This window comes from Sphaeramia orbicularis, chromosome 8, assembly GCF_902148855.1.
Source record: "Sphaeramia orbicularis chromosome 8, fSphaOr1.1, whole genome shotgun sequence".
Classification (NCBI taxonomy): domain Eukaryota; kingdom Metazoa; phylum Chordata; class Actinopteri; order Kurtiformes; family Apogonidae; genus Sphaeramia; species Sphaeramia orbicularis.
In genome coordinates this window covers 32654184-32942541 of record NC_043964.1, presented here as the reverse complement: position 1 = coordinate 32942541, position 288358 = coordinate 32654184, and the positions used below count along the sequence as shown (strand labels likewise).

The 288358-nt window shown below is 36.7% G+C and overlaps 10 protein-coding genes and 1 long non-coding RNA gene across 25 annotated transcripts; 1 reads left to right on the top strand and 10 right to left on the bottom strand.

Annotated features, from left to right (window-relative positions):
- Positions 1-77872: 77872 nt before the first annotated feature.
- On the bottom strand, positions 77873-121404 carry spag9a (sperm associated antigen 9a). Of its 12 annotated transcripts, none has more exons than XM_030141096.1 (33): positions 120890-121404; positions 116160-116280; positions 110543-110613; positions 110362-110450; positions 108941-109091; positions 103912-103998; positions 102623-102758; positions 102374-102467; positions 100840-100961; positions 99769-99780; positions 99195-99209; positions 98869-98926; positions 98607-98759; positions 98442-98493; positions 97102-97232; positions 96872-96928; positions 96727-96732; positions 92796-92960; positions 92552-92681; positions 92315-92404; positions 92038-92154; positions 91156-91348; positions 90857-91072; positions 89320-89530; positions 89051-89167; positions 88729-88809; positions 88553-88620; positions 88272-88423; positions 88006-88177; positions 87803-87916; positions 84978-85154; positions 83742-83879; positions 77873-80073 (listed from the first exon to the last, which is right to left on the bottom strand). In XM_030141096.1, exons 1-33 carry the CDS (start codon positions 121187-121189, stop codon positions 79955-79957), a joined length of 3915 nt encoding a protein of 1304 aa, XP_029996956.1. In that variant the 5' UTR covers positions 121190-121404; the 3' UTR covers positions 77873-79954. The 12 variants fall into 12 exon arrangements, with proteins under 12 accessions (XP_029996956.1, XP_029996957.1, XP_029996966.1 ...); XM_030141097.1 differs by having other exon boundaries at positions 88272-88420; positions 120890-121189; XM_030141106.1 differs by lacking the exon at positions 103912-103998.
- A 929-nt stretch (positions 121405-122333) lies between these two features.
- Positions 122334-230482, bottom strand: LOC115423645 (interferon-induced protein 44-like). 4 transcript variants are annotated; one of them, XM_030140567.1, is made up of 8 exons: positions 141295-141375; positions 140345-140386; positions 140216-140249; positions 139792-139849; positions 139421-139567; positions 123315-123549; positions 123110-123210; positions 122335-122981 (listed from the first exon to the last, which is right to left on the bottom strand). In XM_030140567.1, the coding sequence occupies exons 2-8, from the start codon at positions 140382-140384 to the stop codon at positions 122820-122822; spliced, it is 777 nt and encodes a 258-aa protein (XP_029996427.1). In that variant the 5' UTR covers positions 140385-140386; positions 141295-141375; the 3' UTR covers positions 122335-122819. The 4 variants fall into 4 exon arrangements, with proteins under 4 accessions (XP_029996429.1, XP_029996427.1, XP_029996426.1 ...); XM_030140566.1 differs by having other exon boundaries at positions 139792-140005; positions 141295-141373; XM_030140565.1 differs by lacking the exons at positions 139421-139567; positions 139792-139849; positions 140216-140249; positions 140345-140386; positions 141295-141375 and adding exons at positions 123696-123842; positions 126466-126682; positions 126880-126913; positions 127009-127059; positions 127954-128057 and having other exon boundaries at positions 122336-122981.
- Positions 159835-161951, bottom strand: LOC115424813 (interferon-induced protein 44-like). The gene is made up of 5 exons (XM_030142228.1): positions 161931-161951; positions 161497-161664; positions 161166-161205; positions 160979-161061; positions 159835-159864 (listed from the first exon to the last, which is right to left on the bottom strand). Exons 1-5 carry the CDS (start codon positions 161949-161951, stop codon positions 159835-159837), a joined length of 342 nt encoding a protein of 113 aa, XP_029998088.1.
- Positions 166280-169504, bottom strand: LOC115423647 (interferon-induced protein 44-like). Its single transcript, XM_030140571.1, has 8 exons — positions 169378-169504; positions 168442-168489; positions 168313-168346; positions 167887-168103; positions 167629-167775; positions 167310-167481; positions 167104-167204; positions 166280-166975 (listed from the first exon to the last, which is right to left on the bottom strand). Exons 2-8 carry the CDS (start codon positions 168485-168487, stop codon positions 166805-166807), a joined length of 888 nt encoding a protein of 295 aa, XP_029996431.1. The 5' UTR covers positions 168488-168489; positions 169378-169504; the 3' UTR covers positions 166280-166804.
- On the bottom strand, positions 169608-184360 carry LOC115424812 (interferon-induced protein 44-like). The gene is made up of 5 exons (XM_030142227.1): positions 184310-184360; positions 183939-184085; positions 183158-183187; positions 175929-176100; positions 169608-169702 (listed from the first exon to the last, which is right to left on the bottom strand). Exons 1-5 carry the CDS (start codon positions 184358-184360, stop codon positions 169608-169610), a joined length of 495 nt encoding a protein of 164 aa, XP_029998087.1.
- On the bottom strand, positions 197791-232548 carry LOC115424810 (interferon-induced protein 44-like). The gene is made up of 9 exons (XM_030142226.1): positions 232488-232548; positions 213240-213281; positions 213111-213144; positions 212685-212901; positions 204287-204430; positions 204060-204140; positions 198776-198866; positions 198570-198670; positions 197791-198441 (listed from the first exon to the last, which is right to left on the bottom strand). The coding sequence occupies exons 1-9, from the start codon at positions 232546-232548 to the stop codon at positions 198280-198282; spliced, it is 933 nt and encodes a 310-aa protein (XP_029998086.1). The 3' UTR covers positions 197791-198279.
- On the bottom strand, positions 214840-218188 carry LOC115423646 (interferon-induced protein 44-like). The gene is made up of 8 exons (XM_030140570.1): positions 218051-218188; positions 217099-217149; positions 216970-217003; positions 216552-216768; positions 216181-216327; positions 215863-216034; positions 215658-215758; positions 214840-215529 (listed from the first exon to the last, which is right to left on the bottom strand). Exons 2-8 carry the CDS (start codon positions 217145-217147, stop codon positions 215359-215361), a joined length of 891 nt encoding a protein of 296 aa, XP_029996430.1. The 5' UTR covers positions 217148-217149; positions 218051-218188; the 3' UTR covers positions 214840-215358.
- A 140-nt stretch (positions 232549-232688) lies between the features above and the next one.
- Positions 232689-238421, bottom strand: LOC115423652 (interferon-induced protein 44-like). The gene is made up of 8 exons (XM_030140577.1): positions 238288-238421; positions 236188-236235; positions 236009-236042; positions 235593-235809; positions 235337-235483; positions 234568-234739; positions 234363-234463; positions 232689-233414 (listed from the first exon to the last, which is right to left on the bottom strand). The coding sequence occupies exons 2-8, from the start codon at positions 236231-236233 to the stop codon at positions 233244-233246; spliced, it is 888 nt and encodes a 295-aa protein (XP_029996437.1). The 5' UTR covers positions 236234-236235; positions 238288-238421; the 3' UTR covers positions 232689-233243.
- Positions 238422-247737: 9316 nt separating this feature from the next.
- Positions 247738-276232, bottom strand: LOC115423642 (uncharacterized). Its single transcript, XM_030140561.1, has 15 exons — positions 276149-276232; positions 270902-270943; positions 270773-270806; positions 270347-270563; positions 263199-263345; positions 262882-263053; positions 261464-261564; positions 260062-260188; positions 257845-257895; positions 257726-257759; positions 256117-256330; positions 248991-249137; positions 248673-248844; positions 248483-248583; positions 247738-248354 (listed from the first exon to the last, which is right to left on the bottom strand). The coding sequence occupies exons 1-15, from the start codon at positions 276219-276221 to the stop codon at positions 248184-248186; spliced, it is 1803 nt and encodes a 600-aa protein (XP_029996421.1). The 5' UTR covers positions 276222-276232; the 3' UTR covers positions 247738-248183.
- On the top strand, positions 265044-276827 carry LOC115423653 (uncharacterized). Its single transcript, XR_003935990.1, has 4 exons — positions 265044-265053; positions 266681-266688; positions 270805-270809; positions 276767-276827. It is a non-coding gene; the product is annotated as an uncharacterized LOC115423653 (long non-coding RNA).
- Positions 276828-276894: 67 nt separating this feature from the next.
- Positions 276895-282519, bottom strand: LOC115423648 (interferon-induced protein 44-like). The gene is made up of 8 exons (XM_030140572.1): positions 282373-282519; positions 281454-281495; positions 281312-281345; positions 280886-281102; positions 278064-278210; positions 277746-277917; positions 277556-277656; positions 276895-277427 (listed from the first exon to the last, which is right to left on the bottom strand). Exons 2-8 carry the CDS (start codon positions 281491-281493, stop codon positions 277257-277259), a joined length of 882 nt encoding a protein of 293 aa, XP_029996432.1. The 5' UTR covers positions 281494-281495; positions 282373-282519; the 3' UTR covers positions 276895-277256.
- Positions 282520-288358: the final 5839 nt, after the last annotated feature.

The following is a 288358-nucleotide window of genomic DNA, read 5'->3' as shown; positions in this document are numbered from 1 at the left end:
GAGTTTTTGTAATACTCGCATGGTGACATTTGACTGATTAATGAAAGGCTACACATGGCATTCTAAAGGTCTGAAAAATGTGATAATGCAACTTTTCTGGCTGCCTATCCCCTACTTTTCATTTCGGAATGTCCAATTACTGGTAATATCAGCGCTAACTCGACTGCTGGCCTGAGGAGGATGTCAGTCATGTTCCTCCTCCAAACCCTTATTCACATATACAGTCACAGCCATGAATACTTGGACATACATTCAACATAAATGACATTAATAATAATGAATTTTGTGTCTGTACATCACCACAGTGGATATGAAATGAAGTAATTACGATATGATTTAGATGTGGACTTTCAGCTTTAACCCATAAATACTAAAACACCCACTGATGACCGAAACTGATCTAAACTGTTTAATACCTGTTGATCCACTAATCTTATTAATACATGTAAATAATTGGTGTAAAATACAGTTTGTCATCTTTTCATGGTCATCAGATATGACCCATTTGGACGTTCAGAGGCTCCATAGTGAACATGGTAACACCGTCATCTTCTACAACATTGGTTCACCAGTAAAACCCATGGAGTTGGATCAATGACAGTGGATGGATACAAGGTTATAATAGTTTTGGATTATTCATTATAGTTTAGTTTTATTTAGTTTAGACTTTTTTTCTCTAATTCAGTTAATTTTAATTAGTTTTTGGGGCAAGTTTGCTAGTTTTTATTAGTTTTCATTTTCTTCTAAATGCTTAGTTTTAGGTTTTTTTTATATCTTTTATCTTCTTCTCTGTCGTATTCAAATAAATCCCAGACAGGACTCTGCTGATTTCTTTCAACTTTATTCTCCATATTTCCAGGTAGACTGGGGACCAGAAGACGACTCTAAACCACACGTGACGACAAGTGACAGACCGTTAAGTGTCATATGGTGCTGCTAGCTAAAATTGCTAGAGCAAAAATAAATCGATTTCGAATCAATCTGACATTGACAAAGACGAAAACAAAGAGAATTTTATCTATAATTTTTATACATTTTAGTTAGTTTTGTGAACACACAATACAGTTTCAGTTAGTTATCATTTTTTTCTTTTAATTATAGTTTTTATTTATTTCAGTTAACGAAAATGTTTTTACAATTCTAGTTTTTGTCATTTTGTTAGTTTTCATTAACGATAATAACCTTGGGTGGAAACACTTGTTTTTATGTTCAGTTAATGATATATTTGCTGAAAAAGTCACATTTTCTTCATATTTCTCTGTTTCTGATATAATAACCCTCAACTTTGATCTGTGCTTTTATGAACACCTACATGATCAGTCAAGTAAACATAGGAAAATAGATGATTTTAACTGGAAAAAAATGAAAAATTCAGAGGATAATATTACAATAAATGGTAATAAATCAGTTAAGAAAGGTTAAATATATATAAAAAATAATTTGGGAGCTAACACAAAAGTAACACTGGGTCTTTACGGGTTAATCCAAGAATTTTAACAAAAATTTAGCATTAGCCATTTAGGAATTACAACCATTTTGTCTCTCCATTTTCCAGAGGCTCAAAACAATAGGACAATTGACTGATGAGCAGCTTCATGTCCAGATGTGGTGCATTCCGTGGTTATTCTGGAACAAATTAAACAGATTAAAGGTCTGCATTTGCAATTGGCAGCTGTTGACTTTTGTCATTATGAAATCCATGGTGGTGTCAATGCAGCTGTCCAAATACTTATGGACAGTATCTAACAAATGGTCTTAAAGGGGCCATATTTTGCTAAACCCACTTTTATTAGTCTTTGGTACATTTATTTGTGTATTTGGACCCTTATAGTTCAAAAAGTTTGAATTTGAACCCTCCAGGTGCTGCAAAGCTGTCTTTATATTCATTTTGGCAAAAAATTGAGTGGATTTCTACAACCTGTTTTCATTCCTGCTTAATTTTTTACGTTATATAACTAGTTGCGTCACGACATTTGCACACATAAGGTCAAGACTTCTGACAAACATTTCTCTGAGTGCGACATAATTATTACCCAGATAGCAAATATTTTGGCAGTATTATGGCATACATTTGGTATTTTTGGCTTTCTTTCGGCATTATGAAAACCTTTTGGCTTAACTGTGGTATGATTAAGGTTATCCATAATAGATATGGAGGCACCAGCAATATATGGCAGAGTTATGGCATATGCGTGGTTAACCAAGACTGGGCAAAGAGTGGGATCAAGTATAGGGATGGTATGGCATGGTTATGGCAAGCCAGAAGATTGACTAAAGAGCGGCAACATCTTATTCCATATATGGGTGTGTTTTGGTTGTGTTTTGGCATATTTCTGTAAAGCCAAAACACTAGGCAAAGAGCGGGAATTTCTACCCAGAAGAAAACCCCACTTCATTTTAAAAGCATGATCAACACAATTTTTGGGTGAATTTTGGTCTCTCTTTGGGTCAGTTTTGGTTACTTTTTGGCTGGATTATGGGGATTTGGGGCTTTTCTGGGACAATTATGGCTATATTTTGGAAGTCCGCAGTTAGTTTTGGGTGAATTTTGGCTTCCTTCTGGTTTGATTTTGGCTTGCCTATTTTGGGCCATTTAGGGCCCATACATCCGCCCAGAACTTTGCCAAATGGCATGCCAGGTTTGAGCCAGATTTAAGCCATAATGATTTTGCTATCTGGGTTGTCAGCAGCAGCGGTTGTAATCCAGACTGAAAATATGTCCAAACTTTGAGCTGATGACCTAAAATATTAATTTGTTGGTTGAATGGGACAGAGCAGCACAGCCAACAACCTGGAGGGGGTGGGGCATGAAGTGGTTCATTTGCATTTAAAGGGCCAGCGCTCAAATCAACCTTTCTGGTGTCATTACTCAGAAATAGGGTTGAAGATGGACCTGTGGAGTTAAATTAATGAAGAATTCAGACCCAAGGATAGCATTTACAGTTTATGTAGACCACAGGGAAATGTTTTAAAATGCATCATTCCATTTAAAAAAGCAAAATATCACTCCTTTAAGTGTGATCACAACCTTCCTTTCCAGGGACAAACTTCAAGACCTCCAGATCTAATTTGTGAAATTAAGAAGATGTTTGCAAAATGGATCAGACCTTGAATGCTTCTCCTTGGACATGGCACGTCCATCTTCCTTGAAAAGTTTGTGCTCTCCACTGAAGTGTTTGGAACCATTTATCTGCACAACAGATCAACCCTGCTCTGTTTGTATCTGTGCGACTACACTGAGTACCATTGATTGATGTTGTAGTTACTTTGGGATCCTAATGGCAGTTTTTGCTGAGTGAACAAAGTAAAACACTTGACTTTATGCATACATCTACACATATCACACATATCTGAGCACTGCATTACTGCAAATGTACAATCTGTGTTTAGACTAATGATACCCCCACCCCTGTCAAAAAAAAAAAAAAAAGACAAAAAAAAAGATTGGTGTTGATGAAGTGTGATTATGTTTCGTAGAATTATGCAAGAGAGTAAAACCTTTAAAAAAAAAAAACATGATTTGCAAAATGTATAATGTGAGGACTGTATATTCTTAGTGTGTGCTCAGCAATCTTCGTTATTGCATGAATTGGTAATGTCAGTGCTGTCACCCTCACTCAGTGATTTACAGTTTCAGCATTAAGAGGGGTGTCAACTCCAAAAACAAATGGTCTGAGAGTTAATATGCTGGCGTGCACAACATATGAGCTGTAATTTCAAGGACAAAGCACTGTGACTGCATTAAAACAGTTTTTGTTTTTTTTCAAATATGTGGATATTTCTCACAAAGTAAAAGCAGTGGAAAAGTACAGGAACCCTTAAATAGTAACAAGTTTATCCCAAATGTACTGTTACTGTGACTGGTGATATATTGTGTGGTTACAGCAAACAGGAAAAGGGTTATTTCTAGATTTCAAAACCTCATCCTCCTCATGTGTGAATAAATGTACAGTATTTGATCAACTAGAGATAGACAAAAACACACACTCTTCTTGTTTCGTCCCTCGTCCCCATTCCTCTGGCAGTCACAAAGGTTGAGGAGTGTTAATGTTTCACTTACTCACCCAGTCTATCTGCCAAGTTCCTAAAAATGCACTGTCGGACCTCCTGGAAAGAAAAACTGCTTGTGCAAACACAACCCCTCTGTCTCTCTTTCCCTTTCTGGCATTTTCGATAACTGTCCCTCACATACTGCAATTTGTACTCTGCTGCCTCCTTCTCCACTTTCAGCTTGATTAAAACTGTTAGGGCCTAATTCATTCACTACTTTCATTCACTGCTGCTGCTCCAGTAAAAGTTTAGATCCGTGTAGATGAGACGTTTTCAGCTGATGTTAAGCTTTGACCGACTGTATGTGGTGAGACAGGGGCTCGTCAATGAACGACTGGCCTCGTAGGCTGTTCTGTTAGCCCACCTGAGTCCAGCTCAGCAGTGGAAGACCCTCTAGGTCTGTTGCCGGGTAGAAGCGCTTCTCCACCCCTCGCTGTGATTGGTTCAAGCTGACTCAGTGGCCCCACCTCTTGGAACGCTGGTGTCTTCTCTGGGTACAACAGTCTGTCACAAACATGAGGTGGGTGCAGCTCTATAACAACTAGTCCAGGGCCAGGTATTTGAGAACACAAGGTTTAGTAATCAGACCCAACATCTGTGCATTTTTTTTTTCTCTTAAAGCAGGGGTGTCAAACGGATTTTAGTTCAGGGGCCACATTCACCCCAATATGATCTGAAGTGAATTAATAACATAATAATATATAAATGATGCCAACTCCAAACATTTCAATGTGTTTTATAGTGAAAAAAGGAAAATTACATTATGGAAATGTTTACATCTATAAACTGTGTAACAGATAAAGTTTCAGGTCATCAAGTTGCTATGACAACACAGCAGTTTATTAACCTGATTATTATATTTTAAATTTTTTGGGTTAATTTTATTTTGCACTTCATTATTGAAATATCTGATTTGTTGTAATTTAAGTTGTTTTGTTAAGTCAAATAAGTATTTGTACTAAGTAAGTTCGTCCTGGTCAAAGTTCACGTACAGTCATGTGACCTCAACACAAAAGCGAAGGACAAAGCGGGAGGAAAGGACAGATCTGGCGGGTCTGAACAAAGAACACTATACCCCCATCCCATTTTTCTGTTGGTTATCCAGGCGAACACGGTAACAGTGACTTTTAATTTATGTTTACAGTGTTGTGTATGAATGACGTTTAAGTAAAACCTTGTTTAATTTTCTGTTTGTATTTAGTTTTCACTGTGTTTTCACGGTGTACCACCTATTTTCTGTGAAGAATAAACTTGCTGTGGACATCAGTACGAAGCGTGGACACATTTAATAACCAGCAGTTATAAACTGTCCTTTTAAAAATGTGAGTAAAACAAACAATCATGAAAAAACTGAAATTTATTAAGAAAAAGAAGTGCAATTTTAACTATATTTTTGCCTCTGCTTATCATTTGTAAATGTGCATTACAACTTACAGATCACAATGGATCTGCAAATTTACAAAATATTTTAGTAACTGGCAGAAAATTAGTAAAATTGCACTTACTTCTCTTAACACATTTCTAGTTTTTCATATTTTTTGTGAAAGGCTAGTTTGTAAATTTACACATTTTCATGTAATTTCACTTTTTTACACTAAAACAGAGGAAAAATTTGGAATTGCCATTATTTGTAGGTTTTTATGGTAGTATTTTACTGATCTGACCCACTTGAGACTAAAGTAGGGCTTTTTATGGCCCCTAAAGTAAAATGATTGACTGTTAATATCTTGAGTGTAATTTTTGCATTTCACAAATTCATCCCACGGGCCGGATTGGACCCTTTGGCGGGCCGGATTTGGCCCCCGGGCCGCATGTTTGACACCTGTGTCTTAAAGTTTTTTGCATCTTTTAGAAATCCCTTCCCTGTAGACCACAGGTGTCAAACATGCGGCCTGGGGGCCAAATCCAGCCCACCAAAGGGTTCAATCCGGCCCCTGGGAAGAATTTGTGAAATGCAAAAATGATATCGAAGATATTAACAGTCAAGGATGTTAAAATCATTTTTGTTCATTTCAATCTAAAAATGATCAGACCAGTAAAATACTATCATAAAACCTATACATTTTGAAAACTGCAAATTTTTCTCTTTGTTTTAGTGTAAAACAGTTACATTACACAAGAATATTTACATTTACAGACTAGCCTTTTACAAAAAATGTGAATATCTGAAATCTCTTAAGAGAAATACATGGAATTTTAATAATATTCTCCCTGTTATTAACTGTTTTGTGTATTTTTAGATCCACTGTGATCTCTAAGTTGTAATTCACATGTATAAATAAAAAACTAAGCCGTAATATTGTTAACATTGCACTTATTTTTCTTAAGAATTTACATGTTGTTCATGTTTGTTCGTGTTATGTTTGAGTACAATTCGTAGATGTAAACATTTTTATTATGGAATTTTACTGTTTACTCTCAAAAGTTATTATCCTGTTATTTATATTATTTTACTGGTCTGGCCCACTTTATATCGTATTAGGCTGTATGTGGCCCCTGGACTAAAATGAGTTTGACACCCTTGCTGTAGACAAACGCTTACTTGCATGTACCAACACTGCAGCTGATCACATATTTCAGCATATTTTAGCTGAAGTATGCGGCTCTTTTACATATATAATGGGGGTGGTGCTGTTCACTGAAATAAAAAGTGAATTTAGTCTTTGTAGGAGGAAAAGTTTTGGAAGTTGTCACTCTCACTTTCTTTTTTTAACTATACCAAGGGAGTGACTCATAGAAGAAAATGTTTTCAGACCTAACTTTTAAGAACTCTTAAAAAGCCAAGGATTCTGCTTATGTCTTCATAAAATTACACATTCAAACACAGATTCGCCAGGTGTGAGACTACATAATGCAGTGTTTTCTCTGAAAGTACCAACGCTTAAGGCCTCCAGAGAGACTAATATCTGTTAAAGCAGAGATGTTTGTGTTGTAAATCATGTACATGGCCCTGTCTTCTCCTCAGCTTCTGCCATCTGCCCCTCCACCATGATACACAACCACCTGTCTAACCTCAAACCCTCTTTCATTCTAATCTCTCTCTCCCTCTCTCTTTATCTCAAATTATGTGTCACGAGTGTCCCAGCAGTCTGCGTTGTATCGTAGACAGAAACGGAGCCTGTATGTTGATGTTATTCCACATTCTAATCTGTCGAAATCAGGGCGCTGATGATTTAAAGGACTGATAGTCATGTTACATCATGCACAAAGTAGCTGCGTCTTTTACAATAAAATCACTGCTTTATTAGTTGGATTACCTCCGAGTGCTTTTTAACATCTTTCAGTTTGGCCGCTCTGTTGTTTACTTCCCAGTGCTTCATTTGTCTCTAAAATCCTGCAGAAGATTTTCTTATTAAGTATTCGTCTCAAAAAAGTTTTCAGTTCAGCTTATGGTATTACATCCTCAAATACATGCATAACATCTTAAAACCTATAGTCATGAAGGGAGAAAAACTATATATACAAAGATACAAAAATGTTAAGGTAATTGATGATAAATGTTGACCCTTTAACACCCGATGTGTCTGTGGTGAGCGATCTGAATGTATGATTTAATTTAAATATTAACCCATGAAGACCCAAACATCCACTTTTAACCTAAACCATCTACCGATGTAACTGTTCAATCCCTGTTGGTCCACTAATCTGATCAATTCATGTAAATAATTGATGTGCAGGTGTCAACCACATATTTAACACAATCCTTTTGACAGCAACAAGCAATCAAACTACATGAAGTTTGAGCAAGATATAATCTATAAAGACCCAAACAGCCACCGGTAACCAAAATCATACTGATCTAAACTGTTTAATACCTGTTGATCCACTAATCCTATTAATACATGTCAATAACTAATGTAAAATGCAGTTCGTCATTTTTTCATGGTCATCAGATATGACCCATTTGGATGTTCAGAGGCTCTTTAGTGAACATGGAAACACTGTCATCTTCTTCAACATCGATTCACTAGTAAAACCCATGGAGTTGGATCAATGATAGTGGATGGGCACACTGGGTTTATGTTCAGTACATGATAGATTTTACTGAAAAAACAAGTTTTTCTTCAGTTTTCTCTGTTTTTGATATAATAACCCTCAACTTTAATCTGAGCTTTTATGAACATCGACATGATCAGTGAATTAATGTAGGAAAATACATGGTTTGTACAGATAAAACACAAAATACAGTTATAAGAAATGGTGAAACATCACTTAAGAAAGTTTAGATATAGAAAAAATTTAATTTGGGAAGTGACACCAAAGTTGCGTTGGGTCTTTATGGGTTAATAAAAATTCAACTGTTCACTCAATAGGAACAATTTCAAAACATTCTAATTGAACAGACCGTGTTCTTTCTGTAGACATCTGAGCATGCTCAGTGCATACCCCACGGCCTGTGGAATCGGTGGGCAAAACATAAAGCAGTGAATGAGACCAACTCACTATAAAAATAGATGATTTGGGCTTTTTTTTTTTTTTTTTTTTTTTTTTAAATTACATCGTTTTCCTCGTCGTTTTTTGTTTTTATTGTTGTTTGTAGTGTTGTGGTGATTTTCCTTTATTTTCTTATTGTGTTTTTACCAAGTTTAGACAGTGTAACTGTTTTTTGGAGTTCAACCAGGTGCCAAAAAGCAAATGGACGGATTTTGGAAAAAAAAAGCTCAAAAAATAAAAACTACTGGACTAAAATTCTATTGCTTTTTTTTTTTTTTTTTTTTTTACTTTATTTTTATTGTTTTTTTTTATGTACATTACAAAACAAGACAAACATGGGGGATGTATGAGATACACTGTCTATAATAAACCTTGTGACTAACAATTGTTTTTAGTAGTGTGACGTTGAAGTGAAAATTGTCCATTTCTTCCATTTATCGTGACTCTGTTCTTCTTGAGTCCTCAGACTATGGGTCAGAATCTCCATCTCAAATATTCCATTCACAGTTTGTTTCCAGTCGTTAGTTGTAGGTGATTCTAATCTGCACCATTTTTTGGTAATAGCCTTTTTACAGGCTGCTAATAGTATTTTAAACAAATATCTATTATTTTTTTCTTACATTATTACCAATAATAAAAAATAAAATTCTAATCCTTGTTATTCAGTGTGTTCCAGTTCACAGTTCATGTTCAACATCCTAAATCTCTTACTGTACATTCTGAGTGTCTTATTTAGTTAAAACCTGTCAAACTTCAGTTCCTCTCTTTGTCTTTTTCTGTTTTTCCACCTGTTATGACCCTAAAACACAGTAAAGGAACACAAGCACATACTCACAACAGCTTTTATGACACTGAAACAGACACCAATTCACTACATGTTTACCTGAAATAATGTCTTAGGGGTTGAAGGGTTAAAAAAATCATATACATTCCTTTATTAACGACATTGCGCACGTGTTTTGACTTCACAGAGTCTTCATCGGGGCCGCTCGTTTATGGTATTGCAGAGGTGGATGTGAACATTTTGTTTGAGTCGTTAAAATGGGGAACTGACAGTTTTCAACCTCTGCCAAACAGTTTATTGCATAAGACAAAACAGGACTAGCGTGACTCGGTTGTAACAGTCTGTCATGGTTAATACAGACTAAAAATAATGTTTTATTCATAGTCAGGCTTGCATTAGATTCTTTTTTTTCTTTAAATAAACATGCCAATTCCCTCTGGCGTATAACAGCTAGAGAGTTGGTTGAACAAGTCCCTGTAAGTGGAGGTTGTTCCCTGCTGATACTTGTTCTTTCTCCCTCCCTGTTGGGCCTGTTTCCAAAGGGCACTGCATCACTTGGCCTGGCACCGGCATGGTCTTTCCTGAACTAACATGCACAGAGTGACACACCACACTTACACACACAGACACACAGAGAGAGGCTGCCAAAACCCTGAAGCAGGAGTTGACAAAAAGAGGGAGGAGCTGCAGTGTCAGGTAGTGCATGACTGTCAGCCCCAAAAACGGAGCTACCCCTGCAGACCAGCAATGAATAAAGACGTTTTAAAGAACTTGAACCCATTGTGTGATTGATGTTGAGAAAAGAAGACACTGCAACCAAGAGGAGAACTTGAGCAAGAGGGGTTTAATGGTGCAAACAGTTTCGTGTGTGTGTGTGTGTGTGTGTGTGTGTGTGTGTGTGTGTGTGTGTGTGCATAAACGATAGCCCAAGCTGTCAGCATGGCTATCTGATGTCCTTCCCGAGATTGCAGTTGATCCCAAACAAAAGCAGAGGAGGAGGACAGGGGGAGGAGCAGGCACAGGAGGTGGGCAGTGGAAATTTTTCCTGTAACATTGTCTGAAAGGAGGGGTTTGGGGGGTGGGTGGTGGGGATGCACATGTCCAGACGTATGCCATCATGTTTAATGTAAAACCAGCGCATTACATTTTTACAATGTAAAACAGTGTGCCGTTTAATCTTTGGACAACAAAGAGATAAAGCTCACAGTTGGAATTAACTATGACATCCTTCTAATGTTTTATTCATCAGGCTGAAGGCTGCTGCTTTGTAAGTTGAGACAGGGGAGATTGTTTTAAAGTAAGTCCTTATCATTTGATCACTCAGACATGGCAGCTCCTTCTTTGCGGTGGCCTTCAGGATTACGAAAGCTTGTAGCAGTTATCTATGGAAGTGTATTGCATTCACACAAGAAATAAAATTCGGCTCTGTTTTTCCGAATTAAGAAGATAATTATCTTGTAATTATGAGAAAAAGTAAGTTAAAAAAAAATTTGGCTCGGTTTTTCTGAATTAACGAGATACCGTTTTCTGAAAATATAAAAATTCGGCTCTGTTTTTATGAGATAATTATCTCATTCATTCAAAAAAACAGAGCTGAATTACATTTTTTTCAGAAAACAGTATCTCGTTAATTCAGAAAAACAGAGCTGATTTTTTTTTTTTTTACTTATTTTTTCTCATAATTACGAAATAATTATCTCATTAATTTGGAAAACAGAGCCGACTTTTTTTTTTTTTTTTTCGGAAAACAGTATCTCATTAATTCAGAAATTCATAAAAATAGAGCTGACTTTAATTTTTTTCAGAAAACAGTATCTCATTAATTCAGAAAAACAGAGCCAATTTTTTTTAACTCATTTTTTCTCGAAATTACAAGATAATTATCTCATTAATTCGGAAAAACAGAGCCAAATTGAATTTTTTTCGGAAAACAGTATCTCGTTGATTCAGACATTCTGAAAAACAGAGCCAAATTTAATTTTTTTCAGAAAACAGTATCTCGTTAATTCAGAAAAAAAGGGGTGAATTTTTTTTTTTGCTTATTTTTTCTCGTAATTATGAGATAATTATCTCATTAATTCGGAAAAACAGAGCCGATTTTTTTGTTTTTTTTCAGAAAACACTATCTCGTTAATTCAGACATTCAGAAAAACAGAGCTGAATTTAATTTTTTTTCAGAAAACAGTATTTCATTAATTCAGAAAAACAGAGCCAAATTTTTTTAAAACTCATTTTTTCTCATAATTACAAGATAATTATCTCGTTAATTCAGAAAAAAACAGAGCCAAATTTGATTTTTTGTGTGAATGCAATACACTTCTGTAGTAATCAGAAAAAAAAAAAAAAAAGGAGGCCAAACTTTGGAAAAAACATTGGGTGATTTCTCAGCCTCCCAAGCCAAATATGATCAAGGTCAGAGATCTGGAAAAATACACACACACCGAAAAAAAATTTGAGAAGGGTCAGCGCTGCCTTATCACAGGTCAGAGCAGGCTGCACCACAACACCATGACCACAGGAGTACACTTTGACTTGTCCTCTGTCCCTCCATCCCTTCATCCTGTGCTCCCTCTATCGCTTAACCACCTGGCATCAGGCAGCACGTTCCCCTTCCATCTGCTCTTATTCTCAAGCTGAGGAAACACTGAGGGACAGATGGATGCATGAAGGGGTCGGAAAAATAGGAGTAGGAAAAGTAAACAGTCAGGTCAGCGCTGTAAGCAGCTGAGTATCTTTTATCAGCTTTAGATTAACAGAAAGCCAGAACACCACACGATAGCACATCGACTAATAAAAAGTCAGCAATTATTAACTTTAGTCTGAGGCCCAGTTTAAGGTCCAGTAAAGTGTGGAATTTATAGGTTCAGCTTTAGATGCCTCGGACTTTTTTTAATCAGTATTTTCATTGATTTATTCCTATCAGCTGCATACCTGAGAAATGTCAAAATAAAAAACATGTTGAAGCCTGCAGTCACCGCTGGCTATTATATTGATTGGCTTTGGCTTTTCTTATTGATTTAGATTAAAGCACTTTTCCTACCTGACAGCCATCTGTCATTTTTTACGATTCAATCTAAGAAAGAGGCTTTTCATTGTAATTTGCTGAGGTCTTGACCAGCATGTTTGTGCTGTCCGTTTTAATGAAGCAGCTCTGGTTGAACACTCTGATGGGAATGCACTGGTGTAATTGAAATAATATATATAAATTGAGCACAAGACATGCAATCAATGTGTGTTTTGGGATTTTTCGACCGCGTTGTCAAACATATGGTGCATAATTGATGTTTGCTTGCATCGATAATGGGCGGTGCAGTGCATAAAGCTGAGGTAACTACACTCTGAAGGGCACAACGTGTACTGACATTTGTTTACCATAATCATTTGGTGGCTGTCACACAGACTGTGTGTGTGCATCCGTACGAGGCTGAATGAGAATTAGATGCTTTCTTCCCATCTCTGATGTCAGAGACACAACCTGGCAATTTAATGTCTCAATTGATATGTGCAGCTCAAGTAATCTGTGCAGGAACACTGTGCTGCTGTGCTTCCTTGCCCCTCACATTTCTATTTCCCAGCAGCCACAGGGATGTAAATCAGTTTAGGTGTAAATACATACACAGGCTGCACTTCAAGGGATTTGGAATTCACGTCTTTGAATGGATTGTCAGAGGTTTAATTTGCAGCGTTTGTTGTATAATCAAAAAGATAACAAGATCCGTGGAGAAACAAGGCTTTCAAACTTAGTTCTTGCATAATGAATTAACAGAGTGGAGCGTGTTTGGCATCACCTATACGATTCCCAGAGGGGGCATAGCACTCTAAATGAGTGCAGAGGGGAGAGGCCAGACCAGGCCATTTAAAGTCAAACGTGAGCTCACTGCTGAGGGGACACTCACAGCTTCCAACGCAGACCACGGCAAGTGTTCTGTTTTCAAGTCCTCCAGCGTCTGACATATTCTCAAGAACTCCCTTTGAAAATGGTCAGTTCTCCAATCCTTTCACTGAAAGGACAGTCCTTCCACTCATCACTCTGTGCAGCCACATGTCAGTAACTTTCAGGAATCAAAAGGACTTTACTGTCATTGTACTGCAGAGCCAAACAACAAAAAGAAAATAGTATTCCCTGAATATAAATATAATAGAAAAATATATATTTGGAGAACATGTTATTTTAATAGTCACAAAATAGAGATCTGTTGACACCTAGAACAGTATTAGCATTATGCAACACTAACATTTTATACTTACTCAATAAATTGTATCTCACCACATTTGTAATAACTATTAAACGAGCAGTGATTATTACAAATGTGAGAGTTGTCCATGCTTATACTGAAATTATAACAATCAGGTACATTATGTAATAACCAAAATAGCTGAAAAAGAAACAATAAACAGATCAGCTTTTTACTGTGTTTATTTTACAAATGCAGTTTATTTTATTTGTAGCAATGAGTCAGGGATATTATATATTGTATTCAGGCAGCTGACTGCTAATGTTATGCTATAATAAAATTAACATGTTACGTTTTAGAGAGCAATCACGTAACTTTGTTAATCATTTATTTACAGAATCAGAATCTGCTTTAGCCAAGTTTGTGCACACTAACAAGGGATTTGACTCCAGGTTATCCTTAAAAATAAATAGAACATAGAATAAAATCAAAAACTTGGTGAGTCAAAAATAAATAAATGAATAAAAAAAATGTTTGTACAAATAGTGTAAGATAAAATAGTATAAAGACTATAAAACAGTTATATAACTATGTAAAACAACAACAACAACAACAACAACAACAACAACAACAAAAACATGAGATCTCTTCTTCTAGGGAGTCCTGGTTAAAATAGCAGCAGCAAATATTTTCACATAGAAAACAAGTTCACATAAAATAATAAAAAATGAGAAGGAAAGAAGTAAGACAGAGGGAAATAGACCAAACCAGTGATATTCGTACCTCATACGCAACTACAATGGGTTAGGGTTAGTGTCCATATTACTCAACAATTCCATTTTACGTTGCACATTACAGTTTATTGCTGCACCTTACTATTTTTCTACCATTTTTGTTTTTTCTACTTGTAATTTATTATGCATAGTGTGTTTACTCTTGTATTCTGTGTTGATCTTACATTCTCTTTTTGCTGTCTGTCATGCTGCTGCACTACAATTTCCCAGTTTGGGATCAATAAAGTCTGTCTGTCTGTCTGTCTGTCTGTCTGTCTGTCTGTCTGTCTGTCTATCTATCTATCTATCTATCTATCTATCTATCTATCTATCTATCTATCTATCTATCTATCTATCTATCTATCTATCTATCTATCTATCTATCTATCTATCTATCTATCTATCTATCCTAAAAGCACTTTTTACTGTCTGAGAGGCAGATTAACTGTATCAATATTAAAAAGTACTCTATCAATATTTTAGGTATTTATTCAAATGCAGATTTTGTGGAGGTTCATTTTAGTTTTTTTGTTTTTCTGTTTTGTTTATATTTTATTTATTATTATTTAACACTCTTTTATTAAAAAAATGTTTGTTCCTTTGTTGGGATTGAACTAAAATAATGTTATGATGTTAGTTCTGAACTAATAGAATATGAACATTTGAACAGGATCTTAAACTGTAATGTCTGTAAAACATAATTTAAGTTTTAACACAAGAACATTTTGTGATCTAGCATTAGATCCTGTTGGGATCAAATAAAAATGTGTTTAGTATTTATGCAAATTTCGGGTGTAATTCAATTCTTCAAGGAAATAATCATTTAAAAAAAAAAGGAACAAATAAACAAAAAATTGCCTTTTTAACAGTATCATGATATATCGTGATATATCGTGACAATACACACAGCTAATAGCTATTGATGTAAGAACTGAAGTGATTTTGTTTTTTATGAGGAAAACCATGAAAAATGGATAGATATTAGCTCTGAAATTAAACTCTCATGAGCTATTTTTGTTGTTATCATTATATTTATCCAAACAAATGTACCTTTAGTTGTACCAGGCATTAAAATAAACAAGAAATTGAAGAAAACAAGGGGTGGTCTAATAATTTTTTCCACAACTGTATTATGTAATGCAATGTTTTTACATACTGAGTTTGTCATCAGTGTGCCTCTAATTTGAGTGAATAATCTTCTTGTTTATTTTGGTTTGGACTGATGTTTTCGGTTTTCTGACATCTTTGGTGATATGTGGTCATCGCTGTGGTGTTCTGGAGCATTTCTCAGAGATTACTTGGCAGCAGTGTTACCACAGTGTGACTTTGATTCACTGGACTGACAGCCGTTCACTGAGCCCAAAACAAACACCATCTACTGTTGGCCAATACACTGTAAATAATGGAGCAGTAATACACAGTCTACATAAATACATTTTTACATCATTGCTATTCATCTTTGAAAAAAGAAAAAGTTGAAATCACATCTCATTTATCATTTCATTACAAAATTATGTTGGAATCAAGCATCATTGGTCTAATTGCTGAGTTAAAGCTGCAAAAGTCAAACTTCTGCAAAACATAATTTACCAAACGATGCTCTTCCAGATGGATTAAAGACGTATGAGTGTCAGAAAGCATCCAAAAAACCAGGAGGCTGCTGTTAGGTCAATTAGAGCTTTCATCACTCAAATCAAACACAGCAGAGCCAGGTTTAGTTCAGTTAATATTTAGCAGAACAGTCTGACTGGATGCTGAACAAATGGCACTAGACTCTTTTCTCCTTCTCCTAAATGACCTGTGATTCAGCTAATCCACGTCTGCGTAGATTCACTCTCTAAAGGTAGTCGTTCCACATTCAGATGATTTCACAGCTTGTGGATCAGTGACGAGTGACTTGTATGAATTCATTGTGACGTCACTGTGGTATTAACATGATTTTCACTCATATTTATACAAAGAGAGACTCACTAAGCCATGCAAATTATGGGAGATGACGCACCACCACTTATTTATATACAGTAGTGGAAAAAAATATTAGACCACCCTTGTTTTCTTCAATTTCTTGTTCATTTTAATGCCTGGTACAACTAAAGGTACATTTGTTTGGACAAATATAATGATGACAACAAAAATAGCTCATAAGAGTTTAATTTCAGAACTGATATCTATCCATTTTCCATGTTTTCTTGATAATAACTAAAACCACTTCAGTTCTTACATCAATATCTATGGCATTGTACTGACAAAAACAGTGCTTTTAGGCATTCCATGTTTTCTTTTCTGTCTGTTTTAGTCACATGATACACACAGGAGTTAGTACTTGATTGCATAACCATTGTTTTTGATGACTTTTGATGGTCTAATAACACTGGTCAACAACAAATTTATTGTTGAAGTTTTTTGAGCTGATTTAGGATCATTTTGGTGTGCTGAATCCAAAAATCCCATTAATTTTGCTCAATCAAGTCAACTTTCTGAACTATGCTACATATTGGCTTTTTAACATTTTTGCTTACATTTATGGGCATTTTCACATCATATGATTCAAAATTCTTTCATATTTCTTGCAATAAACGAGTTCTGAAGATTTTACTTTTGCCAATTTATGATTAATGTTTTTTTTTAATATTACAGGTGAATGAAATGGCTTTGACTAGAAGATCTTGCAAAAATAAGCCTGACGTATTCTGCTACATCTGAAGTGAATACACCATTGTACCTAACAGGAATCAAGTCACAAGTTTCATAAAGTGCGCTTACTAATCTTATTTTGGTATTAATTATTATATTTTGGGAGAAGATCAAATTTTTCAAAATCAAATTAGCAGAAAAACCTGACCTGATTGAGAAAAACAGATGTCATTTTTGGATTTAGCGGTGCAAAATGGTCCTAATTCAGTTGAAAAAACCTAGACAACTTGCAAAAAACATTTTTTTATAACCCAGTGTAATGTCCTCCACGACTGTATTTAACTACTTGTTAATGCAAATACATGAAGCTCAATGCATTAAGGCCCCTTTTCCACTGCAGGAATGTTTATCATTTGACCAGGATTTTGCCAAACCTCAGTGTGTTTCTACCAAAATTGCCTGGGGGAAAAAACTTTCCCTCAACCCCAAACTTCTCCTGAACAAAGGACCTAGCAAGACTTTTCATATTCCCATGAATACTTAATGGTGTGGCTGTGTGGCTTGCAGCGTTCCACACTGATGTTCAGTCACAATGTTTAAGCTGCTGTGCAGCTGCAAGTTTGTTTATTTCATTTCTTCATCCTTCAGTTTGTTAGGGTTTTGCCCATTTGGAAAATACAGGAAAAGAAGAGAAGCTACAAGACGTGGACAGTGATGTCAATTTGTCCTACAGCGACCTTAATATGCTCAGGAAAGGGTATTCGGCTAGCTCATACAAGTGCATTCCAATTATCTGTTTGCAAATAAGTTCAAAAGAGCCTGAACCATATCAAACTTATTTGTCAAATATGCTCAAAAGAAATGTTCGAGTTGGCGACTTGAAACCACAGAGCTTCATTTGAAAATGTTCTGTAACTTTGAGGCGTGCACTGGAAAAAATCTAAATCTTACCAAGTGTATTTTTCTCATTTCTAGTCAAAATATCTCGTTACACTTAAAATAAGACATAATCACAGAAAGAGTACCTTTTCAGTGAGATATAAGAACTTAATTTTAGAAAATAGATCTTGAAAATCTTATTTCAAGAAATCTTGCCAAGATAATTTTCACTTGTTCCATTGGCAGAATTTTTTGCTTGAATTAAGCAAAAAAAAAAAAAAAAATCTTGAATTAAGCAAAAAATTAAGCAAAAAATGTGACACTAAAAATTAGATCAAAAAATTTTTAAAATGTACTCAATCTGTTAATTACACAGATGATTGTAAAGTTTGAAGTATTAGATTTTCATTATTTTGTGAATTTTATTGATATTTATGAGTTTGAACATTTGTCCACATGTTACCACAAAAATACCAATTTTAAATTTTCATGTTACTTATAACTCAGATATTTAAGTGAAACTTTCAGAAAGTAATGGGTGATGCACTGCAAAAATCAAAGTCTTACCTAGTGTATTTTTCTCATTTCTTGTCAAAATATGTCATCACACTTAAAACAAGACATAATCACCTAAAGAGCTTTAATGAAGCAAAAAAAAAAAATCTTGAATTAAACAAAAAAATCGGCCAATGGAACAAGTGAAAATTATCTTGGTAAGATTTCTTGAAATAAGATTTTTAAGATCTATTGTCAAAAAATAAGTTCTTATATCTCACTGAAAAGTTACTCTTTAGGTGGTTATGTCTTATTTTAAGTGTGATGAGATATTTTGACAAGAAATGAGAAAAATACACTTGGTAAGATTTGGATTTTTGCAGTGTGGCAGAAACGCCCAGGTAAATAAATTACTGAAAAGAAAAAAGTTCCTGAAAATGTTGGTGAAAAGGAGGCTATGGTCAAATCAAACATCAGAGTGCAGAAGAAAGAAGAACATTTTTGTTGCCAGATGGGTTGGATGAGTAATCCAGAAACTGCTGATGTCCTGGGATTTTCATGCACAACCATCTCTAGGATTTACAGAGAAAATACTGTCTGCAAAAGATTAAATATCCAGTAAGTGGCAGATCTGTGGGTGAAAACGCCTTGTTGATGCTAGATGTCAGAGGAGAGTGCCCAGAGTGGTCTCAAATTGATAGAACGGCAGCAGTAACTGAAATAATCACTGGTTACACATGAGGAATGAAGAAGAACATCTCTGAATGCGCAACACATCGAAGCTTGAAGCAGATGGGCTACAGCCACTCAGGGTACCACTTCTTTCAGCTAAGAACAGGAAAACAATGCTATTATTTGAACAGGAAACAAAGATCAACAAAATTACTGAACAGAGGACTGTAAAAATTGGTCTGAGTTGTGATTTCTACTGCAACATTCGGACGGTGGGGTCGGAATTGTGTGTAAACAACATAAAAGCATCAACCCATCCTGTCCTGTGTCAGGTTAGAAGTCTGAGGAAGTGGGGGGTCATTTTTTGGCACACTTTGAGCCATTTAGCACCAGTTGAACATCGCTAAAACACCATAGTCCAGTGGTTCCCAACCTTTTTTGGCTCATGACCCCTAGGTGAATATGATGGTATAAGTAAAAGTTTTCTAAATTATGCCAGATCGTATTTTGCCTTGTTCCCATTGCCATTGTGAACATCTGTACCAAAAATTGAGCCAATAGGATGCCAGTAAAGGGTGGCGCACTTTTTCACAATTTTTATTGTTCTACATAAGAATGCATAACTTTCGCAGAAACATAACATGAACAATACAAAGATAAATCTGCTCATTAATGATCTTTCCCAGTCTCCCAGTACTTCTGCTACATGCGTTACAACATTAGAACAGTTCAAACACTAGATTCCATGTATGATGACTTTGTTCTCTTTGATACTTTATCTCTGTGTCTTTGCACAATGCAGAGTAAAAATTGCTTTTGGTCTTCATTTCGCACAGATTGTTGACAGTGTTTAATAAGGACAAAGCCTCTCTCTGCACTGTCATTGATGATCTTCAAGGAATAGACTTTTTGTCGCAGATTCTCATCTGTGAGAATGGACCTAACATCATCAGGGTTACTTGTGCTGTTAATTTGGCCTTCAGTAAGAACTTCAAAGAAGTGGATTGAACGGCGAGTGATGAGGCTGGAGATGGTAGTTGTACTGTTCTTGCGGGAGAAAGACTTGGCATCAAGTCTTTTGAGCATCTTCCCAGGGCGTCTTTCAAGATTTCTCAGCATTGCCTCCTTTTCTTCAGCATCAATGCGAGCATTAAAAATGCTGGGGCGACGAGTTCTTCTGACAGATACCACAAATGTCGTCCAATGCTCTTCAGTGCGGCATCTGCAGTGCTTTTATCTGGATATAGATGCAAACTCTGGATCAAGTCCAAATCATTCTTTGGAGCATGTGTTGGCAGGGAAGCCTCATGCCAAAACATTATGTAGACGAAACAGACGACGTCGGTAACTTTCATCACGGATTGCTTCTGCTTCAATGTCAGACTTGTCTGGGCCTTGAATAAAGTTATTTTGATGCAGTAAATAGCCTTAGCCATCCACCATGCCTGCTGGAAAGCTCCTGGTGCTCGAAAATGGAACGTTAACAATTTCAAAATTGTGAAAAAATGTGCCATCCCTAAATGTGCAGCAATTGACTCCATTTTTTGTACAGATGCTTCTAATATCAATTGGAACAAGGCAAAAAGCAATCTGGCAAAATTTGGTGAAAGTTAATTTTGTGAACCACCCAATTAACATCACAAATTTCTGGCGACCCCAGACATTTAAAATGGAGACATTTTTTTGCTAAAATTAATTTGTTTTTGATCATGTAATAGTTTGCTATACTATGTTGCAAATAAATTTTAATTTTAGACAACATTTAGTCTATATAATGTATATTATTATGGACGGAGGCAGTAAAGCCAGGTGTAGATTACTGCACAAAGTGAGAATTTGATTTTCCTTGGTCAGGATATGTACAGTCAGTCCAGCTTGGATTTACAAGGCTGACAGTTAATACTGAACAAACAAGAACTCAAACTATGAATTATGAAAGAGCTGCAGCATCTGAAACTGACCACAATGAACATTTGAAAGATAAACAGTACCACAGTGCTTCAGTTTCAGCTTCACAGTTTGTCATGTCTTTTATGGATTGGGATTGTCTCTGTCAACTCACCATATATTTTTTATTAGTAAGTTTGTTTGTTTGTACTACTTTACTAGAAATTTCAGGTAACCCCAGTTGAATTCCAGGTGACCCCATGTGGGGTCCCGACCTCAAGGTTGAGAAACACCGCCATAGCCCATGTGAGTATGGCTGCTGAACATGTTCATTAACAGGGTGCTTGCGCAGGTCTTGAAAGTCTTAAAAAGTATGGAATTTTGAGACGCTGGTTTCCAGACCTTGAAAAGTCTGGAATTTTTTGTGTGAAAGTCTCAATAAACTACAGAAAAAGAATCTCACATAGTTGAATTTTGGAGTTCAAAGGCACATAATCTTGTAAGATAAGAAATACATGAGGAAAGCATCTAAAAAACCTGATATGATTTGGCTCTGGATTCTAGTGAAACATGTTTGTGTGATATCCATGCACTTTTGTGGTTTTCATATGTTTTGAAAACTTTTCTGTCAGTAAAGCATAATTTCCTGCGAATTATGCATCCATTCATTCATACATTTATTAAAATGAACTTTTCTACTACACACAACAGGTACAATCTCAACCAGAAAAGTAGACACGTAAGTATAAAAGTACATAGAGTCAAGGTCTTTGGGAGAGAATAGCAGTTTTGAAAAAGTCTGGAATTTTTATTTGGATAAAGAGCAAACACCTGCTAAAGCTCACATCATCTCAAACTGATTTCTTGAACATGACAGTGAGTTCCCTGTATCCAAATGGTCTCCACAGTCAGATCTCAGTAGAGCATCATGTGCATCCGACAAATCTGCAGCAACTGTGTGATGTTACCATGTCAATATGGACTAAAGTATTTAGTACAATAAAAATGGCACTTCACTAATCTAACAGCATGAAAGTATAAATGCTGCAGGAGGCAAATATTAGGGAAGACAGTGCAGAATTTAACAGTACAGAACCTTCTACTGCAGCTTTCTCCGGTTTGTCCAAATCAAAAGACTAACAAGTGGTGCCAAGCACAATAAACCCCGCCCCTTGCATGTATTGTAACTTATTTTGGCATCAATCCAGCTGATGTCATCATGTCTATGCATACAATGACATCAGCATATCAACTGCCTCTATATATGTGCCAAGTTTGGAATAAATTGAAACAAAATTGATGTTTTTATAGACATTTCAAATTTCACCCATTATAAGTGAATGGGAGAGAAAAAAAAAAATTCATAAAAATTTTTAACTTTGACCTACTTTTCCCAAAATGTAACCACATCTATTCTTGGTCACTGGCAATCTATAAACTCAATTTGGTATGAATTCAACCTGTAATTTTGCTGCTACAGATATGTGAAATTTCACCCATTATAAGTAAATGTGAAAAAGAAAGATTAAGAAAAATTCATTAAAAAAAAAAAAATTGAACTTTGACCTACTTTTCCAAAAATGTAATGAGATCTATTCTGGGTCACTGGCAATCTATAAACCCAGTTTGGTATGAATTCAACTAATAGTTTTGCTGCTAGAGTGTTAACAAACAAAGAAACAAACACAGAAACTGAACCAGAAACAATACCCCTTGCCTTCCCTTTGGGGGGGGGGGGGGGGGGGGGGGGGGGGGGGGGGGGGGGGGGTAAATATATATACATTTACTTTTACATTTATGCATTTGGCAGATGCTTTTTTCCAAAGCGACTTACAGGGGAAAACCAAAATAAAATAAAATAAAATAAAATAGAATAAAATAAAAGAATAGATTAACCCTTTCATGCATGAACTATGAGAACCTTAATGGGTCAAAACACAGTAATGTCCTGTCAGAGTGCAAACTTTAATTGACTGCCATTCTAACATTTATTTCACTATAAAGTACCTCCTTGTTTGGGATAATCCCTTATGGTCCAACAAAAGCAAAAATGAATTTAAAAGTAAAAATGTGGGTCAAATTGTCTCTAAAATGTCCCGTCAGAGAGATTTTGAATACTGTTTTTTGACCCTAATCAAGATATTTTTCCTGAGTGTTTTTATTCCTCTTTAGGCATAAAAAAAACCCAATGTGATTGAAAACATTTTTATGACCCTAGTTTTCATGGAGTTGCAAAAATATCCACTCAGCTGTACATCATACATTCTATTTTTGAAGCAAAGAAACATGTATTTACTGATACACTGTGTGAAAAGTATGAAATATTTTTTTTTAAAACGCTGTTAATCTGGTGTTTTGTCACATTTTAACAAACTCTAATATTAGTTATTACTCACTTTATGGAGATAATTTGCAAAAAAAAAAAAAAACTACAGTCTAATAACAATAACAAGCAATTGATTTCCACTCAAACATGTTAGTGCAGATCAGGTTTATTAAGAATAGTAAAGTTACAGTAATGGTCTGAATGTCAGTGTATGGGATGGTGCATAAGTGTCCACTGTGCTGGCTGATATGGAACTAAAACAAGAAAATCCATGAATATACAAGAGAACAGCTGGAGAAGAACTGTCCACCGGAGTGACCACTGTGCATGAAAGGGTTAAAGACATAAAGAAGCTGTACAATTGAAAACAGTGTCGTACAGAAGAATAAAAAAGCAAAATGACCGACTAAAATGCAAGAGTAGATTAAGAAGACATAAAAATAGCTGTACAATTAAAACTGTGAAATAAAAATAAAATATGTAAAATTTACAATGAACATTTAGTTGTTTTTTCTCAGCAGGCACTACGTCAATTGTTTTGAAACCAAACATATATTGATGTCATAATCATACCTAACACTATTATCCATACCTTTTCACAAACTTTTGCCCATATGAGTAATCAGGAAAGCAAACGTCAAAGAGTGTGTGATTTGCTGAATGCACTCGTCACACCAAAGGAGATTTCAAAAATAGTTGGAGTGTCCATAAAGACTGTTTATAATGGAAAGAAGAGAATGACTATGAGCAAAACTATTACGAGAAAGTCTGGAAGTGGAGGAAGCAACAAAAAAACGTGCCAAAGCTTTTATTAAAGCTCTCAAATCCAAAATCCTAAAGGATCCAACCAAATCCATGAGAAAAATGGCAATTGAACTTGAGGTAGACAACAAGACCGTTAGAAATGCAGTAAAATATGATTTGAAGTTAAAATCTTACACAAGAACACCAAAACACTTGTTAACAACAGCAACAAATTCAACTTTAGCAATTTTTGGGAATCATGTTTATGGCCGCCTTCTAGCCCAGATCTAAACCCTCTGGATTATGTTATTTGGGGCGTTTCAGAACATGCTACCAATAGAACATCTCACAGCAATGTCGACTTTCTTAAAGATACTATTAAAGAAGAATGGGAGAAGTTGTCACCCGAATATTTGAGGAACACTTGCGCAAGTTTCAGGAAGCGTGTGAAGGCAGTTATTGAGAAAGAAGGAGGACACATAGAATAAAAACATTTTCTATTATGTACATTTTCTTGTGGCAAATAAATTCTCATGACTTTCAATAAACTAATTGGTCATACACTGTCTTTCAATCCCTGCCTCAAAATATTGTAAATTTTGCTTCCCCACCCTGTATGTATAGAATATGTAGATGCAACTATGGAAAATTAAAGACAAAAATCCAAATGAGAGCTTCCATGTTGTTTTTGTGTGTAAAGTAGAGACTCATTTGATGGTGTATTGACAGATCTCATAACATATGGACTCCACTATATCTCTGAACATCACAGCTGGAGTGTGTATGTGTGTGTGTGGGGGGGCGCCACCATATTAGTCACTTCTGTTCTGTAGATGTATGTCAAACTAGATGTGAGTGTAATATTCTGTGTTCAGACCAGGCATGGGAGTAGCACTTCAGTCTTATTAACTCATGAGTTTGTCGATTCATCCGCCTCTCATGCCCCAGTTTATATCCTCGGAGATGTGTCATATTTTGCTAGAATTATGATCACTGAGTTTATGTTTAACACAAAATATCAGATGATGCTTCATTGTAGTCAGTCTGCAGTAAACTAAAAACTCACTAAGTCTTTGTTATAGTATTTCTCTGTCTAGACATTACATTTGTTGGTATGTTGCCATGGTATCAGCCCAGAAACATGACAAAATGCATAGTCTATTGTCAAAAAAAGTATAATTTCTTTGACTTCTAACCAGCACATGAACCCTTGCAAGAACACACTGAAATAGTAATGGAAGTAACAGACTATTGTTTTCTAAATAAAGGAAGAATCTATCTGGAGGAGCACAGCCTTGGACAGTCTGAGCGGGTTCACCTCTGCTGAAAACACCTGCTAGAAAATCATCATACGTCAACATTTTTTTTTCCAATAAACTGAATTCAAATAATTAAACTGGTATTTAAAGGGTTAAAATCCTGAAAATTGTTGAATGTTTGGTAGTTTTGAATAGGTTTAAGTTGTTTAACCCATAAAGACCCAAACATCATCACGACCAAAACCATCTGATCATCTGAAAACCTAAAGTGATCTAAAATGTTTTATATCTGTTGATCCATTATTCCTATCAATACATGTAAATAACTGGTGTAAAATGCAATTTGTCATCTTTTCATGGTCATCAGATATGACCCATTTGGACGTTCAGAGGCTCTGTAGTGAACGTAGAAACACCGTCATCTTCTACAACATTGATTCACCAGTAAAACCCATAGAGTTGGATCAATGACAGTGGATGGACACACTTGGTTTATGTTCAGTTAATGATAGATTTTACAGAATATGTCACTTTTTCTTCAGTTTTCTCTGTTTTTGATATAACCCTCAACTTTAATCTGAGCTTTTATGAGCATTTTAATGATCAGTCAATTAAATACAGGAAAATACCTGATTTACACTGATAAAATACAGAGAATACTGTTATAAGTAATTTAAGATAAATCACTTAAGAAAGGTTAAACACAGACATTTTCATTTGGGAACTGACATAAAAGTAGCACTGGGTCTTTATGGGTTAAGAGATTTATATACATAAGATAAGATAAGATAAGATAAGATAAGATATTCCTTTATTGATCCCACAATGGGGAAATTCACAGTGTTAACAGCAGCATAGAAACATACACATAGACATACACATTCACGTAAAACAGTCATATAAATTTGAATAAAAGAAAAAAGTGTTTAAAAAAGGAGAGTGCAATACATACATAGGTCAAATATCACTAGTTTTCTTCTAAATAAAATGTTGACATTAGAAAAAGTGCAGTAATAAAGTGTAACAGCAGTGAGATTAAAAAATGTGGTTATAATGGAAGTCAATGGGGCATGTTTGTCAAAGAGGGAAACCAGAGGGAGTATCTGACACTACAGAAAAAAATATTAATGCAGTCAAATCAATTTTGTCGCTAATCTTTGACCTATCCAAGGCTCTAATAACCACCAATTTTTCATCTTCTTACTTTTTATTTTATGGAAAATTTTCCATTTTATGTGGTTTTTTTTTTTGTTTTTTTTTTTTATAAATCAGTTAGAATTCAGATTATTAAACTGGCACTTAAAGAGTTAAAATCCTAAAAACTGTTGAATGTTTGGTAGTTTTAGCAGGGGGCAAGTAGTTTAAGAGATTTATTAAAAAAAAAAAAGCAAGAAAAAGGGTTGATATATGATTATTATTATTATTATTATTTTTATTGATTTATTCTGAGTATGGAAATGGTACACACTTCCTGATTGCTTCTAATTGACTTCTTTGCACAACATAATATCGAAATGAAAATTAGAGGACGCAAAAAAATAATAATACACACACAAAAAAAAGAAAAAAAAAGTCATATTCAAAAAGGAGTGAGAAGAAGCATAGTTTTCACCCCTTTGTCTAAACTAGCAATATGTATTTATATATATACACACACACACACACACACACACACACAAATACACATCCACATATACATTCAGATACATTTATGCATAGACATACCCTTCCATATACATACATAATACATACACATATATACATATACACACATGATTTTATTGACGTTACTGCCTGTTATTTCAGGCTGAAAGCTGTAACACAGCCAAAATGATCACCAAATGAAGAAAAAATAGACAGAAAAATTTACAAAAATACCCATACTCCATGTAAATCTACTCCCTTTCTGGTCATTTAAAGAAAGCTACAAGAAATTTACACTGAAACAGCAACATATGGAGCTGGTTCTCATATGGATTTCTCAGTTAAGATTAAATCCCATTTCTCAGAATCAGTTAGGTCCATAGTCACTGTATGTATGTCTAGTCTCTAAATTTTTCCCACCCACTACCGCAGTAATGCAGAGCGATGGCCTGCTGGAGGTGAAGCAGTGGACGTATATTATGTTCTCCATGCTCGCTGCACTCCGACTCTGATTCATATTAGTGCCATAAAGCAGAGGGTTAGGGCACTTTAAGACAGGGCTGGTATAAATCCCATAGTCCAGAGCTGATGAAAATAAATATTGCTTCTCACACATCAGTTTCTAAACACTGTGTACCGAGCACTTATAGCAGCTCATCACACATTTTTGCTTTTGCTGTTTCTATTTTGAGTGATAAAGTCGATGTAAAGACACTATTCTACTTGTGTTGTTAGTAGCGTGGATACCAGCAGGTAGACGCTTATTCCACAGTGACACAAAGCCGGTGTGGTGACCTTCACGCTGTTAAGCCATGTCTATCCAATCTTTCAGCCCCCCCTCGGAGACCGTCATAAAACACACACTGCTCTGACACCTCAGGGTGCAAGGTGTGGGGGCGAGAGTTATGGTGTGCAGTAAAAAAAAAAAAACATGAGTGACTGTACAGTGGGCTGAGTGTGTATACTCATGGTTCATGCAGGCTTCACCTTCTAACAGTAGTTTTTACCAAACAAAAGGAACATACAGTGTCATCTTTTATTGTTTATTGTGTGACGCTCATTCATGGCTTGCACTTAAAATCATCTGTAATTCATGTATCGACTCTTGCGCCTGCCTTTTTTTTAAATTATATTCATATTCTGACACACCTCATTGTGCATTATTGATGTGAGGATATACTGGATTTAATGTTCCATCTGTTTCTCTCTAACCAGTGGTTAATATAAGACAAGCTATTTCTTAATTCAAACATGTCTTTTCAGGGTGAGTAAGATAAGACCTACTTCCTCTGCCAAGATATCTACCAAACATTTACTCAGTAAAGTCAGTCAAATTTTAATCCATTTTGCTAATGTTTGCACAGCACACAGCGCCAGTCAAACTGCACGAAACGATCAGATGAGCTCAGATTAAAAGAAGGCAGCGTCAGCAAAAAGATTCAACCTTATATCAAATGTGCAAATGTGTTCTGTGCTTGTCCAGGCTATCGCTATATGTGATTAATGGTTAAAACAGTCACTTTTCATTATTAGTTCTATTCTGGTATTTTTACAGCAGTGGTGTTCCAACTTGGCTGTGTAGAATTCATTTCAGAGCTCCTATCTACCTGTCTGCTGATAAACATAAATAATTCACACATGTTTCTGGGTGCTGTGCTTTATTTCACAGACACTAACCTAGTTAAAATCTAGATACAAGTCATGGGCTTATATTATAACAAGAGCTGTCAATGTTAATGCAGATTAATCCATCATAATGATTAATCTGATAAAATTTTTTAATGTAATTAACCCATCTGCAGCATAGAATGACTCTGAAGATCTCTATCAATGCATTTCAGGCCAAGTTTTGTCCAAGCAGAGTTACTGTCACACATGCATAAATGGGCAGTTGATCCGGTAGTGACAGGCAGCAGAACCGACCCATAAAGATGGAAGACACTAAACATTTTATAGGGCACTCAGAGAAATTCTCTGAAATTCAACATTTTAACCTTAGTTGGTTATTGGAGGACATAACAAGACTTTAGTACCTTTGTTGAAATTTTGAAATTTTTCAAAATTTTTATTGTTATGTAGAAAATCCAGGTTAATGACATTACCATATTTTGGTTCCTTGCCAAAAGTGGCAAAAAATAAATAAATAAAAGAAGTAGATATAATATAAAAAATACAAGAAAGACACATGTAAGGTGAAAGGAACACGTATTTTAGAATATCATTTTTAGAACGTTACAACAACATAAGGGCTGATCCAGACACCTGTCAACATCCACATTATCCTTTTGAACATCATTATTTACATTAGTACCAGGGGTGTAGTCCAGGGTATACGCTGGTATACGGCATATATCTACTTATTTTTCAGTCATTATTGTGTATACCCTCTTCTAAATCCCCCTGATGTGCACCATTCAGTAGTATCTGCAAGCTAATTTGCCCATGTTTTCCCCTAGAATGGTGAAGACATGACCCGCCCTACTCCGCCTCTAATTGGCTAGTACTCAGTGCCTTCACTGATTAGATTGGTTAACTTTAGGCATAAGAACTGATAAGCCAATCAGAGGCAGAGTAGGGCGGGTCATACAGAGGAAAATATTGCTAACTAGCACCGGCCACCTGTGGAACCTGATTGGACACCGCAGGGGCCAGTTCCACCCCAGGTGATTGACAGGTCACTTCACGTCTCGTTGAAAGATGTGTGATTATTGGAAATGCAAATGAGAAAGGCAGAATAAACGTCTTTCAAGTGAGTGGCACATATCGAGTGAACATACTTTCATGGAATTCATAATTCTGAGGTAAGTTTTAAGGTGGTTTCAGAATGAGTCTCTGTTTTAAACTACCGACCATATGACTGCACATTTAGAGATTTTGTCACCAATAGTTAAACTGTGTGAGTAGGCTAACGTTATGAAAGGCTAATGTTATCCTATGTTTGCCTCATGTTGAATACATTTCCATTCATGCAGCTGCTTGTGTGACCAGTAAAACCTACAAACTGCTCCTGATCAAGTCATGATAATTTTATAATAGTGAGCAAATACTACTGATGGATTTTTGGGAAAACTAAATAGAGTAGTCTGACATGTCACTGTTTCTAAAACAGGGCATTTTTCTGGATTACTTAAAAAAAAAAAAAAAAAAAAAAAAGGCAAAAATTGAGAGTATACCTACTTCTCCAAGGACCACTACACCTTTGGTACCTAACAAAGCAGGTACACTCACTGTTCATGCAGAAGTGGACCTCACAGACCCTTTAGACCACATTGGACATGAGATTGTTTCCTCACTGTAACTCTTGCTGTCACTGTCTTATAATGCATGCAGAAATTACCAAAAATAGTCACTTGCCCGATAAAGGGTTAACAGCACATTGGCCCTCTGGATAGGAAATTTAAGTACAAAAAACCCCCCAAGACAGAACAGTTGTTGCAAGTTGTTTTGTAGAAACTGTTGAAGGTGTTTAATAAACATGTTACGTGCATGTATATTCCTTTCTGTCATGAGTCTGTTTGCTCAATCAAAATGAAACATGATTAATATAGATTAAAAAAGAATGATATTTAATTGTTATTAATTGAAAGTAATCCATGGCAACCCTGTGATTAATCGGATTTAAAATGTTGATCGTTTGACAGCACTAATTATAACTTCCCTAAGACATAACATCCAAAAATGAATACATAAATAAATCCCTCATTCATGTTTTTGCCTCAGGTGTTTCTGTGCATTATTGATTATTTAAGGCAGGGCTCAGATGCAGGAATTTTTAGGCGTCAAACAACATGCAGGCATAAAAACAGCTAATATGAACAGAGTTAAGAGTGCAGCTCGGTCGTGGCATTTACTGATGCAGTGGACAGCCTCCCACTCATGTTTACCTTGTTAACGTTGCACACAACAGCAGGCTGTCTGCAGGAGAGAAAATATGGAAACGGGAGTGCAAAAGCAAATGTTCTTTATGATGATTAATCAGCAGTTATTCTGATAATGCCAAGGCTGCATCGTATGTTTTGGATTGATGAAGACATATGAACACATTATGCCTGTTTTTTTTTTTTTGTTTTTTTTTTAGCTTCTTTACATTGGTTCTCTGTTTGTTTTAGGGTTAATTTTAGGATTTAATGTATTATTTTAGAGCTTTTCATATCCTGACTCCAGATTATATTTTAGACCTTTTAACTAAATGTGCAATCTGGAATCTTCAGTCAGTGGTCTTTTATCTGTGCCAGTATCCAGGATGAAAACTAAATTGATCTTTTGTAGTTTTGGCCCCAAAGCTCTGGGACGACCTGCCCGAGGAAATCAGGTTATCAGTCAGAGTCCAGGTTCTTTTTTTTTTTTTTTTTTTTTTTTTTGTTAAAAATGTTTTTATTATTACTACATACTGAATCATCCAGAAAAGCATAATACAGTCATTGTTTTGTTTTTTTATACCCAAAGCCATGAACATTCCCACTCTATTGCACCATAAAAAGGTGATAATTAACAATAATAAATAAATAAATAAATAAACAAACAAACAGAAAAATAAGGAACACAGATATTAGCCACAGACTCTTATTAATAAAACTACTCCGGAATAAGTGAGGAATCTGCTTCTTTTATGTGATTCAGAACAGATGGCCAGGTACTGAAAAACTTATTGCCACATCCTCATATAGAATATCAAATTTTTTCCAATGTTAAATGATGTAAAAGATCCAGAAACCAAGATTTAAATGTTGAATGTTGTTTATCTTTCCATTTAAGCAGCATTAATCGACAAGCTAGAAGAGTGGTAAAGGCAATCTGATTTTTAGATTTTTGTTTACAGTGAAAAGAATGTGATGAAATGCCAAATATTGCAATTGTTGCCTCAGGTTCAACATGTACGGTGGCCCAGAGGTGCAGCAGTCCAAAACATTATCCACTATAAGAAAAAAAAAAGAGAACGGGCTAAAAAATTATCCACTTTAAGAAAAAAAAACATCATTCATCTTTTCAATTAAGGGGGTGCTGTTTACCCGAAAGGTCTCTTGCCTAAAAATTAAGGCCACCACAAAAAATAAAACCATAATGTTGTGGAGGCTAAAAAAATTTGAAGGCCTTCAGCTAATGTGGCTAATGCTAAGGAAGCAACCCACCGGAAGTGGAGGTCAGTGCACTAAAAATAAAGTTATTTATCATTATTTATTTGGATAACTTTTTGGGCTGTTCTCTTCTTTTTTTAGAGTGGATACTTTTTTGGGCTGTTCTCTTTTTTTTTTTCTTATAGTGGATAATTTTTTGGGCTGTTCTCTTTTTTTTTTCTTATAGTGGATAATTTTTTGGGCTGTTGCACCTCTGGGCCACTGCAAACATGAGACCCTGTTACAACTTACATCAGAAAGAAATTTAAATACAGACTTTTTTTTTTAAATTTAAGGTTTTTCAATATAACAACACTGAACAGACACCAACTCTAACACCTTTACATATACACATAATAATAAAATAACACAAAATTAAAAACAAAACAAAAAAAAAAAACATTCACACAAATAAACACATTTGTATTATAAAACTAAAGAAATAAGTAAATAAAACAGCTGCTAAAAATTATCAAAATACATAGACACACTCAAATTCTCTCAGTATGAACATCCCAGGGGGTCAATAATATATATAAAAAAAGACTTATGGGTCTAGTTTTAAGAACCTTCTCAAAGCAGACTTTGAGAAATTATTATCGCAAAGAAACAGATAAAATGCAAAATGATAAAACATACATTTTAAAAAGGTTGAATAAAAGGATATCAAATAAATACCAATGTAAACAAGCAGCTTGGATAAAACCAGAATATGCCCTCTTTATTTGAGTTTATCTGGTTTTTTTTTTCATCCTTTGCTGTTTTATCATGTTGTACTTTATCTTTGTGAAATGCTTTGTACTTTGTAAAGTGCTCTACATACAAATAAAGACTGTTATTAAGATGACCATAACTTTCTGATTATATTCTCATCAAATTCTGGCTTATTTTCTCGTCCTACTGCGATTTAAGCGTAAAAGATGTTAGTAATGCTTGTGATAAGAGAAGAAAAAGGAAGGAACAGAGTGTTGTCTCAGTCTGGCCTCTGTTCCGAAAGTTCACTTCTGTGGCACGAGTATTTGTTTTTTAAGCCCAGTCAGCATTCAGCTTTCCCTTGAAATGTTTATAATGTCTAAAAAAGAATTGGGGCAGAGAAAAAAAAAAAAAAAAAAAAAAGAAAGCATATGAGATGGAATCAGATAACAGGAATGAGAGGAGGAAAAAAGAGTAATAAGGAGACCTGTTGGGGGGAAAGAAAGAGCGAATGAAATCAGGAAGAGAAGAGGGTGATACATAAAAGATAAGGAGAGGGGAAAAGGAAGATAGAGGGCAAGAGATGAGGCAGCTGTCAGAAGCAAAGACAACACTCTGTGCTGTTGATTATTTCTCAAGCATGCTGGCACTTTGCTAATCTGAAGACGGATGGAGCTTAGTCAGTTGTTCTGCTCTGCTGACGCCTCCTGATGTGCAGTGACCAGGCACATTCGCAGGTCAAAGTATCATGAAACCAGCACCGGGACAAATGAGCATCACTGTGCTCATGCATTAACCCATAAAGTCCCAAACAGCCACTGACGACCTAAACCACAGTGATCTAAACTGTTTAACACCTGTTGATCCACTAATCCTACCAATACATGTAAAGAATTGGTGTAAAATACAGTTTGTCGTCTTTTCATGGTCATCAGATATGACCCATTTGGACCTTCAGAAGCTCCGTAGTGAACGTAGAAGCACCGTTATCTTCTACAACATTGATTCACCAGTAAAACCCATGGAGTTGGATCAAGGTTATTATCGTTAATGAAAACTAACAAAATGACAAAAACTACAATTGAAAAAACATTTTCATTAAATGAGATAAATAAAAACTATAATTAAAAGAAAAAAATTATAACTAACTGGAATTGTATTGTGTGCTTACAAAACTAACTAAAATGGATAAAAGTTATGGATAAAATTCCTTTCGTTTTCGTCTTTGTCAATGTTTGATTGATACGAAAGCAATTTAGCTAGCGGCACCATATGGTATTTCATGGTCCGTCACTTCTCGTCACTTGTGGTTTACAGTCGGTTTCTCGTCCCCACTCTACCTGGAAACATGGAGACTAAAGTTGGGAGAAAGCACCAGAGTCCTGTCTGGGCTTTATTTGAATACGACGGCGAAGAAGAGAAAAAATACGACAAAACTAAAATTAATACTAAAACTAAACTAAAACTAAGCATTTAGAAAAAAATGAAAACTAATAAAAACTAGCAAACCTGCTCTAAAACGAATTAAAACTGAATTAGAGAAAAAAAGTCAAAACTAAATAAAACTAAACTATAATGGAAAATCCAAAACTATTATTATCTTGTGTTGGATCAATGACAGTGGATGGAGACACTTGGTTTATGTTCAGTTAATGATAGATTTTGCTGAAAAAGTCACTTTTTCTTCAGTTTTCTCTGTTTCGGATATAATAGCCTATGAATTTACTCTGAGCTTTAATGAACATCTACATAATCAGTGAATGAAATATAGGAAAATACATGATTTACACTGAAATAATACAAAATACTGACTCTCCGTAGTAAACTTAGAAACACCATCATCTTCTACAACATTAATTCACCAGTAAAACCCATGGAGTTTGATCAATGACAGTGGATGGAGACACTTGGTTTATGTTCAGTTAATGATAGATTTTGCTTAAAAAGTCACGTTTTCTTCAGTTTTCTCTTATATTTGATATAATAACCCTCAATTTTACTCTGAGCTTTAATGAACATCTACTTGATATGTAAATGAAATATAGAAAAATACATGATTTACACCAAAATAGTGCAAAATACTGATGATAATAATACAATAAATGCTGATAAATCACTTAAGAAACATTAATTTGGGAACTGACACAAAAATAGCACCTGGTCTATATAGGTAAATGCTCCTTAACCCATGAAAACCCAAATATCAACTGGCAACCAGAAACATGTACTGAAATACAAAGTGTTTAATCACTGCTGATCCTCTAATCCTATCAATCTATGTAAATAATTGGTGTAAAATACAGTTTGTCATCTTTTCATGGTCATCGGATATGACCCATTTGGACGTTCAGAGGCTCCGTAGTGAACGTAGAAACACCGTTATCTTCTACAACATTGATTCATCAGTAAAACCCATGGAGTTGGATCAATGACAGTGGATGGACACACTTGTTTTTATGTTCAGTTAATGATATAATTTCTGAAAAAGTCACTTTTTCTTCAGTTTTCTCTGTTTCGGATATAATAACCTATGAATTTACTCTGAGCTTTAATGAACATCTACATGATCAGTGAATGAAATATAGGAAAATATTTGATTTACACTGAAATAATGCAAAATACTGATGAAAATATTGCAATGAATGGTGATAAATCACTTAAGAAACATTCCTTTGGGGACTGACACAAAAATAGCACCAGGTCTTTATAGGTTAATGCTGGGGCACTGATAAGGGGGGGAGGGGTAAACATGACAAATTCATGGGGCCCAGCATTTGTGGGGGGCCCATAGAGCAGTGGAGGGGGTCCAGTGGATACAGGTTAGAAGTTGTGAAAATTTCACGTAAGATCTGCTGTAAGAGAGGCATAGAAGTCAGGAATTGGATGTTGAAAGTATGTTAAGTAAGCCCCTGGGTTAATGCTCCTTAACTCATAAAGACCCAAACATTCACTGGCAACCAAAATCATTTACTGATATAGAAAGTTTAATGACTGTTGATCCACTAATCCTATCCATCCATGTAAATAATTGGTGTAAAATACAGTTTGTCATCTTTTCATGGTCATCAGATATGACCCATTTGGAGGTTCAGAGATTCCGTAGTTACCATGGAAACACTGTCATCTTCTACAACATTGATCCCCCAATAAAACCCATTGAGTTGGATCAATGACAGTGGATGGACACACTGGGTTTATGTTCAGTTAATGATAGATTTGCTTAAAAAGTCACATTTTCTTCAGTTTTCTCTTTTTTTGACATAATAAACCTCAACTTTACTCTGAGCTTTTATGAACATCTACATGATCAGTAAATGAAATATAGGAAAATACATGATGTTCACTGAAAAAACACAAAATACAATAAATGGTGATAAATCCCTTACTTTAAAAGCTAAAAAATCAGGTTAGAAATCTGGGGGTAATAATAGACGGACCTAAACTTTAACAGCCACATTAAATCAATAACATCGTCAGCCTTTTACTATCTCAAAAACATTGCAAGATTCAATCAGTAAATGTAATACAGGAAAATACATGATGTTCACTAAAAAAATGCAAAATACAGAGGATAATGTTATAATAAACGGTGATAAATCACTTAAGACAAGTTAAATATAGACAAAACAAATATTCTGTAACTGTCACAAAAGTAGCACTGGGTCTTTATGGGTTAACCAGAAACTTCTTCTTATTTCAGCTGTGATATTTCAGCGTTCTGACCTAAAATATTCCAAAGCCGAAGAGACAACGTGTTCTTTTGTTATTGCTCGGGTAAACTTTTTATGGCACGATGCACTGAGTGAATATGAGTCATAAAAAGTGAATGAGTAGAGACGGAGCAGAGCTGTAGATCTACCTGTCTCAATCTGCTGTAAACTCTACTCTTTTTCTTCTTCTTCTTCTTCTGTTTTCTCCCTTTCATCTACTTTCACTTTCTGTCATTTCGATTCGGTTCGTCTCATGCTCGGGCCCACGAGAAGAAGTGAGATTTCTTTTTTTTTTTTTTTTTTTACAGATTCTGTGCGTCTCATCACAGCTTACCATGTCTCACAAAATGTACTGAATAAATATTGATAAAGCTCTAGGTACCCTCAGTGCAGACCGGAGCACAGATTTTCAAAGAAATTCTGCACAGTTGTTGAGAAAGTGATCATTTTGGGCGCTCTACGACCCACACCCATACCCTTCATGAATTTTAACAACCTCTTTATGTATCAGAAATATTGACAGGTAGAGTCAATACAGATTGAAAAATTTATGGATAGTGACTTGGGTGAAGGGCTGAGATGCGGTACCGTCGTCGTATCAGGTGCAGAAGGACAGGATTCAATTAGAACTAACATGTTTCTCAGGTTGGGAGATGATTATTGAAGGTCAGATGCAGTTAGGATTTCTTCGATCGGAAAGGAAGTGAGCACCACTACATAATGATTTTTTTTTACTGTGGGTATTGATATTCAGCTCTAGTTCATCAAGAGAGACATATTTTACTTTGCATGCATTCAAGGATCATATTTTGTTCAGCCTGAACATTTCTAAAGTGAAAAAAAAAGAAAACAAACAAAAAAAGTGTATGTACTACCAAATACATTAAATCATTAGACGGTACAAAAAAAAGTCTCAAAATATACTATATATTACAAAAATAAATGAGCTAAAATGTGCAAAAAAAATACACACAAACCACCCTGGAAGGAGAAATGCTTGCTTGCAAGTTCTGACTGAAAAGCTGAGAAGGACAATATGAACCTCCCCAGTGCAGGATACTGTCATTATCAACTAGCATATCGCAAATGCTGTATATACATTATTAATATACCGTACTGCAGTGTGTTTGTATATGCAAAGGCACAGGAAACAGTGCTGTTGTAGTGCTTTTTATACTTCAACCATTGTGTAAAGCAGTAGTTGTCTTTTTCAAAAGTTAAAAGTACTGAAAACATATTGTAAAAGTATTTAAATGTCATCTGCAAAAGGTACTTAAAGTATAATGAGTAAAAGTAGTAGTAGTTGTAGTAGTAGTAGTAGTAGTAGTAGTAGTTGTAATGCAGTAAAATGGTCCCAGTCAGTGTTTTACTATCATACATGATGTTTTGGATCAATATTATCGCTACAGTGATGTGTACGTTATATTTTACAGCTATAAATGTTTTAATATTTACTTTTGGACAAACTACTGAATATTGGAACAGTTTACCACTCAACATAAAAGACTCATAATCATATGCCTCCTTCAAATCACAACTTAAACATTGGATGAAGGAAAACCAAGCATGTGACCATCAGTAGACTGTCCTCACTGTGTTGTTTTGTGTGTTTTTATGATGTTTTGCTTTTAGTCAATTGTCTTTCTTGTCACCTGTCATTGCTAAAATCTGGCATATTTACAGCTGCAATTGTTATAGATAAATAATAATAATAATAATAATAATAATAATAATAATAATAATAAGAAGAAGAAGAAGAAGAAGAAGAAGAAGAAGAAGAATAAGAATAATAACTTTATTTATATAGCACCTTTAAAAACTGAGTTTACAAAGTGCTTTGACAGACAAAGCAAAAGGGCATAACAGCAGAATAAAAACATAGAAAACAACACAACACAATAAAAGAGATAAGAACAGCAAACACGAAAACATGACAAACTTTGAATGTATTATAGTGGAGAGGGCAGAAATAGCATAACATGATGCTGTCAGATGAATGCAAAAATGAAGGAATGGAATAAAACAACATGTCAATGTCAATATAAATGATTAACCAAAACATGATAAAATTAAATATTCAATATTAAAAACATTAAAAAGAGACAACATCACATAAAGGCAAGTTTATAAAAAATGTACTTTAATAAGTGATTTAAAAGATTTTACTGATTCTGCAAGCCTTATCTCCTCGGGCAGGCCATTGTAAAGTTGAGGGGCTCTGATAAATAAATAAATAAATAAATAAATAAATAAATAAATAAATAAATAAATAAATAAATAAATAAATGAGTGAGTGAGTGAGTGAGTGAATGAATGAATGAAGGAATAAATAAATAAATAAATGAATGAATGTTGAGTTTATTTGAATTACTTTATATACAGTTGTTAGTTGAATCTACAGCAGTGCATTAAACTCTATAGGTTCACCATATGTATACAGTGTTACCTTCCGGTGAGAAGTGTCAACTTTTTAATGAGCTCAGAAAAGAAAAACCCTGTTTCCATTTTTATACCCATGCATTTCCCATCTCTCCTAAGATGCTTTTAAAGAGTTTATTGAGCTTAAGAAGGACGAGGATTTTCTCCACCCATAAAAGGAACACTTAATCCTTTAGGTTATTACAAACAAAACCAACACATTTGGAGATACGTGGTTTTCACTGGACAAGGAGAAGACGCGGAAAACTGTTCTGAAGAGTCAGACAAGTGTTGAAGTGAAAACTATTTGGCCTCTGAGATGTGGTGCAGCAGAGGGAAAGTTTAGTAAAAATGGAAATACATAAGTGCCTGGACTTTGTATTAAAAGTGATTTGACCTCTGTGCTTGTGTGCAAACACTAAAATAACTTGTCTCTTCCGTGAAACTTCTTCCCCTTGTATAAGCTTGAGCTTGCTTTGGTGGCGCACTGACCTCAATCCCCTCCCACTGTGGGTCACTGTCTTGCCTGGCAGAGCGGCTCTCTGGCTGTCACACAAAGCAGCAATCCGGTATATTCTTAGTCCTGTGGCTAGCTGGTTCCCATGGCCTGGGGAGATTAGCCTTACTATTCATACTCCACCAAAGCTACTCTCCCAAGCTCTCCGTCTCCTCGGCCGCTCTCCTCCAGGACTGCTCACATACTTTGGGCAGAAAATCTACCTCGGCTAAGCATCTGATCAGGGCGCTGCCGATAGATAAGCTAGCTCGTGTGAGAGTAAGCATGTGTGAGCACCATTAGGGTGAGTACGCTTCAAAAATCTAAATCCTACCAAGTGTATTTTTCTCATCTAGTCAAAATATCTCATCACACTTAAAATAAGACTTAATCACCTAAAGCAGGGGTCTCAAACATGCGGCCCAGGATGAATATGCAAAGTGGAAAAATTCCAATCAAGGCTGTTGAATTCATTTTAGTTCAGGTTCCACATACAGACCAATATGATCTACAGCACAGGTGTCAAACATCTGATGTCAAAACAATCTGGCCCCTGGGATGAATCTGTTAAATGTAAAAATTACACTGAAGATATTAATCGTTTTAGTTCCAATTCCACATGCAGACCAATTTAATCTAAAGTGGGTCGGATCAGTAAAATACTATCATAATAACTCATAAATACAACTCCACATTTTTCTCTTTGTAAATATAAACATTTTCATGTCATTTTACTGTACAGGGTGGGGAAGCAAAATTTACAATGAACATTTAGTTGTTTTTTCTCAGCAGGCACTACGTCAATTGTTTTGAAACCAAACATATATTGATGTCATAATCATACCTAACACTATTATCCATACCTTTTCAGAAACTTTTGCCCATAAGAGTAATCAGGGAAGCAAACGTCAAAGAGTGTGTGATTTGCTGAATGCACTCGTCACAACAAAGGAGATTTCAAAAATAGTTGGAGTGTCCATAAAGACTGTTTATAATGGAAAGAAGAGAATGACTATGAGCAAAACTATTACGAGAAAGTCTGGAAGTGGAGGAAGCAACAAAAAACGTACCAAAGCTTTTATTAAAGCTCTCAAATCCAAAATCCTAAAGGATCCAACCAAATCCATGAGAAAAATGGCAATTGAACTTGAGGTAGACAACAAGACCATTAGAAATGCAGTAAAATATGATTTGAAGTTAAAATCTTACACAAGAACACCAAAACACTTGTTAACAACAGCAACAAATTCAACTTTAGCAATTTTTGGGTGAATGTGGCCCCTGAAAGAAAATGAGTTTGAGACCCCTGTCCTAAAGAGTAACTTGTAAGTGAGATATAATAACTTATTTTTAGACAATAGATCTTGATAATCTTATTTTAAGAAATCTTGTTCCACTGGGAGATTTTTTTTGCTTGAATTAAGCAGAAAAATATTGAATTAAGCTAAAAAATCTGCCAATGGAACAAGTGAAAATTATCTTGGTAAGGTTTCTTGATATAAGATTTTCAAGCTCAACTGTCTAAAGATAAGTTCTTATATCTCACTAGTCACTTTTCCATTGACCCTCAAACTGCACAAATATAACTTGCGCATAAAAATTTACCTAATGGAAAAACGACAATTTTGGCAAAAGTTTCATTTTTCAGTTAAAAGTTTTTGTGCTGGCAAGAGGTGGTTTTTCAGGCGTAGTGCAAATGGTAGATCACGCAAAACTGCAATGGAAAGACCTTTTTTTGCAACTAGAGTCAGGTGAATTAAAAAACCGGATGTTGATGTACGTTACAAGCGAAGAAGAAGAAGAAACATGTCACGGTATGTGTGGACACACCAGGAAACTCAATCATTCTTTAATCTAGTACGAGATAGAGGGGTAATATATAATAATAAACAATATATCTGTAAATCAACACAATATTTACGTTTGTTGCCATGTTTATGGAATGACTTCTCATGTCATCTTGCGATAATAAATAAACAAATCATCACATTTGTGATTTAATGGAAAAAACAACATTACGCACTTCTGTTTTTTCAACATTTAGTAAATATTGGTAAAGTTTTGCACAGATGTCCAATAGAAAAGCGACTACTTACATGTTACTCTTTAGGTGATTATGCATTATTACCTCTGCCAGGAGGTATTGTGATCACTTTGCTTTGTGTGCGTGTTTGTTTGTTTCTTAGCAAGATAACTCCAAAAGTTATGGATGGATTTTCAGGAAATTTTCAGGAAATGTTGATACTGGCACAAGGAACAAATAATTAAATTTTGGTTGTGATTGGGGGGGGGCGCTGGGGGGGATCTCTCTTGGTGGAGGTCTGCGCTCTCTGAGTGCTTTTCTTGTTTTAACTGTAATGAGATATTTTGACTAGAAATAAGAAAAATACACTTGATAAGATTTAGATTTTTGCAGTGTAAGGTGTTTCTGTGCGTCTCCTCCAGGCTCTGCCACCCACAGATGACATTTTAAATTCACATGCTGAACTTTTCTCTCTCCTCCTCCCCGTACTCTACAGCAGTCACATCTGAGCCGCTATAGTTGAAAACAAACTTATACCATGGGAATTAATTAAGGCAGGCTAAATCTAGACTAAGGTACTTTTAAACACGCTGCGTATAATGACAAAGGCTGGAAAAAGAGCAGAAATGTGGCAGTGTGTGTATGCTCAAATCAGATGTAAACAGAGGACAGAAGTGCAGATGCACACGAAGGGAGAGATGGGGATAAAAATGCAGGGGAAAAAATGACCTTGAAGGGATATTATCAGCCATCTATACGGTACAATCAGATTAGGTCATGTAGAGGTCGGGTACACTGATGATTGCGAGGCAAAGAGTTGTCAACCATCTGGAACAGAGCCCAGAATAACTGGGTTTTAACTCAGTTCACGGGAAAGCTTTGCTCCATACAAAAAACAGGTTTACACAACCAGATAACCAGTGATAAGGCTTACAGCACTGGGAGGACAGTGACATAATGAACCCGCCCAGAGACAAACACACACAAACATACACACAGGTTTCAATACGACACCAGCTTATGGAAAGGTCACGTCTTGTGCCTTGATTGATAATGCGATATTGGCTTTGATATCATCACAGTGTTGGCGTTTATTGAGTTAGAGTGGGACGCTGAAGCAGTGTACGCCACAAACCAACACGTGAAACACAGAGGAAAGAGCTGATATTAGGAAACTGAAATGACTGGCTCAGCATTGTGAGAAGCAGTCACATTTGAAGCTCTGTCCCCAAAAGAAGGTCACAAATTTGTTGGAATAAGTGAATTATGTCTGTGTTCCTTTAAAGCTAAAATGCCCCTAAGGTTCGGCTGTGTTGCCTACACCTCAGTGCATAAGAAGTTTCACAAACACAGGCATTTTCACACCCAGCCAGCTCTCCTTCACTAAAAGGGCATTGTGCAATATGCCAACGGGACAGAGAAAAGAATGAGCAAACAGTAAAACCACTACAGAGACCCAAGAGGGACAAAACGCACCAATGCACCGTCTGCAAAACAAAAGAAATCCATGTAAAACAGCAGGAGTAGGTCACCGTATTTATTGGAAATATACAGCCTGAGGTTTATGATATGGTTTTATAAAAATGCTTTGATTTTACTAGACAGAGCAGATATTAGAAATTTTATAAGCTTTGTTTAACCTCCACTTTCTGAACCCAAGTCATTTTGCGTCATTTGCAGCCAAACATTCAGATGTTTCCAGTGTTTTATACGAGAAGCAGCAACAAGGGCTTGAAATTGAAATCAACGCTGAACTATCACATGTCCTCAAATAAAACCAGTCGTAAATCACAAGTGTGGAAATGGGGTGTGGCCCACACACATGGAATACAAGCAGGACAAAATAAAAGTAGGTAAAATCCTGTTGCCTGTTGTATGCATGTACATTTCAGTTTAGCATAATCAACACTTTTACTTTTTTAACCCTTTCATGCATAGTGGTCACTACACTCTCAAAAACAGAGGTACCAGCTTGTACTTAAAAGGGTACAAATACTTGTCGTTGGGGGTGTACTTTTTTGAGAGACATTTCTGTACCCTTTCAAAATGGTCCATTTTTGTACCTTAAGTACTTTACATACAGGGTGGGGAAGCAAAATTTACGATATTTTGAGGCAGGGATTGAAAGACAGTGTGTGACCAATTAGTTTATTGAAAGTCATGAGAATTTATTTGCCACAAGAAAATTTACATATTAGAAAATGTTTTTATTCTATGTGTCCTCCTTCTTTCTCAATAACTGCCTTCACACGCTTCCTGAAACTTGCGAAAGTGTTCCTCAAATATTCGGGTGACAACTTCTCCCATTCTTCTTTAATAGTATCTTCCAGACTTTCTCGTAATAGTTTTGCTCATAGTCATTCTCTTCTTTCCATTATAAACAGTCTTTATGGACACTTCAACTATTTTTGAAATCTCCTTTGGTGTGACGAGTGCATTCAGCAAATCACACACTCTTTGACGTTTGCTTTCCTGATTACTCATACGGGCAAAAGTTTCTGAAAAGGTATGGATAATAGTGTTAGGTATGATTATGACATCAATATATGTTTGGTTTCAAAACAATTGACGTAGTGCCTGCTGAGAAAAAACAACTAAATGTTCATTGTAAATTTCGCTTCCCCACCCTGCAGAAAGAAAACTCGTATAGTTGATAATGCCATGATGTTTAAAGTTTGAACCAGTAGCCTAACTGAGAAAAAAAAGCAAAAAAAAAAAAAAAAACGACATAGGCAAGCTACGACATCAAGACATGGAGGTGTGAATGAAAACTTGATAAAACACAGATTATGGCAGCAATCAGAGGTTCTAATAAGATAAATAAATTATTAAGCTATTATCACTGAGCTAATTGGGCTATTAAATTAAAACACAAATTATTACTAAATATAATATAGAGTAATTACAGTATGATATATAATAAATAATGTGCTAAGCCTAATGTTTGAACTATAATTAGGCCTACTGTTAAGTTCTCCTAGCCTATAGCCTATTCTCATGGTCTACACACATTTTTTAATGCTGCAGGGTACCTTATAGTACAAATTTGTACTTTACATAACTTTGGACCCTTTTTCATAGTCTAAAGGTGCAATTCTGGCCTCCTAAAGACCAATATTGTACTTTTGAGAGAACATTCTTAAAAAATGTACTTACAGGTACATAAATGTTCTGATCTCGTACCTCTATTTTTGAGAGTGTACAGTGAATAGTTATTCTCCAGCTGTTCTCTTGTATATTCATGGGTTTTGTTGTTTTAGTTCCATATCAGCCAACACAGTGGACGCTCATGCACCATCCCATACACTGACATTCACACCATCACTGTAACTTTGCTGTTCTACATAAACCTGATCTGCACTGACATGTTTGAGTGTAGATCAATTGCTAATAAAAATTTGGAATATGATAAAATGTGAGAAAACATCCGATTAGCTGCATTAAAAATGTTTTGATTTTATAGTTTTCACACAGTATATCGCTTTCTGATATTACATTCTTTGCTTCAAAAATTAAACAAATGGTCTCCAGTGGATTGGACATTTTTGGAACTCCACGAAAAATTATGAAGGTAGATTTGTTTCTTTATTGCTTTAACCAAAAATATATATATATTTTTTCAATGAAAAAAAACAAACAAAAATTTCAATTAAAAAAAATACTTCAATCAAAAAACACCTTTTCAATCAAAGAAAAAAAGTGTTCAAATTAAATTTTTTGGATCGTAAATTTTTTTTGTGTGCATTCAAACGCTTTTATTATTGATTTTTTTTTTAGTTAAAGCAACAAATCAACCTTCATAAAAAATATGTTCAATAAAAAAATTCAATCGCATTGTTTTTTCATGCCTAAAGAGGAATAAAAACACTCGGGAAAAAAATCTAGACTAAGGTTCTCATAATTCATGCATGAAAGGGTTAATTGAATAAACCCAGCATATTATCATGTTGTTTTAATTCTCCAGATTACCCATGTAAGGTTCTGTGGTTCAAATTCAGCCACTGCAAGTGATGACTGTGCCAAACTATAGACTGTAGTAACATAGAAAAAGGATTCAAGTAGCTTTCACAAGGATACCCCTGTATTTAAAAGCAAAAGTGGATCAAAATGAGGATTTGTACCAAAATAAATGAGTAAAACCTATATAAATAAAGGACTATGTACAGTACAACCCTGCATCTAATAAATGATTGGACATTAGGGTCAATATGTGAAGAAATATAGTACCACTGAGAGAAACTGGATGGTAGCTCCACAAATTCTTGGCTCCAATTAAGTCACATAAAAAATAAATAAATAAATAAAATAAACAGTGGAGTTGGAGAAGAGTCAGGAACAAAGTTGGAAGTCACTGACTACATTGATTGGCTGCATAGTAATAACAGTCAGCCTGAATAATTTCATCTATTTAGTAAATGTTAACACATACAGCAAAGTTGTGAAATGTATAAACATAAATAAGAGCTATATGAGCTAATTAGCATGCTAGCTCATAGACCATATGATTCAATATGAATAAATGCTAACGTCAGCTAATACAGCACATGTTAGCTTTTATATAGTTACTTTTCACCTGTGATAATAAGCCTGTTATTTCTGATGAGAAACCAGTTGTTTATTAGAGTCACTTTTTGTATTTTATTGATGTTACAAAAAGCTTAACCCTGGTTCTGATTCAGGTTCACTGCCAAGACAACTGAGGCTCAGATGTGGAAAGTAATTACTGCTGATTTTAACTTTTTTCTGCTATTTTAAATCCCTACTTTACTATGTTTACATGTTTTATGAAACAAATATTGTAGTTTTTAATTAACTGTCCTCTGTATTGTACCTACCAAGTATTTTTACACTGTGATATTACATTCCTATATTGTTTGAATCATAGCATAATAAAAACCCAGATGGCAAAGAGATACTGGGACGGATCTGGAACAGAATCGCACCCCAATTCGGCCCGAAACCGTTTGGTGGATCTGGCCCAATGTCCAAATGCACATCGGGCCAAAACAGGTACTGGTCCGCGAAACGGATGTTCTACAGAAATGGTCCAGCTCTGGCCCAGTTCCGTTCAATCACATCTAGAATATACACAAGAATCATGTTGGCCCGGATTCGTTTTACGATTCTGGACCAGATCAGTATTACTACTTTGAAAATCAGTCTTGGTTGTGTGATGGGAGACTGTTCTGGGCCGAATCCGTAAGCCAGCACAATTCCGGAACTGCTAGAGAGAGCTGAAAGACGGATCCGATGCAGATTTGGTCCAAAGTCAGAAAACGGATGTGAGCTATTAACGGATGTAAAGGCTTTAATGCGGATCCGGCCCAAAAGTAATTGCTATCTGGGAAGTCATATTTTTTTCAGGTCATAACCAATGATGAAAAATGAATGTAATGAATGAATGTAACATATTCACTGATATAAATAAAGCTTATCTTTCTTTTAATTTGCACGAGGTATTTTTCACAGGTTCTCCAACACAGTAGATCTACAGCAGTGTTACTATAGAATTAACTCTTTTAAAGTTAACTGTCACTACACAGTGTTGAGAGCAGCTTACTTTGCATAATGTCAAGAAACATTAAATATTAACTACTTAAGAGTGAATGCTTACTCTATTATATTAATGTTAAAGTACCAACACTCTTTAAAGTGTAAAATAAATGCTTTGTGGTATGGACCCATAAAGACTCTTTAACCCTTTCATGCATGAATTATAAGAATCTTAGTCAAGATTTTTTTGTCTGGAGTGTTTTTATTCCTCCTTAGGCGTGAAAAAAACAATGTGATCGACTTTTTTTTTTCATGTAGTTACAAAAATGTCCACTCAGCTACACCATGTGTTTAATTTTTGAAGTAAAGAAACATGTATTTAAAACCCAATAGGGTCAAAACACAGTAATGTCCCGTCAGAGAGCGAACTTTAATTGATTGCCATCCCAACGTTTATTTCAATTTATAGTAGCTCCTTGTTTTGGATAATCCTTTATGATCCAACTAAAGTAAATATGAATTTAAAAGTAAAAATGTGGGTCATTTAGCAACACTAATCTGTCAGATTGTCTCTAAAATGTCCCATCAGAGTGTTTAAACCCAATAGCAGAAAGTGATATTAAAAGAATGAAATTAAAACATTATTCACTGCTGCTAATGTGATGTTTTCTCACATTTTAACATATTCTAATACTAGTTATGACTCACTTCATGGAGATAATATGCAAAAAAAATCTTTTTGTTCGAAAAAAAAAAAAAAATTACAGTCTAAACAATTAACAATTGATTTACACTAAAACATGTTACTGCAGATCAGGTTTATCAAGAACAGCAAAGTTACAGTAACGGGATGAATTGCATCGTTTAAGATGATGCATAAGTCTCCACTGTATTGGCTGATACGGAACTGAAACAACAAAATCCATGAATATACAGGGTGGGGAAGTAAAATTTACAATGAACATTTAGTTGTTTTTTCTCAGCAGGCACTACGTCAATTGTTTTGAAACCAAACATATATTGATGTCATAATCATACCTAACACTATTATCCATACCTTTTCACAAACTTTTGCCCATATGAATAATCAGGAAAGCAAATGACAACGAGTGTGTGATTTGCTGAATGCACTCGTCACACCAAAGGAGATTTGAAAAATAGTTGGAGTGTCCATAAAGACTGTTTATAATGGAAAGAAGAGAATGACTATGAGCAAAACTATTACAAGAAAGTCTGGAAGATACTATTAAAGAAGAATGGGAGAAGGTGTCACCCGAATATTTGAGGAACACTTGCGCAAGTTTCAGGAGGCGTGTGAAGGCAGTTATTGAGAAAGAAGGAGGACACATAGAATAAAAACATTTTCTATTATGTAAATTTTCTTGTGGCAAATAAATTCTCATGACTTTCAATAAACTAATTGGTCATACAGTGTCTTTCAATCCCTGCCTCAAAATATTGTAAATTTTGCTTCCCCACCCTGTACAAGAGAACAGCTGTAGAATAACTGTCCACTGTAGTGACCACTATGCATGAAAGGGTTAATAATGTTGAAAGTAACTCTGACAGTGTTAATTTCCTTACACTGATTTGCTGTGCACAGTTGTCATGGAGGGTTAAATAAACATTTTTGACACTTCCACATTTCTTTTACTGTTCAGTCCTGGATTTCGCCGCAAGGTTTTCTCTCTAGAAATAACACATCAATCTTTTATCCCAGGAGTCGTTTTGTGTTCAGTTGGACCATTCAATATGTGCTGTAGTGTTCCTTTTGTAATATTTTCCATTGCTAATAACATTTTAGGGCTAATTTTTAGGCTTCATTGTCTACTACGTGGTTTTGATTGATTTAGCAGCACGGTTTGTGTTTTCATTAAGTTAGCAATAGCATTAGCTTGGCAAGTTTCACCCTTTTCCAGCCCTCCCTCTTGTCCACATATGGTCATTTCCGGATCCAAAATGATGACAGTGGTGACACCCGAATGCTAAAATCAAGGCTATGTGCACTTATGTTGAACAGTCAGATCCATATTATCTATTCATTATTTGATTTTGTCTTATAATATCACGTTCCTCACATAATCTAATCTCAGTTCATTTCGACCAGTGCTTTACTTTGTCGGTGTTTCAAATAACATCAGATGAAACTGATTCTGTCTATTCTCAGCTCTAAACACTGAGAGCGGATATGTCACCATGTTATATTGATTTCCAATGTGTCGTCAATCTATCCTTTGCAACCTTATTACGTGCACCTTCCAACCTCGTAAAGACCAAGGTACAATGTCACATAAAAAAAGGGATGCTCGTGCACTCAAAAATAGTATTTCTGCCAAGATGTACTAGTAGTTCACCTCACCCTGTCATGAAAGTTACAAACGATCCTGTGAGACGTCCCAAAGGTCACATCAGTAATTTTACTTCCCCTCTGCCTTCTTGCATGCGTCTTAGTTACGCAGTTGTGTGTGGAGTGATTAGACAATGCGAAGTGGCCTGTTTGCTCCTGCATATGTACCTTATTCCTTTAATGACTACCATTATAACAGGCCACCTAGATTTATGTCATTTTTGCAACAGAAGTATCAGAAAATGTCTTTTTTGCCAATTCTATTGCACCTTTTTTTCAGGAAGAACTTAACTTTCAATATGTGTCCATTAATTATCATTATTATATGTAATATTTATTTATTTATTTGCACAAAATAAAAACAGCAATGGAAAAAACAACAACATTCAAACAAGTAACAAAACTGTGCAGGAGAGGTTAGAGGCCAAAAAAGAAGGCTTATATGAATACCTCCCCCGAAATGAACAATACACAAAAAAAGAATTAAAAAATACAATATAACTGAAATAATAAACTAAAGTAAAAACAATAAAAAAGTAATCCACATTACAAATCATCAAATACAGATCAAATGATATACAGCCTTACATTTTTTCATGATTAAAGTCCTTTTCAGATGCTTTTTAAATAATGATAAAGTAGATGTTGATTGAAGTTCAGGTCTTAGATTATTCCACAGATTTGGTCCACGATATTTCAGAGAATACTGACAGACTGAAGTTCGGCAGTACGGAAGATAAAAGTTGCTTCAAAATTGTGTTGGAAAGTTGTGAATAACAGAAGACAGCATAAAGAAATTGTGAAAAACTTTAGGAAGAATATGAGTTAAGTGAACATATTTGTCCATGAGGACACAGGTCTGGTAAACGTTCACATCAAAAACTGACAGAAGATTGAATTTTTTGAAAAGAGGAGCAGATGAATCAAGTCTCTTAGAAAAACTGATCATTCTTAAAAATGTATTTTTAATTCAGAGAATCTTATTGAGATACATGGGACAGGTTGCCGCCCAAACAGTATTGCAATAAATAATGTAAGGATAAATTAAGCAATAATAAAAGGTCAAGAAACAAGAATGATTTATCAATGAACGAACTCTGTTCAAAATGCCAACTGACTTCATGATTTTTGTACAGACAAGATTAATATGAGATTTCCAATTCAATTTTTCATCTGCAATAACACCCAAAAATTTAACAAATACAAATGTTAACAAATATTAATAAATGCTTAAAATGGTGTATTATAGTAAAAAAAAAGAAAAAAAACAGACTTGAATTTTGATCATATTACTATGAAAAACAACTGTAAATGTCCATGATGAAATTTTATGAGACTGTTGAAATAGACTTTCAACTATTTTACATGTTGTCAAACATTTTTGTTTGTCTAGAATGTTCTGCGTCCATGTTCTAGTTTCTTATTTTTAGTTATTGCTAGTCATTCATCAATGAATTATACAAACCGGAAAAATATAGATAAAAACAATGAAAAAATCAGCAAAACTCGACAAAAACATGGCAAAACATGCTAAAACAGGACTATCACTATTATATACAATTATTTACAAGAATTCAGTGCATAAACACTGCTAAATCTTTGCTAAAATGCTGCTAAAAGTAATAAAAATCTTCCATCTCTCTCTCACCGACTACACTCTGCTGCTCTCTGCTCTGCCCAATTCCACCTCTCCTCCTCAGCCAATGCAGACCTCTACCCTAATGTGTTATAGACCAATAGAAAGAACACAATCTCAGCTAAAAGATGACATTTGGATATTCTCAATAGCAAAAAAGGTTCAGGAGTTACAGTCATTTGAATAACTGTGAATGTAAAAATGTATCACCAGAGACACAATCATCCTAAAAGGGTTAAAAAAAAGTGCAAAAAAAGCGGCAGCAGAGATGAATTCTGCTTGACATGTATGGAACACCTGTTCTCATCCTTATTGGGATGGTTTGTAAAAGCAATATTCAACAAGACTGAATGTCAGAATTCGAACTTTAAAAATGTTCTTGGTCTTGCAAGAGGTTTTGGTTTGTTTTTCTAAATGCTTATGAGTTTCTATAGGGTGAACTTAAAGCTGCATATGACTTTCTTCACCAATTTTTCATCAAATCTGTAAAACCCCAGCCATAGCCTAAGTATCACAAATTGGTAAGTTTTTCCGTTATTACACACCTCAGTCTCTTCCCTCATGGTCAACAATTTCGAAATGTACTCCACCATAAACAATCCATTTATGTACAAACAGAGCCAGTAAGTCATTCTGGCATTTTCAGAAATTTGTCGCAATATTCACTGTGGGAAGCGGAGTTCCATGCAGCCACATTATGGCCGCAGCGACAACAAACATGGAAACGGCTTCATTGCCTTTTGCTACTGCAGCTGCATGGAGCTCCACTTCCCACAATGCACAACACGACAAATTTCTGAAAATGCCCTACTGACTTACCGACTCTGTTTGTAAATGAATTGACTGTTTATGATGGAGTACACTTTGAAATCGTTCACCATTAGGGAAGAGATTCAGGTGCGTAATCACGGAAAGACTTACGGATTCATGATACTTAGGCTATGACTCAGGTTTTACAGATTTGATGAAAAATTGATGACAAAAGTCATACGCAGCTTTAATGTTAAGGGAAGTCACCTATAGATATGGAAAAGATGCTTCTCTTTAATGTAATGAGGAGTGAAGGCTAAGTGAGAAAAGTAAATTATAAAGAGTGAGGAAATGTGGGGAGTGAGACTGAAATCAGCCCGAGGAGAAATTGACAAAATAAAAGATAGAGCGAGAGGTGATAGGCGTAGGAGTGTACTGTGAGTGACTATTTCAGGCCATCAGCTGACAGGTGTCAGAAACATGCCACAACATGATTTATTTCACTAGATGAGACAATATCCCACCCATGTCCAATATGGGCTTTCACAGCTATTTCAACCTGAGACAGTAAGCTCAATATTTTTTTGTTGTTTTTTTATTACGTAATAATCACTCTATAAAAATGCAAATCACAAACACTGTTTTCCATAAAGTCAAAATAAAATATGAAATGAAATAGAAATAGGATGTGTGACTGGGACTCCATATATGATCATTCCACCCGGTCAAAGGTGAATACTGTGAATAAGAAAAGAGGAATGTGCCTGAAAGTAAAATTATTCCAACTTTATGAACAACAGTGAATTTATTTACTGTTATTTCTTTCTTTGTGAAGTTTTCAAGCATGGGATTTTTGGATAAGTTATTCTACCCTGATTTGGACATGATGCAAATATCAACACAAACACATCCAGTTCTCTGAGTCTAGTGGGATTCCAGACTGATTTCATTTTGCTTGCAGGTTTTCTCAAATATGTGTCTGTTTGCATGTTTACATAAGTATAAATGCATAGTTTCCTCATTTATTCAGATGAAATAAAAGTCTTCTTTACGACTGTAATACATGCAAACAAAAGCTCATGAAGGTTATAAAGGTGTGTGTAATTCTGTTGCAGCATATTCCGTCTATAATTCTCTGCCTTTTAGTTTCATACAATCACTCACATGCATTTGGATATTTCCCGACACCTCTTATTACTAATGCTGGATGGAGGTTGTCATGGGAACACATCCTTGACAGTTTCTCAGCTCCCAGACAACACACAGAAACTCAGTCAGGAGTCAATGAAAGTAGAGGCATCAGAGGGAGAAAAACAGGCATCAGGGCTGAATGTGACAGGGCGTAGGGGAGGACCGGGATATTTAAGATCTGTACCTTATATAGTTGAGTTTTAATTCAGGATATTAAGAGTGCTGGCAGATGTTCATTCATAAATCTGATTTGCCTCATACCGATTCCTCTTTTTGACAAAGTATTCGATGCTAGTGCTCCATCTTAACTTAATTCTAAAACTATGCTTGTAAATGCATCTGTTCAGTTAATACCTGGTTGTTTTATCTGGCATTAAAGCCCCTGTCTAAAAGCACGAACATGTCGTAATGATTTAATCTACATTAGTGTTTGCATTCAAGATCCACTTTACTAAGTTGTACTACTGACAGAAAATGACAAATCGTCCGAGCGCCAAAGGCATGGCGATGCTCTTACCTTAAATGAATTGCAGACTCAGTCTTTCCGCTCCCATCTGCCTGCTTGTCTATCTCTCTGTCTGTCTTCCTGTCAGAGATTTATGACTCTGTCTCACCACAAGCCTTCCACTGCACCCAAAGATACTAAGTAATCACATCAAGGTGCACAACGCAGCAAAGCCTTTCCTTGTGAATGTGTGCAGCATTTATGTATATATGTATATATGTGTTAAAGCAGTGTAAATATTTCTACTCACGTAATGGAAAAATGTCTATACAGAGCATATTCATTTCTAATAAAACGCTACCTCATCAACATTTTATGGTGCTTTTTTTTTTCATTAAGTATTCTATGATATGATCTGTCCTATTTTCCTTTAACCATGGCGTTGACAGTGTTGCGCTTCCAGGCAATTTTCGAGAAATACAGAAGAATGTTTTCGACACTATAGTGGAAACTGTAATGTGGGATTCTGTTTACTGTGTGTCTCCTCATTCTCTTTTTTTTTCCATTTGGTCTCGAGGCATCTGAAGCACAAACTGTATAATCAGGTTTTCACAGCCATCCTAGAGATCAGCTCGGTGCCTATAGCCTCCAGGTAAATACACACCATCATCCGTGAGGGTGCCAGATATACATTTATATCAACCTTAAAAGGAATGCGATGGGAGAGTACAGTGTGTTCTTAGGTAGTCAGTGCGGATCAATACACAGTACAAAGGCTTCTCAGTTGTATGTGCATGACAACAGGAGAGTTTCAGATTCACTATTAGATTCTCTTAACCCTGTAATGCCAAACGTATCATATTTGATACAAAAGTTTTGAAGCCCTCTACATGACCAGTGCGACTTTTTTTTTTTTTCTTGAAGAACCTGATGTATACAATTAGATACATGCAATACACGGATATTCCACCAGGGGGGAGGAATTTGTTCGCTACAGGCCTTTCCAGTGACACTACAAGTTTGTCATTAATGAGGATGGAGGCAGAACTTTGCCAGTTTTGAAATGGAATTACCAATTTGTTAGACAGGTTTGTATTATGTTTTTATTTGTTCAAAAATAATAAGATTTGAGTATTGAGACCTGATGTATCAAATATATAATAACAAAATTTAGGTCATACATGGGAATTAATATTTGAAAAAAAAAAATACTGTATATATTTTGTTTTGGTTGTTCAGAAGGACCAATAAAGGCTCCAGTTTCAAAGAACTGGAATTTTCTGTCAATAATTTAGTGGTTCAGGCTTTACAGGGTTAAGTATTGTAGTACCTCAATATACCTCAGATTTATACTCAAGTAATAATAATAATAATTATTATTATTATTATTATTATTATTATTATTATTATGGATTGTTTTTATCTGCTGCATGTAAAGTGTCTTTGAGTTAAATGAAAAGCGCTATACAAATAAAATGTATTATTATTATTATTATTATTACTATTATTGTTATTATTATTATATTTCTATAGCACTTTTCAAGGCATCCAAAGCACTTTACATTATTGATCCATTATTGAGACCCAATGTGTCAAATATGATACAAAAGTGAAACTCATGAATGGAAATTGATATTTGAAAAAAAAAAAAAAAAAAGTTTTTTGGTTGTTCAGAAGGACCAATAAAGGCTCCAGTTTCAAAGAACTGGAATTTTCTGTCAATAATTTAATGGTTCAGGCTTTACAGGGTTAAAGACGTACAGCTATTTCTGCGGCAACTTCCGAATAATTTTTTCTCTCTGTGTAAGTGATTTATCGCCATTTATTACAATATTATCAGTGAAATGCAAGCCTTTAATTTACTGATCGTGTTGATGTCCATAAAAGCTTTGAGTAAATTCAAAGGTTATTGTATCAAAACAGATAAAACTGAAGCAAATATATGATTAGCTGGACATAAAAACAAGTGCTTACATCCACTGTCATTTGTCAAACTACCTGGGTTTTATTGGTGAAACAATATAGCAGAAAATGACTGCATTTCCACATTCACTACGGAGCCTCTGAACATCCAAATGGTTCATATCTGATGCCAGTGAAAAGCTGAGAAACCGTAGCTGAATTATTTAACTGTACTGATAGGATTAGTGGTTCAGCAGTTATTAAACTGTTTAGATCAGTAGATTCTTTTGGTCACTAGTGGTTTTTACCCCTCGGTCAAGAGGTTTACAATACCTCTTCATCGTTTTGTCATCCGTCTGTCCATTCAGCAACATAATCACATCTGAAGAATGCATTGAGGTATCTGCACCAAATAATACTGTGGACGCATCCTGGTATGGAGCCGAAGCCTAATGAAAATATGCAACTTTGACGTACTTTTTCAAGGTCAAGTGCTCTTGTGTCTTATGCAGTTATAATACCTGAGTACTTTCAAATACAGGGTTCCTACACGTTCGAAATTTCAAAATTCCATACTTTTTCCAGACCCTAATTTCCAGATGTCTTTGTAAAAAAAAAAAAAAAAAATTCCAACCGGTCTTTATATTTGGGATTTGTGAGCCGGTCATCAGAGAATTTACATCTACCCATTATGAGTTCTGCTAACGATCATACAAGGCATGTTGAATAGCTCGCTCACACTACAAAAATCAAAATTTTACCAAGTGTGTTTATCTCATTTCTAGTCAAAATATCTCATCGCACTTAAAATAAGACATAATCACCTAAAGAGCAACTTGTAAGCGAGATATTTACATTTATATTTATGCATTTGGCAGACGCTTTTTTCCAAAGCGACTTACAGAGGAAAACCAATCAAATCAATCAATCAAAATTTTATTTATATAGTGCCAGATCACAACAAAAGTTATCTCATGACACTTTACATATCGAGTTGGTCGAAACCAGACTCTAGACAATTTACAGAAACCCAACAGAATCCTCCAGGAGCAAACACTTGTTTTCTTGGTAAGATTTCTTGAAATAAGATTTTCAAGATCTTATGTCTAAAAATAGGTTCTTATATCTCACTGAAAAGTTACTCTTTAGGTGATTATGTCTTATTTAAAGTGTGATGAGATATTTTGAGTAGAAATGAGAAAAATACAGTTGGTAAGATCTGGATTTTTGCATTGCACGAACAATGTGTGGACGTCACCTGTCCGTCAAAGCAGCAGTGAAACTTGGCAACACCTGGGCGGGCCTTAAAATGGGTTGGAGGAGGATCAGAGCAGAAAGCTGGGCATTCAACTCGTCAGTCTGCCTAAATGTTTTCTGGGATGCGTAGCCTACCTACCAGGTGGTCTGGTGCAGGTCTGCTCTGTGTTCCAAAAGTCAGAACTAAACATGGAGAATCAGTGTTCAGTTTCTATGCTCTGTATATCTGGAACAAACTACCAGAAAATATCAGGTCTGCTGAGAGTCTGAGTTCTTTTAAGTCCAGGTTAAAGACTCACCTGTTCACTGCTGCCTTTGACTAAAAGGCTTTTGACTTTTGAAATGTTATATTCTCTTTTGAAACTCTGCACTGCAACTCTTACTTTAATATGTGTGTGTTTTTATATTTTTTGATTTTATGTTGTTTTCTTACTTGCTGTTTTTAATCACCTTTTCCATGTTTCTTTTATAATGTTTTAAATGTGTTTCTTTTTCCCTGTTGTTGTATTTCAATGTCTTGTGTGAAGCACTTTGAATTGCCTTGTTGCTGAAATGTGCTATACAAATAAACTTGCCTTGCCTTATTGTATGTACTCTCACACAAACATTTTAGCTGCGGAAGCAAGCACCTTAAAAAAAAAAAAAAAAAAAAAAAAAAAAAATGATCGATCCATTTCTTTTTTTAGATTTTCATAATTTTATGTTTTAGAAAATAGAACAGTGGTTACAGTCTTGAAAACATGAATATTTTTCCATACTTTTCCAGAAATGTATGGAAATTTATAAAATCAAATTCCATATTTTTCCATACTTGCATAGGAACCCTGCAAATATAAATATGTATATAATAAGTTTTACACAAAAACAGTCCAATCTAAATTATAGGGCAGTAACTTTCAACAGAATCTTACACTATATTTGGCCGAGGGGGATTAAAAGTGTGCAGCATGTTATGTTTCAGGTCTGTAAGGGTTAAGTCAAATACATAGTTTTGTTTTGTTTTTTTTTTGCGATCTTCAAGCTCTGTAAGTTTTGCCTTTTTTGTAACCTTGACATGGCAGTAAGCACTAACCTTGTACTATCAGCAGTCTAGTTTGCTTATCTCAAGTGGCCTGGCAAGGACATGGATACATTTTCTTGAAGAAGGTTGAATTCAGGATGACTGACTACCCCCTCATGCACTCCAACATCAACACCACCCCTTCTTATTAAACACCTCCTGGCTGCGAAATATAACATACTGTACGACACAACTCCTTAAGCATATTTTCCTATTATATCATTACTAAAACTAATATTGAAGTTAACAGGATTCCCCAGTCCATATCAGGATCTCATTGTAGCTCAATGGTTTGCACAGCCATTTGCATTTTAACAATGAAAAAAAGGCAGCCACGAAAGGATTCATGACAGAGGTCGCACTCAAGGAGACACATTATATTAGTTGTTCTTATAAATGAACAAATTTGCATTTTAATGAACCATCTCATAACTGTGACTCATGAAATTGATCCCGTGGAAGAACGAAGACCACCTCTCACATTTTATTTCTCATGTGGCTCACAGGAACACATGTGGATCATATTAAACACCACGAATGCTGAAATTGCAGTGTACTTTATTATATTTAGGCGAACAGCGTGTCATTTTAAACTGTTTATATACGCCGCTGCCTTATAAAACCAGGTCTTTAGATGTATAAAACTACCCTTATCTGCATTAACCCTTTAACCCCGGAGACATGATTTCAGGTAAAGGTGCTGCTGTGAATTTTTGTGTCTGTTTCAGTGTCATAAAAGCTGCTGTGAGTATGTGCTTATGTTCCTTTTCTTCAGTGGCTTTGTTTTAATGTGTGTTTCAGGTCAAAACAGGATGGAATAACAGAAAAAGTCAAAGAGAGGAATTGAAGTTTGACAGGTTTTTACTGAATAAAGCACTCAGAATGTACATCAGTTAGAGATTTAGGATGTTGAACATGAACTGTGAACTGGAACACACTGAACAACAAGTATTTGAATTTGGGCCCAGTAGTTTTTGTTTTGGGGCTCTTTTTTTTTCTAATTCAGTCCAGCTGATTTCTACTGTAGCACCTGGTTGAACTCCAAAAAACAGTTGCATGGTCGAAACTTGGTAAACTACAAAAGCACTAGGAGAGCGCAGACCTCAGGCAGATCAGTACCCCCCCACCCCACCCCAGATCCCCACCAAAATTTAATCATTTGTTCCTTGTGCCAGTACGAACATTTCCTGAAAATTTCATCCAAATCCGTCCATAACTTTTTGACTTATCTTGCTAACAGACAGACAAACAGACAAACCCCGATGAAACATAATATCCACCATTGCTTGGTGGAGGTAAAAAAAAAACAAAAAAAAAAAGGAAAATCACCTCAACACTGCAAACCATAAAACAAACAAACAAAAAAAAAAAAAAAACAAGGAAGACAGTGTAAAAAATTTTTTTAAAAATTAAAAACAAAACCTAACCATAATAATAATAATAATGGATGAGATTTATATAGCGCTTTTCTATGAATGCATACTCAAAGCAAGTACAGCGGATCCATTATTCATTCACTCTCACATTCTCCCTCTGGTGGTGGTAAACTACATCTGTATCCACAGCTGCCCTGGGGCAGACTGACAGAAGCGTGGCTACCAATCTGCGCCTACTGCCCCTCCGACCACCACCGAACATTCACACACATTCATACACCAGTGTGAGTAGCAGCACTGGAGGCAAGTGGGGTGAAGTGTCTTGCCCAAGGACACAACATAGCACATGGACAGAGCGGGATTCTAACCGCCAACCCTTTGGTTATTGGACAACCCGCTCTACCATCTGAGCCATGGCCGCCCGAAAACTGTCTATTTTTATAGCAAGTCGGTCTCACTCACTGTTCTGTGTTTTACCCCCCATTACACAGGTGGTGGGACAGTGAACTGAGCATGCTCAGATGTCTTTGGAAAGAACAAGGTCTATTCTATCAGCATGTTTTGAAATTTTTCTTATTGAGCAAATGGTTGAATTTTTATGAATATTTAAAATAAATCCTACCTTCAGAACATTCACCACAGACATGTTAGGGGTTAAAGGGTTAATGTGTTGTAATTGTAGGCACAAGAGAAGAAAATGGATGAAGAAATTAATTCCCTACTCAGTTATTGATACATGCAGCAGTGGTTGATGGTCCATCTTTTACATGTGGTTTATTACTTCTAAATGGAGAACATGAAATAGGATTTCTCTTTGAACTTCCTTGTTGATTCTTCTGCTTCTATAGATGTGTGCACTGACTGACAAGTATCCTTGTGAATGAGAAAGGGCATATGAAAGCTGTAGGACCCAGGAGGATAACACCTCAGAGCTAAACTAATCAGTATTAATCAGATATGCATGACTTCAAAAAAGACTTCTCCATCTGTAAGCCATGCAGGGCACTTACATCATATTCACATGCACACACACATGGATTTCTGGAGATAAATGAGAGGAAAAGGAGCTGTTCCTTCTGAAGATAAATGGTAGTACAAACACATTCACAACAATGCAGACAAGAAAAGCATATGCATTAATCTCACACACATACTGCACACACAAAGAAGCCATTCTCTTGTCGTGTTTCATGATGGAGGATGTCAATATATTCCCTATGGCCTCTCTCTGGGGTTCTTCAGACGGACGTGACACAGCACGGGTCTGCGGAAAAGGTCAGTGATGCCCAGAGCCGCTGTGGGTTGGCGTCAACACTGAAGGATCAAAAGCGTGGATGTCACCCACCAGTGAGACCCTGCTGAGGGGTCATCTAGGAGGTCTGGGCCTGCAGGAGGTGGAGGATGATGGGATGAAGAGATGAGGGAAAAGGGAGGGTGTGTACAGGAGGTCGACTGAGGGGAAACAGACCGTGATGGAAAGAATATTTAGATCCCACGCATGGTCCAAGGGTTTTAAAGAGTTTGTTTAGGTTAACAGGGAAGAGAACTTTCAAAATTAACACTTTTGGTTCAATGTTCAATATTTGCCACTGAGCTGAAGGGCTTTAAGTATAGTAGTACCTCAGTATACTTCAGATTTATACCCAAGTAATAATAATAATAATAATAATAATAATAATAATAATAATAATAATGATGGATTAGCACTTTACATTATTGATCCATTATTCATTCACTAGTAGTAGTTAAGTAAAAGTCATTTATTTTGATATATAACTATGTTATGAAATGGACAGAGTTTATTTTTGATATGTATAACATTTTTGTGTTTTGTGCAGGCTTAGTTAGAATATATTTGATGTGTATAAGATTTGTTTAAAGTACAGCGTGTAGGATTTTTATAGTGTTCTTTTCAATAATCAATCTAATTTTTGATTATAATTGAAAAATAGTGCTCAATCAGTCAAAAATAAACAATTTGTTCGATTACCTTTAAAGGTGCGGGAGACTTTTGTGACTAATTTTTTATCAAATCTGTAAAACCTCAGTCATATCCTCAGTATCACGAATCTGTAAGTCTTTCTGTGATTACTCACCTGAATCTCTTGCATTACGGTGAACAATTTCTTAGTGCCATCCACCATAAACAAACCATTTGTTTACAAACCGAACCGGGAGGTCACTCAGGCATCTCCGGAATCTTGCCGCAATGTGCACTGTGGGAAAGGGAGGCTTGCGCCGCCACCTGACAGCGGCAGTGGCAACGCAACCATGTGGTATTAAACGGATGAAACAAACACAATGTGGAAACAGCTGAAATGTGGAAGAATGGAGGAATATGCATAAAGGAAGGGAGCTCCTGCCATTTCCGCGTCGTGTCTGTTCCAGCCGCCGCTGTCAGGTGGCTCCACGAGTGTTCACTTCCCACAATGCACATCGCGACAAAATTCTGAAGACGCCCAAGTGACCTCCTGGCTTGGTTTGTAAACAAATGGTTTGTTTATGGTGGATGGCACTTCGAAATTGTTCACCGTAATGCAAGAGATTCAGGTGAGTAGTCACAGAAAGACTTACACATTCATGATACTTAGGTTATGGCTGAGGTTTTACAGATTTGATGAAAAATTGGTCACAAAAGTCTCCCGCACCTTTAACCTAGAAAAAACAGTTTAAATACACCGTAATTTCTGGTCTATAAGTCGCTACTTTTTTCACACGCTGTGAACGCACAGCTCAAACAATGATGCGGCTAATTTGTGTTTCACAGGCTAACAATTGATCCGGCTGTCGGAGAAGGAATAGAGCTGCTGCACGTAAGCTTGGCATCAATGAATTGATGGTGAGACGTTGGAGACGGCAGCGGGAAGCATGGGTGTGGCTCATAGGCATGTGCGGCCAATAGTCCGGAAAGTACGGTACATAGTGCGGGTACTGCTTGCTGGGCGCTGCCATTATCAACGCCATTTTTTACCCCTACATGAGCCTACAGAGGACAAAAATCGAAGTAGCCACCTGCAGAATGGGGCGGGCTTCTTCATATCTTAATCGCCGAAAGTTCCGTTCTGATCACGGAATTTTTGGCAATTTCGTTCAACCACCACAGATTTTGAGGTAGGGGTCCAGGGTCATTTCATGTCATTGACGTGACAGAATTCTGTGCAACCAGGTTGATGGAAGTGATGACAGAAGTTGAGATGTTTGCTATTTTGGCAGGTTGCTGAAACAAAGTATTTGAAAATCGCGAAAGATACAACCAAGGCTATTTGTCCCAGAGTGTCAACTGTTAAGCAAGTGCAACATCAGAACAGAGAAATCACGTTGTCTTTGCATTGATTCAGGTATTTGCTGCCACCTAGAGTAGAGGAGTTACACACTGTACCTTTAAGTTACTTATGGGAGCTGACATGGGAATTTATGGTCAGTAAAAAGATAGGGTAAGAGTGCAGGAGTAGATAAGTTGAACTTCATCCCGCTCCTTTTTGAATATGTTTTCTTTTCTTTTTTATATTCGTTTTTCTTGTTGTATTGGTTTTAAATGTTGATAGTCTAAATAAACAGTTAATCAATCAAGTCACACATTGGTTTCTAAACTGCTGATTTTGAAGTCAGTAGTTTACAGTTTGGCTGTTGCCATGTTTGAACCAGAAGTGACCATATTCCGTCAAAAATGCCAAACCAGAGGAGTTTAAGGGGTCAGAGGTGAGCTGATGTTAAAGCGCTGCCTTAGTGACTCTGAAAACCATCATCTGGCACTGCATAAAGTCATTTTACAGTCTAGTTGGTGAAATCTATTAACCGCAACTAATTGAGTTGTCTGTCAGGAAAAACATGATTCAATAAAAAGCTGAAAGAAGAGAGAAGAGGTGAACGAGTTCATACAGACCTACAGATAAAACCCAACACAGTACATTCAAGCTTCCACTCAACCTGACATCTGATTAATGGAAAAAAACAGCGGAAAAATAGACAACCAGATCAGTCAGTAGAAGTTCAGAATAAAATGGATGAGACAGAGTGTCCTGGAAGAAATGTTTGTACTTTTATATTTTAATATTTCTTTTAATAGGTACATTCAGTGTAAATCTACAGGGCTTTTTTGAGTCAACCCCCAGTGGCCATCAGTGGTATTACAACTTTAAGATATTTGCTTTGGTTTTAACCCTTGGGTGAAGTACTTAGTTACTTTCCATCTCCACAAATAACACTAATAAACATAATAAACATTGCCAGCGTTGCACTGGAAGCATAACTGTTAGTAAGTCAGGTCTTTTCTGTTCATTCACTTATTTCTTCTAAAGAACAAAAATGTTTCTTTAATACGGCGGCAAAAATATCATTCCATCTTGTGCTATTTAATTTCTTCTTCACATTCTCAAGTATAAATATGCATAGTTTGTCGGTGATTATTTTGAGTCGATAATCTGTCCCGTACACCACAAGTGTGAAATTTACTTTGAGAGGTGTTGACTAAAATGTGACAGTTACGCCTGTAGCAAACAAAGCTGCACCGACTTGCACTCACTAATTCGCACACAGACATAACATGAAGGCTTTTGTGTGTGATTTTTAACTATGGGTTGATATGATCAGCGAAGCACACAGCGTTCACAGTGTTTAGAAATGAGAATCACTTTGGGACTTTGGGATTCATGAGGCAAAACGAGTAAGATGTTTCTGACTTGTTTACATGTTGTGCTTGATTAGAAAAGATATAAATCTAAATCCCGCGAGTGGAAATGCTTGTCAGGAACAGTACAGTGTGGCTGAAAACTTAAAGTGCCTCCTCAGAGAAAATAATGCTGCAAGACCCATGAATCATAAAATTCAAAAGGGAAAAGGAGTGACTCATAAGTCTAAAATGATCCAGTTGCTGCCTGATGCAAAAACACAACAGTGCAAAAACCGTGTGTATCAGAGAGAGAGGGGGAGAGCGATAACAGCAGTATGTCTACGTCATCGATGAAAGACTATCCAGACCCCTGGGGCTGAGGGGATAAATAAAGGAGGAAGGAGTGTGGGTAATATTACCCACATCACCCTGCTGCTTGTGGCCTTGCCGCCTGTCATGCTCTGCTGGGTAGTGATGTCACTCTGACTGTAGAAAGGCTCACTCTCCCAGTCGACACACACACAAACACACCACAATGTCTATGAAAAGAACTGCACATAAACACACACAATGCAGATGCATTAATTATTTACTGCATCTGGTAAATATCCAGTGTATTTATACAGACAAAAGCACACATAGATCCAGTTTGGAATTCAGAGCACCCTGTCAATGCAACGACTGCCTGCAACTGCATTTCACATACACCAGGGAAGCTATTATTACCGCTGCAGATAATGCAGCCTGGATGTCTTTCTTCTACTTCTGCATCTTTGGCCAAACTGTCACCCACATACTTACAAATGCTGTGTGCTGCAACCTTTTTTTTTTTTTTTTTTTTTTATCGCGTGTCTGATTTCAACACATGGACAAAAACAGGGCAGAAGGGCAGATTGATAAAGCTTCAGGTTTCTACCCATTCCACAAACAAGGTTAAACCACACTGAAGCACTTGTTTACTTTAAAAGTTCTGCCTAAATATAGGAAGGGAGGAAGGAGAGGGAGAGAAAGGATGAAGATCAGACAGGTTTGTACCCATATATATCCTCTACCTAACTGCCACCCAGCACATAGTGTCACACTAAACTGTGTCCCCGCTGTCAACCCCATTTCAGTCCCGTCAGCACTTTACTCATTTCCTAAAAATAGATACGCACACAAACACACACTCCAAGGACACCAGCTCATATTGTCTATTTGCTTTGGACAGCCCCTATTGTTTTTAGCTAACGTCTAGAGCACAGGTGTCAAACATGCGGCCCGGGGGCCAAATCTGGCCCACCAAAGGTTCCATTCCGGCCCGTGGGATGAAAGTGCAAAAATTAACGTAAACAGTCAAGGTCGTCAAAAATCATTTTAGTTCAGGTTCCACATACAGACCAATGTGATCTCAAGTAAAAATAACAACACAATAATCCATAAATAATGACAACGACAAATTTTCTTTGTGAAAAATTATGTGGAAAAAATTTAAGCGGAAAAAAAATAACATTACACTGTGGAAATATTTACATTTACAAAACTTTCCTTTAACAATAAAATGCAAATAAATACATCAATAAAAACAAAGATGAACGACCCGAATAGTGCAGTTTTAACAATATTCTGCCTGTTACTAAATGTTTTGTGCATTTATGGAGCCGCTGTGATCTGGAGTTGTGTTAATAATAAGAGATGGAATATTGTAGAAATTGTTCAAACTTTAGTTCCGAACTCCAAAATTTTAACAATATTCTACCTGTTACCAAATGTTTATGTAACATTGTGTGAAACGTACATGCATATATAGTAAATCGAGGCATAATATTGTTAAAATTGCACTAATTTTTCAAATAAAATTTCAGTTTTTTCAGGTTATTCACATCTTTTTTGCAAAATGTAAATATTTTCATAATTTAATTGGATTTTTTTTTTTTTTGTGCTAAAACAAAAAGAAAAACTTGGATTTGTCATTATTTATAGGTTAAGTCATTATTTTACTGGTCTGGCCCACTTGAGATCAAATTGGGCGAAATATGGCCCCCGAACCAAAATGAGTTTGACAGCCCTGGTCTAGAGCCTCACCTGCAGACTTGTGTTTTGTTCATGGTGAGCAGAGTGTGCTCTCAGACTGCTGTGATGCTTTGCTGTATTGGCTCAGAAAAATGCTTAGCCCAGCCCATCACACTGAAATACTGTGCACCTCCATGGGAGGCCAAGGGCACTCTCACCAGGAGTGAGGGAGGCTTTTAAATCATGTGTGATCACAGCTGCACACACACAGCACAACACTGGTGGACAGGGACTAACAGCAACATAGAGCAAAAATACACATGTGTATCAGGAAAACACACACAATGTTTAATACTGTGAGCAGGTAAGAAAACATAACTAGTTTACTTTGTTCATCTTAGAGGAGCAACGCCCATCCATCCATAATAACACTAGATCTTATACTTGAAAACCCTGTAAATGTTTTTCTCCAAATCTGGTCCCAGCCTCTGAATGTATTTCCATAAAAACTCAAGGAAATTTGAGGCAATCTTTGTAACAGCCACAAAATGAAAAAGTGACTTTTGTGTGTTCCATGAAGTGGTTTAAAGCAACTGTAATGTCACCAGCAAGTGGCGCTGTAGGCCACATTAATAGAGTAGAGCAGGGGTGTCAAACATGTGGCCCGGGGGCCAAATCCGGCCCGCCAAAGGGTTCAATCCGGCCCCTGGGCTGAATTTGTGAAATAAAAAAATTACACTGAAAATATTAACAATCAAGGATGTTAAAATAATTTTAGGTTAATTAATTCTAAAGTGGATCAGAACAGTAAAATACTATCATAATAAACTATAAATAATGAAAACTGCAAATTTGTCTCTTTGTTTTAGTGTAAAAAATGTAAAATTACACAAAAATGTTCACATTTACAGACTAGTCTTTTACAAAAAAAAAATGTGAATATCTGAAACGTCTTAAGAGAAGTATGTGGAATTTTAATAATATTCTCCCTGTTATTTAATGTTTGGTGCATTTGTAGATCCACTGTGATCTCTAAGTTGTGATTCACGTGTATAAATGATAAACTAAGGCGTAATATTGTTAACATTGCACTTATTTTACTAAAGAATTTTCAGGTTGTTCATATTTGTTCATGTTATGTTCAAGTACAATTCGTAGATGTAAACATTTTCATTACGGAATTTTAAGTGTATTTTTGCGTGTATTGTAGGATATTTAAGAATAATTAGGTGTATTTTTGCGTGTATTGTAGGATTTTTGAGCATAAGTAAGTGTATTTTTGTGTGTATTGTAGGATATTTAAGCATATTTAAGTGTATTTTTTATTTTACGGAATTTACTTTTTTCACTCAAATGTTCTTATCCTATTGTTTATATTACTTTACTGGTCCGGCCCACTTTATATCATATTAGGCTGAATGTGGCCCCTGAACTAAAATGAGTTTGACACCCCTGGAGTAGAGGAAACAGAGCATTTGGTTATTTTTCATCTAAAATGGCGTTCATTTCTTTTTTCACAAATGAAATAAAGGAATAATTCCCTCTCCTTATCAGTTCACATTATCTGTTGTACCAGACATGTTTTTATGCTTTATCAGAATGTCTGGATAGACACAACAAACAGCTGACCAACCACGAGTTAAGAGTTTGTGACATCAGAATTTTTATTTATTTGTTTTTTTTTTTTTTATATGTATGCACATTTTCTTTTTTTTGTGGAAAAAAAACAAAAGCCACCTCAAGGAAGCAGAGAAAGTTTTACATCCATAGACATTTGCTCTGGAAAATCAAATGCAAAATTCCAAAATGTGCATTAAATGTGTGTATGGAACCAAAACTAAAGGATTCCTGAAGCAGAAAGTGAACTCCTGCCAATACTTAGTCATTCACACTTGTACTGTAAACCTAGTCTCACAGACGTACATCCACAGTTGGTTCACACTGAGTTAATGCTGCAGATACAGCCGCTACCATTTTAAAATAAAGGTTTTCCGGGTTGTTTGAGTAGTTCTTGGGTGGCATTGAGAACAGGATGCTGTGAAAGTACATTTGAAAAACAGTGCGTTCATGCTATTAAAACGACTACATCCTCACAAAAGAAAATGTCACACACAAAGAAGTCTATCTGTCATTTTCGGGGTCTAGCTGCAGCTCAGACATCATTTTTCTTTCCTGTAGCGAGGACTTTCAAAGTAATAACAGAAAAATAAAGAAGGAAGGAAGAAGAAAAACAGTCAGTAATGGAAATATTGAGTATTATTCCAGAACTTCTGTCATTTACTACTGGAAATCTGACAAAATATTATCAATTGTATTAGTTTGAGCTGAACTGTTTACATCTCACCATTGTCAAACTGCCATTTTCTTTTTTACCCTAAAGTGTGTTTTAATCTTAACCCTTTCATGCACATTGGTCACTACAGTGGACAGCTATTCTACAGCTGTTCTCTTGTATATTCATGGATTTTGTTGTTGTTGTTGTTGTTGTTTTTTACACATATCTTTATTAAAGTTTTAAGACACTACATATCTTTTCTGGCATGAATTGGTAACATTATGTAGATCTCTCCTGAGCATAAAGCCCCAGAATTAAAAGCCCTCCCCATAGTTTTCACACAATTTATCAGTAAATACATATTTCTGAGTGTCAAAAATTAAACGTGTGGTGTCCAGCTGAGTGGACATTTTTGCAACTTCATGAAAAATAGGTTCATAAGAATTTTTTTTTTCATTATTATTTTTTTAATGTAATTTTTAAATTATTATCATTATTTTTAAAAATTATTATTATTTATTTTTCAGAAGAAAATTTTTAATCGCATTGTGTTTTTTTTGTTTCATGCCTAAAGAGGAATAAAAACACTCAGGAAAAAAATTTGATTAAGGTTCTCATAATTCGTGCATGGAAGGGTTAAGAAGGTTCACTAAACAGTAATTTGCACTTAAACATTCACAGTGTTAAAATACTGAATGTGTATTGGACGCAGTGCATTCAAAAGTAACACAATAAATAGCAAACAATGCATTTACTGTAACCCGTTACTGTTATTAAAATGTTTTAAAACCAGTTTTTAAATCTATAAACACCCTCTTCCTGCTCCTTTAGTACAGCTTTATTCTTCTAAAAAAATGTAAACATGACAGAGGAAGTCAGATTTCAGTAGTATTAGTCACCTAGAATGTGTTTTTGTGCAAATATCCTCATTTATCACAAAAAAAACATAGCTCTATGCAAGTATTTACTTCATTTGAGTGTCAAATTTGACCCATTTTTCTCATTTTAGTAGCCGTGCTAATAATATGTGGATTCAAAAGCTTCAGTGTTGGAGGTTCAGTGATGGGATGGTGTGTTTTCAGAGTAAACCTGCTGTTTCCTCTACTGACAGCAGAGGGCCGCCTTTACTGTGGGCTTCAGTGTGTGTGGGACTGACTGCACTTGGATGTGTGTTCGTGCTCATGTGCATGCCGCAGTGTGTGTGTGCGTGTGTGTGGGTGTGTGTGAAACATCTGTGTATTTTCCATGCGTTTTGATTAGTCCGTGAAATTTTTGGAGGAACTGGTTCATCGGGTTGATTTTCACTGGAAAAAACAACTTTGGCACAGAAGTAATGACTGCTTTCACACGCTGCTTTTGGGATTCAATGTGTGTGAAGTGAATGGAATCAAGATGAAAATGAAATGACAAATGATTCATTGCAGTTTAATCCTTTAAGACCAAGAAATATTTTTGTGGTGACTTCCAAATGACTCTTTCCCTACATTTAACCTTTCCAAGTGATTTATCAGAATCTTATCCTCTGCATTTTGCATGTTTCAACAAAAATCTGGTATTTTCCTGTATTTAATTTATGGCTCATGGAGATCAGGGTGTCAAACTCATTTTAGACCAGGGGCCACATTCAACCCAATGTGATCTGTAAAATAATAACAGTGAAAAAAAGTAAAATTACGTTATGGAAGTGTTTACATATACAAAGTTTCCTTAAAAATGAAATTTCTGAAGACGCATGAATGCAATTTTTTTTTCTTTTTTTTTTTTTAACAATATTACGCCTCAGTTTATCATTTACACATGTGCATTACAACTTACAGATCACAATGGATCTATAAATGCACAAAACATTTAATAAGAGGCAGAATATTGTTCAAATTGCACTGACTTCTCTTAAGACATTGCAGGTTGTTCATATTTGTTCAGGTTATTCACATTTTGTGTCAAAGTACAGTTTGTAAATGTCAACATTTTTATGTAATTTTACGAAGTGCACTAAAACACAGACACAAAGTTGGAGTTGTCATTATTTATAAGTTATTATGGTAGTATTTTACTGGTCTGACCCACGTTAGATCATATTGTTCTGTATGTGGAACCTGAGCTAAAAAGATTTTAACACCATTGATTGTTGATATCTTCAATGTAACTTTTGCATTTTACAAATTCATCCTGTGGACCAAAATGGTTCGGACCGTATGTTTGATACCTGTGATGTAGATATTCATAAAAGCACAGAGTAAATCCAAAGGTCATTATATTAAAACAGAGACAAAAGAAAAAGGGACTTTCATCATTTGTTCAACTTCATTGGTTTTAGTGGTGAGTTAGAGGTGTTTCCATGTTCATCTACTGCCCCTAAAATAGCTGATAAACTGCATTTTACTTCAATTATCAACATGTGTTTATAGAATTAGAGGTTCAACAGTTATTAAACATTTTAGATCAGGAGATGCTTTTTGTCACCTGCAGGTATGTAGATCTTTGATGGTTAACACACAAATGAGACAAAACTAAACAGACAGATCTCAAAATACTATTTATACTATAAAAGTGGCCTCTGTGTGCGTGTGTGCATGTGTGTGTGTCTCGGGAATCACACAAAATCCAGGAATAGCTGACTGCTGCAGTTGGATATATATATGTATTTTTGGTTGAGGAAGACAGTAGCGAAAATGTCAAGTTGATAGGACCAATATTTTGGGAGTTATTAGTAATTTTGGAATACAATAACCTTACAATCATGTTGCTATGCCCAGAATGGTTTGGCGGTGACTGCTGGACAAATGTGGTACAGCATGCACGAATACACAACAGCATAAAAATGACCACATCTAGAACATGTAATCCCTACAGGTCAACACACTAGTGAAGTACCAACTGCCTAATATAGACCAAATATTTTTACCTCCTCCAGGAGGTATTGTGATCACTTTGCTTTGTGTGTTCGCGTGCGTGTTTGCTTGTTTGTTAGCAAGATAACTCAAAAAGTTATGGACTGATTTTCATGAAATTTTTAGGAAATGTTGATACTGGCACAAGGAAGAAATGATTAAATTTTGGTGGTGATGGGGGGGGGGGGGGGGCAGATCTGTCTTGGCGGAGGTCTACGCTCTCCGAGTGCTTTTCTTTTTTAGCATTTGTATTGAGAGAAAGTGGGTCCTCTTGCAGGGGGGGAGGGGTTCCTGGTAGATGAAATAGATGAAACCAAACACATTTTTTACTGGAGTGTCATCCTGCAATCTTGCAAATGCAAAGGTAAACAAGAAAAGCACTCTGAGATTGCAGACCTCCGCCAAGACAGATCTGCCCCCACCCACCGATCACCACCAAAATTTAATAATTTCTTCCTTGTGCCAGCATCAATATTTCCTGAAAATTTCCTGAAAATCCATCCATAACTTTTTGAGTTATCTTGCTAACAAACAAACAAACAAACACGCATGCACACAAACACACAAAGCAAAGTGATCACAATACCTCCTGGCAAAGGTAAAGATTATAAATCTATGTGTGTGTGTGTGTGTGTGTGTGTGTGTGTGTGTGTGTACTTGAATTATGCATGTATATGTATAAACGTATGTACATATGTATGTGTATATGGATGTATGAGTGTGTGTGTGTGTGTGTGTGTGTGAATAAATATAAAAGAGTAATGTAAAAGGAAGAGGGAGATAAATATATATTATTAATATTTTATGGGAAAGGGGTGGGATTAAATAACTTGCACTTCCCACCCCTTTTCAGGCACGCAAATGAAACTATTGTGCTGTTCTTTCTAAGATTGTCTTGATTGTTGATTTTTGTAATATTATTTATGTTTTCTGTTCATATACAGTATGTTAAATTTCATTGCATGTTTGGAATAAATCAGTCAATCAATCCTCTGAGCCTGTCCTTTCTCTGTCATCTTCCTCTTTCTCATCCTCTTCACTCCTGTTTTTCTAGACTTCTTGGATTTCTCACTTTCCTCACTACCAACCAAGAACTGTTCTAATTTTGAGACGTCTCCTAAATAAATCAGCGCTCTCTGCTCTGCTCTGTGACATACCACAGGCATCTTTGAAAGCATTTGCAGCTTTTTCACCTACTATCACAAAATGTACTTATCAAAGTTTTTGCAGGAATGCATTTCATAAAGATACACAAGGTGCCATAAATGAGTAGCAGGGGTCAGAAAGACCCTTTTGCAACAGAAACGAAATTGTTTTGAAAATGTTCTGTCCTCGTCTTCCTTTTTTGTCTTCACGCTTCATCTCACAGCGTGATCACCTGAATGATTTGACAACCCGTGTTGCAGGTCACCGCTGTGCATCAAGCTCAGACAAGCAGAGGTGTGTCTTATAAAAATAACACACAGCAAAAGGACTGATCCATAGATGCTGGCGATAAACAGGCTTTATGTGATCAAAGATAAGAAAACACATCACACAGCTGACCTTTGAGGAGGGAATGTCTTTTATGGACAGGGTAGGACAAAGACAGACTCAGAGGAGGCAGCTGGGGACGTTATGTAAGGGCTGAACCCTGCCTCTGCATATTGGGGCCTACTGGGCTTAATTTACTGTCATTCTTAACCGAGTCAACCAAAACACTGTAATCCATTCAAGCTCCTCCTGTCTGTCCCTGTTAGCTGGAGGAGAATCACTGATCAGAGTTCAAATCCCTCTGATTCATGTCTGAGTTTGGTCACCTTTTTAACATGGGTTGCATCCATTCACAGCATATCTTACAGTTTATCTGATGTCGGAAGCACTTTTAGTACAATCTATAGGACTCAGCTCTGACACAGGAAGCTGAGGCTGTTTATTTTTCTGCAGGATCTGATTGTAATGCAGTACAGTTACAGAATCCCCCTGCCTGGGCTACAACGCAGCGCGTGACGTCAGAAAGCGCTTTGTGTGTTTGTGTGCGTAGAGACCTCGCTGTCAGCCCCCGCATGGCTTAGCAGGAGGAGGGTTATAGACGAGGAGGACTGGAAGGGAGAGGGAGACGGAGGCGGGGGGTGGGCTTTACTCTGTGATGTAATTTCATGGAAATTATGTGTGGTGATGCTGCATTATGCAGAAGCTCTGAACAGCAGAGCCACCTGCTGGACAAGGAGGGAAATGCACACATGAACCTATTGTTCCATCACAACACACTGAGCAGCAAACCATTTAGTCTGTGAGCAAATGCAGATGGAAAAACACTGGGATTTACCATGTAGATATTTGAAAAGTGGGAGATTTGGGCAGTGTGTGATGTTTGTCAAAGCAATCTGACCTTAATATCACATGTATAGTTGAAATAAGCAACATAATGGAGGCATAGCATGAAATAATTGCTAATAATATACAACAAAATGCATCATTTTTATAACACAGGTTTTTTTTTTTGTTTGTTTTTTTACACTAAAGATGCTTAGAAAATGTAAAGATGCAAGCTGTGAAAGTAAGATGACATGTGTATGTATTATAGAAAATAAGCAGACAGCACCATCTGGTGTTCAAATTCAGTTGTTGAAGTCATGAAGCAGATCAAGTGGACTTTAACCCTTTCATGCTTCAACAAATATGTGGTTGTGCACTGTTTGTGCCTTTTTGTATATCGAATGTTTGAATAAAGCATTTTGAAAGAGAGAAAAAGATAGATAGATAGATAGATAGATAGATAGATAGATAGATAGATAGATAGATAGATAGATAGATAGATAGATAGATAGATAGATAGATAGATAGATAGATAGATAGATAGATAGATAGATAGATAGATAGATAGATAGATAGATAGATAGATAGATAGAATTAAGATTTTTTTTTCCTGAGTATTTTTTTCCTCTTAGGCATGAAAAAAACAGTCATTGAAATTTTTTTTATAAACCTATTTTTCATGGAGTTACAAAAATGCCCCATGTGTTTAATATTTGAAGCAAAGAAACATGCATTGACTGACATACTGTGCGAAAACTATGAAGTAAAAACATTTTTAATGCTTCTAAAAAAAAAAAAAAACCTTTCATGATTGAATTATGAGAACCTTAATCAAGATTTTTTTCAGAAGTGTTTTTATTCCTCTTTAGGCATGAAAAAGGCGATATGATTGAATTTTTTCTTTTTATGAACCTATTTTTCATGGGGTTACAAAAATGTCCAGTCAGCTGGACACCATGCATTTACTGGCATACTGTGTGAAAACTATGAAATACATTTTTTTTTAATGCTGTTAATCTGTTGTCACATTTTAACATTCTATAACCTCCTGAGACCCAGCGATGCATTTTTGTCTTCTGTAGGGGACAAAGGTTTTACAGTTTTATATAAAAAAAAAACAAATAAATAAAAAATGCTGTCCACTGCAAAGGACGTTCCATAATTTAAAAAAAAATCTATCTGAAAAAACTGTTGCATCAGGCTGTTTCCAATCAAGAAAATTATTAAATGTAAAAAAGCAAAAACTTTTCTTTTCCTGGGTCTCTAGTTATTACTCAGATATGCAAAAAAAAAAAAAAAAAAAGTTGTTTAACCCTTTCATGCATACTGGTAACTACAGTGGACAGTTATTTTACATCTGTTTTCGTGTATATTCGTGGGTTTTGTTGGTTGGATGTGAATGAATATTTTGTATAGATGGAGTTACAGAAATGCATTTTTTTCTGTTTTTTAATGTTTTAGTTTTTATTAATATCTGTTTTTTTAATGAGAACATCAGCCTGTTCAGGGACTACAGGTGGAAATTAGCACTAGTGCTAGAATCTGGCACACTACATCTCTCCTTTTTAAGGTTGATATATATTTTGCATTGTCCTTGTCTAAATAAATAAATAAAATGGAAAAAAAAAAAAAAAAAAAACTTTGCTGTTCTTGATAAACCTGATCTGCAGTAATATGTTTTAGTGTAAATCAATTGCTAATTGTTATTAGACTGTAATTAACAGTTTTCTTAAACAATTTTTTTTTTTTTTTTTCTCCATGAATTGAGTAACAACTAGTATTAGAGTATGATAAAATGTGATAAAATGGCATTAGTGGCTTTAAAAATGTTTTTATTTCATGGTTTTCACACAGTTCATCACTTTCTGATGACGTGTTTTAAATACATGTTTCTTTGCTTCAAAAATCAAATGCATGGTGTCCAGCTGAGTGGATATTTTTGTAACTCCATAAAAAATAAAGTCATAAAAAATTTCAGTTGCATTGTTTTTTTCATGCCTAACAAGGAATAAAAACACTCAAGAAAAAAATATTGACCAAGGTTCTCATAATTCATGCATGAAAGGGTTAAAAAAGTCAGATCAGTTGCTTTGCGTATAGAACTGAACAGTTCAATGGATGGTGATAACTGTGATAAATATTGCTTGTTTATGGTGGAAATGCAAAAAAAAACAAAAAAAAAAACAAAACTGGAATAATAACATCTGATTTTGACTAAATCAGGCACAAATTTTAAAATTAGAATTTATTTTGAACAGGTAAAAGTTTTCCAAAATGTTTCAATTTTGCACACACACAATTTTTAGTGTGTATTCATTGTTTTGAGACAATTTGTGCTAAATGGGTCAAATTTACTGACACATATGTAGCCTTATGTACAATAAACAGTCCAGCAGTATGACTAAAAATTCCCCAAAATGTTTCAATAGTTTTGTGCCTGTTTCTGGAATATCTTGATGAAATTATTCACCAACACTTTCATCATCCAGAATGGGTGAAAAAAAACAAAAAACAAATGCATTCTGCAGTGCATCTGTTCATGTGCTTTTATCATGTCCTGAAGTAGCAGATCGTAATCCAGACCAAATGAACCTCCAGCTGTTGAGTCTACAGACCTGAGCTTTGGTCTGAACCACATTTTTCTGTCAGGTTTCAAGAGTCATCTGAATATTGATCACTTTATTTATTTCATTCATGAACTTAAAACCCTGGTATTAGCATTGCTGCTAATAACAATCCTGACATCCTGGATAGATTCTGATTTTTACATTTTAGAACTGGTACACTGATTTAAATACAATCATGTATTTTTCTGCTGAGTACTAAGTGAACTGAATAGTGAATAGTGAAATGAGAGAACAATTATTAATTCACTTTCACACTATTTATCATTTGACTAGTTCAGTGTGAAACTAACAAATATCTCTGGTCTTTAGTAAGTAGTAGTAATGTATTCGTCCGTTTAACAAAACACAATATATACATACACACAGTTTGGATTTCTATATTAAACATGGGTGAAAAGGCGTAGGCTGAAGCAAGCGCTTATTTATGCCTACCCTATTTACACAAAGGAAAGTTGCAGAAATAAAACAAGATGGTGTAGTTTTAAACAATAATATAAGTAAATATGGAAGCAAATCTGTTATTAGATTTTGAATAATAAAAGCCATTGAATTTCTGGCACTGAATTTTTTTGCACTGAAATTAAGTATCTGAATTTTTTGCACCTGAATTTTTGCATCTGAATTTTTTTAATTCTAAATTTATGAACAAAGTTGAATTCAGAGACAAACAATTCAGATGCTTCATTTCAGTGCAAAAAAAAAAAAAAATTCAGATACTTAATTTCAGTGCAAAAAAAAATTCAGATATTTAATTTCAGTGCAAAAAAAAATTCAGATACTTAATTTCAGTGCGAAAAAAATTCAGATATTTAATTTCAGTGCAAAAAAAAATTCAGATACTTAATTTCAGTGCGAAAAAAATTCAGATACTTAATTTCAGTGCGAAAAAAATTTCAGATACTTAATTTCAGTGCGAAAAAAAATCAGATACTTAATTTCAGTGCAAAAAAAAAATTCAGATACTCAATTTCAGTGCAAAAAAAAATTCAGATACTTAATTTCAGTGCGAAAAAAATTCAGATACTTCATTTCAGTGCGAAAAAAATTTCAGATACTTCATTTCAGTGCGAAAAAAATTCAGATAATTTCAGTGCAAAAAAAAATTCAGATACTTAATTTCAGCGCAAAAAAAATTCAGATACTTAATTTCAGCGCGAAAAAAATTTCAGATACTTAATTTCAGTGCAAAAAAAATTCAGATACTTAATTTCAGCGCAAAAAAAATTTCAGATACTTAATTTCAGTGCAAAAAAAATTCAGATACTTCATTTCAGTGTAAGAAAAAAATCAGATACTTCATTTCAGTGTGAAAAAAATTCAGATACTTAATTTCAGTGCAAAAAAAAAAAATTTCAGATTCTTCATTTCAGTGCAAAAAAAAAATTCAGATACTTAATTTCAGTGCGAAAAAAATTCAGATACTTAATTTCAGTGCAAAAAAATTCAGATACTTAAATTCAGTGTGAAAAAAATTCAGATACTTAATTTCAGTGCAAAAAAAAATTCAGATAATTAATTTCAGTGTGAAAAAAATTCAGATACTTAATTTCAGTGCAAAAAAAAAATTCAGATACTTAATTTCAGTTCGAAAAAAATTCAGTTAATTTCAGTGCGAAAAACATTCAGATACTTCATTTCAGTTCGAAAAAAATTAGATACTTAATTTCAGCGCGAAAAAAAAATCAGCGGTAGAAATTCAATGACTTTTATAATTCAAAATCTAATGACACAGATTCACTTCCATAAATAAATAATACATTCTAAACAAAATCTTAGACTTATACTGATAATTGCCTTACTTTATCCTAACATTTTATATTTATTGAATACCTTAGTTTTAAACATCCTTTTAAATATAGTGACTGATATGCATGTTTTTAATTTGTTATAGTGAAATCTGTTCATTTTTACTGCTCCAAATATAATTTATCTCAGCCTGAATATATTAATTTTAAAAAATCATATATTTAACCACCTTAGACCCAGAAAATGTCAGCAAAGTAGAAGCTTTTTTTGTTTTTTTATTAAACAAGTGCCTGTATTGGAAACATCATGATGCAACAGTTTCTTCAGATGTAGTTTTTAAAATTTTTATGGAATGTCCTCGATGGTGGAGAGTTTTATTTTTATTTTTTTTGTATAAAATTGTGAAACTCTTGCCCACAAATGTCGACAGAAAACCCATAGCTGAGTCTTAGCAGGATAAAGAAAATCTGATCGTAGTGATGATATTAAAATGAGAGATGACATTATTTGATATTTGTTTTCCTTTTTTCCTTTGTCTTCAGTGCATTAATAATAATAATAATAATAATAATAATAATAATAATAATACATTTTTATCTAAAAATCTCAAAGTGCTACAGGCAATAAATAACAATAAAAATAGAAAATAAGTAAAAAAAAAAAATAGAAAATAGAAAAAAAAAAAGAAAATAAGTAAGCCTATTCGATGATACTGTGGGATAATAAATGCATTTAAAACCAGCGACACACACAGGATGACACCAGGCTCTCCATGAAACTGAGTTTAATAGATTGTTAAAAATAAGGCTATGATGCTTGTAGCAAACATTGACCAGGAGGATCCATTGTTATGGTGTCCAGAGAGGCCCGGTACAAAGAAGGGAAATGTGACCACTCTCTGAGGCATTATTACACATGAACATACAGCGAACACACATACACTGCACATTTACACAATCAATCCCAACTCCGACATGTACACGTGTACTGTACAAACAAAAACACACACATCCACCCCACCCAAAACGGTGGCAATAAACAAGAGACCGATAACATAGCAGTGTTCTCTTAAAAAAACATGCATAGCTCAGTACATGAAGGTGTTGTTGGAAAAACCACAGTTATTGTTCGCACACGTTGATCTTATGCTTCATCAAAAAACTCCCGACATGACATTACATTAATTGCTTTATTATTTAACCATTATTAACAATCATGTAAACTCATTTGTTGACTATTTTGTTTACAATAGTCTCCTATTATATTTTGCTCATGTAGAAAGTTACATTCTGAACCAAGACAGGCTCGGTGACAAAGGAAATAAATACTGGAATGGCAAAAAAAAAAAAAAAAAAGCAAAAAAAATAAACAAATAAAAGTTACTGTTTTGAAAAGAAACAGAACTTAAATCTTGGCCCAACATGTCTGATATAAAAACAAATAAAAACACCTTAACATCGGTAGCCTTCTATGATGTTACAGTCAAAAATACGCATTACTCCATTAAAGTGTCGCACAGATTAGTACAAAAACATAAAGACAAGAACAATAATCGCCTTCGAATGTATTTTAGCAACAAAACAAGGACTGATAAACGAATCGGGGGGGAATTTTTAGTGCTGTATTCATGTCTAATACAAGGTGTCGCGCAAAAATATTAATCTTTAGTCCCTTATTCAAGCTTATTTCCCAAGTGGACACCCTGAATACACACACACTCTTCAAATGATCGCACACACGAGACTTTAGAAAGGATGGATCAAACAAAAAAATATGGAGTTTCAGTTTCACGGTGCTGCTTCTCTTGTTGTCCTTTGGTTACTGGGGCTGACACCTGGCGACAAATATTCGTAACATATTGTTCCCTTTACACAGTTCGAGCACAGTAGTGTAATGTAGATTATTACCACGGGTGTTCTTTCTGAAACCTGGAGTAACTAACGTCTAACATTTTAAAGTGCCAGTGAGCTGAAGCGAACAGGAAGCACCAAGAGCTGGTGGCACGAGGGTTTAGCTGGAAAACGGCACGAACGGACTCGGACTTGGACGAGGATACAGGATTTCCCCATGCAGGCTAACGCTAACCTACAGTAGTTCTTCTATTCATTGGGAAACTTGATTAATATTACAAAATGTGGAAGAGAAAAAAAAAAAAAAAAAAAAGGAGGGGGATCATTAGAAATTTGAGAGTAGATGGTTATTTATGAACCATCTTTAGGTGCAAGCAGCTTTTCTAATAATCATACAATACAGTGCAGTAATCAGCCTTATATTTAAGGGAATAAAACACAAAGATATGAACCCGTCCTTGTTTTTGACTTGTGTGTTTTGACACCCAGCCCCGGGAGAGATGTCAAGGAATATGCATCACATCTTATGCTCACACACCGATTACAAATGTAAAAGTCTTATGTGTATAATATAAAATATATTTCATTTGAATGCAACACCTTCTGCTCCCTTTTGTTACATCAGTATTCCCTTCTATCTTCATTATTGGACGCCGTTTTTTGGGAGTTTTATACCTGATCAGACTTCACCTGGACATTTCTTCGTGTTACCTTGGCCCTTTTTCCTGTGTGCACCAGCTTCTCCAACATGCAACCCAGCAGAGGGGAACATTTGGACGTATTCTTAAAGTTCACAGAAATCTCACCTTACCAAATTCATAAAGAATTAACTGTACAAAACATGGACTAAAAATAACTGTTTTTTTTTTGTTTTTTTTTTTACAAAGTAGTCAACTACTCAGGCATTAAGAACAATCAGTAATATCAAATTAAAAATTTCAAGAAGGGCATGCGGGGATCGGCTGACGGCCACGGCAATGACACAACAGTCTGATGTTCTCAGTCGTGGGTGGTTGTGACCTGCCAGACGATGAGGTGGCTCCGCTCTGCCTTAGTGGGGGTCGACTGATGGCCAGCTGCCGGCTCTGATAGGCCGTCCAACTCGCCGCCTTCGTCACCTGAACACGAAGATGTGAAGTAAAGGAGGTTTAATGCCACAACTACAGAAACAGGTCTTTTTCTGTACAGGTATTTTCCTCCTTTGTTTCAGTGTATCATCAAAACTCTAATCTCAGTTTAAGATTTATTTATTCAGACAGGCCTATTCAATTCCTAATTTCACTTTTATCTGCTGCCATTTTATTGCACATATCGACTAAAATTTATTTAGGGGGTCAAATAAGTGGCCATTTTTGTCAAAAAAAAAAAAAAAAGTTGTAAGAAATGCATAGAACTGTGTTGAAATAATGCTAATACATTTGTGCACAGACTACTGATATTATTTGACAGTGGAAGCTCTATTTTCAGAAATACTGGATTTTGAATAGCACATGTATGTGAAAACTTTTGCTGGTGGACGGACGTGACATTATCCATGATGATCTGGTCAGTACCAGTACTTTATTAGTAATAAACTTATATACTTACTATTGCTAATTATCCTCTTATTCATAAATGTTAGTATTGTGAATCTAAAACAATAACAGCTGGCACAAAAACACAAAATGTGGCAGTGGACGGATGTGACATGGTTGTTACAGATCCCATCATACTGATGCTCGGCAGGCATGTCACCGTTTCCACAAATGATCCCTGTGCAAAAACTAGTATCAGAATTATTTATTGTATAGTTTATCATCATACTAAAGAGTAAATAACAATATAGAATTGTTCTTTCTTTATAAAAATGCTTATTAGAAAACTGTTGATTTAGAAAGTGACATGTGTCATTCGTCATGTATGTATTGGTGTAACATAAGCAGGATGGATCAGCACCATACTCCATATTGCAACCTGTAAAAATAAAACATGTGATATGTAGTATATAATCTTGTAAGAAAAATTGGGGAGTCTAAAAGAATAGAATATTTGTTTTTCAGGTAAATTCAGTTAAAATATAACTTGGCCATTTGTGACATGAAAATATAGCATTAATTGTGATGAAACTGGACATTTTTCACCTGAAAACATAGTTCATATGAGCATCAACATGTAACAGAACTGAAATCCTACAAATTTGCATAACTTACATTTACCAACACAAAGTTCCTTTGGGGATTCACTTATAATGATTTCTTATGCACAAAGACAGAAATAAGACCTCTAAGCAAATTTTAGCTGATATGTGTTTTATATATGTATGTGTGTAATTTTAATTGTGTTTTATTTTAACAACTTTGTACAATGACCTTGAGTGTTCTGAAAAGTGCCTTAAAATAAAATATATTATTGTTATTATTATTATTATTAAAAATATCTCACAACTACAAACTGGTACAAAAGACAAAGACAAACCATTGTCTTTACATACCTGTAAGTTAACAAAAAAGTGCAAAAAATGTTTTTAAAGTAGTTTTCACCACAGTACCTGTACATTTATCTAAGATTAGCATTACCCGTGAATCTCTGGTGACCTGTAATAATTGTGGAAGTCGTCTGTGATCTTAATCCTGTCTGAATCTGCCATGTTTGTACTTTATCAAGAGCAAATACATAGGTCCTGTGATAATTTTAGTTGTGTCTGAATCAATATCTCTGTCTAGAGTCATTTGTCTTTTTTTTTAAGTCTTTGAATAGAAACCTGGAAGCTGTGCAGGTGATGATGAAAGTTATTTTGGTGGAAATTCAGGGAGCTACAGTTGCGGAAAAAATTATTAGACCATCAAAAGTCATCAAAAGCAATGGTTATGCAATCAAGTACTAACTGCTGTGTGTATCGTGACTAAAACAGACAGAAAAGAAAACATGGAATGCCTAAAAGCACTGTCTTTGGCAGTACAATGTCACAGATATTGACGCAAGAACTGAAGTGATTTTGGTTATTCTCAAGAAAACATGGAAAATGGATAGATATCAGTTCTGAAATTAAACTCTTATGAGCTATTTTTGTTGTTATCATTATATTTGTCCAAACAAACATACCTTTAATTGTACCAGGCATTAAAATGAACAAGAAATTGAAGAAAACAAGGGTGGTCTAATAATTTTTTCCACGACTGTAATGTCTTGATATAGCATTACTATTACATTCATTGAAAGACCAAACTTAAGTCCTTCAGAAAAACGTCATCTGAAAAGATAATGAGGTGTCTGACATATCAGTCACATCTTTCAATAGTTAAGTGTAAGTAGTGAACCTGCCCTGGATTAATGTCAGTAAATTTGATTTAGTTTAACCCATGCAAATGCACCACCAAACACAACACAGACATGGAGGGTTAAATTCCAAATCACCAGAGGTTCACAGGTATAAATAGGGCTTAATACACCCACTCATGACCTATATTTGATGTTTCAGGTACAGACTTGGTACATAGTGTGATGCCATTGTTTTCTAATCCCTGTTTTTTAAACTCTTCCTTTCAAAATGTCATTTACGTGTCGATGAGACGCCCAAACAAAGAGAAAGATTTTAGTTTTGTAAAATATCTATTTTAGTCTGGACAGGGCAACGAAAACAGGAATGCCCCATGTTTGATCTACTAAAGTGAATAAACATAGTACTCATCACAGCTATGATTATCCCATAAAAACCCAGTGCTACGTTTGTGGCAGTTTCCAAATTAATTTCCCTCTCTATTTAACCATTTTTAAGTGATTTATCACCATTTATTATTATATTGTCCTCTGTACTTTGTGTATTTTTTCAATAAAAATCAGTTATTTTCCTGTATTTGATTCACTGATCATGTAGATGTTCATTAAAACTCAGAGTAAAGTTGAGGGTTATTATATGAGAAACAGAGAAAACTGGAAAAAAGCAACTTTTCAGCTAAGATATCAATAACTGAACATAAAGCAAATGTCTCCATCCACTATCATTGATCCACCTCCATGGGTTTTACTGGTGAATCAACGTTGTAGAAGATGATGGTGTTTCCACGTTCACTATGGAGCCTCTGAACGTCCAAATGGGTCATATCTGATGACCATGAAAAGATGACAAACTGTATTTTACACCAATTAATTACATGGACTGATAAGATTAATGGATCAACAGGTATTTAACATTTTACATCAGCAGATGATTTTGGTTACTGGTGGCTGTTTGGGTCTTTATGGGTTATATCTGGCACAAACTTCACGTAGTCTGATTACTTGTTGCCGTCAAACGGATTGTGTTAAACACATGATTGACACCTGCAAAGAAAGATATGTCTGAAAGATGGTGAGATGACAAAAAAAATACAGCCCCAATAGAGCGTTACATCAGACACACCTCATTAATTCATCTAAATCAGGTTTCACCATAAAGACTGACAGCTATACTTAAAAATAGTTCCATTTTAATTTACTTTCCTATTCTGTCTGTTTGCATTACTTACACCTCCCTGTCTACAACCTCTGCACTCTTCTTTCTTTTTTTCTTTGTACTCATTTCATTTTCAGAACAAACGGCACAAAAGTAACCTGCCCATCGATGCCCATATATGTTTTGGTACTAGAACTCAGACAGTTGACAGACAGCTATAACGGGACACAGTGGTCCAGTGGCTCTGCTGTCCAGTTTCCGGTTAAGCATAGTGTTTACAGGATTGACTCAGTGTTCAGGTTTATGCTCCAGTTGTCAAAAACAGCCTTAAAGTGTGTGTCCGGTGTTTTTGTCTAGATACGCCGTGCTGCTTACCCATCCTGAAGTCAATGTATCCCTCGCCTCCACTCATGACCAGGTACGTTTTAGATTCAGATGCCGCTGTGTCGGATGATTCAGATGCTGGGTCATCAGAGCCTGAGTCTGCACTGCCTGGAGGTGGCATCGCCTGACCTGTGAAAGACGGTGTAAGGTTACAGTAAGAAAAAAAGTCTGTAAATAAGACATTTTTACTCAGTACCTGACTAATGAGCATTTATCATGTTCTTGACTGTATTACTGACATTAACACTGGGCAATAAGGAATACAGAAGGATACAACAACAGTAAATGATGGGATGGACTGAACTTGTTGATGTCTTTGTAGGTGATTAGTTCAATTACAATACAAAAACTGAGAAAAAATTATATAAATAACTGATAAGAGAAACTGTCTTCAGTACAAACCTAAAAATTATAATGGAAAATACAATAGAAACTAAAACAAAATAAAACTGCAGGAAAATTGTCTGTTTTCATTTTCGCCCAGTGTCAGCAGTTTACGTACAAGAATAAAAAGACTACGCACAGTCTGTAAACCTTAATAAACAATTTTTTTTTTTTTTTTTTACAAAATGTCATATAATAACTGTTAGAAAAAATGGAATATTAGGCTATTAGACTATATCCTGTAAATACCAGGTGTCCAGAGCATGAGTCATGGATGGGTTATGATGACATATTTTGCAAGAATGTCCGGACATATCCACTCAGGATATGTCTACCATTTCTTTGCTATCTGTTTATTTTCCATCCAGTTTAGGACCAGAGCGGGCTGCTGCCCTTGAGGAGATCAGGCCATAGTGTAGGTGGGAGAAGAGTACAAACGCGGTCACTGAACCCATGCATCACCGTGTTTTGAATACCTAAGCCAATGGTGAACTTGATCAACGTCATTATATTTGTACACTTGGTCCAATGGTTATAATATCACGTTCTTTCATAAGATCTTAAACTTCCTGTTGTTAGTCAGTCAACTGCTGCATCTCGCTGTATGTACTTGACTTGCTAGTAAAATCTTCTGATTCCAGAATCCAGTGATTCTGTCTTTTGTCTCAGCGTATATCACAGAATTTTTCTATCAATAACAAAAAACTGACAGTAAATCTAAGTAAAAACTAAACTATTCTTCAAATCAAACTGAATCTGAAAGCAAACAAATAAAAAATCAGAGATTAAATTAAAATATAATGGAAAATATCTGAAGTTGTGTTTCAGGGACTTTTTACCCACCTGGCACAGTGACAAAAAATTTAACAGCGTCTCGGTGGCCATGGAAACAGAGTTGGGCATGTGCCATGGAGCAGTATGGGACGAAGCTGCCGGGCATGGCACAGTCGGCGGCGTCATCACTGTAAACCCGCACAGCACTGCCGGGACGGTTTGGCACTACGCCCGTTGTCATGTTGGCTACAGAAAAAAAGAAAGGAAAAAAAAGAAGTTCATAAAAGCTGCTTAAGTCACACTGAGGTCTTTTGCAGTGCTGTGATAAAGATGTAAAGTAATGGCAAAGAATTAGTAAATGATGGAAAGGCAATGATGTCCAAAGTGTGTGTATAAAAAGGCTGTATACGGTTGAAGAGGACAGTGAAAGGAATAATCCAACATTATGTTTTGGCCTCAGTTAGATGACAGGCAAAGTGGTCTTAATTTAGATTATCACATCACAAAGGGACCTGTCAGTGAGTGGGATATATTAGGCAGAAAGTGAATATTTAGTGATGACAGAAGCAGCAAAATGGCCACCAGTAGGGATATGAGCAACTTTGACATGAGAGAAATTGTGATGGTTAAATCACTGGGTCAGATCGTCTCCAGGTCTTGTTCATTCCCAGTGTAAATTGGTTAGAAACGACCAAAAGTATATTAAAAAAACAACCCGATCTCAACCAATCAGAATCTATGGGAGCAGTACACCATCACCACTTGTTTAATATTGTGTAGGTTCCCATTTTTCAACAAAACCAGATCTGACCTGAGGCCTAGACTCCACCAGACCTCTGAGGGTCTGCTGTGGTATCTGGACCAAGACGTTAACAGCAGATCCCTGAAGTCCTGGAAGTAAAGATGTGGACCTACATGGATCTGATTTATTTGTCCAACTCCTCCCACAGATGATCAATTTATCCTGAGATTGGGATGTCCTTCCTTAATCCATTATTGATCAGTTCTAACCAGTGCAGACCAGGAACAGCCAACAAGACCTGCAGCTGTGGCAGGGTTTCTGCAGGTATTAGCAAAACTAATTTAATGCTTTTTAATGCCACTTTACACAAATTGAATGCCCACGTCCAACTGCAGATACAGTTTTATATATAGTTTTATGACAGTTTACCATCGACGGGCTTTAACCAGGTTCTGAATAGTTCCTCCTCCAACCACTTCTGCTGAAAATTGCATTTTCCCATTTTTCCGACATTTGCTGATATTCCCTCTGCTCTTTCACCACAGCATGAGCACCCTCACAGCACGCTGCATTCCAAGCATCTGGTGTTGTGACTTTGTGTATCGGCCATAAACAATAGCCAATTAAAGGGTTCCGTCTGTCAATCATCACACTATACTTGCAATCAAAATTATTAAATGTTTCTATAATCAAAATAAATTGTGAACAACAATGCTTTTTTTCCCATCAAGAGTATTTAATTTTTTAATGTCTGTGAATATCAAATTTCATGCTTTTTAATGCCATTTAAGGCCTTAATCTTCACAAAACCTATTTAACCCTTGGGGGTCTGAGCCTATTTTGGCTGTTTTTGAGTACTTTTGATTTTGCCTCTATATACTATTTAAAGAAATGTTTATTATACCCATGTTTGGTATCTTTTTTCAGCACAATTTCATCTATCTCATCTGCCTATTATTTTTTCACTTTAACCTACTATATCAACACAAAAGGCCAAAAAAACACATAAAAAATATAAAATCCGATTTGACAAATTTATATAATTTATTGCATAAATAACGCAAAGATCCTTAATGAATCTTTTCGAAGACTTTAAAAGTGAATAATGGTTCCAAATATTAGGTATGTAAAATTTAAATTGTAGTAAACTAAAAATACACTCAAATATTTGACATAAAAGCAAATCTTTATATAGACGTTTTCTCCAGTTTTCCAACGCTACGACGTGTTGAAAATGCCATGTGATTGAGTCACATGGTTGTGACCGTGGACCCCTAAGGGTTAATGACTTTTAATGATTTTTAATGACCCGCATAAACCCTGTGTGGAGATGCTCTGACCCAGTCATCACCACTACAATATAGACCTGGTCAAAGTCACTCAGTTCCTTATATTGATCATTTTTCTTCATCAGCTTCAAGGACTAAATGTTCACTTACTGCCTAATATATTCAACCCAGTTATAGGTCCCATTGTAATGAAATAATCAATATTATCATCATTTCTGTCAGTGTCAGAATGTTATGGCTGATTGGTGCATGTATCACATAGACATGCACTTACACAACAGAACACATCTAGAAATCTGAACAAAGCAGGTTTCTGAGCAGAGCTGCAAACACAGTCTCTCAGACAAACAGCACAGTGGTCACAGCATTCTGACTGCAGTGCTCACGCTTATTGTTCTTGAAGCATAAACAAAGCCCATGCACACACACAGAGCACTATGCTTATGGTCAGAAAACAGACCCTGTTAAGAGCCAGATAAACCAAAAGAAAAGCAGACGGAGAATGCTTTCTTTTAAAAGAGGAAATTACAGGAAGCACACAAGCACTGAGATTTAATAGCAGGAACTGTAACTCCCACTAAGATAAGAAATCTAAAATAAATCCTTTAAGAAGTATTGCAGGAATTATGTAATCTTTTTTTATTTAAGATCCAGTAGGTATTAATATTTACAATAAATACACAAAAAGAAGCAAGATGTTGAGAGAATGTACTGCAACAAAAGAGATACTGAAGGTTTGTAATAAATACTAAAGCACTGAGTCATCGCTTACAGTCGCACGTTAAAATCCTGCCACTGCATCGCCTCATGAAAAGCTGTGGAAACCCAAGTGATCTACTGAATCTGTGCTGTGGATGTGTTACCTTCAGACAACGGGATGGAGATGATGACGCCGTTTCCTGTGCCAACCCACAGTCGGCTACACGACACCACAAGAGCTGTGATTCTCACAAACGAGAAGCCCAGTTTACCCGTACCTGCAACACACACACATATGTTCACCACAAGATGGACATCTAATTACAACTAATTACACATTAGTTTTTGAGACCAACAGCAGATATACCTAACATCTTGCTGACATAAGGTTCAATGTCCACGTCCTGGAGGTGCTGGTAGGTGTGGGCGTGGAATAAACGTAGAGTTGAGTCTAGTCTGATGGATACCCAGATGCCATCTCCGACCCAGGCCAGCTGCCTCACCTGGCTCTCTTTGCGAGGATGAGCGTCAAATGATTTCTGTTCGAGTAAAAATCATCAGAATAAGAAACAGACAAAATGCTGGTTGAAACAAAAGGTTAGAAGATCAGTGGTGTTACATGAAAAGTTGTACCTCTATCCTCATGGCCTTTGGATGGATGACGTAGATCTTGTTCCTGTATCCGCACCACACCTTGTCGTGGACTACAGTCATACAACGGATGGAGTGATGGGGCCGGCCCAGGTCCAGCAGGTGGTAGTTGGTTAGATCCCATTGGCCATCTGCTATTGATAAAAATAAAAACTTGAAAACTTTGAACTTTTTGCTAGTTTCAATTTATTTCTTACATTTGCATTATACACCATCTTCTACACTATTACCCACAGACTAAACTAACTAAATCACAAACTTACCAATGCTTCTGTGGAAAATTGCTAATGTGCCATCAGCCAAAGCTACCAAGACTCTCCCTTTCACATGCCTGCGACAAGTAACAAAGACACACCGATTAATTTACATTTGTTGTATTTATGTTTGTTGGATGCTTGTGTGTGTCACTAAAATACATCACAACTGACTTTATACTCACACTATGCTGAGGATGGAGTCTTTCAGCTTGATGGCGTGGAGACATTTCCTCCATCGGGCCACAGACGAGTGGACATACAGACTAAAATGAACAGACAGGGGAATTATAAAAGCCTGAACACAGGACAGATGTCTTGTTTTTAAAAAAATTGTTTGTTCAATTATAGGTGAATAAATAATACTCCTCAGATGAATACAAACTCATTTAATACTGGACATTACTACATTAAAAAAAAACTACATATAAAACAAAGCATCATGGTGATTATACTAGTAATAATAAAGCACTATTAGCTCCCTCTAGAGGGGCCTGTCCTGCTCACCATCCATTCTGCGCTCCCAGCCACATGGTGGGCAGGGCACTGCTCATCCTCAGGACTTCTCCCTCTGATGTTTCTGAATCCTCTGTCAGAGAAGTGGCACCATCCAGCCCTGAGCCCCTGCATGACAGTAAACAATCCAGCAGACACCAATCCTTTAAATCCATCTTTCATAATAAACCATTTTAAGGATTCGACCCCAGAGGCGGTTCAGTGTTTATTAAACTGTGGTGCAGTAAAGCCAAGTAATAATAAAGCATTTCCCTCCTCACCTCTGTGTGTCAGCAGGGGAGGAGTCGGTGGGTCCCACCCCCAGTGGGTCTGTAAACACATGCTCTGTGTAGATTCCTGGCTGGTTCTGGTCCATTCCTTGGCCTTCCTCTCCATCTTCGCCGACACCAGCATTAGCCTCAGTTGCTTCTGTTGCCTCTTCTGCTGTAGGAACCCCGTCTTCTGCTGGGCTAGTCTCTCTTGACAGCTCCACTGTGGTCATGATGATCACATGACAAAAGCTATGATACATCTGGTTACAATACAATAATCTAAAATGTAGAATGTGATAAATATAATTAGGTTATGAGGTTAATTCTTTATTCAGTTACATTAACACCAGTCCCTTTTAAATGTGTTTTTGAGAAAAAAAAAGCTGATCCTGTTCTAATAAAACAGTAATAATAAAACCAACCTAGAACCAATAACCACTGATACAAACTTTACAGAATGGTGAGCTAGTGTCACAATGCAGTGAGTAAGCTAGTGACGGAACTTCTTTCATGCTCTTATGTTAATTTTATTTTCATTTAATGGGGTTTAATGCAAGATGCCAACCCCACAAATGTAATAAACCATAATAAAATTTTGCAGCTTTTAACGTAATAATCCCACAAATGTAATAACTTTCCCATAATAATGGTCCCCTACCATAAACATAATGCCTCATTTTCCCACAGTGTGCTCCTACCCTCTTGTTATTATAATCATATGAAGACATTTTATTTACAAGGTTCAAACATAGGCTTCTATTATACTTAACGAGAATATATAATATCCAGTTCATACTGAAGCTTTACAACAATTTTGCCCATTCTTTTTTGTTCCTCCACTTGTATTTGTAACAAAAAACCTATTAATCTGCAATTAGTACCATGTGGTGTCAGTGCAACATTTGATCATTCTAAAAAGGCAAGTATAAGGACAAGAATAAATGGGAAGAAAAAGAAAGATAAATGAATATTCATGCATGCATTGCTTAAATGTATGTGATGTACTAATTTATTACATTTGTGGGAAGTTATTACAATTTTGGAAACTGAAGATTTTTACCGTCCCACAAACGTAAAAAAAAATCCCCACAAAAGTAATAATTACTACGTTTGTGGGAAATGGGGTATTATGTTTGTGCTAAGCAACTGTTATTATGTTTGTGGGAAAGTTATTACGTTTGTGGGGTTAACACCAGGTCATCGCAATCTGGCCCAAGAGCAACACATTTAGTGTTAGAATCAAGACTGAAGAAAGCGCTAATTGCATGAAGGCATTATATCTGCATGGTACGATAAGTTATAAACACTTAAAGGTAACACCTGCTACAATACAATATTATCTGTATTTCATTATTTCACTAAGTAATATGTATCTTTCCAACTTTTCCTGTCAATATACATGGAGTTAGACTTAAATTGCATTCACTTACTCTGCTCTTAAGAAGGTATTGAAAAGTTTGCGTGTGACTGTGCATGAAAAGGTGTTGGAAGAAGTAAACAAAAAAAGGTTATACATTAAAATATTTCTACCAGTATGAAAGCTGACCTGAGCCACAGATGCCGCTGTGTTCTGCTGGTGTCTCGCTGACACCTAAGCCTGCTGTCTGGGGGATGGCGGTGGTTCCCTCTGCTGCCATGGCACCGTCACTGCCTGTTGAGCCTACGCTGGCGACGCTGCCCGCCAACGACACCCCGTCGCCTTGGCTGGCCTCCACGTCTTGGGGCACCTCCTCACCTGTGGGGTAATCAGTCTCCAATACACCTGAAAGAACACATGGGTCACATATTCAGCACCTTCACAGATGACAGAACAAATACAGTGCCTGATGTGACTGTTCGTCCTACCTGGCACACTGGCGATGCAGACGACGTGCGTGTTGCAGGCATAGAAGCTGTCGAGGATATCAGACGGTTGACTGGCATCCAGGACCATGACTTTGGTAGAGGAGTGGGTGCTCGTGCATACCCACACCCTGCTGGACATCTCCTCCTGGACAATCAGCTCCTTCTCCTTCTCCTGCTCCCCCTTCTCCTGGTCCTTGTGGACGTCATAAAGTTAGCCCTTCAGCTCTAGAAGGCCACTCATGTTTTAACAGTATAAATCCATATTATGGTGTTTTCACACTGGGTATCCGGATCTGTGCTTTCCCGCAGATGTTGCGTTTACAAGCACATACCACATACCGCGGCCCGTGCCAGAGTACGAGTGGGTGTTACAGGGCCGAAACAGTAGGTGGCGGTGTGGAACAAATTCTGTCGCTATCCTACAAACACGGAAGTGACAAACCCTTACGTCATCAACCGAGCGACTGTTCTGTTCACAGGCAGTACTTCTCTATCCGTTAGCCTGTTTGAGGCAGAGAAGAACAGCGACCTTCGTTGTTCCTGATATATCACTGAGTGGTTTGGTCGATAAGGCGAGCCCGTGCTGTGCGGATCCGAGGCTTTTTCAGGAGACAACAGGAGCACCGTTTATGGTCTTGTGATGATTAAGTCACTTCTGTTATCAGAGTGGTGATTAGGTCACGTCTGTTCTCAGGCACGGATCACTTTCACACTGCAACGTACCGTACTGGAGTCCACGTAGTCCATACCCAGGGCTACCTTCTCACCTGGACTCGGGTACGGAACGTTTGCATTCACACTGATCAAATTAAGTGGACTTTGGGGTCCAACGTACTCAGATACAGACTCGAATACGCAGTGTGAAAACACCCATATTCTCACCTTAGTTTCTTGCTCCAACTGGTCCAAACTACTCTGAGAACCTTTCCTCTGTTTACTGAGGTCCGATGATGGTGAAGTCCTCCCACCTGACAGGTTGACCCCGGCAGCACACCACAGCTGGAAGACCAGTTAACATAGTAAGACTACCACAAACATTTATCACCAGCGCTGGTGAAATATTATTGTACCATTTAACTCATTATTATCATATTTTCTACTGAAGTGATGTAAAGCTGATGTAGTATGCAGGGTGTTTCTGCTTCTATGCACTACGTACCTTCATAGAAGCGTCTGTCTGATCCAGAGGCCTCAAATACACCGGTACAGGTAAGTTAATTTTATGCTCCATCTGTCCACCATTTGCTACCTGTAAGGAAATAAGCAGCACACATCAACAGTGTTTAGAATAAATCAGAACATTTTATAATTTAATACATTTTAAGTCGTCACTAATGGACTTCACAAAAACCAAGTAAAATTTTGACATTTTTTGTTTGACTGTCTCATCTCTCACCTTGTATTTGCTGGGGAGGCTCCAGCCATGAGCAGTGACTCGTCCATCCTCCTTCTGCATGTGAGCCTTAACCTGCCTGTACTGCGCTCTTTTCTGCTCTTTACGAGACGGCGAACTGCACTGATCCTTTCTACAAGAAGAGTAAAAAGAGAAGAATGTGATCTGGTAGCACCTTACTGTGCATCAGTGAGCTCTCATAGCTGTCAGACCTAAATGTCTCACACAATTTGTTTACGTGACTCACTCTTCGTTGAGGAAGTCGAAGGTCTTAGACTTTTCTGTGGGGAACTGGGAGAAGGTGCTGCTCCTCTTCACCAGGCTGCCCGGGGCATTGTATTTGACGTTGGACTGGGAATCCACCTTCTTTATGGTGGGGGCACTGGAGGAGGAGCTAAACAGTCTGCTGAAGCTGCAGGAGGTGAAGTTACAGAAAGCCAAGAGGGAAACAGAGCCAACAGGAGTGCAGGGAAAAAGCAAGGAAGGGGGTCACCAACCAACCGGACAAACCGACACCAACATTTACTTTACAGTGACATAAAGCATGCTGGGAATCATAGTATAGCTGAGCGCTACCTATCCACGACCTCAACACTTATGAAATACAGATCAAACTATATTTTTAACAACATGACAGTATCTCACTGTCAAACATGATTAAGCTGGTCGATCAAAGCAGTTGTTGTCAGTCTTTGAAGCAATGCACCACAGGGGTACCAGGAATGATTAAAGCATTGAAAAAACAAATGAAATATCAGTTATTTCATAATGATGCCCAATGCCAGTTTGAATCATTATACTGTCTCCATAAACTATAAAATATAGGCATTTAAGGAGAAAATATTAATGAGAATTGTTCCAGTCACATTATCACAGGTCTCTTAAGCATTTTATGTAGCAATTTACATGAAAATAACATGGGAACAGAGGGACAGTGATAATAAAGAAGTAATACCATGTAACTACCAAGTAATAACTGTTTTCAGTGATGGTATATCTGGTTAATGTGAGACTGAAATGTATTTAAGGGGGTCAAAAACAAAGGGTAATAAATGAGAAAGCAATTTAGTGATTGAAATCTCAACTGTAAACACAACTGTAACTGTATTTATATAATCACAAAAGTCTGCAATTTAAATGGGTCTCTATATAATATCCACGTGGATTCAGTTGCAGTGAACAGAAAGGAGTGTTATGTGAAAAATGAAAAATGACACTGAAGTCAAAATTTTCCTTTTTTTTTTTTTTTTTTTTTTTTTTTTTTTACAGGAGTCAATGAGCCAGATTTCATGCACACTAATACTCCAATCATTATCTGATTTGGCTTTCAGATTATTCAAGTGGTAATGTTAATATCATAATCTGATGTTTTAGCAAATAACAGCGATATCATTCTGGAAAGTCAAATTAACACATCTTGATTTTTCCCCAATACTCTGATGTCTTCCTGCATGTATACAGGTTAATCTTATTTATTTTGTTCTTTTACATAAAAAAAAAAATGGAGGTGATGTAGTCAAACATGAAGCAAAGACAACAATAGAAAGCTTGAGCCTACCATCACTATGTACATATGTACCCCGAAAGAAATCCGATAACAGACAAAACCAGAATTTTTCCATTTTTCCATTTCTATGCGCATGTAAACGTGTCAAATCTGATTATTGCAATTATCTCATTACTCCCAGTTATCAGACTTTAATAGTCATGTAAATGGGCTCAATGTTTCTGTGACTGGGTTAGAAAAAAAGGAGTTCATAAATGATTACTCCATGCAGCTTTCTTGACAGCCAAGAAAACAGATTCAAATGACAATATTGTCCACAGTAATCCCATATGACTTTTCACTAAATTGTGCAGTTCTTGTGATCGTAGTAGTAGTATGTTTTATATATAAAAAGCTGCAAACAGTAAATGGCCATATCAGTGTGTTATATGGATTAAAAAACAAAACAAAACTGTGTACAATGCATAATACAGGTCGATGCTTTCATTATATTGTAGGTTACTATCAGCAGAGCACCTTCAAAATCAGACGCTGTTAATTAGCATAAAGATTAAAAATCATTTTCTCTTGTGCTCCAAATATTCACGGTAACATTGTACCATTTACATGTTCAGTGGTGAGCCCTGTTACATGAAAACACTAATTAACCAACCTTGAATCAGGGCTGTAAAATGCTTCAATATCTGTTTCTGTGTTTGTTTTTAAAGCGGAACAACCCTGATCATAGACACAGAACCTTCAACTGGCTCGTGTTTCAAAACGCATTTTAGGGTTAGACTGAACTTGCTTTACTATTACTTAAACACATAATTTCCACCTATGGTTTAGACAGAAGAACTAAGTCATCAGTCCTTTCTACACCTGTTTCTATTTGGTAAAAAAAAAAAGCAGCGGCTCCACATTGGTGTTGTACAACTGTGGTTATGAATGACAGAAATTCACTGAGGGCTTGTAAGAAAACAGTGTTTTCCATCAAGAACTGGAGGTGGCACTGAGTTAAGCTCCTATTTCCATCTATTAATTCTTTAAGCAGGAAAATCACTGACATTTAGCCCATAAAGAGCCAGCGCTGCTTTTGTGACGGTTCCCAAATGATTTATTTTGCTATATTTAACCTTTCTGAAGTGATTTATTACCATTTATTGCAACATTATCCTCTGTTTTGCATTTTTTTCAGTGAAAAACTAGTATTTTCCTATATTTAATCTACTGATCATGTAGATGTTCATAAAAGCTCAGAGTAAAGTTGAGGATTATTACATCAGAAATGGAGAAAACTGAAGAAAAGTGACTTTTAAAGCAAAATTTATCATTAACTGCACATAAAACAAGTGTCTCCATCCACTGTCATTTATCAAACTCCATGGGTTTTACTGGTGAATCAATATTGTAGAAGATGACAGTGTTTTCACGTTTATGACGGAGCCTCTGAACATCCAAATGGGTCATATCTGATGACCGTGAAAAGATGACAAACTGCATTTTACACACTGGTCTACAAGTAAAATGCTTCCAGAATAAAAGCAGTGAAATTTTACCACGTGTGAGTCATTGAAAAAGAAAAATCAAGTCAAAAATGCTGGTTGGCTGAAGTTTCCAAGATACAGTCTTGGGCCAAAATGTGAAATTTGAGAATTAACGAGAGAATGGGTTTTACTCAAAAGAAATATTTGTCTCAGAGCTACCAGATCTACTTCAAAACATTGTCTGCACATGACAATACATTCACTTTACAGGTTCTATGTAGTGGAAGATTTATACATCTATTGCATAAATAAACCAATATATATGTGTAATGGCACTTGATCATATACCTTGAAAACATCTACAAACCAGATCTTCTGTCATTTGTTTTCCAAATAATCTTATTAAAATATGTAACATTTAGCACATGTAATCTCTGAAGCAGATCATTTCTAAAAAAAAAAATTGTAGACCAGTGTTATTTACATGTATTGATAGGATAAGAGGATCAATGGGTACTGAACAGTGTAGATCAGTAGATGGTTTTGGTCGACTGTGGATGTTTGGGTCTTTATGAGTTAAATTCATAGCAATGTAGGATTTAACTAAACATCAAGTGGCATTATGATTACATGGAAATACAACATTTACCTCCTCATTACTGGTATTTACATGGTATTACACAATTTATTACCTCTTCAGTATGAAAATACTACACCACTATCACCATGTTATTGCAAAGCTGTAATGTAAAGTGCTACCGCAATGTATATACTGGCTTTTAGCAATAAAACTGATATTAGACAATATAATAATATTTACTAACATTAACCTGGAGGAAAAAAATACATCTTCTAAGGCTGCAATACAACCCTACTGTCCTGCAGATACAACCTCACTGCTGACCTGCAATTAATTTACGCTCTTGTGGAAATTCCATCACTCTTTAGCTCCCTATGAGCAGACAGAGTAAGAAAACATCAAAGGCACACAGCAGGCGGGAGACAGGAGAAGCCCAGGGGCACAAGGAGAGTCATGTCTGAGCAGTTTGATAACAAATAAATTGATGCACTGCACAGAGAACAGGTTATGGATAAAGACACATCAAAGTTGGATCCATTTGTAATGGAGGAGCGGTTCTGTCTCAGTGGAGGGTAATGGAGAGGTTTGGCTGGGTGAAGGTTTATTTTTTAACCGTTTTTTTTACCTAATGCTGTTGATTTGATAGCACAAACCAGAAAACATAGGGAAAAAATCATTTTAGTGTTTTAAGCTGAGTTACCTGAAATACGTGTATTGACCCCTATTGTTTGACATTATAGTAAAGAAAGTGTGAATTCTGATGCACTCACAACTGCCAGATGCTGGATTTCTTTTTCTCAGTCAGAGTTGGGTTTTCCCTCGAAGCCCTAAAACAGGAAATGAGATATATGTGTCAAGTTACTTGTGTACAGCTGCTCAAAAACACACAACAACAACAGGTGGGAAAGGATAGAAGAGAGAAAAAAACCATCTGCTGCTTTCAAAGTTTAAAGCTTAAGTCTGTTACATCTACTGTAGCCTCCGGTGTTCACGTCTTTACCTGATCATCTCTGTCCACCGCACCGCCTCCTGGAGCTCCATTAGTCTTTCTTTGTACTGGTTTCTTTCCATCAGAACTCTGGCCATTTCCACTCTGGTGAAGCGTTTCTTCTGCGCCACAGGTACATCACTCTGCAATCCAGAACCATTATTCATTTTACTATGTACAAAACATGTATTTCATATCACACTTCCTCAGCGTGTTTGTTTCATGGCGTATCATATTTCATTTTCATTTGCTCCCATTTGTCCAGTTTAAGTTACTGGATTATGCCACTGATGCAAACTCAACATTTACCTCTAGTTTTTAGGGCTTTTTCATTTTCTTTCATTTTTAATGGCAAAAAAGTTACCCACAGGTGGAAAAAAAAAATAGAGTAGATACAGAATTTAACAACATGTGAGAGCGAATGAATAATGGGTAAATAATGTAAAGCGCTTTGGGTGTCTAGAAAAGTGCTATATAAATCCATTATTATTATTATTATTATTATTATTAACATAAATACAGTAACTAGGCTTTTTCAAGATGAGATTTTAAAAAGTTCCAAAGATCCACCAAGACCATCTGATCTGTCCTCGTCTTCGAGAACTAGAGTCCACAAAGTCCTTACACCCATTTGTGGTTCATTCAAATCATCCATTTGGCTGACAGGAAGATAAGGGAGACAGGTCCCATAATACTATGTACCTGGGATGCATCAAAACATCAACTGGACAAACGTATCAGTCAATATTTGCTTACCAGCAGTGACAGATATTTATCTGTGGTGTTGCATTTTACTTTGTTTTTTATAAACTTGTAAGATAATAGGATGAAGAGCTGAAAGACCTATTCTTATGATCATGATGAAGATTTCTTTGCATGCGATATCTGTATCAGCATCGGCCAAAATGTAATTTTAAATATGGCTATTGGTATCAACACAGAATTTTGCAATCAGCACACTCTTTGGCTGTCCAATGTCCATTTTCATACTTGGTTTAACACCATTTTGCCAGGATTTAATTATGAAATATTTCATGAACACCTGGGAAAAGTGATTTGCAATGTTCTCATACAGCACTTAAATGACAGGAATCTATTAATCCAGAATGGCAAAGTGTTGAAAATAGTAAGATTACAATGTTGAATTTATTAAATTAAACAGTAGACATGTGCATAACTCTAAACCACAATGCAACAGGAGTATATTCACTTGAGTTTTTTCCCCAGCTTGCATTTGGGGTCTCAACCCAAGCACTTAACATACACGTCTGTCGAGTTTTCTTCGAGGAAACACAGTAGAAACTGTATAAAGTACATACACAGACTGGATACACAAACACAATGACACTCACATCTTCTTCTTCTTGACCTTTCTGTTTCACCTCTTCCACCTCCTGTCGCACTCTGAAAAGGACAATTTATCACATTAAGTACAGACATAAAGTACATTCACTGATTCACCAAGCATTGTAGCATTAAAACTAATGGGTAATAACATATGGGTGATGTTTGTTTACTTTTTGAGCTCCTCCTCTAGCTCTTTGTTCTTGTCCTCCAGCTTGGTCCTGGCCTGGAGCACAGCCTCCAGCTCTCCCTGCAACATCTCCTTCTCACAGGTCAACTCATCCACCTTCAATATCAGGTCTTTGTTCACCACGTTCAGGGCATTTCTGTAGGGACGAGGGACACTTTAGTACACTTATCTTTCACTTTCAATGCACATTATACCTTGAAAAAGGCGTATTAGAAGTGGGGGATTTCAGAAGGCAAAATGCTTACTTTGTTTCAAGCAGCTGAGAGTTTTCCTGAATGAGATTTTCAACTTCCCGGCCCATACCTGGATGGAATCGATGACAATAGTGTCATTTTATTACATTAAAAAGCATTTGATAGGGAAGTGGCTACATAAGCACTACATATTAAGATGCACACTGTTGAGTATTCACATAAGGATAAACTCCACTATTAGAGGTGTGAAATATCTCCTAGTGAAATATTTCATTGTTGTAAGTTTCACAAAACAAGACACAACCACAGCACACAGACTCACAGCACATGTCACATGACTGACAGGAGAAGCGTGGATAGAGTGGGTGAGGTCTTACCAATTAAACTAAGGTCTGAGAAAACCATGCAATCCAAGTCAGGCGGAAAGAGTAAGGAAGAAAGAGAGAGAGAGAAAGAGAAATGCGGATATAGTTTGAGACAGTGGAATGACCAAAATAATGGAGGAGCCAGAGCTAAACGTGTAGCTGCTGGATCCACAAGCAAAGAGGAACAGATGCTGCTGGGTCTCTAAGGCTAGTCAGATACAAGAAAAATCACAGCAGCAGAAAAAAAAAAAACCGAGGAAAATACAAGGCAAAACAATATTTAAAGCTGTAAAAAGAACAGTTAGGCTAAATTTACACACCAATGCAATCCAAAGAAAGCAATGAATTCCATCACTCATGCACCGAACGTCATCTTAAGGTAGTTTACATAGTTCAGAAACAGCGAAAGAGCTACGGTATTAGCTGTGCATTACTAAATCTATGCTAATGGTTATGAAATATGATGATGATGAGGCTGTGAGCTGGAGCGATGAAGGATATGGCAGAAAGAGAGCAATGAGAAGGGGTCAAAGGGACAACAGACAGAAGATTTTTATCTAAGGAAAGGTTTTAAGGTCATACACACCAGAGTACTCCACTGGGATTATGGACAAAAGCCAGAGGATGAGACACGGGAGAAAGAGAGGTGATGTTAACATGGGAAGATGGCTAACACTGCGTAAAACAGGTGGACCAAAGCAAGTGGGGTGGCACTGAAGTGAACAGCAGGGGCAGGAGTTACAGCAGAGACAGTAGATTAAACTGGATAAATGCACTAAATCAAGTAAAATGACAGCAGTTTCTAAAAATACACAGTATATTAGCTTGGGTATTAAAAGCCATTTTGAAAAGAAAGCAAGTAGCAACACATTATGACAAACTGAAAGACATTATCATGTAATAACACCCACACTGTAATGATGTAATGCATTAACAGTCTAAAGGAAACGTCCTCTTTTTGTACAAAAAAAACCCCAAAACAATATTGCAGTGTTTATTAACAAAGCTGTACACTTTAACATTTGCATTTTTCAGTAAACTAAAACTTTTAGTCATCTTTGTGGAGTGTCCTCCCAAAAAACCACTGAAGTATTCAACCTCAACTAGAAATAAAAGCATGAATGACTTTAAAAATGCCTGTGATCTTATAATCACTTTTACATGGCTGTTCAGACTAAAATCTGAGGGCTTGATTTAAAATCTGTTCAGTTGTCAAAAATATAACATGTACAGATGAAAACAACCTTTTTTGGTTAAATATTATATGTTACTCTGTATCTAATACAGCAAAAAACAGCTGGGGGTTATGTTAAATCCTCTGTAATCCGTTGTGGTTTTGGGACACATGTGCCAAAAATGATTCAAATAACATCCAAACATGTATCTTGTGTTTATCCACAAAAAACAAAGTGTATTCCTGAGAGTCTCATTATTCCACAGCCACTAACAAAAGAAAATGATAAAGCCTAGATTTTGAGCTTGTATCTGTAGCTGCAAAAACTAGTGGGGCTTTCTTTGACTAATCACATTTCATTAGTAACATTTTTAACATTTTATACAAAGTATTCCAACACAACCTAGATGTAAAGTATTTACTGAATAATTGCTACAGTTTCAGAGGTGTATGTCACATCATCATATTCTAAAGTGGACTCACCCAGCAGGTCGGCTCCTTCATCCACATCCCCTATCAGTCCTGTACCTGCAGACGACAGCTCCTCAAACAAAGAGTCTGTGTTGCGGTCAAACGCCATGTTCTCAATGCCCTTGGTAGGGGTGCTGAAAGAGGAAAAAACGACAACAGGTGATGCTTCGCTGCCTGAAGAAACCTGGTTTAAACTTCATCTGACTGTATCAGATAGACATGAGAGCCAGGCATCCATTTGTTTTCTGAACCATTTAGTCCTTGTGAGGGTTTGCTTGTTTATTTCGTATCTAAAACCAAAAACAAGGAAACACTAATTAAACACACACACACACAAAAAAAAAAACATATTCGAAAATGAGCGAGATGAAGTGTAACTTGTATACTCCCACCCCCTTACCCCATCTTTTTCTACTGGTCACAAAGTCCCAGGCCAGCTCCACAAAATATTACACATATCAAAAATAAACTCTGTCCAAGCCTATATATATGACTTATTGTATATCATAATGCATTATTCATAATCATATACTATAATACACATTATATACATTGTATAATAATACTGTATATATTAATACATTATACAATGTTATAACAACATTCATTCATTCATTCACTAAACCCGCTTTAACCTCACTAGGGTCACGGGGGTCGCTGGAGCCTATCCCAGCTATTTATGGGTGAAGGCGGGGTACACCCTGGACATGTCGCCAGTTCATCGCAGGGCTGACATATAGAGACAAACAATCACTGTCACATTCACTCCTATGGGCAATTTAGATTAACCAATTAACCTATCAGTGCATGTGTTTGGATGGTGAGAGGAAGCCGGAGTACCCGGAGAGAACCCACGCTGATATGGCAACAACATAAAACAATTATGTTTACATTGTATAATAATACATTATTTATAATCACATAGTATAATACATTTTAATTAATACTTTCATCATATTTCCTGAACATATTGTTGTTTTGTAAATGTATTATTTGATTGAGTTGTTTTGGTTTCGTCATTCAGATTATTCCATATATTGACCTTTGGGTTGCGGTGGTCCGTTTCCAAAGGATGAAGGTGGGGTACACCCTAGACATGTCACCAGTTCATCACACATTAGAGGACACATTAGAGCCAGCAAATACAAAAAGAACTTAACCAATGAGTCAACCTGTTCAACTCTTACACCTGGGTTTTACGATTGTCACTTTACATATATATGGCTTTACAAGTAATGGTGGAACATGCAATATCTAATGCATTCTTTTAACACCATATATTCTAATGTCTCCACTGCTGTCCATTTCTATTCTTAGTCTTATTGTACTGCTTGTCACTGTCTCCAGATGTCATGCTGCTGTTGGTATTTATTGTCATATCCTGATGATGTACAGTAATGTGTGGCTCCAGTACGTGTTGTATTGTATATTTTAGGATGTTATAGTTTTAAAGTGTATTGCCGAAGTGGCTCTAACTTGACACCCCTCCTCAAACCCAAAACAAATTTCTGGTGACAATAAAGGATATCTTATCTTATCTGATCACCTGCATGGTTTATAGCCGATGAGGTCCATGTCCAATTCAGGAGTGGATTCTATGATGTCCTGCACGTCTGAGCTGTCTTCATTTTCTGGCAAACCTGCAGGAAAGATATACAAGTAAAAATCAAAAGAAAGAATGAAAAAGCATGACTTCTAACACAAGGAAATGTTCTATTAAAATCCTGAAGGCCACCGAGACTAATGGATGACTCATGAATGTGACTGGCCCAGTTTTATGATCTTTAATTCCTACCGACTGATATGGATCTGGTCCCCGGAGCGGCCTGAACCTCCGTGCTCTTACTGTTCCCATCTTCCCTGTCCATGTCCGAGGCTGTGGTAGACATTGGTGTTGCCGACTTAGAGCCGGTGAGGTCTGAGAGCTCATCCTGCAATGTAAAGGGACTGATCAGAGGCTGAAACATACAGCTGCTCTGGGTCAAGGGTCACGATAACACTGGGGAAGGCCTTGAATAAATTGAAATGCCAAAATGAAGACATAAAAAACAAAGAAACACTAATTAGACCACAACAAAACAGGTTAGCACAGGGTACACACACACTAAATCACGCTAAAGACTGATTATATATACTACACATGCAGTAAAATACTAAACACAGGGGATCGGTTTACTCCAGCTCTACGTTATGTAGCGCAAGAGCCTCGTAAAAGGTCTAAAACCCTTTAAAATATTCAGCAACAGGAAGCTATTAAACTGAAGCTAATGAAAACATAAGGGAATCTAACAGAAACACCACATGAACACAAATGAGCCAGTGAACAAAGCTGTGGATGGGCTAAGGGTAGTTTTCTAATCAGACACAATTAACATGAACACAGGGCTAACACACAAACAAAGACAACAGTCAACACACAGCTGCACACACTGCAGGGGGGTTCACACAGCATCCACGCAACAGAAATCACGGCCACAATGAGAGGTGCCATGGCATCTCTAGAACACAGATCCACACAAGATCCAAAAACACTTTAGAAGAAGCAACAGAAGCTAAAAATCATGAATCTACAGGACATTCAACCTGATGCTGCTACTATAACTTGAACAGACATTTTTAAAGTATGATGTTTTGGTCCAGTGAGACGTGAGTCATGTTAAAGATGTACATAAATGAAACAAAAATGCAAAGAAGCATAAGAAATATAAAACTACCATGCATTTTAAGTGAAATAAAGTCAGGGCCAGATGCAACCACGCTCTAACTGACTTGAAGTTTAATTCCAAATATGACCCTGGTAATTGTCAGGTACAGTTGGATTTGCAGTGACTCAGCGGATGCGTCCTTTAAACAGGTCATGGTTGCATGTAGCCCGGCCTGAGCGTGTCGTCTGGTGGGGTGGAGGGTGGGGGCTATGAAAGCACAGAGTGAGAGGCGACGCGTTTGATGAAAAGATGAAACAGCATCGTAGATGTTGAGTCTACTGAAGCCCACACAAACACACACGCAGACACAAACACTGTGCTGCCCACAGCTGATGCAGGCGTGCTGCTGCTGCTGCACCTCCGCCACTCATCCAACTACCTTGCAGTCGTCTGCCAGAGAATTCCCCCAAGTAGAGTCCTGCGCACTCTTACCCTCCCTTTCCTTTGGGGGGTCGACATAGTCCAACTGGTTGGAGGGGAAGAGTAAGAATGAAGCTCAAATGTGCAAAAGCAGTTCAGCAGAAATGCATTCACTCAAAAGTGTGCATGTCCGTGAAGTGAATGAAAGAATACTAGAGTAAAGTATACTTTAGATATAGTACAAGTGTCTGTGTATGAACACGACAAAGATTTAAGTAATCGTTCTATCTATTCACAGTGCATTTTAAATGTACTTTCATCCATTAGCTAACCATTACTGTCATTAATTTGCTACTTATTTTAACAATTGATCAGTTATTCTTTATTTTTCATATTAATCCTTTGATGAAGTTACAAATACCTCTCCTACATTTCATAACATTTTCTTGAATGAAATAAAACAAAATGTTGAGAAAACATGTTAACACTTTATATAAATGTACACATATGCATTCACCTGCTGCTTATTACACAAAAGAACAATGTATTGGCTTTTTAATAGTCATTAAAACACACTTATTAAAGCCTTATTCTGCATCAGCATAATCTGCAATGACAGTTTTCATATTTTCTTTTTAATTTATAGTGAATGAGTGCTTTATCAATTGTTGGCTGTTTTATGTCTTGTTCTGTCACTTGCCTAGGGACTGCAGATGAAAAGTAGCTATTTTTACTAATTCCGGCATATTTACATGGGAGCATTTTTTTATACAATGATGTTCATAAATATGCATGGTCCCTATTGAATAAACCAATAAAATAAAATAAAAATAAAATTCCACATTTTCATATGAGTGTTAAACTGCTTGTGATTTAGTTATGAATGCTTCTCTTTATAATGGAGAATATATTCTGAATTAATTACTCAGTTTACAGTAACTTGACCAAATGGAGCACTGGAAGGCAAGACGATGGTCGTCCAAGACCAACATTAAGTTTGTTGTTTGTTGTGTAAAGTTCTAATGACCACACATATGCATTTTTCAACCTCTGTATTCAGATACAATCTAATATATGTAAAGTATGTACAACATTAAAAACAAAACATTCTGTGACAAAACAGTTTCTATAAACTTAAGTGGTTGTATTTAGTGTGACCTCCCTTTGAACTTATAACATCTTTAACCCTTTTGTTCTGACAATATGACATTTATTGCATTAATTTTCTGATATTTCATACCAGGTTTCATTAAACACACGTCAGATGTTTCTAACTGCTTGTGTTGCTTCTTGTCATAGGGTCAGAGGTCATACTAAATAGTGACTTTAACCTTTAGAACCTATTTATTTCAGTTTTAGTGTGTCTTTTAAGGCTGTACGCATATTTCTTGCATTTTCTTGTAGGTGAAGAAAAGAGACTGAAAAATAATGTGTGCTTATTTCAACCCTGCGAAAACAACAAAGCCAAAGGCAGAATAAGACTTTTGCACAGTCCTGTAGATCAAGGATCAGAAGAATTAAAACAAGGATATGTGATTGTATTTTATTGGACACGTACGATAGAGTTGATGAATGTTAACATTAGTGGCTCCATCCAGGGTTCCTACACGTTTCTACAAGTTCAATTTAAGACTTTTTAAGACCTTTTTAAGACTGCTTAGAACAGAATTTAATGCCAGTTTCACGGCCATACTGGAAAAAATTTGTGACTCCTCGAATTTAGGAAGATGTATTTATTTACTCCAGCGCATTGATTCCCACCGTTCAGTGTCATTTCTCACCGGGGGCTGTAAAGTTAGCGATAATTGGTTCCTAATTTCAATATAAATTGTCAGGTTGGATCTGGTGGAACTGAGTCAACTAACATTCCTTTCTTTGCAGTTTGAACATTTAACAGACACATTTAAACACAATACAGCCAACAAGTTTATGGCAACATAATTTAAGACCTACCATATCAAACTGAATACCTTTTAAAGACTTTTATAAGGTATTAAATGCAGATTTGTAAATTCAAGATTTTTAGGACTTTTTAAGGGAACCCTGAATAAAGGATTTCCAAGATAAGGTACATGGCCTGATTGGTGGAAAAAGCTTGAATCAGATTGTGCTGCTAGTGGCTAATAATAGGCAAACAGATGGACAGATAGAACCCACACATAAATACCATGTGTTTGGGTTTTCTTTCTCAGCCGGGACTAAAACTATAAATCAGGCTCGTCTCCTTGTCTGAACAAACACCATAGCACATTTTGGCTAATTAAACTTTGTAAAATAAATGGCAGGGAGTGGACAAAAGTCACTTTTGCCCCCAGGGTATCGATTACAATGAGTGTGCGATGTCACATGAATTGACATGTGTAGTTTGGTTACATAAGAGTAGACCATATTATTAACCATCCTGTAAAGCCTGTACTGAGCAAAACAGGCTATACATTGCTTGTACATTGTTAATTTAATACATTGCATTAAGATCATATGTCATATGAAACAACTTCCTCTCTCATTATTAATAATAAATAAGTAGGAGTTATATTATAGTGGGAAAAGCATTAATGGTCTGGTAGTGAAATAAGGCATTAATAAGTGCTTTATAATCATGAGTCAATATGCTAGTAATACACATGCTAATAAGCTACTAGTTAATGATAAATATGTGTAAATTAATATAAAGTGTTACTAAAAATATAATTATGCCAGCTTCAGAGGCAATGAAATGGTCTTGTTTATGACTCATATTTTGTATGTGAGATAATAAGGTATTGCGGGCAAATTGTTATTCCGAGGCAACACCACCAAATCCCATCTGCAAATATAATGTGCATGGTAAAGTCCAGGATCCTGTCTGCATATCAGAATCACTCATGTTTAGGAGACCATGATTCAACAATGCCCATCTTGTAGCACTGATTACATAAGAGCCAATCACGTCGCGGCTAGCCCTCTTCTCCCTCAGTGACTGGCTGTCGGCCATACAGCGGCATCACTCCCATCATGCACCACGACACCGAGCCGCTGTCCCAGTTTTAACAAAAAAGGCAGCAGTGGGATGAAATAATATGTCACCCTGCAGGTCCTGACTGCCAAAGGAACAAACATAACCCATACGCCCACCGACGCTTTACACCAGTCACTGTTCTGCATGGAAAACAGATGCATTTTAGAGAACGGGCCCTTACAATATCTGTGCAAGACGAATCAGTTGAAAATACACATTAAAGTAAAACATTCACGAGTGAAACAGAATCATTTGCACCTGCATCAAACAGAAATTGTCGCACTTATGAATATTCATGTGATCCATTTAATGCTCTCATGTGACTGCTGCACCAGTTTGTGTATTCATCAATGACTGAGGAGAGGATGTCTGAAAACAGAGATGGCCTTGTCAGCTGCCTACTAAAATACGCGTCAGCACGCCCAAGCCTTATCAAAGACTCTATTTTTACATAGATTCAAAGCCAAAACTCCTTCTATGGTCTGTCACTGGCAGAGGGACTAGAAGCACTCAGCCACAAAACAGGATTAAAGACATGATTTACTCACCAGATTTCTGAAAGGTTTATGTGAATATACAGTGGAGATTCTTTTGGATCAGAGAGCTAATACAGAAAGTGTATTAAAATGTATTAGTTAATAATCAGCCATTAAGTGGTTAGAATAATGAGGGGAACACAATATATGATATACATTATATGGACACAAATATTAGGACGATCACATCACCACACCATTACTGTTGATCTGAAACATGTGATAAAAATGTTCATGTCAATTCAAAATTTATTTTGAACTTTAAAGGCTGATTTTTCTTCATCTGGTTACTGCCATTATAAGGGCAGTGCATGGCAGTAAAAGTGTCAGAAAATTTATTTTTTGCACCTTTGTTTTCAGGAAGACTTAACCTTAACTTTCAATGTCTGGCCATTAATTATCATTATCAAATAATAAATGATTAAAACAGTGTGTTTTAGTAAAAAAGAAAAAAAAAAACGGACTGGAAGTTTTTAGCATATTTGTTATCAGAAACAACTGTAAATGTTCATAATGAAATTTTTTGAGATTGCAAAAACAAACTTTCAACTATTTTACATCTGCTCAAACATACGTTTTGATCTTGAACATTCAGTATCAAAATTATCGTTTCCTATTTTTTGTTATTTCCAAGTGTTTTATAGCATGTGTGGAAGTCTCTGAAACAGTTCCTTTCTACTTGTAATAGAGTCCCACATTGCTACCGTAAAGTGTTATATAGTGTCGGAAAGCTCAGGATCTCAGCTGCTGTTTGGATTTTGTTTATAGCACAAATGGTTCAGGAGTTCTAGTAATATGAATACTGTAAAGTTCAAAATGCAGCACCTGAGAGATTGCCTTTGTTAAAGGGTTAAAATGATTGTTTATGATAAGAATGTGACAAATATTTCAGAAATCTAGAGGTAGAAATAATTATAACACTTTAAAAAATGTCAATATTAGGTAAAATTACCCAAAAACAAACTCTGACGCATTTTGTAAGTGTTTTAAATGACAATGAGGACAAAACTAACCCTAAAGATTAAAATAAAAAAAAAAAACATCTATTGCAGTGATATTACAACAATTTCCCCTGGGATTAATGAAGTATTCTGATTCTGATATTTATTGCAGTTGTTTTATAGTCCAGCCCCCTGTTAGCAATGAAACAACTAAAATTCAACACGTCCAAATACTTATGGCCATATGGTGTATATCGCTGTCAATTATTTACACATTTCCCATTTCAAAACCCCATTATTTTTCAGACTTCTCAATAGGTTTTCAGTCCATATTTGACAACAAAGTATAAAAGGGACAATGAACTGGAAACAAATATTTCTGTGCATTTGTGTAACTGTTTCACACTTTCCAAAACCTAGAAATTACAAAAGTCATATTCCTTATTTTCCCCTAAAAATAGAACACAACTGATAATAAACCAAATGTGAGTGTAACAAAAAGGTCTATCAGTCTGATTATGACTGGAATGAATCTGTGTATTTCTACACCTGTGAGGCCATCTAAACACCCACCTTGAGGCTTGCGTTGGACCGAGGCTGTGAAGGGTCTGTGAACCTCCAGCCCTCTGTGTTCGGGGTTTCTGCCCTGGTCTGGGGATCTGGGATCAGTAGAGATGCACCTCCAGATGATGGGAAGATGCCCAAAGAAAGAGGCCGTTCTCTCCTGGAGATAAAAGAGGAATAAGAAGAAAAAATTAAATAATCATTATCCTTAGGGTTTGTACATACTTTTCATGGTCAAAATCAAGCACTTTTAAGGCTCATTTTCAAATTTTTCCAGCATAGCACCTTATCGCAGGGGTAAAACACATACCTAAAAGAAAACATATAATCATGATTTTTTTTTTTCACTTTTTATCACGATGTACATTGTATTATGCTATAAACATCCAAAATTATGTATCATAATAGCAAAAAGTAAAAAAAAATTACAGAACACAAAGTTTTATTTTAAAAAAGGGAATCCGCTTGGTGTTCTTCAGGCACACCCGCACCAAGACAAAAATTAAGATAAATATGTTCCTTGAGTCGACCTGAGAGAACCCACTAATTTTCTTTTTTGACAAAGTTTTATTTTTCCAAATGTATCACGTCTCTGTAAGTCTCTTTGACTTGACATCTAACTTGGCAGAGTTAATAAGAAAAATAAATAAATAAATCATATCACAGAGTTAGAATTGCAAGCACTTCAACTAACACTCAAGCACTTTTTAGAACATTGAAATTCAAGCATTTTCAAGGATTTCAAGCACCTGTACGAACCCTGTATCCTCTTTTCCACCGCAGGAGCTTTTATCATTTACCTGGGATTTTGAAAAACCTCACAGCATTTCCACTGAAATTACAGTGAAAAACTTTCCCTTAACTTTCCCTGAAAAAAGGACCTGATAGAACTTTTGATTTCCCATAATTCTTGAGGGGCGGGGCTGTGTACTGGAGAATGCTGATTAATGTTTAAGCCAATGTACAGCTGCATCTTTTCTGTGCAGATCTCATGGATTTATTTGCAATGAAATTAAAAAAACAAAACAGAAACCAAAAAAAAACACCTGAGCATTCCCAAACTTGGCGTACTGTATCGCACAAATGATGGTGCAGGTTTGTTGGTCACCGTCTATGGGTTCATTGTGCTTCTTTGGCCTTTAACATCTTCTTACCGCCACATACTGGACTCGAGGTGTAGTGTAGTTTCTTATACCACTCCCCCCACATATCATTAGCCTGATTTGAATACATTTTTCAGATCTTTGAGGTGCAGTGGGCACAAAAACCACACGGGTCACCAGGAATTATTTTACCCAGGTAGATCCTGGAAATGTTGGTGGAAAATGGACTATTGTCAAAGCTGAGCCAGGTAAAAAAAAAAAAAAAAAAAAAAAAAAAAAAACAGACAGTGAGGATTCAGACTGAGGGCTAAACATTCGTGGCCTCACCTGACTCGGCTGACAGCGCTGGAATCTGAAGTTTCACTAATCTGCTGCATTTTGATCCTCTCCACATGCTCCATGTAATTGTGGATCATCTGCAGAAAACAACACAATGTGGAGAAAACTAGTCATGAATGCTGTAACTGATGACAAACTCATTTGTGTTGTTTCTTCCGCTCCACTTTACCTCTGTGTGTCGCTGATGGAGGGAGTTGTATTCCTTCTTGAGCTCCAGTTCTCTTTCTTCTAACCTGCCAACTGAAAACATCACATCTCAGTTTGAGGTAATCATTCACTTTTTACATGTGAAATATGTCAAAAGGAAATGATTATAACATGACATGTACGGATAAAAACAACTACACAATCCATACAAGCTACAACAGTGTACATGCAAGCTCTGGGACTAGTGGGGTTATCTCAGTCAAGCGGGTTTAAATGCTGGACCAACAAAGGAGACAAAAACATCTAATCCCCTGTTCGAGCGTCAGGTTTAGTCTGAGCATCACAGAAAGCTGCTGCGGCAGACAGACACATAAACGCTGGATACTATCAATTACAGCAGCTAAAGCTACTGCACGGTGTGTTTTGATGCCTCCCCTATGTGTGTGTTTTTAACACTAGTGAGGGATTTCGTTCTGCTGTCGTCAGTCATCAGATTCACATAGACGTGTAATGAAGTGATGGCAAACGACTGAAACCTCCGGTAATCCTTCCTGTGCAGTTGTATTAGAGATATGAGCTGAACGTGAGACAAAGACTGACAGAAATGTAATTCATACCTCATTAATATATCTGTAACTATAATAAACAGTGATGGACTTATTAATCAGTTGGCTGATCAAATGACACTTGGTATCAGCATCTTTCTGTTACTCCAAAAAACCAGCAAGCAAAAAATAAACACATAAAAAGCACATTACCAACGTCTACCTCATTACCTCAAAATTTAGCTTTTCATTTCCTGTGGACCATTAAATTGATCATAGCTCTAATTTTGCAGAATAGATCAACTTAAACACTGCAGACATGAGAATAATGTGTCCTATTTGTTATCATTATATTGTATTTTATCTGTTGCTGAAAAAACATATCAGTATTATCTAACAGCTGTTGTTACTCTGCTCCCTAAATAATAATCCATAATAATCGCTGAAAAGCCTAATTCTACAAAGGAAATGCCTCCAGAATAAAAGTAGTTCAACTTTGCCAAATTTGGGTCAAAGCAAGGTAAGTCAAAAATGCAAGTTGGATTTAGTTTTCAAGATACATTATTGGGTCAAAATGTGAAATTCTACTAATTAATGAAAAAATGGATTTGCCTCAAAAGGAATGTTTCTTTCTGAGCTACTTCTGGTTTAGAACAGTCCGCACATTAGAATACATTCATTCTTCAAATTCATTGTAGTGTAAGATTTAGAATGATACTATATAAAAGTACATAAACCTATGTACATGTTATTGGGATTTTTAATTAAAGGGGTCATATTTTGCTAAACCCACTTTTATTAGTCTTTGTAACATTTATTTATGTATTTGAACCCTAACAGTTCATAAAGTTTGAATTTGAACCCTCCAGGTGCTGCAAAGCTATCTTTATTTTCATTTTGGCAAAAATCGGGTGGATTTCTACAAACTGTTTTAATTCCTGCTTGATTTGTTACGTCTATAATTAGTTAAATCACAACATTTGCACATATAAGGTCAAGACTTCTGACGAACATTTCTCCGAGTACGACATAATTGTCTGTCAGCAGCAGCGGTTGTAGTCTATACTGAAAATATGTCCAAACTTTGAGCCAGTTATCTAAAATGTTTAGTTGTTGGTTGAACAGGACAAAGCAGCACAGCCAACAACCTGGAGGGGGTGGAGTGTAAAGTGGCTCATTTGCATTTAAAGGGCCAGCGCTCAAAACGACCTTTCTCGTGTCATTTGTCAGAAATAGGGTTAAAGATGGACCTGTGGAGTTTCATTAATGAAGAATTCAGACCCAAGCAGAGCATTTACAGTGTATGTAGACCACAGGGAAACGTTTTAAAATGCATAATTCCATTTAACCCATAAAGACCCAGTGTTACTTTTGTGGCAGTTCCAAAATCTTTTCTTTTTTTTTTTTTCTATATTTTACTTTTCTTAAGTGATTTATCACCATTTATTTATAATAGTACCCTCTCTGTTTTGTTTTGTTTTTGTGAAACTACAGAGCCTCTGAAAAGAAGAATAACTGTATTTTACACCAATTATTTAAATGTATTGATAGGATTAATGGATCAATAGGTATTAAATAGTTTAGATCAGTAGATGGTTTTTGTCAACAGTGGCTGTTTGGGTCTTTATGGGTTAAAAAAGCAAAATATCACTCCTTTAAAGGGTTAATGGTCTTGCAGTCCTATAATGGTTTTCTACCTCAGTGGTACTCAATGCACTTTACAACATGTCACATTCACTCATTTGCATGCAGAAATTAAACAGTGAGTGGAAGAAACACAGGGTTTACGCCACGTAAACAGAGGTCAGGGATTGAACCATCAACCTTCTGGTTTGTGGAAGGGCTGCCCTACCTCCTGAACCAGACCTGCACAAATCACGTTTTGAAGTAGAACAGTCGAGCCAATTTATGTCCATTAGTCATGATGTTATTGTTAACACGTATGCTCCACCCAAACCAAAATAAGAATAAAAAGCTGACCTGCATAGAAGTGGATGACCCATAAGCACAGGATTTAATTTTTTAAAAGATGCAGCACTCAGGCAGAAACAGTACTATAAACATTAGCTCAAGGTCTTTATGAAGCAAAACATAAATCTCCTCCTGCCTCAAATGAAAATTAGTTGATAGTGATAAACATATTGACAATCGACTAATTGATTTGTGCTCATCCCTAGCCCACAAAGACCCAGTACTACTTCTGTGTCATTTTCCAAATGAATTTTTCTCAGTTTAGCCTTTCTTAAGTGATTTATCATGCTATTTTTTTTATAACATTGTCCTTTATATTTAGCATTTTTCACTGTAAATCGTGTATTTTCTTACACTTAATTTCCTATATTTAATTTAGATGGTCACAAAAACTGAAGAAAAAGTGACTTTTTCAGCAAAGATATCAATAATTGAACATAAACCAAATGTCTCCATCCACTGTCAGTGATCCAATTCCATGGGTTTTACTGGTGAATCAATCTTGTAGGAGATGACGGTGTTTCCATGTTCACTACACAGCCTCTGAATGTCCAAATGGGTCATATCTGATGACCATGAAAAGATAACAAACTGTTTTTTACACCAATTATTTATATGGATTGATAGGATTAGTGAATCAACAGGTATAAAAAAGTTTAGCTCAGTAGATGCTCTTGGTCACGAGTGGTTGTTAGGGCCTTTACAGGCTAGGGTATATGTCATAACACTTTATCATGCATCTTGAAAACACTAGCCAAACAGCATTTAGGTCATTTGTTTTCTACTTCATCTTAACAAAGTATGTAAGACTTAGCACATTTTATTTCTGAATCAGTTTCCAAGAAATTGTAGACCAGTAATGTCAAACAATTACTACCACTACTGCTAATAATACTAATAATAAAGCTAATAATAATAATTCAGTTCAGTTTAGTTTATTTTGAATACGCAAAACAAAAGTAATCCAACTTAATCCTTAGAAAAAAAACAGATTGTAAGAAAACATGAAAAAATTTATACATGAAAACAAAGTGTAACTTAATTTGCACATTCGAAAAGGAGTGGGAGGAAGTATCATTTATTTAATCCCACCCCTTCTCCCCAAAACAGTAGATCCTTTAGCTTCCTATCAGCATAATATATGAAAAATCAAGTCCCTTGGATCTTTTGTAAATAGTTAACCTCACTTATCTTCATATAATAATAATAATAATAATAATAATAATAATAATAGATTGATATTTAAAAAAATATTTGACTGGCAATGACAATACAGTATGGAGTAGCAGATTATATTATATTAATATATATTGCATATACAGTCTGCTTTTGAATGGCAGAATCTAAGCTGTTCTGCTTCTGACTGTGGTGTAATATGGACTCTGTCCTGACAGGCTGTTGGTTTGGGTGCTGCAACAGACTCATTGAATGATTTACCATTCCCTGGGAGTGGCAGAGGAGCAGTAGGATTCACTGACAATGTATCCACTGACTAGGCACAGAGATAATAACACTAGAACATTTTCACCAAAGAGCGGAAAGAGTTAACTCTGACTATTTCAGTTTGGAATAAACACATTTCAGCATTTCCATTCCCTGTCTCAGCTTTGTATGAATGAATGATTCACTTTTACCAGCTGTGTTGCTTTGACATTACATACTGGGCCGTTCATTGTGTGAATCAGCTATTTCCCACGTTACGGCGTGCACGAGCCAATCACTTCTCCTTCTTTGCTTAATCCACCAATAAGATGGGCGGTAATGCGGTGCCGCATTAGGAGGATGGGAATAACTGAAATCCTATAATCCCATTACTGCAACTCCCGCAAAGAGGGAGGAAGATTGTGTGTGAATATGTGTGTGTTTTTGTATGTCTATGTACATGTCTGTCTGTGTGTGTGTGTGTGTGTGTGTGTGTGTCTGTGTGCAGACACAGAAAGTAGGCAGGAACGCCATGAGACAGACATCAAACAAGTGATTTAAAGAGGGGAGGGGGACCACAAGAGAATAGAGCAGAGTTTGGTACATGAGAACAAAAAAGATTATTTATCACAATGATGACAGTTCACACTGACAGGAAAACGTGCCTTTCCATCGTAAAATAGAAACAGTGAAAAAAGAGCAGCAAGGAAAAGAGGGAGAAAAGGGTGTGTCTGAAAAGCCATACAAACATGCTATTCATGTCACTAAAACTAGGTCTGTAGAATTTGGTGAAAAAGTCACAGTGGGATTATTGTGGACAATTCTGGTTTTTAAAGAAAATGCAGCCATTACTCTTAATTTTGTAATGTGGGTTTTCAATTTTTAACTCAAACATACCCATTACAAACTAGGATGGAAAAAAACATACATTTCAAGTAATAGAAAGGTAGCATTTTACACAGAGCTCTCTTTGCTCAGTTTCTCTGAATCCAAAACATCATCAGACACACACTGGACCTTTAACTCACAGCCTTTTATGATTATATAATTGCACTGGCTGACATTGCGATTGATTCTGCAGCACTAGCAAAGACAGCAAGTAGGATATTTTTAGTATATCAGGAAACTTAGTGTAAATATTAAAGGTAACTATTACAGTTTGCAAGCTTTGGAGACTAAGCTGACATAAATATCACATAATGCACTGCCACAGTGACACAATCAACTTAAAGATATAATTATATTCAGTAAACAGACTTGGACATGGGTGTAATTTTGGCTGATCTGTATTTTTGTCATATATGCATCTGGTTTTCAACAGAATACTTTGCAAATCCAGATCCAGATGATATCATATATAAGTATCTTAACAGATTAGACTGTTATGGATATGTGGCAGATCCATAAGCATGTACACTATTGGATCTGACCAGGTGCTGGTCCTTTTTGTCCAGTGTTTCCTTCTCCAGTGTTTTAAAGATGAACTGATCATCAAGACACAAGAGGTCATCATGATTCATGTTTTTTAAAGCTGAACAGAGAGGTGCATCTTCATTTTACAAATGGCTGTAAAAATGAACCAAGAGGGTTCAGAACGTCCAAAAAGATACACACTAAAGAATATGTTGAACATATGGAGTGTGTGGTATGGGATGTGTGCCGTATGTATACATGTACACGTGCGCATGCATCTGTGCTCACTCTGATCAGCGTAGTTCTTAATTTTAAGTTCCAGCTGCCGGGAATGGGACTCCATTCTATCCACATGGTTCTGCATGTCCTTCTTCTCCTGCTCATGAGTGTCTTCAAACTCGATGAACTTCTGCTCCAGAACAGACAAACATATAAGAGACAGACATAAAGAGACACAGAGATTGGTCAGTGCCACCTAACAAAAATCAGTGGTTATTATTACTATTATATGACAGATGATTTCACACATTATGTCATGAATCACACTATAATTGTCTCCAATGTGTATCATGACTTTGGATGTTAAAATGTCTCTGACTCTGAGATGAACAGGATCTTGAACTCATTGGTTCACCCGGAAATTCCGGTTCCTCCTAGTTTCCTCTTGGGACAAGCATCTGAGCGGGAGAATGTGAGTGTGTGTCAGTGTCCACATCCTGTCCATCTGACTAAGCCAAGGTCCTGCTGTGGCTATGAACACGAGTCCACTATTAGCACATTATACACAGCTAAGAAACCAATAAGGAACTGGAGGTGAGATGAGAATAATTCTAAATGAAATAAAAATCTAATACGACAACAAAAACCTTCAAATAAACCATTTTCACACAATGATCAACATAGTTTGGGCTTTTTAATGTTGAGTAATATCTTCAAATTACATCGGAGATTAAATGAAATGGATTAACAGACAACTGAGCTATTCAAGCATCTGTTTTACGTGAAATCTATAAAGCACTGATGAATGGATAATGCTGGAGTAGGAGGTCTAAAAAAGTCAATACTTGTGATAGCTTACTGCCTTCTCAAGAGAAATGTGACACCGTTTGCTACTGTGATCAGACAGAGGTACCACAATTTGACGACAAAATCCAAGACGTGGACAAAGAAAAAAGACAACTGTAAATGCAAGTAGGGGGACGCTCCTTTCTCTGCTTTTCTGACAAAGGATCACCTGACCTGGAAGTAATACCTCTCCAGCCCACAACCAGTGGACCCCTGCTTACTCCTCCTCAGAACGGTGGACAAAGAACAGCCCTGCATGTGCAACTATATGTATAAAGTTATATTTGGCAGAACGGTCCTGAAATGTGAGTGGTCAGCAGTAAAAGTGTTAGCATGCCTGGCTATCAAACTGCCACAGTGTTAGAGGAATTTACATATGTATACGGTCAGTATTCCTTCAGTTCAGATGCCCTGAGTCGTGTAGGGCGGGACAGAGGGTTTGAGTCACAACACATCATTCAGAGGAAAATGCTTCAGGCAAAGCAGCAGCATCCAAACCACTCACTCACAAAACACAGCATAGAAAACACACACTCTCAACTTCCACTTTGCCTGAAATGATGATGATGATGATGAGAATGATGACATGAACAAAGTGGTGGAATGGAGTGATAATAATGTTCTTCAGATTGACAAAGAAAATGTTGGAGATAGCATTTCATTTTCATTATACTCTGAAATCCTATTATTACTCATAATAAAACACACCTGACAGTTTCATTCAAATACTTGGATCTAACAATACATTGAAGATTATAGATCTCTAGAGATTTACTTCTGTGATTGTTTGTGTTCAATAGCAGTGATTCTCTAACTTTTTCAGCTCCAAACTGAAATAATCAATAACTGTGTCTCCTTGGGGACCAACGCTGTTCAACAAATCCTGAATTACCATATTGTCTACATTTTAACTGACTCTTCCACCATCAAAACAATGATGGAAAGTGTCTTTTTTACATCTTGTGTCTTGAATGTTGTATCGTTTATTTATTCATTATTTTCCTCTCCTTCCCTCTTTTATGTTATTTGTCTTGTTGCATATCTTACCTCTATTCTGTGTTTCACAAATAAGTAAAAATCTATTAACATATAATATCATTGTCATGTGATTTATTCTGACAAATGGCAACCCAATGAAAACAGCTATGTGATGCATTTAGGTCATGACCCTATATCTTTATGGTGTGGTGTTATTACATGTCTTTATGCACACTTTATCCACACCTTTATACTCAAAGCCACTTCTATATATAAAAATCTACTGAGGGGTTCTACCAGCTCCTTTAGAGACAAATAACCAGGGACCCATTATATATAAATTATAAAATAAAGTTTTTTGCACAGCTTTGCAATGCTTAAAGGAAAATTTGCTTACATCCCTTTTTTTTTAACCTCACCTTAAATTAAAAAGAGATTTTCATTTGTTTTTTATTGCATCTTCACTTAGTATAGCCTTGCGTTTCATTTGTTTTTAGTATAAGACATATTTTTAAAAACAGCTCATCAGCTCCATTTCATACAACACTGTGGTGAAAGTATGAATGAATTAAGTTAACTTTTAATCTTTTTGGCCTTGTCGCTGTCTCCAGGAGTTCTTGCTTTCTCTTTTTGATAAAGGTTTTCTATTTTGTGTTGCTTTGGGGCTACTTCAGCCCGAGTGAACTCATAGTAATAGTAATAGTAATAGTAATAGTGAACACTGTTACCATCAAACCAGAGATAAAGTTGGGGCAAAGTCATTAAATCCCAGATCAAGGCTGGAAATTTTACTTTGTGTAACTGCAATGCCAAGTTTTGTTTTGGGGTTTTTTTTGGCTTTTCTGTAATATTTCAACCAAAGCTGGTGCAATGCAAGAAACACAACAGCCTTGATCTGATTATTTCATTTGTTTGTTTGTTTGTTTATTTATTTAGAATATAACATTAAAACCAAACCACAAAAAGATTTATATAATAAGAAAGGAAAACATTCGAAAAGAAGTGAGATGAAGTTTAATGTATAATCTCCTGCTCCCTTACCCCATCCTTCTACCTACCCTAAATTCCAATGTCAAATCCCATAACTAACTCAAAATCCTACACATATCAGACTAAATTCTTACTCATCACTAAGATCACTTCGGCGATCTCAGACTTTTAGGAAGTTTGATCTTTGGGGACGGCCACAAACAAGGACTGCATGTATATAAGATGATCTGATATTTCCTCAGATCAGCTGAAACACTCAGTTTATTTAAATCCAGGTTAAAAGACCCACCTGTTCTCAGCTATATTTGAATAGAGTTTTTATTCATCAGTTCAGATCTACGCTGCTCTTTTTAAGCTAAAAGTTTTTATCTGCTTGTCTGTTTTATCTGTTTATCTATTCATCTGATATTTTTGTTTGTTTGTTTGCTTTTCTCATGCCTATACTTTTTATTGCTTCTGCTGTAATGCTTTTAATGTTTTATGTATAGCACTTTGAAGTAGGGCTGAAAGATATATCGTTATCATGTCGATATCTAGATATGAACATTCAAGATATTAATATCGAAAAAGCAATGATATAAACAATATAGATTTACCCAGCGCTTGCCCTGCATGTACAGCTCTGGAAGTCACAATAAATTTCATTTACAGGGTGGGGAAGGAAAATTTACAATATTTTGAGGCAGGGATTGAAAGACAGTGTATGACCAATTAGTTTATTGAAAGTCATGAGAATTTATTTGCCACAAGAAAATTTACATAATAGAAAATGTTTTTATTCTATGTGTCCTCCTTCTTTCTCAATAACTGCCTTCACACGCTTCCTGAAACTTGCGCAAGTGTTCCTCAAATATTCAGGTGACAACTTCTCCCATTCTTCTTTAATAGTATCTTCCAGACTTTCTCGTAATAGTTTTGCTCATAGTCATTCTCTTCTTTCCATTATAAACAGTCTTTATGGACACTCCAACTATTTTTGAAATCTCCTTTGGTGTGACGAGTGCATTCAGCAAATCACACACTCGTTGTCGTTTGCTTTCCTGATTACTCATATGGGCAAAAGTTTCTGAAAAGGTATGGATAATAGTGTTAGGTATGATTATGACATCAATATATGTTTGGTTTCAAAACAATTGATGTAGTGCCTGCTGAGAAAAAACAACTAAATGTTCATCGTAAATTTTGCTTCCCCACCCTGTATTCGTACTTTATGTTAATGTTGATGACTGGCAGTGAGTTCTTATAAATGAAACTGCACTTTCCACAATCTTTTGTATTATGATGTTTGTATTTTTCTGAAAAATGCTTGGTTTTCACCGAACCCGTAGTCATATCGTATCGAGATATCTGGCATGAATATCGAGATATGAAATATTGTCCATATCGTTCAGCCCTACTTTGAAGTGTCTAGTACATGAAATGTGCTATATGAATAAACCTGCCTTGCCTTGATATGTGCATTGGGTGCATGGATTAGCTGTATGTGCCAGTAAAAGGAGTGAGTAAACCAGTGACAGTGCAGAGTTTGGCAGTATTAGAGAACATGCCTTTTATAACAGTCATTTTAAGTGTGTGCTGTATGTTGATCTGCTTTGTAGCTGTATGTTTGTCTCCACATTGTTTCCCAAAGCCCTTTTATTTATGTCCCAGTGATGGCTCAAAACGCTGAGTCACTTCACCTGCTGAAGGGTCCCACAGGGCTTCACTTTCTGATGCAATATGCAGGTTTCCCATATTTTTAGGAGTGTGTTTGGACATACAAGTATCTCTGTTAAGATGATCGTGTTGTTATTATATCACTGAGGCCATTTCAGTGCATCACACTGTGTTGTTTACATCATGGTCAGGACGGGTAGGATGTTGCCTAGCCACGTGCGTCAGTTAATTCACCACTCAAGGTATGATGGGAAGGAGGAGGGGTAAAAAAAAAAACACACCTGAGGTTGCTTTGAGGATGTATTGTGGTTTCCTTCCATTCAACTCACCTCCTCTGCGTGTTTCCTCAGTGCTTTCTCCCGCTCGTACTGGGTGATGAGCTGCTCGTTGTCCTCCTTTAGCAGCTCGAGCTCCACTTCGTGCTCCTGGTTCTCTGCGAAAACCGAGTCCAGGTTCTCCAACACGGCCACGACTAACGGCATCAGCTCCTTCACAACGTCCTCGTCGTATTTACCGATAAGCCTCTCGAACTCGCGGTAGATGGAGTTAGCCAGGCCCGACACCCGTTCAGACATCATCGCTGATGTCCCCGGGTCGTCCTGGTACACAACTCCGTCTTCCAGCTCCATTTTTTTTTTTTTTAGTCCTTTCCCTTTCAACAAACAGGGTCTACGTGGATTATCCCGCCTTACCCCGCCAGTATGGACACCGCTATCCGCTTAGTCGAACGCAAAAACCGGACACATTGAGAATAATATTACACGGACAGACTATTACGATGCAAGATAGGCGACGTGGATTTCTTCCTCTTTTTTTCCTCACTTGTCCCATGCTGCGTTCAAGTGCGCCTCAAAAAGCTCCGTTTCCCCACTTCTCATCACAGTATCAACGTTAGCGCAAAAAAAAAAAAACGTTTATTTAAAAAAAGGGGAAAAAATTGCAAATGTAAATCACACGATAAAATAAAATCTTAGCTAAACAACACAAAGCCTATATTCATATTTTGTCTTGAGTAAAGCGTTTTTCAAGTATCCGGTGTTATGTTTTTAGGTAGGGTTCAACTAAAATAATCAAGCCATCCCTGTGGGATTTACTTTAGCCTTCCATTTAAATACAATTTTAGAAAGTGCAATTAAATTCAAGCATACAACGCAGCAACCAAGCTGTGATCATTTAATACTACATTTACGACGGTAAGTAAAGGCATCATCCCAACAGCTGAGTTGTTGACCACATCACGTGATGACGTCAGAATCATTTTAACAGCGTAGGGTTATCTGCACCGACCAAACTGACACACACAAAGAATAATATTGGCCACATTTCACATTCATTGCACTAAATTTACGCATCATTGTCCTAATATTAGTGTTTTTAAAGCACTTTTTTCCCCAACTATTTAGATAATTTGAAGAACATTATAAACTCTAAAGCAAGTAAAATAAAAAAAAGACTTTGTCAAGTATATAATCTTATTTGGTTTAAATAATTTCAATTTTTATACCTCAACCTTTTATTATTATTATTAGTAGTAGTAGTAGTAGTAGTAGTAGTAGTAGTAGTATTTTACTTGCATTTGTATATATTGAAAATGTAAAATATTTTGTGAAATGTGATTTTTTTTTTATCCTACTTTGATGTAATATTGTGTATTGTGTCATATTGTTCACTTGTTCATTGTTCAATAAAAAAAAGACACACAAAGAATTAGTGAACAGTTTGAGGCCTGACAAGAAAGAAAAAACACAGTAAACCATAAAATAATGCAACGTCTTCACACATTTGGTCATGTTGTATTTTTATGTTATTTCTTAATTAGTACAAGTTCATTGCAGTTTATCATTCAAGCGGGCATTAATATGCGCTAGAAGAGGCGATCCCAAAGTAACATCCTAAAGAAACTATTTACGATGCAATATGTGATATTATGAATTAAACTTGTTACAGAGTCTTTTTTATTATGTTAGCTTTTATCGAAGTTAAAGGTCTGCACTTAACCAGCGTACTTCTGCTTGATTTATCAGGTATAATATAAGCCGTAACTGTAAATGAAGCTATAAATCTCTGTTTCCCACAGCATGTGACTAAATATGAATTTTTGACATGATTTCTTTTCATGATGAGCTGAACTAAAGCACTTCTATTTGCTGTATCAGGTATAATGTAAGACATAAATCTATGTTTCCCACTGTCTTAAACTTCAAAATCAATCATGATTATTTTCATGATGACATTAAACAAAATTTGTCTCATGTGCATTTACAAGTCATTCACAAAATCTTCTCCAAAGTTGAGCATCTGTTTCAGTGCCATCAGTATCAGCATTTCAAGGTCATCATTTGGAGTGACTTCTGAGTGGTAGTTCTTCACAGGAAAGATGCAGTTCAGTGGAATACCCAGTGATTTACTCAGCACCTCCATCTATTTTGTCAAATTAACAAGATAACATTAAAGAAGTTATTGTAAACTTCCACTTAAAGAGGATATTTGTGTTATTTCAATGTAAGATTATAACTCTGTAAACATGAAACAAATACATTTAGACCTACCTGTTTTTTCACATGCTTGCTTCTGTAGACGTTTCTTAAGTCTGCATCGACCTCAGGACAGGCTTCATCAATGTTGGTGAGAATAGCCATTTGAGGAATCCCTGAGGATAAAGAGCAGACACCAAAGATAATAAAGTTAATATTAATCAGGTCATCATTTCAACTTTACCTATGAACCAACCCCCAAATTAATTTTTGTACTCACCCATATCACTAGCTTCCAGCCTCACTTTCCTCATCTTCTTCATAATATCTTCCAGTGAATGTACTTTAGAGGCAGAGCTAGCTTCCTGGTTCATCTTATTCATGTCCATCGGTAATTCCTTAAACCATAGAGCTTTGGCAGAGATGACACAAACCAGAACATGTACTTTGTCACTCAGACTGGGGTTTGTGTTGTAGTTTTTATCATCTGTGGATAATGTGGAGCATGGATTGAACTGTAAAACAATGAAAAACACTATTAATTTGCTTTTTTCTCCATACACTACATGTAACGACAATACATGTACATAGTTTAGGTCAAATGTACCATATTTCTGCACATCACAGTTAGTTGCTTAACAGTTTAATTCAGTAACTTTACCACGTAACCATCTTTGACATGTCCCATCATGGCTTGTTTGATGTCCTCCTCACGAACTCCTTTGTCCTTCTCAAGTCCCATAATGTCATTGAAGACAAATGGGTAAAAGGTTCCACGTACTCCTTTTGTAATTTTGTATGTTTTGTACTGTAAAACAGAAGATTTAACTTATAATAACAGAGGTGTCACCATGATCACACCAATGTCCTTTATTATTTACTAGATTATAAACAAACACAACTGATAGTAAATTATCTGTGCTGTAGTTATCACCGTAGATGAAACACAGTAAATAAAAGAATATTATCTTTCATGATATGTGAAATACAATACATGAACTACAGGGGTTGGACAAAATAATGGAAACACCTTAAAAAATCAACAAAATATAATTTAATATGGTGTAGGTCCGCCTTTTGCGGCAATTGCAGCCTCAATTCTCCGAGGTATTGATTCATACAACTTGTGAATTGTTTCCAAAGGAATTTTAAGCCATTATTCAGTTAGAATACCCTCCAACTCTTTTAGAGACGATGGCGGTGGAAATCGACGTCTTACTTGAATCTCTAAAACTGACCATAAATGCTCAATAATGTTGAGGTCTGGGGACTGTGCCGGCCATACGAGATGCTCAACTTCATTAGAATGTTCCTCAAGCCATTCTTTAACAATTCTAGCTGTATGGATTGGGGCATTATCATCCTGAGGTGAAGGTGTTTCCATTATTTTGTCCAACCCCTGTAGGTCGTCTCTTTCTCAGTGTTTTTTGGTTTTTTGTTTGTTTTGTTTTTCTTTAACCTGTCCTGTTCAGCAGTTTGGCCTACAGTATGAGTGTACTGGATGCCAGAGTTGTTTGACAGTTTTGATCTGCAAGAGGGTTTTGAACCTTTAAACAATTCCCCCTATTGGTTTGACTTTATTACTGAATATAGATTACCCGGTGGGACTATCCTCCAGGGTGGAACTGCCTTCAACCTTCGACTTCCGGGCAGCACAGCCTGGGAGGCCCCAGCCTCCACTTAGGGTTAGGGTTAGGGGAAACCCAGGCTGCGTTGCCTGGAAGTCGACGGTTGAAGGCAGTTCCACCCTGAAGCTGGGACAACAGGACATGGAATATACTTAAAACAGTGACCCAGACCCAGAAACAGAAAAAAACAACAAGCAAAAACAGAACAGTAACAACAATAACAGAACATCAGCAATTTAAAAAATAGGACCAATGGCCCTGTAGCTTACCGGCCAAATTAAAAGCTTTGGGAAATGTATCCAGATGCCATTTATTATCACCCAGTTATGTGTATTTATTATATTACAGAAATAGCCCATGTTTTGGTCATATTCCAATCAGATCTGTAAAAAAATTCAAATTCCAACTTGATATCATTGATACTTACGGATTTATTGGATCAATCCACTTCCTATCTCTTAAAATGGGAAAATTTTTCAAAGTGGCCCCAAATCCAGAATCAGATCCTGATCAAAATAATTGCAATACCTTGTGCTGACATCATCATAAAGAAGCTGTATACCAAGTTTGAAGTCAATCAGAACTGTAGTTTCGGAGAAGAAGACGATTAAAACTTTTTCCCCATAAGAGCCCATGTTAAATTTTCCGTAAGTTCCTGGATCCAGAAGAAGATCCTGATCAGCATGTGGACATTATGTTTTGGTCATCTCCCCATCAGGGCTGGACTGTAGAAATTTACACTTGATATCATTTATATTTACTGAGTTACTGCATCGATCCACTTCCTATCTCTTATAATGGGGAAATATTTCAAAGTGGCACCAAATCCAGAATCAGATCCAAATAATTTCACTAACTATTGTTGACATCATCATAAAGAAGCTGTATACCAAGTTTGAAGACAATTGGAATTGTAGTTTCGAAGAAGAAGGCGATTGAAATTTTTGTAATGGACGACAGACGCCGACGACGCCAACAGATGCCGCATGACGACAATAGCTTACAGCCGTCAGCCGGTAAGCTAAAAACAAAATGATCCAATATTAAACTAGAAGCACTCGGAGAGCGCAGACCTCTGCCAAGGCTGATCAGTGCCGCCCCCCGTGGCCCCCCCCCCCCCCCGATCACCACCAAAATTTAATCATTTCTTCCTTATCCCATTTCCAACAAACCCTGAAAATTTCATCCAAATCTGTCCATAACTTTTTGAGTTATGTTGCACACTAACGGACAGACAAACAAACAAACAAACAAACAAACAAACCCTGGCAAAAACATAACCTCCTTGGCGGAGATAATAAACCAGAACCAAACAATTAAAAAAAAAAAAAAAACAGCAACAGAAGAACATTTGAAAGCAAAATGTCTCAAAGGCAGAACAGCCTGAAGGTAACAACTGGCAAGTGTGTGTGTGTGTGTGTGTGTGTGTGTGTGTGTAAAGTCATGACCACACACACCTGTCAGTGCTAGCAGCAGGATAGGGACAGCCTACAGAGCTGAAAGGACCCAAACCACACCTCACAGTGCAGCCCCACACTCAGAGCCAAAATCACAACCATTGATCCACAATGAGATCCTCACATGTAGGGCCAGGACCCCAGCACAGGGGTGAAGCCCCGCTCCCCTATATGGCCAGGGGCCAACTGACCAGCAGCACCAGGCAAGCCCATAGGCACAGGGTCCACACATGAGGGGCGCAGAACCCAACCAGACACCCAGTACACCAACCCCACCTCCCAGACACCACACCCCAGGAACAAAACACAGTCTGCCCTGACCACGTTCCTCAGTTTTAATTCACACCTTTGTGGTGAAGGTCTCCCCTCCAACTGCATCCGCCAAAGCTCGTCCAGCTATTCTGCCTCGTACGATGGTGTCCACAGAGTTGATAAAAGTGGACTTGCCGTGACCAATCGGTCCATGAAGCAGAATTCTAATATGCTCAGCTTTATTCCTCTCATCATTATGAGGCTGTAAAGGCTCAAAACACTTCACAGACCGTAGATATTTATCTTTGGCACTATTTAAAAAAAAAAAAAAAAAAAAAAAGGATTTACTTTCGCTCTTTACTGATATGTTTCACTTCCTACACAAGTAGGCGTGGTTCTAGTCAAACAAAGTAACAGGAAACTACACAGACACAATAACATGAAATTAAATTGTTGTATCACAGTTGAGCAAAACACACATATTAAAGGTGAATTAAAAAACACTCACTTCCATTCTACAGCTCGCCATTCTTTATGAAGCACTAGTAAAATGAAGCATTTTATTTATTAAATATAACAAACATGTATAATCATGTCAAAGTTGAAGATATGTTCTGCAGTGTTTTTAATATCTTACATGGTGGAGAAGGGGGCTCCACTTCAGGTTTAGAGAAGAATCCTCCCATTACTGTAAAGTATGATAAATATTTAACATAAACACAAACACTTTCAACACAGACATGAATGTCTGCATTTAGCCTCTACTAAACATTACAATAAGCATTTCACTGCTTATACCAAGAAGAAAATGTTGTTTCTATTTTCTATCTCCATCTCATTTTATTGTCAGATCACTCAGCTTTTTTCTTTTTACCACAAATGATAAATTGTCTCAAATAACATTCATTCAGTTTCAGCTAAATCACATTAAACAGATAAACAGACCTACACTGGTTACATGTGGTAGTTATGGTTACATTTCACACTGACGACATCTGTCATCTATAACATTCATCACTGCTGAAAACAAACATATATGTTTGGAACTTTCATACTTTCCTAAAAGTGTGTGAAGGTCGTTATTATAACTATGAACTACAGCACAATGTTGCCACAAGTGATAATTTTAATGTTACATTTTTAATCCTGGATGTGAGTTCAACAGGTTTATTTAACTAAGAGCACAGTTACTGTACAATGGTTGTTTTTTGCAGCTGTTAATAAGCATAATTTCCTGTGACTCAAGCTACAGAAAATATTAGACTTTTTTTTTCTCATTTTCACTGGTATGATTTTCTTCTGTGAAAAAAGAGCTGTAGTGAATCTTCGAGTTATGGGCAAAAAAAACTGTTTGATGTGAACAGCTATAAAATATCAAATATTTCAATATTTTACCACCATGTAGTTGTAGTATACTAAATGAAACAGTCCCAAACTACTCAGCTTTTGTCAGATTTTATCAAAGTTGTGAACTACAAGTAAGTGAACGTAAGTTTGTTCATTTGTTTTACTGTTGTGTGAACTCAGCCTCAGTTTCTTATGAATAAAGTCAAACAGTTACAATAAAAACAAATAACTCTACCTTCAGTTTGTGCAGTCAGTATCGTTGTTTCCTCTGTTGTCGACTTTGATGTATGTTTTACTTGTTAACTTTCACTTTCTGATGGTGCATGTGATGTGGACTATCGAGACCTGTCATACCAGTTTTTGTGTCGTGGTCATAAACACAGCAGGCAGGTTGTGGGTTGGATGTGCTGTATCTAAAAACAGAGCAGGAAGGTTCTAGGCATCACAGTTCATTCCAGCCTTAGGAACGTGATAAAGGGAGGGAGTGAAAAATAACAAGCAGACATGACAGGCAGGTCAATGAATCTTTAGGTAATTGGATTTTCTTTTCAGAAACAAAAGACAAACTAGAGGCTAATCCTACAATAATGGACATTCTGTGTCCGCCGCGTCTTTGTCCAACGCGTGTCTGACGCGTGCCCCAATGTTGTAACACGGGAGGGCGTATAGGTGCAATGCTGCTGTTGCACCACAGGATGGTGGTGTCGTACAATGTCACCACAAGTACAATGCCACTAGTTGATTAAAATTGAATTTCAGGGCATTATTTTTTCAATCTCAAAACAGATAAATCAAATTTTAAAAATGGATTGATTTTCGTTTCCTCTTTCTAATAACAAAAACGAAAGTTACTACCTGACAGAAATGGAAAAAATGGGCCAAAAATGCCCGTTTTTTTCATTTTCTGAGACCAAATGTTGTCATTTTCAAGGAAAGAGCACTAATGCCTAGGTCACAAAGAGACTTACAAACGGTGGGTTTGTACGAATCATCCTAGACATGCTTCCTCCACAAATGTCTACCAACTTCAGGTTTCGTTTGATTTATTCTTGCAGCCCAGGAAGCAACAAGATTTTTTTTCTGTTCTTGTGGAGTATGTAGGTTTAGACCAGAGTGCAGCTGCAAACTTGTTTATTTAACTTCTACAAGTTTCACTTCGTTTGTGTTTTGATAATTTGGAAAATAGAGGAAAGGAAGAGAAGCTACTAGAAGTGGACAGACAACACTGTTTAGAACGTAATCCACTCACTCCTACATGTGCATTGCAATAATCTGTCCATCTGAATACGTATATGCGTCAAATATGCTCAAAAATGTCTGCACCATGTTGAATTCTTTTCCCCAGGTAAATAAATTCCTGGGAATAAAAGTTCCTGGGAATATTGGTGGAAAAGAGGCTTATATTGTATATTGCCAGTAGAGAAAACTCTGTTAGAAAAACACATCTGTAACAACTTAAATAAGGTAAAATATATTGGTTTTGATTTAATAGGTGTTTTCCCAACCCACAATGGCCAACAGAGGAGAAGAAATGGATTTAGTCACAGACAGACTAAAGAATAAGTGGTAGTTTCAGTGAGTATAATGTATTTCATTAACATGTTAATGTTTTTTGTCATTTTATTGAGTAAATATCTGATTTTTTAAGGCCAACAGAGAAGGCCTTCCTGGCCCTGACAGCCCACCACTGCATGGTTGGACCTCATATACATGAGGCTGAAAATCCTTCACATATGGCAGATACTTATCTTTGCCCCTACTGAAAGAACATCAGTACAATAGTCATCACAGTTCTCAATATCTTATTGTCAAGGGTTTTCAAGTAAAAGCATAACAGGAGGAAAACTGTGTATGAGGTTGGTTTTACTCACTGATGGCTGGACTGGTGGACTATGTTCAGGTACACTTACTTTTACGGTAGAAACATGATGTCAATCCTGCAATTTTATTTTGAATCTGACTAAAAAAGAGCAATGAAACCTTTCCAGTCCAGACTAGAGCAGGAAGTTTCAAAATGGTAAGTTATTACTTTTTTGTAGTCCTTATGATGTTAGATCTGTAATTCCTGTACATCAGTACAACTGTAGTTTATGTTCAGTGTTATGTCCCTGGCCTAGGGGAAACCTGAACATAACATATTTAAAAGTACCCACTCGTCCCATCCCCAAGAATGTGAGGCCCAGACAAAAGTTACCAGTAACAAAAGGGTAGTAATTTATTCAGCACTCAGAAGAAAGAAATAATGCCCAAAATAAAAAAAATAGGACCAAGCGTCCTGTAGTCCAACAGCATATTTAAAGACATTAATTGGCATTCATTTGACTTTTTAAGGTCAGTCAAGGTCAAGGGTCATGGCACCAAATGAAAGCCCGTATGGGACTTCTTATTGCCAATAGTAATTATATCAATTACCGTTTCTCAATATCAACAACACAGAGTACAGTTTTGTGAACTTGGTGAGTACAGTCTTGGTAAGAACGGTCCCAGAGAACAGACTTCATGAGAATGTAAGTCTATCTGTAATTGGAACGGCTGTGTACTTGTAAACTGTCCTCCCCGTGTCTGCTGTATTTCTGTCATTTCCCTCAAATCACCACAGTGTCACTCAGTTTGATTTCAGTACATTTGTACTAGTATTTACATGTCATTTATACATTTTGTATATTTTTCAAAACTAATACATTTCATCAGTTCAGTCGGGCATAGCCACCCAAACCAGTGGGCTCATGTCTGCCCGGTTCACGGCCGAGCTGACATGAAATGCATCTTGGGAATTATTTCCCAGCCAAGTCTACACGAGTCACCCACCAGTGCATCCTTGGTTTAAGCTAGTTGACAAGAACAACATCTGGGTATTCCATGCGTTCTTGGTTTATGTGAACTTTCAACTGGAACAGTATTTGGGCCATGACTGATGATGTTTCACGAGAACAAAAGAACAGACAAGAACACATATTGAGAAATGGCAAATATCTTCAACTGGTTTCAAATTATAGCACTTTGAAATGTGTCTCATTATAAACCAATGGGGATTTTTAAAATTTTAAATATTCATAAAAAATAAAAAATAAAAAAAATCAATATTTGCCAGTTCTTTGAGCAAACTTGGTAGACTTTACCCCAAAGATGTTCCACAACAAAAATCAAGTCATTCTGACTGACAGTTTCAGAGAAGAGGATTGAAAAACTGTTTAGGGATGGACGGATGTACAACAGATGGATGCCAGCTGATACCAACAGTCCATCAGACCCTTCAGGCTGTTGGACTAAAAACAAAATGATGTCACAACCCTATCTTTATCTAATCCTCAAAACAAAATAAGAAACAAAAACAATTGGTGTGACCTAACTCCTAACCAAAAACAGGACAAAAAGTATGACTAAACTAAAAGGACTTCTCCTTCTTACTTTCTACTACCTTTTACACTACCTAATCCAATTACAATATTTACAAAATTCACTCATTTCTCAGCAAACAAACACAACAATCACCAGGCCTCTGTCATTGGACATGGGATGAGCAGAAGGGGCAGAGAATCAGCATCAGTCAGTTTTTATCCTCACTCCAGCCAATCAGTGTCAGGTTCCACCAGTCACACACCTGCAGCTGATGAATGTATCACATAGTAATGGGTGGCACTGAAGAGAGGGAGAGAGAGCTGTCAACAGAATCCAAACTAAGCAGAAATACATGATCCAATAGGACCACATGGGTCATCACAACAGTATGTTGATTTACTGATGCCCTACCTTTTTAATTTGTCATTTCTTTAAAGTCCTGCACCAGAAATCAGAAATAGAAACTGAAATGGAAAATGGAAACATGGATATCAGGTAGAAAACCTAATACACTGTTTGTCCACTGGATGGTGTTGCTGGTTCATGGTCTGTATTGTCACTCTGGTGCATACTACCTGTTAAATACCTGCAGTGGAAGCGGAACTTCTTCAAATCGTTTAAGATCTGTTTATTGTAAATGTCTTAATCAACTCTGTAGTGGAATTAATCATTTAATAACATTCTAGTTCCACCTAGAACCCTTCACCAAACCAATGGTTCTAAGTTGAAGTGCAAATACACGTAAACATAAAAGACATCCATTAATCTGTGGCCTTCAAAGTCTTATATTTCTAACAGTACTTATCAAATCAAACAGTACAGTTCTTAGCAATTAATTTAACTGATTTGCTATTTTCAAATCAATGAAATAAAGCAACATTTTCACACACTATTTTTATTTTATTAGTACAAGTTCATAACAGTTTACCATTTCAGCTGACATTAATATTGTAGCGAGCCACACTGTTTGCATTGTTGGACCGTTTGTGCCGAGTCATGTGACTCGTGTGGTTTGCGATGTTGCTGAGTCGTGTGATGGTGTACTACTTTGCATGTTGAAAATATGCATTAAAAGCTAGTTCCTGTTATGTGTTGTGTAGTCTTGTGACTCATGTTGTGCCTATGGGGGGAGAGTAGTTGAGTTGATTGGGTGGAGGGAATGTTTTAGTTTGACACCATGACTGAACTGTCTGTGCTGTTGCAATAGAGTATGTGCTGTATTTTCCACGTGTTGATAGTTAAAGTAAATGAAACTGTCTTCTTGAAATTGTGCAGTGTACTGAGGCTCAAGAAGCACAACTTAAGTTTTCTTTCCTGTGACTTTATTCTGCTGAAACATCATAATATGCATTAAAAGAGATGATCCTGAAGTTTAAAAACATACAGTCCAAAAGAAACTGTTTGAGAAGCAGTATGTAATGATGTGACTTAAACTAATAACATAGTGTTTTTATGATACAGTGGAACCTCACAGTACAAGAGCACCGTAGTACCTGATTATATGCTTTTTTGTGAATTTTTCTCTTGAAATGCAAGTGTTTATCCACAGTTCGAGCAGGTGCTCCTCCCAGCAGGTTCAGGCTCCTTCACATTCAGGAGCTCCAACATTCAGAGGCAGTGGAGGAAATGACCAAATTCCCAAATGAGGACAGTGTCGTGGATGAGGCTATCTCTACGAGTAAATTAAAAGAAGTGTTGACAAAATGGCAAAGTTTCTGATTTTGTTGAAAAAAAATTATTTAGACAACTGAAGTTCAGGGCGTGCAGCTGCTTTATTTAATGACAATGGTCTGGCACCTTTTCAGAGCATTTTAAAAAGCAGAACAAACACATTTCTCTGGATAGTTTTTTAATGAAATGACCTGCAAGTGCAGTGATGAAAGTGAGGCCAGAAAGAACAAATTAAGTGAAAAGTGAGAGAAAATGTCAGAAATTCTTCTACCTGATGATTTACTGGAAGGAGATTCTCCCTCCAGAGAATAACCCTCCTCCTCCTCCTCCATTTTCCTCGTGCACAGATCATCTCATCTTAAAGGTAAATAAGTCAATAAAACCAGTCTTTTTTTTAATAATTATTTTCTTTGTAACTGGACTTTTTCTGTTTGAAAGACCATTAAAAAAGTATTTTTTGCTCTTTTTTTGGCAGCAGGAACAGATTAATTATATTTAAATTCATTTCAGTGGGGAAAATTGATTTGTAAAAAAAGTAAATCACAGAACAAGCATGGTCAGGGAATGAATTAAATTCATACTGTGAGGTTCCACTGTGATAATGTTAGTTTATAACAAGTGAAGGATCTGCATATAATCCAGTTCACTTCCTGCTTTATCCAGTATGATATAGTATAAGACATAACTGTAAATGAAGCCATAGATCTGTTTCCCACTGCATGTGACTACAATATGAATTTTTGACATGATTCTTTTTTATGATGAGCTGAAGTAAAGTTTGTCTCATGTGCATTTACAGTCATTTACAAAATCTTTAACAAAGTTGATCATCTGTTTCAGTGCCACCAGTATCAGCATTTCAAGGTCATCATTTGGAGTGATTTCTGAGTGGTAGTTCTTCACAGGAAAGATGCAGTTCAGTGGAATACCCAGTGCTTCACTCAGAACTTCCATCTATGTTGACAAATTAACAAAATAACATTAAAGAAGTTACTGCAAACTTCCACTTAAAGAGGATATTTGTGTTATTTCAGTGTAAGATTATAACTCTGTAAACATGAAACAAACACATTCAGACCTTCCTGTTTTTTTCAAAAACTGGCTTTTGTAGACGTTTCTTAAGTCTGCATCGACCTCAGGACAGACTTCATCAGTGTTGGTGAGAATAGCCATTTGAGGAATCCCTGAGGATAAAGAGCAGACACCAAAGATAATAAAGTTAATATTAATCAGGTCATTGTAACGGATAGAGTTTCAGGTTGTGAAGTTTCTATGGCAACACAGTTGTTTATTAATCTGATTATTATATTTTAGATTTTTTGGGTTAATTTTATTTTGTACTTCATTATTGAAATATGTGATTTGTTGTAATTTAAGTTGTTTTGTAAGTTAAATAAGTATTTTTAATAAGTAAGTTCGTCCTGGTCAAAGGTCACATACAGTCATGTGACCTCAACACGGAAGCGAAGGACAACGCGGGAGGAAAGGACAGATCTGGCGGGTCCAAACAGAGAGAACTATACCCCGTCCCATTTTCTGTTGGTTGACCAGGCGAACACGGTGACAGTGACTTTTAATTTATGTTTACAGTGTTTTGTATGAATATTTGGGTAAAACATTGTTTGGTTTTCTGTTTGGATTTAGTTTTCACGGTGTTTCACGGTGTACCACCTGTCTTCTATGAAGAATAAACTTGCTGTGGACATCAGTACGAAGCGTGTACATATTTAACAACCAGCAGTTATACAAAATCTTTTCCAAAGTTGATGATCTGCCTCAGTGCCATCAGAATCAGCCTTTCAAGGTCATCATTTGGAGTGATTTCAGAGTGGTAGTTCTTCACAGGAAAGATGCAGTTCAGTGGAATACCCAGTGATTTACTCAGAAGCTCCATCTATGTTGACAAATTAACAAGATAACATTAAAGAAGTTACTGCAAACTTCCACTTAAAGAGGATATTTGTGTTATTTCAGTGTAAGATTATAACTCTGTAAACATGAAACAAACACATTTAGACCTACCTGTTTTTTTCACAAACTGGCTTTTGTAGACGTTTCTTATGTCCGCATTGACCTCAGGACAGGCTTCATCAATTTTGGTGAGAATAGCCATTTGAGGAATCCCTGAGGATAAAGAGCAGACACCAAACATAATAAAGTTAATATTAATCAGGTCATCATTTCAACTTTACTTATGAACCAACCCCCAAATTAATTTTTTGTACTCACCCATATCACTAGCTTCCAACCTCAAATTCCTCATCTTCTTCATAGCATCATGATTCAGTAAATGTACTTCATTGGCAGAGACGACACAAACCAGAACATGTGCTTTGTCACTCAGACTGGGGTTTGTGTTGTAGTATGGATCATCTCTGGATAATGTGGAGTGTGGATTAAACTGTAAAAAAACAAAAATACTATTCATTTGCATTGTTCTACATACACTGCATGTAACTACAATAGATGCACATACTTGAGATAAGATGTATCATTTTTCTACACACCACAGATTCTGTTGGGTTTCTGTAAATTGACTTAGAGTCTGGTTTTGACCAACTCTATATATAAAATGTCAAGAGATAACTTTCTTGTGATCTGGCGCTATATAAATAAAATTTGATTGATTGAGTGATTTAATTGGTTTTCCCCTGTAAGTCGCTTTGGAAAAAAGCGTCTGCCAAATGCGTAAACATAAACATAAACGTAAACATAAACACAGTTACTTGCTTAAAGCAGAACTGTTCAAGATTTTTACCTTAATTAAACAGCTTCATTGTAATTATGATTGTTAAATGTTTTGTTACGGGGAGAATGGAAGGCCTCCCCCTTCCCACGAGGGTCTTTAGGGCTGAATATGCCTCTTACAACTTCTCTGTCACCATACCGGTGGCCTAGAGCTCGTCTCCCGTGAGAAACGTCACAGTTTATGACACTGCGACACAAACACGCCCCCCAGCCAGGTACAGCTGGGTAACTACACAAGCCAGTCACACCTTCATTTCACAGGCTTTTACCACAGCAGAGCCGGCAGAGAAAAGGAAGAGGTGGCTGTTGTCAGAGGAAGCAAAGAATAAAATAAGAGTGCATGACCCAATGAGGAACAAGACAAGAGTCTGCCTTGGTCCAGCTTTTGCAAAATGGTGAGAGCTGAACGAAAAAGAAGTGTCTAAATGACTTGGTATTGTTGCTGATGCACTTGAAAGTATTGATGAGATAAATTATCTGTATTCTACATATTTCAGTGGATTTGTTCTCTGGATAATTGACATTGGTTGTAACGGTGTTTAGTTGTTTATAAACTCATTAATGAACTTATTTAATGAATGATGCCTGGATGCTTGTTGTCTAGCACAGATGTTAGCATACTCACAAGTAATCATGGTTGTTTGTGTCATGTAGGTGTATGTTTGTTTCGTTTACTAGATCACCCTTTGTCTGCCTCAGGAGTTCACTTTTACTACTAGCCACAGAATTTTGTCCATTGAATCTAGTTTTTTTGAGAAGTATGTAGTTCAGTGGTTCCCAACCTTTTTTTGGCACATGACCCCATTTTAACATCACAAATTTCTGGTGACCCCAGACATTCAAAACAGAGACATTTTTTTGCTAAAATTAATTTGTTTTTGATCATGTAATAGTTTGCTATACTATGTTGCAAATAAATGTTAATTTTAGACAACATTTAGTCTATATAATATATATTATTATGGACGGAGGCAGAAAAGCCAGGTGTAGATTACTGCACAAAGGGAGAATTTTATTTTCCTTGGTCAGGATATGTACAGTCAGTCCATCTTGGATTTACAAGGCTGACAATTAATACTGAACAAACAAGAACTCAGACTATGAATTATGAAAGAGCTGCAGCATCTGAAACCGACCACAGTGAAAATGTGAAAGATAAACAGTACCACAGTGCTTCAGTTTCAGCTTCAGAGTTTATCGTGTCTTTTATGGATTGTGATTGTCTCTCTTAGCTCACCATATATTTTTTATCAGTAAGATTTTTGTTCTGTTTTGTTTTGTTTTATCAATTACTAGAAATTTCAGGCGACCCCATTTGAATTCCAGGTGACCCCACGTGGGGTCCTGACCCCAAGGTTGAAAAACACTGCACTGCATTATATTTCCCAATGTTTCATTCAAATTATCTGTAATACTATGTAATACATAAAATAAACAGCTTTTAATAAAGCTGCAGTGGTGATGCAGTTTAAAGAGTTGCAGATAAGCACTGAGATGTCTCCACCCTTTCACTATGAGTCTTATATCCACATATTTATGACTCTGATCAAACATGATGTGTGCTCTGTCTGGGTTCTGCGACACTGACACAATGGGATGTCCTTCAGTGCAGGTGTTTCCACCATATTAGTCTCTGGGAATAGGAAAAGTACAGCACATTACATGAATTAGTTTGTTTCTTATTGTTTCTGCATCAGGAGTAAAACATAGATTGCACTGACTTACATAGATCAGCAGAGGGTGCAAAGTGCAAAACAGCTGTATTTTAATAGAAGAGGTGAGTCATCTGTTTGTGTGTAGCCCCCAGATAACAACAACACTGTGCAGGATGTGGTACCGTATAAAAACATGGTGATTCCAGTTCCATGGTTTTGTCTCTGCTCTACTCTCATTTACTGCAGACGTCTTTTTCTCTTCCTTTTTGTAACAAACATACTGGAGTGACTAAAGCTGTATAACATGGACAGGACACTAAGAGCCTTAATCCATAACTTGATGAGACTGCAGAAGACTGGAGGACAACTCACAGACAGCTGAGCAGGTGACCATCCAATGAAGCATAAACCAAACAGATGCTCTGGCCCCCATGCTGTTCTGCATAGGCCTCAACCCCCTCAGCCAGATCATCACCAAGAGTGGCTTTGGGACCCAGTTCTGAAATAGAACAACCATCAGCCTCCTAATCTACATGGATGACATCAAACTGAATGCCAAGAATGAGTGTGACACTGACTCCATGATTAACGTCACTGGGATCTATAGCAACATCAGTTTGTCATTTGGACTAGATAAATGTGGGTGGATGGTATCTAGAAGAGGGATGGAGACCTGCAGGGATCACAGTTGAAGTTCTTATTCATTTTAAACCTAATAGAAATCCCCTAAACTGAGCCCCTTGTAGACCTACATTTCTGTGAGGACTTAAAGGCATCATCACAACAGGTGAGTCATTGACCACAACATGTGATGACATCAGCATCACATTAACACTGTACTGTTATCTGCACCGACCACACTAATGAAAGACACAAAGAAAGAAAAATCTTAGGCCTGACAAGAGAAAAAAACACAACAAACCAATTAAATAATGTAACATTTTCAGACATTTGGTCACAATGTATTTTTATTTTATATATACAAGTTCATAGCAGTTTATCATTTCAGCTGACATTAATGTTTTAGAAGAGGTGATCCTAAAGTATATTTAAGTAATGTTAAAAAGAAACAGTTTGGAAAGCAGTATGTGATATTATGAATTACAGACTGAGTCTTTTTAATATTAGTTTTTAACTAAATTCAGGATCTCCACTAAACCAGTGCACTTCTACTTGCTTTATCAGGTATAATACAGTAACTGTAAACTAAGCCCTACATGTGTTTCCCATAACATATGACTACATTATGTATTTTTTGCAATTCTTTTTCATGTTGAGCTGAAGCAAAATTTGTCTCAGTATTTACATTTGCAAGTTTAGTTAAAGATTTGCGCAAAACCAGTGCACTTCTGCTTGATTTATCAGGTATAATAAAAGACATATATCTATTTTTCCCACTGCGTGTGACTACAATATCAATTTTTGACATGATTTCTTTTCATGATGCGCTGAAGCAATGTTTGTCTCATGTGCATTTATAAGTTGTCCACAAAATCTTCTCCATAGTTGATCATCTGTCTCAGTGCCATCAGTATCAGCATTTCAAGGTCATCATTTGGAGTGATTTCTGAGTGGTAGTTCTTCACAGGAAAGATGCAGTTCAGTGGAATACCCAGTGATTCACTCAGAAGCTCCATCTATGTTGTCAAATTAACAAGATAACATTAAAGAAGTTACTGCAAACTAACACTCAAACAGGATATTTGTGTTATTTCAATGTAAGATTTTAACTCTGTAAACAAGAAACAAATACCTTCAGACCTACCTGTTCTTTCACAAACTTGCTTTTGTAGACATTTCTTAAGTCTGCATCGACCTCAGGACAGGCTTCATCAATTTTGGTGAGAATAACCATTTGAGGAATCCCTGAGGATAAAGAGCAGACACCAAAGATAATAAAGTTAATATTAATCAGGTCATTATTTTAACTTTACTTATGAACCAACCCCCAAATTAATTTTTCATACTCACCCATATCACCAGCTTCTCGCATCACATTGGTCATCTTCTTCTTAACACCATCATCCAGTAAATGTACTTTATTGGCAGAGACGACACAAACCAGAACATGTGCTTTGTCACTCAGACTGGGGTTTGTGTTGTAGTATGGATCATCTGTGGATAATGTGGAGTGTGGATTGAACTGTAAAAAAACAAAAATACTATTCATCTGTATTTTTTCTCCATACACTACATGTAACTACAATACATGTACATAGTTTAGATCAAATGTACCATATTTCTGCACATCACAGTTAGTTGCTTAAAAGTTTAATTCAGTTACTTTACCCTGTAACCATCTTTGACATGTCCCATCATGGCTAGTTTGATGTCCTCCTCACGAACTCCATGGTCCTTCTCCAGGCCCATAGTGTCATTGAAGACAAATGGGTAAAAGGTCCCACGTGCTCCTTTTGTAATTTTGTATGTTGTGTACTGTAAAACAGAAGATTTAACTTATAATAACAGAGGTGTCACCATGATCACACCAATGTCCTTTATTATTCACTAGATTATAAACAAATACAGCTGATAGTAAATTATCTGTGCTGTAATTATCACTGCAGATGAAACACACTAAATAAAAGAATATTATCTTTCATTATGCATAAAATACAATACATGAACTTTGTCATTTCCTCCTCAGTTTTAATTCACACCTTTTTGGTGAAGGATGTTCCAGATGCAACCGCCAAAGCTCGTCCAGTCATTCTGTCTCTTAAGACGGAGTTCACAGTATTGATAAAACTGGACTTGCCGTGACCAACTGGTCCATGAAGCAGAATTCTAATATGCTGATCTTCATTCCTCTCATCATTATGAGGCTGAAAAGGCTCAAAACACCTCACAGACTGTAGATATTCAGCTTTAGCACTATTAAAAAGTAAAATTTAAGGATGTTTAGTATTATTTTTTTGTCTGTAGAGCTGATATGTTTCACTTGCTATGAAGTTAGGTGTTGCTCTGGTCAAACCAAATAACAGGAAACTACAGAAACACAGTAACAGGAAATTAAACCAGCAGAATATATGTATCATGTTAGAGCAAAAAGCACATATTAAAGATGAATTAAAAGACACTCACTTCCATGGTACAGGTCGCCATTCTTTATCAAGCACTAGTGAGATAAAGCATGTTATTTATCAAATATAACAAACATGTATAATCATGTCAGAGTTGAAGATATGTTCTTTAGTGTTTTTAATATCTTACAAGGTGGCTCCACTTCAGGTTTAGAGAAGAATCCTCCCATAGCTGTAATTGAGTACATATTGAACATAAACACAAACACATTCAACATAGATATGAGTGTTTTGTATATAGTCTATACTAAACATTACATAAACATTACAATAAACATATTAGTGTTTACAAAGAACATAATATTCCTTCTATTATCTATCTCTATCTCATTTAATTGTCAGATCACTCAACTCCATTTTTTTTTTTTTTACCACAAATGATAAATTGTCTCAAATAACATTCATTCAGTTTCAGCTAAATCACATTAAACAGATAAACAGACCTACACTGGTTACATGTGGTAGTTATGGTTACATTTCACACTGACGACATCTGTCATCTATAACATTCATCACTGCTGAAAACAAACATATATGTTTGGAACTTTCATACTTTCCTAAAAGTGTGTGAAGGTCGTTATTATAACTATGAACTACAGCACAATGTTGCCACAAGTGATAATTTTAATGTTACATTTTTAATCCTGGATGTGAGTTCAACAGGTTTATTTAACTAAGAGCACAGTTACTGTACAATGGTTGTTTTTTGCAGCTGTTAATAAGCATAATTTCCTGTGACTCAAGCTACAGAAAATATTAGACTTTTTTTTTCTCATTTTCACTGGTATGATTTTCTTCTGTGAAAAAAGAGCTGTAGTGAATCTTCGAGTTATGGGCAAAAAAAACTGTTTGATGTGAACAGCTATAAAATATCAAATATTTCAATATTTTACCACCATGTAGTTGTAGTATACTAAATGAAACAGTCCCAAACTACTCAGCTTTTGTCAGATTTTATCAAAGTTGTGAACTACAAGTAAGTGAACGTAAGTTTGTTCATTTGTTTTACTGTTGTGTGAACTCAGCCTCAGTTTCTTATGAATAAAGTCAAACAGTTACAATAAAAACAAATAACTCTACCTTCAGTTTGTGCAGTCAGTATCGTTGTTTCCTCTGTTGTCGACTTTGATGTATGTTTTACTTGTTAACTTTCACTTTCTGATGGTGCATGTGATGTGGACTATCGAGACCTGTCATACCAGTTTTTGTGTTGTGGTCATAAACACAGCAGGTAGGTTGTGGGTTGGATGTGCTGTATCTAAAAACAGAGCAGGAAGGTTCTAGGCATCACAGTTCATTCCAGCCTTAGGAATGTGATAAAGGGAGGGAGTGAAAAATAACAAGCAGACATGACAGGCAGGTCAATGAATCTTTTGGTAATTGGATTTTCTTTTCAGAAACAAAAGACAAACTAGAGGCTAATCCTACAATAATGGACATTCTGTGTCCGCCGCGTCTTTGTCCAACGCGTGTCTGACGCGTGCCCCAATGTTGTAACACGGGAGGGCGTATAGGTGCAATGCTGCTGTTGCACCACAGGATGGTGGTGTCGTACAATGTCACCACAAGTACAATGCCACTAGTTGATTAAAATTGAATTTCAGGGCATTATTTTTTCAATCTCAAAACAGATAAATCAAATTTTAAAAATGGATTGATTTTCGTTTCCTCTTTCTAATAACAAAAACGAAAGTTACTACCTGACAGAAATGGAAAAAATGGGCCAAAAATGCCCGTTTTTTTCATTTTCTGAGACCAAATGTTGTCATTTTCAAGGAAAGAGCACTAATGCCTAGGTCACAAAGAGACTTACAAACGATGGGTTTGTACGAATCATCCTAGACATGCTTCCTCCACAAATGTCTACCAACTCCAGATTTTGTTTGATTTATTCTTGCAGCCCAGGAAGCAACAAGATTTTTTTTCTGTTCTTGTGGAGTATGTAGGTTTAGACCAGAGTGCAGCTGCAAACTTGTTTATTTAACTTCTACAAGTTTCACTTCGTTTGTGTTTTGATAATTTGGAAAATAGAGGAAAGGAAGAGAAGCTACTAGAAGTGGACAGACAACACTGTTTAGAACGTAATCCACTCACTCCTACATGTGCATTGCAATAATCTGTCCATCTGAATACGTATATGCGTCAAATATGCTCAAAAATGTCTGCACCATGTTGAATTCTTTTCCCCAGGTAAATAAATTCCTGGGAATAAAAGTTCCTGGGAATATTGGTGGAAAAGAGGCTTATATTGTATATTGCCAGTAGAGAAAACTCTGTTAGAAAAACACATCTGTAACAACTTAAATAAGGTAAAATATATTGGTTTTGATTTAATAGGTGTTTTCCCAACCCACAATGGCCAACAGAGGAGAAGAAATGGATTTAGTCACAGACAGACTAAAGAATAAGTGGTAGTTTCAGTGAGTATAATGTATTTCATTAACATGTTAATGTTTTTTGTCATTTTATTGAGTAAATATCTGATTTTTTAAGGCCAACAGAGAAGGCCTTCCTGGCCCTGACAGCCCACCACTGCATGGTTGGACCTCATATACATGAGGCTGAAAATCCTTCACATATGGCAGATACTTATCTTTGCCCCTACTGAAAGAACATCAGTACAATAGTCATCACAGTTCTCAATATCTTATTGTCAAGGGTTTTCAAGTAAAAGCATAACAGGAGGAAAACTGTGTATGAGGTTGGTTTTACTCACTGATGGCTGGACTGGTGGACTATGTTCAGGTACACTTACTTTTACGGTAGAAACATGATGTCAATCCTGCAATTTTATTTTGAATCTGACTAAAAAAGAGCAATGAAACCTTTCCAGTCCAGACTAGAGCAGGAAGTTTCAAAATGGTAAGTTATTACTTTTTTGTAGTCCTTATGATGTTAGATCTGTAATTCCTGTACATCAGTACAACTGTAGTTTATGTTCAGTGTTATGTCCCTGGCCTAGGGGAAACCTGAACATAACATATTTAAAAGTACCCACTCGTCCCAACCCCAAGAATGTGAGGCCCAGACAAAAGTTACCAGTAACAAAAGGGTAGTAATTTATTCAGCACTCAGAAGAAAGAAATAATGCCCAAAATAAAAAAAATAGGACCAAGCGTCCTGTAGTCCAACAGCATATTTAAAGACATTAATTGGCATTCATTTGACTTTTTAAGGTCAGTCAAGGTCAAGGGTCATGGCACCAAATGAAAGCCTGTATGGGACTTCTTATTGCCAATAGTAATTATATCAATTACCGTTTCTCAATATCAACAACACAGAGTACAGTTTTGTGAACTTGGTGAGTACAGTCTTGGTAAGAACGGTCCCAGAGAACAGACTTCATGAGAATGTAAGTCTATCTGTAATTGGAACGGCTGTGTACTTGTAAACTGTCCTCCCCGTGTCTGCTGTATTTCTGTCATTTCCCTCAAATCACCACAGTGTCACTCAGTTTGATTTCAGTACATTTGTACTAGTATTTACATGTCATTTATACATTTTGTATATTTTTCAAAACTAATACATTTCATCAGTTCAGTCGGGCATAGCCACCCAAACCAGTGGGCTCATGTCTGCCCGGTTCACGGCCGAGCTGACATGAAATGCATCTTGGGAATTATTTCCCAGCCAAGTCTACACGAGTCACCCACCAGTGCATCCTTGGTTTAAGCTAGTTGACAAGAACAACATCTGGGTATTCCATGCGTTCTTGGTTTATGTGAACTTTCAACTGGAACAGTATTTGGGCCATGACTGATGATGTTTCACGAGAACAAAAGAACAGACAAGAACACATATTGAGAAATGGCAAATATCTTCAACTGGTTTCAAATTATAGCACTTTGAAATGTGTCTCATTATAAACCAATGGGGATTTTTAAAATTTTAAATATTCATAAAAAATAAAAAAAAAAATCAATATTTGCCAGTTCTTTGAGCAAACTTGGTAGACTTTACCCCAAAGATGTTCCACAACAAAAATCAAGTCATTCTGACTGACAGTTTCAGAGAAGAGGATTGAAAAACTGTTTAGGGATGGACGGATGTACAACAGATGGATGCCAGCTGATACCAACAGTCCATCAGACCCTTCAGGCTGTTGGACTAAAAACAAAATGATGTCACAACCCTATCCTTATCTAATCCTCAAAACAAAATAAGAAACAAAAACAATTGGTGTGACCTAACTCCTAACCAAAAACAGGACAAAAAGTATGACTAAACTAAAAGGACTTCTCCTTCTTACTTTCTACTACCTTTTACACTACCTAATCCAATTACAATATTTACAAAATTCACTCATTTCTCAGCAAACAAACACAACAATCACCAGGCCTCTATCATTGGACATGGGATGAGCAGAAGGGGCAGAGAATCAGCATCAGTCAGTTTTTATCCTCACTCCAGCCAATCAGTGTCAGGTTCCACCAGTCACACACCTGCAGCTGATGAATGTATCACATAGTAATGGGTGGCACTGAAGAGAGGGAGAGAGAGCTGTCAACAGAATCCAAACTAAACAGAAATACATGATCCAATAGGACCACATGGGTCATCACAACAGTATGTTGATTTACTGATGCCCTACCTTTTTAATTTGTCATTTCTTTAAAGTCCTGCACCAGAAATCAGAAATAGAAACTGAAATGGAAAATGGAAACATGGATATCAGGTAGACAACCTAATACACTGTTTGTCCACTGGATGGTGTTGCTGGTTCATGGTCTGTATTGTCACTCTGGTGCATACTACCTGTTAAATACCTGCAGTGGAAGCGGAACTTCTTCAAATCGTTTAAGATCTGTTTATTGTAAATGTCTTAATCAACTCTGTAGTGTAACTAATCATTTAATAACATTCTAGTTCCACCTAGAACCCTCCACCAAACCAATGGTTCTAAGTTGAAGTGCAAATACACGTAAACATAAAAGACATCCATTAATCTGTGGCCTTCAAAGTCTTATATTTCTAACAGTACTTATCAAATCAAACAGTACAGTACTTAGCAATTAATTTAACTGATTTGCTATTTTCAAATCAATGAAATAAAGCAACATTTTCACACACTATTTTTATTTTATTAGTACAAGTTCATAACAGTTTACCATTTCAGCTGACATTAATATTGTAGCGAGCCACACTGTTTGCATTGTTGGACCGTTTGTGCCGAGTCATGTGACTCGTGTGGTTTGCGATGTTGCTGAGTCGTGTGATGGTGTACTACTTTGCATGTTGAAAATATGCATTAAAAGCTAGTTCCTGTTATGTGTTGTGTAGTCTTGTGACTCATGTTGTGCCTATGGGGGGAGAGTAGTTGAGTTGATTGGGTGGAGGGAATGTTTTAGTTTGACACCATGACTGAACTGTCTGTGCTGTTGCAATAGAGTATGTGCTGTATTTTCCAGGTGTTGATAGTTAAAGTAAATGAAACTGTCTTCTTGAAATTGTGCAGTGTACTGAGGCTCAAGAAGCACAACTTAAGTTTTCTTTCCTGTGACTTTATTCTGCTGAAACATCATAATATGCATTAAAAGAGATGATCCTGAAGTTTAAAAACATACAGTCCAAAAGAAACTGTTTGAGAAGCAGTATGTAATGATGTGACTTAAACTAATAACATAGTGTTTTTATGATACAGTGGAACCTCACAGTACAAGAGCACCGTAGTACCTGATTATATGCTTTTTTGTGAATTTTTTTCTCTTGAAATACAACTGTTTATCCACAGTACGACCAGGTGCTCCTCCCAACAGGTTCAGGCTCCTTCACATTCAGGAGCTCCAACATTCAGAGGCAGTGGAGGAAATGACCAAATTCCCAAATGAGGACAGTGTCGTGGAAGAGGCTATCTCTACGAGTAAATTAAAAGAAGTGTTGACAAAATGGCAAAGTTTCTGATTTTGTTGAAAAAAAATTATTCAGACAACTGAAGTTCAGGGCGTGCAGCTGCTTTATTTAACAACAATGGTCTGGCACCTTTTCAGAACATTTTAAAAAGCAGAACAGAACACATTTCTCTAGATAGTTTTTTAATGAAACGACCTGCAAGTGCAGACAGTGATGAAAGTGAGGCCAGAAAGAACAAAATTAAGTGAAGAGTGAGAGAAAATGTCAGAAATTCTTCTACCTGATGATTTACTGGAAGGAGAGTCTCCTTCCAAAGAATAACCCTCCTCCTCCTCCTCCATCTTCCTCATGTACAGATCATCTCATCTTAAAGGTAAATAAGTTAATAAAACCGATTTATTTGTTTTTATAATTTTTATTTTCTTTGTAACTGGACTTTTTCTGTTTAAAAGACCCTTAAAAAGCATTTTTTGCTGTATTTTTTTTTTTTTTTTTTTTTGCAGCAGGAACCGATTAATAATATTTCAATTTGTTTCAAAGGTTAAAACTGATTCGTAAAATAAGTAAATTGCAAAACAAGCATAGTCATGGAATGAATCAAATTCATACTCAATCAATCAATCAAACTTTATTTCTATAGCACTTTTTATACATGTTACATGTAGCACAAAGTGCTTCACAACAAAACCCCCCACAGTCCCGCAGTTGCAAATAAAAATACAAGCAATCAAAGTAAAATTTATAGTAAGAGTTTAATTAAAAGCTAGCCTAAAAAGATAAGTTTTAAGTTTACTTTTAAAAATATGAACACTCGCAGCGGACCTCAGGTCCTCAGGTAGGCTGTTCCATAGTTTGGGGCCATAAAAGCTGAATGAGGCCTCACCATGAGTCTTAGTGTGGACTCTAGGAACAGTTAAGAGATTACTACCTGAGGACCTGAGGGTCCGAGAGGGCTCATATGTTAAAAGCAAATCAGATAAATAAATAGGGCTAAGACCATTAAGAGTTTTAAAAACCAATAAAAGCACTTTAAAACTGATCCTGAAGCTCACAGGGAGCCAGTGCAGAGACCTGAGCACTGGTGTTATATGCTCTCTCTTTCTGGTCCTCGTCAGCAGTCGGGCTGCAGAGTTCTGGAGCAGCTGCAGCGGTGCAATGGTCTTCTTGGGAAGACCAGAAAGGAGAGCATTACAGTAATCAATTCGACTTGAGACAAAAGCATGTATCAAAGTCTCTGCACTGGCTCGAGAGAGAAATGGTCGTACTCTGGCAATATTTTTTAAATGATAAAAACCAGTTTTGGTGACAGACCTGTGGCTCAAAGCTAAGCTCACAATCTAGTGAACTGTGAGGTTCCACTGTAATAATGTCGGTTTGTAACAACTGAAGGATCTGCCTATAATCCAGTTCGCTGCTTGCTTTATCCAGTATGATATAGTATAAGACATAACTGTAAATGAAGCCATAGATCTGTTTCCCACTGCATGTGACTCCAATATGAATTTTTGACAGGATTCTTTTTCATGATGAGCTGAAGTAAAGTTTGTTTCATGTGCATTTACAGTCGTTCACAAAATCTTTTCCAAAGTTGATCATCTGTCTCAGTGCCATCAGTATCAGCATTTCAAGGTCATCATTTGGAGTGATTTCTGAGTGGTAGTTCTTCACAGGAAAGATGCAGTTCAGTGGAATACCCAGTGATTCACTCAGAACCTCCATCTATGTTGTCAAATTAACAAGATAACATTAAAGAAGTTATTGCAAACTTCCACTTAAAGAGGATATTTGTGTTATTTCAATGTAAGATTATAACTCTGTAAACATGAAACAAACACATTCAGACTTACCTGTTTTTTTCACAAACTGGCTTTTGTAGACGTTTCTTAAGTCTGCATCGACCTCAGGACAGACTTCATCAATTTTGGTGAGAATAGCCATTTGAGGAATCCCTGAGGATAAAGAGCAGACACCAAAGATAATAAAGTTAATATTAATCAGGTCATCATTTCAACTTTACCTATGAACCAACCCCCACATTTATTTTCATACTCACCTATATCACTAGCTTCCAGCCTCACATTCCTCACCTTCTTCATAGCATCATCCATTAAATGTACTGTATTGGCAGAGATGACACAAACCAGAACATGTGCTTTGTCACTCAGACTGGGGTTTGTGTTGTAGTATGGATCATCTGTGGATAATGTGGAGTGTGGATTAAACTGTAAAACAATGAAAAACACAATTCATTTGCATTGTTCTACGTACACTACAGGGTGGGGAAGCGATGAACATTTAGTTGTTTTTTCTCAGCAGGCACTACGTCAATTGTTTTGAAACCAAACGTATATTGATGTCATAATCATACCTAACACTATTATCCATACCTTTTCAGAAACTTTTGCCCATATGAGTAATCAGGAAAGCAAACGTCAAAGAGTGTGTGATTTGCTGAATGCACTCGTCACACCAAAGGAGATTTCAAAAATAGTTGGAGTGTCCATAAAGACTGTTTATAATGGAAAGAAGAGAATGACTATGAGCAAAACTATTATGAGAAAGCCTGGAAGATACTATTAAAGAAGAATGGGAGAAGTTGTCACCCGAATATTTGAGGAACACTTGCGCAAGTTTCAGGAAGCGTGTGAAGGCAGTTATTGAGAAAGGAGGAGGACACATAGAATAAAAACATTTTCTATTATGTACATTTTCTTGTGGCAAATAAATTCTCATGACTTTCAATAAACTAACTGGTCATACACTGTCTTTCAATCCCTGCCTCAAAATATTGTAAATTTTGCTTCCCCACCCTGTACATTTAACTACAATACATGTACATAGTTTAGATCAAATTTATCATTTTTCTACACATCACAGTTACTTGCTTAAAGCAGAACTGTTCAAGTTTTTTACTTTAATTAAACAGCATTATAGTAATTGTGATTGTTAAATGGCTTGTTTGGGGGAGAATGGAAGGCCTCCCACTAGGGTCTCTAGGGCTGAATATCCCTCTTACAACTTCTCTGTCACCATACCGGTGGCCTAGAGCTCGTCTCCCACGAGAAACATCACAGTTTATGACACTGCGACACAAACACGCCCCCCAGCCAGGTACAGCTGGGTAACTACACAAGCCAGTCACACCTTCATTTCACAGGCTTTTACCACAGCAGAGCCGGCAGAGAAAAGGAAGAGGTGGCTGTTGTCAGAGGAAGCAAAGAATAAAATAAGAGTGCATGACCCAATGAGGAACAAGACAAGAGTCTGCCTTGGTCCAGCTTTTGCAAAATGGTGAGAGCTGAAAGAAAAAGAAGTGTCTAAATGACTTGGCATTGTAGCTGATGCACTTGTAAGTACTGTTGAGATAAATTATCTGTATTCTACATATTTCAGTGGATTTGTTCTCCGGATAATTGATATCGGTTGTACCGGTGTTTAGTTGTTTATAAACTCATTAAAGAACTTATTTAATGAATGATGCCTGGATGCTTGTTGTCTAGCACAGATGTTAGCATACTCACAAGTAATCATGGTTGTTCGTGTCATGTAGGTGTATATATATTTTTTTTTACTAGATCACCCTTTGTCTGCCTCAGTAGTTAACTTTTACTACTAGCCACCGAATTTTGTCCATTGAATCTAGTTTTTGTGAGAAGTATGTAGTTCAGTGGTTCCCAACCTTTTTTTGCCACATGACCCAATTTTAACATCACAAATTTCTGGTGACCCCAGACATTCAAAACAGAAACATTTTTTTACTAAAATTAATTTGTTTTTGATCATGTAATAGTTTGCTTTACTATGTTGCAAATAAACGTTAGACATTTCATCTATATAATGTATATTATTATGGACGGAGGCAGAAAAGCCAGGTGTAGATTACTGCACAAAGTGAGAATTTTATTTTCCTTGGTCAGGATATGTACAGTCAGTCCAGCTTGGATTTACAAGGCTGACAATTAATACTGAACAAACAAGAACTCAAACCATGAATTATGAAAGAGCTGCAGCATCTGAAACTGACCACAGTGAACATTTGAAAGATAAACAGAACTACAGTGCTTCAGTTTCAGCTTCAGAGTTTGTCATGTCATTTATGTATTGTGATTGTCTCTCTGAACTCACCATGCATTTTTTATTTTTTTGTTTTTTTATCAATTACTAGAAATTTCAGGCGACCCCCATTTGAATTCCAAGGGACCCCACGAGGTGTCTTGACCCCAAGGTTGAAAATAATAATAATAATAATAATGGATTAGATTTATATAGCGCTTTTCTATGAAAGCATACTCAAAGCGCGTACAGGGGATCCATTATTCATTCACTCTCACATTTTCCCTCTGGTGGTGGTAAACTACATTTCTACCCACATCTGCCCTGGGGCAGGCTGATGGAAGCGTGGCTGCCAATCTGCGGCTACAGCCCCTCCGACCACCACCAAACATTCATACGCATTCATACAACAGTGTGAGTAGCAGCACTGGAGGCAAGGAGGGTGAAGTGTCTTGCCCAAGGACACAACAGCACATGGACAGAGCAGGATTCAAACCGCCAACCCTTCGGTTATTGGACAACCTGCTCTACCATCTGAGCCATGGCCGCCCCTAAAACACTGATGTAGTTCATTATATGATCCATGTCTAATTGGTTTTGTTAGAATAATGACTAACAGAGCAATTAGCCTTGCTGTTGGATCTTAGCTGGTGTTGTATGATACTTGTCCCTTGTCTAGGTGAAGGTCTAGAATCTAGATGATTGTTGTCGTTGTTGTTGTTGTTATAAATGTTAGTATGCTAATTGCTAATGAAACCAGGATGCTGTGACAGGTGGGAGCTGCATATGTTTCTTAGCCTGTTAGCTCTTAAGCTGTGAGGCTAACATTAGCAGCGTGGTACTAGCCGCTGCAGACGGAGCGGCAGACTGGTGGTCTCTGCACCCTCAACCAGTGTGTCAGTGTGACCCATTAGCCTGTATGGCCAGGGGTTCCTGTTCACATGTCCCCCTGCTGCAGCTCCAGTTCTGCGACCTCCTCAGTGAAGCAAAAACAAATGTCCAAAACTTAAATGTCCGGATAAAGTTTCCCAGTCCACTTTGTTCCAAAGTTATAATTGTTAACGAAAACGAACAAAATGACGAAAACTAAAATTGAAAAAACTTTTTCACTAACTGAAATACATAAAAACTCTAATTAAAAGAAAAAAAACGATGACTAACTGAAACTATATTGCTTACAAAACTAACTGAAACGTAAAAAAATTATGTATAAAATTCCCTTCGTTTTCGTCTTTGTCAATGTCGGATTAATATCAAATTGATTTATTTTGCTCCAGCAATTGTAGCTGGTGACACCATAAGACACTTCACAGTCTGTCATGTCTGGTCACTTGTGGTTTCCAGTCGTCTTCTGGTCCCCACTCTACCTGGAACATACAGACTAAAGCTGGGACACAGCAGCACAGTCCTGTCTGGGATTTACTTTACATGGGTTGTTTTTTTTGTTGTTTTTTTTTTGGCGCTCACTGTGTGTGTGTGAGTGACAGAGACAGAGTGGAGCTGAATGACAGGGTCAATGTTGAACTAGCATCCAGGTAAAGACTGGAGAGTTTATCACCATGAAAAGGCCTTCCAAGCCCTGAACTGCACAGTTTAGAAGAGGAGAACAGAGGAAGATGAAAAGTAATCCAATTACAGAGGTATGGAACCTGTTATAATGTTAAAAAAACGTTTGATGTTGCTAGCAACAGCTAGCTGAATTGAAATGAAGCAAAGTTGGCTAATAATGTAACTGGAGATGATAAAGATATGAGAAATCTGCTAAGGTGTGGTTTACTGATGATGAACTGAGTTATATATGTTTATGTATGTTTCTATCTGGTTTAACTGCTGGTTACCTGGTTTATATATGTTTCTATCTGGTTTAAATGTTGGTTAGCTGGTTACCTCCGCCAAGGAGGTTTAGTTTTTGCCAGGGTTTGTTTGTCTGTCTGTTTGTTTGTTTGTCTGTCCGTTAGTGTGCAACATAACTCAAAAAGTTATGGACAGATTTGGATGAAATTTTCAGGGTTTGTTGGAAATGGGATAAGGAAGAAATGATTAAATTTTGGTGGTGATCGGGGGTGGGGGGGGCCCACGGGGGGGGGGGGGGCGCAGACCAGAAAATTTCATCAAAATCTGTCCATAACTTTTTGAGTTATGTTGCACACTAACGGACAGACAAACAAACAGACAGACAAACAAACCCTGGCAAAAACTAAACCTCCTTGGTGTGGGGGGGCCCACGGGGCGGGGGGGGGGGGGGGCTATTGATCAGCCTTGGTGGAGGTCTGCGCTCTCCGAGTGCTTCTAGTTTTTATATGCTTCTATCTGGTTTAACTGCTGGTTAGCTGGTTTATATACAGTACAGGCCAAAAGTTTGGACACACCTTCTCATTCTTTGCATTTTCTTTATTTTCATGACTATTTACATTGTAGATCCTCACTGAAGGCATCAAAACTATGAATGCACACATGTGGAATTATGTACTTAACAAAAAAGTGTGAAATAACTGAAAACATCTCTTATATTCTAGTCTCTTCAAAGTAGCCACCCTTAGCTCTGATGACTGCTTTGCACACTCTTGGCATTCTCTTGATGAGCTTCCAGAGGTAGTCACCTGAAATGGTTTCCCAACAGTCTTGAAGAAGTTCCCAGAGATGCTTAGCACTTGTTGGCCCTTTTGCCTTCACTCTGCGGTCCAGCTCAACCAAACCATCTCGGTTGGGTTCAAGTCTGGTGACTGTGGAGGCCAGGTCATCTGGCGCAGCACTCCATCACTCTCCTTCTTGGTCAGATATCCCTTACATAGTCTGGAGGTGTGTTTGGGGTCATTGTCCTGTTGAAAAATAAATGATGGTCCAACTAAACGCAGACCGGATGGAATGGCATGTCACTTCAGGATGCTGTGGTAGCCATGCTGCTTCAGATTGCCTTTAATCTTGAATAAATCCCCAACAGTGTCACCAGCAAAGCACCCCCACACCATCACACCTCCCCCTCCATGCTTCACGGTGGGAACCAGGCATGTAGCATCCATCCGTTCACCTTTTCTGCGTCGCACAAAGACATGACGGTTGGATCCAAAGATCTGAAATTTGGACTCATCAGACCAAAGCACAGATTTCCACTGGTCTAATGTCCATTCCTTGTGTTTCTTGGCCCAAATAAATCTCTTCTGTTTGTTGCCTCTCCTGAGCAGTGGTTTCCTAGCAGCTGTTTGACCATGAAGGCCTGATTCACGCAGTCTCCTCTTAACAGTTGTTGTAGAGATGTGTCTGCTGCTAGAGCTCTGTGTGGTATTCATCTGGTCTTTAATCTGAGCTGCTGTTAATTTGCGATTTCTGAGGCTGGTGACTCAGATGAACTTATCTTCAGCATCAGAGGTGACTCTTGGTCTTCCTTTCCTGGGGCGGTCCTCATGTGAGCCAGTTTCATTGGAGCGCTTGATGGTTTTTGCGACTGCACTTGGGGACACATTCAAAGTTTTTGCAATTTTCTGGACTGACTGACCTTCATTTCTTAAAGTAATGATGGCCACTCGTTTGTCTTTACTTAGCTGATTGGTTCTCGCCATAATATGTATTCTAACAGTTGTCCAATAGGGCTGTCAGCTGTGCATCAACCTGACTTCTGCACAACACAACTGATGGTCCCAACCCCATCAATAAGGCAAGAAATTCCACGAAGTAACCCTGATGAGGCACACCTGTGAAGTGGAAACCATTTCAGGTGACTACCTCTGGAAGCTCATCAAGAGAATGCCAAGAGTGTGCAAAGCAGTCATCAGAGCTAAGGGTGGCTACTTTGAAGAAACTAGAATATAAGAGATGTTGTCAGTTATTTCACACTTTTTTGGTAAGTACATAATTCCACATGTGTTCATTCATAGTTTTGATGCCTTCAGTGAGAATCTACAATGTAAATAGTCATGAAAATAAAGAAAATGCGAAGAATGAGAAGGTGTGTCCAAACTTTTGGCCTGTACTGTATGTTTCTATCTGGTTTAAATGTTGGTTAGCTGGTTTTTATATGCTTCTATCTGGTTTACTGCTGGCTGCTTTGTGCATCTCCTCTCACGCTTTGCACATCTTCACATTGTTTTCACATAAGTAACGCTGTGTATGGATCACACACACACACCCAACCTGCTAAAGGGAATTTATACATTGTACTGTACATGTGTTTGTGTCTCTGCTCAGTCAATGAGCTGCCCTAACCCGACCCCCAAATAAAATGTCCAGAGTAACCCGCTGATTTGCACCTCATCAATTTCTTTGAATAGGATGGTGAGGAAGATAAAATATATGAAATAACTAAAACTAATACTAAAAGTAAACTAAACTAAAACTAAGCATTCAGAAAAAAATGATAACTAATAAAAACTAACAAGCATGCTCTAAAAACTAATTAAAACTAACTGAAATAGAGAAAAAAAGTCAAAACTAAATAAAACTAAACTATAATTAAAAATGCAAAACTATTACAACCTTGCTCTGTTCCAGTCATGTACTTGAACACTTTTTTTTTGCCTTCTGGTCACTGGCTTCATTGACAACAAATGCACAGGGTCGTAGAGGGAGGGTTAAGTGTGGTTTTTATGACAGTGAATATGCACTTTGAAACTGTAGAGGAAGCTGTATAGAGAAAAATGCAACAAAAACAGCGAAGAACCTAAATAGTAAAATCTTACCCAGTTCCACTTTAAAAGTTGATTTCAGTAGCTTTACCGTGTAACCCTCTTTGACATGTCCCATCATGGCTAGTTTGATGTCCTCCTCATGAACTCCTTGGTCCTTCTCCAGGCCCATAATGTCATTGAAGACAAATGGGTAAAAGGTCCCACGTGCTCCTTTTTTAAAGTTGTAAGTTGTGTACTGTAAAATAGAAGATTTAACTTATAATAACAGAGGTGTCACCATGATCATTCCAATTTTCTTTTATTGTTTTCTAGATTACAAACAAACACAGCTGATGGTAAATTATCTGTTCTGTAGTTATCACTGCAGATGAAACACACTAAATAAAATAGCATTATCTTTCACTATGCATGAAATAGAATACATGTACTCGGTCATTTCTTCCTGTTTTAATTCACACCTTTTTGGTAAAGGTGGTGCAAAAGGTTGAATCCACCAAAGTTCGTCCAGTCATTCTGCCTCGTAAGACGGTGTCCACAGAGTTGATAAAACTGGACTTGCCATGACCAGAGACTCCATGAAGCAGAATTCTAATACACATATCTTCATTCTTCTCATCATTACAAGGCTGGAAAGGCTCAAAACACCTCACAAACTGTAGATATTCATCTTTGGCACTATTAAAAAAGACAATTTAAGGATTCCTAGTGTGACATTTTTTTCAGTAATGCTGATATGTTTCACTTGCTATGCAGGTAGGTTTAGCTCTAGTCAGACAAAGTATCAAGAAACTACAGAAACACAGTAAGAGGAAATTAAACCAGCACAGTAGTTGTATCACATTTGGGCAAAAGCACATGTTAAAGATAAATTAAAAAGCACTCACTTCCATGGCACAGCCCGCCATTCTTTATCAAGCACTAGTGAGATAAAACATGTTATTTATTAAATATAACAAACATGTATAATCATGTCAGAGTTGAAGATATGTTTTTTAATGTTTTCAATGTTTCAATGTTTTTCAGCTTCAGGTTTAGACTTACTTCCTCCCATCGCTGTAAAGTATGACAAATATTTAATATAAAAATAAACACATTCAAAGCAGATATGAAAGTTTGCATTTAGCCTATACAAAACATTACAATAAGCATTTCACTGCTTATACCATGGAGAAAATATTCTTTCTATTATCTGTCTCTATCTCATTTTGTCAGATCACTCAACTCCATTATTTTTTACCTCAAATGGTAAATTGCCTTAACATTCATGCAATTTCAGCTAAATCATGTTAAACCAGTGTTGTATAAAACACTGGAAATTCACACTTGAGTAGAAGTACAGGTACCCTACCAAAACATTACTTTGGTTGAAGTTCAAGTCACGAACTGAAATACTCAAGTTAAAGGCCCAATCCCAATGCACCCCTTAGCCCTCCCCCTTGGCACTAACCCTTGAAATGGAACTGCAAGGGTTAGGTGTTGAAACATTCTCCTATGAAATGGGACAACCCTTCGACACCTGTTACGCCATCAGCAGTCATCGATGCCACTATTAACAGATGCGACAACTTTGTTTCTGAAAGTATTCACCATGCTGTTAGCAGCTGTAACTGTCTCTGTTGCATGGGCTTTGGTCATCTTTCTGTGGCTATCAACTATAAACCGCAGAAATGCAAACTACAACACATTGAAACGGTATTAAAAGGTGGATCAAATGATTAAGAAAGAAAATACACTATATTGCCAAAAGTATTGGCTCACCCATCCAAATAACCAGAATCAGGTGTTCCAATCACTTCCATGTCCACAGGTGTATAAAATCAAGCACCTAGGCATGCAGACTGCTTTTACAAACATTTGTGAAAGAATGGGTCGCTCTCAGGAGCTCAGTGAATTCCAGCGTGGAACTGTGATAGGATGCCACCTGTGCAACAAATCCAGTCGTGAAATTTCCTGGCTCCTAAATATTCCACAGTCAACTGTCAGCTGTATTATAAGAAAGTGGAAGTGTTTGGGAACGACAGCAACTCAGCTACGAAGTGGTAGGCCACGTAAACTGACGGAGCCCAGTCAGTGGATGCTGAGGCGCATAGTGCAAAGAGGTTGCCAACTTTCTGCAGAGTCAATCGCTACAGACCTCCAAACTTCATGCGGCCTTCAGATTAGCTCCAGAACAGTGCGCAGAGAGCTTCATGGAATGGGTTTCCATGACCAAGCAGCTGCATCCAAGCCATACATCACTAAGTGCAATGCAAAGCACCGGATGCAGTGGTGTAAAGCACGCCGCCACTGGACTCTAGAGCAGTGGAGGCGCCTTCTCTGGAGTGACCAATCGCGCTTCTCCATCTGGCAATCTGATGGACGGGTCTGGGTTTGGCGGTCGCCAGGAGAACGATACTTGTCGGACCACATTGTGTCAAGTGTAAAGTTTGGTGGAGGGGGGATTATGGTGTGGGGTTGTTTTTCAGGAGCTGGGCTTGGCCCCTCCTTCCAGTGAAAGGAACTGGGAATGCTTCGGCATACCAAGACATTTTGGACAATTCCATGCTCCCAACTTTGTGGGAACAGTTTGGAGCTGGCCCCTTCCTCTTCCAACATGACTGTGCACCAGTACACAAAGCAAGGTCCATGAAGACATGGATGACAGAGTCTGGTGTGGATGAACTGGACTGGCCTGCACAGAGTCCTGACCTCAACCACACAGAACACCTTTGGGATGAATCAGAGCGGAGACTGAGAGCCAGGCCTTCTGTCCAACATCAGTGTGTGACCTCAGAAATGCGCTTCTGGAAGAATGGTCAAAAATTCCCATGAACACACTCCTAAACCTTGTGGACAGCCTTCCCAGAAGAGTTGAAGCTGTTATAGCTGCAAAGGGTGGACCGACGTCATATTGAACCTCATAGACTAGGAATGGGATGGCACTGAAATTCATATGCGAGTCAAGGCAGGTGAGCGAATACTTTTGGCAATATAGCGTATGTACATTTGTGTGTTTCTTTCATCACACTGCTGCACTTTTTGGCTGTGTTTACCTCCATCTTGCCAATGACTTGAACAGAATTATGGGACATTTCTCCTACCCCTCCGTTCATAGTGTGGTCCTGAAAAATCTCTGTTTCAAGGGCTATACAGCCCTCTGCCTTAGCCCTTCACCTCTATCTAATTGAGAATCGGGACAACATTACCCCTTCACATGTACGCGCAAAACAGAGGGGTAGGGGTAAGGGGTGAATTGGGATTCAGCCAAAGTCTTTAAATATATAGTATTTATTGTACTGAAGTATTTCAAGTAATCTATAATTAAATGTACTCAAGTAATGAAAGCAAAAGTACACGTAAATGTTAATAACAACTAAAGGCAGTCCGAATTTGGAATATTATGCTGCTGCTTCCATCAGCAGATCACCAACAGGTTGAGAGTGGACCGCTGTTTGTGCGTATTATGCGATTAGGCCCAGTGACAAATCAGCTTCTCAACTTTGTATATCCACCAATAGTCTCAGCAGTGAAAACACCAAATTTCCTTGAATTCATTTTTTGTTAAGAGTATCGGAGTAGAAGTATGCAATTGAGATAGGAAATGTAGTGAAGTAAAAGTGAAAATGAAAAGAATAAAAAATACTCAGTAAAGTACAAATTCTCCCAAAACATACTAGAGTAAAATAGTGAAGTATTATTACTTTGTTACCATGCAACACAGAGTTAAACAGACCTACACTGGTTACATGTGGTCATTATGGTTACATTTCACACTGACGACATCTGTCATCTGTTACATTCATCACTGCTGAAAACGAACATATACTGTATGTTTGTAACTTTCATACTTTCCTAAAAGTGTGTGAAGGTCATTTTCACAACTATGAACTACAGCACAAAGTTGCCACAAGTGATAATTTCCTGTGACTCAAGCTATGAATACAGAATATGTAGGAATAGTTTATTTCAGTTTCACTGATATAGTTTTCTTCTGTAAAACGAGCAGTGGTGAATCTTCGAGTTATGGGCAAATATACTATTTGATGTGAGCTGTTATAAAATACTAAATATTTTAATATTATACCACCATGTAGTTGTAGTATACTAAATGAAACAGTCCCAAACTACTCAGCTTTTGTGAGTATTTATCAAAGCTGTGAACTACAAGTAAATGAAAGTAAGTTTGTTCATTTGTTTTACTGTTGTGTGAACTCAGCCTCAGTTTCTTATGAATAAAGTCAAACAATTAAAATAAAAGAACAAATAACTCTACCTTCAGTGTGCGCAGTCGGTGGAATTGTTTCCTCTGTTGTTGACTTTAATGTATGTTTTACTTGTTAACTTTCACTTTCCTATGGTGCATGTTACAAGGTCTACTGAGACATTTCATACCGGATTTAGTGTCGTGGTCATAAACACAGCAGGCAGGTTGTGGGTTGAATGTGCTGTATCTAAAAACAGAGCAGGAAGGTTCTAGGCATCACAGTTCATCCCTTAATGTATCGATTGTTCCTCAGTATCTGATCGTCATAGTCATTGTTCCACATAATTTCACTTACCTCTTATTCCAGATTCACCATTTGTCCAGTTTCAAATCCTGTGACCTGTTTCTAATGGCTGTTAATGATGGTCTTCTCTACTGTTGGCAGTGATTGTTCATCCACATACTTCAAACACACTGAACTCCATGTATTCTTTGTCTGTCTACTGCAGAACTGTTTGTGATGCTGCATCAGCACTGACCCTTTAGCAAAAAATTTTAAATGAAATGTGGCACTGGGTTTAACATCCTAAATTCAAATTTCTACTAGAATTATATTTCCCAGTGTGTGATATATATCATCAGTAATACTATTTAATACATATCTACAATAAACAGCTGTTGATGAAGCTGCAGTGGTGATGGACTTAAAAGAGTTGCAGAAAGCACTGAGATGTCCCCACCATTTCACAATGAGTCTTATATCCACATATTTATGACTCTGATCAACCATGATGTGTGTGAGTCATCTGTTTGTGTGTAGCCCCCAGATAACAACAACATTGTGCAGGATGTGGTACAATATAAAAACATGATGATTCCAGTTCCATGGTTTTCTCTCTGCTCTACTCTCATTTACTGCAGAAGTTTTTCTCTTAATTTTTGTAACATGCATACTAGAGTTACTATAGCTGTATAACATCAACAGGACACTAAGGCTATGTTCAGACAGCAGGTCTTAATGCACAATTTGGATTTTTTGGTGATTTTTTTGTGTGTGCTCATTCATATTACACATTAAATGTGACTTCTATCAGTTTTGAGTATGAAATAATGTGACCCTGAAGTGACCCACATGCGCAAAAGGTAACATAATACATGACCACGCAGACACTAACTGTGTTTACAGAAGTAAGTATGTTTTTCCCGCCGCTTCTCCTCCTGGGATGCAGAATTGTGAAATTTGTTACATTTCAATGACATAAAGGTTGGATAAATGCAACTTGGCCATTCAGACTGAAGTCACATTGCGAAATATCAGGTATGTTTTGGATTTAGGACAACATATGAAAGTGGCCTGGGTAGGATTTGAAAAAAAAATAAAAAAATTGTGCCGTTCAAACTGTCTTTAACAGATCAGATACAGGTCACATATGGGCAAAAAATCAGATTTGGCCCACATTTGCCTGCAGTCTGAACATAACCTAAGAGTCTGAATCCAGAACTCAGTGAGACTGTAGAAGACTGGAGGACAACTCAAAGATAGCTGTGCAAGTGACCATCCAATGAAGCATAAACCAAAGAGGTGCTCTGGCCCTCATGTAGTTTTTTGTTATTTCATTTTCAACTTTATTGACAATATACATGTATACAAAACATAGAGAAATTTTGAACAAGCATCAAGGTGTCAAAAAGAAAAACAAAAATAAATTAACATAATGCAAAGTTTGTTCATTAGTTTTACTATTGTGTGAACTCAGCCTCAGTTTCTTATGAATAAAGTCAAACAATTAAAATAAAAGAACAAATAACTCTACCTTCAGTGTGTGCAGTCGGTGGAGTTGTTTCCTCTTTTGTTGACTTTGATGTATGTTTTACTTGTTAACTTTCACTTTCCTATTGTGCATGTGATGTGGTGTATTGAGACATTTCCTACCGGATTTAGTGTTGTGGTCAAAATCACAGCAGGCAGGTTGTGGGTTGAATGTGCTGAATCTAAAAACGGAGCAGGAAGTTTCTAGGCAACACAGTTCATCCTGTTATGTATCTATTGTTCCTTGCTTTTGTAGACGTTTCTTAAGTCTTCATTGACCTCAGGACAGGCTTCATCAGTTTTGGTGAGAATAGCCATTTGAGGAATCCCTGAGGATGAAGAGCAGACACCAAAGATAATAAAGTTAATATTAATCAGATCATCATTTTAACTTTACCTATGAACCAACCCCCAAATTCTTTTTTGTACTCACCCATATCACTAGCTTCTTGCCTCACATTCGTCATTAATTCCTGAGACAGTAAATGTACTTTATTGGCAGAGATGACACAAACCAGAACATGTACTTTGTCACTCAGACTGAGGTTTGTGTTGTAGTATGGATCATCCCTGGATAATGTGGAGTGTGGATTAAACTATAAAAAAACAAAAATACTATTCATCTGTATTTTTTCTCCATACACTACATGTAACTACAATACAGAAGATTTAACTTATAATAACAGAGGCGTCACCATGATCACACAAATGTCCTTTATTATTCACTGGATTATAAACAAATACAACTTAGTTTTAATTCACACCTTTTTGGTGAAGGACTTTCCACCAAATGAATCCGCCAAAGCTCGTCCAGTCATTTCGCCTTGTAAGACGGTGTCCACAGAGTTGATAAAACTGGACTTGCCATGACCAGTTGGTCCATGAAGCAGAATTCTAATATGCTGATCTTCATTCCTCTCATCATTACGAGGCTTAAAAGGCTCAAAACACCTCACTAACTGCAACTGCAGATATTCAGCTTTGTCACTATTAAAAAAGACAATTTAAGGATGTTCAGTATTACCTTTTGTCTGTAGTGCTGATATGTTTGACTTGTTATGCAGATAGGTGTGGCTCTGGTCAAACCAAATAACAGGAAAACACAGAAACACAGTTACAGGAAATTAAACCAGCAAAATACATGAATCATGTTAGAGCAAAAAGCACATATTAAAGATGAAATTAAAAAAACACTCACTTCCATGGTACAGCTCGCCATTCTTTATCAAGCACTAATAACATAAAGCATGTGATTTATTAAATATAACAAACATGTATGATCATGTCAGAGTTGAACATATGTTCTTTAGTGTTTTTAATATCTTACATGGAGAAGGGGGCTCCACTTCACGTTTACCAAAGATCCAATTCATAGCTGTAAAGAATGATTAATATTTAATAAAAACATAAACATAACACAGATATGAATGTTTTGTATATAGTCAATACTAAACATAACAACAAACATTTCACTGTTTACTAAATTTTTTCTTTTTTTTTTTTTTTTTTACTATCAATCTCATTTCACTGTCAGATTAACTCAACTCCATTTTTTTTTTTTTTTTTTGTGCCACAAATGAGGTTGTCTCAAATAACATTCATGCACTTTCTGCTAAATCACATTAAACAGATAAACAGACCTACACTGGTTACATGTGGTAGTTATGGTTACATTTCACACTGACGACATCTGTCATCTATTACATTCATCACTGCTGAAAACAAACATATATGTTTGGAACTTTCATACTTTCCTAAAAGTGTGTGAAGGTCGTTATTATAACTATGAACTACAGCACAATGTTGCCACAAGTGATCATTTTAATGTTACATTTTTAATCCTGGATGTGAGTTCAACAGGTTTATGTAACTAAGAGCACAGTTACTGTACATTAGATGTTTTTTGCAGGTGTTAATAAGCTTAATTTCCTGTGACTCAAGCAATAGAATATATAGGACATTTTTTCAGTTTCACTGATATAGTTTTCTTCTGTGAAGTAAGAGCACTGGTGAATCTTTGAGTTATGGGCAAAAATACTGTTTGATGTGAACAGTTATAAAATACTAAATATTTTAATATTATACCACCATGTAGTTGTAGTATACTAAATGAAACAGTCCCAAACTACTCAGCTTTTGTGAGTATTTATCAAAGATGAGAACTACAAGTAAATAAAAGTAAGTTTGTTCATTTGTTTTACTGTTGTGTGAACTCAGCCTCAGTTTCTTATGAATAAAGTCAAACAATTAAAATAAAAGAACAAATAACTCTACCTTCAGTGTGTGCAGTCGGTGGAGTTGTTTCCTTTGTTGTTGACTTTGATGTATGTTTTAGTTGTTAACTTTCACTTTCCTATGGTGCATGTTACATGGTCTACTGAGACATTTCATACCAGATTTAGTGTCCTGGTCATAAACACAGCAGGCAGGTTGTGGGTTGAATGTGCTGTATCTAAAAACAGAGCAGGAAGGTTCTAGGCATCACAGTTCATCCCTTAATGTATCGATTGTTCCTCAGTATCTGATCGTCATAGTCATTGTTCCACATAATTTCACTCACCTCTTATTCCATTTTCACCATTTGTCCAGTTTCAGATCCTTTCTAATGGCTGTTAATGATGGTCTTCTCTACTGTTGGTAGTGATTGTTCATCCACATACTTAAAAAACACTGAACTCCATGTATTCTTTGTCTGTCTACTGTAGAACTGTTTGTGATGCTGCATCAGCACTGACCCTTTAGCAAAAAATTTTAAATGAAACGTGGCACTGGGTTTAACATCCTAAATTCAAATTTCTACTAGAATTATATTTCCCAGTGTGTGATATATATCATCAGTAATACTATTTAATACATATCTACAATAAACAGCTGTTAATGAAGCTGCAGTGGTGATGGACTTAAAAGAGTTGCAGAAAGCACTGAGATGTCCCCACCATTTCACAATGAGTCTTATATCCACATATTTATGACTCTGATCAACCATGATGTGTGTGAGTCATCTGTTTGTGTGTAGCCCCCAGATAACAACAACATTGTGCAGGATGTGGTACAATATAAAAACATGATGATTCCAGTTCCATGGTTTTCTCTCTGCTCTACTCTCATTTACTGCAGAAGTTTTTCTCTTAATTTTTGTAACATACATACTAGGGTTACTATAGCTGTATAACATCAACAGGACACTAAGGCTATGTTCAGACAGCAGGTCTTAATGCACAATTTGGATTTTTTGGTGATTTTTTTGTGTGTGCTCATTCATATTACACATTAAATGTGACTTCTATCAGTTTTGAGTATGAACTAAACATGACCCTGAAAGTGACCCACATGCGCAAAAGGTAACATAATACATGACCACGCAGACACACACTGTGTTTACGGAAGTAAGTATGTTTTTCCCGCCGCTTCTCCTCCTGGGATGCAGAATTGTGAAATTTGTTACATTTCAATGACGTACAGGTTGGATAAATGCAACTTGGCCATTCAGACTGAAGTCACATTGCGAAATATCAGGTATGTTTTGGATTTAGGACAACATATGAAAGTGGCCTGGGTAGGATTTGAAAAAATAGGACTAATGACCCTGTAGCTTACCGGCCAAATTAAAAGCTTTGGGAAATGTATCCAGATGCCATTTATTATCACCCAGTTATGTGTATTTATAATATTACCAAAATAGCGATGACGATTGAGCGATGACATCACCGGGAATCGTCTTCTGATCACGTGAACGAGATTATTTCTAAACAAATAATGTGTGAAGGATCACACTGCGCATGCCCGAAGGAAGTACAGTCGGCAATTGGCTGTTGACAATAACGTGACCAGATTTCTTTACCTGAATGATTTTATTTGTAAACAATCAAACACGTGCTTCTGTAACACGCAGACATGTAAGAATTTGAATACTTCAAAACAACAAATTGGAATCCAGTTTGATGGTGCCAACCGAATCAGCATATGACGACCATGTTTTGGTCATATTCCAATCAGATCTGTAAAAAATTCTAATTCCAACTTGATATCATTGATACTTAAGGATTTATTGTATCAATCCACTTCCTATCTCTTATAATGGGAAAATTTTTCAAAGTTGCACCAATTTCAGAATCAGATCCGGATCGAAATAATTTCAATACCTTGAGTTGACATCATCATAATAAGCTGTATACCAAGTTTGAAGTCAATCAGAACTGTAGTTTCGGAGAAGAAGATGATTGAAATTTTTGTAATGGGCGACAGACGACGACGCCGGACGCCACATGACGACAATAGCTTACGGCCTGTCAGCTGGTAAGCTAAAGAACGGATTTGTGCTGTTCAAACTGTCTTTAACAGATCAGATACAGGTCACATATGGGCAAAAATATCGGATTTGGCCCACATTTGCCTGCAGTCTGAACATAACCTAAGAGTCTGTATCCAGAACTCGATGAGACTGCAGAAGACTGGAGGACAACTCAAAGATAGCTGTGCAAGTGACCATCCAATGAAGCATAAACCAGAGGTGCTCTGGCCCACATGTTGTTTTGATTTTTTTTTTTTTTCCAACTTTATTGACAATATATGTGTAGAGAAAACATAGAGAAATTTTGAACAAACATCAAGGTGTCAAAAAGAAATATAAACAAATAAATTAACATAATGCAAAGGCTTACAGAGACAAAGAAGAAAAGACAAATAAAAACTTTGAATATAAAGATCTAAAGAAAAAAAAATACAACAGAGAGTAAATTCAGTCCATTTTAAAGAATTGTTAATAAATTGTCAGAGTGTTTGTGCGGTTTTTGTTAAAGACAAATTCTCGTGATTGAATATATTTTTCAAATTCTATCATAAAGACTTTTTGGGACTGTTTTGGCACATTTTATTTAGTGTATGTGAAATTTTCCAGATAAAATGATCAGATTAACAATAAATTCAAGATTATGTATGCCATGTTCAAATAATGTAAGTACATTTTGAGATGTTTTAACTATATTTTCATTACATTTAGGTATAAGACAGTTTTGAATTTTAAACCAAAAGTCAGAAGAATGCACAGAAAGAAAGAATAATTGTAAAGTGGTTTCAGGATTAGTTACAAAAGTTACATATTTCTTCACTATCAGAAAATCTAGATAAAATAGTGTTGGAGGGATATATGTTATGTAAGATCTTGAGATGTATTATTTAAATTTGTTTGTAATACAGAATTTATATGGTAGCCCATGCATTTGGCCACTCAATTTTTTTCTCTTTTCATATAGTGCATTGCATATATGTTTGTTATTACTATGAGAACTAAAATAATTAATGCCTTTGATTATTAAACAAGATTTATCTGTCTGTAATGTTTGATAACAAAAATGACTTTTAAGACCCCAGTGCTGCTCTGCATAGGCCTCAACATGTGATGACATCAGCATCACATGTACAACGTATGGTTATCTGCACCGACCACACTGATGAAAGACACAAACAAAGAAAAATCTTAGGCCTGAAAACAGAAAAAAACACAACAAACCAATTAAATAATGCAACATTTTCACACATTTGGTCACAATGTATTTTTATTTTATTTGCACAAGTTCATAGCAGTTTATCATTTCAGCTGGCATTAATATGTATTAGAAGAAGTGATCCTAAAGTATATGAAAGTAATGTTGAAAAGAAACACTTTGCAAAGCAATATGTGATATTATGAATTACAGATTGAGTTTTTTTATTGTTAGTTTTTAACTAAATTCAGGATCTCCACTAAACCAGTGCACTTCTACTTGCTTTATCAGGTATAATACTGTAACTGTAAACTAAGGCCTACATGTGTTTCCCATTGCATATGACTGCATTATGAATTTTTCACAATTATTTTTCACATTGAGCTGAAGCAAAGTTAATCTCAGTATTTACATTTACAAGTTTAGTCAAAGATCTGTGCAAAACTAGTGCACTTCTGCTTGATTTATCAGATACAATCTCAGATGTAATTTTAAATGAAACCATAAATCTATGTTTCCTACTGCCCAAAACTACAATATCAATCTTTTACATGATTTCTTTTCATGATGAACTGAAGCAAAGTTTGTCTCATGTGCATTTACAGTCGTTCACAAAATTTTTTCCAAAGTTGATCATCTGTTTCAGTGCCATCAGTATCAGCATTTCAAGGTCATCATTTGGAGCAATTTCTGAGTGGTAGTTCTTCACAGGAAAGATGCAGTTCAGTGGAATACCCAGTGATTCACTCAGAAGCTCCATCTATGTTGTCAAATTAACAAGATAACATTAAAGGAGTTACAGCAAACGTCCACTTAAAGAGGATATTTGTGTTATTTCAATATAAGATTATAACTCTGTAAACATGAAACAAACACATTTAGACCTACCTTTTCTTTCACATATTTGCTTTTGTAGACGTTTCTTAAGTCTGCTTTGACCTCAGGACAGGCTTCATCAATTTTGGTGAGAATAGCCATTTGAGGAATCCCTGAGGATAAAGAGCAGACACCAAAGATAATAAAGTTAATATTAATCAGGTCATCATTTCAACTTGACCTAAAAACCAACCCCCAAATTAATCTTTTGTACTCACCCATATCACGAGCATCCAGCCTCACCTTCCTCATCTTCTTCATAACATCATCATCCAGTAAATGTACTGTATCAGCACAGACGACACAAACCAGAACATGTACTTTGTCACTCAGACTGGGGTTTGTGTTGTAGTATGGATCATCTTTGGATAATGTGGAGTGTGGATTGAACTATTAAAAAAAAAAAAATACTATTCATCTGTATTTTTTCTCCATACACTACATGTAACTACAATACATGTACATAGTTTAGATCAAATGTACCATATTTCTGGACATCACAGTTAGTTGCTTAAAAGTTTAATTCAGTTACTTTACCGTGTAACCATCTTTGACATGTCCCATCATGGCTAGTTTGATGTCCTCCTCACAAACTCCTTGGTCTTTCTCCAGGCCCATAATGTCATTGAAGACAAATGGGTAAAAGGTCCCGTCTTCTCCTTTTTTGATTTTGTATGTTTTGTACTGTAAAACAGAAAATTTAACTTATAATAACAGACGTGTCACCATGATCACACCAGTGTCCTTTATTATTCACTAGATTATAAACAAACACAGATGAGTTTTAATTCACACCTTTTTGGTAAAGGTCTTTCCACCACATGCATCCGCCAAAGCTCGTCCAGTCATTTCGCCTTGTAAGATGGAGTCCACAGTGTTGATAAAACTGGACTTGCCGTGACCAATTGGTCCATGAAGCAGAATTCTAATACACTGATCTTCATTCCTCTCATCATTACGAGGCTTAAAAGGCTCAAAACCCCTCACAAACTGTAGATATTCAGCTTTGTTGCTATTAAAAAAGATAATTGAAGGATGTTCAGTATTACTTTTTGTCTGTAGTGTTGATATGTTTCACTTGCTATGCAGATAGGTGTGGCTCTGGTCAAACTAAATAACAGGAAACTACAGAAACAATGTAACAGGAAATTACACCAGCAGAATATATGAATCATGTTAGAGCAAAAAGCACATATTAAAGATGAATTAAAAAGCACTCACCCCTGTGGTACAGCTCGCCATTCTTTATTAAGCACTAGTGAGATAAAGCATGTTATTTATCAAATATAACAAACATGTATAATCATGTCAGAGCTGAACATATGTTCTTTAGTGTTTTTAATATCTTACACAGAGAAGGGGGCTCCACTTCAGGTTTAGAGAAGTATCCTCCCATAGCTGTAAAGTATGATAAATATTTAACATAAACACAAACACATTCATCATAGGTATGAAATTTTTGTATATAGTCTGTACTAAATATAACTTAAACATTTTGCTGTTTACCAAGAGGAAAATATTCTTTCTATTATCTATCTCTATCTCATTTTATTGTCAGATCACTCAACTCCATTTTTTTTTTTTTTTACCACAAATGATAAATTGTCTCAAATAACATTCATACAATTTCAGTTAAATCACATTAAACAGATAAACAGACCTACACTGGTTACATGTGGTAGTTATGGTTACATTTCACACTGACAACATTTGTAATCTATTACATTCATCACTGCTGAAAACAAACATATATTTTTTGGAACTTTCATACTTTCCTAAAAGTGTGTGAAGGTCGTTATTATAACTATGAACTACAGCACAATGTTGCCAAAAGTGATCATTTTAATGTTACATTTTTAATCCTGGATGTGAGTTCAACAGGTTTATGTAACTAAGAGCACAGTTACTGTACAATGGTTGTTTTTGCAGGTGTTAATAAATATAATTTCATGTGACTAAAGCTACAGAATATATAGGACTAGGTTTTTGCTTTTTTATGTTTTTCAGTTTCACTGACATGGTTTTCTTCTAAGACACAAGAGCAGTGGTGAATCTTGTTTGAGGTGCAAAGCTGTAAAATAATTATTATTTCAAGAATATACCACCATGTAATTGCTGTATGAGAAACAGTCCCAAACTACTCAGCTTCTGTGAGTATTTATCAAAGTTGTGAACTACAAGTAAATGAAAGTAAGTTTGTTCATTTGTTTTACTATTGTGTGAACTCAGCCTCAGTTTCTTATGAATAAAGTCAAACAATTAAAATAAAAGAACGAATAACTCTACCTTCAGTGTGTGCAGTCGGTGGAGTTGTTTCCTCTGTTGTTGACTTTGATTAAATTTTGATTTGTTAACTTTCACTTTCTTTTGGAACATGTGATGTGGTGTACTGAGACATTTCATACCGGATTTAGTGTCGTGGTCAAAATCACAGCAGGCAGGTTGTGGGTTGAATGTGCTGTATCTAAAAACAGAGCAGGAAGCTTCTAGGCAACACAGTTCATCCTGTTATGTGTCTATTGTTCCTTGCTTTTGTAGACGTTTCTTAAGTCTGCTTTGACCTCAGGACAGGCTTCATCAATTTTGGTGAGAATAGCCATTTGAGGAATCCCTGAGGATAAAGAGCAGACACCAAAGATAATAAAGTTAATATTAATCAGATCATCATTTTAACTTTACCTATGAACCAACCCCCAAATTCTTTTTTGTACTCACCCATATCACTAGCTTCTTGCCTCACATTCCTCATGTTCGTCATTAATTCCTGAGACAGTAAATGTACTTTATTGGCAGAGATGACACAGATACCAGAACATGTGCTTTGTCACTCAGACTGGGGTTTGTGTTGTAGTCTGGATCATCTGTGGATAATGTGAAGTGTGGATTAAACTATAAAAAAACAAAAATACTATTCATCTGTATTTTTTCTCCATACACTACATGTAACTACAATACATGTACATAGTTTAGATCAAATGTACCATATTTCTGCACATCACAGTTAGTTGCTTAACAGTTAATTCAGTTACTTTACCGTGTAACCATCTTTGACATGTCCCATCATGGCTAGTTTGATGTCCTCCTCACAAACTCCTTTGTCCTTCTCGAAGCCCATAATGTCATTGAAGACAAATGGGTAAATGGTCCCATCTTCTTCTTTTGTCATTTTGTATGTGTACTGTAAAACAGAAGATTTAACTTATAATAACAGAGGCGTCACCATGATCACACAAATGTCCTTTATTATTCACTGGATTATAAACAAATACAACTGAGTTTTAATTCACACCTTTTTGGTGAAGTACTTTCCACCAAATGAATCCGCCAAAGCTCGTCCAGTCACTTCGCCTTGTAAGACGGTGTCCACAGAGTTGATAAAACTGGACTTGCCATGACCAATTGGTCCATGAAGCAGAATTCTAATATGCTGATCTTCATTCCTCTCATCATTACGAGGCTTAAAAGGCTCAAAACACCTCGCAAACTGTAGATATTCAGCTTTGGCACTATTAAAAAAGACAATTTAAGGATGTTTAGTATTACTTTTTTTCTGTAGTGCTGATATGTTTGACTTGTTATGCAGATAGGTGTGGCTCTAGTCAAACCAAATAACAGGAAAACACAGAAACACAGTTACAGGAAATTAAACCAGCAAATCATGTTAAAGCAAAAAACACATATTAAAAATGAATTTAAAAAAACACTCACCTCCATGGTACAGCTCGCCATTCTTTATCAAGCACTAATAACATAAAGCATGTGATTTATTAAATATAACAGACATGTATGATCATGTCAGAGTTGGACATATGTTCTGTAGTGTTTTTAGTATCTTACATGTATCTTACAAGGGGGCTCCACTTCATGTTTACCAAAGATCCAGTTCATAGCTGTAAAGAATGATAAATATTTAATACAAACATAAACATAACACAGACATGAATGTTTTGTATATAGTCTATACTAAACATAACAAAAAACATTTCACTGTTTACTAAGAATTGTTTTTTTTGTTTTTTTTACTATCAATCTCATTTCACTGTCAGATCAACTCAACTCCATTTTTTTTTTTTTTTTGTACCACAAATGATATTGTCTCAAATAACATTCATGCACTTTCTGCTAAATCACATTAAACAGATAAACAGACCTACACTGGTTACATGTGGTCGTTATGGTTACATTTCACACTGACGACATCTGTCATCTATTACATTCATCACTGCTGAAAACAAACATATATGTTTGGAACTTTCATACTTTCCTAAAAGTGTGTGAAGGTCATTTTCGTAACTATGAACTACAGCACAATGTTGTCACAAGTGATAATTTTAATGTTACATTTTTAATCCTGGATGTGAGTTCAATAGGTTTATGGAACTAAGAGCACAGTTACTGTACATTAGATGTTTTTTGCAGATGTTCATAAGCATAATTTCCCGTGACTCAAGCAACAGAATATATAGGACATTTTTTCAGTTTCACTGATATAGTTTTCTTCTGTGAAATAAGACCAGTGGTGAAACTTCGAGTTATCGGCAAAAATACTGTTTGATGTGAACTGTTATAAAATACTAAATATTTCAATATTACACCACCATGTAGTTGTAGTATACTAAATGAAACAGTCCCAAACTACTCAGCTTTTGTGAGTATTTATCAAAGCTGTGAACTACAAGTAAATGAAAGTAAGTTTGTTCATTGTTTTACTGTTGTGTGAACTCAGCCTCAGTTTCTTATGAATAAAGTCAAACAATTAAAATAAAAGAACGAATAACTCTACCCTCAGTTTGTGCAGTCGGTGGAGTTCCTTCCTCTGTTGTTGACTTTGATGTATGTTTTAGTTGTTAACTTTCACTTTCCTATGGTGCATGTTACATGGTCTACTGAGACATTTCATACCAGATTTAGTGTCCTGGTCATAAACACAGCAGGCAGGTTGTGGGTTGAATGTGCTGTATCTACAAACAGAGCAGGAAGCTTCTAGGCATCACAGTTCATCTTTTAATGTATCTAATGTTCCTCAGTATCTGATCGTCATAGTCATTGTTCCACATAATTTCACTCACCTCTTATTCCAGATTCACCATTTGTCCAGTTTCAAATCCTTTCTAATGGCTGTTAATGATGGTCTTCTCTACTGTTGGTAGTGATTGTTCATCCACATACTTCAAACACACTGAACTCCATGTATTCTTTGTCTGTCTACTGCAGAACTGTTTGTAATGCTGCATCAGCACCAACCCTTTTGCAAAAAAATTTTAAATGAAACATGGCACTGGGTTTAACATCCTAAATTCAAATTTCTACTAGAATTATATTTCCCAATGTCTGATATATATTATCTGTAATACTATTTAATTCATATCTAGAATAAACACCTGTTAATGAAGCTGCAGTGGTGATGGACTTAAAAGAGTTGCAGAAAGCACTGAGATGATCCCAACCCTTTCACAATGAGTCTTATATCCACATATTTATGACTCTGATCAACCATGATGTGTGTGAGTCATCTGTTTGTGTGTAGCCCCCAGATAACAACAACACTGTGCAGGATGTGGTACCATATAAAAACATGATGATTCCAGTTCCATGGTTTTTTCTCTGCTCTACTCTCATTTACTGCAGAAGTTTTTCTCTTAATTTTTGTAACATACATACTAGAGTCCATTGTCAAAGCGGCTGCTCGGAGCTGTGGTCGCAAGGTCTCCGGTGCCTGTCATGGCGGCAATCCCCGAACCCGGTGGTTGACCCCAGAAGTAAGGGATGCCGTCAAGCTGAAGAAGGAGTCTTATCAACACTTATTGGCTCGTGGGACTCCGGAGGCAGCTGATGGGTACCGGCGGGCCAAGCGTGCTGCAGCCTGAGCAGTTGTGGAGGCAAAAACCCGGGTCTGGGTGGAGTTCGAGGAGGCCATGGAGAAGGACTATTGGTCGGCCTCAAGGAAATTCTGGCAAACCGTCCGACGCCTTAGGAGGGGAAAGCAGTGCGCCACCAACACTGTTTACAGTGGAAGTGGGGAGCTGTTGACCTCGACTGGGGATGTTGTCGGATGGTGGAAGGAATACTTCGAGGATCTCCTCAATCCCACTGTCATGTCTTCTATGGAGGAAGCAGAGGCTGAGGTCTCAGAGGTGGACTCATCCATCACCCAAGCTGAAGTCACCGAGGTGGTTTGCAAGCTCCTCGGTGGCAGGGCACCGGGGGTGGATGAGAGTCACCCTGAGTACCTTAAGTCTCTGGATGTGCAGGGACTGTCTTGGCTGACACGTCTCTGTGACATTGCGTGGCAGTCGGGGACAGTACCTCTGGATTTGTCAAACCGGGGTGGTGGTCCCCCTTTTGAAGAAGGGGGACCGGAGGATGTACTCCAACCACAGGGGATCACACTCCTCAGCCTCTGTCCTCAGCCTCCCGGGGAAACAGTGTGTTTACAGAGAGTAAATTCAGTCCATTTTAAAGAATTGTTAATAAATTGTCAGAGTGTTTTTGCGTTTTTTGTTAAAGACAAATTCTCGTGATTGAATATATTTTTCAAATTCTATCATAAGGACTTTTTGGGACTGTTTTGACACATTTTATTTAGTGTATGTGAAATTTTCCAGATAAAATTATCAGATTAACAATAAATTCAAGATTATGTATGCCATGTTCAAATAATGTAAGTACATTTTGAGATGTTTTAACTATATTTTCATTACATTTAGGTATAAGACAGTTTTCAATTTTAAACCAAAAGTCAGAAGAATGCACAGAAAGAAAGAATAATTGTAAAGTGGTTTCAGGATTAGTTACAAAAGTTACATATTTCTTCACTATCTGAAAATCTAGATAAAATAGTGTTGGAGGGATATATGTTATGTAAGATCTTGAGATGTATTATTTAAATTTTGTTTGTAATACATAATTTATAGGGTAGCCCATGCATTTGGCCACTCAGTTTTAGAAAAACTGGTGTTCCAAAGGTCTTTACCTCTTGGGGAGAATATTCTCTTTTCATACAGTGTATTGCATATATGTTTGTTATTACTATGAGAACTAAAATAATTAATGCCTTTGATTATTAAACAAGGTTTATCTGTCTGTAATGTTTGATAACAAAAATGACTTTTAAGACCCCAGCGCTGCTCTGCATAGGCCTCAACATGTGATGACATCAGCATCACATTAACAACGTACGGTTATCTGCACCGACCACACTGATGAAAGACACAAACAAAGAAAAATCTTAGGCCTGACAACAGAAAAAAACACAACAAACCAATTAAATAATGCAACATTTTCACACATTTGGTCACAATGTATTTTTATTTTATTTGCACAAGTTCATAGCAGTTTATAATTTCAGCTGACTTGGACCCCGACCACAGGGCTCTGTCTTGGATCAACAAAATGAAAGATCGCAATACCCGGATCACCCGTTTCAGAATTGGGCACAAATCCGGTAAGACCAACCTGCTGGCAGATTACCTATCTCGGCTGACTACCACAAAGGAGCCAGGATAGGGGGGAGGTAATGTGGCAGTCACCATACCAACACCATACACCACACAGTCACTCCTTCCACGTGGCAAACAATAGCCAAGTAGCAAACTACTGATAGCTTGGTTGGTGCACACACTGGGCTACATTTAAACATCTGTGCTGTTTTTCCCCATGACATTGTTCAGTAACACACACAAACACGAGTAAGGTTGAATTAGGTCTTTAATTATGATAGAGTCCATATTTTGAGATTTTGTTCCTAATTAAGTTTTTCCTTCACTAACCATTGTGCTTCCTGGTTCTGGGCAGTGGAAAAGGACCTGAAGGGAGCACCAGGATGCCTTTTATAGTGCCTGAGTTAAATGTGGAAAATAGGCTCAGCCTGTCGCACTGCACCATACCAGGTTGTCTTAGTATTAAAAGAGGGTGCGTAAATTCTATAAGTAATTAGATGACTCCTTTTGATGTAAGTTTAAAACACATAAATTGTTTTGTGAGATAGCTATGGGAAATGACCTATGGAGAGAGATGTAATGTTTAATTAGTTCAAATTACAAATGGTATGGTGCAGTGGGAGAGGCCTAGCCTTTAAATTGAAGGGGTCTGACATTGCTCAGGGCAGTTAGAGAAGGACTGTGGTGCTGTGCAGACCTTTGTGCTTATTTTTTGTTATTATTGTCATCATTTGCTTATTTCCTGGGATGAACTTTAAGGGCAATAAAGCTCTTCACCTTTTTTGAGTCACATGGACTTAGTCTTGATGTTTTTTCTATAGATTTAAGATTAAATCAGACCTTTTCCAGGCAGCCTTTCGGCAACCTACTCGCACTTCAGGTCAAAGTGTGACGATATGCATTTACAGTCATTCACAAAATCTTTCCCAAAGTTGATGATCTGCCTCAGTGCCATCAGAATCAGCATTTCAAGGTCATCATTTGGAGTGATTTCAGAGTGGTAGTTCTTCACAGGAAAGATGTAGTTCAGTGGAATACCCAGTGATTTACTTAGCACCTCCATCTATGTTGACAAATTAACAAGATAACATTAAAGAAGTTACTGCAAACTTCCACTCAAAGAGGTTATTTGTGTTATTTCAGTGTAAGATTATAACTCTGTAAACATGAAACAAACACATTTAGACCTACCTGTTTTTTTCACAAACTGGCTTTTGTAGACGTTTCTTAAGTCCGCATTAACCTCAGGACAGACTTCATCAATGTTGGTGAGAATAGCCATTTGAGGAATCCCTGAGGATAAAGAGCAGACACCAAAGATAATAAAGTTAATATTAATCAGGTCATCATTTCAACTTTACTTATGAACCAACCCCCAAATTAATTTTTTGTACTCACCCATATCACTAGCTTCCAGTCTCACATTCCTCATCTTCTTCATAGCATCATGATTCAGTAAATGTACTTCATTGGCAGAGACGACACAAACCAGAACATGTGCTTTGTCACTCAGACTGGGGTTTGTGTTGTAGTATGGATCATCTCTGGATAATGTGGAGTGTGGATTAAACTGTACAAAAATGAAAAACGCAATTCATTTGCATTGTTCTACATACACTACATGTAACTACAATAGATGTACATACTTGAGATAAAATGTATCATTTTTCTACATATCACAGTTACTTGCTTAAAGCAGAACTGTTCAAGATTTTTACCTTAATTAAACAGCTTCAAAGTAATTGTGATTGTTAAATGTTTTGTTACGGGGAGAATGGAAGGCCTCCCCCTTCCCACGAGGGTCTCTAGGGCTGAATATGCCACTTGCAACTTCTCTGTCACCATACCGGTGGCCTAGAGCTCGTCTCCCGTGAGAAACGTCATAGTTTACGACACTGCGACACAAACATGCCCCCCAGCCAGGTACAGCTGGGTAACTACACAAGCCAGTCACACCTTCATTTCACAGGCTTTTACCACAGCAGAGCCGGCAGAGAAAAGGAAGAGGTGGCTGTTGTCAGAGGAAGCAAAGAATAAAATAAGAGTACATGACCCAATGAGGAACAAGACAAGAGTCTGCCTTGGTCCAGCTTTTGGAAAATGGTGAGAGCTGAACGAAAAAGAAGTGTCTAAATGACTTGGTATTGTTGCTGATGCACTTGAAAGTATTGATGAGATAAATTATCCATATTCTACATATTTCAGTGGATTTGTTCTCTGGATAATTGACATTGGTTGTAACGGTGTTTAGTTGTTTATAAACTCATTAATGAACTTATTTAATGAATGATGCCTGGATGCTTGTTGTCTAGCACAGATGTTAGCATACTCACTAGTAATCATGGTTGTTTGTGTCATGTAGGTGTATGTTTGTTTCGTTTACTAGATCACCTTTTATCTGCCTCAGGAGTGTGTTTTTACTTTTAGCCACAGATTTTTGTCCATTGAATCTAGTTTTTGTGAGAAGTATGTAGTTCAGTGGTTCCCAACCTTTTTTTGGCACATGACCCCATTTTAACATCACAAATTTCTGGTGACCCCAGACATTCAAAACAGAGACATTTTTTTGCTAAAATTAATTTGTTTTTGATCATGTAATAGTTTGCTTTACTATGTTGCAAATAAACGTTAGACATTTAGTCTATATAATGTATATTATTATGGACAGAGGCAGAAAAGCCAGGTGTAGATTACTGCACAAAGTGAGAATTTTATTTTCCTTGGTCAGGATATGTACAGTCAGTCCAGCTTGGATTTACAAGGCTGACAATTAATACTGAACAAACAAGAACTCAAACTATGAATTATGAAAGAGCTGCAGCATCTGAAACTGACCACAGTGAACATTTGACAGATAAACAGTACCACAGTGCTTCAGTTTCAGCTTCAGAGTTTATCATGTCTTTTATGGATTGTGATTGTCTCTCTTAGCTCACCATATATTTTTTATTAGTAAGATTTTTTTGTTCTGTTTTATCAATTACTAGAAATTTCAGGCGACCCCATTTGAATTCCAGGTGACCTCACGTGGGGTCCTGACCCCAAGGTTGAAAAACACTGCACTGCATTATATTTCCCAATGTTTGATACAAATTATCTGTAATACTATGTAATACATAGAATAAACCGCTGTTATTAAAGCTGCAGTGGTGAAGGAGTTAAAAGAGTTGCAGATAAGCACTGAGATGTCTCCACCCTTTCACTATGAGTCTTATATCCACATATTTATGACTCTGATCAAACATGATGTGTGCTCTGTCTGGGTTCTGTGACACTGACACAATGGGATGTCCTTCAGTGCAGGTGTTTCCACCATATTAGTCTCTGGGCATAGGAAAAGTACAGCACATTACATGAATTAGCTTGTTTCTTATTGTTTCTGCATCAGGAGTAAAACATAGATTGCACTGACTTACATAGATCAGCAGAGGGTGCAAAGTGCAAAACAGCTGTATTTTAATAGAAGAGGCTAATGAAGCTGCAGTGGTGATGGACTTAAAAGAGTTGCAGAAAGCACTGAGATGATCCCAACCCTTTCACAATGAGTCTTATATCCACATATTTATGACTCTGATCAACCATGATGTGTGTGAGTCATCTGTTTGTGTGTAGCCCCCAGATAACAACAACACTGTGCAGGATGTGGTACCGTATAAAAACATGGTGATTCCAGTTCCATGGTTTTGTCTCTGCTCTACTGTCATTTACTGCAGACGTCTTTTTCTCTTACTTTTTCTAACAAACATACTGGAGTAACTGAAGCTGTATAACATGAACAGGACACTAAGAACCTTAATCCAGAACTTGATGAGACTGCAGAAGACTGGAGGACAACTCACAGACAGCTGAGCAGGTGACCATCCAATGAAGCATAAACCAAACAGATGCTCTGGCCCCCATGCTGTTCCGCATAGGCCTCAACCCCCTCAGCCAGATCATCACCAAGAGTGGCTTTGGATCCCAGTTCTGAAATAGAACAACCATCAGCCTCCTAATCTACATGGATGACATCAAACTGAATGGCAAATATGAGTGTGACATTGACTCCATGATTAACGTCACTGGGATCTACAGCAGTCATCATCAACTGGTGGACCTTGGTCCCTACCTGGACCCAGTGATGGTTCTGTCCGGACCTGTGACCAATCTGATAAATTCACGAGAATAGATTATTTTCATGGAGTGTTTTTTCCAGTGGTGGTGGCTATAGACAGCAGGTGCTGCTACTCCAGTTACGACAATATTTGCAACAATAGCTTTACTCAGATGAGCCAATCACATCGCTTGTTCACATTGCGTGGCGCATGCACCAGAGCAGAGAGGAAGAGACAGTGATGAGAGCATGGCTCACATCAAAACAAGGAAATTTATTGCAGAAGACTTTTTTTTTTTTTTAATTTGAATGGACAAAGAAATGTATATTCATTCTTCTGGCAAGCAGTTCAAAACCAGTGTGCCTCATATGCTCCGAAAACATGGCATTAACCCTTTCATGCATAGTGGTCACTACAGTGGACAGTTCTTCTCCAGCTGTTCTCTTGTATATTCATGGGTTTAGTTGTTTTAGTTCCATATCAACCAACACAGTGGACGCTTATGCATCATCTCATAAATTGCAATTCATACCATTACTGTAACTTTGCTGTTCTTGATTGGTTCTTGAGTGGAAATTAATTAATATTTACTTTTTGCAAATTATCTCCATGAAGTGAGTAATAACTAGTATTAGAATATGTTAAAATGTGAGAAAACATTACATTAGCTGCATTAAACATGGTTTCATTTCACTGTTTTCATATCACTTTATGATATTGGGTTTTAAATACATGTTTCTTTGCTTCAAGAATAAAATTCATGGTGTAGCTGAGTGGACATTTTTGTAACTCCATGAAAAACAGGTTGATTTAAAAAAAAAAAAAAAAAAAAAATTCAATCACATTGGGTTTTTTTTCATGCCTAAAGAGGAATAAAAACACTCAAAAAAAAATCCTGATTAAGGTTCTCATAATTCATGCATGAAAGGGTTAATTAAAAGTGGCAATGTGTAGCGCCACTGCGAAATAAAGCACAAACTTATCCCCTTAAGTCTGAGCTGGGGACACGCAAAATAACTGAACTGCAAGCCCAGTATAACAGATCTACCCGACTCATCACAAATACATTTACTGTCCAGCAACATGCAAACGGATGTTCACTAAAGATATCGTGATTTTTGGGGCAACATAAAACCTTTTAGTGATGGGAGAGTTGTGAAGGAATGCTTTAATGCTGTTGCTGACATATTATTTGAGGGACAACAAAAAGACGAGATATGTGGAAAAATTAAACAAATCCTGATGTCAGATTCAACTGCAACCAGAAAATCAGAAATAATAGCGGATGATGTACAGGCACAGCTTGATGCAGTTATTTCGAGTGCACCATGCATAAGTTTGGCCAGTGATGATTGATTTTTACACAAAGACCTGCATGAGAATGGCACTAACTCCATTCCAACCAAAATTTACATGACTAGTAGGGCAGTCATGGGCCCATTTCTCTCATTAAGAACAGTAAAAAAAAAAAAAAAAAAAAAAGAATGAGAGAAGGTGCTCTGTTTCCACTGTTTTATTTCCTAAAACAGCCACTTTTTATTTATTGTTTTCTGAAGATGTTAAGTTTTTTTTACTTGAAGTGTAGACCTTCAATTCTTTAGACTGGGACCTCTTTAATTTAAGAGAAAAGCTTATTCACCTCTGTTTGCACTTTTTTATTTATTTTATTCTGAGGTTTCTTTTTTCTTTAATCTGAAATAAAGACCTTAAATGTATTTCAGTGGGACGACTTCTACTTATGGTAAAGGAGCTACCTGTGTGCTCTGTTAAACATTTCCTGCATTGAAAACTGGTAATAAATATTGTTGAAACCATATGAAAATGTGGACATAGGGAAGGTTCAAAGACACACGTTGGACTTTGGTTCAGACCTTTCACTTGGGGGAAATTTAATAACTGGACCTCAGTGATTTTTTAATTGAATACCCCTGATCTACAGCAACAACATCAGTTTGTCATTTGGACTAAACATCTGTGGGTGGATGGTATCTAGAGGAGGGATGGAGACCTGCAGGGATTCCAGCTGAAGTTCTTATTCATTTTAACCCTCTAAGACCCAGCAAATATCAGCAAAGTACAAGCTTTTTTTGTTTTTTATTAAATAAGTGCCTATATTGGAAACATCATGATGCAACAGTTTTTTTTAGATGCTGTTTTTAAAATTTTTATGGAATATCCTTTGTGGTGGACAGTTTTTTTGTGAAACTCTTGTCCAAAAATATGGACAGAAAACCCATCGCTGGCTCTTAAGAGGTTAAACTTAATAGAAATCCCCTAAACTAAACCCCTTGTAGACCTACATTTCTGTGAGGACTTAAAGGCTGCATCACAACAGGTGAATTGTCGACCACAACGTGATGACATCAGCATCACATTAACAATGTACGGTTATCTGCACTGACCACACTAATGAAAGACACAAAGAAAGAACAATCTTAGGCCTGAAAAGAGAAAAAAACACAACAAACTAATTAAATAATCCAACATTTTCACACATTTGGTCACACTGTATTTTTATTTTATTTGTACAAGTTCATAGCAGTTTATCATTTCAGCTGAGATTAATATGTGTTAGAAGAGATGATCTTAAGTATATTAAAGTAATGTCGAAAAGAAAAAGTCGAATGTCGAAAAGCTTACTGCAAACAAATCTACCCACGGGTACAAATAAAGTCAACTTGAACTTGATATTAATCAGGTCATCATTTCAACTTTACCATGAATCAACCCCCAAATTTATTTTTCATACTCACCCATATCACTAGTGTCCTCCCTCACATTCCTCATCTTCTTCATAGTATCATCATCCAGTAAATGCAATACATTGGCAGAGATGACACAAACCAGAACATGTACTTTGTCACTCAGACTGGGGTTTGTGTTGTAGTATGGATCATCTGTGGATAATGTGGAGTGTGGATTAAACTGTAAAACAAAAATACAATTTGCTTTTATCTCCATACTGTGACTTCATCAGGTTTATGTAACTAAGAGCACAGTTACTGTACAATGGTTGTTTTTGCAGGTGTTAATAAATATAATTTCATGTGACTTAAGTTACAGAATATATAGGACTAGGTTTTTGCTTTTTTATGTTTTTCAGTTTCACTGACATGGTTTTCTTCTAAGACACAAGAGCAGTGGTGAATCTTGTTTGAGGTGCAAAGCTGTAAAATAATTATTTCAAGAATATACCACCATGTAATTGCTGTATGAGAAACAGTCCCAAACTACTCAGCTTCTGTGAGTATTTATTAAAGTTGTGAACTACAAGTAAATGAAAGTAAGTTTGTTCATTTGTTTTACTATTGTGTGAACTCAGCCTCAGTTTCTTATGAATAAAGTCAAACAATTAAAATAAAAGAACGAATAACTCTACCTTCAGTGTGTGCAGTCGGTGGAGTTGTTTCCTCTGTTGTTGACTTTGATTAAATTTTGATTTGTTAACTTTCACTTTCTTTTGGAACATGTGATGTGGTGTACTGAGACATTTCCTACCGGATTTAGTGTCGTGGTCAAAATCACAGCAGGCAGGTTGTGGGTTGAATGTGCTGTATCTAAAAACGGAGCAGGAAGCTTCTAGGCAACACAGTTCATCCTGTTATGTGTCTATTGTTCCTTGCTTTTGTAGACGTTTCTTAAGTCTGCTTTGACCTCAGGACAGGTGTTACGGGTCCCAGGTATGGTACCACAATAACAAAATACAAATCTGTGAAATAGAGATATAGTTGAGCAGCAATCAAGACACGGAGCATTCAGTTCTTCATCCAGATTGAGTCTGTATTCAAACATCAAAATAAAATATGCAATTCAAAATATGACTTTTAGTATCTCTGTCTCAGTTCTTAATAACTGTGAAATAAGTGCGATAAATGTCCATAAGTCCTTTCAGTCCATTTTCTTTTCACAGAACACATTCACATTAATAACATCACATTTTCACTATACTATACATGGTATTACATTTTATATAAATGAATCAGAGCTACTATAATGATATAGTGCAAATCACAGTAGTACTCGACTGTATTTAGAGCAGCAACATCTTATCTGCGATGATTCTGGACATACACACTTAACATAAATTGTTCACTGACAGAGAAATACAAAACCCTTTTAATATAGAACCATTTACTATACCTAAATCTTAAAGAAAATAAATTTACTCCTTTTGACTTCATATTTCACACTAACACTCCTCAAAAATGAGCTAAACTTACCATTTTATTATCTATAACACACTTAACCCATTACAAGTTCTGCTGTAGGATGTATTACATGTGTGAGAGCCGAAATAATAATCAGTACGGAGTACATAAACATTAGTGACATGCCTGCGAGACCTGACAGAGGGAAAAACAACCTACACACCCGCGATGCGGCGTGTTCCCGCCACTAAGAGAGCGGCGCTACTTTGAAGTTTTTAAAGTTCACAAAAGTACTTAAATCAACACTGAAACACTTTCATAACTTCTGTCCACATGCAGTAAGGCTTTAAACAACCACGACTGGTTATTTTTACCGACTACTAACCTGTGAAATACAGATATAGTTGAGCAGCAATCAAGACACGGAGCATTCAGTTCTTCATCCAGATTGCGTCTGGTACGTGGGCGGAAGTTCCCACCTGAAACTACCTGGAGTGCAACCGCTCCCGTGACAAAGGTTCCACCTGGATGCTGCTTACATTTATCATGTTTTTTCCATAATATACATGAAATTTAAAATGACATAGCTGTCAACTAATTTTTCAGAGCATTATTAACCCCTGTAAACAAAGGAACTATTTTCCAGCTGCCTAAATTAAATACTATACAAAAATGGTCGCACTATTTTTGGCATGTCACACAGGCTTCATCAATTTTGGTGAGAATAGCCATTTGAGGAATCCCTGAGGATAAAGAGCAGACACCAAAGATAATAAAGTTAATATTAATCAGATCATCATTTTAACTTTACCTATGAACCAACCCCCAAATTCTTTTTTGTACTCACCCATATCACTAGCTTCTTGCCTCACATTCCTCATGTTCGTCATTAATTCCTGAGACAGTAAATGTACTTTATTGGCAGAGATGACACAGATACCAGAACATGTGCTTTGTCACTCAGACTGGGGTTTGTGTTGTAGTCTGGATCATCTGTGGATAATGTGAAGTGTGGATTAAACTATAAAAAACAAAAATACTATTCATCTGTATTTTTTCTCCATACACTACATGTAACTACAATACATGTACATAGTTTAGATCAAATGTACCATATTTCTGCACATCACAGTTAGTTGCTTAACAGTTTAATTCAGTTACTTTACCGTGTAACCATCTCTGACATGTCCCATCATGGCTAGTTTGATGTCCTCCTCACAAACTCCTTGGTCCTTCTCGAGGCCCATAATGTCATTAAAGACAAATGGGTAAAAGGTCCCATCTTCTTCTTTTGTAATTTTGTATGTTTTGTACTGTAGAACAGAAGATTTAACTTATAATAACAGAGGTGTCACCATGATCACACCAATGTCCTTTATTATTCACTAGATTATAAACAAATACAGCTGATAGTAAATTATCTGTGCAGTAATTATCACTACAGATAAAACACACTAAATAAAAGAATATTATCTCTCATTATGCATAAAATACAATACATGAACTTGGTAATTTCTTCCTCCGTTTTAATTCACACCTTTTTGGTGAAGGACTTTCCACATGCATCCGCCAAAGCTCGTCCAGTCATTCTGCCTTGTAAGACGGAGTTCACAGAGTTGATAAAACTGGACTTGCCGTGACCAACTGGTCCATGAAGCAGAATTCTAATATGCTGATCTTCATTCTTCTCATCATCATGAGGCTGAAAAGGCTCAAAACCCCTCACAGACTGTAGATATTCAGCTTTGTCACAATTAAAAAAGAAAATTTAAGGATGTTCAGTATTACTTTTTGTCTGTAGTGCTGATATGTTTCACTTGCTATGCAGGTAGGTTTAGCTCTGGTCAAACCAAATAACAGGAAACCACAGAAACACAGTATCAGGAAATTAAACCTGCAAAATAGTTGCATTATGTTCAAGCAACAAGCACATATTAAAGATGAATTAAAAATTACCCACTTCCATGGTACAGGTTGCCATTCTTTATCAAGCACTAGTGAGATAAAGCATGTTATTTATTAAATATAACAAACATGTATAATCATGTCAGAGTTGAAGATATGTTCTGTAGTGTTTTCAATATCTTACACAGTGAAGAAAATTTAGAGAAGAATCCTCCCATAGCTGTAAAGTATGAGAACTATTTTAAACAAACATTAACATAACACAGATATGAATGTTTTGTATATAGTCTATTCTAAACATTACATAAACATTACTATAAGCATTTCACTGTAGACGAATAATAAAATGTTCTTTTTGCTGTCAATCTCATTTCACTGTCAGATCACTCAACTCCTTTTGTTTTTTTTACCACAAATGATAAATTGTCTCAATTAACATTCATTCAGTTTCAGTTAAATCACATTAAACAGACCTACACTGGTTACATGTGGTAGTTATGGTTACATTTCACACTGACGAGATCTGTCATCTATTACATTCATCACTGCTGAAAACAAACATATGTTTGGAACTTTCATACTTTCCTAAAAGTGTGTGAAGGTCGTTATTATAACTATGAACTACAGCACAATGTTGTCACAAGTGATAATTTTAATGTTACATTTTTAATCCTCGATGTGAGTTCAACAGGTTTATGTAACTAAGAGCAGTTACTGTACAATGGTTGTTTTTTGCAGGTGTTCATAAGCATAATTTCATGTGACTCAAGCTACAGAATATGTAGGACTTTTTTCAGTTTCACTGATATGGTTTTCATCTGTGAAACAAGAGCAGTGGTGAATCTTTGAATTGTGGGCAAAAATACAGTTTGATGTGAACAGCTATAAAACATTAAATATTTGAATATTACACCACCATGTAGTTGTAGTATACTAAATAAATGAAACAGTCCCAAACTACTCAGCTTTTGTCAGATTTATCAAAGCTGTGAATTGCGAGTTAATGAAAGTAAGTTTGTTCATTTGTTTTACTGTTGTGTGAACTCAGCCTCAGTTTCTTATGAATAAAGTCAAACAATTAAAATAGCAAATAACTCTAACTTCAGTTTGCGCAGTCAGTATCGTTTCCTCTGTTGTTGACTTTGATGTAGGTTTTACTCATTACCTTTCACTTTCTTATGGTGCGTGTGATGTGGACTATCAAGACATGTCATACCAGTTTTAGTGTCATGGTCAAAATCACAGCAGATAGGTTGTGGGTTGGATGTGCTGTATCTGAAAGTAAATCTGGAAGGTTCTAGACATAATTCATTCCAGCCTTAGGAATGCGCTAAAGCAAGGGAGTGAAAAATAACAATACATGCAGACATGACAGGAAGGTCAGTGTATCTTTTGGTAATTGGATTTTCTTTTCAGAAACAAAAGACAAACCAGTGGTTAATCCTACTATAATGGACGTTCTTTATCCGGCGCGTCTTTGTCCAACGTGTGTCCGACGCATGTCCCAATGCTGCAGCACAGGAGGGCGTACGGGTGCAATGCCACTGTTGCACCACAGAACGGCACTGTCATACAATGTCACCACAAGTACAATGCCGCTAGTTGATTAAAAATTAATTTAAGGGCAATTTTTTCACTGTCAAAACAGATAAACCACATTTTAAAAACAGATTGATTTTCGTTTCCTCTTTCTAATAACAAAAACGAAAGTTACTGTCACACGGAGGTTACCCCTTTAAGCCAGATCCCCGGGCCACACCAACACAGACACAAGAAAGCAGTGTTTATATAAAAGTAAGGATTTATTTGTAATAAAATAACAGAATGGAATCTATGTATAAAAACTGTTAAAACACTACTGATCAGTGATTAAAAATATGTTAAAACAAAACAATCTAAAAGGGACCGCAACGAATAAAACACACAAGAATGTCTCGGAGTCCTACATCCATTCAAAGAAATCAGCGCTAAGTGCTAATCAAGATACTCAAGTCTGTTGACGGCGTCCGTGTAGCGTCATGCAGTGAGTCTTTGTTAAGGCCTTGTCTCTCTGTGGGTCCGGTCACAGTGCCACGGCCTCGCTCCGTTGCGGCAAGTCCGGGTCGGGGAAACTGTTGCGGCGTCTGCTTTGTGTCCTCCGGTGAACCGTTGTGTGGCCTCATCCTCCTGCAGGTCCGATACGCTGTTCCTCGCCGGCTCGTCCTCCCCCAGGAACGCTCCGCCGCAGCTGGAAGAACAGTATCGACTTACGCGCTGTTTCACACAGATAACAGCCACATACACCCACACAAACGACACAGTTTCATACGTTCATTCACTTAGCGTATTAGTGGCTTATCACAGGTCCTTTTCCCCCGACACCATCTGGAGACTGGATGCTGGTCATGAAACGCCTTCCTGCAGGGCCCCGAGCTGCTGCCTTGTCGCCGAGTCTGTGTCTTTTATATCCGAAGAGGAAGTCCATGGAAGGGGAGAGTGTAACACCTTTCAGGTGCGCACCTCCACTAATTATCTAGCCCAGCTGGCTGTGGACCGGTAGTTAGTGTAGGTGGAGAGGAACAGGGGGAGACAGAAGTGCTGGATAAAAAAGTCCAATCCACAATGGCTTCTGCTTAGTCCATATAAAATCACTGCAAACTGAGCAGTCAGAATATAATATATACACACACACACACCATGCAATATAAAATTTACAATAAAAAATGCACAGCAAGCATTAAACACACTAAAAGCATCGCCATGTAAGATTGTTTAACATATAACAGCCTCTGTCATCCCGTGACATTACTACCTGACAAAAATGGAAAAAACGGGCCAAAAATACCCGTTTTTTTCATTTTCTGAGACCGGATGTTGTCATTTTCAAGGAAAGAGCACTAATGCCTCGGTCACAAAGAGACTTACAAACGGTGGGTTTGTACGAATCATCCTAGACATGCTTCCTCCACGAATGTCTACAAACTCTAGATTTTGTTTGATTTGTTCTCGTAGCCCAGGAAGCAACAACATTTTTTTTCTGTTCTTGTGGAGTATGTAGCAGGTTTAAACCGAATGCTCTGCAAACTTGTTTATTTAACTTCTACAAGCTTCACTTTGTTTGTGTTTTGATAATTTGGAAAATAGAGGAAAGGAAGAGAAGCTACTAGAAGTGGACAGACAACACTGTTTTGAACGTAATCCACTCACTCCTACATGTGCATTGCAATAATCTGTCTGTCCATCTGAATACGTATATGCATCAAATATGCTCAAAAATGTCTGCACCATGTTGAATTCTTTTTCCCAGGTAAATAAATTCCTGGTAATAAAAGTTCCTGGGAATGTTGGTGGAAAAGAGGCTTATATTATATACTGCTGCAGAGCAAACTGCTAGAAAACCACATCTGTAACAACTTGCATAGGTAAAATATATTGCTTTTGATTTAATAGGTGTTTTTCCAACACACAATGGCCAACAGAGAAGAAATGGGTGTTGTCATAGACTAAAAAATAAGTGGCAGTTTTTGTGAATATAATGTACTTTATTAACAGGTTTATGTTTTTTGTCCTTTTTTATAAGTAAATATCAGATTTTTTAAGGCCAACAGAGAAGGCCTTCCTGGCCCTGACAGCCCACCACTGCATGGTTGGACCTCATATACATGAGGCTGAAAATCCTTCACATATGGCAGATACTTATCTTTGCCTCTACTGAAAGAACATCAGTACAATAGTCATCACACTTCTCAACATCTTATTGTCAAGGGTTTTCAAGTAAAAGCATAAAAGGAAGAAAACTGTGCATGAGGTTGGTTTTACTCACCAATGGCTGGACTGGTGGACTACGCTCAGGTACACTCACTTTAATGGTAGAAAGATGATGTCAATCCTGTCATATTATTTTGAATCTGACCAAAAAAAAAAGAGCAATGAAACCTTTCCAGTCCAGACTAGGACGTTTCACAATGGTAAGTTATTACTTTTTTGTAGACCTTATGATGTTAGATCTGTAATTCCTGTACATCAGTACAACTGTAGTTTATGCACAGTGTTATGTCCCTGGCCTAGGGGAAACCTGAACATAACATATTTAAAAGTACACACTCGTCCCATCCCCAAGAATGTGAGGCCCAGACAAAAGTTACCAGTAACAACAACATTAATTGGCATTCATTTGACTTTTCAAGGTCATTCAACGTCAAGGGTCATGGCACCAAATGAAAGCCCATATGTGACTTCCTGTTGCCTGGAGTAGTTATATCAATTACCGTTTCTCAATATCAAGAACACAGAGTACAGTTTCTGGATCTTGGTGAGTACAGTCTTGGTAAGAACAGTCCCAGAGAACAGACTTCCTGAGAATGTAAGTCTATCTGTAATTGGAACGGCTGTGTACTTGTAAACTGTCCTCCCTGTCTCTGCTGTATCATTTCCCTCAAATCACCACAGTGTCACTCAATTTGACTTCAATACATTTGTACTAGTATTTACATGTCATTTAATACATTTTGTATATTTTTCAAAACTAATACATTTCATCAGTTCAGTCGGGCATAGCCACCCAAACCAGTGGGCTCATGTCTGCCTGGCTCACGGCCGAGCTGACATGAAATGCATCTTGGGAGTTATTTCCCAGCCAAGTCTACACGAGTCACCCACCAGTGCATCCTTGGTTTAAGCTAGTTGACAAGAACAACATCTGGGTATTTCATGCGTTCTTGGTTTATGTGAACTTTCAGCTGGAACAGTACTTGGGCCACGGCTGGTGATGTTTCACGAGAATGGAAGAACAGACAAGAACGCATATTGAGAAATGGCAAATATCTTCAACTGGTTTCAAGTCATAGCACTTTGAAATGTGTCTCATTATAAACCAATGGGGATTTTTAAAATTTCAAAAATTCATAAAATTATTTTTAAAAAAATCAATATTTCCCAGTTCTTTGAACAAACATGGTAGACCTAACCACAAAGATGTTCCACAACTAATACCAAGTCATCCTGACAGTTTCAGAGAAGAAGATTCTTGAAAAATTGTTTACGGACAGACAGACGCCAACTGATACCAACAGTCCATCAGACCCTTCAGGCCGTTGGACTAAAAACAAAATGATGTCACAACCCTATCCTTATCTAATCCTCAAAACAAAATAAGAAACAAAAACAATAGGTGTGACCTAACTCCTAACCAAAAACAGGACAAAAAGTATGACTAAACTAAAAGGACTTCTCCTTCTTACTTTCTTCTACCTTTTACACTACCTAATCCAATTACAATATTTACAAAATTCACTCATTTCACAGCAAACAAACACAACAATCACCAGGCCTCTGTCATTGGACATGGGATGAGCAGAAGGGGCAGAGAATCAGCATCAGTCAGTTTTTATCCTCACTCCAGCCAATCAGTGTCAGGTTCCACCAGTCACACACCTGCAGCTGATGAATGTATCACATAGTAATGGGTGGCACTGAAGAGAGGGAGAGAGAGCTGTCAACAGAATCCAAACTAAGCAGAAATACATGACCCAATAGGACCACGTGGGTCATCACAACAGTATGTTGATTTACTGATGCCCTACCTTTTTAATTTGTCATTTCTTTAAGGTCCTGCACCAGAAATCAGAAATGGAAACTGAAATGGAAAATGGAAACATGGATATCAGGTAGAAAACCTAATACACTGTTTGTCCACTGGATGGTGTTGCTGGTTCATGGTCTGTATTGTCACTCTGGTGCATACTACCTGTTAAATACCAGCAGAGGAAGCGGAACTTCTTCAAATCTTTTAAGATCTGTTTGTTGCAAATGTCTTAATCAACTCTCTAGTGGAATTAATAATTTAATAACATTCTAGTTCCACCTAGAACCCTTCACCAAACCAATGGTTCTGAGTTGAAGTGCTATTACATGTAAACCTAAAAGACATTCCTTAACCTGTGCCCCTCAAAGTCTTATATTTCTAACAGTACTTATCAAACCAGACAGTACAGTACTCAGCAATTAATTTAACTGATTTGCTATTTTCAAATCAATGAAATAAAGCAACATTTTCACACACTATTTTTATTTTATTAGTACAAGTTCATAACAGTTTACCATTTCAGCTGACATTAATATTGTAGTGTGCCACACTGTTTGCATTGTTGGACGGTTTGTGCTGAGTCTTGTGACTCGTGTGGTTTGCAATGTTGCTGAGTCGTGTGATGGTTTGGTATTTTGCATGTTGAAAATATGCATTAAAAGCTAGTTCCTGTTATGTGTTGTGTAGTCTTGTGACTCATGTTGTGCCTATGGGGGGAGAGTAGTTGAGTTGATTGGGTGGAGGGAATGTTTTAGTTTGACACCATGACTGAACTGTCTGTGCTGTTGCAATAGAGTATGTGCTGTATTTTCCAGGTGTTGATAGTTAAAGTAAATGAAACTGTCTCCTTGAAATTGTGCAGTGTATGCAGGCTCAAGAAGCACAACTTAAGTTTTTTCTCCAGTGACTTTATGCTGCTGAAACATCATAATATGCATTAGAAGAGATGATCCCAAAGTTTAAAAACATACAGTCCAAAAGAAACTGTTTGAGAAGCAGTATGTAATGATGTGACTTAAACTAATAACACTGTGTTTTTATGATATAGTGGAACCTCACAGTACAAGTGCACCGTAGTATGAGATAGGGCTGCACGATTTTGGCAAAAAAAAAAATCCCGATTTTTTCCTCTAAAAACTCGATTTTCGATTTCGATTTCGATTTTTGGGTATAACTAGAAAAGGCAACAGCAGTCAAGATGTCGTTTTCGTGAGCAGCCCACAATGCAAGCCACTGCTCTGACCTCAAAGCTGTGATGGGATCACGTGATGAACCTACAGTTTTGTTTTGTTTTTTCTCTTCATTAAATCTTTGAAATGAAGTAGAGTATACAAACAATGTATACAACAAGAAAATAACATAAGTTTGTCAGGGGGAATACACTATAAGAAAATGTCCAAATCAGAGCAAATACTGATAGTTGTTACAACCTTTTTGTTTCCACATTTATCTAACAGCTTTAAATAAATTTCAACATCTTACAAAACATAAATAATATGTGGTTTTGTGTCACAGAACTTACATTTGTGAATGAAAAATTTAGCAAGTAAGAGGACTAAATTAATTATTTAAAAAAAAAAAAAAAAAGTTTTTTTTTTCTCTTTTCTGGGTATCTGGCCCACAGCAGTGATACCAGTGTAAGTCAGTGACAGGCATCAGTCGTGCGTGTGTGCGTGGACCAGGTTAATATGAGTGATCCACATGCGGTTCTATTTAAACTGGGGGATCCGTGCGTGGAACAGACCGACCCAGGACACACTGGAGGGATTCTGTCCCTGGAGCTGGTGGATGTGTGTGGGCACAGGGCTGTGTGGGCTCCTCTGCTGAGGCTGATGACCCCGAGACCCGGACCCGGTTCGGAAGAAGACAGTACGGTACGGATCCGGGACAACGGAAGATGAGTGATCCGCAGCAGTTATATTTCAATTGCGGGATCCGTGCGTGAAGCCACGGCTTATATAGGTATAAGTACTGTGGGTTCATGAACAGATTTAACGTCCGGTCATTACACGGACTTCTGTGACAGACCGCTGTCACAGGAAGAGCCTACGGTAGCCCGCGGGCACGCGGAGGCGCGCGGCCCGGAGGCATGAGAGAGAAGAAATCGATTTTACGATTTCCCTTTTTTAAAAATTGTCCTAATTAAAAAATCCGATTTCGATTTAAAATCGATTAATCGTGCAGCCCTAGTATGAGATTATATGCTTTTTTGTGATTTTTTCTCTTGAAATACAAGTGTTTATCCACAGTTCGAGCAGGTGCTCCTCCCAACAGGTTCAGGCTCCTTCACATTCAGGAGCTCCAACATTCAGAGGCAGTGGAGGAAATGACCAAATTCCCAAATGAGGACAGTGTCGTGGATGAGGCTATCTCTACGAGTAAATTAAAAGAAGTGTTGACAAAATGGCAAAGTTTCTGATTTTGTTGAAAAAAAATTATTTAGACAACTGAAGTTCAGGGCGTGCAGCTGCTTTATTTAATGACAATGGTCTGGCACCTTTTCAGAGCATTTTAAAAAGCAGAACAAACACATTTCTCTGGATAGTTTTTTAATGAAATGACCTGCAAGTGCAGACAGTGATGAAAGTGAGGCCAGAAAGAACAAATTAAGTGAAAAGTGAGAGAAAATGTCAGAAATTCTTCTACCTGATGATTTACTGGAAGGAGATTCTCCCTCCAGAGAATAACCCTCCTCCTCCTCCTCCATTTTCCTCGTGCACAGATCATCTCATCTTAAAGGTAAATAAGTCAATAAAACCAGTCTTTTTTTTTATAATTATTTTCTTTGTAACTGGACTTTTTCTGTTTGAAAGACCATTAAAAAAGTATTTTTTGCTCTTTTTTTGGTAGCAGGAACAGATTAATTATATTTAAATTCATTTCAGTGGGGAAAATTGATTTGTAAAAAAAGTAAATCACAGAACAAGCATGGTCAGGGAATGAATTAAATTCATACTGTGAGGTTCCACTGTGATAATGTTAGTTTATAACAAGTGAAGGATCTGCATATAATCCAGTTCACTTCCTGCTTTATCCAGTATGATATAGTATAAGACATAACTGTAAATGAAGCCATAGATCTGTTTCCCACTGCATGTGACTACAATATGAATTTTTGACATGATTCTTTTTTATGATGAGCTGAAGTAAAGTTTGTCTCATGTGCATTTACAGTCATTTACAAAATCTTTAACAAAGTTGATCATCTGTTTCAGTGCCACCAGTATCAGCATTTCAAGGTCATCATTTGGAGTGATTTCTGAGTGGTAGTTCTTCACAGGAAAGATGCAGTTCAGTGGAATACCCAGTGCTTCACTCAGAACTTCCATCTATGTTGACAAATTAACAAAATAACATTAAAGAAGTTACTGCAAACTTCCACTTAAAGAGGATATTTGTGTTATTTCAGTGTAAGATTATAACTCTGTAAACATGAAACAAACACATTCAGACCTTCCTGTTTTTTTCAAAAACTGGCTTTTGTAGACGTTTCTTAAGTCTGCATCGACCTCAGGACAGACTTCATCAATGTTGGTGAGAATAGCCATTTGAGGAATCCCTGAGGATAAAGAGCAGACACCAAAGATAATAAAGTTAATATTAATCAGGTCATTGTAACGGATAGAGTTTCAGGTTGTGAAGTTTCTATGGCAACACAGTTGTTTATTAATCTGATTATTATATTTTAGATTTTTTGGGTTAATTTTATTTTGTACTTCATTATTGAAATATGTGATTTGTTGTAATTTAAGTTGTTTTGTAAGTTAAATAAGTATTTTTAATAAGTAAGTTCGTCCTGGTCAAAGGTCACATACAGTCATGTGACCTCAACACGGAAGCGAAGGACAACGCGGGAGGAAAGGACAGATCTGGCGGGTCCAAACAGAGAGAACTATACCCCGTCCCATTTTCTGTTGGTTGACCAGGCGAACACGGTGACAGTGACTTTTAATTTATGTTTACAGTGTTTTGTATGAATATTTGGGTAAAACATTGTTTGGTTTTCTGTTTGGATTTAGTTTTCACGGTGTTTCACGGTGTACCACCTGTCTTCTATGAAGAATAAACTTGCTGTGGACATCAGTACGAAGCGTGTACATATTTAACAACCAGCAGTTATACAAAATCTTTTCCAAAGTTGATGATCTGCCTCAGTGCCATCAGAATCAGCCTTTCAAGGTCATCATTTGGAGTGATTTCAGAGTGGTAGTTCTTCACAGGAAAGATGCAATTCAGTGGAATACCCAGTGATTTACTCAGAAGCTCCATCTATGTTGACAAATTAACAAGATAACATTAAAGAAGTTACTGCAAACTTCCACTTAAAGAGGATATTTGTGTTATTTCAGTGTAAGATTATAACACTGTAAACATGAAACAAACACATTTAGACCTACCTGTTTTTTTCACAAACTGGCTTTTGTAGACGTTTCTTATGTCCGCATTGACCTCAGGACAGGCTTCATTAATTTTGGTGAGAATAACCATTTGAGGAATCCCTGAGGATAAAGAGCAGACACCAAACATAATAAAGTTAATATTAATCAGGTCATCATTTCAACTTTACCTATGAACCAACCCCCAAATTAATTTTTTGTACTCACCCATATCACTAGCTTCCAACCTCACATTCCTCATCTTCTTCATAGCATCATGATTCAGTAAATGTACTTCATTGGCAGAGACGACACAAACCAGAACATGTGCTTTGTCACTCAGACTGGGGTTTGTGTTGTAGTATGGATCATCTCTGGATAATGTGGAGTGTGGATTAAACTGTAAAAAAACAAAAATACAATTCATTTGCATTGTTCTACATACACTGCATGTAACTACAATAGATGCACATACTTGAGATAAGATGTATCATTTTTCTACACACCACAGTTACTTGCTTAAAGCAGAACTGTTCAAGATTTTTACCTTAATTAAACAGCTTCATTGTAATTGTGATTGTTAAATGTTTTGTTACGGGGAGAATGGAAGGCCTCCCCCTTCCCACGAGGGTCTTTAGGGCTGAATATCCCTCTTACAACTTCTCTGTCACCATACCGGTGGCCTAGAGCTCGTCTCCCGTGAGAAACGTCACAGTTTACGACACTGCGACACAAACACGCCCCCCAGCCAGGTACAGCTGGGTAACTACACAAGCCAGTCACACCTTCATTTCACAGGCTTTTACCACAGCAGAGCCGGCAGAGAAAAGGAAGAGGTGGCTGTTGTCAGAGGAAGCAAAGAATAAAATAAGAGTACATGACCCAATGAGGAACAAGACAAGAGTCTGCCTTGGTCCAGCTTTTGGAAAATGGTGAGAGCTGAACGAAAAAGAAGTGTCTAAATGACTTGGCATTGTAGCTGATGCACTTGAAAGTATTGATGAGATAAATTATCTATATTCTACATATTTCAGTGGATTTGTTCTCTGGATAATTGACATTGGTTGTAACGGTGTTTAGTTGTTTATAAACTCATTAATGAACTTATTTAATGAATGATGCCTGGATGCTTGTTGTCTAGCACAGATGTTAGCATACTTACAAGTAATAATGGTTGTTTGTGTCATGTAGGTGTATGTTTGTTTCGTTTACTAGATCACCCTTTGTCTGCCTCAGGAGTTCACTTTTACTACTAGCCACAGAATTTTGTCCATTGAACCTAGTTTTTTTGAGAAGTATGTAGTTCAGTGGTTCCCAACCTTTTTTTGGCACATGACCCCATTTTAACATCACAAATTTCTGGTGACCCCAGACATTCAAAACAGAGACATTTTTTTGCTAAAATTAATTTGTTTTGATCATGTAATAGTTTGCTATACTATGTTGCAAATAAATGTTAATTTTAGACAACATTTAGTCTATATAATGTATATTATTATGGACAGAGGCAGAAAAGCCAGGTGTAGATTACTGCACAAAGGGAGAATTTTATTTTCCTTGGTCAGGATATGTACAGTCAGTCCATCTTGGATTTACAAGGCTGACAATTAATACTGAACAAACAAGAACTCAGACTATGAATTATGAAAGAGCTGCAGCATCTGAAACCGACCACAGTGAAAATGTGAAAGATAAACAGTACCACAGTGCTTTAGTTTCAGCTTCACAGTTTATCGTGTCTTTTATGGATTGTGATTGTCTCTCTTAGCTCACCATATATTTTTTATCAGTAAGATTTTTGTTCTGTTTTGTTTTGTTTTATCAATTACTAGAAATTTCAGGCGACCCCATTTGAATTCCAGGTGACCCCACGTGGGGTCCTGACCCCAAGGTTGAAAAACACTGCACTGCATTATATTTCCCAATGTTTCATTCAAATTATCTGTAATACTATGTAATACATAAAATAAACAGCTTTTAATAAAGCTGCAGTGGTGATGCAGTTTAAAGAGTTGCAGATAAGCACTGAGATGTCTCCACCCTTTCACTATGAGTCTTATATCCACATATTTATGACTGATCAAACATGATGTGTGCTCTGTCTGGGTTCTGTGACACTGACACAATGGGATGTCCTTCAGTGCAGGTGTTTCCACCATATTAGTCTCTGGGAATAGGAAAAGTACAGCACATTACATGAATTAGTTTGTTTCTTATTGTTTCTGCATCAGGAGTAAAACATAGATTGCACTGACTTACATAGATCAGCAGAGGGTGCAAAGTGCAAAACAGCTGTATTTTAATAGAAGAGGTGAGTCATCTGTTTGTGTGTAGCCCCCAGATAACAACAACACTGTGCAGGATGTGGTACCGTATAAAAACATGGTGATTCCAGTTCCATGGTTTTGTCTCTGCTCTACTCTCATTTACTGCAGACGTCTTTTTCTCTTCCTTTTTGTAACAAACATACTGGAGTGACTAAAGCTGTATAACATGGACAGGACACTAAGAGCCTTAATCCATAACTTGATGAGACTGCAGAAGACTGGAGGACAACTCACAGACAGCTGAGCAGGTGACCATCCAATGAAGCATAAACCAAACAGATGCTCTGACCCCCATGCTGTTCTGCATAGGCCTCAACCCCCTCAGCCAGATCATCACCAAGAGGGGCTTTGGGACCCAGTTCTGAAATAGAACAACCATCAGCCTCCTAATCTACATGGATGACATCAAACTGAATGCCAAGAATGAGTGTGACACTGACTCCATGATTAACGTCACTGGGATCTATAGCAACATCAGTTTGTCATTTGGACTAGATAAATGTGGGTGGATGGTATCTAGAAGAGGGATGGAGACCTGCAGGGATCACAGTTGAAGTTCTTATTCATTTTAAACCTAATAGAAATCCCCTGAACTAAGCCCCTTGTAGACCTACATTTCTGTGAGGACTTAAAGGCATCATCACAACAGGTGAGTCATTGACCACAACATGTGATGACATCAGCATCACATTAACACTGTACCGTTATCTGCACCGACCACACTGATGAAAGACACAAAAAAGAAAAATCTTAGGCCTGACAAGAGAAAAAAACACAACAAACCAATTAAATAATGTAACATTTTCACACATTTGGTCACAATGTATTTTTATTTTATATGTACAAGTTCATAGCAGTTTATCATTTCAGCTGACATTAATGTTTTAGAAGAGGTGATCCTAAAGTATATTTAAGTAATGTTAAAAAGAAACAGTTTGGAAAGCAGTATGTGATATTATGAATTACAGACTGAGTCTTTTTAATATTAGTTTTTAACTAAATTCAGGATCTCCACTAAACCAGTGCACTTCTACTTGCTTTATCAGGTATAATACTGTAACTGTAAACTAAGCCCTACATGTGTTTCCCACAACATATGACTACATTATGTATTTTTTGCAATTCTTTTTCATGTTGAGCTGAAGCAAAATTTGTCTCAGTATTTACATTTGCAAGTTTAGTTAAAGATTTGCGCAAAACCAGTGCACTTCTGCTTGATTTATCAGGTATAATAAAAGACATATATCTATTTTTCCCACTGCGTGTGACTACAATATCAATTTTTGACATGATTTCTTTTCATGATGCGCTGAAGCAATGTTTGTCTCATGTGCATTTATAAGTTGTCCACAAAATCTTCTCCATAGTTGATCATCTGTCTCAGTGCCATCAGTATCAGCATTTCAAGGTCATCATTTGGAGTGATTTCTGAGTGGTAGTTCTTCACAGGAAAGATGCAGTTCAGTGGAATACCCAGTGATTCACTCAGAAGCTCCATCTATGTTGTCAAATTAACAAGATAACATTAAAGAAGTTACTGCAAACTAACACTCAAACAGGATATTTGTGTTATTTCAATGTAAGATTTTAACTCTGTAAACAAGAAACAAATACATTTAGACCTACCTGTTCTTTCACAAACTTGCTTTTGTAAACATTTCTTACGTCTGCATCGACCTCAGGACAGGCTTCATCAATTTTGGTGAGAATAACCATTTGAGGAATCCCTGAGGATAAAGAGGAGACGCCAAAGATAATAAAGTTAATATTAATCAGGTCATTATTTTAACTTTACTTATGAACCAACCCCCAGATTAATTTTTCATACTCACCCATATCACCAGCTTCTCGCATCACAGTGGTCATCTTCTTCTTAACACCATCATCCAGTAAATGTACTTTATTGGCAGAGACGACACAAACCAGAACATGCACTTTGTCACTCAGACTGGGGTTTGTGTTGTAGTCTGGATCATCTGTGGATAATGTGGAGTGTGGATTGAACTGTAAAAAAACAAAAATACTATTCATCTGTATTTTTTCTCCATACACTACATGTAACTACAATACATGTACATAGTTTAGATCAAATGTACCATATTTCTGCACATCACAGTTAGTTGCTTAAAAGTTTAATTCAGTTACTTTACCCTGTAACCATCTTTGACATGTCCCATCATGGCTAGTTTGATGTCCTCCTCACAAACTCCATGGTCCTTCTCCAGGCCCATAGTGTCATTGAGGACAAATGGGTAAAAGGTCCCACGTGCTCCTTTTTTAATTTTGTATGTTGTGTACTGTAAAACAGAAAATTTAACTTATAATAACAGAGGTGTCACCATGATCACACCAATGTCCTTTATTATTCACTAGATTATAAACAAATACAGCTGATAGTAAATTATCTGTGCTGTAATTATCACTGCAGATGAAACACACTAAATAAAAGAATATTATCTCTCATTATGCATAAAATACAATACATGAACTTTGTCATTTCCTCCTCAGTTTTAATTCACACCTTTTTGGTGAAGGATGTTCCAGATGCAACCGCCAAAGCTCGTCCAGTCATTCTGTCTCTTAAGACGGAGTTCACAGTATTGATAAAACTGGACTTGCCGTGACCAACTGGTCCATGAAGCAGAATTCTAATATGCTGATCTTCATTCCTCTCATCATTATGAGGCTGAAAAGGCTCAAAACACCTCACAGACTGTAGATATTCAGCTTTAGCACTATTAAAAAGTAAAATTTAAGGATGTTTAGTATTATTTTTTGTCTGTAGAGCTGATATGTTTCACTTGCTATGAAGTTAGGTGTTGCTCTGGTCAAACCAAATAACAGGAAACTACAGAAACACAGTAAAAGGAAATTAAACCAGCAGAATATATGTATCATGTTAGAGCAAAAAGCACATATTAAAGATGAATTAAAAGACACTCACTTCCATGGTACAGGTCGCCATTCTTTATCAAGCACTAGTGAGATAAAGCATGTTATTTATCAAATATAAGAAACATGTATAATCATGTCAGAGATTAAGATATGTTCTTTAGTGTTTTTAATATCTTACACAATGAAGGAGGCTTCACTTCAGGTTTAGAGTTCTTTCCTCCCATCGCTGTAAAATTTGGTACATATTGAACATAAACACAAACACATTCAACATAGATATGAGTGTTTTGTATATAGTCTATACTAAACATTACATAAACATTACAATAAACATATTAGTGTTTACAAAGAACATAATATTCCTTCTATTATCTATCTCTATCTCATTTAATTGTCAGATCACTCAACTCCATTTTTTTTTTTTTTTACCACAAATGATAAATTGTCTCAAATAACATTCATTCAATTTCAGCTAAATCACATTAAACAGATAAACAGACCTACACTGGTTACATGTGGTAGTTATGGTTACATTTCACACTGACGACATCTGTCATCTATTACATTCATCACTGCTGAAAACAAACATATATGTTTGGAACTTTCATACTTTCCTAAAAGTGTGTGAAGGTCGTTATTATAACTATGAACTACAGCACAATGTTGCCACAAGTGATAATTTTAATGTTACATTTTTAATCCTGGATGTGAGTTCAACAGGTTTATGGAACTAAGAGCACAGTTACTGTACAATGGTTGTTTTTTGCAGGTGTTAATAAGCATAATTTCATGTGACTCAAGTTACAGAATATCTAGGAATAGTTTTTTGTGTTTTTGTTTTGTTTTTCAGTTTCAATGATATGATTTTCTTCTGAGACACAAGAGCAGTGGTGAATCTTCAAATTACATTCAAAAATACTGTTTGAGGTGCAGATCTGTAAAATAATATTTATTTCAAGATTGCACCACCATGTAATTGCTATACAAGAAACAGACCCAAACTACTCAGCTTTTGTGAGTATTTATCAAAGTTGTGAACTACAAGTAAATGAAAGTAAGTTTGTTCATTTGTTTTACTGTTGTGTGAACTCAGCCTCAGTTTCTTATGAATAAAGTCAAACAATTAAAATAAAACAACGAATAACTCTACCTTCAGTGTGTGCAGTCGTTGGAGCTGTTTCCTCTGTTGTTGACTTTGATGAAATTTTGACTTGTTAACTTTCACTTTCTTTTGGAGGATGTGATGTGGTGTATTGAGACATTTCCTACTGGATTTAGTGTCGTGGTCATAAACACAGAAGGCAGGTTGTGGCTTGAATGTGCTGTATTTAAAAAAAGAGCAGGAAGGTTCTAGGCATCACAGTTCATTCCAGTATTAAGAGAGGGACTAGAAAACAATAACAATACATGCAGACATGACAGGCAGAATAAAAGCACAGAGTTAATATTTCAGAATAATATATCATTGGTTTTTACATTAAGGTGAAAATCACTGATTTGAGACTTTTGTGTTTTTGTTTCCCTTTTGTGCTCCTTTAATGTATCTATTGTTCCACATAATTTCACTTTGCTCTTATTCCAGTTTCATCATTTGTCCAGTTTCAAATCCTGTGACCTGTTTCTAATGGCTGTTAATGATGGTCTTCTCTACTGTTGGTAGTGATTGTTCATCCACATACTTCAAACACACTGAACTCCATGTATTCTTTGTCTGTCTACTGCAGAACTGTTTGTGATGCTGCATCAGCACTGACCCTTTAGCCAGAAATTTTTCATAAAATGAAACTTGGTACTGGGTTTAACATCCTAAATTCAGATTTCCACTACAATTGTATTTCCCTATGTTTGATATTTATTATCCCTAATACTATGTAATACATAGAATAAACAGCTGTTAATAAAGCTGCAGTGGTGATGGAGTTGAAAGTTGCAGATAAGCACTGAGATATCTCCACCCTTTCACAATAAGTCTTATATCCACATATTTGTGACTTTGACGGCACTGACACGGTGGGATGTCCTTCAGTGGAGGTGTTTCTGCCATATTAGTTTCTGGGAATAGGAAAAGTACAGCACATTACATTAATTAGTTTGTTTGTTATTGTTTCTGTACCAGGAGTAAAACATAGATTGCACTGACTTACATAAATCAGCAGAGGGTGCAAAGTGCAAAACAGCTGGTTCCTTCAGACTGTGCGGTAGGACAAAACCTTACACCGACACTGGTTGGAAAAAGGGCCCAAACACAAGGATTAATAACTTTGGGGAAAAAAGAGGGTTTTATTTTTTTGCCGGCTTTATTTATTTTAGTTTGTTATTTTTCATTCAACGTTTGTTTTTCTAAAAATGTTGTAAAGTTAAATTGTGTTATAAAATTGTAATACAAGTGGTCATAAGAACAACACAAACCAGCAGTGTCTTTGTCATTGATGTTCAAATTCCTGGCCCTTAAAAACTTAGTACCTTCTGATACTGGTCCGATTATTATTATTATTGATCATTATCTACCTGTGCTCTATTACTACATCGTAATCAGGGTTACAGCATCATCACAACAGGTGAGTTATCAACCACAAGATGTGATGACATCAGCATCACATTAACACTGTACCGTTATCTGCACCGACCACACTAATGAAAGACACAAACAAAGAAAAATCTTAGGCCTGACAAGAGAAAAAAACCCCACAACAAACCAATTAAATAATGTAACATTTTCACACATTTGGTCACAATGTATTTTTATTTTATTTGCTCAAGTTCATAGCAGTTTATCATTTCAGCTGACAATATGTACTAGAAGAGAAGATCCTAAAGTATATGGAAGTAATGTCGAAAAGAAACACTTTTCAAAGCAATATGTGATATGAATTACTTAGAGAGTCTTTTTAATATTAGTTTTTAACCAAATTCAAGATCTGCACTAAACCAGTGCACTTCTACTTGCTTTATCAGGTATAATACTGTAACTGTAAACTAAGGCCTACACGTGTTTCCCATAGCATATGACTACATTATGAATTTTTCATGTTTCTTTTTCATGTTGAGCTGAAGCAAAGTTTGTCTCCGTATTTACAAGTTTAGTAAAAAATCTGTGCAAAACCAGTGCACTTCTGCTTGATTTATCAGATATAATGTAAGAGATAACTGTAAATGAAGCCATAAATCTGTTTCCCAGTGCATGTGAACACAGTATGATCTTTTGAAATGATTTATTTTCATGATGAGCTGAATGTCACAACGGGGGGGGGGGACTCAAATGCACGGTACTGAAGGGAAAAAATAAGTTTATTTAACAAAAATGAAAACTAAACAACAGAAGCACACAAAACCTAACACAAAAACTAAGACAGAGTCCATAGAAGACGGGAAAAAAAACACACACAAAACCTGGGTCAGAGTCCGTAGATGAGATGAATAAATGTCCGGGTTATGAGTAGAATGGAGATGAGAGAAATGGACCAGCGCTGCATGGCTGCAAACCTAATCCTTAAATAGGCCAGAGGTAATTGGCTGCAGCCACGCAGCTCCAGCAGGTGAGTCTGATGATGATAATGATGATTATGAGAAGGAGGAGCAAAGAGTCACACAGGCACAGATCCTGACACTGAAGCAGTGTTTGTCTCATGTGCATTTACAGTCGTTCAAAAAATCTTTTCCAAAGTTGATCATCTGTTTCAGTGCCATCAGTATCAGCATTTCAAGGTCATTATTTGGAGTGATTTCTGAGTGGTAGTTCTTCACAGGAAAGATGTAGTTCAGTGGAATACCCAGTGATTCACTCAGAAGCTCCACCTGTGTTGTCAAATTAACAAAATAACATTAAAGAAGTTACTGCAAACTTACACTTAAAGAGGATATTTGTGTTATTTCAATGTAAGATTACAACTCTGTAAACATGAAACAAACACATTTAAAGCTGCCTGTTTTTTCACAAACTCGCTTTTGTAGACGTTTCTTAAGTCTGCTTTGACCTCAGGACAGGCTACATCAATGTTGGTGAGAATAGCCATTTGAGGAATCCCTGAGGATAAAGAGCAGACACCAAAGATAATAGAGTTAATATTAATCAGATCATCATTTTAACTTTACCTATGAACCAACCCCCAAATTCTTTTTTGTACTCACCCATATCACTGGTTTCTTGCCTCACATTCCTCATGTTCGTCATTAATTCCTGAGACAGTAAATGTACTTTATTGGCAGAGATGACACAGATACCAGAACATGTGCTTTGTCACTCAGACTGGGGTTTGTGTTGTAGTCTGGATCATCTGTGGATAATGTGGAGTGTGGATTGAACTGTAAAAAACCAAAAATACTATTCATCTGTATTTTTTCTCCATACACTACATGTAACTACAATACATGTACATAGTTTAGATCAAATGTACCATATTTCTGCACATCACAGTTAGTTGCTTAAAAGTTTAATTCAGTTACTTTACCGTGTAACCATCTTTGACATGTCCCATCATGGCTAGTTTGATGTCCTCCTCACAAACTCCTTTGTCCTTCTCCAGGCCCATAATGTCATTGAAGACGAATGGGTAAAAGGTCCCATCTTCTTTTGTAATTCTGTATGTTTTGTACTGTAAAACAGAAGATTTAAGTTATAATAACAGAGGTGTCACCATGATCACACCAGTGTCCTTTATTATTCACTAGTTTATAAACAAACACAGCTGAGTTTTAATTCACACCTTTTTGGTGAAGGTTGTTCCACATGCATCTGCCAAAGCTCGTCCAGTCATTCTGCCTTGTAAGATGGTGTCCACAGTGTTGATAAAACTGGACTTGCCGTGAAAGACTGGTCCATGAAGCAGAATTCTAATATGCTGATCTTCATTCTTCTCATCATTACGAGGCTTAAAAGGCTCAAAACCCCTCACACACTGTAGATATTCAGCTTTAGCTCTATTAAAAAAGACAATTTAAGCATTCTTAGTATTTCTTTTTGTCTGTAGTGCTGATATATTTCACTTACTATGCAGGTAGGTGTGGCTCTGGTCAAACCAAATAACAGGAAACTACAGAAACAATGTAACAGGAAATTACACTGGCAGAATATTTGTGTTGCATTAGAGCAAAAAGCACATATTAAAGATGAATTAAAAAACACTCACTTCCATGGTACAGGTTGCCATTCTTTATCAAGCACTAGTGAGATGAAGCATGTTATTTATAAAATATAACAAACATACATAATTGTGTCAGAGTTGAACATATGTTCTTCAGTGTTTTCAATATCTTACACGGTGAAGGGGGCTCCACTTCAGGTTTAGACTTCTTTCCTCCCATAGCTGTAAAGTAAGATAAATATTTAACACTAGAAGCACTCGGAGAGTGCAGACCTCCGCCAAGGCTGATTGGTTGGTTGGTGGACTTTTGTGTCTTTGTTTCCCTTTTGTGCTCCCTTAATGTATCTATTGTTCCACAGTATCTTATCGTCATAGTCATTGTTCCACATAATTTAATTTAATAACAGGTGAATTATCGACCACAACATGTGATGACATCAGCATCACATCAACACTGTACGGTTATCTGCACCGACCACACTAATGAAAGACACAAACAAAGGAAACTCTTAGGCCTGACAAGAGAAAAAAACACAACAAACCAATTAAATAATGCAATATTTTCACACATTTGGTCACAATATATTTTTATTTCATTTGCTTAAGTTCACAGCAAGTTATCACTTCAGCTGACATTAATATGTATTAGAAGAGGTGATCTAAAGTATATTAAAGTAATGTCGAAAAGAAACACTTTGCAAAGCAATATGTCACATTATGAATTACATGTTGAATCTTTTTTAATGTTTTTTAACTAAATGAAGGATCTCCACTAAACCAGTGCACTTCTACTTGCTTTATCAGGTATAATACTGTAACTGTAAACCAGGCATGTCCAAAGTCCAGTCCGGGGGCCAATCACGGCCGACGGTCAGATTTTATACGGCCCACAGCTTGGGTTTTATATTATATTATTTATGGCCCGCTTGGACTGTTGAACCGAGTCCATGAATCAGAAAAGGTTCAAAATGCAGTTCCTCCTTTCACCTCATAGTGGCAGCACCACTCTAACTCTATCTGGCTCTGTGACCTTGCCGTGAACCTTTTTCGCTAATTTCTAACCATGGCGCCTGTAAATAAAAAAACGAAAGTTGACAATGAGGGCCGCCGCTTCCAGGAGAGATGGGAATTACAATTTTTTTTCACTGAAAATCGAGGCAGTTATGTTTGCCTAATTTGTCAAGAGACTAGGGCTGCACGATTAATCGATTTTAAATCGAAATCGGATTTTTTAATTAGGACAATTTTTAAAAAAGGGAAATCGTAAAATCGATTTCTTCTCTCTCATGCCTCCGGGCCGCGCGCCTCCGCGTGCCCGCGGGCTACCGTAGGCTCTTCCTGTGACAGCGGTCTGTCACAGAAGTCTGTGTAATGACCGGACGTTAAATCTGTTCATGAACCCACAGTACTTATACCAATATAAGCCGTGGCTTCACGCACGGATTCCGCAATTGAAATATAACTGCTGCGGATCACTCATCTTCCGTTGTCCCGGATCCGTACCGTACTGTCTTCTTCCGAACCGGGTCCGGGTCTCGGGGTCCTCAGCCTCAGCAGAGGAGCCCACACAGCCCTGTGCCCACACACATCCACCAGCTCCAGGGACAGAATCCCTCCAGTGTGTCCTGGGTCGGTCTGTTCCACGCACGGATCCCCCAGTTTAAATAGAACCGCATGTGGATCAGTCATATTAACCTGGTCCACGCACACACGCACGACTGATGCCTGTCACTGACTTACACTGGTATTACTGCTGTGTGCCCAGATACCCAGAAAAGAGAAAAAAAAAAACTTTTTTTTTTTTTTAAATAATTAATTTAGTCCTCTTACTTGCTAAATTTTTCATTCACAAATGTAAGTTCTGTAACACAAAACCACATATTATTTATGTTTTGTAAGATGTTGAAATTTATTTAAAGCTGTTAGATAAATGTGGAAACAAAAAGGTTGTAACAACTATCAGTATTTGCTCTGATTTGGACATTTTCTTATAGTGTATTCCCCCTGACAAACTTATGTTATTTTCTTGTTGTATACATTGTTTGTATACTCTACTTCATTTCAAAGATTTAATGAAGAGAAAAAACAAAACAAAACTGTAGGTTCATCACGTGATCCCATCACAGCTTTGAGGTCAGAGCAGTGGCTTGCATTGTGGGCTGCTCACGAAAACGACATCTTGACTGCTGTTGCCTTTTCTAGTTATACCCAAAAATCGAAATCGAAAATCGAGTTTTTAGAGGAAAAAATCGGGATTTTTTTTTTTTCCAAAATCGTGCAGCCCTACAAGAGACTGTTGCCTTGTTTAAGGAATTCAATGTAAAGAGACACTAGCAGACAAAACATGCTAACGCATACGACAAGCTAGCAGGGAGTGAGCGCTCCAAAAAAAATGAAGCAAATTCAAGCTGCTTTAAACTCACAACAGTGACTCTTCATGTGAACCTGGGAGTTCAATGAATTCACCACCAAGGCAGGCTACCAAGTTGCCAGGTTAGTTGCCTCTAACTGCTGGTGTTATGTACTTGTAGATGTGACACAGAATATTACTTTCTGAAGGATTTTGTGAAAGAAAAGAGTAAGAGTCATAGGTTTTCATCTTAAATGTTAACAGACTTTGCATTACTGAGTAATATATGAGTAATGATTACTCATATAAGTCATGTTTAAAATGAATGTGGGGTTAAGATTTTTATCAACTTGGAAGTTTAAGATACTCTATACAGTTTGTTCTATGTTATCTGACTCCAGATGTGAAAGGAAGGCAGAAATGTTTTTTTGTTTTTTTTTAATTTGTTCACACCTGAGTGGCTTAGATTTGGTTACATTGCCATTTTGAAAAAAAATGATATTGTGACAATGAAAATAAAATTTTAGTAGAACAGCGCATTTATGTGTAATTTTTACTGTTTAAAAAATGTCTGAAGGGACCACTGGCCCCTGGCAATGTCCACATTATCAGATCTGGCCCTCTTGAAAAAAAGTTTGGACACCCCTGCTGTAAACTAAGCCCTACATGTGTTTCCCACAGCATATGACTACATTATGAATTTTTCACAATTCTTTTTTATGTTGAGCTGAAGCAAAGTTTGTCTCAGTATTTACATTTACAAGTTTAGTTAAAGATCTGTGCAAAACCAGTGTACTTCTGCTTGATTTATCAGGTATAATATAACTGTAAATGAAGCCATAAATCTGTTTCCCACTACATGTGATTACAAAATCAATTTTTGACTTGATTTCCTTTCATGATGAGCTGAAGCAATGTTTGTCTCATGCGCATTTACAGTCGTTCACAAAATCTTCTCCAAAGTTGATCATCTGTTTTCAGTATCAGCATTTCAAGGTCATTATTTGGAGTGATTTCTGAGTGGTAGTTCTTCACAGGAAAGATGCAGTTCAGTGGAATACCCATTGATGCACTCAGAAGCTCCATCTATGTTGTCAAATTAACAAGATAACATTAAAGAAGTTACTGTAAACTTCCACTTAAAGAGGATATTTGTGTTATTTCAATCTAAGATTATAACTCTGTAAACATGAAATAAACACATTTAGACCTACCTGTCTTTTCACAAACTTGCTTTTGTAGACTTTTCTTAAGTTTGCTTTAACCTTAGGACAGGCTTCATCAATGTTGGTGAGAATAGCCATTTGAGGAATCCCTGAGGATAAAGAGCAGACACCAAAGATAATAAAGTTAATATTAATCAGGTCATCATTTTAACTTTACCTATGAATCAACCTCCATATTAATTTTGTACTCACCCATATCATTAGCGTCCTGCCTCACATTCCTCATCCTCTTCATAGCATCATGATTCAGTAAATGTACTGTATTGGCAGAGATGACACGAACCAGAACATGTGCTTTGTCACTCAGACTGGGGTTTGTGTTGTAGTATGGATCATCTGTGGATAATGTGGAGTGTGGATTAAATTGTAGAACAATGAAAAACACAATTCATTTTCTTTTTTCTCCGTACACTACATGTAACTACAATACATGTGCATAGTTTAGATCAAATGTATCATATTTCTGCACATCACAGTTAGTTACTTAAAATTTTAATTCAGTTACTTTACCGTGTATCCATCTTTGACACGTCCCATCATGGCTAGTTTGATGTCCTCCTCACGAACTCTTTCGTCCTTCTTGAAGCCCATAATGTCATTGAAGACAACTGGGTAAAAGGTCCCATCATTTCCTTTTGTAACTTTGCATGTTGTGTACTGTAAAACAGAAAATTTAACTTATAATAACAGAGGTGTCACCATGATCACACCAGTGTCCTTTATTATTCACTAGATTATAAACAAACACAGCTGATAGTAAATTATCTGTGCTGTAATTATCACTGCAGATGAAACACACTAAATAAAAGAATATTATCTTTCATTATGCATGAAATACAATACATGAACTTGGTTATTTCTTCCTCAATTTTAATTCACACCTGTTTGGTACACGACTTTCTCTCAGATGCATCCACCACAACTCATCCAGTCACTCTGCCTTGTAAGACGGTGTCCACAGAGTTGATAAAACTGGACTTGCCGTGATGAATTGGTCCATAAAGCAGAATTCTAATACGCTGATCTTCTTTCCTCTTATCATTATGAGGCTGAAAAGGCTTAAAACACCTCACAAACTGTAGATATTGCTTTACACCACTAAAAAAAAAAAAACATTTAAGGATGTTTAGTATTACTTTTTGTCTGTAGTGCTGATATATTTCGCTTGCTATGCAGGTAGGTTTAGCTCTAGTCAAACCAAATAACAGGAAACCACAGAAACACAGTAACAGGAAATTAAACCAGCAAAATATATGTATCATGCACAAAAAAACGTTTGTGCTGATTAAGAGTATTTGGTGTTAATACAGCCACACCACAAGGGGGCTGTCTTGAGCTAAAAACTACTTACTGTGTAGCAGAAGCAGAAGCCGGTTGTTGATGTCAAGACATGAACAATGCAGCAGCCTAGTTAAAAAATAAAAGGCTAAAGCTGAGAAACCCACGTCTATTTTTTATGTTTTATTAAAAACATAACATGGTACCAGGAGTTGGCCTATGAAGACGGATGTCATGGAAAGTGTGAAGCCGCCGGATGCCGTCAACCGGAGTGGAAATGTGGACTGTGAGTGGCGAACTTTTAAACAGCGGTTTATGCTATATCTGCAAGCTATCGGCCTGGATAGCAAGCCAGACGCACGGAAGATTGCACTGCTTCTTACCGTGGCGGGTCCACAAGCGGTGGAGGTATACAACACGTTTGTTTTCGCTACTGCAGAAGATAAAGATAAGTTTGACGTGGTAGTAAGAAAGTTTGATGAACACTGTTCGCCTAAAAAGAATGAAACGTTTGAGAGGTACGTCTTTCGCTCACGTATACAACAACCTACAGAGAGTTTTGATACGTTTCTGACTGACCTAAAGCTAAAAGCAAGAACATGCAATTTTGGACAGCTACAGGAATCTATGATAAGAGACCAGATCGTGTTTGGAATTAAAGATAAAAAAATGAGAGAAAGACTGTTGCGAGAGGCAGACTTAACATTGGATGGCGCCGTGAAAATATGCCATGCCAGTGAACTAGCTCTACAGCATGCAAAAACCTTCAGCGGGTCAACGAGGGACGCAGACGCGGAAGGGACAGCTGTAGCTGCAGTGACCACACGACAAACAGGACACAAATATACAAAGGTGCACAACAAAGGATCAAGAGAGACAGAAACGTTTCATTGCAAAAGATGTGGCACAAAACATGCAAGACAACAGTGTCCAGCTTATGGTAAGATGTGCAATAAGTGCAAAGGACAAAACCATTTTGCTAAACAATGCTTCACAAAGAACAAGCAAAACCAAAAAGACAGAGTACACACAGTGGAGGAAACTGCTCTCAGTGACACGTTTTTCGTGGGCCTGGTGACACAACAGGACACACCCATGGAACAGGTGACGGTCAATACAGTGGAGCAGGACAAATGGACAGAGACATTACCAGTGAATGGAGCCCTGGTCACATTTAAACTGGACACAGGAGCCAAAGCAAATCTGGTGAATGAGCTGGATGTGAAAGCAATGAAGGTAAAGCCACACATTTACCAAATAAACAGTACACTCCAAGCATATAATGGACAGCCAATCAACACCAAAGGTAAATGCAGACTCAAGGTACAAGTTAAAGGGAAATCTCACAGCCTGATGTTTATTATAGTACCAGAAGGACATGAGTCATTGTTGGGAGACAAAGCATGTGAGAAACTAGGCCTAGTCAGACGTGTCTACAGTATAAGCAATTCTGAGCCAAACAGTGTGAAAGCTATAGTGAACCAGTACCCAGATATATTTAAAGGGTTTGGAGTCTTGCCTTTCACCTACAAGATACAGCTGAAAGTAGGAGCTCAGCCTGTAGTTCATGCTCCTCGTCGTGTTCCAGCAGCGCTTAAGGACAAGCTAAAAGAGGAACTGGATCGAATGGAGTCACTGAAAGTGATAAGAAAAGTGGAGGAACCGACTGAATGGGTTAATTCCATGGTGTGCATTAACAAACCAACAGGTGCTCTTCGAGTGTGCATGGATCCAAAAGACTTAAATGCGAACATAAAAAGAGAGCACTATCAGATACCTACAAGGGATGAAATAACAAGTGAAATGGCTGGCGCAAAGTTTTTTAGTAAACTGGATGCATCACAAGGATTTTGGCAACTCAAGCTTCAAACAAACTCCACTATGACCTGTCCAACTACTTTTTCTTTACTTTTCACACTCAGAAACACTTAAGGAATCAATAGGAGAATTGATAAGGAATTGGACTGATAAGCAAAACTGATAATGGCGTTGATATTGATCAGATCCTATCAGTTCCCACCCCTGGTGCAGATATCTCTTGTGTCCATAAGGTGCCAGCTTTAATGCACATTTGTATGTTTGTTGTTTACATGTTATTACTTGAATGTTTCTGCAACAGAAAGTACATTGTGCATGTTACTTTATTAGTGTTTTTTTCAAAATACAACTTGGTTATATTATTTCAGTGTGTGTATAAGTACTTTTTGAACATTTTGAACACATTTCAACAATACCGTGCTAATAATGATAACCGTGATAATTTTGGTCACAATAACCGTGATATGAAATTTTCATATCGTTACATCCCTACCCCCAAATTCATTTTTTGTACTCACCCATATCACTAGCATCCAGCCTCACCTTCCTCATCTTCTTCATAACATCCTCATCCAGTAAATGTACCTTATCAGCACAGACGACACAAACCAGAACATGTACTTTGTCATTCAGACTGGGGTTTGTGTTGTAGTATAGATCATCTCTGGATAATGTGGAGTGTGGATTGAACTGTAAAAAAACAAAATACTATTCATCTGTATTTTTTCTCCATACACTACATGTAACTACAATACATGTACATAGTTTAGATCAAATGTACCATATTTCTGCACATCACAGTTAGTTGCTTAACAGTTTAATTCAGTTACTTTACCGTGTAACCATCTTTGACATGTCCCATCATGGCTAGTTTGATGTCCTCCTCACAAACTCCTTCGTCCTTCTCAAGGCCCATAATGTCATTGAAGACAAATGGGTAAAAGGTCCCATCTTCTTCTTTTGTAATTCTGTATGTTTTGTACTGTAAAACAGAAGATTTAACTTATAATAACAGAGGTGTCACCATGATCACACCAGTGTTCTTTATTATTCACTGGATTATAAACAAACACAGCTGAGTTTTGATTCACACCTTTTTGGTGAAGGACTTTCCACCACATGAATCCGCCAAAGCTCGGTCAGTCATTTTGCTTCGTAAGACAGTTTCCACAGTGTTGATAAAACTGGACTTGCCGTGACCAGTTGGTCCATGAAGCAGAATTCTAATATGCTGATCTTCATTCTTCTCATCATTACGAGGCTTAAAAGGCTCAAAACCCCTCACAAACTGTAGATTTTCAGCTTTAGCTCTATTAAAAAAGACAATTTAAGGATGTTTAGCATTACTTTTTGTCTGCAGTGTTGATATGTTTCACTTGCTATGAAGGTAGGTGTGACTCTGGTCAAACTAAATAACATGAAACTACAGAAACACAGTAACTGGAAATTACACCAGCAGAATATTTGTGTTACGTAAGTGCAAAAAGCACATATTAAAGATGAATTTAAAAACACTCACTTCCATGGTACAGCTCGCCATTCTTTATCAAGCACTAGTGAGATAAAGCATGTTATTTATTAAATATAACAAACATGCATAATTGTGTCAGAGTTGAACATATGTTCTTTAGTGTTTTTAATATCTTACAAGGGGGCTCCACTTCAGGTTTAGACTTCTTTCCTCCCATAGCTGTAAAGTATGATAAATATTTAACATAAACACAAACACATTCAACGTAGATATGAATGTTTTGTATATAGTCTATAATAAACATTACATAAACATTCCAATAAAAATTTTATTGTTTACCAAGAAGAAAATATTCTTTCTATTATCCATCTCTGTCTCATTTTATTTTCAGATCAACTCAACTCCATGTTTTGTTTTGTTTTTTTTACCACAAATGATAAATTGTCTCAAATAACATTCATTCAGTTTCAGTTAAATCACATTAAACAGATAAACAGACCTACACTGGTTACATGTGGTAGTTATGGTTACATTTCACACTGACGACATCTGTCATCTATTACATTCATCACTGCTGAAAACAAACATGTATGTTTGGAACTTTCATACTTTCCTAAAAGTGTGTGAAGGTCGTTATTATAACTATGAACTACAGCACAATGTTGCCACAAGTGATAATTTTAATGTTACATTTTTAATCCTGGATGTGAGTTCAACAGGTTTATGTAACTAAGAGCACAGTTACTGTACAATGGTTGTTTTTGCAGGTGTTAATAAATATAATTTCATGTGACTTAAGCTACAGAATATATAGGAATGGTTTTTTGCTTTTTTTGTTTTCTTTTTCAATTTCACTGATATGGTTTTCTTCTAAGACACGAGAGCAGTGGTGAATCTTTGAGTTACGGGGAAAAATGTTGTTTGAGGTGCAAAGCTATAAAACAATTATTCTTTTAAGAATATACCACCATGTAATTGCTGTATGAGAAACAGTCCCAAACTGCTCAGCATTTGTGAGTATTTATCAAAGTTGTGAACTACAAGTTAAAAAAAAGTAAGTTTGTTCATTAGTTTTACTGTTGTGTGAACTCAGCCTCAGTTTCTTATGAATAAAGTCAAACAATTAAAATAAAAGAACGAATAACTCTACCTTCAGTGTGTGCAGTCGGTGGAGTTGTTTCCTCTGTTGTCGACTTTTATCAAATTTTGACTTGTTAACTTTCACTTTCTTTTGGAGCATGTGATGTGGTGTATTGAGCCATTTCATACTGGATTTAGTGTCGTGGTCATAAACACAGCAGACAGGTTGTGGGTTGAATGTGCTGTAATCTAAAAAAAGAGCAGGAAGCTTCTAGGCATCACAGTTCATTCCAGTATTAAGAGAGGGACTAGAAAACAATAACAATACATGCAGACATGACAGGCAGAATAAAAGCACAGAGTTAATATTTCAGAATAACATATCAGTGTTGCTTACATTAAGGTGAATATCACTGATTTGAGACTTTTGTGTCTTTGTTTCCCTTTTGTGCTCCCTTAATATATCTATTGTTCCACAGTATCTTATCGTCATAGTCATTATTCCACATAATTTAATTTAATAACAGGTGAGTTATCGACAACAACATGTGATGACATCAGCATCACATCAACACTGTACGGTTATCTGCACCGACCACACTAATGAAAAACACAAACAAAAAAAAATCTTAGGCCTGACAAGAGAAAAAAAACACAACAAACCAATTAAATAATGCAATATTTTCACACATTTGGTCACAATGTATTTTTATTTCATTTGCACAAGTTCATAGCAGGTTATCATTTCAGCTGACATAAACATGTATTAGAAGAGGAGATCTAAAGTATATTAAAGTAATGTTGAAAAGAAAAAGTTTGGAAAGCAATATGTGATATTATGAATTACATGATGAATCTTTTTAAATGTTTTTTAACTAAATGAATTATCTCCACTAAACCAGTGCACTTCTACTTGCTTTATCAGGTATAATACTGTAACTGTAAACTAAGCCCTACATGTGTTTCCCATAGCATATGACTACATTATGAAGTTTTCACAATTCTTTTTTATGTTGAGCTGAAGCAAAGTTTGTCTTAGTATTTACATTTACAAGTTTAGTAAAAGATCTGCGCAAAACTAGTGCACTTCTGCTTGCTTTATCAGATATAAGACATAACTGCAAATGAAGCCATAAATCTGTTTCCCACAGCATGTGACTACAAAATCAACTTTTGAAATGATTCTTTTTCATGATGAGCTGAAGCAGTGTTTGTCTCATGTGCATTTACAGTCGTTCACAAAATCTTCTCCAAAGTGGATCATCTGTTTCAGTGCCATCAGTATCAACATTTCAAGGTCATCATTTGGAGCAATTTCTGAGTGGTAGTTCTTCACAGGAAAGATGCAGTTCAGTGGAATACCCAGTGATGCACTCAGAACCTCCATCTATGTTGTCAAATTAACAAGATAACATTAAAGAAGTTACTGTAAACTTCCACTTAAAGAGGATATTTGTGTTATTTCAATGTAAGATTATAACTCTGTAAACATGAAACAAACACATTTAGACCTACCTGTCTCTTCACAAACTTGCTTTTGTAGACGTTTCTTAAGTTTGCATCGACCTCAGGACAGGCTACATCAATGTTGGTGAGAATAGCCATTTGAGGAATCCCTGAGGATGAAGAGCAGACACCAAAGATAATAAAGTTAATATTAATCAGGTCATCGTTTCAACTTTACTTATGAACCAACCCCCAAATTCATTTTTATACTCACCCAAATCACTAGCTTCTCGCCTCACATTCCTCATGTTCGTCATTAATTCCTGAGACAGTAAATGTACTCTAGCGGCAGAGACGACACAAACCAGAACATGTGCTTTGTCATTCAGACTGGGGTTTCTGTTGTAGTATAGATCATCTGTGGATAATGTGGAGTGTGGATTAAACTGTAAAACAGTCAAAAACACAATTAATTTGCTTTCTTCTCCATACCCTACATGTAACTACAATACATGTACATAGTTTAGATCAAATGTACCATATTTCTGCACATCACAGTTAGTTGCTTCAAAGTTTAATTCAGTTACTTTACCGTGTAACCATCTTTGACATGTCCCATCATGGCTAGTTTGATGTCCTCCTCAAGAACTCCTTTGTCCTTCTCCAGGCCCATAGTGTCATTGAAGACAAATGGGTAAAAGGTCCCATGTGCTCCTTTTGTAATTTTGTATGTTGTGTACTGTAAAACAGAAGATTTAACTTATAATAACAGAGGTGTCACCATGATCACACCAATGTCCTTTATTATTCACTAGATTATAAACAAATACAGCTGATAGTAAATTATCTGTGCAGTAATTATCACTGCAGATGAAACACACTAAATGAAAGAATATTATCTCTCATTAAGCATGAAATACAATACATGAACTTGGTCATTTCTTCCTCAGTTTCAATTCACACCTTTTTGGTGAAGGAATTTCCTACAATTGTATCCGCCAAAGCTCGTCCAGTCATTCTGCCTTGTAAGATGGTGTCCACAGAGTTGATAAAACTGGACTTGCCGTGACCAGTTGGTCCATGAAGCAGAATTCTAATGCACTGCTCTTCATTCTTCTCATCATTATGAGGCTGAAAAGGCTCAAAACCCCTCACAAACTGTAGATATTCAGCTTTGGCACTATTAAAAAAGACAATTTAAGGATGTTTAGTATTACTTTTTGTCTGTAGAGCTGATATGTTTCACTTGCTATGCAGGTAGGCTTAGCTCTAGTCAAACCAAATAACAGGAAACCACAGAAACAGGAAATTACACTGGCAGAATATTTGTGTTGCATTAGAGCAAAAAGCACATATTAAAGATGAATTAAAAAACACTCACTTCCATGGTACAGGTCGCCATTCTTTATCAAGCACTAAAAAGACATAGCACGTTATTTATCAAATATAACAAACATGTATAATCATGTCAGAGTTGAACATATGTTCTTAAGTGTTTTCAGTATCTTACACGGTGAAGAAGAGGGCTTCACTTCACGTTTTTGGAACATCCAATTCATAGCTGTAAAGAATGCTAAATATTTAATACTAACATTAACATAACACAGACATGAATGTTTTGCATATAGTCAATACTAAACATTACATAATCGTTACAAGCATCATTTTACTGTTTACAAAGAAGAAAATATTTGACAGTATTTTTAATATCATTCTCATTTTATTGTCAGATCACTCAACTCTATTCTTTTTACCACAAATGATAAACTGTCTCAAGTAACATTCATACAGTTTCAGCTAAATCACATTAAACAGATAAACAGACCTACACTGGTCACATGTGGTAGTTATGGTTACATTTCACACTGACGACATCTGTCATCTATTACATTCATCACTGCTGAAAACAAACATATATGTTTGGAACTTTCATACTTTCCTAAAAGTGTGTGAAGGTCATTATTATAACTATGAACTACAGCACAATGTTGCCACAAGTGATAATTTTAATGTTACATTTTTAATCCTGGATGTGAGTTCAACAGGTTTATGTAACTAAGAGCACAGTTACTGTACAATGGTTGTTTTTTGCGTGTGTTAATAAGCATAATTTCATGTGACTCAAGGTACAGAATATGTAGGAATAGTTTTTTTCAGTTTCACTGATATGGTTTTCTTCTGTGAAACAAGAGCAGTGGTGAATCTTTGAATTATGGGCAAAAATACTGTTTAAAGTGAACAGCTACAAAATATTAAATATTTTGATATCATACCACCATGTAGTTGTAGTATACTAAATGAAACAGTCCCAAACTACTCAATTTTTGTCAGATTTTATCAAAGCTGTGAATTGTGAGTTAATGAAAGTAAGTTTGTTCATTTGTTTTACTGTTGTGTGAACTCAGCCTCAGCTTTTTATAAATAAAGTAAAACAATTACAATAAAAGAACAAATAACTCTACCTTCAGTTTGCACAGTCGGTGGAGTTGTTTCCTCTGTTGTCGACTTTGATATTTGTTTTACTTGTTATCTTTCACTTTCTTATAGTGCGTGCTACATGGACTATCAAGACATGTCATACCAGTTTTAGTGTCACGGCCACAAACACAGCAGGCAGGTTGTGGGTTGGATGTGCTGTATCTAAAAATTGAGTAGGAGGGTTCTAGGCATCACAGTTCTTTCCAGCATTAAGAATGTGAAAAAGAGAAGGAGTGAAAATAACAATACATGCATACATGACAGGCAGAATAAAAGCACAGAGTTAATATTTCAGAATTTTATTAAGGTGAATATCACTGATTTGAGACTTTTGTGTTTTTGTGTCACTTCTGTGTTCCAGTTTGCTGATCCCTATAAAACCCATTACTTGACTGCTGGATAATATATCTATGGTTCCTCAGTATCTTCAGGACATTTATTACTTCATGAGAAACTCAAGTGCTGAACTCCTGGGAAGTCCTCTGCTTTTCTGCATTAGTGACCCCCACTTTGAATTTCTGATCAATCACACAATAATTTTCAGACACCGCACGAGAAAAAAGTTCTGTTGATGGTATGAGAACAAGCAGTAAGAATATGGGACCAAAAGTCATCGTTTTGGTAGGTAAAATATACTGTTTTAGATTTAATAGGTGTTTTTCCAACACACAATAGCCAACAGAGGAGAAGAAATGGATTTGGTCACAGACAGACTAAAAAATAAGTGGTAGTTTCAGTGAGTATAATGTATTAACATGTTTATGGTTTTTGTCATTTTATTAAGTAAATATCTAATTTTTTTTAGGCCAACAGAGAAGGCTTTCCTGGCCCTGACAGCCCACCACTGCATGGTGGGACCTCATATACATGAGGCTGAAAATCATTCACATGTGGCAGATACTTATCTTTGCGTCTACTGAAAGAACATCAGTACAATAGTCATCACAGTTCTCAACATCTTATTGTCAAGGGTTTTCAAGTAAATGCATAAATGGAAGAAAACTGTGCATGAGGTTGGTTTTACTCACAATGGCTGGACTGGTGGACTACGTTCAGGTACACTCACTTTTATGGGAGAAACATGATGTCAATCCTGCCATATTATTTTAAATCTGACAAAAAAAGAGCAATGAAACCTTTCCAGTCCAGACTAGAGCAGGAAGTTTCAAAATGATAATTACTTTTTTGTAGTCCTTATGATGTTAGATCTGTAATTCCTGTACATCAGTACAACTGTAGTTTATGCACAGTGTTATGTCCCTGGCCTAGGGGAAACCTGAACATGACATATTTAAAAGTACACACTCATCCCATCCCCAAGAATGTGAGGCCCAGACAAAAGTTACCATTAACAACAAGGTAGGTAATTTATTCAGCACTCAGAAGAAAGAAATAATGCCCAAAATAAAAAAAGTAGGACCAAGGGTCCTGTAGTCCAACGGCATATTTAAAGGTGCAGTATGTAGGAATTATGTTCTAAGTAATTCTAAAATGGCCCTGACTATCACCAGACATTCAGGAAGCCTGTTCATTTCAAATACTGATATCACTGACAGTAGTAGTCCAGCCAGAATATTTGCATTTGAAAAGCTAAGTGTCAGCCCCGAAATGATGTTTATGTTGTCATTGTGTGTTTTGGTCTGAGGCTCCGCCCATTACATGTCTGCCAATCAACAAGTCGGTAGCCTTTCAGCATCCAGGTTGCCAGTTCCTACTGAGGTGCAGCTGGAAGATTTCTGATCTTAAATGTCTGACATCAATAAACCTAAATGGCCTCTTATTATTCCCAAATACATTGTGACAAAGTGAGAAACAAAACAAGGATATGTATAGGAGATGCTTTTGAAACATGGAGACGACTGAAAGCAGAGAAGAATTTGGAGACTGACGCCGGCTCTGCCTTAGTCTGACCTGGTAAGAACCACTGAGAGCCGGGGCTGCGGTCTCTTCACCTGGTCCCAGACCATCGTTGTCTTCTCCTGGGGCCGGGCTGCGGTCTTTTCTCCTAGCACTGGTGAAGAGACTGCCGGTCTGGAACTGGTGAAGAGACCAGGTACCGGTGTAGGACTTGTCTCTTGCCATGGTAGCTCCTTGTAGTTCAGTGTTTTCTGTGGAAGTGACCTCTTCATGCAGCGGTGTGTAATCCGAAAGGGGTGGGGGCAGAGTTTGGTAGTCCCGTGTCTGTGGTTCGGCCAGGGGGTGGTCGGGGGGGGTACGGTAGCGATCCATGCCGCTTGTACTTCGCTGAAATGAAAGTGAAACTTAAGGCTCATTTCCCTTTTCCCTATCTCCTGAATCTTCACAGACTTTCATTTGAGTGGGGAGGACGTTTGTCCTGGTCTTTTATATATTATACAGTCTACTCTCGTTATACCGCCAACTTCCGTTCATGGCCAAATTGGCGGTATAGCGAAAATGGTGTTACAACGGGTTGTGTCCATAATGTGCATGTCTTTACTATATGATGTCTATGCTGCCTCCGTTAACCCGTTCTAATTGCGTTTCTAAATAAATCTTGATTCTGTTATGTTGTAAGGCAGGGATCGGCAACCTTTAACACTCAAAGAGCCATTTCGACCCGGTTTCCACGGAAAAGACAACACTGGGAGCCGCACCTCGGAGGTGCCACGGCGGCGCACCTCGGAGGTGCCGCGCCGCGACGCTGGCGGTATAACGGTCGGGAAATCAATGGTATAAGTGTTGTTTGTGCATGGAACTGGGCTGGCGGAAGGCGATAAGCGGAAATGGCGGTATAACGGCGGGCGGTTTAACGAGAGTAGACTGTACTTATGTATAGTAAGTCTGGTGATGATTTTTTGTATGATATTAATGGTGTGGTGGCAAGGATTAGTGGAAATGCTAGTAGCAGACGCTCATGCTTGATCTGGCAACCCCTAGTCTGGGGGGAGGCAGAGAGGATACCACGCTCTACAGTATATTGAATGTGATTACAGTACCAGTTTGGGCCACAATCCTACATACGGCACCTTTAAAGACATTAATTGGCATTCGCTAGACTTTTCAAGGTCACTCAAGGTCAAGGGTCATAGCACCAATTAAAAGCCCACAGGTGAGTTCCTAGTGCCAATAATAATTATATCAATTACCGTTTCTCAATATCAAGAACACAGAGTACAGTTTTGTGAACTCGGTGAGTGTGGTCTTGGTAAGAACGGTCCCAGTGAACAGACTTCATGAGAATGTAAGTCTGTCTGTAATTGGAACAGCTGCGTACTTGTAAACTTTCCTCCTGCTGTCTGCTGTATTTCTGTCATCGGCTCCCAAACGTATTTCAAATCTCAAATCCCCACATTGTCACTCAATTTGATTTCAATACATTTTTACTAGTATTTACATGTCATTTATACATTTTGTATATTTTTAAAAATTTTAACACTGTATTACAGTTCAGTCGAGCATTGCTGCCCTGGCTCTTGGTCGAGCTGGTGGGATCACAGCCAGGCCGGGATAAAGTGCATCTTGGGAATTATTTCCCAGCCAAGTCTACAAGAGTCACCAACCAGTACATCCTTGGTTTAAGATAGCTGACAAGAACAACATCTGGGTATTCCACGTGTTCTTGGTTCATGCAAACTTTCAGTTGGAACAGTACTTGGGCCATGACTGATGATGTTTCACGAGAATGCATATTGAGAAATGGCCAATATCTTTAACTGCTTTCAAGTTATAGCACTTTGAAATATGTCTCATTATAAACCAATGGGGATTTGTAAAACATCAAAAATTCATAAAACATAAAAAATCTATATTTTCCCAGTTCTTTGAACAAACACGGTAGACCTTACCCCAAAGATATTCCACCACAAATATCAAGCCATTCTGATTGACGGTTTCAGAGAAGAAAATTCTTGAAAAATTGTTTACGGACAGATGGACAGACAACAGACGGACGCCAACTGATACCAGCAGTCCATCAGACCCTTCAGGCTGTTGAACTAAAAACAAAATGATGTCACAACCCTATCCTTACCTAATCCTCAAAACAAAATCAGAAACAAAAATTAATTAGTGTGTTACGCCCGGCCTAGGGGTTCACCAGGGCGAACATAGTATGCTCACTTTTGTCCCCTCCCAGCTCCCAAGCACACACGTCAGTCGAAACTAAATTCACAATATTTATTTGTTTAAATCAACTAAAGGAGGGTTAGGGGAGGGAGCGGCTAAAACAACAAACAAAATATCTTCTGTAGAGTTTAAACTAAATTACCTAACCAAAAATAAATGCACGAAATACAATCCAGAAAAACTTACCTAACTTCCTAACCAAAAAACAGGAGAAAACGGGAAAACAAAAGAGCCGGCCTCCCCTACCAGAAAAAGGTTCAATTTACAAAAACTGTTTACAACTATAAACAATCAAATTGTCACACACAGAACACAGGGTTGAGAGCTGGCAGGAGGCAAGAGAGAGGACGAACAGAAGCTCCAGGGCCATTTTTAAAGGGGCCGGGCAATCATGCTCCACCAATCTGCTTCCTGCAACACAAACAGACACAAAAGGGCACAGCACACCTACAGGATGGGGGGAGAACACACACACTAAACAGAAAACACATATACATGTACATATCCATATAAATAGACAAATTATGGCCCAGGGTCATAACATAGTGTGACGTAACTCCTAACCAAAAACAGGACAAACAGTATGACTAAACTAAAAGGGCTTCTCCTTCTTACTTTCTACTGCCTTTTACACTACCTAATCCAATTACAATATTTACAAAATTCACTTATTTCACAGGGAACAAAATACAATCAGCAGGTCTCCATCATTGGACAACCGGTGCATTTGTTTTTATAATTGTTATTTTCTTTATAACTGGACTTTTTTTGTTTTAAGGACCCTCTAAAAAAGTATTTTTGGGTGATTTTCGGCAACTAGAACAGATTAATTATATTTCAATTAATTTCAATTTCATATCGGTTTATGGGCATGCTTTATTGGGATTGATATAGTAAGACATAACTGTAAATGAAGCCATAAATCTATGTTTCCCCCTGCATTTAAATACAATATCAACTTTTGAAATGATTTCTTTTCATGATGAGCTGAAGCAAAGTTTGTCTCATTTGCATTTACAGTCGTTCACAAAATCTTTTCCAAAGTTGATCATCTGTTTCAGTGCCATCAGTATCAGCATTTCAAGGTCATCATTTGGAGTGACTTCTGAGTGGTAGTTCTTCACAGGAAAGATGCAGTTCAGTGGAATACCCAGTGATTCACTCAGAAATTCCATCTATGTTGTCAAATTAATAAGATATCATTAAAGAAGTTACTGCAAACTTCCACTTAAAGAGGATATTTGTGTTATTTAAATGTAAGATTATAACTCTGTAAAAATGAAATAAACACATTTAGACCTACCTGTCTGTTCACAAACTTGCTTTTGTAGACGTTTCTTAAGTCTGCATCGACCTCAGGACAGGCTTCATCAATGTTGGTGAGAATAGCCATTTGAGGAATCCCTGAGGATAAAGAGCAGACACCAAAGATAATAAAGTTAATATTAATCAGGTCATCATTTCAACTTTACCAGTAAACCAAGCCCCAAATTCATTTTTATACTCACCCATATCACTAGCTTCTAGCCTCACATTCCTCATCTTCCTCAAAGCATCGCCATCCAGTAAATGTACTTTGGAGCCAGAGACGACACAAACCAGAACATGTGCTTTGTCACTCAGACTGGGGTTTGTGTTGTAGTATGGATCATCTCTGGATAATGTGGAGTGTGGATTAAACTGTAAAACGATGAAAAATGCAATTCATTTGCATCAGTGGTGTTATTAGGCCTATTTTAGGGGAACTGAAGCCCCCCTAAAACATTCTTAAGCCCCCCTAAATAATTTGGTGCTTTTTTAATTTTTTTTTTTAATTTTTTTTTTTTCAACAAAAAACTTCTGACAAATTCAATATAATGTGGCCAGAATATGAGTTTAAATAAGTAACCTGTCATTATTAACTTAAATATGATCATAAATCTGTCAGTTTCCCTTCACTTCGTAGTGTAAGGTAGAGAGCCCTTTCAGTGCGTCAGTATCCAGTCCATTCCACTTATCCATATAGAGTATGCTCACATCACGTAAAATCCAGTTCGCGTTTTCCCTGCAACCTTGCCTGCACTCGTCTACCTTTGTAGCACACAGAGCCGACTAGAGTAGCATGAGGGGAAGCATTACTGGCATCACTGCTAGTAGTAACAGTTAGTTAGCTCCAGCCCCCAGTTTACAGCAGAAAGTCAGATGAACCAAGTGCTCCCTGTTTGACAAATAACAACCTGGACACTAAAAACCCTGCACACTCCGTACCAGAGAGCCCTGTACAGGGGGCAGCGTGATGGTGCATAGCACAGCTGAGGAACATAACCCAGAGGCAGACGAGCTGAATGCAACCTAAAGTTTCCTGCCTCTTTGTTCCTACGTACAGTTGGAGACATCCTCTCCTAAGCACAGCCAGGTGGCAGGGTACCACCACACCCCTTCCTAACACCCCAAGGTTTTTCATAAAAGCAAATATAACAAGAATCTGTAATAATCCAACCATGATCTACGTACAAGTTCCACTGATACAATCCCACCACTATATCAGCCATTTCAGCAGATGAAAGTCTAATATAATCTTAAACCTATGATGTATAATATTAATGATTAAGGATTAACAATGATCCACTTTCTCCAAAATTAGTGAATGTAAATGTGGCTCAGTTGACCACAGCTGTCTATTATATTGTGTCTGAGCTTTTTTGGCCAATTAAGGGATAAAAGATCATATTGAACTTTAGGCTATTTTTGGGCTATCTCTAAAAGCCTATGCCTTATAAATGTGATTTAAAATGTATTGAGACATGAACTACCTTCCTCCATGCCATGGACAACACATAATGCCATATCAATGGTACTAAATCAATAACGACTGGCATAACAATTAGCCTTGCTGTTGGATCTTAGCTAGTGTTATATGATACTTGTCCCTTTGTCCAGGTGAAGGTGTAGAATCTAGATGATTGTTGTTGTTGTTGTTATAAATGTTAGCATGCTAATTGCTAATGGAGCCGGGATGCTGTGACAGGTGGGAGCTGCTGATATTTCTTAGTCTATTAGCTCTTAAGCTGTGCGGCTAACATTAGCAGCGTGGTGCTAGCTGTTAACTTCCTCTGTGATGTGGTGTGCTATTGCAAGAGTCTGTGAGGATGTGACAGGACATTGTTTGGATTTATTACCGCATGAAGGTGCTGTGATGGAGGGAAATAAAGAAGTTTCTAAGAAAAAGTAAAAACGTCGTACTTTATCGAGTTTATACTAGCGGCTGCTGACAGAGCCTCAGACTGGCAGTCTCTGCACCCACAACCTGCGTGTCAATGTGACCCATTTGCCAAGATGGCCAGGGGTTTCCTGTTCGCATGTCCCATTGCTACAGCTCTGGTTCTGCGACTTCCTCTGAGAAGTGAAAACAAATGTCCAAAACTTCAATGTCCTAAAGTTAAAGTTTCCCAGTCTGCTCCTCTCCAGTAGTGTATTTGATCACAATTTTTTGCCTTCTCGTCCCTGGCTTCATTGAAAATAAATGCACATGAGAGGGAGGGTTAAGTGCTGGTTTTCTAACAGTGAATATGTACTTTGAAACTGTAGAGTGTGGTGGCCCAGAGGTGCAACAGCCCAAAAAATTATCCATATAAGAAAAAAAAAAAAGAGAACGCCCCCAAAAAGTATCCACTATAAGAAAAAAAAAGAGAACGGCCCAAAAAATAATCCACTATAAGACAAAAAAAAACATCATTCACATTCTCAATTAAGGGGGCACTGTTTACCCAAAAGGTCTCTTTCTTTAAAATTAAGGCCACCACAAAAAATAAAAGCAGAGGCTGAAAATTTTGAGGGTCTTCAGCTAATGTGGCTAATGCTAAAGAAGTAACCCACCGGAAGTGGAGGTCGGTGCACTAAAAATAAAGTTATTTTAGAATTATTTACATCAAAATAGTTTGCAAAGCGGTTAAACAATTAATTTAGGTTCCTGTGTCTGCTTAAGGTTAGGACTGGGTGTTAAATGGTTAAGGTTTGGGTTAGGGTATGGTAGGGGTTAGTTTTCAGTGGTAAATGGCCCTTGTGTGCACTGTGTGAAGGTTTGTTGCTAAGCTAATGCTAACACGAAAAGTTGACTGCAACTCTGTGAACAACCAGTGCAGAGTAAGCCATTGTGTGATTACAGTGTTGAATTGTTTAACTGCCTTGCATTTAATATTATTTGGATGAATATTAACTACAAGAAGTTTTAAAATTATTTTATTTTGAGAGGAAGAGAAGTGGGGAGCTCCACTATCATGGCATCGCTCATTTAAACGATTAAATAAGGTTCCTGTGTCTGCGTAAGGTTAAGGGTCACCACAGTGCACACAAAATGATGAGTTGCGAAGGGGTCTAACTGCAACAAAAAGAACAAGGCAATTAAGGGAAGTCAGCAAGTCAAATCTGTAACCTTGAGATAAGGATTGGCTCTAAGGCCTGGGTTGGTCAGGCTGGGCTGCGAAGTGGGGCTGTGCTCATGCCGTGGCTGGGGGAGCAGTCACCCCGTTGCCACCCCCTCCCCACCGTCGGAAACGCGACGCGTGGCCCAGTTTGCGGGGGTGTCTGCCACTGCATGGGTGGCGGATTGGTGGAGGAGGTCGGATACGGCAGTCGGTGCCAGCAACTCTAAACGGGCGCCGGGCCCTTCTCGCGAATCTCCCCAGCTGCGGCGCCCGCTGGGACCTGTTTGTGCAGCCCCCGGCAGGTCAACTCGGCTGGTGCCTAGCAGCTGACTTACAACTGGTGTGGACCAGGGAAGTCCGGCTGTTTAATTAAAACAAAGCACGGGTAGTTCACAGAGTTGCAATCAACTTTTTGCGTGAGCATTAGCTTAGCAACGAACCTTCACACAGTACACACAAGGGCCATTTACCAATGAAAACTAACCCCAAGCAAACCCTGACCCTAACCTTAACCATTTAATACCCAGTCCTAACCTTAAGCAGACACAGGAACCTTAATTAATTGTTTAACAGCTTTACAAACTCTATTAATGTAAATATTTTGGGTGGGTTACTTCTTTAGCATTAGCCACATTAGTTGAAGGCCCTAAAAATTTTCAGCCTATGCCTTTATTTTTTGTGGTGGCCTTAATTTTAAAGCAAGAGACCTTTTGGGTAAACAGCGCCCCCTTAATTGAAAAGGTGGATGATACATATTTTTTTATAATGGATAATTTTTTGGGCTGTTCTCTTTTTTTTCTTATAGTGGATAATTTTTAGGGCTAGAGGATAATTTTTTGGGCTATTCTCTTTTTCTGCTGATAGTGGATAATTTTTTGGCCTGTTGCACCTCTGGGCCACCATAGTAGGGGGAGCTCCATAGAGAAAAATGCTACAAAAACAGCAAAGAAGAACCAGAACAGTAAAATCTTAGACAGTTCCACTTGAAAAGTTGAATTTAGTAACTTTACCGTGTAACCATCTTTGACATGTCCCATCATGGCTAGTTTGACGTCGTCCTCACAAACTCCTTGGTCCCTCTCAAAGCCCAAAATGTCATTAAAGACAAATGGGTAAAAGGTCCCACGTCCTCCTTTTTTAATGTTGTATGTTTTGTACTGTAAAACAGAAGATTTAAGTTATAATAGCAGGTGTCACAATGATCATTCAAATTTTACTTTATTATTAACTAGAATATAAACAAACACAGCTGATAGTAAATTATCTGTGCTGTAATTATCACTACAGATGAAACACACTAAGAGTGAAAGATATTATCTTTCATTATCCATGAAATACAATACAATACATGAACTTGGTCATTTTTTCCAGTTTTAATTCACACCTTTTTGGTGAAGGTGGTGCAAAAGGTTGAATCTGTCAAAGCTCGTCCAGTCATTCTGCCTCTTAAGACGGTGTCCACAGAGTTGATAAAACTGGACTTCCCATGACCAGAGACTCCATGAAGCAGAATTCTAATATGCATATCTTCACTCGTCTTATCATTACAAGGCTGGAAAGGCTCAAAACCCCTCACAAACTGTAGATATTCAGCTTTGGCACTATTAAAAAAGAAAAATGTAAGGATGTTTAGTATTACTTTTTTGTCAATAGTGTTGCTGATATGTTTTACTTGCTACGCAGGTAGGTTTAGCTCTAGTTAAGCAAAGTAACAGGAAACCACAGAAACACAGTGACATGAAATTAAACCAGCACAATAGTTGCATCACATTTGGGCAACGCACATATTAAAGATGAGTTAAAGAACACTCACTTCCATGGTACAGCTCGCCATTCTTTATCAAACACTAGTAAGACAAAGCATGTTATTCATTAAATATTACAACCATGTATAATCATGTCAAAGTTAAAGATATGTTCTTTAGTGTTTTCAATATCTTACACGGTGTAGGGGGCTTCACTCCAGGTTTAGACTTCTTTCGTCCCATACCTGTAAACTATGACAAATATTTAATATAAACATAAACACAAACACATTCAACGAAGACGTGAATGTTTGCATTTAGCCTATACAAAACATTACAATAAGCATTTCACTGCTTATACCACAAAGAAAATATTCTTTCTTTTATCTGTCTCTATCTCATTTTATTGTCAGACCACTCAACTCCATTATTTTTACCACAAATGATAAATTGCCTCAACATTCATGTAATTTCAGCTAAATCATGTTAAACCAATGTTGTATAAAGTAGTGGAAATTCACACTTGAGTAGAAGTACAGGTACCCTACCAAAACATTACTTTGGTAGAAGTTCAAGTCACCAACTGAAATACTCAAGTTAAAGGCCCAATCCCAATTCACCCCTCAGCCCTCCCTCTTACCCCTACCCCTTGGCCCTTGCACTTGGCACTACCCCGTGAAACAGAGCTTCAAGGATTAGGGGTTGAAACATTCTCCTATGAAATGGGACAACTGTTTGCAACTTGTTACGTCATCAGCAGTCATCAGTGCTGCTATATACGCAATATAAAGGCAATCTGTAACACACTGAAATGGCATTAAACAGTCGATCAAATGATTAAGTGTTTTACGAAGAAAATACGTACATTTGTGTGTTTCTTTCATCACACTGTTGCACTTTTTGGCTGTGTTTACCTCCATCTTGCCGATGATTCAAACAGAATTATGGGAAATTTCTCCTACCCCTCCATTCATAATGTGGTCCTGGATAATTACCATTTCGAGGGCTACACAGCCCTTTGCTTTAGCCCTTTCCCTCCATCTAATTGAGAATCGGGACAACACTACCCCTTCACATGTACGTGCAAAACAGAGGGGTAGGGGTAAGGGGTGAATAGGGATCCAGCCAAAGTCTTTAAGTATGCAGTAGTTACTGTACTTAAGTATTAGAATATAAGTATTTAGTAAGTCAAGTAATCTACAATTAAATGTACTCAAGTAATGAAAGCAATAGTACACATAAATGTTAATAACAACCAAAGGCAGTCTAAATTTGGAATATTATGCTGCTGCTTACATCAACAGATCACCGACAGGTTGAGTGTGGACCATCGTTTGTGCGTATTACGTGATTAGGCCCAATGACAAATCAGCTTCTCGACTTTGTGCAATCACCGATAACCTCAGCAGTGAAAACATCAAATTTCCTTAATGTTATTTTTTGTTAAGAGTATTGGAGTAGAAGTATGCAATTGTGATAGGAAATGTAGTGAAGTAAAAATGAAAGTGAGCAGAATTAAAAATACTCAGTAAAGTACAAATTCTCCCAAGAAGTACTTGAGTACATTGGTGAAGTATTATTACTTTGTTACTATACAACACTGAGTTAAACAGACCTACACTGGTTACATGTGGTAGTTATGGTTACATTTCCCACTGACAACATCTGTCATCTATTACAGTCATCACTGCTGAAAACAAACATATACTGTAATGTTTGTAACTTTCATACTTTCCTAAAAGTGTGTGAAGGTCATTTTCACAACTATGAACTACAGCACAATGTTGCCACAAGTGATAATTTCCTGTGACTCAAGTTATGAATACAGAATATGTAGGAATAGTTTTTTTCAGTTTCACTGATATAGTTTTCTTCTGTGAAACGAGCAGTGGTGAATCTTCGAGTTATGGGCAAAAATACTGTTTGATATGAACAGTTATAAAATGTTAAATATTTTAATATTATACCACCATGTAGTTGTAGTATACTAAATGAAACAGTCCCAAACTACTCAGCTTTTGTGAGTATTTATCAAAGCTGTGAACTACAAGTAAATGAAAGTAAGTTTGTTCATTTGTTTTACTGTTGTGTGAACTCAGCCTCAGTTTCTTATGAATAAAGTCAAACAATTAAAATAAAAGAACGAATAACTCTACCTTCAGTGTGTGCAGTCGGTGGAGTTGTTTCCTCTGTTGTTGACTTTGATGTATGTTTTACTTGTTACCTTTCACTTTCCTATAGTGCATGTTACAAGGTCTGTTGAGACATTTCATACCGGATTTAGTGTCGTGGTCATAAACACAGCAGGCAGGTTGTGGGTTGAATGTGCTGTACAAACAGAGCAGGAAGCTTCTAAGCATCACAGTTCATCCCTTAATGTATCTATTGTTCCTCAGTATCTTACCGTCAGTCATTGTTCCACATAATTTCACTTTGCTCTTATTCCAGTTTCACCGTTTGTCCATTTTCAAATCCTGTGACCTGTTTCTAATGGCTGTTAATGATGGTCTTCTCTACTGTTGGCAGTGATTGTTCATCCACATACTTCAAACACACTGAACTCCTTGTATTCTTTGTCTGTCTACTGCAGAACTGTTTGTGATGCTGCATCAGCACTGACCCTTTTGCAAAAAAATATTAATAAAATTAAACATGGTACTGGGTTTAACATCCTAAATTCAAATTTTCACTACAATTATATTTCCCAATGTCTGATATATATTATCTGTAAAACTATGTGATATATATCTACAGTAAACAGCTGTTAATGAAGCTGCAGTGGTGATGGAGTTAGAAGAGTTGCAGATAACAACGAGGATGGATCCACCCTTTCACTATGAGTCTTATATCCACATATTTATGACTCTGATCAAACATGATGTGTGCTCTGTCTGGGTTCTGTGACACTGACACAATGGGATGTCCTTCAGTCAGGGCCAGTTCTAGCCATTTTGGTGCCCTAGGCGAGATATGACACATGCGCGCACGCACACACACACACACACACACATATATACACACACATATATATATATATATATATATAAACCAGATAGAAACATATAGAAACCAGCCAACCAGCAGTTAAACCAGACAGAAACATATATAAACCAAACAGAAACATATAAAAAACAAACAGAAACATATATAAATCAGCCAACCAGCAGTAAACCAGATATAAACATATATAACCTAGTTCAGCAGCAGTAAACCAGACACCTTAGCAGATATCTCATATCTTAATCATCTACAGTACCATTATTTGCCAACTTTGATTCCTTTCAATTCAGTTAGCTGTTCCTAGTAACATCAAACATTTTTTAACATTATAAAAGGTTACATACCTCTGTAATTGGATTACTTTTCTGCCTCCTCTTTTCTCTGCTTTGAAACTGTGCAGCCAAGGACTTGGAAGGGTTTTTCATGGTGATAAATTCTGTAACCTTTACCTGGATGCTTAGTTCAACACTTAGCTGTCATTCAGCTCCACTCTGTCTCTGTCATTCACACACACAGAGAGCACCATTTCTGGGAGAGTTCACCTGAGAAATTACAGGGGGGGCTGTTGTTTTGTTTTTTTGTTTTTTTCATTTCTTTATTTTTACGACAGTTAATGAGAAATTATCAGGTTATCAGTACTAGTATTTCTTTTATTTACTATAATTATTATTAATATTTTTTTTTTTCCTACTGGTGGTGCCCCCTCCAGCTGTTGGTGCCCTAGGCAACTACCTATGTGGCCTATGCCACAAGCTGGCCCGGCCTGCAGTGCAGGTGTTTCCACCATATTAGTCTCTGGGAATAGGAAAAGTACAGCACATTACATTAATTTGTTTGTTTCTTATTGTTTCTGTACCAGGAGTAAAACATAGATTGCACTGACTTACATAGATCAGCAGAGGGTGCAAAGTGCAAAACAGCTGTATTTTAATAGAAGAGGTGAGTCATCTGTTTGTGTTGCCCCCAGATAACAACAACACTGTGCAGGATGTGGTACCGTATAAAAACATGGTGATTCCAGTTCCATGGTTTTGTCTCTGCTCTACTCTCATTTACTGCAGACATCTTTTTCTCTTACTTTTTCTAAGAAACATACTGGAGTGACTGAAGCTGTATAACATGAACAGGACACTAGGAACCTGAATCCAGAACTTGATGAGACTGCAGAAGACTGGAGGACAACTCACAGACAGCTGAGCAGGTGACCATCCAGTGAAGCACAAACCAAATAGATGCTCTGGCCCCCATGCTGTTCTGCATAGGCCTCAACATGTGATGACATCAGCATCATATTAACAACACACTGTTATCAGCATCAACCACACTAATGAAAGACACAAAGAAAGAAAAATCTTAGGCCTGACAGGAGAAAAAAATACCACAAACCAATTAAATAATCCAAGATTTTCACACATTTGGTCACAATGTATTTTTATTTTATTTGCACAAGTTCATAGCACTTTATCATTTCAGCTGACATTAATATGTATTCGAAGAGATGATCCTAAAGTATATGAAAGTAACGTTAAAAAGAAACAGTTTGCAAAGCAATGTATTATATTATGAAATATTGAGTCTTTTTTAATGTTAGTTTTAACTAATTTAAGGATCTCCACTAAACCAGTGCACTTCTACTTGCTTTATCAGGTATAATACTGTAACTGTAAACTAAGGCCTACATGTGTTTCCCATAGCATATGACTACATTATGAATTTTTCACAATTCATTTTCACATTGAACTGAAGCGAAGTTTGTCTCAATATTTACGTTTACAAGTTTAGTTAAAAATCTGCGAAAAACCAGTGCACTTCTGCTTGAGTTATCAGGTATAATATAAGAGATAACTGTAAATGAAGCCATAAATCTGTTTCCCACAGCATGTGACTACAAAATCAACTTTTGACATGATTCTTTTTCATGATGAGTTGAAGCAATGTTTGTCTCATGTGCATTTATAGTCGTTCACAAAATCTTCTCCAAAGTTGATCATCTGTTTCAATGCCATCAGTATCAGCATTTCAAGGTCATCATTTGGAGTGATTTCTGTGTTGCAGTTCTTCACAGGAAAGATGCAGTTCAGTGAAATACCCAGTGATGCACTCAGAATCTCCATCTATGTTGTCAAATTAACAAGATAACATTAAAGAAGTTACTGCAAACTTACACTTAAATAGGATATTTGTGTAACTGTTCAATGTACACTGTAAGCCCAGACTTTGTATTTACTAAAATACTTTAATTACAATGTACTTAAATGATATAAGTTTTATTACATTACTATAAAATGTTAAGTATATTCTACTAATTTGTAGACATAGTCGAAAGTACAAAAAAATTTAAGATGAATGGATTTAAATCACTAAATTTGAGTCATGACCACACCTTTTTATCTCTACATTGCATCGTGGGTATTGGACATGTTGTTGAAAATGTGTTATTTTTATGTGCAGGGGTTCAGCATGGTTGTGGTGTTAGGGTTAATTCTGACTTAATGTGTGTATGGCAATGCTTATTGGTCTTTTTTTTTTTGTTTTTGTATTTTTGTAGAGCTGCAACCATGAGTGAGAGCCATAGGCCGAATGATGGCTTTCCTGTTCATCATTTGTTTTTCATGTGTCTCTGTAAATCTTAATACATTGCTAAATCAAAAGCATATCCTGTATAAGCAGCTTGCAATGAGTTAACTTACTGTGGATGTTCCATCCACACTGCAATATATTAAGTTGAATAGTTATACAAAGCAATATAAATTGTAAAAAATTATAATTTCAATCAATTTAGAAATCAGTACAATGAATAGATGATGTTAAGTCTATGATTATACAAAGCAATTGACAATGCAACAAATTTTGAGTTAAATTAACTTGGCATTTCATGTCTTGTACTTTAAATAGTAATTCCATTCAAATCAAGCATTTAAGTTTAATACACTCAAGTTTTTATTACTCATTATTTAATTTTTTTAAGGCTACCAGTTTCCTCAAATGTTTTAAGTAAACTCAGCTTATCCAGTCGTAAGATTACAACTCTGTAAACATGAAACAAACACATTTAGACCTACCTGTCTTTTCACATACTTGCTTTTGTAGACTTTTCTTAAGTCTGCATCAACCTCATCACAGGCTACATCAATTTTGGTGAGAATAGCTATTTGCGGAATCCCTGGGAATAAAGAGCAGACACGAAAGATGATAAAATTAATTTTAATCAGGTTATCATTTTAACTTTACTTATGAACCAACCCCCAAATTCATTTTCATACTCACCCATATCACTAGCGTCCAGCCTCACCTTCCTCATCTTCTTCACAGTATCATCATCCAGTAAATGTACTTCAGAGGCAGAGACGACACAAACCAGAACATGTACTTTGTCGCTCAGACTGGGGTTTGTGTTGTAGTATCGATCATCTATGGATAATGTGGAGTATGGATTAAACTGTAAAACAATGAAAAATACATTCATTCATTCATTATCTGAACCCGCTTTATCCTCACTAGGGTCACAGGGGTCACTTGGAGCCTATCCCAGCTACTTAGGGGCGAAGGCGGGGTACACCCTGGACATTTCACCAGTTCATCACAGGGCTGACATATAGAGACAGACAATCCCTCTCACATTCACACCTATGGGCAGTTTAGATTAACCTATCAGTGCATGTCTTTTGGATGGTGGGAGGAAGCCGGAGTATCCGGAGAGAACCCACGCAGACACGGGGAGAACATATAAACTCCACACAGAAAGGTCCCGCCCCCCGTCGACTGGTGTTGGAATCAAACCCAGGACCTTCTTGCTACGAGGCACGAGTGCTAACCACTGCACCACTGTGTTGCCCATGAAAAATACTAAACTATGTACATGTATTATAGTTACATATAGTGTATGTAGAAAAAATAAAATGAATTGTATGAAAAATACAATTCATTTCATTTTTTGTACATACACTACTTGTAACTACAATACATGTGCATAGTTTAGATCAAATGTACCATATTTCTGCACATCACAGTTACTTGCTTAATTCAGTAACTTTACCGTGTATCCATCTTTGACATGTCCCATCATGGCTAGTTTGATGTCCTCCTCACGAACTCCTTGGTTCTTCTCGAGGCCCATAATGTCATTGAAGACAAATGGGTAAAAGGTCCCATGTGCTCCTTTTGTAATTTTGTATGTTGTGTACTGTAAAACAGAAGATTTAACTTATAATAACAGAGGTGTCACCATGATCACACCAATGTCCTTTATTATTCACTAGATTATAAACAAACACAGCTGAGTTTTAATTCACCTTTTTGGTGAAGGAATTTCCTACAATTGTATCCGTCAAAGCTCGTCCAGTCACTCTGCCTTGTAAGGCGGTGTCCACAGAGTTGATAAAACTGGACTTGCCGTGACCAACTGGTCCATGAAGCAGAATTCTAATATGCTGATCTTCATTCTTCTCATCATTACGAGGCTTAAAAGGCTCAAAACACCTCACAATCTCTAGATATTTAGCTTTGTCACTATTAAAAAGAGAATTTAAGGATGTTTAGTATTACTTTTTATCAATAGATGTTTCACTTGTTATGCAGGTAGGTTTAGCTCTAGTCAAACCAAATAACAGGAAACCACAGAAACACAGTAACAGGAAATTACACCAGCAAAATATATGTATCATGTTAGTGCAAAAAGCACATATTAAAGATGAATTAAAGCACTCACTTCCATGGTACATCCCGCCATCCTTTATCAAACACTAGTAAGATAAAGCATGTTATTTATCAAATATAACATATATATATATATATATATATATATATATATATATATATATATATATATATATATATATAATCATGTCAGAGTTGAACATATGTTCTTTAGTGTTTTCAATATCTTACACGGTGAAGGGGGCTCCACTCGAGGTTTAGACTTCTTTCCTCCCATAGCTGTAAAGTATGATAAATATTTAATACTAACATTAACATAACAAAGACCTGAATGTTTTATATTGTGTATACCAGAGCCCTATAAGGAGAATTATGGCACATTTTGATGTCGCCACTCCGGTGATCATGTGGTTCATGTAAGCCTGAATAGGCCCAAATAAACAAAGTGCTCCCATGTTATTCTATAGGACAAACAGCAGTGAGCATGGTAAAGCTCAAAATAAACCACACACAACCATTGTGTCACTACTGTATGTATTGTTGTGTGTTGAGGGGACAGCTTGGTGTTAGCTTGGGTAGGCTACTTATGTGAGTCGTGCTAACTTTACAAGTTCATTCATTCTGCAGATGTACTGTACTCATAAGGAGACAGAAAATTTACCATTTTTAAGTTTTACTATTATAGAACTGAGGTACAAGCAGAAAGTGGTTAGCTGTGAACACTGTGTGTCTGCCAAGCTCTGCTCTGATAACACACACAATACGACATTAACCAGTGAATAGCATAGCAGCTAACTTAGCATGCTAGCTTTAGCACGGACACTAAACTCTTTACAAACTCAACATTAGCAAACTCAAAACTCAAAAGAATTTTTATAGGATGAGTCAGATCTTACAAACACCAAGTGACAGAAGTTTCTCTTCCTTTAACTCATGGATAATAACTTTAATGAACTTTTATTGGCAGAGCTCAGCTCTACAGCAACTCTCCTCTGAATGATCACATGACCTCAGCTGACAAACTTAACCAAACACCACCAGATTCAGCAAAACAACTAAAATAAAACCCACTGATATAAAATTTGTACTAATGTTTCTTTATCTTAAAAACTCCATAATTTGTGGTTATAGTGGTTAAATCTCAACAGCTAGGCAAGTCAAGCTAGGTAACTATAGGACTACAGCTGACAATCATAGCATAACAGTTGTTTAAGATATAAATTTATACAAACGTGAACACATACCAAAGAAAACAGAATTTACAACATAAATGTCCGCTAATACTGGAAATACACTCGATAATTTGAAAGATGACGATATCTTATTTACTTAGCGCTGGAATTGTTAGGTCAACTGCAATAGAAATTAATGTGTTCCGATGGCGTTACACTCGATGTAGGACCTACCAGCCCCTCCATAACCCAAAAGTAGGTTCATATTTCGCTTGCCATTTTTTATAGCGAGAGTCTATGGAAGTGTTGCGACTCTGTTTATATCGAATGCTCTGGTCTATACTAATCATTACAAAAACATTACAATAAACGTTTCACTGTTTACAGAAAAATATTTTTTTTTTACAATTAATTTCATTTTATTGTCAGATCACTCAACTCCATTTTTTTTCCACAAATGATAAATTGTCTCAAATAACATTCATTCAGTTTCAGCTAAATCACATTAAACAGTTAAAAAGACCTACACTGGTTACATGTGGTAGTTATGCTTACATTTCACACTGACGATATCTGTCATCTGTTACATTCATCACTGCTGAAAACAAACATATATGTTTGGAACTTTCATACTTTCCTAAAAGTGTGTGAAGGTCGTTATTATAACTATGAACTACAGCACAATGTTGCCACAAGTGATAATTTTAATGTAACATTTTTAATCCTGGATGTGACTTCAACAGGTTTATGGAACTAAGAGCACAGTTACTGTACAATGGTTGTTTTCCGCAGGTGTTCATAAGTATAATTTCCTGTAACTCAAGCTACAAAATACGTAGGAATAGTTTTTTTTCAGTTTCACTGATATGGTTTTCTTCTGTGAAATAAGAGCAGTGGTGAAACTTCGAGTTATGGGCAAAAATACTGTTTGATGTGAACAGTTATAAAATGTTAAATATTTTAATATTATACCACCATGTAGTTGTAGTATACTAAATGAAACAGTCCCAAACTACTCAGCTTTTGTGAGTATTTATCAAAGTTGTGAGCTACAAGTAAATAAAAGGAAGTTTGTTCATTTGTTTTACTGTTGTGTGAACTCAGCCTCAGTTTCTTATGAATAAAGTCAAACAATTAAAATAAAAGAATGAATAACTACCTTCAGTGTGTGCAGTCGGTGGAGCTGTTTCCTCTGTTGTTGACTTTGATGTATGTTTTACTTGTTAACTTTCACTTTCCTATGGTGCATGCTACAAGGTCTTTTGAGACATTTCATACCGGATTTAGTGTCGTAGTCATAAACACAGCAGGCAGGTTGTGGGTTGAATGTGCTGTATCTACAAACAGAGCAGGAAGGTTCTAGACATCACAGTTCATCTTTTAATGTATCTATTGTTCCTTGGTATCTTCTCATCACAGTCATTGTTCCACATAATTTCGCTCACCTCTTATTCCATTTTCAAATCCTGTGACCTGTTTCTAATGGCTGTTAATGATGGTCTTCTCTACTGTTGGCAGTGATTGTTCATCCACATACTTCAAACACACTGAACTCCATGTATTCTTTGTCTGTCTACTGCAGAACTGTTTGTAATGCTGCATCAGCACTGACCCTTTAGCAAAAAATATTCATAAAATGAAACTTGGTACTGGGTTTAACATCCTAAATTCAAATTTTCAGGACAATTATATTTCCCATTGTTTGATATATATTATCTGTAATACTATTTAATACATATATAGAATAAACAGCTGTTAATAAAGCTGCAGTGGTGATGCAGTTTAAAGAGTTGCAGATAAGCACTGAGATGTCTCCACCCTTTCACTATGAGTCTTATATCCACATATTTATGACTCTGATCAAACATGATGTGTGCTCTGTCTGGGTTCTGTGACACTGACACAATGGGATGTCCTTCAGTGCAGGTGTTTCCACCATATTAGTCTCTGGGAATAGGAAAAGTACAGCACATTACATGAATTAGTTTGTTTCTTATTTAAACCTAATAGAAATCCCCTAAACTGAGCCCCTTGTAGTCCTACATTTCTGTGAGGACTTACAGGCATCATCACAACAGGTGAGTTAGCGACCACAACATGTGATGACATCAGCATCACATTAACAATGTACGGTTATCTGCACCAACCACACTAATGAAAGACACAAAGAAAGAAAAATCTTAGGCCTGACAAGAGAAAAAACACAACAAACCAATTAAATAATGTAACATTTTCACACATTTGGTCACAATGTATTTTTATTTTTCATTTGCTCAAGTTCATAGCAGTTTATCATTTCAGCTGATATTAATATGTATTAGAAGAGATGATCCTAAACTATATGAAAGTAATGTGGAAAACAAAACATTTTGCAAAGCAATATGTGATATTATGAATTAAACATTGAGTCTTTTTAATATTAGTTTTTAACTAAATTCAGGATCTCCACTAAACCAGTGCACTTCTACTTGCTTTATCAGGTATAATACTGTAACTGTAAACTAAGGCCTACATGTGTTTCCCATAGCATATGACTACATTATGAATTTTTCGCAATTCTTTTTCATGTTGAGCTGAAGCAAAGTTTTTCTCAGTATTTACATTTACAAGTTTAGTTAAAAATCTGTGCAAAACTAGTGCACTTCTGCTTGATTTATCAGATATAATATAAGAGATAACTGTAAATGAAGCCATAAATCTATGTTTCCCACTGCATGTGAACACAGTATGATCTTTTGAAATGATTTATTTTCATGATGAACTGAAGCAGTGTTTGTCTCATGTGCATTTACAGTCGTTCACAAAATCTTTTCCAAAGTTGATCATCTGTCTCAGTGCCATCAGTATCAGCATTTCAAGGTCATCATTTGGAGCGATTTCTGAGTGGTAGTTCTTCACAGGAAAGATGCAGTTCAGTGGAATACCCAGTGATTTACTCAGAACCTCCATCTATGTTGTCAAATTAACAAGATAACATTAAAGAAGTTAGTACAAACTTCCACTTAAAGAGAATATTTGTGTTATTTCAGTGTAAGATTGTAACTCTGTAAACAAGAAACAAATACATTTAGACCTACCTGTCTTTTCACAAACTTGCTTTTGTAGACATTTCTTAAGTTTGCATCGACCTCATCACAGGCTTCATCAGTGTGGGTGAGAATAGCCATTTGAGGAATCCCTGAGGATAAAGAGCAGACACCAAAGATAATAAAGTTAATATTAATCAGGTCATCATTTCAACTTTACCTAAAAACCAACCCCCAAATTTATTTTTGTACTCACTCATGCTACTAGCGTCCAGCCTCACTTTCCTCATCTTCTTCATAGTATCATCATCCAGTAAATGTACTGTATTGGCAGAGACGACACAAACCAGAACATGTGCTTTGTCACTCAGACTGGGGTTTGTGTTGTAGTATGGATCATCTCTGGATAATGTGGAGTGTGGATTAAACTGTAAAACAATGAAAAATACAATTAATTTACTTTTTTCTACATACACCACATGTAACTACAATACACGTACATAGTTTAGATCAAATGTACCATATTTCTGCACATCACAGTTAGTTGATTAACAGTTTAATTCAGTTACTTTACCGTGTAAGCATCTTTGACATGTCCCATCATGGCTAGTTTAATGTCCTCCTCACAAACTCCTTGGTCCTTCTCGAGGCCCATAATGTCATTGAAGACAAATGGATAAAAGGTCCCATCTTCTTCTTTTGTAATTTTGTATGTTGTGTACTGTAAAACAGAAGATTTAACTTATAATAACAGAGGTGTCACCACGGTCACACCAATGTCCTTTATTATTCACTAGATTATAAACAAACACAGCTGATAGTAAATTATCTGTGCTGTAATTATCACTGCAGATGAAACACACTAAATAAAAGAATATTATCTTTCACTATGCATGAAATACAATACATGAACTTGGTCATTTCTTCCTTAGCTTTATTTCACACCTGTTTGGTGAAGGATGTTCCACATGAATCCGCCAAAGCTCGTCCAGTCACTCTGCCTTGTAAGATGGTGTCCACAGAGTTGATAAAACTGGACTTGCCGTGATGAATTGGTCCATGAAGCAGAATTCTAATATGCTGATCTTTATTCCTCTCATCATTATGAGGTGGAAAAGGTTCAAAACACCTCACAAACTGTAGATATTCAGCTTTGGCACTATTAAAAAAGAAAATTTAAGCATGTTTATGTATGTGAGAGCTGGCATGTCATCACACACACACACACACACACACACATTCTCAACTACTGTTCAGGGTGAGGGCTGGTATCTGGGTTGGTTACTGCCCCTAGTGGGCAGGCTAGAGAGCTCCTCACCTTTATTGAGGACTTGGAGCTGACGTCACTGGTCATGTGATTGTTGTTTACACCGCCATATTGGTAGGCACGCTATCTGGATCCAGAAAGTCAGAACTGTTGCTTTATATCGTGTTTTTCTTTGGACTCATGTTTGCGTGTTTTGTTATTTGCGAGTATGTCTGCTTGTGATAAAGGCACCATAGATTAATTTCAATGTTTACTAACAACAGTGATGTGTGCACAACTCAGAGGTAAAAACACCAGTACCAGCTACCAGCCGGCTCACATCAGCTGTGTACACCTCCAGGCTCTCCCCCACAACTCGAGAACAAGCTGATATGTTAGCTCTAAAATGGTCCATTAACTGTCTCTGTTCAAAAGCCGATCCCATCTTCTCTTTCACGGCCGCATAATTTGACTTGACTGCATCAGAAAGGCTGTCCCATAGTAGAAAAGCAGACTGTCACAGACGGGTGGGGTGTATTGTCACCAGCTCCCCACTGAACTCACCGGTGTCGTCCGCCATAGTTCCGACTGCTTCACCCAGCTGAGGAAACTCTGGCTGCCATCGCTGGCAAAGGGAGCAGGTAGATCCACGATCACTCTCTCTCTATAGGGTGATAGGCCAGGGGAAGTCCTCCTGGTAGGTTTAAAGGGGTCTGCATCACCGTACCACATGATGACAATTCTTTTTTTCCACGCCGCTCAGTGCAACAGGCACGCAGGCTAACTATACTGAGAAGCTGCGCTAACCGCGGTAATAACTATAAACAGCGGTCGGCAGAACAGAACCACCGCTGCCACCAATGGAACCGAGCGGTCTTTCTGCCTAACTTATAATTGCTGAAAGCTGAGTCATAAACGGCACACAGGAGTTCAGCAGGCCCATAGTTTAACACATTGTAATATCCAAAGAAAGCTTGCCTACAATATGGCGTCATAAACAGCAAACCATGTGATCATGTGACATATGTGCAAAACCTCAATAAGGACAGGTTTCAGCAATTAGAGCCTCTTCGTTTGAGGCCTGGTAGATGTGTGGTGGGACTGCTTTGTCTGTGCAGGTAAGGGAGAGTTGGAGAACTTCATTTGGTATTTTGAGAGGAATCTAACCTGTATTTTTTATACAGAACTGTGGTGCAGTTGTTTCCTCTATCGACCCTGTTGAGTGTTCTGTAGGCCCATGTTGAAGAGGTAGGCTGCAGATAATCTGGGTTTTTAATTGATCCACAACATAAGAATTATTAGTGATTTGTCCAATTTAATCCCTGACATGACCTGACATGAGTCAGCCTTCACCCTTTTCTCCTTGATCTGCAGTATTAGCCAGTCAGCTCCACCATTGCCAGTGTCTTGAAAGTAACCGTAACTTATGATAATGTCGGAGGGTTTTCCTCTCTGAAGCAGTCAACATAACATCTGTTTGCCAGTCACTATAATGGCTGTGTTTTCCTTTTTCAGACATATTGCCAGACTGCTGCTTTGCCTGGACCGATGTGCCATGCGGTCCAGTTGAAGTCTCAGGATAGATTCTTCTTCTATTAGTGTGGACTTAGCTTAGTTGGTCATGAGCTGTCTGCTGTTCGTCATTGTTGCTCTGCTGTTTGGTTTTATTGTGTGATCCGATTGCAATTATCTATGAATCAACCGACTGTTCATATTGCATTTTCTTTTGTTTGTCAGGCAGTGGAAGGAGCTGCAGGGAGTATCCGTGGTATCTGCACCCCCTTTTTGCATGCTGTGTGGTAGGTCTGAAGTGTGGTGAGCACCCTTCGTAGTTTGTAGGTTTGCCTCAATTGTTGCAGTGTCTTTTGTGGTGATTTGCAGTGATCCTGGTGTGCACGTGGTGGTTGTTATTGGGTCTTGCGATAGCGTCTCCTTACTGTGAGTACCCTGCCTGATCATTTTTCCACCAGCAGATGGTATCCTAAACATCCTGCTGGTCCTAATTTATTGTAATATGTTATAGCAGTTACTTTGTAGTTTTTAAATACTTATAAATCATGCAGTATTAAAGGTACTGTTTTTAAAACTATCTATGATTCTTCCCTTTCTCATCAGGCCATCGCCATCTCTTGGCGCCCTTTTGCAAAATAAATGGTGTCATTTGGACTTGAATGCACGTCTCCGGCTCTCCTTGTACCTGCGTTAAATTTGTTTGGTGGGTTTATGCAGAGACCCTCATACTGAGGATCATCACATTTAGTTTTACTTTTTGTCTGTAGTGCTGATATGTTTCACTTGCTATGAAGGTAGGTGTTGCTCTGCTCAAACCAAATAACAGGAAACCACAGAAACACAGTTACAGGAATTTACACCAGCACAGTAGTTAGGTCACATTAGAGCAAAAAGCACATATTAAAGGTGAATTAAAAAACACTCACTTCCATGGTACAGCTCGCCATTCTTTATCAAGCACTAGTAAGATAAAGCATGTTATTTATCAAATATAACAAACATGTATAATCATGTCAGAGTTGAACGTATGTTTACTGTCTTCAATATCTTACACAGTGAAGGGGGCTCCACTTCAGGTTTAGAGTTCTTATCTCCCATCGCTGTAAAGTGTGGTACATATTGAAAAAAACAAAAACACATTCAACATAAATATGAATGTTTTCTATATAGTCTATTCTAAGTATTGTATAAACATTACAATAAACATTTTACCGTTTACAAAGAAGAAAATATTCTTTCTATTATCTATCTCTATCTCATTTTATTGTCAGATCACTAAACTCCATTTTTTTGCCACAAATAACAAATTGTCTCAAATAACATTCATTCAGTTTCAGTTAAATCACATTAAACAAATAAACAGACCTACACTGGTTACATGTGGTAGTTATGGTTACATTTCACACTGACGACATTTGTCATCTATTACATTCATCACTGCTGAAAACAAACATATATGTTTGGAACTTTCATACTTTCCTAAAAGTGTGTGAAGGTCATTATTATGAACTACAGCACAATGTTGCCACAAGTGATAATTTTAATGTTACATTTTTTCATTCTGGATGTGAGTTCAACAGGTTTATGTAACTAAGAGCACAGTTACTGTACAATGGTTGTTTTTTGCAGGTGTTAATAAGCATAATTTCATGTGACTCAAACTACAGAATATCTAGGAATAGTTTTTTGCTTTTTTGTTTGTTTGTTTTTTCAGTTTCACTGATATGATGTTCTTCTAAGACACAAGAGCAGTGGTGAATCTTCGAGTTACATTCAAAAATACTGTTTGAGGTGCAAATCTGTAAAATATTTATTTTAAGATTATACCACTATGTAATTGCTATACGAGAAACAGTCCCAAACTACTCAGCTTTTGTGAGTATTTATCAAAGTTGTGAACCACAAGTAAAAAAAAGTAAATTTGTTCATTTGTTTTACTGTTGTGTGAACTCAGCCTCAATTTCTTATAAACAAAGTCAAACAATTAAAAGAACGAATAACTCTACCTTCAGTGTGTGCAGTCTGTGGAGTTGTTTCCTCTGTTGTTGACTTTGATGAAATTTTGACTTGTTAAACTTTCACTTTCTTTTGGAGGATGTGATGTGATGTATTGAGACATTTCATATCGGATTTAGTGTCGTGGTCATAAACACAGCAGGCAGGTTGTGGGTTGAATGTGCTGTATCTAAAAACAGAGGAGGAAGGTTCTAGGCATCACAGTTCATCCCAGCATTAAGAGGGACTAGAAAACAATAACAATACATGCAGACATGACAGGCCGAATAAAAGCACAGTTAATATTTCAGAATAACATGTCATTGGTTTTTACATTAAGGTGAATATCACTGATTTGAGACTTTTGTGTTTTTGTTTCCCTTTTGTGCTCCCTTAATGTATCTATTGTTCCTCAGTATCTTATCGTCATAGTCACTGTTCCACATAATTTCACTTTCCTCTTATTCCAGTTTGACCATTTGTCCAGTTTCAAATCCTGTGACCTGTTTCTAATGGCTGTTAATGATGGTCTTCTCTACTGTTGTCAGTGATTGTTCATCCACATACTTCAAACACACTGAACTCCATGTATTCTTTGTCTGTCTACTGCAGAACTGTTTGTGATGCTGCATCAGCACTGACCCTTTAGCAAAAAAAAATTAATAAAATGAAACTTGGTACTGGGTTTAACATCCTAAATTCAGATTCCCACAACAGTTATATTTCCCAATGTCTGATATATATTATCTGTAATACTATTTAATACAGGGGTGTCAAACTCATTTTGGTTCAGGGGCCGTATTTAGCCCAATTTGATCTCAAGCGGGCCAGATTAGTAAAATAATGACTTAATAACCTGTAAATAATGACAAATCCAAGTTTTTCTTTTTGTTTTAGTGCAAAAAAAACCTCAATTAAATTATGAAAATATTTACATTTTACCAAAAAGATGTGAATAACCTGAAAAACTGAAATTTCCTTTGAAAAATTAGTGCAATTTTAACAATATTATGCCTTGACTTATTATTTATACATGTACATTACACACAATGTTACATAAACATTTGGTAAAAGGCAGAATATTTTTAAAATTTTGGAGTTTGGAACTAAAATTTAAACAATTTCTACAATATTACATCTCTTATTAATAAACACAACTCTAGTGGATCCATAAATGCACAAAACATTTAGTGACAGGCAGAATATTATTAAAATTGCACATTTCGGGTTGTTCTTCTTTGTTTTTATTTATGTATTTATTTGCATTCTATTGTGAAAGAATAGTTTTGTAAATGTAAATATTTTCACAGTGTAATGTTATTTTTTCCACATAATTTTTCACAAAGAAAATTTGTAGTTGTCATTATTTATGGGTTATTGTGTTGTTATTTTTACTGGAGATCACATTGGTCTGTATGTGGAACCTGAACCAAAATGATTTTTTCAACCTTGACTGTTCAGGTTAATTTTTGCACTTTCATCCTGCGGGCCAGAATGGAACCTTTGGCGGGCTAGATTTGGCCCCCGGGCCACATGTTTGACACCTGTGATTTAATACATATCTAGAATAAACAGCTGTTAATGAAGCTGCAGTGGTGATGCAGTTAAAAGAGTTGCAGATAAGCACTGAGATGTCCCCACCCTTTCACTATGAGTCTTATATCCACATATTTATGACTCTGATCAACCATGATGTGTGCTCTGTCTGGGTTCTGTGACACTGACACAATGGGATGTCCTTCAGTGCAGGTGTTTCCACCATATTAGTCTCTGGGAATAGGAAAAGTACAGCACATTACATTAATTTGTTTGTTTCTTATTGTTTCTGTACCAGGAGTAAAACATAGATTGCACTGACTTACATAGATCAGCAGAGGGTGCAAAGTGTAAAACAGCTGTATTTTAATAGAAGAGGTGAGTCATCTGTTTGTGTGTAGCCCCCAGATAACAACACTGTGCAGGATGTGGTACCGTATAAAAACATGGTGATTCCAGTTCCATGGTTTTGTCTCTGCTCTACTCTCATTTACTGCAGACGTCTTTTTCTCTTACTTTTTCTAACAAACATACTGGAGTAACTGAAGCTGTATAACATGAACAGGACACTAAGAGCCTTAATCCAGAACTTGATGAGACTGCAGAAGACTGGAGGACAACTCACAGACAGCTGAGCAGGTGACCATCCAATCAAGCATAAACCAAACAGATGCTCTGGCCCCCATGCTGTTCTGCATAGACCTCAACCCCCTCAGCCAGATCATCACCAAGAGGGGCTTTGGATCCCTGTTCTGCAATAGAACAACCATCAGCCTCCTAATCTACATGGATGACATGAAACTGAATGCTAAGTATGAGTGTGACATTGACTCTGTGATTAACGTCACTGGGATCTACAACAACATCAGTTTGTCATTTGGACTAGATAAATGTGGGTGGATGGTATCTAGAAGAGGGATGGAGACCTGCAGGGATCTGAGTTGAAGTTCTTATTCATTTTAAACCTAATAGAAATCCCCTAAACTGAGCCCCGTGTAGTCCTACATTTCTGTGAGGACTTAAAGGCATCATCACAACAGGTGAGTTATCGACCACAACATGTGATGACATCAGCATCACATTAACACTGTACCGTTATCTGCACCGACCACACTAATGAAAGACACAAAGAAAGAAAAATCCTTGGCCTGATGAGAAAAAACACAACAAACCAATTAAATAATGTAACATTTTCACACATTTGGTCATAATGTAAATTTTATTTTTGATTTGCTCAAGTTCAGAGCAGTTTATCATTTCAGCTGACATTAATATGTAGTAGGAGAGGTGATCCTAAAGTATATGAACATATTGTTGTAAAGAAAATGTTTGGAAAGCAATATGTGATATGAATAATATATTGAGTATTTTTTTTTTATATATTAGTGTTTAACTAATTCAGGATCTCCACTAAACCAGTGCACTTCTACTTGCTTTGTCAGGTATAATACAGTAACTGTAAACTAAGGCCTACATGTGTTTCCCATAGCATATGACTACATTATGAATTTTTTACAATTCTTTTTCATGTTGGGCTGAAGCAAAGTTTGTCTCAGTATTTACATTTACAAGTTTAGTTAAAAATCTGTGCAAAACTAGTGCACTTCTGCTTGATTTATTAGGTGTAATATGAGATGTCATTTTAAATGAAGCCATAAATCTACGCTTCCTACAGCCAAAAATGACAATATCAGTTTTTTACATGATTTCTTTTCATGATGAACTGAAGCAATGTTTGTCTCATGTGCATTTACAGTCGTTCACAAAATCTTCTCCTTGGTTGAGCATCTGTTTCAGTGCCATCAGTATCAGCATTTCAAGGTCATCATTTGGAGCAATTTCTGAGTGGTAGTTCTTCACAGGAAAGATGCAGTTCAGTGGAATACCCAGTGATTCACTCAGAAGCTCCATCTATGTTGTCAAATTAACAAGATAACATTAAAGAAGTTGCTGCAAACTTCCACTTAAAGAGGATATTTGTGATATTTAAATGTAAGATTATAACTCTGTAAACATGAAATAAACACATTTAGACCTACCTTTTCTTTCACATACTTGCTTTTATAGACGTTTCTTAAGTTTGCTTTGACCTCAGGACAGGCTACATCAATGTTGGTGAGAATAGCCATTTGAGGAATCCCTGAGGATAAAGAGCAGATACCAAAGATAATAAAGTTAAAATTAATCAGGTCATTATCTTAACTTTACCAAATTAATTTTTGTACTCACCCATATCACTAGCTGCCAGCCTCACAGTCCTCATCCTCTTCACAGCATCATCATCCATCAAATTTATTTTATCGGCAGAGACGACACAAACCAGAACATGTACTTTGTCACTCAGACTGGGGTTTGTGTTGTAGTGTGGATCATCTGTGGGTAATGTGGAGTGTGGATTAAACTGTAAAACAATGAACAATACATTTCATTTGCTTTTTTCTCCATACACTACATGTAACTACAATACATGTACACAGTTTAGATCAAATGTACCATATTTCTGCACATCACAGTTAGTTACTTTAAAGTTTAATTCAGTTACTTTACCGTGTAACCATCTTTTACATGTCCCATCATGGCTAGTTTGATGTCGTCCTCACGAACTCCTTCATTCTTCTCAAGACCCATTATATCATTGAAGACAAATGGGTAGAAGGTCCCACGTGCTCCTTTTGTAATTTTGTATGTTGTGTACTGTAAAACAGAAGATTTACCTTATAATAACAGAGGTGTCACCACGATCACACCATTCATTCATTTTCTGAACCTGCTTTATCCTCACTGGGGTCATGGGGGTCACTGGAGTCTATCCCAGCTACTTATGGGCAAAGGTGGGGTACACCCTGGACATGTCAACAGTTCATCTCAGGGCTGACATATAGAGACAAACAATCACTCTCACATTCACACCTATGGGCAATTTAGATTAACTGATCAGTGCATGTCTTTGGATGGTAGGCAGAAGCCAGAGTCCCAGGAAAGAACATGTTAACTTCATACAGAAGGGTCCCACATTAACTGGTGTTGGAATCGAACTCAGGATTTTCTTGCTGTGAAGCACAAGTGCTATCCACTGCACCACTATGTCGCCCGTGATCAGATCAATTTTCTTTTATTATTAACTAGATTATAAACAAACACAGCTGATAGTAAAGCATCTATGTAGATGAAACACACCAAACAAAAGAATATTATGTTTCATGATACATGTATACAAATACTTCTAAAAAAATTGAATATTATGAAAAAGTTCAATATTTTTTTGTCACTCATTTCAGAAAGTGAAACCCATATATTATATAGACCAGTGTTCCCCAACCTTTTTGAGCCATAGCACATATTTTACAGAATGAGGAACTCCTTGGCAGCAGTCACCGAACACTCCCTGTGGGGTGCGCACATATCAAAGGTGAGGGGATGATATTGTCAAGGGGGCATTTGGAATGAGAAAGCTGAGAGGGGTGCATCAGCGACCCCTCAGACGAACCCCACAGTCCGTTGGAGTATAATAGAGGCATATCCCCCCCACCCTAACCTGGTCCATGGGTCCCACAGATAACCTACTGATCCGCACATGACAAGGGAGGGGGGCTTTATCAGCTGAACACATTGTATCAGGGCTGGTTCACTTTCACTGTTACCTTTTACAAAGGTAAACAGGAGACTGTTGTTGTAGACTCGATCATTGGCATGTACAGTCGTACATATCATGCAGCTCGCTTAGAGTACCTATCAGGTAAAATTAGATAATCTTCCACAGCACACTTGATGATTTCTCACAGGACACCTACGTGCCACAGCACACTGGCTGGAAAACATTGATACAGACTCATTACACGTAGAGTGAAATATTTCGAGCCTTTATTTGTTGAAATATTGATGATTATGGGTAACAGATGATAAACATAACATGTGCACACTTGAAAACCCACGCCAAAGTTGATGCACATACAGACAGACAGACGGACGGCAGTGCTGCAGAAACTAAAATGAATGCAAGAAGAAAACGCTGCATATCCACTCACACACTGTAAAAAAGGGTTTTGGGGGTTGGTGAATACAAACTATGGAAATCAGTTATATTTAAATTAACAGTAATATTTAGCCAGTGAAACTATGGAAGCAATGGTATGTTTTACTATTTTGATTAGTTATTTTTTTGTTGAATGAATATTTCTGTTGAGTTGCATATTCTTGCACCATGAGCTAAGTTGCTCCTTTGTTTCATTATTCTCTGAAATGGTGTTCCATTCTGGAGTGAGTAAAAATATAATACAAAACAGGAGTCCTCATCTCCCATTCATCACATGCTTCTTAGGGTTGGGATTGAATGATGCATACCTCCTGTGATGGGCAGCTTTTCAAGTAAAACTAACCTTCCTTGAATAAGTAATGGTTAAATAGTTATACTGATTAGATGTTAATAATAACAATTAAATTAAGGGTAGGCAATACTGGGAATTTTGGTATCGTCACTGAAAAAAGCCCTGATGAAGACCAGAGGTTGCAACGCGTTGGCTGTATTTTAAAATACTGCCATGAACTAATAAAGGCATTTTATTTTTACACAAATCCTACAGTGTGCCTTGGGAATATTTTTTGAAATCTAACATGCTAATGCTGATTTTTTTTTTTTTTACTCTAAATAACATAACTAATATTTCGCAGACTAAGAATTTTGGGTTTTCATGATCTGTAAGCCATAATCATCAAAATGTCAAGAAATAAGCTCTTGAAATATTTCACTCTGTCAAATGAATTTTAATGTCTAATATGCTCAATGTCTAATTAACTTTTTCATGATAATCACATTTTTGTAGATGTACCTGTACATACATACAGTACATGAACATAGTCATTTCTTCCTCAGTTTCAGTTCACACCTTTTTGGTGAAGGTCTTTCTTCCATCTGTATCCACCAAAGCTCGTCCAGCCATTCTGCCTCGTAAGACGGTGTCCACAGAGTTGATAAAACTGGACTTGCCGTGACCAGTGACTCCATGAAGCAGAATTCTAATATGCTGATCTTCATTCGTCTCATCATTACATGGCTGGAAAGGCTCAAAACCCCTCACAAACTCTAAATATTCAGCTTTGTCACTATTTAAGAAGAAAATTTAAGGATGTTATGTATTGCTTTTTGTCTGTAGTGCTGATATGTTTTACTTGCTATGCAGGTAGGTGTGACTCTAGTTAAACCAAATAACAGGAATCTACAGATACACAGAAACAGGAAATTACACCAGCACAGTATATGTATCACATTAGAATAAAAAGCACATATTAAAGATGAATTAAAAAGCACTCACCCCTGTGGTACATCCCGCCATTCTTTATCAAGCACTAGTGAGATAAAGCATGTTATTTATCAAATATAACAAACATGTATAATCATGTCAGAGTTGAACATATGTTCAGTGAAGATATGTTTTAGTGATTTCAATGTCTTACAAGGCTTCAGTTCAGGTTTAGACTTCTTTCCTCCCATAGCTGTAAAGTATGATAAATATTTAATACTAACATAAACATTACACAGATATGAATGCTTTGTATATAGTCTACACTAAACATTACAAAAACATTACAATAAACATTTTACTGTTTACAAAGAAGAAAATATTGTTTTTACTATCAATCTCATTTTATGGTCAGATCACTCAACTTTATTTATTTATTTATTTATTTATTTATTTATTTATTATTTTTTTTTTACCACAAATGATACATTTTCTCATGTAACATTCGTGCAATTTCACCTATATCACATTAAACAGATAAACAGACCTACACTGGTCACATGTGGTAGTTATGGTTACATTTCACACTGACGACATCTTTCATCTATTACATTCATCACTGCTGAAAACAAACATATGTTTGTAACTTTCATACTTTCCTAAAAGTGTGTGAAGGTCATTATTATAACTATGAACTACAGCACAATGTTGACACATGTGATAATTTTAATGTCACATTTTTAATCCTGGATGTGACTTCAACAGGTTTATGGAACTAAGAGCACAGTTGCTGTACAATAGATGTTTTTTGCAGGTGTTCATAAGCATAATTTCCTGTGACTCAAGCTACAGAATAGATCAGACTTTTTTTTTTCAGTTTCACGGATATAGTTTTCTTCTGTGAAACAAGAGCTGTGGTGAATCTTCGAGTTATGGGCAAAAATACTGTTTGAGGTGAACAGTTATAAAATATTAAATATTTCAATATTACACCACCATGTAGTTGTAGTATACTAAATGAAACAGTCCCAAACTACTCAGCTTTTGTGAGTATTTATCAAAGTTGTGAACTACAAGTAAATGAAAGTAAGTTTGTTCATTAGTTTTACTGTTGTGTGAACTCAGCCTCATTTTCTTATGAATAAAGTCAAACAATTAGAATAAAACAACAAATAACTCTACCTTCAGTGTGTGCAGTCGGTGGAGTTGTTTCTTCTGTTGTCGACTTTGATGAAATTTTGACTTGTTAACTTTCACTTTCCTATGGTGCATGTTACATGGTGTATTGAAACATTTCATACCGGATTTAGTGTTGTGGTCATAAACACAGCAGGCAGGTTGTGGGTTGAATGTGCTGTATCTAAAAACAGAGCAGGAAGGTTCTAGGCATCACAGTTCGTCTTTTAATGTATCTATTGTTACTCAGTATCTTATCATCATAGTTATTGTTCCACATAATTTCACTCACCTCTTATTCCAGTTTCATCATTTGTCCAGTTTCAAATCCTTTCTAATGGCTGTTAATGATGGTCTTCTCTACTGTTGGTAGTGATTGTTCATCCACATACTTCAAACACACTGAACTCCATGTATTCTTGGTCTGTCTACTGCAGAACTGTTTGTGATGCTGCATCAGCACTGACCCTTTAGCAAAAAAAATTTAATAAAATGAAACTTGGTACTGGGTTTAACATCCTAAATTCAGATTTGCACTAGAAGTATATTTCCCAATGTTTGATATATATTATCTCTAATATTTGTAATATTTTATGGTTTGCTTGTTTTCATTGTGGTTGTTATCAATTCACCAAATTCTATAAAGCCCTGTGAGGTGACCTTGTTGTGATACTAGGATCTACAAATAAAATTGAATTGAATAATACCATGTAATACATATCTTGAATAAACAGCTGTTAATGAAGCTGCAGTTAAAAGAGTTGCAGATTAGCACTGAGATGTCCCCACCCTTTCACTATGAGTCTTATATCCACATATTTATGACTCTGATCAAACATGATGTGTGCTCTGTCTGGGTTCTGTGACACTGACACAATGGGATGTCCTTCAGTGCAGGTGTTTCCACCATATTAGTCTCTGGGAATAGGAAAAGTACAGCACATTACATGAATTAGTTTGTTTCTTATTGTTTCTGAATCAGGAGTAAAACATAGATTACACTGACTTAATAGAAGAGGTGAGTCATCTGTTTGTGTGTAGCCCCCAGATAAAAACAACACTGTGCAGGATGTGGTTCCGTATAAAAACACAGTAATTCCAGTTACATCTGCTCTACTCTCATTTACTGCAGACGTCTTTTCCTCTTACTTTTTCTAACATACATACTGGAGTGATTAAAGCTGTATAACATCAACAGGACACTAAGGGTGTTCATCCAGAACTCGATGAGACTACAGAAGACTGGAGGACAACTAAAAGACAGCTGCAAGTCTGTGGGAATAGGAAAAGTACAGCACATTACATTCATTTGTTTGTTTCTTTTTCTTTTCGCATCAGGAGTAAACCATAGATTGCACTGACTTACATAAATCAGCAGAGGGTGCAAAGTGCAAAACAGCTGTATTTTAATAGAAGAGGTGAGTCATCTGTTTGGCCTGTGTGTGTAGACCTCTGTTTTCTTTTTCATGGGTTTTTTCAAGCAAACAGAGGTGATGTCCTGTCTCTTCCTGTTTGTCCTGGGACGTCCTGCAGTCCGGGTGTTAACACAATATGAGTCACTGCAAACACAGAAAGCACAGAACATACATGAAATTCAGGATAGATTTCAGTATGTTTTGAAGACCAGCAGAGGGCGCCAAATGAAAACCTGCTTTAACCCATAAAGACCCAAACAGCCACCATCTACTGTTTAACCCTTTCATGCATAGTGGTCACTCCAGTGGACAGTTATTCTGAGGCTGTTCTCTTGTATATTCACAGGTTTTGTTGTTTTAGTTGCATAATCAGCCGACACAGTGGACACTTATGCACCATCCAATACACTGACGTTCATACCATTACTGTAACTTTGCTGTTCTTGATAAACCAGATCTGCAGTGATATGTTTGAGTGTAAATTAATTGTTAATTGTTAGACTGTAATTTTTTAAAAAGCAAAAAGGCTTTTTTTTTTTTTTTGCATATTATCTCCATGAACTAGGAAGATCATTACTGTTATTAATTATTTAAGGAGAAGGGGTGGGATTTTATAAGTTATACTTCTTCTCACTCCTTTTCGAATATGTATTATATGTCTCATGTTTAAGTGTTTTGTTTATTTATTTTCTTCTGTTTCTTCTGTTTTTTTCACATTCGAAATAAATACATAAATCAATCAAGTGAGTCATAACTAATATTAGAGTATGTTAAAATGTGAGAAAACATCAGATTAGCAGCATTAAAAATATCTTTATTTCATTGTTTTCATTCATTCAATTTCAGTTAAATCACATTAAACAGATAAACAGACCTACACTGGTTACATGTGGTAGTTATGGTTACATTTCACACTGACGACATCTGTCATCTATTACATTCATCACTGCTGAAAACAAACATATATGTTTGGAACTTTCATACTTTCATAAAAGTGTGCGAAGGCAGTTATTATAACTATGAACTACAGCACAATGTTGTCACAAGTGATAATTTTAATGTTACATTTTTAATCCTGGATGTGAGTTCAACAGGTTTATGGAACTAAGAGCACAGTTACTGTACAATGGCTGTTTTCCGTGTGTTGCCCCCAGATAACAACAACACTGTGCAGGATGTGGTACCGTATAAAAACATGGTGATTCCAGTTCCATGGTTTTGTCTCTGCTCTACTCTCATTTACTGCAGACGTCTTTTTCTCTTACTTTTTCTAACACACATACTGGAGTGACTAAAGCTGTATAACATGAACAGGATAGAAGGAACCTGAATCTAGAACTTGATGAGACTGCAGAAGACTGGAGGACAACTCACAGACAGCTGAGCAGGTGACCATCCAATCAAGCATAAACCAAACAGATGCTCTGGCCCCCATGCTGTTCTGCATAGACCTCAACCCCCTCAGCCACATCATCACCAAGAGTTGTTTGGGACCCAGTTCTGAAATAGAACAACCATCAGCCTCCTAATCTACATGGATGACATCAAACTGAATGCCAAGAATGCGTGTGACATTGACTCCATGATTAACGTCACTGGGATCTACAACAACATCAGTTCGTCATTTGGACTAGATAAATGTGGGTGGATGGTATCTAGAAGAGGGATGGAGACCAATGTCCTTTATGATTCACTAGATTATAAACAAATACAGCTGATAGTAAATTATCTGTGCTGTAATTATAACTGCAGATGAAACACACTAAATAAAAGAATATTATCTTTCATTATGCATGAAATACAATACATGAACTTTGTCATTTCTTCCTCAGTTTTAATTCACACCTTTGTCGTGAAGGTTGTTCCAGATGCAACCGCCAAAGTTCGTCCAGTCACTCTGTCTTGTAAGATGGAGTTCACAGAGTTGATAAAACTGGACTTGCCGTGACAGACTGGTCCAAGAAGCAGAATTCTAATATGCTGATCTTCATTTCTCTCATCATTATGAGGCTGAAAAGGCTCAAAACCCCTCACAAACTGTAGATATTCACCTTTGGCACTATTAAAAGTAAAATTTAAGGATGTTTAGTTTATTTTTTGTCTGTAGAGCTGATATGTTTCACTTGCTATGAAGTTAGGTGTTGCTCTGGTCAAACCAAATAACAGGAAACTACAGAAACACAGTAACAGGAAATTAAACCAGCAAAATATATGTATCATGTTAGAGCAAAAAGCTACGGAAGCCTTTTGCATTCACAAAAAAAAAATAATTTCGGCTCTGTTTTTCTGAATTAATGAGATAATTATCTCATAATTACGAGAAAAAATAAGTTTTAAAAAAAAAGCTCTGTTTTTCTGAGTTTACGAGATACTGTTTCCTGAAAAAAAAAAAGCTCTGTTTTTCTGAGTTTACGAGATACTATTTCCCGAAAAAAATAAAATGTGGCTCTGTTTCTCTGTGTCAGTGGGACAGTGGTCCCTGGTCCAGGCAGGAGCTCCTTCTATCTGTGCTGCTGAAAGCCTCTCGGGGGAGCGTGAAGTTGTTTCTGTTCTCGTAACCGGTTCCGATCACAGATCATGGAACTAGTTTCGTTTACAGAAATCAGAACCACGGATCAAGCCCGTCAAGCACACCGGCGCTCGGAGCCTGTAGCCCTGCTTCCTGACAGGGCACGACCGCGGTGATGGGAGTTGGCATTAATGAAGTCAAATAAAATGACATTCACCAGCATTAAAAAAAACACAGCACACACAGCAGAAGAGTGCAAATGTGTATTCATTTATTTGTCGGACCTGATGGAAAGCATTAGTCAGAACTAGATCCATGGAGGAGCGGCTTGGTGTACCGGTTCGTCCCCCCCCCGGATAACTTTCCATCAGGTCCAGGTGGACAGCTACAGGAGCGGGTGGACGGAGCAGCTCAAGTCGACAGAACACCGGTGCTCGGAGCCTGTAGCCCGACTTCCTGACAGGACACAGAGAAACAGAGCCCAATTTTATTTTTTTCAGGAAACAGTATCTCATAAACTCAGAAAAAAAGGAATTTTTTTTTTTTTTTTCCGGAAAACAGTATCTCGTAAACTCAGAAAAACAGAGCTTTTTTTTTTTTTTCGGAAAACAGTATCTCGTAAACTCAGAAAAACAGAGCTTTTTTTTTTTTTTCGGAAAACAGTATCTCGTAAACTCAGAAAAACAGAGATTTTTTTTTTTTTTTTTTTCGGAAAACAGTATCTCGTAAATTCAGAAAAACAGAGCTTTTTTTTTGTTTTTTTCAGGAAAAAGTATCTCGTAAACTCAGAAAAACAGCGCTGATTTTTTTTAAACTTATTTTTTCTCGTAATTATGAGATAATTATCTCATTAATTCAGAAAAACAGAGCCAAAATTATTTTTTTTTGTGAATCAATATGCTTCCGTAAAAAGCACATATTAAAGATGAATTAAAAGACACTCACTTCCATGGTACAGGTCGCCATTCTTTATCAAGCACTAGTGAGATATTTATCAAATATAAGAAACATGTATAATCATGTCAGAGATTAAGATATGTTCTTTATTGTTTTTAATATCTTACATGGTGGAGAAGGAGGCTCCACTTCAGGTTTAGAGAAGAATCCTCCCATAGCTGTGAAGTGAAGTACATATTGAACACAAACACAAACACATTCAACACAGATATGAGTGTTTTATATACAGTCTATACTAAACATTACATAAACATTACAATAAAGATTTTACTGTTTACAAAGAAGACAATATTCCTTCTACTATCTGTCTATATCTCATTTTATTGTCAGATCACTCAACTCCATTTGTTTTACCACAGATGATAAATTGTCTCAAATAACATTCATCACTGCTGAAAACAAACATATATGTTTGGAACTTCCATACTTTCCTAAAAGTGTGTGAAGGTCATTATTATAACTATGAACTACAGCACAATGTTGCCACAAGTGATAATTTTAATGTTACATTTTTAATCCTGGATGTGAGTTCAACTGGTTTATTTAACTAAGAGCACAGTTACTGTACAATGGTTGTTTTTTGCAGGTGTTAATAAGCATAATTGAATGTGACTCAAGTTACAGAATACCTAGGAATAGTTTTTTGCGTTTTTCTTTTTTTTTTCTCAGTTTCACTGATATGATTTTCTTCTAAGACATAAGAGCAGTGGTGAATCTTCGAGTTACATTCAAAAATACTGTTTGAGGTGCAAATCTGTAAAATATTTATTTTAAGATTATACCACCATGTAATTGCTATACGAGAAACAGTCCCAAAATATTCAGCTTTTGTGAGTATTTATCAAAGTTGTGAACTACAAGTAAAGAAAAAGTAAGTTTGTTCATTAGTTTTACTGTTGTGTGAACTCAGCCTCAGTTTCTTATGAATAAAGTCAAACAATTAAAATAAAAGAACAAATAACTCTACCTTCAGTGTGTGCAGTCGGTGGAGTTGTTTCCTCTGTTGTTGACTTTAATGAAATTTTGACGTGTTAACTTTCACTTTCTTTTGGAGCACATGATGGGGTGTATTGAGACATTTCATACCGGATTTAGTGTGGTGGTCATAAACACAGCAGGCAGGTTGTGGGTTGAATGTGCTGAATCTAAAAACAGAGCAGGAAGGTTCTAGGCATCACAGTTCATCCCAGCATTAAGAGAGGGACTAGAAAACAATAACAATACATGCAGACATGACAGGCAGAATAAAAGCACAGAGTTAATATTTCAGACTAATGTATCATTGGTTTTTACATTAAGGTGAAAATCACTGATTTGACACTTGTGTGTTTTTGTTTCCCTTTTGTGCTCCCTTAATGTATCTATTGTTCCTCAGTATTTTATCATCATAGTTATTGTTCCACATAATTTCACTTTGCTCTTATTCCAGTTTCACCGCTTATCCTGTTTCAAATCCTGTGACCTGTTTCTAATGGCTGTTAATGATGGTCTTCTCTACTGTTGGTAGTGATTGTTCATCCACATACTTAAAACACACTGAACTCCATGTATTCTTTGTCTGTCTACTGCAGAACTGTTTGTGATGCTGCATCAGCACTGACCCTTTAGCAAAAAATATTAATAACATGAAACTTGGTACTGGGTTTAACATCCTAAATTCAGATTTCCACTACAATTATATTTCCCTATGTTTGATATATATTAATACTATGTAATACATATCTAGAATAAACAGCTGTTAATGAAGCTGCAGTGGTGATGCAGTTAAAAGAGTTGCAGATAAGCACTGAGATGTCCCCACCCTTTCACTATGAGTCTTATATCCACATATTTATGACTCTGATCAAACATGATGTGTGCTCTGTCTGGGTTCTGTGACACTGACACAATGGGATGTCCTTCAGTGCAGGTGTTTCCACCATATTAGTCTCTGGGAATAGGAAAAGTACAGCACATTACATGAATTAGTTTGTTTCTTATTGTTTCTGCATCAGGAGTAAAACATAGATTACACTGACTTACATAGATCAGCAGAGGGTGCAAAGTGCAAAACAGCTGTGTTTTAATAGAAGAGGTGAGTCATCTGTTTGTGTGTAGCCCCCAGATAACAACAACACTGTGCAGGATGTGGTACCGTATAAAAACATGGTGATTCCAGTTCCATGGTTTTGTCTCTGCTCTACTCTCATTTACTGCAGACGTCTTTTTCTCTTATTTTTTCTAACAAACATACTGGAGTGACTGAAGCTGTATAACATGGACAGGATAGTAGGAACCTGAATCTAGAACTCGATGAGACTGCAGAAGACTGGAGGACAACTCACAGACAGCTGAGCAGGTGACCATCCAATGAAGCATAAACCAAACAGATGCTCTGGCCCCCATGCTGTTCTGCATAGACCTCAACCCCCTCAGCCAGATCATCACCAAGAGGGGCTTTGGATCCCAGTTCTGAAATAGAACAACCATCAGCCTCCTAATCTACATGGATGACATCAAACTGAATGCCAAGAATGAGTGTGACATTGACTCCATGATTAACGTCACTGGGATCTACAACAACATCAGTTTGTCATTTGGACTAGATAAATGTGGGTGGATGGTATCTAGAAGAGGGATGGAGACCTGCAGGGATCACAGTTGAAGTTCTTATTCATTTTAAACCTAATAGAAATCCCCTAAACTAAGCCCCTTGTAGTCCTACATTTCTGTGAGGACTTAAAGGCATCATCACAACAGGTGAGTTATCGACCACAACGTGTGATGACATCAGCATCACATTAACACTGTACTGTTATCTGCACCGACCACACTAATGAAAGACACAAAGAAAGAAAAATCCTTGGCCTGATGAGAAAAAACACAACAAACCAATTAAATAATGTAACATTTTCACACATTTGGTCACAATGTATTTTTATTTCATTTGCTCAAGTTCATAGCAGTTTATCATTTCAGCTGACATTAATATGTATTAGAAGAGGAGATCTAAAGTATATTAAATAATGTCGAAAAGAAAAAGTTTGGAAAGCAATATGTGATATTATGAATTACATGATTGAATCTTTTTAATGTTTTTTAACTAAATTCAGGATCTCCACTAAACCAGTGCACTTCTACTTGCTTTATCAGGTATAATACTGTAACTGTAAACTAAGCCCTACATATGTTTCCCATAGCATATGACTACATTATGAATTTTTCACAATTTTTTTTTATGTTGAGCTGAAGCAAAGTTTGTCTCAGTTTTACATTTACAAGATTAGTTAAAGATCTGTGCAAAACTTGTGCACTTCTGCTTGATTTATCAGGTATAATATAAGACATAACTGTAAATGAAGCCATAAATCTGTTTCCCACTACATGTGACAACAATATCAGTTTTGGACATGATTTCTTTTCATGTTGAGTTGAAGCAATGTTAGTCTCATGCACGTTTACAGTCGTTCACAAAATCTTCTCCTTTGCTGAGCATTTGTCTCAGTGCCATCAGTATCAGCATTTCAAGGTCATCATTTGGAGCGATTTCTGAGTGGTAGTTCTTCACAGGAAAGATGCAGTTCAGTGGAATACCCAGTGATTTATTCAGAACCTTCACCTATGTTGTCAAATTAACAAGATAACATTAAAGAAGTTACTGCAAACTTACACTTAAAGAGGATATTTGTGTTATTTCAGTGTAAGATTATAACTCTGTAAACATGAAATAAACACATTTAGACCTACCTGTTTTTTCACATACTTGCTTTTGTAGACGTTTCTTAAGTCTGCATCGACCTCAGGACAGGCTTCATCAATTTTGGTGAGAATAGCCATTTGAGGAATCCCTGAGGATAAAGAGCAGACACCAAAGATAATAAAGTTAATATTAATCAGGTCATCATTTTAACTTTACCTATGAACCAACCCCCAAATAGGGATGTAACAATAACCGGTATAATGATAAACCGCGGTAAAAATTTCCGACGGTTTGTATTACCGTTTAGATTCTAATTATTATGATAACCGTGTTTGATTACCACACCTAGAAGACTCACAGTACTGTTCATTTCCTGAAGAAGCACTCCAGGTGTGTGTGCACAGTTTGTAATGTTTGGCCTCTGAAAACATGGCGGAAGGCACCTGCATGGACACAGCTCCAGAGATTCAGAGATAGTGGCTCCTGCACGGACCCGGTCCGTTGGAGCACGCGAGCGCACAGACTCAGTCTATCCTAGCAAGTGAATGGACAGACCTGGTCCTCACTAGTGTTAACCCCTTCCCGGCCCCAACACTGAAACCGTCTGAATATAGATACTCAGGACAAACTCATGTCAGTTCAAATGAGCCCAAATGAGTGAGCTTCAACTGTACAAAGACACATGATGTGTGGAAAAACCAAAGGAGAGGAGGCTTTATGAACTGAAGGACATTCAACAGGAAATCCACTGACTGACCTCCAGAGGAACTGGACCATATGACACTGTTGTGGTCGGTCTGTCTCTCACCAGGAGTGAACCACTGACCAGTCTGGATCAGATCAGCCTAACATGTTTTAAATCCTCATTCTTTCAGAATATTTACATTTGTTCATTAAATAGTTCAGGAAAATATGACTGTGTTTCACTTTCTGTTTGTGTGTGTACAATAGTGTATATGTGTGACACTGTGAATGATCTGATTTGGAAAATGTTCAAACAAACTCCACTATGACCTGTCCAACTACTTTTTCTTTACTTTTTCACACTCAGAAACACTTAAGGAATCAATAGGAGAATTGATAAGGAATTGGATTGATAAGCAAAACTGATAATGGCGTTGATATTGATCAGATCCTATCAGTTCCCACCCCTGGTGCAGATATCTCTTGTGTCCATAAGGTGCCAGCTTTAATGCACATTTGTATGTTTGTTGTTTACATGTTATTACTTGAATGTTTCTGCAACAGAAAGTACATTGTGCATGTTACTTTATTAGTGTTTTTTTCAAAATACAACTTGGTTATATTATTTCAGTGTGTGTATAAGTAGTTTTTGAACATTTTGAACACATTTCAACAATACCGCGATAATAATGATAACCGTGATAATTTTGGTCACAATAACCGTGATATGAAATTTTCATATCGTTACATCCCTACCCCCAAATTCATTTTTTGTACTCACCCATATCACTAGCATCCAGCCTCACCTTCCTCATCTTCTTCATAACATCCTCATCCAGTAAATGTACTTTATCAGCACAGACGACACAAACCAGAACATGTACTTTGTCATTCAGACTGGGGTTTGTGTTGTAGTATGGATCATCTCTGGATAATGTGGAGTGTGGACTGAACTGTAAAACAATGAACAATACAATTAATTTGCTTCTTTCTCCATACACTACATGTAACTACAATACATGTACATAGTTTAGATCAAATGTACCATATTTCTGCACATCACAGTTAGTTGCTTAACAGTTAATTCAGTTACTTTACCGTGTAACCATCTTTGACATGTCCCATCATGGCTAGTTTGATGTCCTCCTCACAAACTCCTTCATCCTTCTCGAGGCCCATAATGTCATTGAAGACAAATGGGTAAAAGGTCCCATCTTCTTCTTTTGTAATTTTGTATGTTGTGTACTGTAAAACAGAAGATTTAACTTATAATAACAGAGGTGTCACCATGATCACACCAGTGTTCTTTATTATTCACTGGATTATAAACAAACACAGCTGAGTTTTGATTCACACCTTTTTGGTGAAGGACTCTCCACCACATGAATCCACCAAAGCTCGGTCAGTCATTTTGCTTCGTAAGACAGTTTCCACAGTGTTGATAAAACTGGACTTGCCGTGACCAGTTGGTCCATGAAGCAGAATTCTAATATGCTGATCTTCATTCTTCTCATCATTACGAGGCTTAAAAGGCTCAAAACCCCTCACAAACTGTAGATTTTCAGCTTTAGCTCTATTAAAAAAGACAATTTAAGGATGTTTAGCATTACTTTTTGTCTGCAGTGTTGATATGTTTCACTTGCTATGAAGGTAGGTGTGACTCTGGTCAAACTAAATAACATGAAACCACAGAAACACAGTAACTGGAAATTACACCAGCAGAATATTTGTGTTATGTAAGTGCAAAAAGCACATATTAAAGATGAATTAAAAAACACTCACTTCCATGGTACAGCTCGCCATTCTTTATCAAGCACTAGTGAGATAAAGCATGTTATTTATTAAATATAACAAACATGTATAATTGTGTCAGAGTTGAATATATGTTCTTTAGTGTTTTTAATATCTTACACGGTGAAGGGGGCTCCACTTCAGGTTTAGACTTCTTTCCTCCCATAGCTGTAAAGTATGATAAATATTTAACATAAACACAAACACATTCAACGTAGATATGAATGTTTTGTATATAGTCTATAATAAACATTACATAAACATTCCAATAAAAATTTTATTGTTTACCAAGAAGAAAATATTCTTTCTATTATCCATCTCTGTCTCATTTTATTTTCAGATCAACTCAACTCCATGTTTTTTTTTTTTTTTTTTACCACAAATGATAAATTGTCTCAAATAACATTCATGCAGTTTCAGTTAAATCACATTAAACAGATAAACAGACCTACACTGGTTACATGTGGTAGTTATGGTTACATTTCACACTGATGACATCTGTCATCTATTACATTCATCACTGCTGAAAACAAACATATATGTTTGGAACTTTCATACTTTCCTAAAAGTGTGTGAAGGTCGTTATTATAACTATGAACTACAGCACAATGTTGCCACAAGTGATAATTTTAATGTTACATTTTTAATCCTGGATGTGAGTTCAACAGGTTTATGTAACTAAGAGCACAGTTACTGTACAATGGTTGTTTTTGCAGGTGTTAATAAATATAATTTCATGTGACTTAAGCTACAGAATATATAGGAATGGTTTTTTGCTTTTTTGTTTTCTTTTTCAATTTCACTGATATGGTTTTCTTCTAAGACATGAGAGCAGTGGTGAATCTTTGAGTTACAGGGAAAAATGTTGTTTGAGGTGCAAAGTTATAAAACAATTATTCTTTTAAGAATATACCACCATGTAATTGCTGTATGAGAAACGGTCCCAAACTGCTCAGCATTTGTGAGTATTTATCAAAGTTATGAACTACAAGTTAAAAAAAAAGTAAGTTTGTTCATTTGTTTTACTGTTGTGTGAACTCAGCCTCAGTTTCTTATGAATAAAGTCAAACAATTAAAATAAAACAACGAATAACTCTACCTTCAGTGTGTGCAGTCGGTGGAGTTGTTTCCTCTGTTGTTGACTTTTATCAAATTTTGACTTGTTAACTTTCACTTTCTTTTGGAGCATGTGATGTGGTGTATTGAGCCATTTCATACCAGATTTTGTGTCGTGGTCATAAACACAGCAGGCAGGTTGTGGGTTAAATGTGCTGTATTTAAAAAAAGAGCAGGAAGCTTCTAGGCATCACAGTTCATTCCAGTATTAAGAGAGGGACTAGAAAACAATAACAGTGTATGCAGACATGACAGGCAGAATAAAAGCACAGAGTTAATATTTCAGAATAATATATCATTGGTTTTTACATTAAGGTGAATATTACTGATTTGAGACTTTTGTATTTTTTTTTACCTTTTGTGCTCCCTTAATGTATCTATTGTTCTTCGGTATCTTATCATCATAGTCATTGTTTCACGTAATTTCACTTTGCTCTTATTCCAGTTTCACCATTTGTCCAGTTTCAAATTCTGTGACCTGTTTCTAATGGCTGTTAATGATGGTCTTCTCTACTGTTGGGAGTGATTGTTCATCCACATACTTCAAACACACTGAACTCCATATATTCTTTGTCTGTCTACTGCAGAACTGTTTGTGATGCTGCATCAGCACTGACCCTTTAGCAAAAAATATTAATAACATGAAACTTGGTACTGGGTTTAACATCCTAAATTCAGATTTTCACTACAATTATAGTTCCCAATATTTGATATATATTATCTGTAATACTATGTAATACATATCTAGAATGAACAGCTGTTAATGAAGCTGCAGTGGTGATGCAGTTGAGTTGCAGATAAGCACTGAGATGTCCCCACCCTTTCACTATGAGTCTTATATTCACATATTTATGACTCTGATCAAACATGATGTGTGCTCTGTCTGGGTTCTGTGACACTGACACAATGGGATGTCCTTCAGTGCAGGTGTTTCCACCATATTAGTCTCTGGGAATAGGAAAAGTACAGCACATTACATGAATTAGTTTGTTTCTTATTGTTTCCACATCAGGAGTAAAACATAGATTACACTGACTTAATAGAAGAGGTGAGTCATCTGTTTGGCCTGTGTGTGTAGACCTCTGTTTTCTTTTTCATGGGTTTGTTCAAGCAAACAGAGGTGATGTCCTGTCCCTTCCTGTTTGTCCTGGGACGTCCTGCAGTCCGGGTGTTAACACAATATGAGTCACTGTAAACACAGAGAGCACAGAACATACATGAAATTCAGGATAGATTTCAGTATGTTTTGAAGACCAGCAGAGGGCGCCAAATGAAAACCTGCTTTAACCCATAAAGACCCAAACAGCCACCGTCTACTGTTTAACCCTTTCATGCATAGTGGTCACTCCAGTGGACAGTTATTCTAAGGCTGTTCTCTTGTATATTCACAGGTTTTGTTGTTTTAGTTGCATAATCAGCCGACACAGTGGACACTTATGCACCATCCAATACACTGACGTTCATACTATTACTGTAACTTTGCTGTTCTTGATAAACCAGATCTGCAGTGATATGTTTGAGTGTAAATTAATTGTTAATTGTTAGACTGTAATTTTTTAAAAAGCAAACAGGTTTATGGAACTAAGAGCACAGTTACTGTACAATGGTTGTTTTCCGCAGGTGTTCATAAGCATAATTTCATGCGACTCAAGCTACAAAATATGTAGGAATAGTTTTTTCAGTTTCACTGATATGGTTTTCTTCTGTGAAATAAGAGCAGTGGTGAAACTTCGAGTTATGGGCAAAAATACTGTTCGATGTGAACTGTTATAAAATGTTAAATATTTTAATATTATACCACCATGTAGTTGTAGTATACTAAATTAAACAGTCCCAAACTACTCAGCTTCTGTGAGTATTTATCAAAGCTGTGAACTACAAGTAAATGAAAGTTTGTTCATTTGTTTTGTTGTTGTGTGAACTCAGCCTCAGTTTCTTATGAATAAAGTCAAACAATTAAAGTAAAAGAACGAATAACTCTACCTTCAGTGTCTGCAGTCGGTGGAGTTGTTTCCTCTGTTGTTGATGTTGATGTATGTTTTACTTGTTACCTTTCACTTTCCTATGGTGCATGTTACAAGGTCTTTCGAGACATTTCCTACCGGATTTAGTGTCCTGGTCATAAACACAGCAGGCAGGTTGTGGGTTGAATGTGCTGTATCTAAAAACAGAGCAGGAAGGTTCTAGGCATCACAGTTCATCTTTTAATGTATCTATTGTTCCTTAGTATCTTATCGTCACTGTCATTGTTCCACATAATTTTGCTCACCTCTTAATCCATTTTCAAATCTTGCAACCTGTTTCTAATGGCTGTTAATGATGGTCTTCTCTACTGTTGGCAGTGATTGTTCATCCACATACTTAAAACACACTGAACTCCATGTATTCTTTGTCTGTCTACTGCAGAACTGTTTGTAATGCTGCATCAGCACTGACCCTTTAGCAAAAAAATATCATAAAATGAAACTTGGTACTGGGTTTAACATCCTAAATTCAAATGTTCACTATAATTATATTTTCCAATGTTTGATATATATTATCAGTAATACTATTTAATACATATCTAGAATAAACAGCTGTTAATAAAGCTGCAGTGGTGATGGAGTTAAAAGAGTTGCAGATAAGCACTGAGATGTCTCCACCCTTTCACTATGAGTCTTATATCCACATATTTATGACTCTGATCAAACATGATGTGTGCTCTGTCTGGGTTCTGTGACACTGACACAATGGGATGTCCTTCAGTGCAGGTGTTTCCACCATATTAGTCTCTGGGAATAGGAAAAGTACAGCACATTACATGAATTCGTTTGTTTCTTATTGTTTCTGCATCAGGAGTAAAACATAGATTGCACCGACTTACATAAATCAGCAGAGGGTGTAAAGTGCAAAACAGCTGTATTTTAATAGAAGAGGTGAGTCATCTGTTTGTGTGTAGCCCCCAGATAACAACAACACTGTGCAGGATGTGGTACCGTATAAAAACATGGTGATTCCAGTTCCATGGTTTTGTCTCTGCTCTACTCTCATTTACTGCAGACGTCTTTTTCTCTTACTTTTTCTAACAAACATACTGGAGTAACTGAAGCTGTATAACATGGACAAGACACTAAGAGCCTTAATCCATAACTTGATGAGACTGCAGAAGACTGGAGGACAACTCACAGACAGCTGAGCAGGTGACCATCCAATGAAGCATAAACCAAACAGATGCTCTGGCCCCCATGCTGTTCTGCATAGACCTCAACCCCCTCAGCCAGATCATCACCAAGAGGGGCTTTGGGTCCCAGTTCTGCAATAGAACAACCATCAGCCTCCTAATCTACATGGATGACATCAAACTGAATGCCAAGAATGAGTGTGACATTGACTCCATGATTAACGTCACTGGGATCTACAGCAACATCAGTTTGTCATTTGGACTAGATAAATGTGGGTGGATGGTATCTAGAAGAGGGATGGAGACCTGCAGGGATCTGAGTTGAAGTTCTTATTCATTTTAAACCTAATAGAAATCCCCTAAACTGAGCCCCTTGTAGTCCTGCATTTCTGTGAGGACTTAAAGGCATCATCACAACAGGTGAGTTATCGACCACAACATGTGATGACATCAGCATCACATTAACACTGTACCGTTATCTGCACCGACCACACTGATGAAAGACACAAAGAAAGACAAATCTTAGGCCTGACAAGAGAAAAAATCACAACAAACTAATTAAATAATGTAACATTTTCACACATTTGGTCACAATGTATTTCTATTTTATTTGCTCAAGTTCAGAGCAGTTTATCATTTCAGCTGACATTAATGTTTTAGAAGAGAAGATCCTAAAGTATATGAATGTAACATCAAAAAGAAACACTTTGCAAAGCAATATATGATATTATGAATTACATGTTGAGTCTTTTTTAATATTAATTTTAACTAAATTCAGGATCTCCACTAAACCAGTGCACTTCTACTTGCTTTATCAGGTATAATACTGTAACTGTAAACTAAGGCCTACATGTGTTTCCCATAGCACATGACTTCATTATGAAGTTTTCACAATTCTTTTTCACGTTGAGCTGAAGCAAAATTTGTCTCAGTATTTACATTTACAAGTTTAGTTAAAAATTTGCGCAAAACCAGTGCACTTCTGCTTGATTTATCAGGTATAATATAAGACATATATCTATGTTTCCCACTGCATGTGACTACAATATCAATTTTTGACATGATTTCTTTTCATGATGAGCTGAAGCAATGTTCGTCTCATGTGCATTTAAAAGTTGTCCACAAAATCTTCTCCATAGTTGAGCATCTGTTTCAGTGCCATCAGTATCAGCATTTCAAGGTCATCATTTGGAGCGATTTCTGAGTGGTTATTCTTCACGGGAAAGATGCAGTTCAGTGGAATACCCAGTGATTCACTCAGAAGCTCCATCTATGTTGTCAAATTAACAAGAAAACATTAAAGAAGTTACTGCAAACTAACACTTAAAGAGGGCATTTGTGCTATTTCAGTGTAAGATTATAACTCTGTAAACATGAAACAAACACATTCAGACCTACCTGTTTTTTCACAAACTTGCTTTTATAGACGTTTCTTAAGTTTGCTTTGACCTCAGGACAGGCTACATCAATGTTGGTGAGAATAGCCATTTGAGGAATCCCTGATGATGAAGAACAGACACCAAAGATAATAAAGTTAATATTAATCAGGTCATTATTTCAACTTTACCTATGAACCAATCCCACATTCATTTTTCATACTCACCCATATCACTAGCTTCTTGTCTCACTTTCCTCATCTTCTCCATAGTATCCTCATCCAGTAAATGTACTGTATTGACAGAGACGACACAAACCAGAACATGTGCTTTGTCACTCAGACTGGGGTTTGTGTTGTAGTATGGATCATCTGTGGATAATGTGGAGTGTGGATTGAACTGTAAAACAATGAACAATACAATTAATTAGCTTTTTTCTCTATGCACTACATGTAACTACAATACATGTACATAATTTAGATCAAATGTACCATACTTCTGCACATCAAAGGTAGTTGCTTAACAGTTTAATTCAGTTACTTTACCGTGTAACCATCTTTGACATGTCCCATCATGGCTAGTTTGATGTCCTCCTCACGAACTCCATGGTCCTTCTCCAGGCCCATAATGTCATTGAAGACAAATGGGTAAAAGGTCCCATCTTCTTCTTTTGTAATGTTGTATGTTGTGTACTGTAAAACAGAAGATTTAACTTATAATAACAGACGTGTCACCGTGATCACACCAATGTCCTTTTTTATTCACTGGATTATAAACAAACACAGCTGAGTTTTAATTCACACCTTTTTGGTGAAGGACCTTCCACCACATGAATCCACCAAAGCTCGGTCAGTCGTTTTGCTTCGTAAGACAGTTTCCACAGTGTTGATAAAACTGGATCTGCCGTGACCAGTTGGTCCATGAAGCAGAATTCTAACACGTTGATCTTCATTCTTCTCATCATTACGAGGCTTAAAAGGCTCAAAACAGCTCACAGACTGTAGATATTCAGCTTTGGCACTATTAAAAAAGAAAATTTAAGGATGTTTAGTATTACTTTTTGTCTGTAGAGCTGATATGTTTCACTTGCTATGAAGGTAGGTGTGGCTTTGGTCAAACTAAATAACATGAAACTACAGAAACACAGTAACTGGAAATTACACCAGCAGAATAGTTATATCCCGTTAGAGCAAAAAGCACATATTAAAGATGAATTAAAAATCACTCACTTCCATGGTACAGCTTGCCATTCTTTATCAAGCACTAGTGAGATAAAGCATATTATTTATTAAATATAACAAACATGTATAATCATGTCAGAGTTGAAGATATGTTCTTTAGTGTTTTTAATATCTTACAAGGGGGCTCCACTTCAGGTTTAGACTTCTTTCCTCCCATAGCTGTAAAGTATGATAAATATTTAACATAAACACAAACACATTCAACATAGATATGAATGTTTTGTATTTAGTCTACAATAAACATTACATAAACATTACAACAAACATTTTACTGTTTACAAAGAAGATAATATTCCTTCTATTATCTATCTCTAGGGGGCTTCAGTTCAGGTTTAGAGTTCTTTCCTCCCATAGCTGTAAAGTATGATAAATATTTAATACTAACATAAACATTACACAGACATGAATGCTTTGTATATAGTCTATACTAAACATTACAAAAACGTTACAATAAACATTTTACTGTTTACAAAGAAGAAAATAATGTTTTTACTATCAATCTCATTTTACAGTCAGATCACTCAACTCCGTTTTTTTTTTTTGCCACAAATAACAAATTGTCTCAAATAACATTCATTCAGTTTCAATTAATTCACATTAAACAGTTAAACAGACCTACACTGGTTACATGTGGTTGTTATGGTTACATTTCACACTGACGACATCTGTCATCTATTACATTCATCACTGCTGAAAACAAACATATATGTTTGGAACTTTCATACTTTCCTATAAGTGTGAAGGTCGTTATTATAACTATGAACTACAGCACAATGTTGCCACAAGTGATAATTTTAATGTTACATTTTTAATCCTGGATGTGAGTTCAACAGGTTTATGGAACTAAGAGCACAGTTACTGTACAATGGTTGTTTTTTGCAGGTGTTCATAAGCATAATTTCATGTGACTCAAGATACAGAATATCTAGTAATAGTTTTTTGTGTTTTTGTTTTGTTTTTCAGTTTCACTGATATGATTTTCTTCTAAGACACAAGAGCAGTGGTGAATCTTCAAATTACATTCAAAAATACTGTTTGAGGTGCAAATCTATAAAATAATATTTATTTCAAGATTATACCACCATGTAAGTGCTATACGAGAAACCGTCCCAAACTATGTTTACGCATGTTTACTATTCAGCTTTTGTGAGTATTTATCAAAGTTGTGAACTACAAGTAAATGAAACTAAGTTTGTTCATTAGTTTTACTGTTGTGTGAACTCAGCCTCAGTTTCTTATGAATAAAGTCAAACTATTAAAATAAAACAACGAATAACTCTACCTTCAGTGTGTGCAGTCGGTGGAGTCGTTTCCTCTGTTGTTGACTTTGATGAAATTTTGACTTGTTAAACTTTCACTTTCTTTTGGGGCATGTTAGGTGGTGTACTGAGACATTTCCTACTGGATTTAGTGTGGTGGTCATAAACACAGCAGGCAGGTTGTGGGTTGAATGTGCTGTATCTAAAAACAGAGCAGGAAGGTTCTTGGCATCACAGTTCATCCCAGCATTAAGAGAGGGACTAGAAAACAATAACAATACATGCAGACATGACAGGCAGAATAAAAGCACAGAGTTAATATTTCAGAATAACATGTCAATGTTTTTTACATTAAGGTGAAAATCACTGATTTGAGACTTTTGTGTTTTTGTTTCCCTTTTGTGCTCCCTTAATGTATCTATTGTTCCTCAGTATCTTATTGTCATAGTCATTGTTTCACATAATTTCACTTTGCTCTTATTCCAGTTTCACTATTTGTCCAGTTTCAAATCCTGTGACCTGTTTCTAATGGCTGTTAATGATGGTCTTCTCTACTGTTGGCAGTGATTGTTCATCCACATACTTCAAACACACTGAACTCCATGTATTCTTTGTCTGTCTACTGCAGAACTGTTTGTGATGCTGCATCAGCACTGAGCCCTTTAGCATAAAATATTAATAACATGAAACTTGGTACTGGGTTTAACATCCTAAATTCAGATTTCCACTACAATTATATTTCCCTATGTTTGATATATATTAATACTATGTAATACATATCTAGAATAAACAGCTGTTAATGAAGCTGCAGTGATGATACAGTTTAAAGAGTTGCAGATAAGCACTGAGATGTCTCCACCCTTTCACTATGAGTCTTATATCCACATATTTATGACTCTGATCAAACATGATGTGTGCTCTGTCTGGGTTCTGTGACACTGACACAATGGGATGTCCTTCAGTGCAGGTGTTTCCACCATATTAGTCTCTGGGAATAGGAAAAGTACAGCACATTACATGAATTAGTTTGTTTCTTATTGTTTCTGCATCAGGAGTAAAACATAGATTGCACCGACTTACATAGATCAGCAGAGGGTGCAAAGTGCAAAACAGCTGTATTTTAATAGAGGAGGTGAGTCATCTGTGTGTAGCCCCCAGATAACAACAACACTGTGCAGGATGTGGTACCGTATAAAAACATGGTGATTCCAGTTCCATGGTTTTGTCTCTGCTCTACTCTCATTTACTGCAGACATCTTTTTCTCTTACTTTTTCTAACAAACATACTGGAGTAACTGAAGCTGCACTCTAAAAAATGATTCATGGGGTTAGTAAGTTAAGCTTAAAATCAAGAGCTTTCTCTGCTTAAAAAAATTAAGTTTGTTACATGTATACATTTAAATCAGATGGTAAGTTATTTTATTAAGTTGGTCTGAATGAAAAACAAGGAAAACACTCTTAACTTAATAACATATTGATTTTGAACAGACATTTCTGCCTTTAACTTAACAAAGAAATATATTAAGTTAGTACAGCTTAAAAATCTTGTAAGCTTCCTCTAAAAGCTGAGTACAAAGCTGACGAGCCTGGACATGTTTTGCTGACAGACCACGCCTACCACAAGAAAAGGAGGGAAGCACAGAAAAAAAAGAGAGAAACATGATTTTGCACAGAACTTTACCAAACTTTAAGGCTTGATAGAATTTAGCTTTGTTTCTGCAACAGTAGTTTTAATTATTCAAGGACTGAATAATACACATTTTGCTCCTTTCTAATTTAAAATTGTAGTATATATTGTCGCGTATTTGCTGCATTGCATTGTGGGTATTGGGTATATTGTTGAAAACGTGTTCTTTTATGTGCAGGTGTTCAGCAGGGTTGTGATGTTGGTGTTAATTTTGAGTTAAAGGTCCCGTATTATGCTATTTTTCAGTCACGTCATATAGGTCTCAGAAGCCCAAAAACATAGTATTTAAGTTTGTTCGCCCCAAAATCATCCTTTTTTCGGAGTTTCAGCGGTCGAAAAAGTCCCTCTCACCGGCCCTCCTCAGAACAGTCTGTTTCTGGGCCTGCTTCCGGGTATGCAAATGAACGCATCTGTCCACGCCCACTCCCCCTCCCCTCTCTGGGAGAGGACGCGGCTTACGCTAGCGGTACTACGCGCTAATGTTGACGGTGAAGCCATCATACACGTCTCAGACAGAACGTCTTTCCAAACACTGGCTTTCTTTGCCTTGAGGCGTGACTGAGCCCCGACGGAAAACGGCGGTGTTGTGTCGGGTTCGTGGACCTGACACGGAAAGACGCCTGCCGCCACTGATGCAGGCAGCTGCTAACAAGCTTGATGCTAACTATACTGATGCCAACCACAAAAGGCCCGTGTTCAAAGTAGTTCTGTTGAATGTCTCTTCATATTATCAGCCCTTGCATGTTAACGGGGACGCAAACGTTAGCAGCAGTAACCGAGCTATGTTAGCTGCCATGCTAACGTTAGACGTACACATCAACAACCACCAGCTTATCCGTAATGTAGGGTTATGCAGTAAAGATACAAAAAAATGAGAAGAACTTACATCTCCCACACTTGTACTTGGGTCACGAAGCGTTGGTACTGCGTCCTTCTTGATTCGGAGTCTTTGTGCTAAGCCGGTGTGGGAAAAAATACGGACCTTGTAAAATTTGGACCTTTTTGGAATTTGCGCATGCGCGAGCGCAGCCTTACCGGATGTCAGGTTCAGCGACCCCTAACCCTAACCCCTAATCCTAATCCTAACCCTAACCCTAACCCAAAAGCGCACAATTCTACTCGCAAGGTACTTATTTCATAAGCCTCGCTGAACCTGACATCCGGTAAGGCTGCGCTCGCGCATGCGCAAATTCCAAATAGGTCCATATTTTACAAGGTCCGTATTTTATGCCACACCTGAGCAGTATGGGCCCATGTTAAAAAATCACTCGTCCGTGAAATGCCGGGCACACACATACAAGCGTTTGGGAATGTTGTTTGGTACATGACCACCAAAGATAGAATCCAGCCACTTTTTACGGAGAGGCTCGGAAGTGGGGAGCAAAAATAAACTATGGTGTTGGTGTGTGCCGCCAACAACACCACAACTTGCGTGTCTCGCCTTCGCCATGTTTGTTGTCCAAGAGGTACTTTGCCAGGGTGGGGCTCGCTTTTGCCAGGGTGGGGGCACAGTCAGGGGGAGGAGTTAAATCCGTTTATGTCGTCATAAGCGGACCCAACTCAAACTCAGCCGTTTGAGCAGGCATTTTAACAAAATGTGGTGTAGCAAGGCAGGGAGGAAACAGACAGTTTTCAAATTCGAACCTCATAATGAGGCTACTGCAACACACACTACTATAAGAAAACTTTCACAAAGTGAGATTTGCATAATACGGGACCTTTAAGGTGTGCATGCTAATGTTTATTGGCCTTTTTGTGTTTATTTTTTTTATTTTTATAGAACTGCACCATGAGTCAGAGCTATAGGCCAAACAGTTCCTTTCCTGTTTATTGTTAAATGCAGTTATGTTGCTTGATGTAACTTCTCATTTTTTCACAAATATAAATTAATATCTGCAAAAACATGAGAACAATTGCACTGTGTACATTTGAGATATTAACATGTAGACAAATTTAGTAAGTTAGTTGTGCAGAGGATTAAAGAGGTCAGTCATATAACTGGAATTTCCATGTGGAATTTCTTCTAATGTACAGAATTAAGTTAGACCAACTCAAAAAATTAAGGTAACTACTTGTATGAACACTTTTGAATAGAATAAAAGTAAAACAATAAGTCAATATAACTAAATGGAGTAGTTTTTACACAATTAAAATTAAGTTGGTTCGACTTAATTAAGCTCGTAGAGTAAAAAGCAAATCATGTTTGTACTAAAGTAATAGAGTTTACTTAACTAAAGAAGTCTTGTGGCATTTAAGCAATTTGCCAAGTTGAAATAACTTAAAAAGATAAATGGAAATTGTTACCTCAATTTTTTTACGTTGAGCCTATTAATCATTTTTTAGAGTGTGTATAACATGGACACTAAGAGCCTTAATCCAGAACTTGATGAGACTGCAGAAGACTGGATGACAACTCACAGACAGCTGAGCAGGTGACCATCCAATGAAGCATAAACCAAACAGATGCTCTGGCCCCCATGCTGTTCTGCATAGACCTCAACCCCCTCAGCCAGATCATCACCAAGAGTTGTTTGGGACCCAGTTCTGAAATAGAACAACCATCAGCCTCCTAATCTACATGGATGACATCAAACTGAATGCCAAGAATGAGTGTGACATTGACTCCGTGATTAACGTCACTGGGATCTACAACAACATCAGTTTGTCATTTGGACTAGATAAATGTGGGTGGATGGTATCTAGAAGAGGGATGGAGACCTGCAGAGATCTGAGTTGAAGTTCTTATTCATTTTAAACCTAATAGAAATCCCTTAAACTGAGCCCCTTGTAGTCCTACATTTCTGTGAGGACTTAAAGGCATCATCACAACAGGTGAGTTATCGGCCACAACATGTGATGACATCAGCATCACATTAACACTGTACCGTTATCTGCACCGACCACACTAATGAAAGACACAAAGAAAGAAAAATCCTTGGCCTGATGAGAAAAAACACAACAAACCAATTAAATAATGTAACATTTTCACACATTTGGTCATAATGTATTTTATTTTTCATTTGCTCAAGTTCAGAGCAGTTTATCATTTCAGCTGACATTAATATGTAGTAGGAGAGGTGATCCTAAAGTATATGAACATATTGTTGTAAAGAAACAGTTTGGAAAGCAATATGTGATATGAATAATATATTGAGCATTTTTTAATATTAGTGTTTAACTAAATTCAGGATCTCCACTAAACCAGTGCACTTCTACTTGCTTTATCAGGTATAATACTGTAACTGTAAACTAAGGCCTACATGTGTTTCCCATAGCATATGACTACATTATGAATTTTTCACAATTCTTTTTCATGTTGAGCTGAAGCAAAGTTTGTCTCAGTATTTACATTTACAAGTTTAGTTAGAAATCTGTGCAAAACTAGTGCACTTCTACTTGATTTATCAGGTGTAATATGAGATGTCATATTAAATGAAGCCATAAATCTATGTTTCCTACAGCCAAAAATGACAGTATCAATTTTTTACATGATTTCTTTTCATGATGAACTGAAGCAATGTTTGTCTCATGTGCATTTACAGTCATTCACAAAATCTTCTCCTTGGTTGAGCATCTGTTTCAGTGCCATCAGTATCAGCATTTCAAGGTCATCATTTGGAGCAATTTCTGAGTGGTAGTTCTTCACAGGAAAGATGCAGTTCAGTGGAATACCCAGTGATTCACTCAGAACCTCCATCTATGTTGTCAAATTAACAAGATAACATTAAAGAAGTTACTGCAAACTTCCACTTAGAGAGGATATTTGTGTTATTTAAATGTAAGATTATAACTCTGTAAACATGAAATAAACACATTCAGACCTACCTTTTCTTTCACATACTTGCTTTTATAGACATTTCTTAAGTTTGCTTTGACCTCAGGACAGGCTACATCAATGTTGGTGAGAATAGCCATTTGAGGAATCCCTGATGATGAAGAGCAGACACCAAAGATAATAAAGTTAATATTAATCAGGTCATTATCTTAACTTTACCAAATTAATTTTTGTACTCACCCATATCACTAGCTGCCAGCCTCACAGTCCTCATCCTCTTCACAGCATCATCATCCATTAAATGTATTTTATTGGCAGAGACGACACAAACCAGAACATGTACTTTGTCACTCAGACTGGGGTTTGTGTTGTAGTGTGGATCATCTGTGGGTAATGTGGCGTGTGGATTAAACTGTAAAACAATGAACAATACATTTCATTTGCTTTTTTCTCCATACACTACATGTAACTACAATACATGTACACAGTTTAGATCAAATGTACCATATTTCTGCACATCACAGTTAGTTACTTAAAAGTTTAATTCAGTTACTTTACCGTGTAACCATCTTTGACATGTCCCATCATGGCTAGTTTGATGTCCTCCTCAAGAACTCCTTCATTCTTCTCAAGACCCATTATGTCATTGAAGACAAATGGGTAGAAGGTCCCACGTGCTCCTTTTGTAATTTTGTATGTTGTGTACTGTAAAACAGAAGATTTACCTTATAATAACAGAGGTGTCACCACGATCACACCATTCATTCATTTTCTGAACCTGCTTTATCCTCACTAGGGTCATGGGGGTCACTGGAGTCTATCCCAGCTACTTATGGGCAAAGGTGGGGTACACCCTGGACATGTCAACAGTTCATCTCAGGGCTGACATATAGAGACAAACAATCACTCTCACATTCACACCTATGGGCAATTTAGATTAACTGATCAGTGCATGTCTTTGAGTACCAGGAGAGAACATGTAAACTTCATACAGAAGGGTCCCACATTAACTGGTGTTGGAATTGAACTCAGGATTTTCTTGCTGTGAAGCACAAGTGCTATCCACTGCACCACTATGTCACCTGTGATCTGACCAATTTTCTTTTATTATTAACTAGATTATAAACAAACACAGCTGATAGTAAAGCATCTGTGTAGATGAAACACACCAAACAAAAGAATATTATGTTTCATGATACATGTATACAAATACTTCTAAAATAATTGAATATTATGAAAAAGTTCAATATTTTTTTTGTCACTCATTTCAGAAAGTGAAACCCATATATTATATAGACCAGTGTTCCCCAACCTTTTTGAGCCACAGCACATATTTGACAGAATGAGGAACTCCTTGGCAGCAGTCACCGAACACTCCCTGTGGGGTGCGCACATATCAAAGGTGAGGGGATGATATTGTCAAGGGGGCATTTGGAATGAGAAAGCTGAGAGGGGTGCGTCAGCGACCCCTCAGACGGACCCCACAGTCCGTTGGAGTATAATAGAGGCATATCCCCCCCACCCTAACCCAATCCATGGGTCCCACAGATAACCTACTGATCCGCACATGACAAGGGAGGGGGGCTTTATCAGCTGAACACATTGTATCAGGGCCGGTTCACTTTCACTGTTACCTTTTACAAAGGTAAACAGGAGACTGTTGTTGTAGACTCGATCATTGGCATGTACAGTCGTACATATCATGCAGCTCGCTTAGAGTACCTATCAGGTAAAATTAGACAATCTTCCACAGCACACTTGATGATTTCTCACAGCACACCTACGTGCCACAGCACATGGGCTGGAAAACACTGATACAGACTCATTACACGTAGAGTGAAATATTTCGAGCCTTTATTTGTTGAAATATTGATGATTATGGGTCACAGATGATAAACATAACGTGTGCACACTTGAAAACCCACGCCAAAGTTGTTGCACATACAGACAGACAGACGGACGGCAGTGCTGCAGAAACTAAAATGAATGCAAGAAGAAAATGCTGCATATCCACTCACACACTGTAAAAAAGGGTTTTGGTGTCGGTGAATACAAACTATGGAAATCAGTTATATTTAAATTAACAGTAATATTTAGCCAGTGAAATCTATTAGGACTGGTTCAATTCTACCTATTTGTTAACAGTAACAATTGCTACTTAAAATAATATAATAAAATCTACCTCATAATATTGTGATGTGTTGGAGGAGCAGCTGGGGGGAGTTTCCCAGCATGCATTGGGACAAACTAGTTGGGACAGTTTTAATGTGTTTAACAGTGTTCTTAGTTGATTAGAAGTGTTTATAAATATATATATATATATATATATATATATATATATATATATATATATATATATATATATATATATATATATATATATATATATATATATATATATGTCACAGTAGAGATTGAAATCCAGTAGGATTACTAATCCTACTAGGACAGATAGGAATTTTAGTTTGGATTTGGATTTGTCCTTGGAGAATTTACAATCCTACTAGGACAGATTGTAATTCTATTTGGAAGTGGGATCTGAAGATTGGAATTTCAGTCTGTCCTACGATTTCGCCATCACTATTCCATCTGAATATATAGCATATATATATAGCACAGTTATGGTGTGTTTTACTATTTTGATTTGTTATTTTTTTGTTGAATGAATATTTCTGTTGAGTTGCATATTCTTGCACCATGAGCTAAGTTGCTCCTTTTTTTCCATTATTCTCTGAAATGGTGTTCCATTCTGGAGTGAGTAAAAATATAATACAAAACAGGAGTCCTCATCTCCCATTCATCACATGCTTCTTAGGGTTGGGATTGAATGATGCATACCTCCTGTGATGGGCAGCTTTTCAAACAAAACTAACCTTATTTGAATAAGTAATGGTTAAATAGTTATACTGATTAGATGTCAATAATAACAATTAAATTAAGGGTGGGCAATACTGGGAATTTTGGTATCGTCACTGAAAAAAGCCCTGATGAAGACCAGAGGTTGCAACGCGTTGGCTGTATTTTAAAATACTGCCATGAACTAATAAAGGCATTTTATTTTTACACAAATCCTACAGTGTGCCTTGGGAATATTTTTTGAAATCTAACATGCTAATGCTGATGTTTTTTTTTTTTTACTCTAAATAACATAACTAATATTTCGCAGACTAAGAATTTTGGGTTTCATAATCTGTAAGCCATAATCATCAAAATGTCAAGAAATAAGCTCTTGAAATATTTCACTCTATCTAATGAATTTTAATGTCTAATATGCTCAATGTCTAATTAACTTTTTCATGATAATCACATTTTTGTAGATGTACCTGTACATACATACAGTACATGAACATAGTCATTTCTTCCTCAGTTTCAATTCACACCTTTTTGGTGAAGGTCTTTCTTCCATCTGTATCCGCCAAAGCTCGTCCAGCCATTCTGCCTCGTAAGACGGTGTCCACAGAGTTGATAAAACTGGACTTGCCGTGACCAGTGACTCCATGAAGCAGAATTCTAATATGCTGATCTTCATTCTTCTCATCATGACACGGCTGGAAAGGCTCAAAACCCCTCACAAACTCTAAATATTCAGCTTTGTCACTATTAAAGAAGAAAATTTAAGGATGTTACGTATTGCTTTTTGTCTGTAGTGCTGATATGTTTTACTTGCTATGCAGGTAGGTGTGACTCTAGTTAAACCAAATAACAGGAATCTACAGATACACAGAAACAGGAAATTACACCAGCACAGTATATGTATTACATTAGAACAAAAAGCACATATTAAAGATGAATTAAAAAGCACTCACCCCTGTGGTACATCCCGCCATTCTTTATCAAGCACTAGTGAGATAAAGCATGTTATTTATCAAATATAACAAACATGTATAATCATGTCAGAGTTGAACATATGTTCAGTGAAGATATGTTTTAGTGATTTCAATGTCTTACAAGGGGGCTCCAGTTCAGATTTAGAGTTCTTTCCTCCCATAGCTGTAAAATATGATAAATATTTAATACTAACATAAACATTACACAGATATGAATGCTTTGTATATAGTCTACACTAAACATTACAAAAACGTTACAATAAACATTTTACTGTTTACAAAGAAGAAAATAATGTTTTTACTATCAATCTCATTTTACAGTCAGATCACTCAACTCCATTTTTTTTTAACCACAAATGATAAATTTTGTCACATAACATTCATACAGTTTCAGCTAAATCACATTAAACAGATAAACAGACCTACACTGGTTACATGTGGTAGTTATGGTTACCTTTCACACTGACGACATCTGTCATCTATTACATTCATCACTGCTGAAAACAAACATATATGTTTGGAACTTTCATACTTTCCTAAAAGTGTGTGAAGGTCGTTATTATAACTATGAACTACAGCACAATGTTGCCACAAGTGATAATTTTAATGTTACATTTTTAATCCTGGATGTGAGTTCAACAGGTTTATGGAACTAAGAGCACAGTTACTGTGCAATGGTTGTTTTTTGCAGGTGTTAATAAGCATATTTTCCTGTGACTGAAGCTACAGAACATGTTAGAAAATGTTTTTCAGTTTCACTGATATGGTAGCAGTGGTGAATGTTTGAATTATGGGAAAAAATACCGTTTGATGTAAGCAGTGATAAAATATTAAATGTTTTAATATTATACCACCATGTAGTTGTAGTATACTAAATGAAACAGTCCTAAACTACTCAACTCTTGTCAGATTGTATCAAAGCTGTGAATTGCGAGTAAATGAAAGTAAGTTTGTCCTTTTATTTTACTATTGTGTGAACTCAACCACAGTTTCTTATGAATAAAGTCAAACAATTAAAATAAAACAACAAATGACTCTACCTTCAGTGTGTGCAGTTGGTGGAGTTGTTTCCTCCGTTGTTGACTTTGTTGAAAGTTTGACTTGTTAACTTTCACTTTCCTATGGTGCTGTTACATGGTGTATTGAGACATTACATGCCAGATTTAGTGTCGTGATCATAATCACAGCAGGCAGGTTGTGGCTTGAATGTCCTGAATCTAAAAACAGAGCAGGAAGGTTCTAGGCATCACAGTTCGTCTTTTAATGTATCTATTGTTACTCAAGTATGTTATCGTCATAGTCATTGTTCCACATAATTTCACTCTCTTCTTATTCCAGTTTCATCATTTGTCCAGTTTCAAATCCTGTGACCTGTTTCTAATGGCTGTTAATGATGGTCTTCTCTACTGTTGGTAGTGATTGTTCATCCACATACTTCAAACACACTGAACTCCATGTATTCTTTGTCTGTCTACTGCAGAACTGTTTGTGATGCTGCATCAGCACTGACCCTTTAGCAAAAAAAAATATCTAAAACAAAACTTAGTACTGGGTTTAACATCCTAAATTCAGATTTGCACGAGAAGTATATTTCCCAATGTTTGATACATATTATCTCTAATATTTGTAATATTTTATGGTTTGCTTGTTTTCATTGTGGTTGTTATCAGTTCACCAAATTCTATAAAGCCCTGTGAGGTGACCTTGTAATACTAGGCTCTACAAATAAAATTGAATTGAATAATACCATGTAATACATATCTTGAATAAACAGCTGTTAATAAAGCTGCAGTTAAAAGAGTTGCAGATTAGCACTGAGATGTCTCCACCCTTTCACTATGAGTCTTATATCCACATATTTATGACTCTGATCAAACATGATGTGTGCTCTGTCTGGGTTCTGTGACACTGACACAATGGGATGTCCTTCAGTGCAGGTGTTTCCACCATGTTAGTCTCTGGGAATAGGAAAAGTACAGCACATTACATGAATTAGTTTGTTTCTTATTGTTTCCACATCAGGAGTAAAACATAGATTACACTGACTTAATAGAAGAGGTGAGTCATCTGTTTGTGTGTAGCCCCCAGATAAAAACAACACTGTGCAGGATGTGGTACCGTATAAAACACGGTGATTCCAGTTACATCTGCTCTACTGTCATTTACTGCAGACGTCTTTTCCTCTTACTTTTTCTAACATACATACTGGAGTGATTAAAGCTGTATAACATCAACAGGACACTAAGGGTGTTCATCCAGAACTCGATGAGACTACAGAAGACTGGAGGACAACTAAAAAACAGCTGCAAGTCTGTGGGAATAGGAAAAGTACAGCACATTACATTCATTTGTTTGTTTGTTTTTGTTTTCGCATCAGGAGTAAAACACAGATTGCACTGACTTACATAAATCAGCAGAGGGTGCAAAGTGCAAAACAGCTGTATTTTAATAGAAGAGGTGAGTCATCTGTTTGGCCTGTGTGTGTAGACCTCTGTTTTCTTTTTCATGGGTTCGTTCAAGGAAACAGAGGTGATGTCCTGTCCCTTCCTGTTGTGCCTCATGGGAACTTAGTAAAATATATATATTTTTAATTACAGACAATACCAAAACACTAAAAAAAATGTTATTGTATTTAAATTTTGCATATGATTTTCACATATGATGTTTGTCAGTGTTGAAAGGTCATTTTACAAGTCAAGAAAGTTGCAGTTTGTAGTAAAATTATACTAGTATTTGTGATGATACATAAATACAAGGACTACACATCTATAAGTGATGTCTCTCCCTTGATCTGCTCAGAGTCACTGAAGATGTCTCTGCCGCTTCCACATGACCAGACTCTATTGATTTTTCACCTCCTTAACCTCCTAAGACCCAGCTATGGGTTTTCTGTCCACATCTGTGGACAAGAGTTTCACAACTTTATACAAAAAAAAAAAAGAAAAGAAAAGAAAAGAAAACTGTCCACCACACAGGACATTCCATTAAAATTTTAAACACTGCATCTGTCACCGTGGTGCAGTGGTTAGCACTCGTGCCTCACAGCAAGAAGGTCCAGGGTTCGATTCCAACACCAGTCAACGGGGGGTGGGACCTTTCTGTGTGGACTTTGCATGTTCTCCCCGTGTCTGTGTGGGTTCTCTCCGGGTACTCCGGCTTCCTCCCACCATCCAAAGACATGCACTAACAGGTTAACTGGTTAATCTAAATTGCCCATAGGTGTGAATGAGAGAGTGATTGTTTGTCTCTATATGTTCAGCCCTGTGATGAACTGGTGAAATGTCCAGGGTGTACCCCGCCTTCGTCCCTATGGAGCTGGGATAGGCTCCAAGCGACCCCTGTGACCCTAGTGAGGATAAAGCGGGTTCAGAAAATGAATGAATGAATGCATCTGAAAAAAATGTTGCATCATGATGTTTCCAATATAGACACTTATTTAATAAAAAACACTGTACAACATTGTACTTTGCTGATATTTCCTGGGTTTCAGGAGGTTAAATACTTTTCACCCAGTTCTTGACAAATGAGGTGAAATTAATCTAGGTGATTTGGTTTTGATGACCTGTATCACACGACATGATGAACTGACAACATGTGCAGGGTGTACCCCATCTATGCCCATAAGTAGCTGGGATAGGCTCCAGTGACTCTCTCGACCTTAATGAGGATAAAAGTGGGTTCAGAAAATGAATGAATGAAGTCACTTTCTTAATTTGTAAAACTGTATGTTAAATATAGACTTCATATGTGTAAATGATGCCATTATTACCTCCGCCAAGGAGGTTATGTTTTTTTTCACCAGGGTTTGTTTGCCTGTTTGTTTGTTACCTCCGCCAGGAGGTTATGTTTTTGCCAGGGTTTGTTTGTTTGTTTGTCTGTCTGTTTGTCTGTCCGTTAGTGTGCAACATAACTCAAAAAGTTATGGACAGATTTTGATGAAATTTTCAGGGTTTATTGGAAATGGGATAAGGAAGAAATGATTAAATTTTGGTGGTGATCGGGGGTGGGGGGGCCCACGGGGGGGCCCATTTCCAACATGCCCTGAAAATTTCATCAAAATCTGTCCATAATTTTTTGAGTTATGTTGCACACTAACGGACAGACAAACAGACAAACAGACAAACAAACAAACAAACAAACCCTGGCAAAAACATAACCTCCTTGGCATGGGGGGGCCCACGGGGGGGGCCATTGATCAGCCTTGGCGGAGGTCTGCGCTCTCCGAGTGCTTCTAGTTTGTTTGTTACCTCCGCCAAGGAGGTTATGTTTTTGCCAGGGTTTGTTTGTTTGTCTGTCCGTTAGTGTGCAACATAACTCAAAAAGTTATGGACAGATTTGGATGAAATTTTCAGGGTTTGTTGGAAATGGGATAAGGAAGAAATGATTAAATTTTGGTGGTGATCGGGGGTGGGGGGGCCCACGGGGGGGGCCACTGATCAGCCTTGGCGGAGGTCTGCGCTCTCCGAGTGCTTCTAGTTCCAACTGGATCAAACAGTTACAGTATTTGTCTGCTGTTCATATTTCTTTCTGTGTCACCGAACATCACCAAAAATTGATCATTCTCTTCCTCACTTGACCTTCCCAGCCTTCTGTCTCATTCACCAAACGAGCAAGAAATGCATCATATTAGACCTTTAATGTAATGTCAGCATACAAAGCTTAATAGTTTCTTTCAGTTTGATAATTACACATATGACCTTTATGACAGGTTCACCTGTTTTGGTTGATATGAAATTGTCACAGCAAAAACATCTATATCAATATCAACTTTCTATAAACAAGACAACAAATAAGAACTGTCTTAAACGTTCACAAACAGGTTTGGTATCATTCAAACTGCATTTAAACTGAAGAATATTAATGGCACGTCAACAAAAAGGCACTCTATTCATCCTTAAAAACAACAATATCAGGAGACAATATATGTTTATTATACCAAGTGTACATGTGGTGGTTGTAGGTTTTCACATACATTATACATCAGTACATCATACATTATATAAATGCTTCCTATTAACCCATAAAGACCCAGACATCCACCATCAACCAAAAGCATCTACTGATCTAAACTGTTCACACCGTCATCTTCTACAACATCAATTCACTAGTAAAACCCATGGAGTTTGATCAATGACAGTGGATGGAGACACTCGGTTTATGTTCAGTTAATTATATATTTTACTGAAAAAGTCACTTTTTCTTTGTTTTTTCTGTTTTGATACGATAACCTTTGACTTTACTCTGAGCTTTTATGAACATCCACATGATCAGTCAATTAAACATTGGAAAATAGATGATTTTCACTGGAGAAAAAAAAGCAAAATTCAGAGGATAATATTATAATAAATGGTGATAAATCACTTAGGAAAAGTTAAATAGAGATAAAAATTTATTTGGGAACTACCACAAAAGTCACACTGGGTCCTTATGGGTTAAGAGAGAGAGAGACTAATTTATTAAAGATACATTCATGTACTAAATAAAAGGAAGCCCTTTAAAGTGAACACTAACAGCAAACTCATACCCACAGCAGACACTTCACAAATATTTCACTTTGCTTTGGTATAGTTTAATATTGGTCAACATATTTTCCAGTCGATTCATTTTTGAAGACAGGAAGTGATACAAAATTATAACTGAATAATAGTAATAGAATAGTACTGCACACATTTGGATATTTGATGTTGTTGAAGGGACGTCAGATACATTCAGACAATCTCTCCCTTTGACACTGTGAATACTTTCACTTTATCCGTTTGTATATGTAGATGACTCTTTGGCAGTTTGGACAGTGATGCTCCACGTCTTTACAGCCATCGACGCAGAATGGGATACAGCTGCAGCAGATACACCTGGAGGAGGAAACAACATCAGTTACTTCGGTAACAAGTGTATCTTATCAGTTTTTTTTCTATGGATCTAATTAAATAAGAAAGCACTTGAAATTTACATGTTTTTTTTTTTTTTTTACCCAATAATGAATAGGCCACCACAGATGAGCCAAGTCATGAGGCCTGATGTGTACTCTGTCTGAGTCACCACAGTTTGCTGACAGTGAGGACACATAGTTTGTCCTGGGACGTCCTGCAGTCCGGGTGTTACCACCATATGAGTCACTGCAAACACAGAAAGCACAGAACATACATGAAATTCAGGATAGATTTTAGTATGTTTTGAAGACCAGCAGAGGGCGCCAAATGAAAACCCTGCCTTAACCCATAAAGACCCAAACAGCCACCATCTACTGTTTAACCCTTTCATGCATAGTGGTCACTCCAGTGGACAGTTATTCTGAGGCTGTTCTCTTGTATATTCACAGGTTTTGTTGTTTTAGTTGCATAATCAGCCGACACAGTGGACACTTATGCACCATCCAATACACTGACATTCATACCATTACTGTAACTTTGCTGTTCTTGATAAACCAGATCTGCAGTGATATGTTTGAGTGTAAACCAGTTGTTAATTGTTAGACTGTAATTTTTTAAAAAGCAAAAAGGCTTTTTTTTTTGCATATTATCTCCATGAACTAGGAAGATCATTACTGTTATTAATTATTTAAGGAGAAGGGGTGGGATTTTATAAGTTATACTTCTTCTCACTCCTTTTCGAATATGTATTATATGTCTCATGTTTAAGTGTTTTGTTTATTTATTTTCTTCTGTTTTTTTTTTCACATTCGAAATAAATACATCAATCAATCAAGTGAGTCATAACTAATATTAGAGTATGTTAAAATGTGAGAAAACTACGGAAGCCGAGAATGGCCATGGCTAATACATAATTTTATGGTCATTATCTCGTGATAACGACTTAATTAACTCGTTATCTCGAGATAACAAAGTTCGTTTTCTCGTGATAACTTAATTATCTCGTTATCACGAGATAACGAACTTTGGTACCTCATGAAAATGACTTAATTAATCCGTTATCACAAGATATCAAAGTTCGTTATCTCGTGATAATGACTTAATTCGTTATCACATGATAACAAAGTTCGTTATCTCGTGATAACGAATTAATTTA

Coding starts and splice junctions, on each gene's coding strand:
- LOC115423645 (XM_030140565.1), bottom strand. CDS start 127,057: ATGGGAGGATTCTTCTCTAAACCTGAAGTGGAGCCCCCTTCTCCACCA. Junction 123,843..126,465: donor GGGAGACCTTCACCACAAAG/GTGTGAATTAAA, acceptor TCTGTTTTACAG/TACAAAACATACAAAATTAC. Junction 123,211..123,314: donor GCTGGAAGCTAGTGATATGG/GTGAGTACAAAA, acceptor CTTTATCCTCAG/GGATTCCTCAAATGGCTATT.
- LOC115423646 (XM_030140570.1), bottom strand. CDS start 217,147: ATGAATTGGATGTTCCAAAAACGTGAAGTGAAGCCCTCTTCTTCACCG. Junction 216,769..216,969: donor TGGCGACCTGTACCATGGAA/GTGAGTGTTTTT, acceptor CTTTTTTAATAG/TGCCAAAGCTGAATATCTAC. Junction 216,035..216,180: donor ATGTCAAAGATGGTTACACG/GTAAAGTAACTG, acceptor ACTGTTTTACAG/TTTAATCCACACTCCACATT.
- LOC115424810 (XM_030142226.1), bottom strand. CDS start 232,548: ATGGGGGCCAGAGCATCTATTTGGTTTGTGCTTCACTGGATGGTCACC. Junction 212,902..213,110: donor TGGCGAGCTGTACCATGGAA/GTGAGTGTTTTT, acceptor CTTTTTTAATAG/AGCTAAAGCTGAAAATCTAC. Junction 204,141..204,286: donor ATGTCAAAGATGGTTACACG/GTAAAGTAACTG, acceptor GGTTTTTTACAG/TTCAATCCACACTCCACATT.
- LOC115424812 (XM_030142227.1), bottom strand. CDS start 184,360: ATGACTGGACGAGCTTTGGCGGATGCATGTGGAAAGTCCTTCACCAAA. Junction 184,086..184,309: donor GAAAGTCCTTCACCAAAAAG/GTGTGAATTAAA, acceptor TCTGTTCTACAG/TACAAAACATACAAAATTAC. Junction 176,101..183,157: donor ACTATATCTGTATTTCACAG/GTTAGTAGTCGG, acceptor ATTTTTGTACAG/TTTAATCCACACTCCACATT.
- spag9a (XM_030141096.1), bottom strand. CDS start 121,189: ATGGAGCTGGAAGACGGAGTTGTGTACCAGGACGACCCGGGGACATCA. Junction 98,494..98,606: donor CTAGAGGAGGAGCTCAAAAA/GTAAACAAACAT, acceptor TGTCCTTTTCAG/AGTGCGACAGGAGGTGGAAG. Junction 89,531..90,856: donor CAGCGGCATCTGTGGCTCAG/GTCAGCTTTCAT, acceptor TCATGACCACAG/TGGAGCTGTCAAGAGAGACT.
- LOC115423642 (XM_030140561.1), bottom strand. CDS start 276,221: ATGCAGAACAGCATGGGGGCCAGAGCATCTGTTTGGTTTATGCTTCAT. Junction 249,138..256,116: donor GAACAACCTTCACGACAAAG/GTGTGAATTAAA, acceptor TCTGTTTTACAG/TACACAACATACAAAATTAC. Junction 248,355..248,482: donor GCAAGTATGTGAAAGAAAAG/GTAGGTCTAAAT, acceptor TTGACAACATAG/ATGGAGCTTCTGAGTGAATC.
- LOC115424813 (XM_030142228.1), bottom strand. CDS start 161,951: ATGGCGAGCTGTACCATGGAA. Junction 161,206..161,496: donor GAAAGTCCTTCACCAAAAAG/GTGTGAATTAAA, acceptor TTACTGTCTCAG/GAATTAATGACGAATGTGAG. Junction 161,062..161,165: donor GCAAGAAGCTAGTGATATGG/GTGAGTACAAAA, acceptor CTTCATCCTCAG/GGATTCCTCAAATGGCTATT.
- LOC115423647 (XM_030140571.1), bottom strand. CDS start 168,487: ATGGGAGGATACTTCTCTAAACCTGAAGTGGAGCCCCCTTCTCTGT. Junction 168,347..168,441: donor AGTGGAGCCCCCTTCTCTGT/GTAAGATATTAA, acceptor TTATCTCACTAG/TGCTTAATAAAGAATGGCGA. Junction 167,205..167,309: donor GCTGGATGCTCGTGATATGG/GTGAGTACAAAA, acceptor CTTTATCCTCAG/GGATTCCTCAAATGGCTATT.
- LOC115423648 (XM_030140572.1), bottom strand. CDS start 281,493: ATGGGAGGAAAGAACTCTAAATCTGAACTGGAGCCCCCTT. Junction 281,346..281,453: donor ATCTGAACTGGAGCCCCCTT/GTAAGACATTGA, acceptor TTATCTCACTAG/TGCTTGATAAAGAATGGCGG. Junction 277,918..278,063: donor ATGTCAAAGATGGTTACACG/GTAAAGTAACTG, acceptor ATTGTTTTACAG/TTTAATCCACACGCCACATT.
- LOC115423652 (XM_030140577.1), bottom strand. CDS start 236,233: ATGGGAGGAAAGAAGTCTAAACCTCGAGTGGAGCCCCCTTCACCGT. Junction 235,484..235,592: donor GAAATTCCTTCACCAAAAAG/GTGAATTAAAAC, acceptor TCTGTTTTACAG/TACACAACATACAAAATTAC. Junction 234,740..235,336: donor ATGTCAAAGATGGATACACG/GTAAAGTTACTG, acceptor ATTGTTTTACAG/TTTAATCCATACTCCACATT.